This window comes from Panicum virgatum, chromosome 4N (genome assembly GCF_016808335.1).
Source record: "Panicum virgatum strain AP13 chromosome 4N, P.virgatum_v5, whole genome shotgun sequence".
In the NCBI taxonomy this organism is placed as follows: Eukaryota; Viridiplantae; Streptophyta; class Magnoliopsida; order Poales; family Poaceae; genus Panicum; species Panicum virgatum.
This window is the reverse complement of record NC_053148.1, coordinates 43,660,560-43,904,352: the sequence shown is the minus strand read 5'-3', so window position 1 is coordinate 43,904,352 and position 243,793 is coordinate 43,660,560. Positions and strand designations below refer to the sequence as shown.

The 243,793-nt window shown below is 47.2% G+C and overlaps 19 protein-coding genes, 5 long non-coding RNA genes and 5 pseudogenes across 37 annotated transcripts; 13 read left to right on the top strand and 16 right to left on the bottom strand.

The window, feature by feature from the left end:
- Positions 1 to 5,983: 5,983 nt before the first annotated feature.
- Positions 5,984 to 7,705, bottom strand: LOC120670506 (annotated as a pseudogene).
- A 3,819-nt stretch (positions 7,706 to 11,524) lies between these two features.
- Positions 11,525 to 13,519, bottom strand: LOC120669565. The gene is made up of 2 exons (XM_039949350.1): positions 12,935 to 13,519; positions 11,525 to 12,871 (listed from the first exon to the last, which is right to left on the bottom strand). Exons 1-2 carry the CDS (start codon positions 13,517 to 13,519, stop codon positions 11,525 to 11,527), a joined length of 1,932 nt encoding a protein of 643 aa, XP_039805284.1.
- Positions 13,520 to 14,783: 1,264 nt separating this feature from the next.
- On the bottom strand, positions 14,784 to 16,927 carry LOC120669440 (annotated as a pseudogene).
- A 3,271-nt stretch (positions 16,928 to 20,198) lies between these two features.
- Positions 20,199 to 22,476, bottom strand: LOC120671399. The gene has a single exon (XM_039951704.1). The coding sequence runs from the start codon at positions 22,398 to 22,400 to the stop codon at positions 20,409 to 20,411; it is 1,992 nt and encodes a 663-aa protein (XP_039807638.1). The 5' UTR covers positions 22,401 to 22,476; the 3' UTR covers positions 20,199 to 20,408.
- A 547-nt stretch (positions 22,477 to 23,023) lies between these two features.
- Positions 23,024 to 33,287, bottom strand: LOC120671398 (DNA-directed RNA polymerase 3B, chloroplastic-like). The gene is made up of 19 exons (XM_039951702.1): positions 32,389 to 33,287; positions 31,419 to 31,616; positions 31,203 to 31,336; positions 30,996 to 31,062; positions 30,705 to 30,763; positions 30,452 to 30,569; positions 29,028 to 29,141; positions 28,781 to 28,912; positions 28,258 to 28,674; positions 27,705 to 27,755; positions 27,089 to 27,159; positions 26,366 to 26,450; positions 26,108 to 26,260; positions 25,928 to 26,002; positions 25,666 to 25,755; positions 24,872 to 24,919; positions 24,679 to 24,793; positions 23,938 to 24,041; positions 23,024 to 23,812 (listed from the first exon to the last, which is right to left on the bottom strand). Exons 1-19 carry the CDS (start codon positions 33,109 to 33,111, stop codon positions 23,702 to 23,704), a joined length of 2,865 nt encoding a protein of 954 aa, XP_039807636.1. The 5' UTR covers positions 33,112 to 33,287; the 3' UTR covers positions 23,024 to 23,701.
- Positions 33,288 to 33,368: 81 nt separating this feature from the next.
- Positions 33,369 to 34,221, top strand: LOC120671401. Its single transcript, XR_005673634.1, has 2 exons — positions 33,369 to 33,952; positions 34,033 to 34,221. It is a non-coding gene; the product is annotated as an uncharacterized LOC120671401 (long non-coding RNA).
- Positions 34,222 to 37,461: 3,240 nt separating this feature from the next.
- On the bottom strand, positions 37,462 to 38,406 carry LOC120671400 (hydrophobic protein OSR8-like). Its single transcript, XM_039951705.1, has 2 exons — positions 38,124 to 38,406; positions 37,462 to 37,992 (listed from the first exon to the last, which is right to left on the bottom strand). Exons 1-2 carry the CDS (start codon positions 38,214 to 38,216, stop codon positions 37,855 to 37,857), a joined length of 231 nt encoding a protein of 76 aa, XP_039807639.1. The 5' UTR covers positions 38,217 to 38,406; the 3' UTR covers positions 37,462 to 37,854.
- A 2,632-nt stretch (positions 38,407 to 41,038) lies between these two features.
- Positions 41,039 to 42,306, bottom strand: LOC120669439. The gene is made up of 5 exons (XM_039949194.1): positions 42,228 to 42,306; positions 41,963 to 42,124; positions 41,811 to 41,879; positions 41,241 to 41,417; positions 41,039 to 41,049 (listed from the first exon to the last, which is right to left on the bottom strand). The coding sequence occupies exons 1-5, from the start codon at positions 42,304 to 42,306 to the stop codon at positions 41,039 to 41,041; spliced, it is 498 nt and encodes a 165-aa protein (XP_039805128.1).
- Positions 42,307 to 49,137: 6,831 nt separating this feature from the next.
- Positions 49,138 to 55,022, top strand: LOC120671391 (probable protein phosphatase 2C 58). 2 transcript variants are annotated; one of them, XM_039951698.1, is made up of 12 exons: positions 49,138 to 49,471; positions 51,162 to 51,292; positions 52,187 to 52,250; positions 52,351 to 52,459; positions 52,562 to 52,715; positions 53,557 to 53,682; positions 53,773 to 53,896; positions 53,978 to 54,054; positions 54,174 to 54,226; positions 54,315 to 54,369; positions 54,458 to 54,642; positions 54,715 to 55,022. In XM_039951698.1, the coding sequence occupies exons 2-12, from the start codon at positions 51,176 to 51,178 to the stop codon at positions 54,737 to 54,739; spliced, it is 1,089 nt and encodes a 362-aa protein (XP_039807632.1). In that variant the 5' UTR covers positions 49,138 to 49,471; positions 51,162 to 51,175; the 3' UTR covers positions 54,740 to 55,022. The 2 variants fall into 2 exon arrangements, with proteins under 2 accessions (XP_039807632.1, XP_039807633.1); XM_039951699.1 differs by having other exon boundaries at positions 49,433 to 49,870.
- Positions 54,739 to 56,112, top strand: LOC120669438 (annotated as a pseudogene).
- Positions 56,113 to 56,707: 595 nt separating this feature from the next.
- On the top strand, positions 56,708 to 62,345 carry LOC120671395. The gene is made up of 2 exons (XR_005673631.1): positions 56,708 to 56,966; positions 62,001 to 62,345. It is a non-coding gene; the product is annotated as an uncharacterized LOC120671395 (long non-coding RNA).
- Positions 60,838 to 61,588, bottom strand: LOC120671392. The gene is made up of 2 exons (XM_039951700.1): positions 61,236 to 61,588; positions 60,838 to 61,128 (listed from the first exon to the last, which is right to left on the bottom strand). The coding sequence occupies exons 1-2, from the start codon at positions 61,371 to 61,373 to the stop codon at positions 61,006 to 61,008; spliced, it is 261 nt and encodes an 86-aa protein (XP_039807634.1). The 5' UTR covers positions 61,374 to 61,588; the 3' UTR covers positions 60,838 to 61,005.
- A 528-nt stretch (positions 62,346 to 62,873) lies between the features above and the next one.
- On the bottom strand, positions 62,874 to 64,410 carry LOC120671393. Of its 3 annotated transcripts, XR_005673630.1 has the most exons (4): positions 64,191 to 64,410; positions 64,033 to 64,080; positions 63,281 to 63,349; positions 62,874 to 63,194 (listed from the first exon to the last, which is right to left on the bottom strand). It is a non-coding gene; the product is annotated as an uncharacterized LOC120671393 (long non-coding RNA). The 3 variants fall into 3 exon arrangements; XR_005673628.1 differs by having other exon boundaries at positions 64,033 to 64,410; XR_005673629.1 differs by lacking the exons at positions 64,033 to 64,080; positions 64,191 to 64,410 and adding an exon at positions 63,863 to 64,025.
- Positions 64,411 to 66,120: 1,710 nt separating this feature from the next.
- LOC120670564 lies at positions 66,121 to 67,545 on the top strand. The gene is made up of 2 exons (XR_005673251.1): positions 66,121 to 66,900; positions 67,128 to 67,545. It is a non-coding gene; the product is annotated as an uncharacterized LOC120670564 (long non-coding RNA).
- Positions 67,546 to 76,922: 9,377 nt separating this feature from the next.
- LOC120669437 lies at positions 76,923 to 78,963 on the bottom strand. Its single transcript, XM_039949193.1, has 5 exons — positions 78,771 to 78,963; positions 78,337 to 78,617; positions 78,057 to 78,231; positions 77,114 to 77,991; positions 76,923 to 77,045 (listed from the first exon to the last, which is right to left on the bottom strand). The coding sequence occupies exons 1-5, from the start codon at positions 78,961 to 78,963 to the stop codon at positions 76,923 to 76,925; spliced, it is 1,650 nt and encodes a 549-aa protein (XP_039805127.1).
- A 5,225-nt stretch (positions 78,964 to 84,188) lies between these two features.
- LOC120671389 (proteasome assembly chaperone 4-like) lies at positions 84,189 to 87,665 on the bottom strand. Of its 2 annotated transcripts, XM_039951696.1 has the most exons (7): positions 87,251 to 87,656; positions 86,296 to 86,587; positions 85,677 to 85,875; positions 84,975 to 85,043; positions 84,764 to 84,839; positions 84,614 to 84,678; positions 84,189 to 84,535 (listed from the first exon to the last, which is right to left on the bottom strand). In XM_039951696.1, exons 3-7 carry the CDS (start codon positions 85,857 to 85,859, stop codon positions 84,440 to 84,442), a joined length of 489 nt encoding a protein of 162 aa, XP_039807630.1. In that variant the 5' UTR covers positions 85,860 to 85,875; positions 86,296 to 86,587; positions 87,251 to 87,656; the 3' UTR covers positions 84,189 to 84,439. The 2 variants fall into 2 exon arrangements, with proteins under 2 accessions (XP_039807630.1, XP_039807629.1); XM_039951695.1 differs by lacking the exon at positions 86,296 to 86,587 and having other exon boundaries at positions 87,251 to 87,665.
- An 833-nt stretch (positions 87,666 to 88,498) lies between these two features.
- LOC120671388 lies at positions 88,499 to 91,016 on the top strand (annotated as a pseudogene).
- LOC120671387 (exportin-7-A-like) lies at positions 90,990 to 108,443 on the bottom strand. Of its 8 annotated transcripts, none has more exons than XM_039951689.1 (30): positions 108,108 to 108,443; positions 107,070 to 107,225; positions 106,598 to 106,907; positions 105,894 to 106,054; positions 104,201 to 104,266; positions 103,822 to 103,939; positions 103,623 to 103,732; positions 103,419 to 103,514; positions 102,611 to 102,734; positions 99,787 to 99,854; positions 98,659 to 98,745; positions 98,409 to 98,561; positions 98,220 to 98,315; positions 97,086 to 97,145; positions 96,892 to 97,013; positions 96,716 to 96,803; positions 96,227 to 96,331; positions 95,925 to 96,029; positions 95,798 to 95,850; positions 95,650 to 95,713; positions 95,425 to 95,559; positions 95,227 to 95,339; positions 95,035 to 95,128; positions 94,571 to 94,790; positions 93,838 to 93,968; positions 93,051 to 93,197; positions 92,720 to 92,848; positions 92,503 to 92,601; positions 92,351 to 92,389; positions 90,990 to 91,592 (listed from the first exon to the last, which is right to left on the bottom strand). In XM_039951689.1, the coding sequence occupies exons 3-30, from the start codon at positions 106,845 to 106,847 to the stop codon at positions 91,455 to 91,457; spliced, it is 3,171 nt and encodes a 1,056-aa protein (XP_039807623.1). In that variant the 5' UTR covers positions 106,848 to 106,907; positions 107,070 to 107,225; positions 108,108 to 108,443; the 3' UTR covers positions 90,990 to 91,454. The 8 variants fall into 8 exon arrangements, 6 of the variants coding, with proteins under 6 accessions (XP_039807623.1, XP_039807624.1, XP_039807626.1 ...); XM_039951690.1 differs by having other exon boundaries at positions 107,196 to 107,225; positions 108,108 to 108,403; XR_005673626.1 differs by adding an exon at positions 93,592 to 93,718 and having other exon boundaries at positions 91,466 to 91,592; positions 93,051 to 93,423; positions 106,598 to 107,225.
- Positions 108,444 to 118,845: 10,402 nt separating this feature from the next.
- LOC120671386 lies at positions 118,846 to 121,344 on the top strand. Its single transcript, XR_005673625.1, has 2 exons — positions 118,846 to 119,578; positions 119,835 to 121,344. It is a non-coding gene; the product is annotated as an uncharacterized LOC120671386 (long non-coding RNA).
- An 18,478-nt stretch (positions 121,345 to 139,822) lies between these two features.
- Positions 139,823 to 141,306, top strand: LOC120668991 (probable long-chain-alcohol O-fatty-acyltransferase 5). Its single transcript, XM_039948812.1, has one exon. The coding sequence runs from the start codon at positions 139,903 to 139,905 to the stop codon at positions 141,115 to 141,117; it is 1,215 nt and encodes a 404-aa protein (XP_039804746.1). The 5' UTR covers positions 139,823 to 139,902; the 3' UTR covers positions 141,118 to 141,306.
- Positions 141,307 to 152,371: 11,065 nt separating this feature from the next.
- On the bottom strand, positions 152,372 to 154,438 carry LOC120669436. Its single transcript, XM_039949192.1, has 4 exons — positions 154,401 to 154,438; positions 153,603 to 153,756; positions 153,316 to 153,318; positions 152,372 to 153,217 (listed from the first exon to the last, which is right to left on the bottom strand). Exons 1-4 carry the CDS (start codon positions 154,436 to 154,438, stop codon positions 152,372 to 152,374), a joined length of 1,041 nt encoding a protein of 346 aa, XP_039805126.1.
- Positions 154,439 to 159,157: 4,719 nt separating this feature from the next.
- LOC120671380 lies at positions 159,158 to 161,289 on the top strand (annotated as a pseudogene).
- A 759-nt stretch (positions 161,290 to 162,048) lies between these two features.
- LOC120671379 (putative anthocyanidin reductase) lies at positions 162,049 to 163,968 on the top strand. 2 transcript variants are annotated; one of them, XM_039951681.1, is made up of 5 exons: positions 162,051 to 162,278; positions 162,458 to 162,630; positions 162,829 to 163,047; positions 163,162 to 163,541; positions 163,635 to 163,968. In XM_039951681.1, exons 1-5 carry the CDS (start codon positions 162,146 to 162,148, stop codon positions 163,792 to 163,794), a joined length of 1,065 nt encoding a protein of 354 aa, XP_039807615.1. In that variant the 5' UTR covers positions 162,051 to 162,145; the 3' UTR covers positions 163,795 to 163,968. The 2 variants fall into 2 exon arrangements, with proteins under 2 accessions (XP_039807614.1, XP_039807615.1); XM_039951680.1 differs by having other exon boundaries at positions 162,049 to 162,278; positions 162,829 to 163,541.
- A 2,421-nt stretch (positions 163,969 to 166,389) lies between these two features.
- LOC120671378 (chaperone protein dnaJ 8, chloroplastic-like) lies at positions 166,390 to 167,604 on the top strand. Of its 2 annotated transcripts, none has more exons than XM_039951679.1 (3): positions 166,390 to 166,844; positions 167,004 to 167,142; positions 167,229 to 167,362. In XM_039951679.1, coding segments are annotated over exons 1-3 (378 nt in total). In that variant the 5' UTR covers positions 166,390 to 166,607; the 3' UTR covers positions 167,231 to 167,362. The 2 variants fall into 2 exon arrangements, with proteins under 2 accessions (XP_039807613.1, XP_039807612.1); XM_039951678.1 differs by having other exon boundaries at positions 166,391 to 166,844; positions 167,004 to 167,084; positions 167,236 to 167,604.
- Positions 167,605 to 178,281: 10,677 nt separating this feature from the next.
- Positions 178,282 to 185,279, top strand: LOC120669435 (magnesium transporter MRS2-B-like). Its single transcript, XM_039949191.1, has 6 exons — positions 178,282 to 178,355; positions 181,267 to 181,999; positions 183,993 to 184,121; positions 184,202 to 184,543; positions 184,639 to 184,686; positions 184,800 to 185,279. Exons 1-6 carry the CDS (start codon positions 178,282 to 178,284, stop codon positions 185,028 to 185,030), a joined length of 1,557 nt encoding a protein of 518 aa, XP_039805125.1. The 3' UTR covers positions 185,031 to 185,279.
- Positions 185,280 to 186,834: 1,555 nt separating this feature from the next.
- On the bottom strand, positions 186,835 to 189,959 carry LOC120671376 (transmembrane 9 superfamily member 8-like). The gene is made up of 7 exons (XM_039951675.1): positions 189,744 to 189,959; positions 189,437 to 189,601; positions 189,094 to 189,203; positions 188,882 to 188,990; positions 188,702 to 188,814; positions 188,453 to 188,606; positions 186,835 to 188,291 (listed from the first exon to the last, which is right to left on the bottom strand). The coding sequence occupies exons 1-7, from the start codon at positions 189,864 to 189,866 to the stop codon at positions 187,134 to 187,136; spliced, it is 1,932 nt and encodes a 643-aa protein (XP_039807609.1). The 5' UTR covers positions 189,867 to 189,959; the 3' UTR covers positions 186,835 to 187,133.
- A 3,901-nt stretch (positions 189,960 to 193,860) lies between these two features.
- LOC120671373 (transmembrane 9 superfamily member 9-like) lies at positions 193,861 to 196,812 on the bottom strand. Its single transcript, XM_039951671.1, has 7 exons — positions 196,663 to 196,812; positions 196,411 to 196,575; positions 196,160 to 196,269; positions 195,963 to 196,071; positions 195,763 to 195,875; positions 195,495 to 195,648; positions 193,861 to 195,360 (listed from the first exon to the last, which is right to left on the bottom strand). The coding sequence occupies exons 1-7, from the start codon at positions 196,810 to 196,812 to the stop codon at positions 194,203 to 194,205; spliced, it is 1,959 nt and encodes a 652-aa protein (XP_039807605.1). The 3' UTR covers positions 193,861 to 194,202.
- Positions 196,813 to 198,008: 1,196 nt separating this feature from the next.
- Positions 198,009 to 203,081, bottom strand: LOC120671372. Its single transcript, XM_039951670.1, has 6 exons — positions 202,733 to 203,081; positions 202,430 to 202,633; positions 201,292 to 202,167; positions 200,365 to 200,523; positions 199,649 to 199,768; positions 198,009 to 198,990 (listed from the first exon to the last, which is right to left on the bottom strand). The coding sequence occupies exons 2-6, from the start codon at positions 202,631 to 202,633 to the stop codon at positions 198,265 to 198,267; spliced, it is 2,085 nt and encodes a 694-aa protein (XP_039807604.1). The 5' UTR covers positions 202,733 to 203,081; the 3' UTR covers positions 198,009 to 198,264.
- Positions 203,082 to 239,405: 36,324 nt separating this feature from the next.
- On the top strand, positions 239,406 to 241,713 carry LOC120671374 (probable N-acetyltransferase HLS1). The gene is made up of 3 exons (XM_039951672.1): positions 239,406 to 239,868; positions 240,049 to 240,233; positions 240,554 to 241,713. Exons 1-3 carry the CDS (start codon positions 239,617 to 239,619, stop codon positions 241,419 to 241,421), a joined length of 1,305 nt encoding a protein of 434 aa, XP_039807606.1. The 5' UTR covers positions 239,406 to 239,616; the 3' UTR covers positions 241,422 to 241,713.
- The last annotated feature ends 2,080 nt before the right edge of the window (positions 241,714 to 243,793 follow it).

Below are 243,793 nucleotides of genomic sequence, written 5' to 3'. Positions count from 1 at the left end.
ATGCTAGTCGCAATCAGGAAACTGAGACGCCCGCTAATATTTCCTAGTTTTTCCATAGCAGCTATGAAGCGGGAAAATCGAATAAGCCAGCCAGTGTGACACCCCGGCCAGGGCTTAATAGGATTAATAGGATACTCATACCAACAAGTTGCAACTTTTTTTTCGGAAGCCGGTTTCCAAAGAACTCCGATGTTAAGCGTGCTTGGCCCGGAGAAATTTGGGGATGGGTGACCAACCGGGAAGTTCTTCCCGGGCGCGCACGAGTGAGGACAAAGTGTGCAGAAAAGACTGGTGTTGGTCTGTGAGAATAGTCTATGTCCTAGAAAGCAGCCAGATGTAAACGGGCCCGGCCTCGGGGAGGCGGGATGTTACAGCCAGCCATTCTCTTCTCTTGATGTTCGGAGCAAGATTTTTGCAGTATCAGATGAGTGATTGATTCATAGGAGGATATACACCGACAACCAGTGGTGGACCCAGGATTTCTCAGCTGGCCATTGAAACTCTAAATTATGCTCTAAGATACTCACTAAAAAAATATGAAAATTTTTTAGTGATAGTTGAATAGGATACTCGAAAAATGTTATTATTCTTATATTAGAGATCAAACTCAAAAACTTTGAGAAAATTATAGCACTACTAGTATATTCTAACTACATGACTTGCGCGATTTGCGAGCAGAGGTGAGTCAAGAGGCTGCAGACAGAGCGGCGCGGCTTGCACGCGCGAACACGGAGGCGACGCGACGGAGGTGACTAGGGTGGCGGTGGCTCTGCACCTCGAGGAGGAGGTGGCAGTGGGCGAGGATTCGGGCTCAGAGGCAAAGTCACGTGTTTGGAGAGAGGGTTCGCACTGCCCTGTGTTTGACCACCACTTGGACCTTGATGAGCGGAGTCAGGGACTGAGGACTACTCTGTGGCATTACAAGCCAACCTCTCCCTTAAGGGGGGGTGCAGGGAGTCACTCCTTCACTGGAGCGGCGACGCCGGGCTTCTCAACCGCTAGAGCGGCAACACCGAGTCAACCCTTCATGGGAGCGATGTCGGCAGGCCTCTTCGTCCCCGGATCAGAAGCAACGCGATCAATGAGGTAGGCACAGCTCCCCCACCATCCACATCATTTGGGAGTCCGGCAGCAGAATGTCGTGGTCCATCCTCACCATGATGATGACGACGACGACCATGTGATCGAAGGCTATTGACGACAATGAGGCTCCCAACAATCCAATCTTAGTTGGCGGCAAGCTCTTCTACGCAGAGAAGCACTGGCGCACCAAGGAGTGGGACAAGAGAATGGGGAGGCCAACGACGACCAAACACAAGAAGCAATTGTGCTAGAAGGGCAAGAGCTAGGTGTGGAGAGGAGTTGATTGAGGTGCTGGCAGCGAGCGCAAGGCGAGTCAGGATGACACCTGCCACACCAGCGGCAAGACTGGCCATTGGGCCAGCTACTAAAGACAAACGAAGCGCGGTGGCCCAACTCACATCGCTCATGCTGAGGAGGATGAGCCGGTGTTGTTCGTGGTGCACATGACCATGGAGCTACAGAAGGCACCCACCTCGAGACACCTAAAGCACCGAGTTTGAGTCACTCGACGACGTCGACCCACTCGGAGGCCACTCCGACGCCAACCCAGTGTCACTCTGCTTTGACTCTGGTCAACTCAGCGGCACTGATTCCCACTTCCCCAAGCTCTGTTCCATCTATTTTGACCACCAACGGCCAAGGGAATGGTGGTGTTCTTCACACCACTATCAAACGACGAGGACCACATCGACACCTTCCACGGTGGCGAGCCCCCTGCGCTACTGTACCATGAAGGACATACTTAGCGAGTCGACGAAGCTAAACCTAGTGCTTGAACAGCGAGGTGGAGGGCGACTCGTCCTGGCGCATTGCGATGCAGCAAGAGATGAACTCCGTCGAACAGAACAAGACTTGGGAGCTGGCTGACTTTCCAGTCAGTCGTCATATGATCACCCTGAAATGGGTGTTCAAGCTGAAGGGGGACAAGGTTGGAGCCATTGTCCAGCAAAAGGCTCGACTGGTCGCATGCGGATTCCTCCAGCAAGAGGGAGTCAACCTCGATGACGCCTTTTCTCCCGTTGCTCGGATGGAGTTTGCTCGAGTCCTGCTTGCACTTGCGGCTTGTGAGGGCTGGCACGTCCATCACATGGATGTCAAGTCCTCCTTCCTCAATGGCGACTTCAAGGAGGAGGTCTACGTTCGACAACCGCCGAGTTTGTTATCCCTGGCAAGAAGAACATCGTTCTTCTTCTGCACAAGGCCCTCTATAGCTTGCGACAGGCACCGCCGGCTTGCAACGCGAAGCTAGATGCCACTTGCCACCCTCCAGTCATTGGGGTTCCAGCAAAGCACTCATGAAGCCATGATCTCCCAATGGGGGCAAGGATGGCAATGCCCCGCTAGTCGGTGTCTACATCGACGACCTGATCATCATCGACAACACAAAGGAACAAGAAGTTGAGGCGTTCAAGTCAAAGATGAAGTTAATCTTCTAGATGAGTGACCTCTGCCTCGTCTCCTTATACCTGGCCATTGAGGTGCACTAGGACAACTCTAGTATGACTCTTCGCCAGACTGGCTATGCCAAACGCATCCTCGAGCTCGGCAGCCTCTCTGATTGCAACTCGATTCTGATTCCAATGGAGGAGCGACTGAAGCTGAGTCGAGAGAGCACGGAGGAGGTGGATGCCACCGAGTAGCGCCTTGAGGAGATTCTCCACCACCTCATCCACACTTGACCGGACTTGGCGTTCTCCATCACGTCCTTCGGTCAGTTCATGCAACAGCCAACGATGAAGCACCAGCAGGCGGACAAGAGGATCCTCCTCTATGTTGCGAGCTCCCATGACTATGGTCTGCACTCTGCGCACTTCGTCGGCTACTTTGGTAGCGATCACACCGACGACATCGACACAAGCAAGTGTACGGCTGGTACTTTGTTTTTCCTTGCCCGATCCCTCATCAGCTGGCAGTTTGTCAAACAGCAAGTGGTGGCCTTGTCTAGCTACGAGGCAGAGTACATCATGACTACCTCAGCATCCACCCAGGCCCTCTGGCTGGCTCGGCTGCTCGATGACCAACTTGGCAGAGAAGCTAAAGCCGTGGAGCTCCGAGTGGACAGCATGGCGGTTTTGGCACTGGCGAAGAACCCCTTATTCCATGAGCGAAGCAAGCACATCCGAGTGAAGTACCACTTTATTTGGAACTCCGTGGAGGAGGGGAGCATCAAGACCAGCCACATCCCAACCCAAGACCATAATTCACCGACCATGAGTTTCAGGAACTCTGCACTCGCATCGGCATGAATCAGATCCCCACGTGAAACTTAGGGGGACATTGATGGTGGTAAGTCTCCATTGGTTATCCATCTATCTACTATATGCTAGATAGGACTAGGTATAGTCTCCCCCCCCCCCCAAGTGATCTCGAATCTTGATGGGATCACATGGCGGATTTAGATGCCACCTAGGCTATGTGACCGATTCAAGGGAGGAAACCTTGCTCCCAAGTCCACTAGGGGTGACTTGGTTGCCAAGTTTGCTCCCCCTGTATGTAACCGCCTTACGAGCCATGTGCCAATGAATCAGACTTGGTGGAAATCCAAAGAATTCCGAATTGGGCCAACAGATAGTGCTAGTTTTTGTCGGATAAGATTGTAATGGATATCAACATCACATAATATAACTTTGAGTATCCGGATACAGATCGGTTACGAATATTGAATATTCGGACTCGGATACGGACGGATAAAACCCTTCAAAACCGGGTCGAATTTGAATACGGTTGGGAAATATCTGTATCGGTTACGAATTTGAATAGCGTTAGCATGCACACTCTACTAGTACAACATGGTACAAGTACACCATAAGGAAGCATTTATTATACAACACATAGTTTAAAGATGAAAGAATATACAACTATATATGGAAGTTTTATATTACCAACTAGAGTTCAAATGGATAGGAAGGCACAACAACATAATAATACAATGACAGAAGCGCGCCCGTCAACTTTAATTTCTTGCCACCAATCATGGCTGTGGACGGCAGCGGTGGCGACGGAGGCCGTGTTTAGATGCTGTAAAGACAAAACGTAAAATTTTTGTAAATCGCTTGCATGGTGTACTAAATGTAGTTGAAAAATAAATCGCATTATAAAAATAGACTGTAAATCGCGAGACGAATCTAATGAGCCTAATTAGGACGTGATTAGACACTAAATTGCTACAGTAATACTACAGTAAATATACTCTGATGATGGATTAATTAGACTCATTAGATTCATCTCGTAGTTTACAGAGGAGATTTGTAATTAGTCAACATTTAATATTTCAAATATTGTAGATTCTCTGGCAAAAATGCAAAATGCAAAGTGAACACACCCGGAGTCTTCTTCCGCCCTGCGTCGGCGGCAAGCAAGCGAGGGAGATGCTCGTGGCGAGCGTCACGCCGAGGGACGGAGGTTGGTCGCCGGAGGCCGCGGCGGGGCACGACGAGGCAAGGTCGTCGCCGTCTCAGTGGCGGGCTATGTGCCCGTAGTGTAGTGTAGGCTATCTATGGACGGAGCTCGTGCATCCTATGACGCCCGTACTGTTTCATGTGCGGCGCGCACGTTCCATATTTCCTTTTTATGTTGGAGTGTCAGGTCTTGCTATTTCCTTCCGTTTAGTTTGCTTGTGTCATTGTGTGTGATTGGTGGTGGTTTCGCTCATTAGCTGCATGTTGTCGCCGACCAGGGACACTTTGTTTGCCCAGGTCCTGTCGAACGTATAAGATAGATTGCGGAGTCACATCAAATCGTTTGACAATTATCTAAGTATTAAACATAGCCTATGGAAAAAAAAACTAATTACAGAACCCTGTGTTAAATCGTGAGACGAATCTAATGAGGTCTTTGACCCATAATTAGAGGATAGTTAGCATCGCTGTAGCCAATCATTGACTAATTAGGCTTGTTAGATTCGTCTCGAAAAATAATATCCATATGTGAAAAAGTTTTACAAATAACTTTATTTAATACTTTTAAATAGTAGGATTCTCTTGAACTAAAATTTAGTAGTAAATTTTAGTAGGTGATCCAAACATACACTGAATGGAAAGCTACCTATTTTCTGGTGTTTGATTTTTTATGCAATAATTTTTCCCAGAGGCCAGACTATCTCGTTTGGTAGCACTCCAGACTTCATCACTGCAATGACACTGTAGTGTGGAGCGAGTGAAGATAAATTTTTTTTGGCTCCGGCTGCTCCACTCCTCTCCGAGCAGCAAAATAGCTCCGTGCTACACTGCAGTACAGTGCAGCGGGAGCTGGAGCCGAAGCTAGATAGATATGTGCCAAACGAGCCCCAAGTTTCGGCATGTTTGATTCATGCCAATGAGAAAGTTGTCCGAGACAAGCAGCACCCTCCGGCATCCGAATTTGGACGCAAGGCAGCAACCGAAATTAAAAGGCCTTTCACGCACGTCACGTAAAGTGATCACGCACACAGCTCAATGATATATCAATTTTCAGTATACCACGTAACTAGCTTTTGCAAAATATATAGTTTTGTATTTTCTATAAAAAATAAAAAACTAATTCATTTTAAATCAATAAAATATGAAACTAGTACCGGAATTTTTTCTAAAAATATAACCTGTCTATATTATTAGTCTGTTTGAATCTTAGTTATTCAACAAAATAGGCATACTATAAGCAACCAAATATTATGAATATAAAACAATTAGATCTAAATAACTGATAAATATCATGCCACTAGATAGGTTACATTTCTAGGTAAATTTTGATACCCATTCCGTATTTTTCTAGTCTAAAATGAATTACTTATGATTTTTTAGTTTAAATTTGGATATTTTTAATTCACACAAAATGGAAAACCATCTCCCAAACCACCTAAGGGGTCAAATTTGCGCGGTTTCAATATATAGTTGGATGGTTTCTGTGATTCCAGTTTTGTAGTTGGAGATTAAAAATTGGACATTTGTAATAGTTGAAGGGTGTAAACTCTACTTTTGCCCCAAACAAAAAGAAATAATAATTGACAATTGTGGGTCAAGTCTCACAATCATCCATGTTTTTTTGCTAACTGGACTGGGCCAGCTGCATGAAGTTGATGGGAGTGGTATACTTGGCCGGCCCGTCATGGAACGCCTGGGCCGCGAGAAAGGCGGCCCGCTGGGACGGGTGCGCGCGGTCCCAGAACAGGTGCTGGTCGCGGTCGCCGCAGAGCGTGGAGTTGGGGAGGCGCTCGCCCTCCCCGCCGAGCCGCCCGCTCCCGCAGCACGCGGCGGCGACGTCGGTGTACCCGAACGCCTGCGGGTCGGCCAGGGCGTCCCGCGTGAAGCCGAAGAAGTCGGCGAGGGAGTAGGCGAGGCCCGGCAGCCTCGGGGGCAGCCCGGCCAGCAGGGTCCCCAGGGCGTCGTTGAAGCCGGCGGCGAGCAGCGAGCTGGTTGAGGAGCGCCGAGCACGCGCCCGCCGGGCTCAGTACCCGCACCGCCGGCACGCACCCCAGCGTCCACACGTTGATGACGGCGAACTTCCTGGCGCCCATAGAGTACAGCTCCTGCGGATGCATCATTCGTAATTAAGGGAATCAAATTCATCAATGATTCTCTAATCAAATTTGAGAAGAAAAGAAGAAGATTGGAGCAAGGGAATGGTTGGTGTATGGTCAGACCTTGACGGCGGCGGAGTAGTTGGAGATGAGGCTGGCGTACAGCGCGGCGGCGTCGCTCCGCTGGTCCGCGGCCGACCTGTTCCTCGCCAGCTCGGCGGCCGCGAAGACGTAGAAGTCGTTGTTGCCGGCGTTGAGGAGGAAGATGGACCTCGGCAGCAGGGCGTCCACCGCGCCGGCGCCCGCCGCGGCGACCATCTTGGCCTTGGTGGACTCGAAGTACCGCACCTGCTGCGACAACGGGATGGTGTTGCCCGCGTTCTGCGTTCGGTGGATGTAACTTAGTTAGTTACTGATGAATGATCACAGTGGCGTAATTTTCAATACTCACGGTGGAGTCGAGGATCCCAGCTCCTCCGGAAGCGTAGTTGACGCCATTGCTGAGGGCGCTCAGGACCAGCGGGCCGGAGGAGGAGCTCGGCGCCAGCGACAGGTAGGCCGGAGGGCTCAACGCGAACCCCATGTTCTTCGCTGCAGCGCATGCAAATCGCAAGCGCGGAATGGAGAACGGCAAAATTTACTAGCATGCGGCCGGTTCATGTTGATATATAAGTATATATGCATATGTATATACATCATATATATACATACCGATGTAGTCGGCGGTGTTGTAGCCGTTGCTGAACCTCCCGGTGGGGATGGAGCCAGGGAAGTCGATGCCGTTGAAGGGCCTGTTGGCCCTGCCGACGCCCGGCCCCGGCAGGTAGTTGTTGTTGCCGACGTCCACAATCGAGGACCCGAACACGAGCATCGCGGGCGGCCGAGCGCCGCCGCCGGCGACGACGGTGCCGGCGGCGAGCACCTGCAGACATACCACAAGGCACAGCACAAGACGAGCACCCATCGCCCAATTCTTGTTGTATCTGCTACTACTGGAATTTGGAAAATATATAAGCTGATGATGATTCATGCACCCGGAATGTGTGCGCTCCGTCAATAGATCTTTTAATTTGCGGTGACCTGCGAGGCTGCGAGTCGTCGATGACCAACGGACTCCGCGCACGGACGCAACTGCGCCCATCATTGAAGACGCAATAGCGTGCGCCAGTGCTTGGAGGGCTAGGAAGTTGTCGTCATTGGATGGAACGTGTGCATGTGATCGATTTTGGTCAACTGCAGAGAGTACCAGGCTGGCCTGTTGGACGTAAGGGTGTGGCTGCTATCTCGTTTTTGTTTTGTTATAATTCGGCATGTTGGTTAGGTTCAATGGAAACTATTCGAGTTCCAGTCCTTCTAAATTAATTCCAAGAGGAAACTGCGCAATTTTCGGTACTTGACGTGGACATCAATTTTAATGTCTTTTGTTTAGTTCGCGAAAAATTTTGGGCTTTTGCTACTATAGCACTTTTGTTGGTATTTGGCAAATAATATCTAATCATAGATTAATTAGGCTTAAAAGATTAGTCTCGTCGAGAACTAAATATGGCCTAACATATATCGGTCATCATTATTCCAGAGACATTCATAAAGGTAGAATGCATATGTGCCTGTATGGATGGGTCTGCGTACCTGCGTGAGCGTCTGTATCTAGACTATCTTTTGAAATGGAGGTTGTATGTACCTCGTTTAGTGTACATGCATCATTTGTTTACGTCCTCCATTTCCTTTTTTGCGCTCACTAGGATTTGTATTTTCATCATTATTGATTGGTATAAACCTGACATCTTACTGAAAGATATATAAAGTTTGAGTTCACAATGATACATCCTTTATACGCTTAACATGCACATAAATTTTGATTTATCAATTTGATTTTTATCCTCCCCTACTGACTTCCTAAAAAATGTTTTTTCTTTTTTCAACCTTTTACGTTCTAACTTGAAGGGAGTATATACATTATTCATCAAGTATATTCATCAAAAGTCATAAGGCTATGCATATTTCAGTGGCAGGCAATGTGTCATTCAGGGAAAACTTTCCCGGCGAAAAAAAAACCAAAAACACGATAATCACGTTTATCGGTGGTGACTAGTTTGTCGAATTTTTTTGGTAGTTTTGCATTCGTGTCTATCTTCTCATTTCTACACGTTATGATGTCTTTGTTTTCTTGTTAGACTATTTGGAGATAGTCTAGATATATTATTTTGTGTACAGTTTGAGGAATTTTTTTCTAAATTATGTCTGAAAGAAAAATAACAAATTCGATAATTTTCGAGAAATCCGATAAACGCGTTTATCAGCCACCTCCGATCCCTTACCGGTGAAGTAAAACTGTCATTCGACAGTGGGCCATTTTTTGGTGATATGTCAATATTAAGTTCTGCCATCATAATAATATCTTAGAAGTATTTATAGTGGTAGGTTGTGCATGGGTGTATTTATAGTAGATGTGCGTGCGTATGTGAGCATATATATGTACTGTCTTAAAAACTAATACGAAGATGACTTTTTTGATAATGTTATATATGTTTGGTTGCTTGGAAGCAATGCAAATGGAGATGAACAAGACCTATCACTATCAGCCAGAAGATAGTAGACGTTTGACTTGGAAGAGTTCCATTCCCTAATTCCTACGCAAGAGTTACGTCACCGTACGCATGCAACTAGTTTTAGTACCTAGACTTTTTTTTGTGGGCAAGAATAGGTAGTGTATGTATATTTGAGAAAAAAATATTGGTTAGGAATGAGCCTCATGCCACTACATACCATTAGTGTCGTTTGTGAATGAGTTGTATTTTTTAGTGTTCTTATAAGAGCAAGCCCAAAACTAAAGGCTTAGCTTTACGTCAAGACGTAACAATCAAGCCTTCCAATCAATATCAGCCTGCTCAGGTGACCGCAGCTGCGGCTTCAGCAGACAGCAAGCAAAAATTACTGTAGCTATTGCTGGTGGCAGCCGCAGCTGCAACCAGAATAAGCACAACCGAGCACACTTATTATACCTCACATTCTCTTTCCTATATCTTTCCGCTCACATCCACCTGTCACCCAGGCCCTCCTTTGCATAATAACACTCTTTACCTCCACATATACGGGCTAGTTTAATTTGGCTATATTTGTCTTATATTACACTTGCTCTAACTCACTATGGGAAAATCGTAGTTCGCCGAATGCCAATGAATTTGCCGAGTGCAATCTTTCGGACACTTGGCAAACAATCTACTTGTCTAGTGCCAACGAAAAACACTCGGAAAAAAAACACTTGGCAAACAAGGTTGTTTGCCGAGTGCCAAGGGATGGGCACTCGGCAAACAACCCATTTCTGAATTTTCTAAAAATTTTAAAAATAGCAAACAAAGTCTAAAAATTATGAGATTTGGCAAGATATCATAATGTCATATGTGTAGGTTCTGAAAAAAATTGAGGAGGTTTCGCACACTTTTGTCGCATACGTGCTTACACACCGATACATCTCCGAAAAAGAATCATAGAGTTGAGAATGATCCGATAAAATTTGGAGTCAAATTGATGGTTGAATTGTTGTTTGAGTTCAAAACTTTTTGTATAGACAACATAGATTACTTAACGTGAAACTTTGGTAAAGTTTCAGGTTCATTTGGTATTTTTAAATTTTTTTTGCTTAAGTTTTTTGCCGAGTGTATTTTATTTGGCACTCGGCAAAGCCTCTCTTTGCTGAGTGCCATAAAAATACACTCGGCGAAGCCTCTCAGGTGAATTTTGAATTAGAATTTTTGAAGTATTTCAAATGACCTCGGATGAAGAAACTCGCAACATCAAAGTTGTAGATCTCGAAAACTTAAGAAACTTTGTAGTTCACAACTTTTTTATTTGAATTCATTTAGGATTTCGAATATGTGTTTGAATTTCTCAAATTTAAAATTCAAATTTTGCAAATGACCTCGGATCAAAAAACTTACAAATCAAAGTTGTAGATCTCGAAAAGTTATGAAACTTTGTAGTTTAAAATTTGTTTATTTGAATTTATTTAGGTCCTCAAACAAGCAATTTAATCTCGGGTTAGCATAATATGTGGAGAATCAAAACAGACTCTAGACACATGTGATGCAAGGGTAGAGTGGTAGAGGAAGCTACGCGCGAAGGAAGATGTCACATTGGATGGGTGGTGTGGTTACCGGGTAATGTTTTTTTTTTTTGCTATTTTTAAACGCTGTGCCCGAAAAAAAGGCACTCAGCAAAGGTGTCTTCGCCGTCACTCTTTTTACCGAGTCCGGTTTGCCGAGTCGGCAAACCCTTTGCTGAGTGTATTCGGCACTCGGCAAAGCCGGCCAGTCCGTTAGTGACTTAAAGAGACATTAAAAAATTTTGTTATCAAATACACAAGAAAATTGCACATCTTTGTATTAAGATATAAATGAGGCAGGGGAATATTCTTTTCTTGATTTTCAGGGCAGAGGCAAAAAATATTCACGGGTTGATTAGTAGGCTAATGCACTACGATGAACAATGGTCAAAAGTGGCACAAGATCAGTGACGCGTGGTCTCCAACGTAAGGTCGGACAATGTAGACGATTGACATGCCATCGAGTCTGAGTGTTTTATCGCCGAAATGTGCGAGGTGGAATAATATAGTACCGAAAATGGGGGTCTGGAATTCCTCCAGCAATTGGACTGAAACATGGTGTCAAATTGCCGAGAAGCAGAACGCTAGGCATAAGCATCGTTAGTTTCGTCACAGATTGACACCTTCTCTTGAACAAACAATGCTACTTCCGACGACTGCAGCCAGCGAGAGATGTTCCCCACATACTGACAGAACACAAAAGAATGCAGGATCCTCTGTTTACAGCCTACAGCATACCAGAGATCTGGTCACAATAAAATGTTTATTAGCTAGCAAACACACAAAAAAAGTCTTAGAACGAACTAAACTAGTATAGAAACTGAGGGGCTGCCGGGCTGACTCATTCAGTCGAAGATGACGAGCTCCTGGTACTCCCGGCCGGAGATGGCCTTCTCCATGATGGCCCTGGGCGACAAGATCCCGTTGTTGTCGAGGAAAATCTTCACCGTGTTCTTGGAGAAGCCGCTCACCAGCGCTACCCCTTTCTCCCCGGCGGTCACCGGCACGGACTTGGAGTCCCGCAGGTTCCAGTACACTATCTCCGGGATCGCCTCGCCGTACCCTGCCTCTGTGAACTTCCTCGTGATCGCCTCGTAGTCTGTCTCCCACGGATTCGACGACGCCTCGTCGAACTCCATGTCGCTGAACACGAACAGCCTCCTCACCATCCGCTCCGGTGGCAGCTTGCCGGCGACCGCGACGCTGAGGAGGTTGTCGAACACCGCCTGGAAGTCGGTGTTCAAGTCCCAGTGCATCTCACGGATGAAGCTCGTCTTCTCCCCGAGGGTCTCGCCAGTGATCAGGTGCATCTCAGGCCGCTCGCTGAAGGTGATGAGCCGGTGGTGCCGTGGCTCGTCGCTGAGCTCGGAGATGAGGAGGCCGAGAGCGACGCAGACGTCCATGGGCAGGCCGAACATGCTGCCGGACACGTCGCAGATGGCCATACAGTTGCTGAGCTTGCCGAGCGCCCGCAGATCGGAAACCATGCGCTCCCACTGCAGGTCGGCGACGCCGTCGCTGTCGATGGACTCGATGATCTGGTGGGGGAGCAGGGCGTCGGCGGCGATCTTCGCCTTGCCGGCCTTGACGTCCTCGAGGTACTGCTCGAAGCGCTCGGCGTCGTGCTGGACGAAGAGCTCCCTGTAGTTCTGCATCGCCACGGAGGCGACGCGCGCGTACACCACGTCCCCCCACGCGCGGTCGGAGATGAAGACCTCCGGGAGCTTGAGGGCGGCGCGCAGGGGCGTGAGCGCCTGCTTGCGGAGGAGCTCGCGCACGCGGTAGGCGTAGTACTGGTCCTCCAGGTCCTCGGGGAGCTCCGGCAAGGAGCCCCTGGGGAAGAGGCGGCGCCCGATGGCCTCGCAGAGGAGCGTGGAGCGGTCGTAGCTGCAGTCGATCGACGGGCACCATTTCGCGGCGAGCGAGAGATCGTTGAGCTTGCCATCGGCAAGCTTCCGCATGTCCTCGGCGAGGAGGTCGGCGAACACGTCGGCCGTGCAGTCGTGCAGGAAACGGTAGTTCGGGTCACGGCTGTACCTGTCGAGCGCTCGCGCCGCGGCCACCGCGCGCCTCCTCTGGCGCTCCACGGAGATCTCGGCCTTCGTCTTCGGGCCGTCACCCTCGGCAGCAACGGTGTAGTCCTCCTTCTCCTCCACATCCGTGCCGTCGCCGTCGGGCTCGGACCCCTCCGTCTGCGTGCCATAGTCGTCGTCCACGTCGTACTCCGTCTCCTCGTCGCTCTTTTTGCCGGCGACGCGGCTGCGGGGCCCCGTGGTGGGGACGCCGCCGTGGATGATCCGGTGGAGGATCTCGGGGAGGTCCTTGAGGTACCCGAACCCCGCGACGGCGCGCGCGTTGAGCGCGAGCGTCCTGGGGTGGCGCTCGTGCATCCAGAGCGCGGCGGCGTAGAAGCCCTCGCGGTCGGACTTGCCGGTGCCGCGCACGCCGCGGAGGTTGCACGCGAGGCGGAGCGCCGTGAGCGGCTCCCGGGCCCAGGCGTCGGCGAGGCGCGCGGCCACGGACTCGGGCGGGGTGTCCGGGACGACGTGGAAGAAGAAGTCGAGGCACGGGTCCCCCGAGGACGCGAACGTCGGCGAGTTGTTCTCCGTGCGCGTCTTCGCCGGCGGCGGCGTGGTGTCCGGCGTTTTGAAGCCGGCGTCCGGCGGCAGCAGGTGCGCGTACTTGTCGCTGGCGCCGGCGGCGGCCGCTGATGGTGCCCGCGCCTTGTCGACAGTGGTGGCCGCGGCCGCGACGCGGAAGAACTCGGCCGGTGGGCCGGTGAGGGTGTAGGACGCCGCCCTCCTGCAGGCCGCGGCGACGGCGGCGGCAGCCGCCGCCATTTGGTTGCCCGGTAGGGTTTCGGGGTTTGTTTTCCCCTCGAGTCACCACGTCAGTGTATATCTGTCTAGGAGTACGCTTGGAACCTGGAAGGGAGCCGGGAAATCCTCATGGATTTTCCATTCGCTATCGTGGTCACAGTCCCACTGACTTGTGGGTCCCGGTTGATAAGTTTGTTAGTATTTTGCAATATTTGGTCAACACAACGGGGAACAGCAAACTTTAAGCAAGGAATCAACTAGGAACAAAGGAGTTAATTCCGATTCCAAATGCGCCGGCTAGATTTTCTCCACCACAATTGCGAGCCACCTCGATAATTTAGGAGACACTTGCGGGAGCTAGCGTATTTCAGTTCATTCTTTTTAGAAAGAAAGCGTACTAAGAAATTAAGCAAGCAGAAACAAAGCTACTCTTTAGCCGATCAATCGAAGACGGCGAGCTGCACTGTCAAAGAAGGAGAAGGAGAAGGAGGAGAAGGAGAAGAAGGAGAAGAAGGAGGAGGAGAAGAAGGAGAAGCAGGAGGAGGAGGAGAAGAAGGAGAAGCAGAAGGAGAAGAAGAAGAAGAAAAAGAAGAAGAAGAAGAAGAAGAGTTGCTGCTATTCACTATGGTCGAACTCGATGTCGATGAACACGAAGGCCTTCCTTTCCTCACCATCCGCTCCGGTGGCGGCCTGCCGGCGACCGCGACTCTGAGGTTCATGTGATGTCCCGGTGCATCAGTTCGCAACTTTGAGATCAGCTGTCTTTGGTTCCCCTGGGACATGTGGTTCGTGTGGTATTCAGAGTTTGTCGATTGACAATTACAGTAGTATTCACGTTCGATTCTTAGCTTCAAATAAATTTATAACTTGCTAACCAGTTTAATCAAAGGGATTTTACTAGTCGGCATGGCCCGTAAAGTAATATTATTGCGTAATCTTTGCAGAAAAATTATAGTGGTAAAACTTAGATGAGATAACGAGCTCAGAAGTTCAGAACAGGGCAGAGCACAGCAATGCACGATGCTCTGTTTCTAGTTTACACTAAAACGTCTGATTAAATTAAAGCAATTAGCAAGTGCTATTTCAAATTGTCATAGAAAACACAGCAACGTAAACGTTCCGCACAAATTTAACAGCCGGTAATACAGATGCTTTCCGCAGTTCTGTCTCTAGCACCAAAACTGGGATCTGACCGAAGAAATTATCGACCGAAATTTTGAATTGGCATAGTGAGCACAGAAAACTTTGACGATGTAGTACCTACCAAATACAGTAAGTGACGGAATTTCCTCCCAACAAAATCACATTGTAATCACAAATGAAATCTGAAATGCATCCATCAACTAATTGCATATCATGTTCTAAATGCAGAACATGTTGTACCATGATCAGTGGCATAGCAGCAAGTTCATAGAACGACAGCAAAATTCAGAGAGCAAACTAACACTAGCTACCCTTCAGATGATCAATCAAAGACGACGAACTCCTGGTACTCCGGCCCGGAGATGGCCTTCTCCATGATGCCCCTCGGTGACACGATCCCGCCGCCGTCGAGGAAAAGCTTCACCATGTTCTTGGAGAAGCCGCTCACCAGCGCCACGCCCTTCTGCGACGCAGTCACCGGCACGGAATCCGAGTCCCTCAGGTTCCAGAACACGATCTCCGGCACCGCCGCGCCGTACCCGGCCTCTGTGAACTTCCTCGTGATCGCCTCGTAGTCCGTCTCCCACGGCCTTGACGACGCCTCGTCGAACTCCATGTCGCTGAACACGAACACCCTCCTCACCATCTTCTCCGGGGGCAGCTTGCCGGTGACCGCGATGTGGAGGAGCTTGTCGAACACTGCCTGGAAGTCGGTGTTCATGTTCCAGTCCATGCAACGGATGAAGTTGGTCTTCTCCAGCAGAGTTTATCCAGATATCACATGCAGCTGAGGGACCGAGCTGAAGGTGATAACCCGGTGGTGCCATGGCTCGTCGCTGAGCTCGGAGATGAGGAGGCCGAGCGCGACGCAGACGTCCATGGGCTCTCCTTCCATGCTGCCCGACACGTCGCACACGGCGATGCAGTTGTTGAGCTTGCCGAGCGCCCGCAGGTCGGCGACCATGCGCTCCCACTGCAGGTCCGCCACGCTGTCGGTGCCGATGGACACCAGGATCTCGTGGGGGAGCAGGGCGCCGGCCGCGATCTTCGCCTTGCCGGACTCGACGTCGGCGAGGTAGCTCTCGAAGCGGACCTTGTCGTGCTTGAGGAAGAGGTCCTTGTAATTCTTCATGGCCACGGAGGCCACGCGGTTGTACACCACGTCCCCCCACGCGTTCGCCGAGATGAAGATCTCGGGGACCTTGAGGGCGCGAGCGCCTTGCGGAGCCGCTCGCGCACGCGGTAGGCGTAGTACTCGTCCTCCAAGTCCTCGGTGAGGTCCGGCGCCGAGCCCCTGGGGAAGAGGCGGCGCGCGATGGCCTCGCACATGAGCGTCGAGCGGTCGTAGCAGCTGCCCAGCGACGGGCACCACTTGGCGGAGAGGGAGAGCTCGTTGACCTTGCCGTCGGCCAGCTTCCGCATGTCCTCGCAAAGGAGCTTCGCGAACAGGTCCGCCGTGGAGTCGTGCAGGCGCCGGTATTTTGGGTCACGGGCGTACCAGTCGACAGCTCTCGCCGCGTACTCCGCGCGCTTCTTCCTGCGCTCGACGGCCGCGTCGGCCGAGGCCTCCTGGTCGCGCTCGTTGGCGGCAGCGATGCGCGCCTCCCTCGTCTCGGCGCAGCGTGGCGCGTTCCCCTTGCGCCGCGGCGCGTGCGCCCGGCTGTGGTGGACGAAATGACGGGTGCCGTCGCGGCGATAGACGACGAAGCCTCCCAGGGCGGCGAGGCGGGCCTTCTTCCCGGGGGTCCTCGTCGAGACGCCGCCGTGGATGATGCGGTGGAGGATCTCGGGGAGGTCCTTGAGGTAGCCGAACCCCGCGATGGGGCCCGCGTTGAGGGTGAGCGTGGCGGGGTGGCAGCCGTGCATCCAGAGCGCGGCGGCGTAGAAGCCCTCGCGGTCGGACTTGCCCGTGCCGCGCACGCCGCGGAGGTTGCACGCGAGGCGGAGCGCGGTGGCCGGCTCCGCGCACCACGCGGTGGCGAGGAGGGAGGCGACGGACGCGGCGGGCGTCCCGGGGACGACGTGGAAGAAGAAGTCGAGGCAGGGGTCCCCCGAGGACACGAACGTCGGCGAGTTGTTCTCCGTGCACGCCTTCATCGGCGCGGGTGCCGGCTTCGGGGCCGGCTTGTTGAAGTTGGCGTCCATCAGGTCGAGGAACGCGTCGCCGGTCGTGGGCATGGCCGCGGCCGCCTCCGCCGCGCGCGCAGCAGCGGTGCGGAGGCTCTCCGCCGGTGGGCCGAGGAGGGTGTAGGACACGGCCTTCCGGCACGCCGCCGTCGACGCCATTGGGTGGTGGGATTGGGCTACGGGTTTTGGGAGATTTTCCTTGGGTCGACAACGATGCGCGTGATTTGGGGATGATTTTTTTTTTATCGGGAACTGGTACATTTCGAGAGGGGATGGCTTCATTTTAAAGGGTGGGTTGGAGGCGGTTGGCGGTGGCTTGAGAGCCAAGTCGGGTGCTATAACCGACTCTGGGGCTGTTGTTCCCACTCCGTAAACGCAAAAACGCAAAATTTTGCAAAAGAATTTTGCTAATTTGAAGTACTAAATGAAGTCTATTTACAAAATTTTTTGTATGGATGGGCTGTAAATCGCGAGACGAATCTAATGAGCCTACCTAATCCATGATTTGCAATATTGATGCTACAGTAACCATCCGCTAATTATTGATTAATCATGGATTAATTATCATCATTAGATTCGTCTCGCGATTTACAACCCATCTGTGCAAAAAAAATTATAAATAGACTTCATTTAGTACTTCAAATTAGCAAGATTCCGTAGCAAAAAATTTTTGCGTTTACAAGGCACCAAACTATACACGGCCTCTATGTTCCGGGCATGTGATTTGCCAAGTCGGTGCTATAACCGACTCTATTATTCCGGGCATGTGATTTGCTTGCTATATTGATGAGCTCTGACTGAACACAAATTTGAAAATTGCCAACCTATTTTTACATCGATATTTGTGGAGTTGCAGTACGGGTTGTTCTATTATTCATCGTTGCTTGCGCCTGCACAAGGTTTGATGGTTGTGTCAATCGCTTTGCAGCAGTACGACACAAGTGGCTGCTCCTGGCAAGTTCAGTTCACGCTGAGTCGTTTCAAATATTGAATTCAAATCTCCTGATACTTAGCACGTTACTATCCTAGTATTGGATAGTCTCGATGATAAATTTTAAAACATAAAAAGGGGAAAACAATCAATCGGATGAATAAGATGTAAAAATAAGGTACTTCTTGATTTGTTAAACCAGTCTCAATGTACTATATTAAGCTTGGAGACTTGGTAACTATGCTTACTATGTGTTACAAGGACGAAACTCCTCTCTCATTTGATGAAACTACTCTATTCTCTCTCCTCATAATGAACTCGTCAAGTCAGTAATTTTGCTGATGTAGCATTATTAATACCCATAAAACTCTTCACTAAGACCAGTCTTACTAAATATTTGTCACTGTTGACTTGTAGACATGATATTTGACCTTCATCATCCTATAAAAATAAATATGCAAATATCTTTTTTTGGGGTGGTGTGTGTTGGTGGGGGAGGGGGAGCGTCTGGATTGTTTCGTCATGAAAAATACTTTAAGCATGACTTATATTTTGCATAATTACTCTAAATTTTTTTAATAAGATGAATGGTCAAATGTTATGGTCGAAATCACAATGTCAACTATTTAGGACAAGTGGGTACATGATATCTTGGAAAAATAGTGAAACATCAGCGAACTTCACAATCAACAAGCAAGTTCGTAGAATGGAATGCACTAGTTAGCAAATTATCAAAACACTAATTAGCACTACTTATTTACAATAATTAGATTATTAGTTATGCCACCATTCCTTCATATAAGAATTGCTCTATCTTTCTGAAAATTGAACCAACTCCTAATTCTCCTCCTCGGATGTAACTTATCATCCTATTATGAGCAATGCTACACAAACAACAACTCCAGTATAACCAAAGATCTAACGGGTAACATCATTGATGAAAACCAACGATCAATGGATGGTTCGCATGGTGATGGTTTACAATCAAGATATCCTTCATTCCCTCCTCAGCTATCATCCCTTCCAAAGTTCACTGCTCATTACTGATCTCCATTCTCATTGTTCTTTGCACCATTTTTTTAATCTCAAATACAATTTTCCTTGTCTGGTCTATTGACATTTACTCCCTCCGTCCCCAAAAGAATACAACTCTTACATCCTGAGAAATCAAACAACTTCAAGTTTTTATTAAATTTACACAAAAAATTACTAACATTTGTATCAAATAAATTTAGTTCAAAAATTACATTATTAATCTAATTATACTTATTTTTTTAATATAAATATTAATACTATTTTTTATGAATTTAGTCAAACTTGAAATTATTTGACTCATCAGGAAACAGCAAGAGTTGCATTCTTTTTGAGATGGAGGGAGTATAACTCAGTGCGTCCATTAAGGCTATGCTGATATTGGCTCTACATAGTTGGTAATAAGGGGCTTCATTAAAATTTTAGTGGTAGGTGATATAACCGTTAGGCACCCTATGTTGAGTTTATCACTCTCTCATGATTTACAGGTTCCGGTCTCCCGTAGACTTTCATGGATGAGTATTGTGTGCGAGTGTGTACGTTTATAAAATAAAATACAAATACCCCAACCAGGTTTAAACTACTGTATATACATCCTCCTATGAGTTATTAACTCACTAGGATAGTACCCCCTCCGTTCCAAATTATGTTGTTTTGGCAAATCTAGACTAGATACATAGTTTTTGCTATGTATCTAGACATTATATATTTAGGTGCATAGCCGAAACTATATATCTTAATTTGCTAAAATGACCTACAATTTGTAATGGAGCGAGTATATGCATGTGCATCGGTCTATTCTAGTGTGTGGGTGTGGGTGTGGCTGTGTGCTCATCCTTCATCTTAGTAGGAAAGGACAAAAAAAATATAAAAAGTATATTTTTGTTACAACTTTTTGTATATGCCATGAAGCCTGTTTTGGGGTGTTACTAAGCTCTCGAGAATGGGGTCGGCATCCTTCTTCATTGAAAAGTAATTTTTTTAACCAAAAAATAATAAAAATAGTTTTTGTTATACGCATTTATGTTGTGAAGCTTAATTTTGAGTTTAGCTCCAAATTCTCAGAAACGGTTCTTTTATACAGTATTTCACTATGGATTTTGTAGTATACGCATTTATCATAGTGTGATTCTGAAACATTATGCTACCACTATACTACCTCTGTTCAGAAATACCAGTCATACTTTATTTATCAAACTTTACATGTTTAATTAATTAATTTATAAGAAATATACAATTATATTCATATGCCAGAACACTTTTGACACTCCATTGCAAAAACAAATTTAAAATGCAGAACAACGAAATATTAGGCGCAAGCAACTATCGTAATTACGGCAGAAGGAAGACATTGCAAGAACAATACGCATACTGACAAGAGACGAGGAAAAGAAGAGACACAATGCTCGCTAGGTAGTTTGCAGCAAAACGGAGACCAGACTAAACTACTTGAAATCCGAATTGACATAGAGAACATAAGTATTAGCACGAAATGAACTAGAAACAGAGTTCATTCCATTCCCGAACAGTCCACATTTTCTCCGATTTTATTGTAGGACTGACACAAAAGACACGAAACAAGATAGAAAACAGGGGTTTCAGTTCATCCAGTGAGGCAGCACCAAGTTGTTAGGACAGCGCAAACCAGAAACTAGCAACCCTTCAGGTTTCAGCCGATCAATCGAAGACGGCGAGCTTCTCGTACTCAGGCCCTGAGATGGCCTTATCCATGACTTCCCTCGGCGTCGGGATCTTGTCTGGCACGACCTCCTCGCCGTCAAGGAACAGCTTAATCATGTTCTTGGAGTAGCCGCTCACCAGCGCCACCCCCTTCTGCTCCGAGGTCACCGGCACGGACCGTGAGTCGCGCAGGTTCCAGAACACTATCTCCGGGATCGCCTCGCCGTACCCTGCCTCTGTGAACTTCCTTGTGATCGCCTCGTAGTCTGTCTCCCAAGGATTCGGCGAAGCCTTGTCGAACTCCATGTCGCTGAACACGAACACCTTCTTCACCATCCGCTCTGGGGGCAGCTTGCCGGCAACGGCGACGCTGAGGATCTTGTCGAACACTGCCTGGAAATTGGTGTTATAACCCCAGTGCATATAACGGATGAAGTTTGATTTCTCCCAAAGGGTATTGCCAGTGATGTGATGTATCTCAGGCCGTTCGCTGAAGGTGATGACACGGTGGTGCCACGGCTCTTCGCTGAGCTCGGAGATGAGGAGACCGAGCGCGATGCAGACGTCCATGGGGAGGCCGGACATGCTGCTCGACACATCGCAGACAGGGATGCAGTTGTTGAGCTTGCCGAGCGCCCGAACGTCGGAGACCATGCGCTCCCACTGCAGCGCGGCGACCTCGTCGCCGAACGACTCCAGCATCTCGTGGGGGAGAAGGGTGCCCGCCGCGATTTTCACCTTGTCGGTCTTCACGTCGGCGAGGTATAGTCCGAAGCGCTCGGCGTCGTGCTTGAGGAAGAATTCCTTGTAGTTGTTCATGGCCACGGAGGCCACACGCGGGTACACAACGTCCCCCCACGCGTTCGCGGAGATGAAGATCTCGGGGAGCTCGAGGGCGCGACGAAGAGGCACGAGCGCCGCCTTGTGGAGAAGTTTGCGCACGCGGTAGGCATAGTACTCGTCCTCCAGGTCCTCGGGGAGCTCGGAGGACGAGCCCTTGGGGAAGAGGCGGCGCGCGATGGCCTCGCAAATGAGCGTGGACCGGTCGTAGCAGCTGTCCACCGACGGGCACCACTTCGCGGCGAGCGAGATCTTGTTGACCTTGCCGTCGGCGAGCTTCTTCATGTCCTCGGCGAGGAGGTCGGCGAACAGTTCCGCCGTGCAGTCGTGCAGTTGCCGGTAGGTTGGGTCACGGGAGTACCTGTCGACGGCTCTGGCCGAGGCCTCCGCGCGCCTCTTCCTGCGCTCTACGGCTGCCTCGGCCGCGATCTTCCGGTCGCGCTCGTTGGCGGCAGCGACGCGCGCCTCCCTCGTGCCTAAGTGGCGTGGCTTCTTCCCAGTGCGTCCAGTCGACCGCGCATGGCGGGAGCCGAGGAAGCGACGGCGGCCGCCGCGGGCACCCCGGAAGCCGGCCCCGCCGCGAGCGACGAAGCCACCTCCTGAGGCGGCGAGGCGGGCCTTCTTCCCGGGGGTCCTCGTCGAGACGCCGCCGTGGATGATGCGGTGGAGGATCTCGGGGAGGTCCTTGAGGTAGCCGAAGTCCGCGATGGGGCGCGCGTTGAGGGCGAGCGTGGCGGGGTGGCAGCCGTGCATCCAGAGCGCGGCGGCGTAGAAGCCCTCGCGGTCGGACTTGCCCGTGCCGCGCACGCCGCGGAGGTTGCACGCGAGGCGGAGCGCGGTGACCGGCTCCGCGGACCACGCGCTGGCGAGGAGGGAGGTGACGGACGACGCCGGCGTCCCGGGGACGACGTGGAAGAAGAAGTCGAGGCAGGGGTCCCCCGAGGTGACGAACGTCGGCGAGGCGTTCTCCGTGAGCCCCTTCGCCGGCTGCAGGTTCTCCTTGTTGAAGTTGGCGTCGAGCAGATCCAGGAACATGTCGCCGGTCGCGGGGGCGGCCGCCTTCGCCGCGGCGCGGAGGCTCTCCGCTGGAGGGCCAAGGAGAGTGTACGACACGACTCGCCGGCACGCTGCAGCCGCCGCCGCCGCCATCGGCCTTCGGCTAGGGTTCGGGCTTGGGTTTTGATCGGGGAAAAGGGAGAAGACGGAAGAGATTGTGTGCCGACAAACGGGGCGGATGATGTGGGCGAAATGGGGAGAGCTATATAAAGCTTTGGTGTGAGGCGGTTGCTTGAAGCTTACTGCTTACGTGGTGGTCGAGTCGGCGCGCTCAACCGACCTCGAGGCTATCGCTCCGGGAAATGCTTAATTAGCGAAATTTAATGGAACGTTGACACAGAAAATGTAAGGGATTTTTGAAATTTTGCTTCGATCCTTAGATGGAAAAGTTGAAAATTGCTACCCAAGTGTCTCAATCTTGTAGGAATGCGATGTTGCATGTGCGTTACAGATGGCGTGGAATGGTTATCACTTTTTACGCCGACATTACTGGTAGGCAGTGCCGCCGAACTTGCAAAGTAAATTCAATTTACAGGCATGATCTCAAACAGCAGGAATCACATGATACTGAGATTACCATATAGAAGAAAAAGATCATCCGGAATGGTGCTTCAAAGTTCAAACGCCTCGGCATAGTTTACAGGATTAGTAAATCTATATAAACAATTATCTGGACCCCCCCAAAAAAGTACACAGTTATCACAGAGAAGAGACAATATCAATGAACTGATCAAGCCCACTTATTTTTCAAGTGTATTTCTCTAATACAAAACTTGCTGCTAACAGCAACTACAATTCTCGTATTACATTTATCTTTGGCTACTGCATTTTATACACTTTATTACAGGGCGATGCCGCAACATTATGCGACCATCTATAATGCCCTAAGGCAACAAAAGATGATGGTACACGTATATACAGCGAACTTATTGTTCGACTGTTGTCTATGATCAATGAGGTCAGCACGCTCAGCAGGATTTCTATCAGTCAAGTATTCGAACCAGTGGCTTCCGGGCAGAGTGTGACATGCTTCGTCATGGATGCCAGCGATTGTCTGACTGACCTGAAGCCTGAACACATCCTAGTAGATCCTGCATCAACCTAAAAACTTCAGCAGAAACTACTTGAGTCTTGTTCATCTCAACCTAAAAACTTCAGCAGAAACTACTTTGAGTCTTGTTCATCTCAGATTCCTTGGAACCATTCGACTTGCTCTGGGGTCCAGATTGTTGCTGCTGTTCTCTAGCTTCTTATGCTAAAGAAAGTCCATGAGGTGGTTTCTGTATCACAATTCATACTTGGCTCCAGCATAGCAACGGTGTAACGATATGGAGGCTAGTCCAACAGCATCGTAACTTTAAGAATGTTGCATGTACAGAGGTTCCCCTGTTGTGCTAGTTGAAGAAGTATGTCGAAGTCAAAACTTCTCTCACATCGAAGTTCCCTTGCGGCGGACAGGGGGGGAATTCTAGTGTCGGAAATGACTCCTGAAACTCCTCCAGCAACTGAATCGTAAACATATTCAAACCGCAAAAAACAAAACATTAGACACACATATTCATCAGTGCTACAGTTGAAAAATGAAGAGATTACTTAAGGTTCTATGGAGAGGATAGTTCCAATGGCATACATTTTCAAGGATTGGCATGCTGTAAAGCTCCACAAATTGTTCTCTCAAGATCTGATTCATTTGATCAACATCACATGCATGCACCCAAAATGAGTCATGCACCCCTGCATACAAAGTAGTTAACAAAAAGCAGCATTAATAACAAATTGAACACAGAATGTGGAAATGCAAACCTGTTTCCGCTTCATATGAGCTCATAGGAGATGTTTGCGGACAAAATTCATATGCACACAACACAAATGAGAATAGGCAATGATCTCTCGGATCAGCATTCAAAACAGACTCAAGATAAGACATCTATTGGTCCTTTGGAAATCAAGCTCCACCCGACTAACATCAAATAAACAATTAATGGTGAAAGGCTTCAGGGCTGTCAGGTTTTGAAAACCAAAGTTACACCTAAAAAGATGGTGCAGCTTCTGCACATTTTTCAGGTCAATTTTGATTGTAGTTTCAAGACTTTGTGCTAGGAGAAATCTAACAGGCATTAAGGGGAAAAAAATAATTCCATCTGAAATGGGGGTGACAAGATTATTTCGGGCCTAAACCGGTTTCACCAGTTTTAAGAATCACGCTCCCATCCTTTTTCTAAAAAAAAAAGAATGATGCTCCCACTCACTTCTAAATTCTCATAAGTTCTCCAGGAAATCTGTCCCGTAATCCCGTGCCACATGATATGATACTGCTCAATATATGTGCCTTGCAATACAAAACAGTTTCTCAAGTCAATAAGAAACAAACCTGCAAAATGAAGACCAGCCTCCTTGCAAGCAATCGCTGTCATCATCATATGTGAACTATCCAGGGAGTGCACAAAATTCGGTGGAAAAGCTGCCTTTTGCCGTTGGATTGCAATCTGAAAATATAGCATTTAAATTAGCTAAGAGAACTGAAAACAAACAGAAACAAGTTTAACAAAAATAACTTATCTTACCGCATCACCCTCACGCCGTAAAGCCAGACATTGCAAGGAAGTTCGTATCTGTATGATAGGTGAAGCAAATCGTGTTCAAAAAACGAAAATGTATTAACTATAAGGGTAGCTGTGGTTGAAGGCAAAAAAAAGGAAGTTAAATCAAGTGTGTCTGAATCTGAGCCTTGTCAAACTATACTAACATCAAACCATGCAATATTTAATCAAGTTGTTCATAAGATCTTACAAAGATATGGAACGAATTTGTGTTTCAGCTTTTCCCAAGTATGTATATATTCAAAGAAAGTAATATAATTAATTCATACATCAATAAAAAGGGGGTGGCGAACTAGTGATTGTGATCCTGTTGCATGCTTGGTGCCAGCGTTAGCTACCACAAGTGTCCAGTCCAACATAGGGTCCAAACAGCTTTCACCCAGCCACAGGAACTAAGTACTAGAGGAATAAGACATGATAGTTTCTACTCCCTCCGTTCCAAATTGTAGGTCATTTTGGCAAATCTAGATACATAGTTTTTACTACGTATATAGACATAGTGTATATCTAGGTGCATAGAAAAAACTATGTATCTAGATTTGCAGAACAACCTACAATTTGGAACGGAGGGAATATTTTATAAAATACAAAAAAATAGCACATAGAAATCATATATGTGTTTATTTTTCTAGATTTGTTTCTCAACATATGTAAAATTATCTTCATTCAGATTATCAAGGTTCAGGGAGACGTTACGCATCATGCTTTTGCAAAAATCTAGTTAGTGCAAACAAAGAAAAAGAAGATAGATAACTGACCATGTAGTTCTTATATTTCTTGTAGGGCTGAACAACTGGAAGACCAACTGGACTCGTCCACTTGACTGGTTGGTTTTTTGACGCAATCATCTATAAGGAATTGAAAGCAATAATCAATGCCCCAAATACCAAAAATGATTACATGTAGGGTGGGCAAAGTGCCACAAGTGTACAAGTGTGAGAATGGATGTCTACGTCAACACATTTTAGATGTTTGAAATAGAATCACTTCATAGGAGGAAAACTGGGAGTTGGGGTATACCTTTGCACAATCACCCAGCCAGGCCATTATACCACGAGCAGATTGGAACATTTGACCCAGTGCATCCAAAGTTACCTTCATCAGAAATTCAAAAGTCACAGAATATCCTCATCTCCCTAAAGCAATCAATGTGAAATCACAAATACACCAGAACATGATAGATACTAGTATATCGCTTACCCTAGTAGTGTAACAGGATACATCATAGAGTAATTTGTCATCTGTGATCAGCCCTTTCTCTTGAAGTCTCTTTGTAATCTGCTGACGAGCACCAATGTATGTAACACCATAGACTGATGTCATGACTGTCTGCTTAACAAGCTTCCTATCAACCTGTAAACTACCAATGCCCAAGTCCTCAACTGTTTGTTTGATGATATGGAGTGTTCAAGAATATTTCTTTTATAAAAATAGAGGAAGATTGGAGAGAGGGCTAACCTGATCAACTAAAACTCTTGCTAATGAAGCATTTGGATTAGTATCAGGATCCTTCAACGAATCTTCACGTACAACATCCAGTACCCTTCAGTCAATTTTGCTGACAACTGTTATTAATCCACACCCTCAATAGTATTCTAACACTAGGATAATTATTTATGATACAATCATCTATATGCTATAAACTACAGAGTTGATCATCCTATACACTAGTACCTGACAAGTTTGATTTCTGAGACATTCTATTTTGGCAATTTACCAAGTAGAGGTAAGTTACTTGAATTTTGTGTATATAGAAATAATACTCAGTTTACCATAAGTTCACTTTTAAGAAGCTAAATATTTAATTCAGAGGTTACTTTATTTTACAAGATTTGCATTTTGAAGAACCTATATTTTAACAAAGGATATCTGATAAAAAAGATGTTTCACTTTTACATGTGGAGAAGAGTTTAAGTTAAAAATACAGATGAAAAATAGTAATTTAAATACATTTGAAACAGAACCGAAATAAGAGCAAACAAGTTGCAAGCAAGAAGTTTTGAACTACATTAACTATGGATCAAATAGACTTTGTTGCTTCATCAACGTGTAAGCATCCAAAGGACATGAAGAACTCTTATCGAAAAAAAAAAGACATCAAGAACCAATAGCTAGGCAAAATTAACAAGCAACCATCCTGGACTGTAGTGCTTAAAAGGGAACTAGCAAGAAGAAACCCACCTAGCTGCTATTTCTGAGTAGATATCTGCAGGCTTCTCTCCAGGAACAAGGTTTACAGCAACCGCGCCCATCTATAGCGGTGCATAAATTAGTGTTAGCAATAAATTATTCGAAGTGTATATCTGGGTAATTGCAGTCTAGAAGTTCATGAAATAACAAGCAATGAGCTCTGTAAGTTGACGTTTCAAACGAACAATCCAGAAAGTGTTCTCTATTGATTACTTGCAGATAGTAATAACTAAGATATGGTCGTAATTGGCAAATGGTTTGACACATTCAAGGCTGGCTCAAGCATATCGACAGCATCAACCATGTACATATGAGGATTTCAAGGGCATCAACATGCTTATAAACCAGAGGATGATAATAAGCTTCACAAACTTAGTCCTCACTTGAAAAATGCATGCAGAAAATCAGACTATTAACTATATTCAAGAATTTGTTAAAGATAACAGAAGATTCCTGCGATTGTCAAAAAAACTGTAAAAAGGGTAATCAGACCATATGACAACAGATAAGCACCAAGTGCTAATTCTACCCTAACCACATCATGAGGTGGGTAAAAAGGCTAAAGGCTTAATGAAACACAGAAAGTGCAACAGAGCACAACACTTACGTAGTCCCTCCCAAGAGCGGCATAGTGTTGTAAACCATTGCATGAACCGTCCTGATAAGGAAACAAAAGTAGCCAACAGTTAGCAAGTTCATGGAAATGTAGACTATGCAGAATGCTCGGAGCATCATCAAATGCCCCTATAGTAGTGTGCTCCAACTGATTAACGATACTATCAACATAAAAAGAAGTTGGAAATGTCATATGCTAATGATATAAAGCAACTGTCTCTGAAACAAGAAGCATATCAGTGATCGCCAAGTATGCATATGACATTTAACTATATTAACAAACTAGGGTTAGGGGTGGTAAAGGGCCTTAAAATTTGACTTCGATTATCTAAGGGCCTGGCTCTAATCTTTTACAATTTTGAGCTAAAAATATATAAGGGCCAACTTGGATTGTGAAGAGACCACTAGGACCATGGCCCATTACCACCCCTAACTAGGGTACCCTTCTATTTATCTACATCATAAGTGAATAATTAATCCCAAAATCATGACCGTTCTCAATGAAGCACAGGAATAGTCCAAGGATATACAGCACAAACCAATACCTGATGAATAGGCAGGTGAGAGACTGCACGGTAAGGTGATGAACTTTTTAAGGCATCAGAAAGATCCATGCATGCTGCTAAACACTGAAAAGGATCCTCAGCATTAATCCACCAGCAGTTTCCATCAACAGGATTTGCTGCTGAATCAAATATATCAAGCAGTTGGTTCTCCACAAATTCTAGCTTGCCCTCATGAGAAAGCTTTTCGACACCTCCACCATACTTGTTAGCCAAATGTATCTTCAACCAGCACAATCCAGACTTTCCTAGTGGCCGCCCTTCAGCATACTCTAGAACACCTCGGCATAGATCTGAGCCTAGGTGACTCAAATGTGGATGCATAGGGTATGCACGACCACGGAAATCTAAATTGTGAGGGTAATAAAATCCATCCTCTTCTCTCATTTTACGAGCAACCTGTTTACAAAAAAAAAAGAGAGAAAAGAATAAATATAGCTCCAGCATTTGTATTACACCACCAGTATCTCAAGAAGTATGACTGGTGATTATTTATATTGAGTACCGAGAGTTTAAGTTCAGTATCACATCGCTCAGCATGCAGTTCACGGTTTGTTTTCTTTGCCTTCTTTAAACTCCATTTCCATTTCTGAACTTCATCTGGGTCCTCCGATTCCGGTCGTTCAGGTAGAGGAATCTATAAACAAAAGAGAATAAATAGAAAGAAGATTCAAAAGGGGGCATGGAGGAGAATATGAACAGACTGGGAAAGAAAACCAGCCCTCAAATGCTAATCAAATGCAATCACTCACATTTGTCTTGTCAACCAGCCCTGCAATGCCTCCACCTCGACTCCAGATAGTCTCAACAACATCATGAACTCTACGATTGACCCTCCATTTAGTACTTCCGAGGATATCTAATGCCTGACAACATGCTAATACTTTAGGGTTGATATCTGACTCATTCACCAGAAATTAAGCAGGCATTACATGTAATGGTCCAAGGCAAGGGATATAATCACGTGAACAGGCCCGGTCCTGATAATTCTGGGGCCCGGGGTGGCGGGGCGAAACTAAAGCACCGGGGCCCTTTACTACTACTACTAATAATAATAATAGTAATAGTAATAAGTTGTTGTTCATGAAAATTACAAGCACACATAAATATTTTCACTGAAGCACTGGCCCGAAATTGTTCTTTAGGAGGAGAGAAAGTAGACAAAAATAATTAGACAAATATTACTAATTACTGGATTAGGAGGCTATTTGGTTGGTGGCCACACCTAGGCTATTTGGTTGGTGGCCACACCTGGCCACGCCACACTCGTCCGTGCCACAAGGTGTGGCTCACGTTTTGCCCGCCACAGCCAGCCACACCTTCTGCTGTTGACTGTAGCGTGGCGGTACTGTAGCATGGCGTGAGGGCTGTGGCTGTGGCGAACTGTGGGAGACAACCAAACAGCCCCTAAAACTCTAAAATTCTATGTCATCAATCCTTCACCAACATCAATCAATTATCGTTTATCAGCTACCACTGCAATGAACGCGGAATATTGATTGATCGTCATCTATAAATCAAATATAAAATATCAATCTACTGCTCGAGAGGGTTAACAGGGTTTAGGGAAAATAAAAATAAAAATTCCGCTGTCTTTCTTGCTGCCGTGCTGTGCTGGTCTGCTGTCTCCAGAAATCGACATCGGTCAATACAATCGTGATGCCAGCGCAAGGAGCAGGCCGCCTCTAACCTATATCTTGGAACTCGGGTTGAGGGAGATGAGGATTGAGACAGCGCGACATTTACGGACACTCAGGGATCGCGGAGGCAGAGGCGAGGAGATGCGCATGCCGCTGGCGGGTGCACGAGTGCACGACGTTGTTCGCTCCGGCTCTACCTCATACCTGTATACTCTACGCAGCCACGGGACAGCGGGGCCCCATTGATTCGGGGGCCCGGGGCGGTCGCCCCGCTCGCCCCCCCCCCCCCCCTCAGGGCCGGGGCTGCACGTGAAGCATGGTGTGTATTTTTAGCCCTGGGAAAATGATTTTAGCTTTTGAACGAAACAAATATAATTTGGTAAAGATTTATATAACTATCATGGTTCACTGCGCCTGCTATCCTCAGGCTAATACTCAGTAGAGCAACAAGGAGCCCATGTGAAGTATCAATCACAAGGACAACAACATTAAGAAACATAAATTCAGGTTCTGACATAGATGGGTGGTCAGCAAACCTCAAATACTTTTCGCAGCTGTTTCCTAGGAACACTCTTAATGGCATCCTTTTGGTCCTTCACACCATGTGTACGCATAATGTAAGAGGGAAGAAAAAGGTGGCCACCTTTATCATAACTGCAACAAAATATAGTTGGCATTATTCAAATCACTAGCAACAAGATAGAGTAAGTTCTAGAATGAATCCAATCATGAATTGTTTCATGTGATAAGAAATTGCTGGAAAGGTCCAAAACATGAACACCAACATACCCCTTCCATTTTTTTGGAGGTACCAGCATAGGAAGGTAGGGTATATCAACATGTCTAGCCTGCAAGAAATTCAAATTCAAATAACCATCACATTCAAACAAAACAATAGTCAAGCAGAAAAAGGAAATTTGTAGTGCCGTCTCCACATTTTAAAGTTTGAGACAACATTAAGCCCACAGAAAAAGCGAGCTGAACAGAATTGTTTTCCAATAAATCTTTTATTGTCATGACCAAAAAATCTATTTGGGATCAGAAAAACTGACATGGCTGGTAATGCAAAAATAAACTTACAGTGCTTTCGAACCCCTCATGCACAAGATGGTCACACTCTATCACCCAATGTTTCATCTTTAGTCTCCTGCATGTTGAAGAGAAATGTCACGGAAGAATCATCATACATCCATAAATACATGCCTAAGCAAGCAGATGATGTTGATGGAACAAGTCATGCTAGTACAACCTATGCAGCACAATTGTAAAGAATCACAGCGCCCCTACCCATTTTCTATTATAGGCTGTCGTAGTACATGCTTAAATGCAGGTCGAATATCTGGAGAGCTATCTGGTGTTTGATCAGCTGGCGATTGCACAAATGCTGAATCCAGTAATAATTCAATCAGACGAGTTCCCAACTGTATACATGAAATAAGTATTAGAATCTTAGAATATGATTGAAAAGCTTGTGTTTCTGTGTGCACCATGCAGAAAACAAACCTTCACTTGGGCTTCTGTGCCCCATTCCTCCAATTCCAACTCCTGCTGAACCAGCTTCTGCGCGTCACTCAACTTCCGCCTCCTAACTAAACTCTTAACATGTTTCCGGCATTTTGCTTGCTCTTTCTCCAATGCTGGATCATTTCCACCTTGATCTTTCTTCTTTCTACTTTTCTGAAAGAATGTCTGGACTTTGAACTGTGTGTAAAGAAAGAAAGGGAAAAACACCAGCTCTCAGTGGACTGCCAAATAAATTTCCACTACAGGACATGAATGGAAAAGCAAGAAACCAAAAACAGTATTAAGTTACTCCAAATGATGTGGTCAAACTTCAGTACTTTACCAAAAGTACGGAAGCTAAACTCTAGTGCACATTCTACAAGAAGACAGATTCTAAATCACACTTTAATAGTTCCAAACTTTTAACTCTACTAAGCTTTTTCATGCACAGACACATATACGCATACGCTAGCTATCGCACACAATGTCAAGTAGGCCAAATTGCCATCCTCACTCAGTGATCAAATTACAGAGTACAGACTGCAGAGCGCGTATGCATGTTTTGGTGGATAAGATAGGTTAAAATTCAGATCATTGCTGCATCACAGGCTCACAGCACAGTTCTGAGATTATATAATTGCACATTTTCGTTTAGGTTACACATGTTACTTGCATAATGCTTTCATAAGTTCCTCTACCTACAATTAGCTATCCAAGCTTGATTAACCCTCTTGTTTGATTTATCAAATCAAAAACACTACCAGATGGAATCCTGCCCCATCACCAATAAACACTGCAAGGGTATACTGTCAAATTCTCTAAGGCACAGATCATCAATCAAAGAAAATGTGGCAGACAATCGCAAGTGCCACATTGATGTCTATGAGTGGCTCACGAGTCATCAACATGGTCTAGTATTGCTCCCACTCCTCCCAGTCTCCTAAATATAGCAGTAAACAAGCTGACTCACCTCGCGCTCAACAGCCTCGCCGATGCAGTGCGCGGCCTGGACGACGCGGACGCTGCCGGTGCCGTCCTTGCTGGACATGAGCAGGCCCATCATCTTGTGCATGACGATGACTGCGACCTTGTCGGCGGGGAGCAGGAGCAGGTACTTGGCGTAGACGTGCTTGACCCGCTTCCGCCGCTGCACGTCCTGGTCCCTGGCGATGGCGTCGCGCAGGGGCTCGAACCATCCGACGAAGAGCGACTTGACGTAGGGCAGCGCGGGCGCGAGCCTGCGGTCGAGCATCTCCCGCTCGATCTCGCGGTACTCCTCGGCGGCCCGCGCCCAGGCCTCCGTCTCCGCCTTCACCTGCCGCTGCCGCTGCCGCCGGTGCTGCGCCTTCCGCGCCCGCTCCCGCTGCCTCTCCACCTCGGCGTGCCTCTCCAGCTCCAGCTCCAGCTCGAGCTCCAGCCCGGCCTCCAGCTCCCCCTCCTCCCCGCCCCGCGGGGGGATCTGGTGGTAGGTGTCGGCGGGGGAGTTGAGGAACGCGAAGAGGTCGAGCCAGTGGAAGTCGTCGGTGGCGGGGGGCGGGAGCGGCGGGAGGTCGAGCGCGCCCACCGAGGAGAGTATCCTCACGGCGGGCGGCGGCGGCGCGACGGCCGCCATGGGCGGCGGCGGCGAGAGGCGGCGGAGCAGCGCCCGCGGCGGCGGCACGCACGCGTAGAACGGGTAGAGGAGGAGCGGCATGCGCGCCTAGCGTCCTGCCTCGGGCTCCGGTTCCAATGGCGACCTCGGGTAGTCGGATTGGATTGTGGGTGTGTGGGTGGTGGGTGGAGGGAAAGGGGAGTGGGTGAGTAGGAGGGGGCGGAGGAGGAGGAGAGAAACTTCGGCAGAACCTTGGGGGAGCCGGAGACGACGAGCGAGGAGGGCGGTGGCGATTAAAGCTGACAATGGTTTGGGTGGAAGCAGTTTGCATGGTTTGGTTTTCTTGTTGGGCCAATTTAATTTGGATGAAAACAGGCTGAGCAAGCTGGTGGGCTGGTTTGGTTCAAGCTATTATTTGGAATAGTTCAATTTGGTTTGATTTTAGGCTGCTTGTTTCGGTTTGCTAATGGGCTGAACCCCACAGTTGCAACCTAGAGTCCCCAAGCCACGGTTCAGGCTGCTGGCTGCTTCCATCGACCAAATCCCACCTGCGCCTCCTCCCGAGTCCAGGTCCGACCCGGCCCCTCCTCTCCACCCGGCCCGGCGCGCGGCGGCGACCAGGCTCCGCCGCTGCCGCCCCCCGCGTGGCCGCGTACCTCCTGCGGCTGACTCCGCCCCGTCAATCAGTCCCTCCGTGCGGCGCCCGCAGGCGAGGATTTCGTCTCCCGCCTCCCGCGTCGGTTCGGGGTGGGGGGATGGGGGTCGGAGGCTCGCGGGGTGATCTTCGGCGGTTGGTGCGGCGGGGATGGGGGAGCGCGGGAGTGGAATTGCTTGCTGTGTCTCGCGGGCCAGTGCGGGGTCGAGGAGGGTGAGGGCTCCATTCCCGCATATCTTGAAGCAGTACCTGGGAAAGCTCTACTCCATTCCCGCAGGAGAAATTCAGGTACGAACAGACAGAGAGTATTTCAATGCAGCATCAAACCTCTCTGTTTATCCAGTTCCTAATCTGGGGCTGTGTTGCAGCGTTGCAGGGTGTTCATGTCGTGTGGACTCCCCAGCAACAGAACGACCTGCAGACAGAGTATTCAGTGTTCCCCAGTGACTTCTCATGGATCCTAACTCCTTTCTGAGTTGTTCCGGATGGGCTGGTGGGTTGGGAAATGGGTTTTAATGGGTTGAGCCTGCAGATATTTTATTTGGTTTGGTTTGGTTCGGTGCGACGAAAGTTATAGTTTGGACTGGTTTGGCTTCTATAAATGAACGAGTGGACCGGAGTGGGTTAATTAATGAGCACATGCACGTCTGGTTTGGAGCGGGTTTGGTGCGAATGCCTGCCCATTGTCAGATTTAGTGGCGATAAGGGGAAGGGGAAATATCGGAGGTAGGAGACCGTCTCCGCAGACCGCGGCCGTTGGATCGCCTTCGCAGGGTCGCATCGGACGGTGAGATGAGACTCCGTGTCAACGAGCTGGCGCCTGGCGCCCGTCCGGGCCCCATAGATGACAAGCTCTTGTTTAACAAGTTTAGCTTACACTCTAGTCGTGTATATGTTCGACGATTAGATTAAGGCAACGAGTAAATCAGTGGCGGATCTAGAAATTGGAGATTGGGGTTTTTTTAAACAGGATGGCAGGAGCTCTGTCTTTTAATTAAGAAGGAAAGAAAAGAGGTTTATATATACAACGATCGGTGGCCTAGCCGCGAACCGAGGAATAGGAACAACCCCGAAAAAACACATGAAACACCCCCAATGCTACAGCCGAAGAGTCCGAAACTAACGTGTGTTACTAAAAGCCCTCTTGTAAAGCACAAGATCCTCCTTACTCTTTCCGCCACCTGCTGCACTGATTGGAGTTTGTTGTCAAAAATACGCCGGTTCCGCTCTTTCCACAAATTCCACATAGTGTATATCACCAAACCGTTGAAACCACGGCGTTGATTCTTGTGCACAGTCTTTACTGCTTCCTCCCACCAACCAATGATGCAATCAAAATTTGCCGAATTGGTCTGTTGGGGGAGAGACCAGCTCTCCCAAAAAAGGACCTGGCTCCAGACTGCCTGGGCAAAAGGGCAAAGTAAACAAAGGTGTTTACCAGTCTCCATAGGTCCATTGCAGAGAGCACAAGAGGCTTGATGCGGACAACTCTGACGCGCAAGATTGTCAGTTGTTAGGACTTTATCTTGGATAAGAACCCAGGCAAACACTTTGCACTTGTTTTCAGTCCTCGCGCGCTAGATGAGCTCCGTTTTGAAGTTCCTAAATGATCCGATAAACTGAGCCCGATATGCTGACCGCGCCGAATAGATGCCATCTGGTGTCCATTTCCAAGTGATGGAGTCCTCAATCTCTGAATTTAGACCACTCCCTGAATTCGAATCCATAACGATACAAACTCCTCAAGTTGGGTGGCGTTTGTTATTTTATATTGTAGCGTGCTGGAAATTGGAAGTTGGGTTCATCTCTTTTCTCCTTCCTCTAGCCTCACTTTCCTCTTTTATCTCTCTTTTTTCTTTTCCTCTCCCTACTTCCTCCCTCTTTAAATTTCCATGGAGTTGTTGGGGCAGGAAGGGCGCCTCCCTCGCACCTCCACGCTGGCTCCGTCCCTGTACGAAATCCAATCTAAATTTGAGACAAAAGAAGAATGCAGAATAGGCATTTTGGTCCCTCAATTTTATCTTGAGGGTCAAGTTCGTCCCTCAAATTTTAAATTGGTCAATATAGTCCCTCAATTTTTATTTTTAGGTCAAACTCATACTTATACTGATATCGTATTCCATAATAATATGAGATAAATGTAAAAAGTCCTTTTTATCCCTAGTTTATATTTCCCCTCCTTAATTTAGTGTCACTGTTCACTAAACTTTCCGCTACATTTTTATATGGTGGTAGTACATAGTTATGCAAAAAGTAGCTTTAATTTTATTCCCATGAGTCTGCAATACAATATGATGCATGCGTAAATAAAATGATATTCTCCAAATTAAACACTTTGTGATGTTCAGCTCTTAAATGAATCTAGAAGGGGAAGGAGCTAAGGGCAAAGAAGATTTTTTGCACAAAATTTATATTATTATGGAGTATAATATCAACATAATGATAAGTTTGATCCAAAAATAAAAGTCGAGAGACTATATTGATCTATTTGAAAGTTGAGGATGTACTTAACCCTCAAATCAAAGTTAGGGGACTAAAACGTCTATTTTGCCAAAGGAGAACATGCACGCTCGCATTGCTGAACGTGTGGTTGCTCTGAAGATGCCGAGTTTTCTGAATTTTGTACGCCTTGCATTTACATGTTACTGGCAAAACTCTGAGCGCTGGTTAAGCTTCTGCATTGACTTTCTGAAATAGTAGCATTAGCATTAGCATGACCACTTGATGTTCTAGGCAGACAAAGTGTCGCTGACAGCAAAGACTGTTCAACTAGCGTTTAACCAAAGCATTACTCTCAAAAGTATGAAGCCAGCGTCGTGACAACTACTCGGATACAGAGCTTCATCCCCCCAACTACTTGGAGTTGGAGTAGCACACGGGTATTGGGAGGTGCTTGTTCCATCAACTTCAACCGTATGATTGGGCTAACTACTGCACATGTCACTGAGTTACCCGGGACTCCACAAAAGCCCTGCGCATAGCCTTCTTCAGTTCTTTGTATTTTTCGGCTCGTTTGTACTAGCCTTGACAACTCCCGTCCTGCATCCTGAATCAGAAACTGGGATTGGTCGGTAACTCTGCACCTGCAGCAACCCGCAAACATGTACGTACATGAGCAAATTGGCTTGCTGCACCTGCTAGTGTAGCCTGCTGCTGCTGCTGGATCTAACATTGAACAGATCTGATACTGCCTGAGGCAATATGTTTGCAGAGTGTTGCCTTCAGTTTGGGTTAATCAGTTTCTCTTTTCAAGCACATAATTCAGCAGAAAGATATATTACTCAACTCTTCTGATCAGGCACTTTAAGTCCAGAAGTAAACCAGTTGATCACAATATAAAATTCTTGAAGTTTCTGCACAAAGATACCAAATCTCATCTCCAAAGCAGAGGTTATCATAGGCCAATAATTGACTACGGTTTGATTTATACTTCCTCCATAGTTTGTAAGGTACGACATCCGTTTTTTTAAAACCTGATGTTTTTAGAACAATTTTAATATATGATATTTGGGACAATCTAATTGATTCACATCCTCAGCTGGCTCGCCGGCTTGTGTCCATTTGGAGTCTGTTCCATTTGGGTTGTAACCGAACACTGTATCAATTTTTTCTTCGTCTTAATAAAATGATACGCTGCGCGCGTATTCGAGAAAAAAAATTAATTCACATCCAAATTTCATGAAGTATTTAGAAACTGATGGTTAGAAGTTAGAACTCAAGCCTTTAGAACCGTGAATTGGCTAGAACTCAGAAGTCTGATCTTGTAAAGGCAACTCAGCTCCTGAACAGAACCAAAGAAACCACAATTCAGACCCCCAAACTACATTATAAGATTTAAGATTTGTACATGATTACATATATGCATCTTATCAGAGTATCAGTTACTGTACCAATTAGCAACTGCTTCATATATGGACAGATGAACTGCCATCTCTCCCTTACTGACAATACATTCATAAACCCCCAAAGAATACTAGAATCGTCAATCGGACAACCAATTACAGAGACCATCCAAACAATCGTACTGGAAGAACATGGACGCAGAAAAATACAGCCAGGAATGTCCTGAACCAACTACCTGCTACCTACAGCTCATCACGAACGGCGACGAAAAGTACAGCAAAACTACAATAGTGTGTGCTGTGCAGGGGCCCTATGTGCTGGATGGTGATGTACAGTGCAGGCCTCCGTCAGGCGAGCATGTCGTACGGCCGCTCCCCGTCGATGCCCGTCGGCTCCGGCGGCGTCCGGAGGATGACGTAGAGGGAGTAGACGATGCCGGGGACGTAGCCCAGTACCGTCAGCGCGAGGGAGATGAAGAACTCCGGCTGCAGAAACAGGCAACAGAATTGGAACTTGGATGTTAATTAATTAAGCAGCTGGGCACTCGTGATGTCTCCGCCATTTCTCACCAAGCCGGCAAGCCATCGTGTGCGGAGGCGAAGAGATAGATGCTTACGCTGCAGCAGCCGTAGCGGAAGAAGACGCCAAGCGGCGGGAGGACGACGGCGAATATGACCTCGAGGCAGGTCGAGCAGCCGCCGGAGCTCATCGCGCCGGCGCCGGGATGTCTCCAGCTCGCAGGCTTGGGAGGTCAAGAGGACCCGGAGGTTGGCTTAGCTAAGCTAGTGCGCGGGGTCGGGGGTTGCGGCTGGTGCCTTCTTTGTACGAGGGGGCCAAGGGAATGATGCGGAATCCGACGATGGCAGCCAGGAGAAGATGCCGATGGTAGCGTGGTCTAGCTCTCCCGTCTCGGGGGCCGCGAGCGAGACTACGGGGTTGTTTGGTTGCAAGAGCACTATGTCACATTTAAGAAAATTTTGATATTTATTAATATTAAATAAAATTTTATTATAAAATTAACTGCAGAATATTGGGGCTAAATTGCGAGACGAATCTAATGAGGTATATTAATTCGTAATTAGCGGATGATTACTGTAGCACAACTGTAGAAAATATGGATTAATTAGGCTCATTAGATTCGTCTCGCAAATTAGCATTCATCTGTCAAAAAAGTTTTATAAATAAATTTTATTTGATATTCCTAAATGGTAAGATTTTTTTTATGTGATCGGAGTTAAAAAAATTGATGAAAACAAACAGGATCTACGGCAAGAGTCGTGAGCGTGCCGCCACACAAGCACACATGCGGCCAGGTCAGCACGGCTAGCTGCCGGATCTCGGCAGCCGGGCGCGGTATAACGGGATCGTTTGGTTTCATTCAAAAACATCCTAAAAAAATATTTTGACCGTTGATTAAAAATATTAAATAAAAATAGTTTACAAAATTAACTTCAAAATCACTGCGCTATGAACTCTGAAGAATCTAATCACGCCAGCGGCTGCTACCCCAGTTGGTCTAGCGGTGCTCTCGGCACCCTGCTGGTCGCAGCTCGAGTCCCCAAGGGCGCAGAATTGTTGGCCGGAGGTGGAGCAGTTTATGTGCGTGTTGAAAAAAATCTTTATTATTGGCCGGAGGTGGAGCAGTTTATCTGCGTGTTGAAAAAAATCTTCTCGCCCGCTCCATTTCAAAGCACATGTGACTTTGGGGATTTTCTTTGCATGGAGTGGGGATTCCGGGATTTTCTCGACCTACGTGAGAGATTGTCTTCTATCTTAATCACAAAGCCTTTGGAGAGATCTTACACCGGCGGGTCGAATCTTCATTGTTGGTCGGAGGTGGAGCAGTTTATCTGTGTGTTGAAAAAAATCTTCTCGCCCGCTCCATTTCAAAGCACAAGTCTAATGCCTTCGGGGATTTTCTTTGCATGGAGTGGGGATTCGGGGATTTTCTCAACCTATGTGAGAGATTGTCTTCTATCTTAATCACAATGTCTTCGGGGAGGTCTTATCCCGGCGGGTCGAGTTTTTTTAACGAGACCTTTGACCGTGTGATTAAAAAAGAGTTACTGTAGCACTAATATAGCACATTATTAATTAATTACCATTATTAGATTTGTCGCGAAAAGTTATACACATCTATAAAAAAATTGTAAATAAATTTTATTTAATAATCCATACATACAAAATTTCTTTCTCAGCTTACGTTGTGGCCCGTTGTGGCCTTTTTCATGAAGATTACGACCTCGTCACACAAGTTCTCGATGGCATGGAAAATTTTGATTGTAATTTCTACATTCCTGTTGTGGAGGAACTTTAATTGGAGGGTAACACCATCATTCTCCCTGAACAAGTTGATCAGAAGTTGGACGAGATGAATCAAGCAAAAAAAAGTGCAAAGGCTAACAAAGAAGGTGAAGCAAGCAAAGATGAAGCAAGCAAACAGTAAGGTACATGCATTTGAACAGTAAGCATTCGGCTAGCAATCTTCTAATTTGCATAAACTAATTTACATCTTCTAATTTGCAGGGAGACTACTTATGGATTCAGCTAGCAATGAAGCTTCACAAGGGATTTGCAATGGCAGCCAATCTTCCCTCTCTAGTCTTTGCTTCTGCAAGTGAGGAATCTTTATATTGTTGCAACATTTAACTTTCATTGCTTCCTTCAACACAGTTTGTAATGTTACAAATATCCTGTTTGATTTCCATGGACTGTACTCCAAGAATGCCTACAAAACAAGTGTTGAAGAAATTAGATCTTTCTATGTCTTACTCTCTTTACTGTATTGAAACAATCAAATGGAATTAGATCTTTTTACCTCATGCACTGCTGGAATTAGTTCTTTCAATGTCTTAACATTTTTCTTGTACTGAATCGCTTGGATAGCTCGAAAGAAACCCAAATCTAGAACGTTAAAATCTGGAGAATTGGCCGGTTGACATATAAGCCGAATGTCAAAGCCATCTTGCTTAGCACACTCACAAAACTGAGGATCATCCACTTTTCAAATGAGTAGGAGCATTATCTTGTTGTATGAATATTAGCTTGTGCATATCTTCTCTTGGCCACTTTGCTCTAATTGCCGGCAACACCTTATTTATCATGAAATCCCTTATGATATCCCTTGTGATTGATTGGATTGGCTTGATTACTTCCTCACCACACAGCCGATAAGGACTGTCTCTAATAGCATGCTCAATAGTAACAAGTGGAAAACAACCTATTTTGCCATCAAACACACATACTCCATCTCTAAATCTTGGCCGAGCAACAACACACAAAAACATGATCCTAGGAATGTAGTTCTTGTTCTTGCAAATACGATGTGGTTCATCTTCATCGGGTAGCAAGTAGTACCTCTCTGATTTTTGATAGAGATAGAACCACTTCTCATCAATAAACACAATGTCAAACAAATCCTTGAACTTTGGATCATCAAGCAAACTTTGGTCAATCATGTCAATGCACCACTTCAATCTAGTCTTCTTGTTAGCCTCCGTGGGGTAAGGTTTGACACTACTAGAATGGTGCCTAAGCAGACCCTGTTTCAAATACCTATGTATCTTAGTCTTGCTAATACCAAGTCTACTAGAGACATCTTCTAGGGTCATTCTTTGTTGGAGAGGAATGTTCCTCAAATTTTCCAAATCAATAGGGATTGCTGGACGCCCACTTCTACCTTTCTTTAAATTAGGAACCTTGACCGGAATGTTTTGAGCAAGTTGGTTTTTACCTCTCTTCCATATGCGCTGCGATGTTCTAATCTTTACTCCAAATTGCTCAGAAATAATTGTTGTATCGTGCTTACCTAGACGCCCATTCTTGCTTCTCATCAAAAGTGCTTGGTACACTTGTTGTCTAACATTATCAGAATAGTCATGCTTCGGTTGGACTACTTGATCGGCATGATCTAAAAATAGAAAAAAAGAAACAAGCTAAGTCACGGCATGATCTAAAAGGTTGTTCATGCATGGTACAAATACTCATTCACGGCATGATCTAAATATAAATACTCACGGCATGCTTCCTATTCATGCATGGTACAAATACTCACTCACGGCATGATCTAAATATACAAAAAAAGAAACAAGCTTATTCATGCATGGTACAAATACTAACTCACGGCATGATCTAAATATAAATACTCACAGCATGCTTCCTATTCATGCATGGTACAAATACTCACTCACGGCATGAAGCGTCGCCATCAGGAAGGCAAGGCAAAGCAAGGCAAATAAATCACGGCATGATCTTTACTTGAGGGAAAAAAACAAGCTTATTCGTAGTAGTACAAAGAACTCACCAGCTAGGTTTTGTACATAATCAAAATCAACCGCTCCAAATTCATCTAGTGGTAGGTTCAAATCGAATCCTATAAAAAATAGAACATGAATATTTCAGCGACAAAAGAAGAACATTCGATCTGAACAGCTAGAGAAGAAAAAGAGGTAGTACCGTTGGCATGCTCATCATGTACAGGTTCGTTCAGATCGAAACCACCGTTGTCGTCGTCATCGTCATGCTCGTTGAAATCAAAGGTAGCGTTGCCGTCGTCATCTCCATGCTCGACGGGGTCAAAGGGAATGTTGCCGCCGCCGCCGTCCTCTAAATGAACAGCTAGCAAAGAAGCAAAGCAAAGAAGCGTTGCCATCAGGAAGGCAAGGCAAAGCAAAGCAAGCAAGGCAAGGCAAGGCAAAGCAAAGAAGCAAAGAAGTGTTACCATTGTTAAGATCGAAGCCGTCGTCGTCATCTTCTTCTAATCTAATGTTGAGGTCAAAGGCAGCGTTGCCATCAGCCATTGCGCCATGAAGCGTCGCCAGGGAAAGAAAAACAAAGAAGTGTCGCTAGAGAAAGCAAAGCAAAGGGAAGCAAGCGTCGGCAGGGAAACAACTCAGTTTAAATATCCACGGTGAATCTGTAACGTCGGAGGGAGTGGCGCCATCGCAAAATTGTTTTCCTGGTCGAAGGAGCTAAAAAAAGGGCCAAAAGGCGCGCCAACACCATCAAAAAACGTTTTCCCGGCCGAAACGAGCGAACCGCGGCGGCAAAACGCGTCCCAACCACGCTGAAGCGTCCCCTCATAAGAGAAGACTTAAATGTGAAATCAACATCAGTCCCAGGAGGCTGATGACACATTTATTACATCAGATGGTTCATCACCGTACAACTCTACGCGGTAATGGGTAGTGAAGCGCCACTATCGCGAGGATTATAACTAAAACCCATACAACTACATTAACTACGAAGAGGGGGTCATCAGAGTCTTGCGCCATACGAAACTTCCTGCGGGTGACCCTATCCACAGGCAAGGCTGGGTGCAGGACGGTACCCCTACTCAGCGTCATCAGGAACGAAGTCTGGATCTTCCTCTGTAAAAATAAAGGATGGGGGTGAGTACAAACGTACTCAGCAAGTCCAACCATACCCACAGAGGGGGAATAAACAGAATATAATGCACAGGGTAATTCAAGGATAAGGTTAAGGTTTACTTTTGCGGAAAGCTAAATTTTATGCAAGGGTTCATTTGAAAGAAAGCATTTCCAAAACCAGTTTTCTTGTACCGAGTAACATGTAGTGTTGACCCACACATGATCCAAGTTTTAAGCTGCTACCGGACTCCTCATCCGCCGTAGCACACGGCACAACTGCCGGACACGTTTCCAAAAACAACTCACGCTGACCCATCCCAAAAGAAACACTAGTTGCGTGACCACACCGTAGCTCGCCCAGTACCGTGGGCACGGTTATTCGAATAGATTTCAACTCTGCAGAGGTGTGCAACTTTACCCACAAGCGGGGTACCACAGCTCGAACACCGTAGTATCGGTGTAGATCCCAACAAAGCCATTACCCACCTTAGCTAGACCTGACTAGCCATCACGGGATCCACCAAGGGGTCGTTAACCTATCACAGAGGTTTTAACCGGGCATAAGTCACACAGAGCTAATCCCTTCTCCTTGATTACCCGCTGCTCTCAGCCCTCCTAATGGCTATCAGACTAACTAGTGGGGTTTATGCTAAGCCGTTGCCCATTCAACGGTCGAGTGGTTGGCACGATAGTGGAGTTAGGTGAGATGACACACCAACTCGGTCTTTAGTTGTGACAAGATGGATATCTCCCTTCCTTGCTCTGCCACACAGGCACGGGCACACCAATCGGCAAATCACACAGAAATGTCATCCATCCCGTCTAAACTCATCTTTCGAAATTCCACATTTTTTCCTTCCCACACACTCACACATTTTCCTTTATAAAACAAATTGTATTGAGTTTAAGGTCCTACGCGTTCTAATAGCGATTAACGTCCAAACACATTCAGACATTAACCTAGGTGGTCAAGGAATAGTTATAACAAATCAAGGGGTGGCTATCCAACCATGTTTTCAGCAGGCAAAACGTATGCAATTTTGTAAAACAGGCCAATAGGTTGTGTTTATAAAAACTGGGACAAAACATGCATCAAAGGGCGGGATTGAACTTGCCGTCTTCAAAGCCGTCCGGGAAGTCCTGATCGAGGTACTGTCCTTCGGGTTCGAGGTCGCAGAACTAGTCCTCGTTCGCTTGCTCGTAGTACTGCTCGTTGACGGGTTCTCCCTCGTTCACACCGTGATCTACGACGCATACAAACAAACACACAATCAAGAAAAAGAAATAAAAGTTTTATCGTTGATCTCGAATCGGAAATAATTAAAATATGGAGATAGGAGTGATATTTTAGGGCGGTTTCCTAATGACATGGCCAAAACTATGTTAGGATTGGTGTGGTAAAGTTCCAGGTCGATCGGGGATCGTTGGGCGCATAAAATGATAGGTTAGAGAGGGATTTAGGGTTAAATCGAGACTCAAGGGCCTATTTGAAATTATCTCTGAAAGTGGAGGGGCTTGATCGTAATTTCTAGAAATATCCGGGACATACTGAAATGGTGTAGGGGTTTATTTAAAATTAATTATATATGGTGGGAGGGTTTGTTTGCAAAAGGAAAAACAGGAAGGGTCTTTTTGGGAAAAAAGGGTTATAAAGGGTGGGGTTCTTTAGTAAATAGAGGGAAGGTGGGGGGTCTTTGGGGCCCTTCTCCTTCCTCTCCCCATGCAGAACAGAGGAGAGGGAGGGGGCGCTCGGCGCCGGCGTCGATCCGACGCCCTGAGGGATGGTGGCGGCCGGGGATGGGGACAAGAGAGAGAGGGGATCGAAGGGGTTCGACTCCCCCTCTTACCTCGAGCCGGGGTGGAGTGTGGAGGCGGCGCTACTGCGGCGGGCGGCGAGCGGCTCTGGCACCCGCGGCACGGCGTTGGGGAGCAGGGAAGGGCTGTGCGGTGGTGGCCGGTGTGGTGTGGTTCGGGGAGCGGTGCAGGGCCCCTTTTATAGGACGAGCAAGGCGGTGGGGCGGTGGAACGCGGCGGTGGTGGCTGGCGGGCGGCGCGGGGTGCCTTTAATGGCGCTCCGGCTGCTTGCGGCCGTCGTGGAGTGGCGCACGGGGCGAGGCGGGCGCAGGGGTGACGGGACGTCTCGGGCAGGTGTGAACGGCAGCAGTGGCGAGCACAGGGAGGTGGCAGCGGCGACGTGCGGCGTGCGCGCGCGTGCGCTGGCGCGCGGGCAGAGCACGTGGAGGCGCTGTCGCTAGGCGACGGGCGGCGTGGTGAACGCACGTGGGCGCGGTGCTGGGCGTGCGTGGGCGGGGCCGGGAGCAGAGGCGAGCGGGACCGGGGCGGCCGGCGAGCGGCGCGGCGAGGGCAGAGGGCGGCACCGAGCGGAGCGGCGAGCGCGTGCGCGCAGCGGCGGCCTGCGCGGCGAGGGCAGAGGGCGGCAGCAACGGTGCTCGCGCGCGTGTGTGTGCGCGGGCCGCGCGTGGGGTCGGCCGGGGTGGGGTGCGCGTGCAGGAGCAGCGAGCTGCTGCGGCTGCGGACGTCACGGCGGGCGGCGCGGCGGGTGGAGCACACGCGCGCGCGTGCGCGTGCAGCAGCGCTCGCGCAGTGGGGCAGGAGGCGCAGTGGCGGGTGCGCGGGCCAGGGGGAGTACGGCGCGCGGGGCGAGCGAGTAGGGGGCCGGGGCGTGCGCGCGTGGAGGCGGCCGGTGGCGGGCCGAGCGGCGCTCGGGGGTGCGCGGTGCGCGGCAGCGAAGGGAGGGAGGAAGGGGAGAGAGAGGGAGGGAGAAAAAATGGAAAAAGAAAAATAAAAAGAAGAAAAGGAGAAAAAGGAAAAGAGAGAACTGTGGTGCGTGCAACCCACGCCTAGCTCCACTCGCCAACTGGGCTAAAGCTGTTTCTCGGAAGAAATGCACCCTCTGGTCTATTTATTAGGGGCGGACAGGGAAAAATACCCTCTAATTAACTCCACCTTGGTTACCGTGATCATGTCCTAAACGTCCAGTTTTTTCGGAACGGAGGGAGAGTGCGATTGGATTTATACGTCAATGAAACTAATAAATTCCTCTACAATATTGCACAGGAACATTTTTATTTTCTCTACACATGGGCAGAGGTGAATAGGTAGAAAAATATAGTAATCCAGACGCCGTGGACAAATCTTGAGTGTGTCTTGCCTGGCACGTCGATTATAATAAGAAAAAATACAAGGAAATTATTATTCCCAAGCCGTGGAGATTTTGCAAACGGGCTAGAGGGTTGACGGGCTCACCGCAACCGGCATCTCGGCGGTGTTGACTGGGTTGGAGAACCACGAACCTCTGCCAATGCCACGCTGGCACGCCAGCATCCACAACAAAATGCGAATTTCCATTGCAGAATATTCGCAGCTTTTTTTCCTGGTCGAGATGCGATCTGGTTTATCCTCTTCATCTGTGAGTTCATCAGCATCATTATATTAGCCAGCAGACAAAATTCGATGTTACAAATGGAAAAGCGTTTATTGGCAGCACGGATCGTTAACTTGCTAGTAGATAGCAATTAGCAAACGCATTTCGCTATCACCATTTTTATTTGGTTTTCTTGTCGTTCTGGGATCACATATGTATGGCCGCGTCGAGATTCGGGCGCGGCGCACGGGACGCATCTTGCTTCGGGTCGTGCGGGCGTCACATGTGTTAGCTACAGGGTCACATGTGAAGCATGGTAATTTTAAAATCTTCGTAAAAGTTTAAGCACTCAGATCTGGAGTTGCTTGGGTGCTCCGTGCTCGTGCTCGTGCTCGTGCTCGTGCTGTACTGCTGATGCATGTGATTAGGTGAAAGTGAAACCACGGTTCTTACCTCCGACGACTCGCCGCCGATGGTTAACGTGATGGATAATTGGACACCGGGAGTAAAAAGGTAAACAGTTCGGTTGTTGGGCTGGGAAGCACGCACGGTCGGCCCATGTAGAAACATGGGCTTCTTATCATGTCACATAAATCATGGGCCTAGCATAAGGCAAGTCCTTCCTGGCCTCGTTATCATGGGCCGCATGGACCAGGCCGCGGGGCTCTTGCTGAAAGAAATTTATCCATCTGCTTTCACAAGGCGCCCGCAATTCAAATATTCGAACCTTAATTTTCACAAGCAACGAAAAAGGCAGGCTCGCCAGGACGCGAGGCAAAGCAGCCCGCCAAAGATGCGATCTGAGACATACGACAACTCACGGGGATAACAATTTCATCAGGCATCACCAACAAGGCAACAACCGGACACTCACCAAACTCATCTTTAAAGAGCGTCGGGGTTGACCCGTCGTACCCAATCATCGATACCCTTTTGATCACAGCCCGACGGAAGTGTGCCATCCATCCATCTCTCCTCCTTCAGAGATCAGGTTGGAGCGCCTCTTTTCTGGTGGATCTTGCAGTCACTGTAGAAAACCACAGCAACCAACCTTCCAGTAGAAAAACATCGAAGCACACGGAATCCGCCTCTCGCCTTTCGCTGTGCCTCTATTTTCTTCGAGCAGCGGGGCTGGATCGCCGGGTTGTTTTCGTGGCCAGCCGATTTCCCCCGTTAGAAATGGTTTCTTCCCACTATTAGCTGGTCCAGTCGTTAACTGATCTTTAAGAGGCGACTAGCAGGAAGAAAAGCATGGTGCCATGGTGGAGGCTCCTCATGTATAGATGAGCAAACGGGTCGCCCGGCCCGGGCCCGGCTCGATCGTGCCGGGCCAAGTTTGGCCCGTCGTGCCACCATGCCGGGCTGCTCCGGGCTTCGTGCTTGGCCGACGGCCCAGGCCCGGCCCATGGGCCTATTTTTGTGCCGGGCCGGCCCAAATGGCCCAACCAAAATGACGTGCCGGGCCGGCCCAAATGGCCCATAAATATATGAGGATATCAATTTCACAAATATTTAAAAAATCATATAAGCTAAATATCATTTCTCAAATATCATTAAGTTCATAATTATTAAAAAACACATAAGTTACATCTATAAGTTAATTTATTGACAAATGACAAGTTATAAGTTCATATATAAGTATATAATTATAGTTATATATAAGCTAACGGGCATCTACCGTGTCTTCCACTAATTGCAAGCCGTGCCGTGCCGCCCGACGGGCCTGCCTGGCGGCCCAAGCCCGGCCTGGGACCCGTGCCGTGCCTAGCCCGGGCCCGGTGTCTTCGGGCCCGTGCCGTGCTTGGGCCGGGCTACCGGGCCTTGGGCCTTCTGCTCATCTATACCTCATGTCATATCCGGAGAAAAGTAGAAGCGGAGCGTGAAGTCGCAATGCTGAAATTACGGTTGACCGGAAGTTGCAAAAGTCACGGTCGACTCCACCTTACTCCACCACATGGTGGACCCCACCACTCCTCCTTCCCCTTCTTTTTCTCAAGCGCTCCCGGCTCCTTTCCCTTCCCCTTTCTTCCTCTTCCTTCGTCCTCCCCAGATCTAGCGCAGGGGGACCCGAGTTGGGCGGAGGGGGCGCAGCAGTGGAGGGGGTGGCGCCGCCGGTGGGGATGCGCTGCACGGGCCCGGGGGCGCGCTTTTCCTCTGCTCCATGGCCGGCTGTCCTCCTTCCCCCACCCCTTTTTCTCTGCTCCATGGCCGGCGGCGGGGAGGAGAGGCGGGCGGGGCCCCTCTGCTCCGTGGCCGGCGGCGGGGGAGGGGAGGCGCGCCGGGCCTCTCTCTGCTCCATGGCCGGCGGCGGGGGAGGGGAGGCGCGGCGGGCCCTCTGCTCCATGGCCGGCGGCGGGGAGGGGGAGGCATAGCGGGCCTCACTCTGCTCCATGGCCGGCGGCGGGGAGGCGACGGGGCGGGCCGGCGGCGGCGGGGAGGCGCCCAGATCCAGTTTTTTTTTTCTTTGCATACAAATTTTTTTGGATGTACTTTTTTTTTGTTTCTTTTCAATTGATAAATTTCTCTCTGTCAAAATTTTTCTCGTAAATTTTTTTATCGCACCAATTTTTTTCTTGAAATTTTTTCTACCCATCAAATTTTCACTTGAAAATTTTTTTGGCTCATAAAAAATGTCTGAATTTATTTTTCTCAGAAAACAACAAAAAAGTATCTAAAAATGGAAAAAAAATGTTGTCAGAAAATCGAAGCCTCCTTGACTGTAAACCCAGTCCAGTCCCAGCTCCTCGTTCGTCTCGAAGTCTGGTCCACGCGCCCGAAGATCGGTCGACGGGTTCCGACTGGTGGGTCTGCTAGGCGTTGCTGCTGGGAAGCTCTCGCTTGGCCCACACTGTCATCTCCGCGTTACTGTGTAGAAAGAAATCTCCGCGTCTCCACGATCCGGAAGTCTCCTGTCTCCACTGGTCCTTCGTCCTCCTCCCCAGGTCCGCTCGTGTCATCCTCCGATTTTCTCCCTCAAAATTCTTCCCGTGCACGTCTCCAGTACCCGAATTCGCTCTTCCATCCCCCAAAATCCGCCGTGCCTCGCCGTCGGCGACCTCACCGGCGGCGAAGGGATACGCCACCAGACACGGCCGCACCAACCCGAAGTCTTCTCTCGTCGAGAGGCGCGGTCTCCGCCTCCAACTGCTGCTGCACTGGCGTGGACCGGGGACTGGAGATCCATCCGGGCTCGGATCACCTCTCTTGCTGGTGAGTAGCCCTATGCTTGGATGGGTTGTCTAAGAGTAGTGACCCTGTTCCTTTGCTGTGATTGTGAGCAAATAAATCCAGTCCGGGGTGGAGCTCCCGCACGCCCGCGTGTCCGCGGCGGCGGCGCTTGCCCGCGCGGCCGCTGGGGTGGAGCTCCGGACGCCCGCGTGTTCGCGGCGGCCGACCTCCCGCACGCCCGCGCATCCGCCTGTTTCTTCTAATTTCCGACAAGAACCGCATGTGGGCGAAGCAAATCGGCGAGGAATTCATTTCGAACTGCGTGATTTCTGGAAGACGGGGAGCCTATCCGGAGGGTTCTTTGACGGAAATCTCCTCCTCGCCGTTGCCAGGAACGGAGTTGTGCCAGCTTGAAGTTCATAGCGGCTGCCAGGAATGGAGGTGTGCCCGCTGTTGCTATGGCTGCTCCGCCTCCCTCTCTATGAATGCTTCCTCCACTTGGAAAAATGAGAGAAGAACGGGAGGTGATGGACTGAATAGTTCACCGCTTGAAAAGAAGAGGTGATGGTAACTAGTAGTGTAGGTAAACCAAACACAACAAAGTTAAACCAGGCTCCAGTTATAAGGGCAAACAGATGTACTAGTGAACAGGCCCGTATCCGGGCACGTGCGGACCGTGCGACCGCACAGGGCCCCCGAATTCGAAGGGCCCCCAAAATATTAGGTATACATCAGATATAGTCATGTAAAGACTTTAATTTAATTGATTGTTTGACTCAATTTGTGGTAAAACATGGCCCAAATTGCTCCTAAAAGATAAATCGTCGTAGACATATCACTTGTCACTTCCTTTTACATGGGTGCTGCTCGGGGTCACGTGTGTGATCTCGAGTGGACCTGTCACAGCATCCCAACCTCTCCAAGATTCCGTCTTTTGGACTTAAAATCGGCCTAATAAACCAGACCCCTCAATGCTTTGTTGCTAGAACAAATTTTTTTTCAGAAATTTTTTTTGTTGCTCAAACAATAAAAATTGTTCTAGCAACAAAAAAAATTGTTTCGGAACAAAAAAACAGTTATTGGGCCTTTTGTGATGATTTAACTGGCAGTCACACGTGTGACTTGTAACATTTGTGCTTTCACACAGCACATCGTGCTTGCCGGCTGCTATCGCTTAGTATTCATGATCCTGCACTAGGCCACTAGGGCCCCGGTCCATTGTTTCGCACAGGGCCCCCGAATTTGCTGGTACGGCCCTGCTAGTGAATACAGGCTTAAGCTGGCCTGTCTCCATATCCGACCCAGGCTAGTATAAGCAAGTGAACCAGACGGACCCATATATGTATACAGTTAGCTACAGATTTGGCTAAATGTGTGGTATCCTACTAAATCTAGTCCAGCCACCTACAGCCCAATTGGTGCGGGTGCGTTTTTTTCCTGAAATTTTGAAGTCTTAGCTGACCCACAACATCCCTCTTTAAAGCTCGTGCGATTTAACTGTATTGTCAGATATGTATAGCTAATGTCTCTATATATGCATTCCTGACTTGGCAATCTCTTTCTGAACTTAGTTATTTACTATGTGATCTTCCATTTCACGTGGATTGCTGAACTTAATGTTTATGGTCTGTTGTGTACTTATGGCAGCAATTGTGTCATCTTTTACTTCTGTAAATAATCTCCTTAACTTATTATTGATCAGTAAATCTCTTTTCCATTTGACATATGTTAGGTACATTTGGGAGAATGGGGGTTTATCTTAGCACTCCAAAAACTGAGAAGCTATCTGAAGATGGTGAAAATGATAAGCTTAAATTTGGCCTTTCATCTATGCAAGGATGGCGTGCAACTATGGAAGATGCTGTGAGTTCCTATTTATCAATTACTTTGTTCGTTGTGACTATCTGTGTTGATGTTCCTGGTCTTGTAAGACTTACTTGGATACAGATGCTGAGTGTTGGATTCCGACTCAAGACTTGGGCCAACTCAGCAAAATTTTACCGCACTCATCAAATGTAACTTGGAATCCAACTTGGGTGTCAAGAGTCTGATTAGGAAAATTTGCAGTCAGTACAACCAGGTGTACTTATGGAAACTAACATATAGGATGTTCTAGAAAGTAATAAAAAAAGAAAGAAATACCAAATATTGCTATGATGAATGTAGTTTTTCCCTTAAATACTAGATAGCTGAGGGGTTATGTGGCTATTAACTGCGATGGTCAGCAGAGCTATGCACCTGAGAGAACTGGCGTTTTGTGATTTTGACCTTAAAGGAACGATCACCTCTTAGTCTCCACACATGCCACTTTCGCTTAAAAATAAATTATTTGTTGAACTTAGAAACATAATTCTTTAGTTGAATGGTGAACTTTACTTTCTGTCCTTGCTAGTTGCTACTCTGTCCTGATGTTGAGCATGACACAACATGGTCTAACTTTTTTTTTTCTTTTGAGTTCACCATGTTCTTGGATTGGCAATGCTTCATAAGTTAAACAATGTGTTTGACATTATACTGAAAGATTGGCTATGCTTTGAACCTTAATACTGGAACCCATGAATATGCGTGATATTCCTTGTTGAGTAATAATATTATTCAAGGAGAAGCTATGATTTATTTTCTTAGCATAGTACTCATACAGTTCTTTATGTGCTTGATTAAGTATCTTTTGAGCATATGGAATCTCACTATTTTTATTAGTTATGATCGTGTTTGATCAGTATTCTGCAGTTTCTAAGCTTTTATGCAATTTTCCAGCACTCGGCTTTGCTAGATCTTGATAATGACACTGCCTTCTTTGGCGTTTTTGATGGACATGGAGGTAACTTAGCTGCAAAGAACAGTGCCTTTTCAGTGTATAATTGACTACACATCATACCAAAATGGCCTGTTGACCCCTTTGTAATGCCTTCTTGCCTCAGGAAAAGTAGTTGCCAAGTTCTGTGCAAAATATCTACACAGAGAAGTTCTAAACACTGAGGCCTATGCAGCTGGTGACCTGGGTGTTGCTGTCCACAGAGCTTTCTTCAGGTATAACAACATCTTTTGTTGTTAGCATGACTGCGTATTCACTTCTCCACTGCTAATCTGGGGCAAATGATGTGAACAGAAATTATGATTGAATTGTTTCAGAATGGACGAGATGATGCAAGGTCAAAGAGGATGGCGGGAACTTCAAGCACTTGGAGATAAGATAAATCAGTTTACTGGCATAATAGAAGGCCTGATTTGGTCCCCTAAAGGAAGTGATTCAAACGATAGACGTGATGATTGGGCTTTTGAGGAGGTACTTGTGGAACCTTCATGGATTCGCAATTGTGTATTCCTTTTGCCATGTATAGGAGAGGATGACATCTGCATTTTTTTTAAAATTAATTTGGTACAGTCCTAAGATTTCTGTAAAAAAACAACTTTTTTGTTTTTGTTTTGGCTAACATCATACATGCTGAAATGTGTGTAAGGGCCTGTTTGGTAGAGCTCCAATCGATTCTGATTCTCCGTGGGAGCTGATTCTCTGAGAGAAGTGATTCACTGGCTGAAAATTATTCTCTAAGATTAACTTTAGGGAAAAACGAATCCAGTGTGAGAAGTGAATCAGGAGAAGCTGCTTTTTTCAGCTCCCAGCTCCTTAGTTCATTTCAGAGAAACACTCCATAGAATCAGCATAGAATCACTTCTCTCAGAAAAAACTGTTCTGCAGATCTTCTCCTGGATTCAGCCTAGAAGCTGCTTTGGGAGCTCTGTCAAACAGGGCCTAAGGTAGACGTGCTATACTTATGGTTTAAAGCCTAAAAATGATACCTATGCAAAGAAGGAAAATCATTCTTTTAACATCTAAAATTGTTGGCCATGTTACCTAACAATGCTAATTCTTGAAAAGGATACCATAATAAGAAGGAAATTTATTCTTTTAACTTTGACATCTAAAATTGATGGCTGTATCGCTAACTCTTGAAAAGTGGGTTTCAATTTCCTGAACTAGGATCCTATTCTTGCTGTTGTGCTGGGAAGCAACTTTATCATTTTGAAAGTTTTCTTTAATACTGATGCTATTTCTTTTGTTGAAAATGAGCATTCCATTTCCATCCACCAAAGCATAGCAGTCTTACAGCTATTTATTTTATCAGGGACCACATTCTGATTTTACTGGGCCAAATTGTGGGAGTACAGCCTGTGTAGCATTAATCAGGAATAGGCAACTCATTGTGGCAAATGCTGGTGATTCGCGCTGTGTCATCTCAAGGAATGGCCAGGTCAGTTGTTGTTGTTACTCCTTGTGTTAATATTTCAACATAAAGTTTTATGTACAATCATCTTAGTTATACTTCTTCCACATAACACAGGCATACAATTTGTCCAGAGACCATAAACCAGAGCTTGAGGCAGAGAGAGAAAGGATACAAAATGCAGGGGGTTACATCCAAATGGGGCGTGTAAATGGAACTTTAAACTTGTCCAGGGCTATTGGTATGCATTTTTAACTTCTTTGGTTTTTGTCAATACCTGGCACCTTACATGGATGTCTTAAATGCTCAAATACTTTTTTAGGAGACATGGAATTTAAACAAAACAAGTTCTTGACCCCTGATAAGCAAATTTTGACCGCAAATCCTGACATAAACATCGTAAGTTAATTCTGCAGTTGCTCCACACTCCTCCAGCAAATCACAGTTTACTACGTAGGCTATTGTGTTATCATTTCCTTCTCGTTGATATAGTTCTTGTAATTTGTTCTTTTGTGCAGGTGGAGCTTTGTGACGATGATGACTTTCTTGTTTTGGCTTGTGATGGCATTTGGTAAGTTCCTCTAGATTAATATTTCTGGCATCACACAATTATTGCTTGTGTTAGAAGTAACAACCGTACATACTCTTACGACTATCAGGGACTGCATGTCAAACCAACAGTTGGTTGATTTCATCCGTGAGCATATAAACACAGTGAGTACCAAGTTATATTTAATGTTGATATTTGGATGTCTTGGCTTTGGCTATACTCATGGAAAGAAACAAAAATTACAAAATGCAGGAGGAAAGACTTTCCACAGTATGTGAAAGAGTGCTTGATAGATGCCTGGCTCCATCAACCATGCGCGGCGAAGGATGCGATAACATGACGATGATCCTGGTGCAGTTCAAGAAGCCGATTACTCGGAACAAGGACGACAGTGGTGCAGAACAGTCAGCTGGAGACACAGAACGCTCCGAGACACAGTGAGTCCTGTCTGACGATGGCAGCTAGTATTTTACTTTCAATCCATTTTAACCCAAGCTCTTTATGATCAGTGTGGCCGAGGAGAATGGCTCGTGATGAACAGGTATAGTGAGGAAATGGCTCTTGAAGCATAGGCCTGATGCTGGACCTGGCTGAAACGGGTGTACAATGTTGCAATGTACATACCAACCATGTGTCGAATTGGCGTGAACGCTATTTGTTGGCCCATTGTTGTCTCTTTGTCTGTAACCCTACTCGCTGTTGTTTTCCGGTTGTGATTTTGGCCATCTGACAACACCTAACTGTACATTTGTGAGTGGAAATGGACAAATGGTGTTGCAATAGCTCATTTTCTTCGGTCAAGCGGATCTTGTGTTAATGTGTTCTGCCCTTTTGTCACCCACTGGTATACAGATTCCGAACTTCAGATATTCTTGTGGCAGAATTGCCTCCTTTCCCTTCTGAGAATGCCCTGATGCCCTGCGTTAGTTCGAATGTTTGATACCTGCTGTACTAAACTACTGCCAGGCACTGGAGCTGCGCACTCTGTCAAGTGAGCGCAACTAGTAGGGCTAATCTGAGCAAACATTATGAAGGAAGAAAGCACCTGGCCAAGCTGGTTCACTCTAGAGGCATCCAGGTGGTTTATGATGATAATAGTGGCGCAGGCCCTAGTGATGCACCTAAGAAAATCTGCATCTTGGTCAATGGAGCAATATATGAAGTTGTTCACAAAAGCAATGTTTTGATTTCTGCAACTAATGAGCCAACAGAACTACAAAAGGTTATTCCAGCAACTACTAAACCAGATGAACTACAAAATGTGAGTTCTGCAACTACTGAGCAAACAGAACTACAAAATGCGATTCCAGGAACTACTGAACAAGATGAACTACAAAATGTGAGTTCTACAACTACTGAGCCAACAGAACTACAAATTGCTGGCAAGTACTGGAGCTGTGCAGTCTGTCAAGTGAGAGCAACTGGTAAGGCTAATCGTAAAAAAACATCTTAAAGGGAAAAAAGTATCTGAAAAGAAAGCTGGCTTCGTATGGTGCGAGTGTTGCAGCATCAGGTGCAGCCGTGCAGGCCCTAGCAACGTACCTAAGAAAATCCACATCCTGGTCGATGGAGTAATGCATGAATTTGTTCAACAAGGCTACTTCATATGGTGTGAGTGCTGCAGCATCAGGTGTGTGAACGCCTATGACATGGCTGAGCATCTGCATGGCAAAAAGTACAGTTTATTGAATAAAGTTTGGAGGTCAATAAAGGCTGTGAGAATGAAAAACAAAAGTAAGCAAGGCTCAGCTGCTGGATGTGACGGAAAGGTAAATGAGGATGGTTCTTTCGGAATTCCTAGAGGAAGATAAGAAGAAAGGCGCATACAGGGGCTGCGAATTTAGTGAAAATGGTCATTTTTTAAATTCCTACGGAAATCAAGGAGGAAACATCTGACGTGTCTGAAGAAGTAAATGGAAATAGTCTGAAGAAGAGGGTGAAACATGCTAACAGAAGTAATTGCCTTGCTGCATTCTGGAGTGCTGTCGTATATACCTGCGTCCCAAGTGTCGGAACATGCCCTGCGGTGACGGTGAGGAAGGTGGCTTCCCAGTGCTGAGGGGGCGTTTAGTTCCAAAATCAAAAAATTTTGGATGTCACATCAATACTTTGACCAAATGTCGGGAGGGCTTTTCGGACACTAGTTAAAAAACTAATTTCAGAACTCACTTGGAAACCACGAGACGAATCTTTTGAGGCCTTTGACCGCATCATTAGCACATGTGGGTTACTGTAACACTTATGGCTAATCATGCCCTAATTAGACTCAAAAGATTCGTCTCGTCGTGTACATCCAAACTGTGTAATTAGTTTTGTTATTTAATTATTTTTAGTGCTTCATACATGTGTTTAAAGAGGAGGTGAAAATTTTTGGGTGAAAATTTTTAGGAGCAGGGCCTGCGTTGAGCTTTGGAAAGAGCCCGACTATGACAGTCTGACTTGTGTGTGTCTTAGAATGGGTCGTCTCTCCTTCAGGCGGAGCTCCCCACGGTGGGGCAGCTGCCCCACCTACCGCAGGCAGGAAGCTTCTAGTACACCTCTCTTCTTTCTCAGATAGTCAGGTGTATTGTGGTCGTCCTCTCTTTTTTCTTAGGTGTGTGGTCGTGAGGAGAAGAGGCACTGCATCCCAGCCTCTGGCAGTCTGGCGGCACTGCATCCAACCTCGTTTTTAGGAGATATATGTGCGAGCAAAGACCAAAGTCCAAGTAGGAGAGAGCTCACCAGGCCAACAAATGCTCACGGAATCAGGGAATAATCACCGGTATGTCTAACTCTCAGATCCCTAATTTGGCATGCGATTGTCTGAGCTGCGCGAGTGACAGACGACGGCGACGGCGACCCTATCACCATCACCGCGTCGCACATCACGGCATCAAGCTACAACCCTGCACCTGCACGCCCCTAGCGCGTCGTCGCCTCCGCCATCCTAGCTGCAGCATGCTGAAGACCGTTGCTACCCGCACTGTTGGAGAAAGTCACATTAGTGCCGGTCACAGGACGGCTTAGTGCCGGTCCCTGTGGCCGGCACTAAATGGCCGGCACTAACGTGACAGACGTTAGTGCCGGCTACTCTGACCGGCACTAACGTGCGTATGTTAGTGCCGGTCCGTAATACCAGCCGGCACTAACGTGCCCGCCCCCGCCCGAGTTCTGACAGCAAGGTTAGTGCCGGCTGATATAACTAGCCGGCACTAAATGTTTTTTCTTCTTTATGTTTCTTTTCTTTTCGTTTTTATACGTATGGCTATGCGTATTTCTAGCGTATGTGACTACATAGTCGTACTCTTTGCATTGCACAGTATTATTAGAACAGCATATTACACTTAAATTATATATTTATATATATATATTATATGTCATGTATGGAACACTTAGGAGTTCAAAAGTACATGAGATATTACATCAACTATAATAACGTATCAGCTTCCTCGTCGTCGGATCTTCTTGGGCGACGCTTAGACGGAGATCGCCATGAAATTCGCCCTTAGGATTTATGACTTCATCGAGTAGAAATCCACATATAGCTTCTTGAATTGCCCTGATCCGAGCGATTTCAATGAGTTCTTCTTTCATCCGCCAATGCTGTCACATTTTTCGATAAAAACATGAGAATAAAAAATAATGAATTAAAATAATGAGCAGATGTGATTGTGCTCACGTACATTGAATGCCTCCACTGTCATTTGCCCTTTTTCACTTGCAAAAGAGTTGATCCACTCGCATACGTAGTATCCACATAAGTTGTTTCCTTGGCCCTGTCTCCAACACTATGGACAAATGTGGGTTACGATATAGAATTTTTTTGATGTTTTATTCCGAATGACATTAGTAGCGAGAGTATATTCATACCGGAAAATCAGTCACTCAATGAAGAGGCTCAATTTCACCTATGGGCAAGCCTATGTGTTTGTGGAGGTAGCGACTCCATGCAGTATTTACCACCTCGATGATATCTTGGTACTTTGATTTATCTTGCCTTAACGAGTCGTACACCAAGACCTTGTGCTCCTCAATCCGAATACAAAGCAATATCCAATGAAAGCTGTGCATATACATACGCATAACCAATTAATGTTGATTATAATAGTTATTAAATGGTATTATTAATACGAAGGGATTGAAAAAAAAGTCTAACAAAGAACGACTCACTGATGGTTGTATGGCAAGAGAATGAAGGGACACATGCTATTTTTACGCAACCCCCTGTATATAACATTGACTATGTCTCCAGAATTTAGCGCTAGCGATTTCTCGTGTATAATATCGGGGTCGAAGAACCCGACGTTATGAAAGTTCTTCTTTCGGCAAATTTGAATTTTTGACCTACGGGACACAAGAAAAACGGGGATCAATCAACACTCAAGGCTAAAATAATGAAATGAGAGACAATACTTACATGCACCATACACTGACGAGGGACTTGTGAAGGGCATCTTGATGGTATAAATCGTAGAGTGATGCAAACTCGATATATACATCATCTGCCCCCCGCCAGAAATCGTCCATTGGTTCATCTTGAAAGCCACCTGCTTCATGAACCCATGTCCAATCTGGAAGATTGTTATCACCATCGTCATCTTCTTCATTATCTTCCATCATAACTCCAACTTCGCCGTGCTTAGTCCAAAGACTATAGTTACTCATGAAACCATTCAAGGCCAGGTGATTCCATAGAGTATCTCTTTTTCGGAATTCCTTTTTATTTTTGCAAACACTGCATGGACAACACATTAAACCCTTTGGCGACCTATTTGCCATTGCCGCTTTGAGAAAAGAATCTAAACCCTGAATCCACGCCGAGGTGCTCCGGCTTCCGTGCATCCATTGCCGGTCCATCTGTACAAATTAAAAAAAATCATGCTCATTATCCCTAAAAACATGTTACTATGAAGTAATTCAAAAAAATGTAAATGTGTCATAGACCACCTATCTAGTAAATTTAAACTAAATAGCAAAATAAATTGGCACAATAACATATAGACATGTCACCATGAAATAATTCAAAAAAACTCATTCTAAATGTGTGATAGTCAAACTATATAGTAATCATTCTCTAAAAAGCAACAAATCAATTCTACCTTGCTCAAATTAATGAACAAATTAATAAATCATGCTCATTTTTCCTCATCCTTAAAATCCTTAAATTTTTGCATAATAACATATACACATGTCCCCGTGAAATAATTCAAAAAAATTACTCTAAATGTGTCATAGTTAAACTATCTAGAAAACCTTCTCTAAAAAGTAACAAATCGATTCTATTTTACTCAAATTAATGAATAAATTGGAAAATTATGCTCATTTTTCCTCAACCTTAATATCACTATTTTCTTTATCTAGAAAGCATGAAACAAAGAATAAACACCGTGAAAGAAGAGTGGAAGAAGCTACTAACCTTTGGTGCACTTGGATGGGTGAAATCCTCACAAATTTGAGGTAAAATGGGCAGCACCTCCCCTCTAACACGCCATGAGAGAGAGGAGGAGCTCGGCCAAATGAAATGGTCGGGCTGGGGAAGAAGGAGTGCCTGGCTTATACGGGGCAAGTTAGTGCCGGCTAGTGGATTTAGCCAGCACTAAGTGTGGACATTTAGTGCCGGCTAGATTTACTAGCCGGCACTAACATGCAATTGACCAAGTTAGTGCAGGCTAGAATCACTAGCCGGCACTAACGTGTCTTTTGACCGTTGTGGCAGACGGGCTGACCGTTGGGGGATGGCACGTTAGTGCCGGCTGGAGTTTCTAGCCGGCACTAACGTACCCGCTTTGTACGGTTCATGCACGTTAGTGCCGGCTCCTATTTGACCGGCACTAACGTGCTGGTACCAATGTGCGTTAACGTGCTGGTACCAATGTGTGTTTCTCCAACAGTGCCGCTGTTGGCCGCCAGTACCTCTTTCTGCCGGCTACCCTCTGCTGGCTACTGCAGGCCGGCGCTCTACGGCTAATTAATCTGCTAGAACTTGTGCTAGTCCATAATCGTCCTAGAATAATAAAGGCGCTGTCGCCGATCTCATCACCCATCAGGTGAGGCGTTGCCGCCGATCTCATCACCCATCAGATGGCTAATGAGGAGTCAAATAGTTTTGGAGGTATCTTCAGCCCCATCTAAATTTTTGAGCGAGCTCCGCCACCGTCTCCTTGTAAATTGTAATCTCAGGCGTCAGGTGCGTTTTGCTTATCTGCTTGTTTCAGGTCAATCCTCTGCATCAGTTTTTGATGGCTTATAGGTGCAGGGTGATGACTCGGTAGCCGTATGCTCTTGCTTGCTAAGACATGGCACTCAGTGCCTCAAGAGTTTCGGATCCGAGTGTTAGCTTGTGGTTAGATTGCTGTTAGTTTTGACCGAACCGTCGCTTGTTCCTCGCAGTCCCAAATTCTGAATGGTCATGTGCTCTTCCAATCAAAGGTCCATCCACACCCCCAAACCCAAGAGGGGAGAAACGAACAAGCCCAGTCCAGAGGGTTATTAGGCTGTCCACAATGGCAAGAGCAAGAGCAAATTTGCTCTTGCCTCGTTTCCCACGCCTTCTCTGTCTACAGTGCCAAACAGTACATCTACAGTGCCAAACAGTAGATTTACTCCTCCATTTCCTCCTATCGCTGTGGACGGTCTTAGGCGCTCATCTGATCTAAGTTAAACACTGAATAACACAGTTCCTCTTACAATAATAATGGTAGCTGGTTCATGTTACAACGACCTAAGAGACAGCGTGCAAGTCCAGAATCTGTCACCATCACACTGGAAGCAAACAGCGAGGTGCTACTCCACACATGTCGGGATCATGTCGGGATCATTCGTCAGTGATCAGCGAGTTGCTTCTTCTTGGCCTCCGCCTCGTCGGTTGCCTCCACCTGCGCCTTGGCCGCGAGCATGTCCGCCTCCGCCGCCTCCTGCTCGCTCCTCGCCGTCACCTTCCGGACCTGGAAACGCACACACCACATCATCGAACCAACCCTCCATGACGCACCGCGATCGGGAGCCGAGACGAGGCGTCCGCTCTTCTTCATGGCTGGCTAACGTTGCTTACCAGGCCGAGGAAGGAGGCCTTGACGTGCTGCAGCCACTCGTGCACGGAGACGCCGGCCGCCGCGGCCCCCCTCTGCGCCTTGGACGCCCCCGCCGCCGCCATCTCCTGCTGCCTCCTCCCGCCGGCGGCGTCCTCCATCCCCGGCGCGCGAGACGAGCCGACGACCTCCGAATTCTCGAGATGGACTGATACGAGGATCGCACGCGCGCGTACGCGACTGCCTGCGGGGTCTCTAGATGGAGCTGCTTGCTGAGATAAAGACGGGCGCCGCGGGGCGATGACGTGTTCGTGCTTCCTGAGAGCGCACCGGCGTGTACAGCAAAGCGAAGCATCGTACGGCGGCCGGCGCCGATGCCGATGCCTCCGCCGCGCCACACGTGTCCGCGCTGGGTGACACGTGCAGGGACGTGGCCTCCGCGAAGTCAGAGGCCGGAACACGTCGGCGGTCGGCCGCACGGGGCATGACCTGGTCCGAGCCAGGATTCGTGGCGAGTCGACGATCAACCTGGGCTACATGCTGGGCCTATCAGTTTGGGCCGAGCCGGGCTGGTTAGTCATGAGCGGACTACATTTGGCCCACTACATTTATTCTCAGCAGTGGTCTCACTCACCCAGCCAAGCAGTCACCAATCAAACGATCATTTCAGTCCAATACAATTCCACAGCCGAAAGTCAAACATACTATTCGTCTCCAGTACTACTGCGCAAAGATCGATGGACCATGTTCCGAAGGCGACTGATGGGTGTTGGATGTAACATTTTCAGGTGGCATAGGCAAGGGCAATGGCTGTTCGTCGACAACATCTTAAGGTGGGACCTATAAATAGTTAGATATATGTATGATCAGCTTTACAATGCTTATGATTTGTACTTGAAAGTAGATATGTCAATTGATAACTCTTAGGTGCCCTTCCAATTTTTTTTAGTTGAAAATTTTGTACTAAGTTTTCAAATTGAGATATCACTAGAAACCTGGCGCGACTTTGTCGCGCCCTCTGGTGAGATTAGCTAGTGTTATGCGGTGGCAAAACAATAAGCATCACAATACCATTTCATTTTTTGGATGTGAATTCAGATTATTTTTGAACAGAGGTATACACATTTGAGATATTTGTGGTAGTATTATATTTATGTGATTCATGGATTCTAAGTGTATGCAAATAGTACATGATACCTTGATAAAGTTATATATTTAATACAAAGTTGTGGATCATATAAATTGAACCTTCAAAAGCTATCATCTGTGCTCATAAAAGAGGAAGAAAAGCATATCAAAGCTAGTAAGCAAGGTGCAGATCCCTTCTGTTGCTGTAGGTTTGAGGTACTAGTGCATACCGTGCGCTATCGCGCGCGGACCTATAAAGCTTGTATCACTCCTTGTAACACAAATCGTATCAAATTTCGAATCATCGTATAGATGACATTATATGAGAAAGCGACATCATAAGTATGGAATTCAATTGCAAAGAGGAGTGCCATAGTTAAGCGGTAGGCTCTAGCATAGTTAACAGCATATTGGAAATAGGATGTCCTTTTGCTGAAACAGGTCTGAAATCCTAAGAACATTAGTTGTTCAAAATACGCAAACATTAACACAAGGTTTCTCACTGAAGTAGTGATCGTCCAAGATCCAAGATCTAACACGACACAAATAATTTATATTAGGGAATTTAACATTGGTAGGAACTACTGGCTTCAACAGCATACGGTTATTCTGATTACTATCCATAGAGTGTTACCAATAGCGCAATGAGCGATAGATTGTCACTATGGAAATGGCTCCATAGAGTAATCACTGGTGCAGCTAATGTTCAGAGGACAATGTTACATTGTTTGTTTAACATGAGCGGTCTAATATTAGTAAAGATAACTGCCCGTTGCACAACTATCTGGTAAAGAGAACGGGCTGATTGGTAGTGGACGGCAGCAACATCCGTGGAAGGGACCATTTTTCTCTGGCTACAAAAGGAAAATGAAATTGATTGTTAGAACAATAAGCAGTTTAGGGTAAACAGGGTTGAAGGGACTGGGAGTGTGTACGAAACCTGATGCAGTGGACCTCTATCGGTGTAGCTTGACAACGTCTTGTCTCTTTTCTAGCGTTCACACAGGATCTGACGACGGGGAAAAGAGGCAAAGAAGTCAAAATAGGAGGGTGGCAGGGTGAGGTTCAGATGTGCAGTCGAAGCCTGCTCGACAGCTCGAGCAGTGTGGAGGCTTTCAAGTTTCAAGCATAGTAGCGCAGCAGTTTTTTTTACTCTGCATTTGTTCACTTGGTGGCAGGTTTAGTACCGGGGAAGGTGCTATGGTTTAAATTAAATATAAGGGTATAGTTTGTACCAACGATAACATCTGTTATTGGTTGTTAGGTATGTATTTTGGAAGAAATAAAATACTAATAAGTAAATCTAATCGCCTACAAATTAACAGGAAATATGTGAATCGACAGAGATGGCAATGCTGGATCTGCAAGACGCAAGACCACATGATACGTGACTGGAGTAAATTGCAGAACACATGCAAAAGGTCATTTGAATAAATTGCAGGACATGTGCAAAGTCATCATAGGGAAAGAGGCCTTCTATTGCAGGCCATATATATGATCGACAAGGCAAGAGTATCCATACTTTGTCAACATTTTCACACTTGGGACCACAATAGCTGAAAAGTAAGCAGTGAAGCGTGTTGTCAGTGGTCAGACAAAGGGCAAACTTTTTCAACGGTTTCATACTCTTTTGGTCATACAAAGGACAAACTTGTTCTACCATTTCATACTCTTTCATACGTGCGATCATACCTTGAAACGTTCATGTTGACCGTTTTGAAAGAGTGACCTAACTTTCCCCTGCATTGGAACCCTTTTAAATTTAGTGGTTACAATAAGCATAGAGAAATAATATGATAATATACGGATATTACAATTTACAATAACTCAAGTAACAGAAGAGCACTAACATGCTTGTTAGAAGTAATCAGTGTACAGCCAAGTTTGTTCAGTGATTCATGGGAAACCTGCAGTTGCTTTTCTAAATTTCCATACCACTTGTACTATAATTCAGCTTTATTTTAACTTTTACAACAATTTATTTACTGCCGAGTTGGTCAACTCTCTTAAATCTAACCAGTTAAAACTAAATTGTTTGTCACATAATAAACGCATGCTCAGCAGCTAAGAAACTGTCAAGGACCTCAGCGCCCAAGACAGCGGGACCTCGACTACGTAGTTCGTAGTCTCGGCGGGTAGGAGCGCTAGGGTTTTTGCCTAACTGCTCAATGGTGAAGGGGATGAGATTAAGAGTAGAGAGAGAGGTAGGAGATAGGTTGTTCATTGCTTAATCCAAAGAGTGCTGATTACATGACTTATATAGGCCCGTGGCCGGCTAACAAAAGGAAACAAACTCCTTAATTCTAGCAATCCTTGCATGTCGATCCGCATGCCTGCCTGCCTAAATCCACGCCTAACCACTCGGCGCCGGCGCCGGCTGCTCCTGGACGCGCGGGCGGCGTCGGTACTGGACGCCCCACATGACATCTCTCCCTCCCTCGACGAGCAGCTCGTCCTCGAGCTGAAATGCGGGGTAGCGCTCGACGAAGCCGTCTAGGTCCTCCCATGTGGCCGACGAAGGAGGCTCGCCCTTCCAGTGGACGAGGAGCTGGCGAACACCACGTGCGAGGCGTGAGCGAGTCACACGTTCCGGCTCCGGGGCCGCTAATTGAGATATCATTTTGGAGAATTAGTACAAAATTTTGAACTAAAGAAAGTCGGAGGTTCACCTAAGAGTCACAAATTTGCACCCCTACTTGAAAGTAAAAAAGTATCTATATACAACTGCTCACTATTGTAAAGTAGATTACGTGCCAGAGCAAAGGGGAGATAGATTATTTTTTATTCACTATGGCATGATCTTATACTTATGGTGCACCTTAAAAATCTTTTGGCTATTACTACTTGCACAATGTATAAGGTGCATCTTAGAAATCTTTTGGCTATTACTATTTGCACAATATATAAGGTGCACCATAAGATTGCATTTATTACTTAGGATGGGTTTAGTTGGAGGAAAAAATTGAGTTTTGGTACTGTGGCACATTTCGTCGTTACTTGTCAAATAATATTCAATGATTGACTAATTAGACTTAAAAGATTCATCTTGTGTTAATCAGTTAGACTGTGTAATTAGTTATTTTTTATCTGCATTTAATGTTCCAGCCATGTGTCCAAAAATTTGATGTGACGAATACTGTGCAAATGTCTTTTTAAATCCATCCCCTAAAGCACGAAGTTTTCTTTGCTATGTCCACTCATCGATTTACACCTCGCTGAGACAGCCGGACTTCGTTTACCAACCAAATCCGACACAGAAAAGGCTACAACATTAAAATCGACGACTGCCAGCGATCTTGGGAGGCTTCAACGCAATCCGACGGCCTATCTTCTATGGATTCGCCAGGCTTCAACGCGTTGAAGCCCACCCCACTGCCCCGCACTCCCTCCCGCACGTGCTCCGCATGGTCGGCCACGTTCGATTCCAGTATACTCTCTCTTTTCTCTATTTTCTCCCCCTCTCCCTTCTCTTTTTCCTCCGAAATCAAGCGCAGCCGCCCTGCGATCCCGTCTTCCTCACCCGACGCCACCCGCCCCTCCTCCGCCGTGGCACGGCCCCGCCGCCCTTCCTCGTCGGCGGTGAGGGGCAGGGGAAGGGCCTTCGCGGCCGGCATGAGGGACGGCCTCCGTGCGGCGCGGCACACCGCCGTCAGGGGCAGGGGGAGGGGCTCCGGCGTGCTGCTAGCCCACCGTGGCCGGCGAGAGCACCGTGCGGCACGGCCACGCTGCCATTAGGGGCGGCGCTAGGGGCCCCGCGACCGGCGTGCGGGCCGGCCGGCGTGCGGCGCGTCCTCTGCCTCCTTTCTCTTCCCCCAGCCTCCAAAAATCGGCGGTCTCTGTTTTTTTCCGCCGCCGGTCGCCGGTCGTCTCCTGGGGCCAGATCCGGCCGCACCTTCGCTGGATCCAGACGCCTCCTTGCCGAATCTGGGCGGGGCGCCCCTCTCTCAGCTAGGGTCGCGCTCCCCAGAGCCTTCCTCCCAACCCAGCACCGAGCCCTCCGCCCTCAAACCCTAGCGCGCGAGAGACCCTCGCCCCCATGGAGCCCCCTGAGCCGGAGAGGGAGCCGGGGATCACATCGCCGTCGAGCTCGAGCTCCAGGTCTGAAAAATAAGCCATGAGAAAAATAACATTGCTTGTCTCAGTTTGAAATTTCTGAATTGTCTGAAATGCACACTATACCATGCTACTTTATTCCAATGAGAAGTTAATGCTACTTTATACTGCCGCTGGGTGAGGTGAGGCCGCAGCGGACGAGGCGCGAAGCCGGGCGGGGTGCACGCCAGTGATGATACGGGAGGTAGACGGATGCCGAGCCCCGAAAGATGCGAGTCAAGGCCACCAAGGAGATGTAAGGTTTGAAACCCTCCCTGTGCATATGATGCTTTTCCATTTGATTGATGCACTACTTTTTCGTTCAATTGATATGGTCCACATTTGAAGTATGGTCGTGGTATAAAAAAAGCATTGATTTATAGCTAGTTATATGTGATGATTTGCTTGAAATGATGCAGCCAATCTCATATATTCAGATATGGAGCTTCCTGTCAGCATTCTTGGCGGGTGAGTTGTGAATTTGCAGTCGATTGTAGACAATTGGTTTTAATTTTTTTAATGCATTCCAAATCTGAGATTGTGACTCGGCAGTCGCATTGTCATTTTGTTGGTGCATAGAAATTTGTTTGATATTTGGGAATGAGAAACCGAAAAAATCTTCTTTAATGGAGTCAGTACATATGCATGGAAGTTTGTTGTCGAACTCATTGTAAAATCAAATCTTCTTGATCTAGGTCACCAACCAATGTGGATGTCATTTGCTTGGTTCATTTGGCACTTCGATCAAAGCTTCAGTTAGCATCTTCTAAATGCATCAGATGCATAAAAGGCTGGGGCGCACTGCGGAGAAACCTCCAGCTGGGGGCGCGGCCAGCGGCGCCGCCTCCAACACCGGCCGGCGGAGCGGCCTCCACCAGGACACTCTATTTTTTTTGTCATGAAACAATTTAAAATTGTTCGACCATCTAATCCCAATATATTCTGATGCCACCAAGTCATGAATAATTTCTTTAATACCAGTTACCTGTACAGCGCGAGTGAGCTATTTTCCTGTTTTTACAGAATTGACCATGTAACCTGATTACATCAGTTAACTGATGAGCATTGTATTCTTTCAATTGTAAATATAATATTACAGAATTAAACTTTTTTTTCTTATTCTACCAAACTAATGTGCCCTATTCTTTTACAGAAGACATTATTGCACTTCCATTATTTTAACTTATGATGATTGATAGATGATTAGCTGATTCTCTTTATGTATTTTATATATTGTGTAACTGCACTACAGCAAGTTTGCTGACACATAAACTTCTCAGAAGGCATTTTATTTTGTTTTCCTATTTAAAGCTGCTGTATTTTGAGCCTGAGGACAATGGTGGATTGAGCCTTGCTTTACAGGTATGGACATTGTAACCAGATTTTCATTTTGTTACCTAGGGATAAACTTGTGTTTGAGGGAGAGGCCAACAGCAAGTTGTGGCCTTCTTATAAAGTATTTTATTAGCTTAAGTGACAGCATGTGTGATGGCAACACCACTGACTTTTCTATTAACATAGGCCTACATCAGGGGTCAGCATTGAGCCCTTATTTATTTGCTTTAGTGATGGATGAGGTCACAAGGGATATACAAGGTGGGATCCCTTGGTGTATGCTCTTTGCTGATGATGTGGTGCTAGTTGACGAGAGTAGGGCAGGGGTTAATAGGAAGTTAGAGCTGTGGAGACGCACGTTAGAGTCGAAAGGGTTCAGACTTAGTAGGACCAAGACCGAGTACATGATGTGCGATTTCAGCGCGACTAGGCATGAGGGGGGAGACGTTAGTCTAGATGGGCAAGTGGTGGTCCAGAAGGATACGTTTCGGTATTTAGGATCGGTGCTACAAAAGGATGGCGACATTGATGAAGATGTTAGGCATAGAATTTCAGCTGGCTGGTTGAAATGGCGGCAAGCTTCTGGCATCCTTTGTGACAAGAGGGTGCCACAAAAGCTAAAAGGCAAATTCTATAGGACAGCAATTCGTCCGGCGATGTTATACGGTGCTGAATGTTGGCCTACAAAAAGGCGACATGTGCAGCAACTGAGTGTAGCAGAGATGCGGATGTTGCGGTGGTTTTGCGGGCACACAAGGAGGGATAGAGTCCGGAACGAAGTTATTCGGGATAGGGTCGGGGTGGCACCAATTGAGGAGAAACTTACTCAGCATCGGCTGAGATGGTTTGGACATGTCCAACGAAGGCCTCCTGAGGCGCCGGTGCGTAATGGGGTCCTTGAGCTAGTCGATAATGTAAAGAGGGGTAGAGGTAGACCTAAACTGACGTGGGTTGAGTCGGTTAAGAGAGACCTTAAGGATTGGAACATCTCTAAAGAGATAGCTTTGGATAGGAGCGCTTGGAGACTAGCTATTAATGTGCCTGAACCTTGAACTTATTTCTTTCGGGTTTCATCTCTAGCCTACCCCAACTTGCTTGGGAAAAAAGGCTATGTTGTTGTTGTTGTTGTAAGTGACAGCATGTTTAGTTAATTTATCTTTGATGGTTGGCTTAGATTTCTTAATAATTGTTTGCGCTGATCCGAAGGTCCTAGAAGGCAAACGAAGGTCAACCGCTGATCCGAAGGTTGCTTCGAAGCTTCAGTGTAGCGTCTCTGTTACGAATCGGATAGGGTAGACAATTTGTACACTCCAACCTGTATGAAATGACCTACGGCCCAGGATATTCGCTGAATATTCGGGACAGGTAGAGGCATCATGGTCATTATGTAACAAAGGTTAGGGGTATAAATACCCCCTAACCAATCTGTACTCGATACGTGCATGTATGAGGCGAAACTCTGCCACTTTGCTTTGTATCACCTTCGTGTATGCATTTTACTTGGGTTGTAAAGAAGCCGAGAACCCAACAAGGGCACCCACCGTGTTCCCAGCTCGAAAACCAACCCTCGATGGCACAAACAAAGAGAAAAGCCACAGACCCACCCGTGGGCAACGCCCAAAATGATTCCCAAACCTCTCAGGAAGACCTTTCCACACAACCCCCAGCAAATGACAACCAACCATCCAACAGAATTCCCGAAGGTACAGATCATTCGGGGTCCAACCAAGATGAGCTCACCGCCCTGAGCCTCCAGCTCCAGGCCTTGGAAAAGCAGAAAGATAACCTCGCCAAGCAGCTGGCCGTCTAGCAAAACGCGCTGAACCGAGCAAACCAATTGGCTGAGGTCAAGCGCAAAGTAGCAGACATGCAAGCAGAAGTTGACAGAATACAGCAAGAATGCGCGAACACTCATACCAATCATGAACAGCAACCTCCGTTGGGGCCCCCCATCAGAATGAGATCCACAACATCCGAACCAACTATACCCTCCAAGACCACTACGTCCTACCTTCGGCTGGCACATATGACCCCAACTCGCCACTCTCTGCAGCCTTGCAACATACACCATGGCCACTGGGCTACATGCCAACGCAGCTTCCCAGATACAACGGCTCGGAAGACCCAACTCAATTCATCAAGGCCTACGAAGCTACCATAGCTTCGGCTAGCGGCGATGACCCTATCATGGAAAAATCGTTCATCATGGCATGCGAAGGTCCGGTAGCAAACTGGTACTCTCACCAACCCCCGTGCTTCATTACAAGCTGGCCTCAGCTAAAGGCAAGACTCAGGCAGGATTTCCAAGGCTTCGGGCGACTCGACCCAAGCACCATAGAAAACTTCCAGTGTCTCCAAGGAGACAAAGAACTCCTCTATGATTACTTTCGGAGGTTCGTCCAAAAGAAAGCTTTGATTTCAAATTTTCCGAAAAAAGAAGCAATTGCCAAGTGCATCGCTGGCTTACTACCAGGACAGTTAGCCTCGCATCTGTCTAGGGAGCCACCCAGAACACTTAGTGACATGTATGCTGAAGCAGAAAAATACGCCAGGTCAAATGCAGACCACAGACGGAGGGTCGAGCACCGACAGATAATGAGACAAGCTGAGAAAAACAACTGGAACTACCAGAACAAAAACCCACAGTTCGTGTTTCCTGTGGAACCTTCACAAGAAAACAGCACTGATCAAGAACAGGACTCATTCATGACTCCCCCCGACAAATCACCCGAAGGTCAGCACAACAACCAAGGCCGTAATCATTCAGGGCTTAAGGGCCGAGGCCGCAGTCGCGGAAAAGGTCGTGGACCTTCGAACGGACCTTCCACGGCAACGAGTCTGACCATACAACCAACTTCTGCCATGAGAAAAAAAAAGAACACTTGAGCGAATGGAAGAAGAGAAAAAAAGCAAAACTGGTCAGCCACACTGCGTTGTCAGGACCTCGGCACCGCCGTTCCCACCAACACCCACACTATACAATCCAACCTTCTAACCAATGGCAGCCTTCACCTACAACCCATACCCAAACAACTGGCCGCCTCAGCCACCAGCTTACCCCCAAACCGCTCTCCTTACCTCCGCCTCCGAGCCAGCAGCAGGCTCAGGAAGAGCTACCTCCGCCTCCTCCAGGCCCATCCCCAAAACAGGAGCCACAAGGCTCCCAAGCTTCGCAGACATCTACGCTACCATCCTTCGGCATGATCATGCCCATATCTGGAGGATCCACCCTAGAGTTCCAAAACAAAAGGCAGCGCAGGGACTACTTCAGACAAGTCCACAACATCCTGGTTGATGGCCCGGCAAAGAAGACACCTTGGTCTCACATGCCGATAACCTTTTCAGAGGAGGACATGAGCCTCAACAGCTACCCACACACCGATGCAATGGTCAACGAAGCCAACATCCAAGGTTGGACCATCGGGAAAATACTAGTCGATACAGGCAGTTCTGCTGACATAATCTTCTCAAGTATCTTCGACAGAATGAACATTAATAGAAACCTGCTCCAGCCAGCTGAAATCCCCCTGATCGGGTTCGGAGGGAAAAGGGTCGAGGCCCTTGGAAAAATCTCATTGCCAGTCTCCTTTGGTGACACTTCCAACCCAAGAACAGAACACATCACCTTCGATTTGGTCGAAATGAACTACCCCTATCTCGCCATCTTCGGCTGGGGACTCATCAACAAATTCGAAGCAGTCGTGCATCAACTCAACCTCTGCATGAAAATGCCAGCATCAAGAGGCATCATCACTGTACGTGGTAATCAGCAGCTCGCCAGAGACATAGAGCGAGGGATAGCTCCGGGGCAAAGAAACGTACATGTCCTCGAAACTCAAAAGCTCAGCAAAGAGAAAGTAACCTTCGATGAAGAGTGCGAGGTCAAAAGAGTACCCCTTGACAAGCATCTCCCGGATAAGGTTGTAACAATAAGTGCAACACTATCCGAAGAAGAAGAAAAAGAACTACTTGACTTCCTGAACAAAAACAAAAACGTGTTCGCATGGTCAGCTGGTGACCTTCGTGGAGTCAGCAGAGACATAGTTGAGTATCGCCTTGACATCAGACCCGGTGTGAAGCCCAAAAAGCAAAAACCTCAAAAAATGACCGATGAAAAGGTTTCCGCTATCAAAGCGGAGGTACAGCGCTTGCTGGACGCGAAGGTTATCCGCAAAGTCAAGTACCCAACCTGGCTCGCCAACATGGTGCCTGTCAAGAAGAAAAACGGCAAATGGAGAATGTGCATAGACTTCACAGATCTAAACAAAGCTTGCCCAAAAGATGATTTTCCCCTACCACGAATTGACAAAATCGTTGATGATGCTGCAAACAGCCAACTGATGTCACTCTTGGACTGCTTCTCTGGATATCACCAGATTTGGATGAGAACAGAAGATGAAGAGAAAACAAGTTTTATAACCCCCTTCGGCACTTACTGCTTTGTAAGAATGCCCGAAGGTCTGAAAAATGCCGGCCAGTCATTTTCGAGGATGACCTCCAAAGTCCTAGAATCACAGCTAAAAAGAAATACCCTAGCCTATGTCGATGACATTGTCGTCATCAGCGCAGCACGACAAGATCACATATCGGATCTCGCAGAAACCTTCGCGAACCTCCGGAAAGCAAACCTGAGCCTTAACCCCGAAAAATGTGTGTTTGGGGTCCACAAGGGAAAGGTCCTAGGATGCCTGGTCTCAACCAAAGGCATCGAAGCCAACCCAGACAAAATCGCAGCCCTCTGCAACATGGAAGAACCAGAGTCAATAAGGGACGTGCAAAAACTCACGGGCAGAATCGCCGCCCTGAACAGATTTATCCCACGCTCGACAGACCGAAGCTTACCGTTCTTTAAGGTCCTCCGAAGCTCCCAGAAATTTGAATGGGGCGAACAACAAAGAGAAGCTTTCAACTCCCTCAAAGAATACCTCTAGAACATTACCAAACCAACTTCCCCAGACCCAAAGGAGACACTCCTGTTATACACTTCCGCCTCTCAAAAAGCTGTTAGCGCTGCCCTAGTTGTCGAAAGAGAGACAGATGGCAACCGCAGGCAATACCCAGTTTACTTCGCATCCGAAGCTCTTGCTGGGTCAAAATTGCACTACTCAGAACTCGAAAAGATAGCCTACGCAGTCATCATGGCCTCCCGCAAGCTTCGCCACTACTTCGAAGCACACAGAATCATAGCCATCTCTGATCAACCTCTACACGACCTACTACACAATAGAGAGGCTTCGCCAAGAATAGCCAAATGGGCCTCAAAACTATCAGAACTAGTAGTTGATTTTGAAAAGCGAACAGCAATCAAATCCCAAGTCCTGGCCGACTTCATAGTAGATTGGACATCCCCCGAAGCTCAAGAAGAGGAACCCGTAGAAACCTAGACAATTCATTGTGACGGAGCTTGGCAAAACGAAGGTGTCGGGATCGTAGCAATACTCGAGTCACCTTCGGGAGCAAAAATACGATATGCCGCTCGCCTCAACTTCGACCAGTCAGCACCATTGACAAACAACACAACCAAATACGAAGATCTTTTGCTTGGGCTTCGCAAAATGAAAGCACTAGGACATCAACACTGTGTCATCAAGACAGACTCGAAGGTCATAGCAAACCACATAGAAAAAGAATCCGAAGCCAGAAAACCTGAGCTTATCCAGTATCTGGAAGCCGTGAGGGCAATGGAAAAACATTTCAGAGGCTTCACAATCATCCACATTCCTCGTGCTCAGAACGACGAAGCTGATAGGCTCACAAAAGCAACTGCCAGAAAGCAGCAACTCCCACCAGATATTTTCTATGAGGAAATCTCTATACCTTCGACCAGGCCAAAGAAGGAAAGCAGAATCAATGCGATCTTCAGTGAAGACTGGAGGGCGCCAATAATGGCGTACCTTCGGGGACACTACGAACCTTTTGACGAAGCAGAAGAAAAAAGACTCTCTCAAAGAGCAAGAGGCTATGTTATCTCACAAGGCGAGCTATAAAAGTTAGGGGTAGTAACCCCTTGGCTCAAATGCATCCCAGTCACTCAAGGCATCGAACTCCTAAAAGAGATCCACGCTAGCATCTGTGCATCCCACATAGGCATCAGGCCTCTCGCAGCAAAAGCATTCATGCAGGGTTTCTTCTGGCCATCTGCACTGAAAGACGCAGAGAAAGTGGTCAAAACTTGCGAAGCTTGCCAAAAGTTGAGCCCAAAATCAAACAAACCTTCGGAACCTTTGCAACTGATAGCCCCTACCTGGCCTCTCCAGCGGTGGGGAATGGACCTTGTAGGCCCCCTGCCTACCGCCAAAGGAAATTACAAATATGCAGTGGTAGCCGTTGAATACTTCACCAAATGGGTCGAAGCTAAGCCCCTGATAAACATCACCTCCGAAGTGGTTCGAAAATTCTTCTGGCAGAACATCATATGTAGGTTCGGGGTTCCGAAGGAACTCACGGTAGACAACGGCAAACAATTCGACTCTCAGCTATTCAAAGAGTTTTGCCGAAGTATAGGAACTAAACTCATGTTCGCTTCAGTCTACCATCCCCAATCAAATGGGGCTGTGGAACGCGCCAATGGCGTTATCTTCACAAGCATCAAAAAATGCCTTTTTTTACCAGAAAAAAGGCAAATGAGTGGATGAACTCCCGAAGGTTGTATGGTCGCACAACACCTCTGAAACAAGAACCACCAAATTCACTCCATTCAGGCTATTGTACGGCGCCGAAGCTATGAGCCCAGAAGAGCTCAAAAACAAAAGCCTAAGGGCAACCTCCGCACTCGAAGGCAATGAACCTCCGAAGTCCGGACGACTCAGACCTGATAGAGCTCGACATTCTACAAGCAGCTTCCAATCTAAGTAAATATCAGAAAGAAACCACAAAATGGAGGGACAAGAAGGTGGTCAAAAAGAACATCTCTGTGGGAGACTGGGTCCTCAAGCGCAAGCCAAACACAGAAAATACAGGAAAAATGGAGCCAAAATGGGACGGCCCATATCTTGTTATCTCCAGCAAAAGGCCCGGGTCATACCACCTGGCCGACTACGAAGGCAATGAGCTGTCACATTCATGGAATGCTGACAGTCTCAAAAAGTACTACATCTAGCAAAATGTAAAAAGGGTCGGACCGCGAATCTATAAGCAGGTCCAGACTCGTTAGGAACTTTTTTCACTTCTTTTTCCGAACCTTCGGGCCGTACTCTTTTCCTCACAAAGGGGACTCCATTCAGGAGGTGAGGTTTTTAACGAGGCGGGCCCTTTGTAAATTTCATCACTATAAATGAAAATGCTTTCCCCTACTTCCGAAGCTCTCGACAGCCGAAGCAATGTTAAAGCTGCAAACTTCGACCGTCGCTCGATATAAATTACAAAAACTAAGTCAGCCGGGCTCGCTTCCCTCTCGAGCCCAGCATACTTATCCCAAGAGGCACAAACCTTAGTTTTTACGGGCAAGGGGCTGCCGACCAAATGTCGAGGCCAAAACACCTTCGCCCTAAAACTAAAGTGCAACAAGTACTAAAAGGCAAGGGGCTGCCGATCAAATGTCGAAGCCAAAACACCTTCGCCCTAAAACTAAAGTGCAACAAGCACTAAAAGGCAAGGGGCTGCCGACCAAATGTCGAAGCCAAAACACCTTTGCCCTAAAACTAAAAGTGCAACAAGCACTAAAAGGCAAGGGGCTGTCGACCAAATGTCGAAGCCAAAACACCTTCGCCCCAAAACTAAAGTGCAACAAGTACTAAAAGACAAGGGGCTGCCGACCAAATGTCGAAACCACAACACCTTCACCCTAAACAAAGTACAACAAACCCCAAGAACCTTCGCGCAGCTTCAACTAGCATGTGCAAGGTGGGAGGAAACATTTTTCTTAAAAGTAAAATATGCCCATGCCACTTAAAGTATGCGGTCAAACACCCCAAGAACCTTCGCGCAGCTTCAACCAGCATGTGCAAGGTGGGGGAGACAATTTTCTCAAAGGAAAAAATGCGCTCATGCCGTTTAAAAGCATGCGGTCACTCTCATGAACTCCGAAACCCCAAGAACCTTCGCGCAGCTTCAACTAGCATGTGCAAGGTGGGGGGAGACATTTTTCTTAAAAATAAAATATGCCCATGCCACTTAAAGCATGCGGTCAAACACCCCAAGAACCTTCGCGCAGCTTCAACCAGCATGTGCAAGGTGGGGGGGAGACGTTTTTCTCAAAGGAAAAATGCGCTCATGCCGTTTAAAGCATGTGGTCACTCTCGTGAACCCCAAAACCCCAAGAACCTTTGCGCAGCTTCAACCAGCATGTGCAAGGTGGGGGGAGACATTTTTCTCAAAGAAAAAATGCGCTCATGCCGTTTAAAGCATGCGGTCACTCTCGTGAACCCCAAAACCCCAAGAACCTTCGCGTAGCTTCAACTAGCATGTGCAAGGTGGGGGAGACATTTTTTTTAAAAAATAAAATATGCCCATGCCACTTAAAGCACGCGGTTAAACACCCCAAGAACCTTCGCGCAGCTTCAACCAGCATGAGCAAGGTGGGGGGGAGACACTTTTCTCAAAAGTAAAATATGCCCATGCCACTTAAAGCATGCGGACATTCACACAAGAATGAATCCCTGAGAACCTTCGCGCGGCCTCAATAAACACGTGCAAGGTGGGGGAAACGCTTTTCTCAAAAACAATTTGTCCATGCTGTCTAAAGCATACAAACACGAAACACACAAAACCTCCGCTCATCCTTAACTACCATGAGCCTTCGGGGGGGAACGTTTTTTTCCAAAGAACGAAATCCCGGCGGCCGAAACCCAAAAACAATCGCCACGCACAAAACAAACGCAAAAAACCGCAAAAACAAAAGACAGCAGCAAAAACACGGCAGCCATTTACATCAACCACAAGATCAATAGTATCTTCACCAACAAGGATATCCTTCATCATAGTTCAGATGCTCCTAGCACCGCTAGCGTTCAAAAACTCGGCGACACTTGCACCCGGGTGGGCGAAGCTAAAATGCTCCCAATCTGTCCAGAGCGCAGCAACACCATCGCGCCCGACTCGAAGCGGTGCCACAGAAATTGTTTGACCTACCGGCACAACTGCCTGGCCAGGGTGGGAATATTTACATAAGAGTTTACATAGAAAAATGATAAGTTCATTTCATAAAGACTGCAATCCTAGACCTTCGCGTTGCCCTCCTCTTCGTCGTCATGGCCAGCTTGGCCAGACATCCCAGCAATCTCTCCAGCCTCCAAACCTTCATCGACGACCCCCTTCGCGGCCTCGCGAGCTCCCTTGGACTGCAAAACAGAACAGTTAGAGAACATTCAAACACAAAAAGTACAAACCCGAAGAATAATGCCCTAACCTCCTCAAGGCGCTGGCACGCTATGTCACGCAAGGCCTGACGTCCAACAGACAGACAGAACTTTCGTAGAAAAGATTTCTTCACCGCTTGAATCCTGCTTGAACAAGTCTCCAGCTCCGAAGATTTCGGCAACTGATACCCAGGAGCAGCAATTTTGCTCAGGTCTTGACAACCTTCGTGTTCAAGCAAAGCGAAAGCATTCTCACAAGAGATAACCGCCGAGTTGTCCGAAATATCAGTCAAGATATTCCCCAAGACGGCGAACTCTTTGAGCATCCAGTCAAGCAGCCCGTTCAAGCCCAAACCATCGGACCTTACCAAGGGCTCGGGCTCCGCCCCGAAGGTCGCGAGCGCATCTTTGTAAGCTTCATAGATTTCAGAGCTCTTCTCAACAATTTCATTAGTAGCTTCAGCAAGCAATTGCGTGTTTTCCCGGGCCTCCTCTTCCAGCCTTTCAATAATCTTATCCTTCTTAGCACAATCTCCCGAAAGTTGAACAGCGAGACTCTCTGCCGTCTTGGCCTTATCAACACTTTGCACAATCTCTTGCCTCAGGCCCTCGATGGTGGCCTCCTTCGAATCCAAATCTTTCTGCATTTCATTAACAACTGTATCATGGCGTCGTGCCCTCTCCTCCAACTCTTCATTCTGTTTTTTTCGGGAGTCATCGAGAGCCTGAAGCAATGATAGTTCCTTCTTCATCCTCTCATTTTCTTCAACCAAACGAAGTCTCTCTGCAGAACCTTCGAGCACCTTGTCAGACTCCATCTTCACCCTTTTCAAAAGAACCCTCCCAGCAAGAAAAGCCTTCGCATTCATCGCCGCGACAACACGGCCAAGATCCCCAGTGCCAAAACTTTCAAGCTCATTCTTGAAACCTGCACAAACCATAGTCGTTAAAGAAAATCAATAATGCACAAACCACAAGAATAAGCAAGAATACCTTCAACATCAAAAAGTTCCTTCTCCAGTTGACGCTTCTCAACGGCCGAAGAAGTCCCCTGCGAAGGTAGAGGAACCTTCGTGGGTCCAAACTCGATCTCATGGCTCAGCTCCGCTATCATCGTGGCAACATCTACTTCACAAATCCAAGGAAGATAAGGATCAACATCCGGTCCCTGAAAATTAAGAGGGCGAGGCAGTAGAATCCCACCTAGTTCATTGAAGCGGTGTAGACCATCTTCGCGCGTGTCCTCTCCCATCAAGGCCGCTGCCGCTCCCACCGGGTCCTTCGGGGCCTCAGTAACAATGCGACCAGCACCTTCAGTTTCAACGCCCTCCAAAGCCCCCGAAGGCTGAGCGCTCGGGGTCGCAGCAACCATGCCGGTAGCCTTCGCAGCATCTTTCGCCGGGGCCGGAGTTGGCTCAACATTGGCCGCTGGCATAGATGAGACAGGATTGATGGCGGTACCCTCGTCGTCCAAATCAAGCAAACTAACACTTCGAAGCCCAGCGCCTCGTGACGGGTAAAGCTTGACAACCACATCCCCGACACTGTCCGGTCCTGAAAGAATGGTCCAAAACTGATCAAGATAAAGCTCCATCGAGTCCCCTCGGAGGGGGGAGTAACTTATTGTCTCCTCCAGCTCCCGCATAAAGGACTCACTACACATCTCCCTAGGAGGAACATTTCGAAGGTATCGAACTAAGTGATTACCTTTCTTAGTCGAAGGCGCCTTCGGAGGCGGACGGGGCAGCTTCGCAGTCAAGACCTTCGGGTCAGCCTTTGAGGCATCAGCATCCGCAGAAGAAACTTTCCTCTTCTTGGCGGCAGGATCTTCGCCCGAAGTGCCCTTGCTCCTTTTCTCCGGCTTCTTGGGCTCCTCCCGGTCAGGATACTTTACACCCATTGCAGCAAAAGATCGGTTCACCCGAGACCCACTATGGCAGCAAGCAAGGAGAGATTCGTGCTCCTTCGATAGATAAGGCCCCACTAGTTCCACTGCCCTTTCCTCAACCTCAACAACTATGGCTTTGTCACTTTTTCCAGGAGGCTTAACAAGTGCAAGCTTTGGGAAGGGTACACTCTCCTTCGAAGCACGAACCTTAACCTTTGCAAGGGGCAAGCTTCGGGAAGGGTACACTCTCCTTCGAAGCACGAACCTTAACCTTCGCAAGGGGATTTGGATCCCAGCCGACAGACAAGGGCCAGATATTTGCACAAATAAATTCCTCAACCAAGTCCCTCCCCCCAATCAACCCAGCCACCATCCCAAAAGCGTCCACACAATCCTTGTAACCTACTCCGGACCTCCGGAAATCAGCCTGGCTGATGTGCTCGACCGGAAGCACCTTCGATGCCAACGGATAAGAAACCTCGGCCGAATCATCGGCACTTGGAAAACCAACTTTGGCATAAAACCAGAACTCGGTCCAGCCATCATCCCATCGGTTCTTCTGACAATATGAGAGCTCTAACCGTTCGATCTTTTGAGACCTGTTGGGCCTCCAGGGCACGAAGGTGCAGCAGCCGCTCTGAGCGCTAAACACCTCATCCTCATCCGCAAACCGGACCTTGCGACCTTGAGGGTGAAGCTCATACAAACGACAGAAAGCGTCAGCCGAAACAGACCCCCCGAAGGTCTTAACGGCCCAAAAGAACTTCGAAAGCATGACGAACGCATTTGGCGTCAACTGATGAATCTTCACCTTGAACCGAGCAAGTATCTCTGGAACCATAAGGTCGAGGGGGAATCGAAGCCTAGCGACAAAAAAGTCGCGAAACACCACGCACTCCCCATCTTTGGGAGTGGGTGTTTCCTCTCCTTGGGGCGGGCGGCAGATACTCACTGGAAAATACCCCCTCTCGACATACGACTCGATTAAAGCCACTGACATAACCGAAGGTCCGAACCTGAGGGTCGGGGCAGGCTTGTCCTTCTTCATCAATTCTGAGGGATCTGCGTCCACGTTCGACAAGTCCTCCTCGTCCCCCGAAAGGTGATCCTTCTCCTCAGACACGCCAGCACCTTCGGTGATCTCTTTTGCCGTAATCTTCACACGAGCCATTCCTGTGAAAGCACAAAATAATGAGACTCAAAAAAAAACTTTGCAAGCCACTCACAAATGATGCAGACGATGCGAAGATCTCCCAACTCACAAACCACTTTGCCAAACTGCTGCGGCGGAGAAGCTTGAAGCTACTGGCAAATCACAGCGCACCACGTGGCAAGCTCGAAAAAACCAGCAGAGCTTCGCTACAAGCAGAAGGCGTGAAAGCGACGCCTCACCCCCCCCCCAACGGTAAAATCGAGAAGGATATCAAACGTCGCCCAACTAAAAATCGACACGTATGCAAAAGTTACCTTCGGCTCGTCCCAACCTCCAACGGAGGGAGACATTTTTTGGTTGCAGGTAACGGATACTTCGAGGGTTCGGCCCGTCAGAGTTGGCCCTCGCCCGCGAGGGGCTACTATTGGGGGGGTCACCGTCTCGAATAACGGAGGTTGCCCGAAGCTACACAATGGGAGCCGAAGGTCCTGGAGGACGCTGAAGACCGGAGGTTACCCCTCGTCCCGAAGGTCTGAGGACATGTCCGAAGGTGATCCCGTCAGCCGAAGATCCCCGGAAGACACCGAAGGTCCTAGAAGGAGAACGAAGGTCAACCGCTGATCTGAAGGTTGCCTCGAAGCTTCGGAGTAGCTTCTCGGTTACGAATCGGATAGGATAGACAATTTGTACACTCCAACTTGTATGAAATAACCTACGGCCCAGGATATTCGCAGAATATTCGGGGCAGGTAGGGGCATCATGGTCATTATGTAACAAAGGTTAGGGGTATAAATACCCCCTAACCAATCTGTACTCGACACGTGCATATATGAGGGCGAAACTTTGCCACTTTGCTTTGTATCACCTTCGTGTATGCATTTTGCTTGGGTTGTAAAGAAGCCGAGAACCCAACACAGTACTATCTGTTACAAGCATGACATGCTGAATAAATGGTTTATTGCGGAAACCTAACTCTATTTCTATACCCAAAACTGGATAATGGAGCACTGGGAGAAAAGTTATTACATAACCGCATTTGCTGGATTAACCAGTGGAAGTTCATTAGTTGTTATGTCCAAAGGTATGATGGTTACTATTTCTTGTTACTATTCGTGCTTGTGGCTTGAACCTCCATTTTCTGACCATTTTCCAATTAACTGTAAAAAAATATCCTAATATATCTCTTGGACTTTGCCTGCTAACTTCCATTTTTTTCGCCATGGCATTGTTTATAAATTATCAGGGCCAAATATTATATAGTTTTGGGTGATATATTTTCACTATTACAGGAACTCCTTACATTCAGCAATCATACAAGGTTAGTGAATCATTCCCTTACAAGTGGATCAATAAAAAGTGTAAAGAAGGTTTTCATGTAACATCTATGGGCACCGCTGGAAATCGCTGGGGCGCGGTCATGTCAAGGAACTCAGGATATTCTAATCGGGTTATATCGATTGCTTGGCCATATGCATTGTTTGTTCCATATGCTTGCCTATTTATATTCCTCTGAGCTTTCCATTAACTGCTGCGTGAATATTTACATCCAGTTGAGTTTGAGGATTGCATGTCCTTGTCTGCTTCCTTGTATAAGACATTTTAGTGAAGGTGCCCAACATTCAGATGAGAATTCTGCTGTCAGTTATGACATTTGTAACACTACCTGATTAAAATTTATTTTCCTTCTTTGCAGGTTTCGAGATCATCTTAATCAGCCGGCCTGCTATATGATGATGATTCAAGTTGTGTCCTACTAGCTAGGAAGCACAAGCACTTGATGAGCAGATTGTCCAAGTTCGGAGCATGTATGTCAGCATGTGTACTAATGGGAATGTGTAGAAAGAAAAGGTTTCAGCTTGACCACCACAAAGAAACTTCTTCCTGTATCATACTGCAAGAGGCTCAGTCCCCTTACTGTATTGGTGGGTGAGTACATATGGGAAAAGGGGAAGTCAGGTGATTGCATTTCTTGAGGATTTGTTTAATATTTTTTTTTGAAGGGTTTGCGGGAGCACCGCTATGTCATTTAAGAAGGAGAAGCATGCAGCTTAGAGATTGAAGGAATCTCCAAAACTAACATGCTGGTGTTTTCTTGTATATGGTTTGCTATGGCTGCTAGTGAAGTAGGTACCAATGGATTTTATTATCTGTAATGGAGTTGGAAAAATAATTAAGTTAATCTTAGTTTACAAGAAACAATGTGGTAGCTAATTAGGCCTGAGGCTTATGCATACATGAGTTGAAGACAAACAAATACTGCTGAAATTGTGCCCTAAATCTGAAGGGCAATTTGTTACACATGGGCTTTATTTATATATTGGTACTGCCATGAACATGATGCTTGAATGCTTAAATGGAAAAAAATATAGATGTATCTATATGAACAAATTTTCTTTTTATTTATAGTCTGCATTTCTTTTTGTTGGAGAAACAAGAGATGTAATATTTAAGATGAAAGGTAGATGGCATGAAGGCTTTGAAGAAAGGAAAAAAATGCATATGTTGCATGGTCAGGAATGCAATAGTGTTCTTTTTTTTTATTTTTGGTGTAGGCCATTTAATTTGCTCTTCAGTTCCTTGATTCAAATTTTGAATAGTTTCAACATGTCCAACTGAAGATATGAGATTGTATTAGCCTATCATGTCCTAAACTCCCGTGTATGATCTGGTTTGATGATTCTTGTAAGTTACGGATAGGTGATGTTGTTAATGGTCTGTGTGTTTCACTTATAGAAAGGGACTAGACTAATTGACTTACATTGCAGTTTTGTTTGTCGTATAGCTTTCAACACATTTCTGACAGTCGTGGACCTGTGTTTTTTCTTTTGTAATCTGCAAGTTATCCGTGGTGTTAGCACGAGCACCTTAGTAGTACCAATACCCTGTAGCTGCCCAACTTCTCATACTAGCTTGTGGGGCCGAGGAGGTGGCAGGGATGGCCCACCAGCTGAAACCTGCAGCATGGGCGCCTGGTCCAGGAGGTACAGCGTTGCTTTACTGAGGGCAGCATGGACCGTCCACAGCGATAGGAGGAAATGAAGGAGTAAATCTACTGTTTGGCACTGTAGATGTACTGTTTGGCACTGTAGACAGAGAAGGCGTGGGAAACGAGGCAAGAGCAAATTTGCTCTTGCTCTTGCCATTGTGGACAGCCTAACGCTAGTTTTCGATTCTCGCTGTGTCAACATCCTTCTCATAAGGCCCACCTACGGAGGAAAAAAATCACTCGATCACTTGGAAGCCTCCGCTAGGCCAGCGGCCAGCACCCAACAATATTGAAAAAAAGCTCACTAGCCGACTCTTCTGCACTCACCGTTTTTCACACTGACAGCAACAATTCGGTTCCACTGTGGCCATGTTTGGTTGTTCCAGAGAAAAATTTCATGAAAATTTTTCGTCACTTTGATCACTAATTAGAGGTATTAAATAAAATCTAATTACAAAACAATCTCCACAATTATGATACTGTAGCAATTACGACAGCTAACTAGGTCTTTGACCGCACAATTAGGAGATGATTAGATGTGGTTACTATAGCATCACTGTAGCCAATCATGATTAAACTTGTCTCTTTAGATTCGTCTCGAAAAATTACACCCATCCATGAAAAAATTTCGCAAATAAACTTCGTTTAGTATTTCATGCATTCGTTTTTTCTCCTTCATGGATGGAGAAAAGAAACAAAGGCTTTCTGTATTCGCATCATGACTTCGTGGACTTGCTCAAGGTTAAGCACAAGATATCTGCTTGATCTCTTACTAGAACTTCCAGTCAAAAAAGAAAAAAAAATCTTACTAGAACTGCCAGAGCTTAAACCTCGCCGGAGAAGATAACCAGGGCCAAAATGCATGAACCTCCATGCAATTTATTTTTCTTATTGGCACTTCCATGTAAATCTTGCGGCTATTGATCGCCCGTCCACCCTCCAGTCCACACACACGCAAAAAACATGCACCGTGTAAATAGCAGATTTGTTTCAACCTATAAAATACGCAGAAACTTCGAATGCAAACTCCTCTAGCCCTTAAGAATAGTGCTGAACGATCTGAACACAATATGCGATGCACAGCACAGGGCTTCGATGTTCCAAGGCATCGATCGATTTGCAATTTGCATCTAGGAGTTGCAACTCACCATGTTTCAGAGCATCCAGATCAATGGCAGGCTGTCGTTTGTGCAAGAGCCCTGGAAGGCACTATAATTCAGAACATTTTTGCCACATTGTACAGATACCCAGTCAATTGATCAAGCCCAGTAATAATCACAAGCTTTCCTCCTGCATCTAACGGTGAAACTAAGCCCAGTAATAGTCGAAGCCTCACCAGATCACACTACCTATTTCTGTGCAATGGAAGTATTAGCCTCCCCAGCTATGGGTCTCGTGTAGCCCAAACCTTTCAGCTTCTCCACCAGCTTCCTCTCCGCAGCAGCCTGAAATCATGAACCAGTGACCACCAGATACACAAATTCAGAAAATTGTTGTGCAGAGTTGAGTGCGCTTGTGAGTACCTCAAGCATGGGGCTGTCTTTTGGAATGTTGCATGCCAGGACTATGTTCAGACCAGTTTTCAGCACTAAAACATTAAGTGATGTAAAGCTTGTTGTCAGTAAGCTATAATGAATGCATCACTATTAGTTAGCTGACAACAGAAGCAGTACCTAGACGGCGGGCGATTCCTGATCCGGTGTTGTCGGATGTTCCTCCTAGTACAGAGGTGACACTCACTCTATTATCCTGCAATGGACATGAGAAGGCAACATAGCAAAAATTGACAACGAAACATCAGTTTTCATGAGGCAACACTGCCAAAAAAAAAGACAATGAAATAAATGAGCATCATCTTCTAAGACTGAAAGAGTTACCACTTACCGGCCTAGTGGTTGCAGCAGCGTACAGATGGCCAAATTTTGCTGTGTTGCATCCAACCCACACATAGATCTGCATCAAAAGAATAAAAAATAAAGGCTCAAATATAATCACTCATATAACTATTCTACATACACCAATTAAAGCCTGAGAGTTAACACATCACAAACAAGCTGAGAGGATTCAAAGGCAGATTGAAGGCTTTGAGAAGACAACTACAAATGATATAAAGCATTTTCTCTATCATAACAATGATGTATAGATAAACACTTCAAGCTTTGCTCATAGTGACAATGTCGAACAACCAAACACTTAAGTGTGATGCTTCCGTTTCATATGAAGAAACATACAGGGCACACTTGTAACTTCAGGGCTCAAACTTACTTGATTTTCTAAATAAAACTTGATAAGACATCAGGTGTAACATTCTCCTTTTAGAAGTATAGAACAAGCCACCAACACAGCAACTACAATTAATACCATTTGCATAATTGCATTTCTCATCCAGATGAAGTTTCTTTTCCCATCTTATCTATAACTACTTTTCCTTTTCGTCTTGCACTTGGCTGTACAGATTGGCCAACATTCAAGTCTATCATTAGAAGTAGCACAAGCATTTTTTACCGACAATGAACTTGTGATAAATCTTGAATTTACAGAAATTTCAGTTTGATACTTTGATTGAAACCAAGAAACCTTGTTTACCTGTTTAGAGAACCTCACTATCTGAAAATGAAGTGTGACATCATGAAGGTCCTCTGTGAAACAAGTGACTTGGAGGTCCCCCTCGGACGACGAATCACCTGAAGAATTAGTTTGGCCCTTTTTCCGGGTTGATGAACTCACCACAAAATCTGAAAAGCTTGTCCTCAGCTCCTCTGAAGACATCACGCACCTTTAAACCCTGAAATAAGAACAAATTACTTCCATTCCATGCTTAATGATATAACAAAGTGGATAAAAACATGAAGCGATTGAGGATCCATTTCCTCAATCTGCTTCTGAAACCCAGGATCAATGACATTCAGCATTGGTGCAACATGAGGATTATTTTGCTTAAAGTTAGACTTGGTTTGTACTGTTCTTAATTCTAGTTCTGTAAGTGAAGTTGGTCGGGTGGATTATCAATTCAGTAGTAGCAGGAGCATCACATTGTATTGGACTATTGGTCCTCTTCATTATATAATTATAGGACACTTGAACAGATAAAGTACAAGATGCAATATAAATAGAATGGTATTTCGTTTCAATGTGTGCAACTGATTCTAAGTTCAACCAAATCGGCGAAGAGATGGGGATTGGGGAGGATTTGAGCAAGAGCTACCTAAGGGGCCGCACGTGTAGTGGAGGGAAGCTCTGTGCCGTGCCGTTGCCCGCAGCTAGCTCTGCCTCGCATGGTTGCGATTGCGACTCCCAGCAAGCTGGCTCAGCCGATGCGCAGAGCTGCAGATGCAAGGTCTCCGGCTCTCCGCCGACAGTGGCCCAGTCGCTGGTTTGTCCACCGTCAACCGCTTCATGTTTTTATCCACTTTGTTATATCATTAAGCATGGAGTTGAAGTAGCTTGTTCTTATTTCAGGATTTAAAGGCCAGTGCTGCTGCCTTTCACTGGTGTCCCTGTGCATCAGTGTTGAATAAAATCACTAGGTTGATTCTAAGAAGCCTCATCAAATTCTGGTATGGAGTTTCAGCATATTCGCTAGTTGTACATGCACAAGTCTCGGTAATATAGAAAATCATAATATGATTACACAAAGGCAAAGAATAAAAATAATATTGTTTTACACAAGTGGTAATGTGGGTGTCTTGATATCTAGAAGCCATCAGTAAATGTATTTGCTGTGAATTCTGGTGCAATCTCTCCCAAGGTAAACTATCAAACAATCTCTTAGATTTGATGGTTATCCATAAAGATTTAATATTCTGTTAGCATCTACAAGCCTGGTAAACTATTGTAGTGTAAAATTAGTAGAGAAAATAAAACGATTTAACGAAGAACCATATAGCTATTGTAGCACCTGAACTTGCGAAGGATGAACCAAAGTAATCCAAGAGAGGACAGGAAATACGAAATATGACCTCTACAGATGCGGCAAACAAATATGTAATCACGAACAAATTAAGGCCCAATAAACGAAGCATTTTAGCCTGGGCCTACTGCATCACCGCGCGGGGGGGGGGGGGGGGGGGGGGGCTCTAGCTCCGCCACGAACTGAAATTCCCGATGTATTGCAACAGTTCCAAAAACAAAAGGGGCAGGAGATTGGAGAGGATTCAAACCTTGACGCGTCAGATCGAACTTCGCAGGGAAGGAAGGAATGAGGGAGTTGGGGGGTCAGGAGCCGCCGATGGGAGCAGCTGAGCTGAGGAGAGGCTGGCGAGGTGCGGCTGTGCGGGGCCTCCGTTGGCACCGAGGAGCGGACGTCGGAGGCGGGGAACGGATCAGCAAGGCCGCACTGACTCGATTCCGACCGCTCCTAGCTCCGGCGGCCTGGCCGGAGGGCGGAGGCGACCGGCAACCAAACCCTAGCGAAGGGAAGGCCTGGTCCCTCTGCTGCTGCTCAATACTCGCGTCGTCAGGAAGAATCGTGTGGAGGAGAACAGAATGGAAGTCAGGCGTAGTCGAGGAAGAGGAACGGCGTGGAAGAGAACAGAACTGAAGGCAGGGTAGGCCGAACGGAACTGAGTCCCGCTCAGTTCGCGAAAAGTAAGCGACAAGTTAAATGTAGCACACGTTGCAGCCTTCGCTTCTGAGTAAGCGACTAATTACTTGACAAATAATGTCTAATTATAAATTAATTAGACTTAAAAGATTTATCTCGTGCTAATCAGTTAGACTGTGTAATTAGTTATTTTTTCAATTGCATTTAATGTTTCATGCATGTGTCCGAAAATTCGATGTGACGAGTAGTGTAGAAACTTTTTTGGGAAGAGAACGAAGCGTTAACATTAGAAATAACATGGCATTTATAAACAACTTACAGCATAATAATGAAAAACATATCTGGTAGAAACCACAATTTTTGTGAAAATTCGTGTAAACCACAGCAAAAACATCGTCTAAATTCATCAAAAAAATCACACATATATATGATATGATGATACACAATCTTGTAAAATATCTTGTCCAAACTCGACTTAGTTTGTGAAATATAAAAATAACAATATTCAAGTAGAAAGTTGTCCAAATAATTTGTTAGAAATTTGTTATTTTTATATCTCACAAATAAAATTAAATTTGAACAAAATATTTCACAAGATTGTATATCATCATATCATCTACATGTGTGATTTTTTGATAAATTTAAACAATTTTTTTTGTGATTTACATATATTTTCACGAAGGTTGCGGTTTTCAAATGATATGTTCCCTATATAACGAGCACTGAGACTGATCTTAACGCTGATGGGTTTTAAAGCTTTGTAGCAGCCGAAGTGCTGAACGGCTGTCAGACCATCGTTATACTCATTTCCATCCTCTAAAAAAATATTTCAATCTGTTAATGTAATAATCTGAAGTGAACGGGCCGCGACAAATGTGCCAACTCGAGATTTTCTGCTAGCGTGTAGCGTCTTATCTTCTCGCAAGTGGCCAGGCCCTCTGCATCTCCCCTTCTTCATCAGGCAGCTTCGAGCTTGGCAGTGGGCACAGTAATGGAGGAGAGCATGAACAGTAGCAGCAGCAACGACGGAGTGCGGGTTTGCGTCACCGGAGGCGCCGGGTTCATCGGCTCGTGGCTCGTCAAGAAGCTCCTCGGCAAAGGATAATGTTGACAGCCAAATTTGGCATCTGATGAGGTCGACCGGTCTGACCGGTCGGGCCGACCGGTCAGACCGGTCTGGTCTGTACAGTCCGAGTAGAATTAGGATTTTTGTAAAGAGTCCTCATGTAATCCTACTCGTGAAGGGGTACGTCTTCCCCGGCCTATAAATATAAAGGCTAAGGCCGATTGAGGTTATTCCCAATCGAATCAATACAAAAATCGCATTACTTTTATCTCTCAAACTCTAGCCTTTTTCAACCCTAGATTGCTTTCTTCCTTCGTCCCGGCGGCGTTTGAAGACGTTCTGAGTGGCCTACCGACCTCAGAGCAACCCTACGATCACGAGCTCCGACGGGGTCCCTCCCGAGCTCGCTGTTCTAGGTTTCCAGCGAGTCCCTGCTTGCACCGGTCAGACTGGTCGGCGGTACCGGTCAGACCGGTCCGCGGGTGTTGATCGTTTTGACGATCGTTCGTACGTTCTAACGCATTCGAGTGTGTTGGCGCGATTCTGTGTCAACAGATACACCGTCCACGCCACCCTCCGGGACATCGGTTCGTATGAGCGCGCGGATTAGCCACTGATTTCTTGATTGCTCGGGAGCTGCCCATCATCCCAAGATTTGATCGCAGGCGACGAGCAGAAGGCGGGGCTGCTGCGGCGGCTCGTCCCCGGCGCGGCGGAGTCCGGGTGGCTGCTGCTGTTCCAGGCCGACCTCTACGACGCCGCCACGTTCGCGCCGGCCTTCGCGGGGTGCCGGTTCGTCTTCCTCGTCGCCACGCCGTTCCAGCACGATGCCACGAGCACCAAGGTGACCAGATCACCGCGTCCAAACTAACCGCTGTTCATCCGCTGGCTTGGACGCGGATATGGAGAGGGATTCTCTTTAAGATTAAGGTTTGGCACGCAGTACAAGAGCACGGCGGAGGCGGCTCTGGACGCGGCGCGGGTGATCCTCCAGCAGTGCGCCGGCTCCAGGATGGTGAAGCGCGTGATCCACACCGGCACCATGGCGACGTGCTTGCCACTCAGGGAGGATTCCTCCGGGTTCAAGGACGCCGTCGACGAATCCTGATGGACGCCGCTCGACGTCGACTACCCTCTCCGGAACGAGCAGTTCCATGTGAGCTTTGAAACCCTGATCAAAACAAACAAAATCTCAGAGCCATAGACAACGAGTGATATATATGACGAGCAGTACTGATCACGCCTGCAGGAGTACATCCTGTCGAAGCTGGTGTCGGAGCAGGAACTGCTGGCCTACAACGCCGGCGAGAGCCCGGCGTTCGAGGTGGTCACGGTGCCCTGCCCCGTGGTGGGCGGCGACACGCTGCACGGCCGCGCCACGGAGTCCCTGGCGTGCGCCGCGTCGCCGGTGACCCGGGACGAGCGCCGGTTCGGGGCCCTCAGGATGCTGCAGCGGCTGATGGGGTCGGCGCCGCTGGCGCACGTGGACGTAGGGGTGGTAAAGGGCCCAACATTTTGAACTAGAAAATCTAAGGATCGGGTTCTAAAAGGGCCGGGCTCTAAACATATGTATTTTTGAACTAAAAATTTTAAGGGATTTATTGGGCTGTGAAGAGACTATTAGGACCATGGCCCATTACCACCCCTACGTGGACGACGTCTGCGACGCGCTCGTCTTCTGCATGGAGCGCCCGTCCATGGCTGGCCGGTTCCTCTGCGCCGCCGCCTACCCGACTGTCACCGACATCGTCGATCACTTCGCCGCCAAGTATTCTCACCTAGACCTCCTGAAAGAGTAAGTCATTGCCAGTGATGTCACATTGATGAGGTGCTTGTTTATGAAGTGCTTTTCTCGTGAAAATGCATTACATTTCTGCTGAACTGGTGTCAGGACTGAGCTGGGGTTGCCGATCGTTCAAGCTCACAGCGACAGGCTGTGCGAGCTGGGGTTCAGATACAAGTACGGGATGGAGGAGATACTGGACGGCAGCATCGCCTGCGCAGTGAGATTTGGCTGCCTCGATTCGCCCAAGCTCATCGTGCAGGGATGACAACAAATCAAGCAGTGACATTTACAGATACAGCAGATATATGTGATACATCTGAAAATAATAATTCCACTAGGGGCAATATGAAGCCTTGAACCAGATAGTGGCAGCCTGGGTTGTGAAATCTTGTTCTACGGCATATCCGGTACAGGATCCAGCCTGCAGTGCTGTAAAGCGATGCGACTGCACCAACCCGAAACTGCACTCTTTCAAAACCAAACATTGATATTGATACAGAGGGATGTAAATGTACCTTTTTTCTGTTTCTATCAATTTTCATCTTCAGCAAAGCCAACAGAATCATTTACATTCTTTACCTTGCCGGCTTCTTAACAAATGAATTAGATTTGGGGGAGGGCTGTTTCCCACCTAACAACTTGGGCAAACAGCGGTCCCATTCCAGCATTAATTTTGCTGTACAAGCAAAAGAGAAGCGATATAAGTGAAAAGAATAAAAAGAAACAATGCCCACCGATCACCAATCTGATACAAATGACACGCTAAGAAATTTACAACTGCTTTCACCACTACATTCATCAAGTCAAGAAACTTCATCTTCAGGCTTCAGCCTAGCCTAATCCAAGGCAAACCTAAGCACGGGGCTTTTTTTTAATCCACAGAATGGTGATTCCTAAAACGAAGACAACCGGAGTATTTACATCATGCAGGAACACCTCCTTTTACTGATAGCTGATTTTGAAGAACTGTTACTTCAACCGGAAATCATGTCTAAATGATGTCAGATTTTGAGTGAATCTGTCTCGGTTCTTAGGTTCCAAGTTCCTGCTGACATCAGTCATCAGCTTATCAAAGCATTGGGAAAGGCGTTGTTGTTGGTCGACAGCCTGCAAACAAAACCGATCTTTTGAGCATTCAAGAAAAAAAATTGAAGGTTCCAATAAATCTCAGCCTTCATTATAATTATATCTAGTGTTATTCAGGCAATCAATTGAAAAAATACAATGGAGACTGCTAAATACTGATGGAGAAAAAAACAGCCCACTCAATGTGACTCTCAAGGAACCATTATCCAAGAGTTGTTGATTATCCAATGTGACTATCAAGCAAAAAAAAAATCCTAAAGCTTTGATGATATCTTCATAATTTTGCCCATAAGCCACTTAATGTTTCTGGAAACTGTTCAGATGATTGAAAAGTTAATGAAAAAGTGTAAACAAAAAAATCTTGCTTGATTGCACTATTTCAGGAACATTATATAGGGGCATCTTCTCAGGTTCTCTGCTCCTACCACTTTACAGCACGAAAAAAAAACATGTGCATCCAAAGGAAACCCATGCGATCGGTATTCCAATGTAACCATCTATCTGGACATCTGGTAGTGCAGCTTATCAATGGCCAAATAGTTAACCACAAAATGGATAGTGGAAAAGTACCACGCCAGTTATAAAGAAAATATGGCTTTCAAGGTAGAGTCATAAAAAAAAATCTTATCGACTGGATGCAGTTAGACCTAGAATCTTGACTCTTTACCTCACTTTTTTTTCTAAAGAAAAAGAAAACAATGATGATAAGGTTGGTCTCAACAAGAGAAGAAAACAAAGTAACATGGAATATGAAACTTCAAGCAGAGGACTACTCTAACCTGTGATGCTAATATGTGCGCTCTCAGGTCACTGAACATCTGCACAAAAAGAAAACAAAAAAAGGAAATCAAAATTCAAAATAATGGGAAACAAGCTCAAAAACATAAAGTGAGAAAAATAATAAGTATTACTATTTAAAAAATAAAGGCACCTGTTCACTAGTCATTATCAAGCTCAATATTGGCCTGCTGAGACTCCACTGGTTACCAGCATCCTCAAAGAGAATGATCTCAAAAAGTGTCCTCAGCATCTATGCAACAACAATAACAGCACTTTCAGTCTCAAGCAAGATCAGTATTTATCACAAATACAATATTATTACTGTGAAATCTTTCATAATACTGTACTTGTGATTTGGAAACACAAACCTGAGGAAACAAATTGGGGAACTCTCCAATATGCCGAGCGAGATTTAATGCAGCTGGTGACGGAGGTGCGTCACCAGCTGTAATATTATTGAAATAAAAGGCTGCCAGGCTGTCAATGGCAGAAGCACACTGCCAAAAGGAGATAAACATGACGCAAATCAGCCTAAATAATACAATAGCCGATGGTTTCACCCTATGTGCATACTATCTACTTTACTCAAAATGTATTAAGTTAAGTAATTCAGGTAAAGAAATACTATGGGCACCCTATGTCCATCACTACTGCCATATCATTGCAACAGGAAAAATGAACAAAAGATCAGAAACAAACCTGTGTTGATATCCCTGTATCTAGACCTTTTAAGCCAGACTCAAGAGAGCTGACAATATGAACAAATGTGTTTGTGTCCAAATTGAGAACAAACTTGATATGGTTGTTGAACAGAACTTCCATATATCCAAAGTATGCTTTCGACAGCTGAAAAACAATAGCTCATTCTTAAAATAGCTACAGATGAAACAGAAGAGATTTAAGTATTTAGGTGAACAAAGTCACAAAGAAGTCTGGGTTGACACAAGAACCGAATGTCGGAAACACGCTGTCCAGATTGCATGTTACTATGCGACCGAGAAATCGGAAACATACAACTTATATCTTGCATAGAGGTACCACTGTACCAGATGGTAATTTCCTAGGATTTAACCTAAATAAATAATAAATAAATTCTGTCAATCTATTATAATTAGCATTCTGAGAAATAGAAGGAAATAAACACATAGGCTCCTCCTTCACTATTCCGATGTTTGCTTAGGTGCAAGAACCAGATTTCAACCCAGGATGCACCTACAGTAAGACTACATAATAACGTAACTGTTCCGATAAATGGGGCTCCATGAGCAAAACCTTCAAACACCTGACTCAACAGTAAGGGCAAAACCAATTGAATATTTCTGATCAGTGAGCAACTATCTCTGCTACAATAATTTGGCTCCATGTACCTGCCACATTCTTTGTGAGAACTGACAAATTTAATGCATTGGGAACTTAGCACTAGTATTTTGATATCAATGGAAACAATAGACTAAGACAAATAATAAACAAAAATTGATACGTGTACCTTTCTGAATGCCAATATATCAGATAATGGAACTGAGAGAGTCATCTTTAGAGATATATCAAGGGCATCTGCAAGTGCTCTGTCACCATAGAGCTCAAATACACCAAAATTGACATAGTTCCCACACAAAGCTGCAAGTTCCAGGAAAATGGTATTCAAAATAACAATACATAATGATAGCTAACGTTTAGAAGATCAGCGCTAAGCTAGATCCCAGTCTAATAAAGTTCCCTAGAAACCATCCAAGAGCTGGTGGTAGTGGTTCCCGTTTACTGGAGTAACCGTAAAACTGGAACAGTTAGCTTAAATTCTTTGGAATATGCTATACCTCAAGTAACTCATTGAATAAAAAACAAAAAACCATTTGGGAATAGATAATGCTGATGGAAGCAGCTAGTTTCAAAGTCCTTTTTTTAAGTATGAACCCTAATGGAACACCCAACAAGTTTCCACTCCAAAATGGTAATTCACTAATAACATCTTTTTTTAGCTCTACGCGTAGATCTGACTCTCATTGCATGCATACGACATGTCAACATACCAGAGTTGATTACAAAAAAATAAGTTATGAAAAGCCTCAGCAAATACTCATGTTTCACATTCATATAATCAGTAACATAGAGCCATCTAAAATATAGTACTGCGCATAATTAATGCCACCAGCTATCCCAAGGGAACCAGCAGTCAACTCACTTGCAGGATATTAAATTAGCAAACTGAAAAATAGACTCACCCCTTGAAAGAACAGTCAGTGAGATCCATATGCCTTTGTATTTACTTCCATAAATATCTGTGCCATTGGGACACAACAGAATTCGCGACCCATAAGCCACAATTATCTTGCTAACCTCTCGGAACAAAAGGATCCCATTTGGTGATGCTGAATCAAATGTCAACCTTTGAGCTTTGTTCAAAACAAATTCACACATGAACTTGAGCAAGGGTGTGGTGACCTGCATGGAATGATCTTTAGGGGTCACTGAACACAATTTAGAAACATCAGATTATGGGTAATGAAGTTAAGCTTAGCTAGCATATTTGGAAAAGAACATGCAACAAGTGTGCAAGGATATAAAGATATTTCCAAAAATAAAGGGTTATACATAATAAAATCAGGCAGATATGCAGCAGAAATATGCAATTTGTGCGCAAGGGCGCAAAGTGATTGTACAGAATAGATTGGTAACAGATGACAACCTCTGGTTCGTCTGTCCACCGTGTGATGGCTCTCAATAGAAGTGGCATGCGAGACGGATACAGCCAGTCAAATAGGAGGCCATAGGTCTTGCGGCTGGATCATATCAGCAAAGGTATAGTTAGTTTCAAAACTATATGAGCTGCAATATCCTAATACTGTCCAACATCAGATATGAGATAGAGATAATACACCTGTTGGTGGCCATCGCGATGCCTCGTAAATCTCTCATCCAACCAATAAATGCACGCTTAGCAACATCATTCCAGAAAGCAGCATCAGGAGTTGCCTCCAGGTTAAATGCAACCTAAGGTCAAAAAGGAGTTAAACCACATAAGAGTTTAAAACTATCCATGTTCCTCTCCAATAAGAAAAGATATCAGTCGGTGCACCTGCTGAAGCGGTTCCATGAAAGTCCTGAATTTTACAGGGCTGTCTTCCATGAAGACTAAGGAGCCAAGGATGTAATAGAACGTAGTTCTACTACGGGAACATTTGTACTCCGCAAGAAATGGGAAATTCTCCTGCTGCAAGGATAATAAAAATAAGTAAATAACAAATTATTTCTAAGACTGAGTGTAGGTATAGTATAACAAAAGCTACTGGGAAGACTTTACAGAATGACTTGCGATGATGAACTTTACACTCTCCAGCTTGAGCAGCAGCTTTCCAGTCATATAGCTGGCTTGGCAAAAAAAAAATGAAGAATTGTCATCACACATAATTGAGAAAAAGGAAAATGAAAACATATCGCCACAATTTTACCCAGATGCAAGCTCCAGGAATAGAGACAGAGTATGATCAATAACATCCTCACACTGTAACCACAACAAAAGTCAGTAAAGCTAAAGGGTCAAAGTCAAAGCTGAAATCAGTAGATGAGAATAGTCACCTCAGCATAGCACTTCAGATTTGTAGCAATTTTCCCAATAATAACATTGAGTAAAACTAAATGGTCATTCAGCCCTAGAAGCTCAGACAATCTTGTATACAACTGCTGCAGCAAAGAAGCATGGGTTTATGGCATTTAACAAGCAGGTATATCGGCCTGGGCAAATCTTGGCAAGAAGATGTAGGAATGTGCAAAGAGGTGAAGGCTTGCCATTCATTGGCAATGTTGCCAAATTTTGGAAAGGTTGGTCTGGGCATAAACCAAAACAAGCCCGTCAAGAGAGGAGTTTTGAATTTTCTAACCTTTGAAGAATGCATGGATTGGTCTCCAACATATGACCTTCTGAAATTTTGCACAAAGATTAGAATAGCTCGGTCAAGCCTTTGCTTGCTTAATTCTTGATATCGCTGCAAAGACAATAAAATCAGTTAATATTTTTTCTCGAATACGCAGGAGACCTGCATACAAACAAATACGTTAAAGTTTGAATGTCGTCTTGAACTATACTTTGCATCTTCAAACATGGTGGCAGTAAGTGCGACTGTTTTAAAATCACACATTTTGCATTAGTACAATTCAAATTTCCCAATTAACTGACAAATGAGTTTATATCATGTAATTCGCAAACACTAAAAGTTGTTGACCTATGAAAGTTTTTCAAAAACAAAATGTTGAAAGAAGAAAGAATTGTCCAACACTAGGCCATGCATTCATTCTACGTCAACAAATAATACTCAGGGAATGAGAATACATAGCTCCTCATTCATATTAAGAAATCAATTTCAGCTAACCTGTGCGTGGGCTCCTGTATCAGTCATACTTATCAACTTTAACACACGGGCAGATAGTTCTGCATCGATTAATTCTTGTGATTCTTGGCTGCAGAAGAAAAAGGAAAATCCCATCCATGAGAAGAATAACAAAACAAAGTAAACAAATAAGAAAAAATTATTTCTCAGTTTCTCACCTAACACCAACGGTCTGCCTAATTTTAAGAATGGCTGCAATTATGTGGACCATCCATGCAATTTGTCCTTCGATGACAGAGAGCTCATCAGCATCTCCAGGAGCTGGTAATCTTGACCTTTCCTGTAACAGGTATTTCGCTTTTAATAGCATCATTCCCCAAGAAAAAGATCATGCTGAACAGCATTAACATACCGTGTAAGCTTGAAGAAGAGGTTCTATGATGTTTATGATGTACAGGCTACTGTTTTGGTACTGCAACTCATTATAGGAAAATATCAAGATCAATCAGGTTGTGTAATTGAAATATTATAGGAAAATATCAAGATCCGAATTCAGAAAAATAGTAATGTGTTATGGGACCAGAGCCCCGCAAGCAGCCCAGGAGGGTGGCGACATGCCTTAGTGCAGTCTCCACCAGACCCCAAGCCTGCCAATAGGAGGCTGCCAATACTACCGCCAACTGGTCCCTGAAGCCAAGCTATCGCCTATTTAGAAAGTTCATCTTTTGTAGGTGTGGAAAGATTGGATCATATCTACAAGATCACATCTGTAGTTTTACTTAAAGGGCCAAACCCCCTTCTGTTCTCTGCTCTTTGACCCCTTCTCATGGCCGCCGCACATCTTTTCTTCTCATTTAACTATGTTTTTCCAGTTGCTACGCAGGTTGCAATTTTTTTTTGCTGATTTAAGCAACTGTTAGAATAATCCCTGTTTCATGTTAGTGTGGGTCAAGTCTTGTCTTATGGTGCAAGTGAAGCATGGAGTGCGTGCTAATTGGAGTCAGCAAAGTGAAAAAGTGTCAGCGTGTATGCAGGAATTAATGGAGGTGATTCAGCACACACATATGTTAGAGGAGCTTGCTGTTTTTGGCTGAGTTGTGCAGCTGAATTGCAGCATAGTGTGTGTGGTGTTAAAATTAGTGTAATCATTGTGTTGGACTGGTGAAATAGAGCAAGAGGGTGCTGGTGTGCAGTACCACAATAGTCTGTCTTTGAGTTTTCTCTAGTGTTAGAGTGGGTGATCCTGGGAGCTAGTGGGGCTATCAGCAACCAAAAACATCCAGTTAAAAGTAACACATACATATTGAGGGGAAAATTAATACCCAGATTCAGGAAAATCTATTATCCAGCAGTTTTTCACTTTTCTGATAAGTTGGAACAAAACCTAAATATCTTTTACAGAAAGATCTCAAATTAGTCAATTAAGGATTTAAGGTATCTTATTTCCTGCTGGAGATAATTTCAAAGATGAGAATCGGATTAATGTTTCCTAAAACAAAAAATTGTTCCTAAAATAAGACACCAAAGTTCATGAAGTAGCAGCAACCTGGAATCTGCAAAGGTAAGGAAGAAACTCCAACTGGTCCTGGAGAACTTCCACGCCATCCAAAGGATTTTCCAATGAGTTGTCAGCGAGGATGGCCTGAGATGGGTAGAAACAACAAACAATAAGAATGGCAACAATGCTTTGTTGGACTGAAATAGTAGCGGTAGCATGTCTAGTATAAACTAATACCTGAACAGAATTAATTCTAGAAGTGATGAAACCTTCTGTGATTTTGGGAACGGTTTCATCAAGCAGACTTGGCGTTTCACCTTTCAAGTAAGGCACAGATGTCACCAGCCTTGACCAAAAACTTAGAAGATAGTAGACACTATTGCTGGCCCACTACACAACAATAGCCAATAGCATAATTGTCATTAAACTTGCAGTATGGTAATTGAAAGAGCAAACGGCCGGCAATTAAACAATAGAAAAGACAAACCTGCCATGACAGCAAGGATCTAGTTGTAAATTCAGCTACTAGACCAATCCATTCACCATAGAACTCAACACTCAGAAGCTCTGCCAGCTGCACAGTACAATATGTTAAAATTGGAAAGGCTCATTCCTAGTATGAAAGTATGGCAATTAGACCAATAAAACCTTTACAATCATGAAGTAAGTTATCTGATACTTATTGTTAACCATCGACAACGGTCAAACCATCAGGCAGCTATTGTTGTACAGAATTCTGAAGATTTTACAATGTGCATGTACAATGAAAAGGAACAGGAAAAGAACAAATATAGAACAGTTTGATTGATGCCACTTCAATGATAAATGAAAGATATATAGTTGTAGCAGAACAAATTTCTAAGTAAAAGAGAGGTGTCGGTCCTGACAAATTTGAACATAATACTGTTACAATATTTAGTGCCTTGATTTCATTCTTTTGCACTTTAAACCACTCTACAGATTTATTTAGACAGACATACATAATTCAGGGATAATCCAAGTATTATTTAGATTTTTTTCCTATAAAATATAACTCAATAAGAGCAGTTACCAAAGACTCATCAAGCGTCCATCCCTAGTTAAGAACTATTAATAATTTTGGCACCAAGTGTCGATCAGGCAACAAAGTTTAGAAAAAAAAAAGATCACAAAGATGTTATAACACTGAACACATTTTCTTGTACATGAATCATGAGGTGGCCAAGCATAATAGTACACTGCTTGTGACAAATAAGATATGTTTGTAAACATAGTGCGTCTGTTCCATCTACTCCAGGGATGCTTTTAAATGGTTACTAAATAAACAGCACAGAGCGAACAATAGCAGAACACCAATAAGTCAAGCATGTGTTTGTATAACCAAATAACTGGTTCCCTTCACTAGCAAAACTAAAAAAAATAGGAGAAATTACAAAAAAAACAAATTTGTACCACTATTCCTTTCACATGGAATAAATCACAATAGCTACCAAACAACAACAAAGGAGAGATAAAAACTAACAGGTTTGAATATTTTCTAATGCATGCTTAAAAAAGAAAAATAAAGAAAATGTCCTTGGTTGCCAAACAAATAAAAAATTAAGTAGGCTCAATCTTCATACAACAGGATTGGAACCTGGTAATTCACTTTGAAACGTCCCAAAAGACGGCAGAACTCATGGTAGTTGTCATGATCAGCAAGACCTGCAAATTGGAAGTTAAAATAAATTGCATAAACTTGCTTATTTTGCCGCATCAGTGCATCAACAAACTTATCTACATGGAAACAGGGGTAAAGATGGCATCGAAATAAAGGTGGCGCAAGCACTTCATAAATTTTCCATGCGATATGAGGTAAATTTGGTCAATTTACTAACAACATTTTGTTGCACCCTGATGCATAAGCACCAGGTAAGATAACCTGGCAGCACTCCTGATTGGAAAGAGTAGTAACTGCAAGAATATAAAACTAAAAGAAAACCATTGCTTCTCTGCTAGCACGTTTGTCTTCAATTAAAACACACTATTCAATTTAAGCTAATCAATTCCTGTTAGATTAACAAAAAAAACAAGATTATCATGTGGTGTACAAGGACTTCAATCGAGACTATTCTTATTTCTTTTTCTTAAACGAAAGAGTATTGATCTTGTAGAAGAATAGGATTGGTGTATAATGGATTGTATTAGCTTGAGGCCTCGGCCGGTATATATAAGAGTACAAGACTTGGGGTGCAAGGCAACCCCACCGGATATGTATGGCAGTCCGGATACAATATCTAAACTACCAAATATACTCTAACATCCCCCCGCAGTCACAGCGGGAGCACTGCAGACGGTGAGACTGGAGAAGCCGAAGGTAGGAACCGACGGACTGACATCCCCCCGTAGTTGTAGCGTCGGCGCAATGCGGATGCTGCGACTGGAGAGAACCGGCGAGAAACTCATGCGGATGGTAGCTCTTTGTGCCGATGTCGAGATAGCCGAGCTGAAGGAGCCATGGTCGAAGATGCCGTGCGTAGAGTAGCCGAGGTCGGTGTAGAGCTGTTGAGATTGCCGAAGACGAGGAAGCCACACATGAAGCCACGGGCGCACGAGGAGGCGCCATGGTGGTGGCGTAATGGAGAAGACGCCGGAGACGAAGATGGCGACGCGTCGAGGCAGTCGTAGAGGGAGCGATGCCAAAGTCGATGCAGTCAGGTCATCGGGCAACACATACCCGAGTTTGCCAGGCTCGGGAACGCATCGGGGACGATGGGCATGCACCGGTGTTGCCAATACCGGACGTGCAAGGGAGGATGCACAACCAGACACCGTCGCCGAGGGGGACCAGCAGAGAAGGCCTCCATGGCGGTCGCAGGCGCAGAAGAAGGCGAGGTAGAAGGTGCCAACGCCTGCTGTTGCTGGAGTAGACGAAGTAGTCGGGGACGAGATGGCGACGTTGGCGACGTGGTTGTGCTAGACGAAGTGAGGAAGGGAACCCAGATTTTCCAGCACAAGGCCGAATGATCCGAATTGCGCGGCGGCGGTGCTCGAAGGAGATGGCGAAGAACCCGTACAGCTTGACGAAGACCATGCGCGGGACGCGCAACGATAAGTCGACGATGAGGTCGTGGACGTAGTCGGCGGCGGTGAGGATGCAACGGTGAAGGAGACCACGGGTAGCGCCGCGGCTGCCCGAAGAAGCGAAGCAGCGGCAGCCCTCCATACTCAGGGAAGAGGCGCGCAGTACGAGGACGGACGTCACGGGAGCCGGGTGGATCACGCACATCGGTTGATCAGACCGAGTAGCGTGAGGCGAGATGACGGTGGGCGAAGTCGGTGAAGGCGTCCCGATCGGTTAAGGCGACGACGAGCCGGCGAAGGTCGACGTGCGAACGAAGCGGCGAGGAGGGCAGTGCAGATGGGCGTCCCCTAGGGCACCGTCCATGTCACCATGTCGCATGTCGAAGACGAAGAAGAGGCCGGTGAAGTCGACGCCGATGTCGAAGTAGAGGCGCGAGGTCGACGGGCGGTGGGCGACTCAATCTCGATCAGTGATCGAGTAAAAATCAGAGAAACTAACCAAAAATAAATCAGCAGCAGCTCGTGTAGCACCTCTGGGTGCGCGTAGCGCAATCCTCTCAATCTCCTCTTTTTCCTTCTCTCCCGTCACGGTCAACGACCGCATCTGAAGCGGAAGAAACAGAGAGAGAGGAACGGCGGACGGCGATGAGGGAGGCGGGCGGGCGGCTCCCTGCGGCGGCGCTGGAGGTCCTGCGCCGGGCGGCTCCCCGCCGGGAGGGGTCGCGGAGGGGCGGTTAAAGCCGGGCGGCTCCCTCCCTTGCGGCGGCTGGAGCCCGCGCGGGGAGAGGCGGCTGAAGGGGCGGCACCGTCATGCATGCCGCCGGCGACGAGGTCGACGCGCTGTGTCGGGGCCCCTGCTGCCACCACGACAGCACGGGGTAGGGCACGAACGCCGGAGGAGACTGCAGCTGCCACCACGGCAGCGCAGATCGGGGTCGTCGACGACAGCTTTCATGGCGGCGGTGACGAGGTACGTCACGATCTGCTGCTACTAGACGCGAGGATGGCGGCGGATTAACTCGATCCGCCGCGATGGAGGGCGCTGCCCCCGGCGGAGGTCATGGGGGACCTCCCCGGGGGGGCGCTAGGAGGCCGTCGAGGGGGCGCCCTGGATGGGAGCCGTGGGGGACGGCCGGCGGCGCGCAGGAGGCAGGAGGGGTGTATAAGAATAGGATTGGTGTATAATGGATTGTATTAGCTTGAGGTCTCGGCCGGTATATATAAGAGTACAAGACTTGGGGTGCAAGGCAACCCCACCGGATATGTATGGCAGTCCAGATACAATATCTAAACTACCAAATATACTCTAACAGATCTATTATCTCTGAAAATCGTAAGGGGAACAACACTATTATGAAACACTAACTTCACCATGAAAATTTTTAAGTATGGTAAACCTTGGCCAGTTTGAAGTATTTCCTTTGTGCCTGCCATCAGATGAGAAAGAAACTGGGACCTAGCAGGGTCCTCAACAAAAATACTGCGCCTGACAGAAGCAAGTCGCACCAGACATTCCAAAGCCTGTTGATCAATGAGCTTGCACATATAAGTACAGAAGGAAAAGCAAGAAAAATATATGAAAGGTGAATGGAAGTATTACTGTACTAGACTGAACCTCACCAGATTTATGAAAAGTAAAAATAAAATCGAGTGTTCGTTGTTGGGGTGGGGTGAGGGGTGGGGAGGCTGAGGCGAGATCTAGTGGAACAAGCCCAGAAAAAGAAAAAAGAGAGAGAGGAAACTTCTGAGCCAGACTCTAGCTGATGTTAAATTCATAACCAAGGGCCTAAAGAACATACTTCTAAGAGAGTTGGGCAAACATTAAAAATTTTCGTTACTGCTGCATCTTGCATGGAAGTTAAAACTTCCATACCAGCTCTTGAGCTTGCCTATCGTAGTACACTAATACCCACTAAACAGTACTAAATTTGCAGGTCACGTTAATGGCAAGGCCACCAAATAAAAAGGTAAATGGTGATTGGTCTTTAACAGGATGCTAGGAATACACTGAACTAATCAACAGAAGAAGAAATAGCCTGGCTATACTAGAGAAAATGTTGTTCCTGATCCATCGTGTGCAGGTTTATAGAGGCCACACATCAGCCATAATTCTGTGCATGCTAACGTGGACATAACAAGAAAACTCTGAAACGAAACTGGCTTGAACTATCAACAAATTACTCAAACCATTACATCAATGCATACCTCTTTTGAAACACGTGTGTCATTGACTTTGTAGTAATCAAAAAAGATCTGGACAGTGGAAGGATCTTGTAGGAGAGGTCTCCAAGATGCAGGAAGCTGCGCCAGAATAAAATATTCAATTACTAGAATGGAAGAGCTAAATTGTGGTATAATGACAGGTTAATTGCTGGATATAATAAGTCATAAATCGTAGGGCCGCTATACCTGCACCGTTCCAAATTCTTCAGAGCTTTCATCCACTGGAGAACCAACGAAGTCAAATGACAAGCACTTCAATGCAAGGTCAAGAGGAATATATCCAAAGTCATCCGGAGCTGCAGTTTAAAGGGGGGAAACAGTTTAGGAATTGCAGTAGTCTACTAGAATGGAAAGAAAAATATGCTAACGAACATCTTACACATACCTTCACTCTTCAGTTGGTTTAGTGAGGTTAATGAAATTTGGAAAATTTGTAGAAGAAACTGGTCCTTGAATGAGCTCGCAATTTTCCTATGAAGTGTCGTAGGCATCGCAGCGTTTGGCTATATGCATAAACCAACATATGAACATTAAACTACAGTTGGCATGGCAAACAGTACTGAAAATAAATGAAACCCAAATAAAAAGCTCGAGCAGAGACGAAGTTAATTACATGAACCAAAATGCAAAATCAGTTTGGAAAATGTATATGGTACTACATTAAATAGTAACCTTTAATCCATCTATGTTGCAATGAAAATGTCATCTTAAATTCGAAAGAGAAGATACCACCTATGGAGCTTGTACTGACTTCAGGGTCTCACCTGGTTCATTTCTGTTACGAGATTGTTTAGTATCTTCAATCCTATGAAATAATGATCCTGAGATGCCTGAAACGATGTAGCCACAACAAAGATTTGCAAAATGTATCAGGTCACGTGCAAAAGAACAAGGAACCAAAAGGATACCACCTCCGATCACAAAGACTTGTTGCTTTGCTCACATTTGTCAAACTTTCAAAATACATTTACAAAACCCAATAAAACTGGAATATTACCAATGATAAATCTATACGGGATTGGCATGTTTCCAATGTAAATATTCTAAAAGCTATAGACAATCGTCACTTGTGACAGGAGGAAGTCATTGTTGCATATAAACCCTTTTAATGACAGAATCTTGGTTACCATTTCATGTAGCTTTTCAGAAAACACATCAACTGTAGTAAACAGATGCTTATGTTTAAGGTTAGGCACAAAAGTCTTGCTTTTATTTTATTTATTTATTTATTTATTATTTAGGGGGGCGCTTACTCCCTTTCTTCCTCTAGAAATGCTGTCAGAAAGAATTGTACTTTTATAAATAATTATTAACATTTTAGATGGAACACATAGATACATCGTCTCAGACCACCCTGGCACCCTGCACCTAAGTGCACTATCGCTGTAAGAGACCATAAATTTGGGAGATATTCTTATGTAGTTGAACTAAAGAGTGATATGCTGGTGGAAGAACAAACAAACAACAACATAGCCTTTTGTCCTAAGCAAGATTTTGTGAACAGTTGAAGAGAAAGATTTTATAGTTGTATGGACCCAATCTAGCATGTCATCTTAATATGTGCACATGAGGCAAAACATCATTTATAGAAGAGCAGTAGTGGTACATATAAAGGAAAAATGATGAAGATATAGTATAACGAGCAGGCACTGTGACTATTGTAGAAAGCTTAAAATAACCTCAGCAGAACTCAAAGGAAATGTTTTCGTTCTATGAGATGAGGGTTAAGACAGAATACAAGAAGCCTACTTATTATAGTAATTGTAACCATACACAGTGACTGGATCACACAATTCCATAAAGTATTTCAATGCATAAATTTCTATCTCGGTATCAACTGAAAATAGTAACTTTCAAATTTTACTGGCAGAGCATGGTTTTTGCAACCTGCTTCCCATATGGAACTAAGCAGTGTTTCAAAGGTGACAATGTGACCCAAGGCGAGCTGTGTATTGCCTTAGCGCCTAGGCGACAAGGCGTAACTGTTCCCCAAGGAGAGTGGGGTCCGCCCAGATGCCTAGGCGCCGCCTTTGAAACACTGGAACTAAGACCTTTAAGATGATAACAAAGGAAGAGAAAACCAAAACAACATATCCTCACCAGGAGTATAATAACAATCATCAGATTCAATATTATATTACTCAGAAATTATCAGAATTCCTAATCATATAGCTCAAGCCCTCAATGAACCATGAATAGATTCAACTTTTGCCTTTATGCATATCAGAACAGCATGTGGTCCACTGGAGAAGATATAAATAGTCTGTATTTTCCTTACAAGTTACATTTCTTTGAGTTTAAAATGTTAAAAGTTCAAATAAGTCACTGTGTTCATGTGTACGGAAACAGGCTTCAATCATCAAAATGGCTAAGTTTCAGATGATGACAAAACTCCAAAATATGCAGTCAATCAGAGAATTCTTATCTCAACATTTACAGAACACAGGATATACTTACAAGACCTAAGAAATCTGTCGCTTCCTTCACAGTCTCTCTGAATCTGTCATCATCAAACCATCCAAATTTTGTAATTCGACAAACCAGCTGAATTAGGGACACAATGACAAAATTCTGCAATTTGGGCCCCCTTCCAGCAAGATAGTTTATGACATAACTCCCTTCATACAGATTACAAAAAATGTTAGGCTTAAATAAGCAACAAGAAGGAAAACAAAAGTATGCAAGAAAGAAACAGTCACATATTATAAACTCCAGCTGAAGCATAAAAAAATGATGAAATGGAGATAAAGAATTATCTTTCCAGCAATGCCATGAACGCATAAAAAACAAGGATAACATGAAAAATGTAAGATTTGCATTCTTTAGCTATGTCACAAGCATAAGGAGACAAATTTTAAGGATCAAGGAAATGACAAAAGTTGTGCATATGGCAAGTTATATTGAACATCACCATGCACAAGTTAAGTCTACCCTGGATGGCTGCATGCCGTGTATGTCACACCACTCAATTTTGTTTAACATAAAGGGACATAAATGCTAAAGGCCATGCAGGTGTAACCGAACAGAAGCAACACAGGTAAAATTTTATTAACATAAATGGATATAAATAAATGCTAAGGTATCACGTGTATGCATCAGAACAGAAGCGACAAAATCTTAACTATAATGCCATGCAATATGTTTACAGAAAGAAACATTACGTATATCGAGGCGGAGCTGCAAAGAAAGACTGCGGTCCGAAACTTGCTTCAACAAGCTTGAACTCGCCAGCATCAGAGCATATGGAGTTGTAGCATTGTCCAATATGTATTGACACTGTGAAATGTACTCGCTGTTCTCTGAGAAGCACTTGAGGGTGCTTTCTGCATGCGCTCTCTCAGCCGAGTCTCTAGAATTATAAAGCTTTTCACACAGCACCTCTAACTGTGCTAGGCTCTCCATTGATGACATGAACACGAAGCTCCAAGTTTGTAGTTGACCAAGTATCCAAGATTAATATGCCACCAGTTTCTGAATTAATATCCAAGAATTTGCATGAATGTTTGTCACAAGCCCCGCACTAATGCACTGGGTATTCGGTTCATATGTTCAATAGGAAACTTGCAAAGCACTGTAAGAGCTTAGAAGCTAAAATATGTTATTCTAGCATAGGAAGAAGGATTGTCACAGTACATTTATATTACAGGAGAGAAATGTTTGAACAAAAGAGTTTTCTCATGCACAGTCTTCTCAATGACGCTTAATCAAAGACCCAGTAACAAAGATAAAACAGCTAATGAGCGCTTATATCGCCAATACCAGCCACGATTCAGCCTGGGGGACAGTGATCTGCAATAATGGAAATACCAAACTTAGAGACAGCCAAACCAGCAAAACAAGAGCATAACGACAATATAATAGTTACTTTCAGCTTCGTTTGTCATGTGAAGCCGTTTCATGACACGTGCGCATGTATTTAGAGTCATTTATATGATGCCATAATAATCAGCTAACAGAAGCTACACGCTGCATTTGAGGGGTCATTCTATTTCAATTGCCCATGCGTATAAACACGAAATCTGCACACTGCACAACATAGGACCCTTCAAAGCAAGCTAACAGGTATGCACGACACGACACAGGAACAGAGATCATTTAAAGCGAATTATGTGCTACAATTTCCAAGAGCCTATTTGATGGGATTCCCTGCATTTCTGTGTATGTAAATATAGCATAGCAAATAAGTATGGCAGTGGCAGCACAACCATGCAAACAGAAATGCATGCTGCATTTGTCAAACAATTCTACTTGTTCCATAAAGGACATACAAAATATCAACAAAAGTACCACACAGATACAAGCTCATGGTTGAATCCCCTAATCACTGTAACCTATCAGATAAGAGGATTTGACAAGGATCGTCTACATCAAAATCGCGCTATTACGGATCAGGAACGAAATGGGAAATTCCCCCGCCAGGGATTGCTTCCCGATCCCCGTCCCCGCGCCCGCCACCGGGGAGAGTTTTCCCCCATACCCATCTCCGACAGGGTTCCCGTCCCCGCTTCTGCGTGATACTGCCCCTCCTCCGCCTCCGCGTACTCGCACTCCTCCACGGCCGCCTCCGCAAGCTCGGCGCCCCGTGATCGGCCGCTCGACGCCGCCTGATTAGAGCTCGCCTGGGAGATACGCAGGGCAGCAGAGGGAGGAGGGGGCGAGCACTGTGCTGACCTGCGGATCGGACGACGAGCTTGGCGACGAGGATCAAGAGCGTCGCCGCGCTCGGGGACGGTCAGGACGGGACGGGGGCACCGCCGGTGGCAGTTGCCTTCGGAGATCAGGAGCGGCGCATCGGCGGGTGGATCTGCTGCCAGGCGAGGCCAGCGACGGGCGGGCGGCGGTGGGAGCGAGCGGCGCGCCGCGTGCGCGGATTGCGGCTGCCGATGATGATGAGGCGGCGGCAGGCGGCGGTGGAAATGTGTGGGGAGACGGAGAGGGAGAGAGAGGAGAGGAGTGGTAGTAGAAGAAGAAAACGGAAGCGAAACAAACCCTCAAGTCATTCTCTCCCTCCCCCCCCCCCCCCCCCCCCCACGATTATTTCTGCGGATTTCCAGTTGTGCCCCTAGATCAGCGGCAGCGGGCAGCCGTCACGGCACGCACGATCAGGGTTTTATTTCCCGACCGGTAACCGGTAACCGCCGGGGTCCGGTTTTAGTTTACCGGACCAGTTTGACCGGTTACCGGTCGGAACCGGTTGAATTCAAATTCAAATTCAAATAAATTCAAAAACTCCCGTGCAACCGGTTCCGACCGGTTTACCGGTCGGTTTGACCGGTTTGAATTCAAATCCAAATTCAAAAGCTCCCGTGCAACCGGTTTACCGGCCGGTTTGACCGGTTTACCGGCCGGTTTGACCGGTTTGACTGGTGGGCCTTAATGGGCTGGCTCATTTTTTTTCTTTTTCTTTTTTGATTTAACTTTAAATCCTCGCAAATTATACTAAATGAACGAATTTTTGAGAAAATTTGATACCATTAGATTCATCGCAACTTGAAGTATTTTTAGGAATTTTTTGGGAATTTTTCATTTTTTGAATTTAAATTTAAATTTTGAATTTTGACCGGTTGGGTACCGGCCGGAACCGGAACCGGTCCGGACTGGTTTGACCGGTAACCGGTCAAACCGGACCGGTTCCCACCGGTAAGGTTAACCATGGGCACGATAACACAATCATTTTCGGGCGCTTGGCAAAACTGCCCCGTCCCGGCACGCTCTTCTCCTCTTTCTTGAAGCTGGAATAAATCGTGTTCATGATTATTGTGAGTTATCTCTTGTACAGATATGCAAGCAATTCATTGAGCTTGCACCCGTCTATTTCCACTTTTCCGGATACCTTTCTTTTTCCTGCAAGCATTTGCAGGGGTTTTTCTTTTAGGAAATCCATTTGCGCTGCACATTGGAATGGTTTGTTAGGTCACCTGAAATTGCAGAATGGGATTTCTTTTTTCAAAAAAAGAATTGCAGAATGGGATTCCGTGGGAGTGGCACTTTGAAGCAGACGAGGTTATGGACCATATTTTTTATTTGCTTGGTGAACTTTCTCATACTGAGAATATTTTTGTGTAATGCTTGGTGTCCGCATAAAAATATTCATGACTACATGTGATTGTAATGTTCGAATCCATCATATCAATAAAAAATTTGAGACTATTAATAAACAAAAATAGTATCAAGTACAACCTATATACTATGTAGTAATTAGGCATTTATTATCCTAAAGCGTATTTTAGACATTTCACGCTTTATATTAAATCAATTCCATTAGAATATATAGTTGTTTTTCAGATCAACAGATTTTTAGACCAGCGAGTGAGCCTAACAAACTAGCAAGTTCTAGAAAATCTTGGGCTCTAGGACCATAACATCTAACGACACTTTAGGCATTTAGGGGCTACCCTACAATTGACTATCAAAAACTCATCTACTATATGTATTACTTAATAGGATGATATATGAGACCAAGCTACCAGTAGACCAACTAATTTTTCCTATTTTCCTCTCATGTTGCAGCATCCTCAATTTTGGGAGAAGTTAGCAAGGTGGTGCGTGTCCGGACGATGGTGACATAGTCTTGGGATGTCGCACAAGGTGGCGGAGGAGGTAAGATAGCCTAAGGTCCTGTTCTGCTGGTCTAGGCTTGGCTTGGCTTGACTTATTACGGCTTATTTCCTTTCACACAATACTATTCAATTTACTAACCGAGTACTATTCATTCTACCAGCCGAACAGGCTCTAAGTTGGCCACGGCCAGAGGCATGGTGGCACGTGTACGAGTAGCACACTCGTATATATAGAAAAGTGTTGGTGAATAGTACATTCTTAGGCGCGAGCGAACAACGACTATACATGGGCGGAGCTGCCTTAGATGGTGAACCTCCATCGGATGTGGCCATGTGGATGTGAAGGCCGTGGAGCCTTTTGGTTACGCAAGGGCAAGCGGCAGCAGCGCCGGCTAGTGAAATCGGCGTAAGAGCTGACAGCGTATCATTTTTCCCGCTCAAAATAACCATTTTATCGAGAACAAAGAGATGGGTGGTCGTTCTTTAGCGTCAGAGGTAGTTGTTATGGATGGAGGGTGGCTTAGAGAAGCCGTGCTTTTTTTTTGCGTTTGGTGGGATATAAGAATTGTTGGAGAATTGGACTGCTTGTAGCGTGAGAAGTGAAGGATATTGTACAAGCCAATGTTACAAAACTCAGATGCTTAAAATAATTCAAATATTTTATTGGTCAGATTATACAATTAACCGGCCATAATTGGAGCAATCTATCTCATCTTCTTGGCAAGTAGCTTCAAGGTCGACATCAATGGATGAAAATTAAGGAAGAGTAGCAGCAATGGAGTAGGGTGTGTCGTGTGTGTCATCACCACTCACCAGAGTAGCCGTGTTCTTCGGATCCTGGCTCATCGTCAAGAAGCTCCTCGAGAGTGGATGCACGCCGTCCACGCGCCACCCTCGGGGACGTCGGTACGCAGGCCCCGGCGCCATCAACTAGTCCTGCTGGACGCCCGCTCAACGGCGACTACCCGCTCCGGATTCCATCGACAGCCCGGCGTTCGAGGCGGTCGCCGTGCCCTGCTCCGTCGTCGCCGGCGACACGCTCCAGGGCGATGTCACCAAAGGTGTCCCACGTCGCGTCGTCGGTGACCCGAGGCGAGCGCCGGTTCGCGGTGCTGGGTGGAATCGAGGCGAGCCTCGATTTTTTTTTGAGCTTTCTTCGAAATCAATATATTCGTATTTATTATAGTTTTCCGTGTTGTTTGATATGCAACTTCAAATCGAGCATAACGAGCCGAGCCGAGCCGAGCCTGTTAAAATTGACTTTTGTTCCAAATCAACTAATTTTTATTTAAAAAAAAACGAATATAATCGGAGCAATTTTGAAACGAGCCAGCTTAACAAACTTTTTTTCGGCCCTAGTGCTGACTGCTGAGGATGCTGCAGCAGCTGCTGGGTTCGGTGCCGCTGGCGCCGCACCTGGACGACGTCCGCGACGCGCTCGTCTCCTGCGTGGAGCGGCCGTCGTCCATGGCCAGCCGGTTCATCTGCATTCGTGGGCCCCACCAGGACACTCCATTCTGTTTCTGCCCTGCACCTGCTGTCGAAAAAGAAGAAGAAGAAACTAGCAGAATGGTGCTTTCGGGGCCCATGATCGACAAATCTGTTGGAAATCACCTGATGTGTTTGCACGGCCCATCTCTACTGTGCGTAACCGCGTAACTACCCCCAAAAACCAATAAGAATTGGACTGGGCCATGCTAGCCCACTCGTCACTCGTGGCCTCTCCGGAAATCGTATCCGGTAAATCAACTGAGGAACCTACGTTCCCAGCTCGTAATTACTAGAATCAACGCGCGGCGTTGCCGCGCTTGGAGCCTTTGCTAAGCCAGCGTGAATACTGTATGTGCGCCCAGATACATATCTGTCGATGGTAATGATTTCATTAGAATTTGGCTTGCTAGAAAATATCGAGAAAAAACTGTTCGTTAATCATGCAGGTTCGCAAGGATCAGCTGCTTGCCATGGATAATTGGCTGGCTTTGCAGCTTGTCGGGTGAATGTGTATAAGTATCCATTGCTAATTTGTTGTGCTATCACTTTCTCAATTGTGTCTGGGTCCTGTTTCAAACTGAAATAATTGCGATAACAAGGTCAATAGTAAAACCCCCAAAATCTTCATACTTGATTCTATATTGCCTTGCTATTTCCTCGAAAAATCTAATGATGAACGCATGTCCTAGGCTTATCAATCTAGATCTTCCATCACAAAAACCTTTTGCAAGAAACCGAGGATCACTTTTGTGCAATAGCATAAGAAGAAACCAAAGAGCATTTGAAATTTCTGCAATAGCAGGATAGTATATTTGATATCTCTAGATCAAAATTATACTCCTGATGTATATGTTGCGGATTCATAGATTGGTCAGGAGTTATAACACATTCAGTTTACGGTAGGATAGAAGATGCATATACAGTAAAAGAGTTAGTATGCAATAAATAGATACTCCTTCCGTTCCAAATTATAAGTCATTTCAAGAATCTTGAAGAGTCAAACCATCTCAAATTTGACCAAAATTATAGAAAAAAACACAAAAAATTATGATATCAAATAGATATACTATGAAAATATAGCTAATAAAGAATCTAATGATACTTAATTGGTATCATAAATGTTATTATCTTGTTATATAAATTTGTTCAAACTTAAAAAACTTTGACTCTCCAAGATTCTTGAAATGACTTATAATTTGGAACGGAGGGAGTACTAATCTCCTGCTCAACCTACTGTATGCTAAGTCTATATGTAGTGAGCTTGATCCACTGTTGTTCTAATTGCTTGGCAGTAGTCTGGTCAACTGCAAAGTCCTGAAGTAGGCAAAAGTTTTATCTGAGCCCTACCTTGATAGTCCTGTAAAAATAATTTTGTGTGTGTAATAATGCATTTCTAGGATTCCTCATAACCTGGAGAAAATAGGTAAAACAATGTTCCATATAAGTGCCTTTAGCATTTATTTTCTTCTATAACTTGTTTTATCGCATGGTTAAATACGTTCAGATTGGTAATTTCAGATTGGAGAGTGGTACATAGTAAAGATACATGATAAGATTTGGAATTTTAAGATCTGTCATTGTTTTCCTAAAAATTTGCTTGGAAACTTAAATGAATGCACAAGTGTTAACATGCATCAACAACTAGCTACCTTCTTCATTGTTCATCCTGCTGGCACAAGCGCATAGCAAATGAGAGGATTGGCAGATTGGGTAGTGCCCAGTTGCTTTTGCTTAGGCATTCCTTCCTAGAGCAGCATACAGTAATGCCGACAAAGAGGAAAGTCACCAAACCAATAGTGTTCATGTTAGTAATTCCAAGAGCTCGATAGTAAAGATCCATTCTCAGAAATTTTATCGAGCACTTGTGAGCAGCTACTATCAGAATGGTGACGCCCCAAGCCTTGCCTCAATGGCTACTATCCTAAGGGCCCTCAGGTCTCTGTCAGCGCTGCGCCGCCACCATAGCTGCTCCACGCCTAAATTCTCCGGCGCCATGGTGGTATACTGAGACATGGAGAGAAGCAGAAATATCTCCTGGTAGCCATGCTGGAGCGTCGCGCTGGCTAGATGTCCTCTGTAGGTGAGCGCAACAAATTTGGAAACCGTTGCGGGCGGAGCACGGGCCACCGTTTATCGTGCTCCTCGCGTTGTGCCCTTGCCGCATCCCTTCCTGCTCACAGCCGCTGGAAAGGGAGTCCCGGCTGTGAATGACGAGGCGAGCCGCTCGCTTGCAGCCCTGCACCGTCGTCACCATTCATCCTGCTCCTTGCTGCATCTCTTTTCCTCGCAGCCGCTGCTGCTGTGCTACATGGTGCCACCAGAAAGAGGAGGCCGGCAGGGAACGACGAGACGAGCCGCTTGCATGCATGGTCGCGCCGCCGCTGGGAACGACGAGACGAGTCGCTCCGCTCATCTAACTAGTCGTGAAAGGTCGCGAGAGTGCTTGAACAGAGAAGGTGGACTGATGGCTGTAGAAACGTATGGAGGCATTTGGAGGGTGGGGTTGGAGAGACGGGCGGCTGTTGTTTGCATGTTGCAGTGCTAAACTCCATCCTATTTGAATCCGAAGGTAGAAAAAAAATGATGACGTGGCCCAGTAAGAGCTCGGGGAACAACCCAGCTTTCGATTGTTAAAGATTCCATTCGATCTGAACGGTGGCTTCATACTTCAGCGAGACAGCGACTGGTCACTAGTGGTTTGGGAGACCATGCGCGAAAATATAATATTTTAATTGATCCATCAGGAACCGCATTTCTAATCTCCACGGCATATGTTGGAGGCACAGTTCAACGTTTTCTTAATTTGTATATACAAAATATATGTGCGCAACAGTATTACACAATCTGTTAATATATTTTATTGTCTATAAAAAGTGTATGATAACATTTTTGGCATACGAATCTCATGTTTAATATTTTTGATATTTTTGCTATGAACAAAAATATGTGCATCTCATATGTTCAATAATTTTCACGATTTTATTTGCACAAATATATGTGCATGTCATTTCACGAATATTTTGATACTTTCAATACTTAACAGAACATATTCATGTTATTTATTATTATAAAGCATCAATTCGGATGAATTTATGTGCATCTTGAACAATAAATAGCTTTGCAATCGTAGATCCATCCCGTGTTCTTGGAAAAAAAACCTTGTGCGTCACTATGGATTTATTATTTTTTATGTGAATGCATCCTAAACAGTGAATAAAAATTTTAAAAAGTAAAATATATGCACACAGTATGTATATTTGTAATATTTTTGTGCATCCTAGTATATTACACTACCACACTATTTATTTCTTGGTTTATAAAAGGAAAGTGCATCACAGTGGGGTATTCTAATTTACGGGCGACCGTGCGGAGGGTTCCGTACAGTCGATCTCTGACCAGCTTTTTCCCCCTTTTTTAAGTATGTTTTTGTCGTTTTGTGACAAAAAAATCAAAGAAAATTTTCAAGAAAAAACTATTTTGAAGAGAAAAAAAGAAAAAAAATTGATGAAAAAAGATTGAAATGGAAAACTTTCAGGAACAATTCAAAAAAATTTATGAGAGAGAAAAGAGGTAAAAAAAGTTGATGAGGAAAAGTTTGAAACAGAAAAAATTGAGAAAATAATTGAAAAAAAACTTTTGCTTCTAAATCTAAACTAAAAGAAGTTTGGAAAAAAGTTTTGTAAAAAATATTGCATCCAAAAATACCAAAAAAGACAAAAAAAGAAAAACAAAAAAATACTACTCCCTCGGCGCGGAGCACGCCGCCGCCGCCGGGACGGGAGCGCCGCGGGAGGGGGGGGGGCGCTTCCTCGGCCACGCTGCTCCCTGCCACCGTGTCACGCTTCTCCAACCCGCTGCTCCCTTGAGGGGCGGAGCCCGCTGCGGCGCTGCCGCGCCGCGCCTCCCCGCTGCCGGTCTTCCGCGCCGCTAGCCATGGAGGGGGGACCTCCCACAGCCGGCGAGATCTAGGAGAAAACAAAGAGAGAGGAGAAAGAGGAACGGAGCTGAAAACGAAGAGACAGGGAGCTGCGCCGGGGGTATATTCACGTGGGCGTGGGGGCCACCACGTGGGTCAGTCATCGAATCGACCGTGGGTTGCCGTGCGGACGGGCGATGGTAAATTCAGGATTGGGGTATTCTTGGCTACATCTCATATGTTCAACAATTTTGATGATTTTTAGATGCACAAAAATATTTGCATATTATTCTAATATTGTTTTTATTATCTCACAAAATAAATTCATATCATTTTATTGTTTATAGTACATCAATCATGATAAATATGTTAAAGGATCTTGATCACACGATGTCGTAGTCTAGAGGGAGGGTGAATAGGTTTTTCTTCAAATTTCAGCACTTAATCTCTGCTGACACTGCCTGGACCGATCAGACCGGTCCACCAGACTGGTCAGACCGGTCTATGCAGGCAGACATGCCAACAGCAGGGAAATGTCCCCTCTCGAGCTTGAAACAATATGAAACTTAGGATGTATATTTTACAGAGTAATTCTATCAATATAAATAGCTCACTGCACACAAGTAAAGCACACCCAAGTAGATCGAGCGGAAGCACAATTCAAACTCAAAGACTATAATGCAAGGCAAGTAAATCAAAACGAAATAAAAATGATACAAAGGAGACACGGTGATTTATTTTACCGAAGTTCGGATTCACCCCGTGCACCCACATGTAAATCCTACTCTCCGTTGAGGAAGCTTATGGTGACCCCAAAGTCAAGCTATCTCCTCTCTCCACTATATGACCATGCGCCCTCATGACACACAATCGCTGCTGCAACAAACTTGTCGTTGTTCACCACAACTTTGGGAGCTAGCCGGCGACGCCTAGCCGTCTAGGAACCAATCCTCCAAGAGTAACAAATGCTTCAATCAAGTTTACCGATGCAACCGCAAGTGCTCAAAGCTCGGGATGTTTCTCTCTTGCTCAAATGACTCTCTAGGATTGGATTCACTCAACCTAACTCAAGGATTCAACTTGAATCAAACAACTCTCACAAAGAGATGTTGGGGAGGACTTTCCAAGTGCTCACAAGGCTCTCAAATGTGTTCTGAATGTAATGGCATCAGCACCCTCGAATGAGTGAAATCATAGGGTATAAATACCCCCTCTCACAAAACTAGCTGTTGCCCCTGTCAGTGTTAGACTGGTCAAACTAGTCCCTCAGACCGGTCACTTTTGAAAACTAGCCGTTGGAGGCAATACCTGCCCAGACCGGTCAGACCGGTCCCTCTCTGATTTTTGCAATTAACTCTCTCTCTTAGGCTATTCTCTCAAGGGATTATTTTGAGCACTTTTGGTGTTGTCTAAACCCACTAATGTTGCATCTCTTTTGATAGTACGGCATACCTATACTCAAGTGCATAAATGAAATATACAATTCCCACAATTATCACTTGAGCTTCGCTTTATGATCATGCCGACCTTTCTTCGATCAATACCGTGAGGGCATCAATATCTTCAATATTTTGAGCATACCCGCTTTGAGCTAGTGACTTTGAATCTTCAATTTTATAGGAATGAATTCCATCTTGATTCACAAGTCACTTCCTTCATTTGAATAATGACACTCTTCAACATAGAGCTCTCCATGACTCTAGAATCTCCGGCCTTTGACCCTTATCGGTTTCTTTGCTCCCCCTAAGCCGTCGCTTACCTAGCCTCTTGAAACACGCCTCTCGGTCCTTTATCTTTATCCTAATCGTCCATCTTAAACTCATGTTGATTTATGTCATGCATGGAATCTTCTTTATCAATTCGAATTCTTAATTCAATCACATATGCAAGCTTTCCATTTTGAGACGTTATCTTTGCATAAACTAATGTCTCATTCTCTTTTGTCTTGTTTTTTGTTAATCACTATTTATCACAAATGACAAGTTCTTCTCTATTTGAGACTATGCATAAGGATATCACATCTCATTCACATAACCTTTACTTGTCATTTTGAATCCCATCATAGATCGAACAAGCCTTCGGAAATATTAGAGCCTTTTATATCAACCATGAATATCTTATTCTATTTTTTTCTTGTTTTGCTTGTCACGTGTACATTATGCCAATGGAGTTAACACACTTATTTGCAATACATAAGTCTTCTCATTTCATACAAATTTCTCAATTGCTGCTCATAATTTCATGCAAACAAGTTAGTCTTTTAATCGTGTTGTCAATCAATACTCAAAAACCAACTAGGGGCCTAGATGATTTCAATGTGAATGAGTGCATCATTGATGATAAATTTTGAGATTTTATTATCCACTATACAATATGTCCATTCTATTATGTGTATCACTATAAATTTATTATTTCTCCTATGCGGTGCATCACATACCATTAAGGATGGATCTAGACATCCGAATTCTTATAACAAATTTGATATTTTAAAATAGATATGCTTAAAATTTTATGCTAATCTTTTTTATATTATCAAGCATATTATTACACATAAGAATAAAATTTTGTATAGATTTTTTATGTATTATTTGCTCCCTACAATTAAAAAGGTGAAAAAAGATTCGAATCCGTATCCGATCCGTATTCGAATTTTTATATCTATTATTTGAGAATATATATGATAAATTTGAGGTTTAGTTTTTATGAATCTTTATAAGATCAATGTTAAATACAAGGCTATGAATTTACATAGTAAATTCTATATCTTATTTGTCCATAATCGAAGAAAAATGACAAAAAATCTGACATTCGAATAAACATCTGAATCCATCTTACATACCATCCCTCTCTCTCTTCAACTGACTCGGTTTCTGTGCCAACCTGACATCCCACCTCCACTCTCCCCACCAGTCCACCACGTCCCCTCTTTCTCTCCCATCACTTACCTGTCACGAATCTATTTGCTGCACATCTGACGGTCTTCAAGATGAGAGTCGGGGAACCCGAGTTCCCTGTTGCTCCTTCTGTATCGTATCCAAAAATCTTCCCAAAGATAGGATGGATTGAATCGATTAGGGCATGACTGTGTTTAGATGGAGGGGAAAGTCGATACGAAAAGTTACATCGGACACTGTAGCACATTGTAGTATTTTTTGTTTATTTGTGGTAAATATTGTCCTATCATAACCTAACTAGGCTCAAAAGATTCGTCTCGCAACGTACATCAAAACTATGTAATTAGTTTTTTTATTTACCTATATTTAGTACTCTATGCATGAGTCATTTGCTATATTTAATGTTTCGATGTGATGGAGATGTGATGGAAAGTTTGGATTTTGGGTGGTTTTTGGGCATCTAAACACACCCCATGTACAACGGTCATTAATTGCATCGTCTTTATCTGGTTTTTTCCGATTAGCGAGGTCATTAACTCAAACAAAAACGGGCGTTGCCGTTGCCTCGCCAGACGCCGGCGTGGGCTCGTGGCCCGAGCTCAAATCGACGCCTCGTCGCCCGTTGTACGGCGCAGCGGCGACTCGGCGACGGGGCGGGCGATCCGGTGCTCCCCAGGTTAATTTTGGCGGCCAAGGTGCCAAAGATGGCGCGAAATCCCCACGGGCGCACGCTCTTCACCCCCCCCCCCCCCCCCCCCTTTATCCTTCCCTCCCCTTCACAATCCATTGCAGGAGCTTGGTCCTTCCCGGCGGCGCAATGGGGTCGGAGAACCAGCAATCCGCAGCAGCGGCACGTGATCTCCTAATTGCGTCGACGACGAGCCAGTGGTAGGAGATAGCGGTGCGGGCACGGGGTCAAAAGCTCGAGACGTCGTCGATGGCGATGACGGCGCACAGGAGGGAAGCTGCGACGGCGCCGCAGGAGCTGGGTCGTCCGCCCGTAGAGCAAAACTTCACCGGCCGCAGTCTCGCCGGTAACCCAACCTTTGGCGCCCCAACACCACCCCCCCTCCCCCGCGACGACGGCGCAGGAGCTGGGTCGTCCGCCCGTAGAGCAAAACTTCACCGGCCGCAGTCTCGCCGGTAACCCAACATTTGGCGCCCCAACCCAAGGTCCAATGGCGGCATGAGCTTCTCCGGCAGCCCCAACCTGATGTCTTCGACCATGGCCTAGCATCAATCACAGTCTCAACCATGGATTCATGCCGATCCCACAGAATGGTACGTTTAGTGAACACATTCTTGTGAGAACTTTGGTTGCAGCCTGAATTGCAATGGATGTTTGTATGCTGTAATAGATGTGTAATAAAGAACTCAAGTAATATCTTTTTTTGGCAGTAGATAGCCGGTGCGGTTAGAATAAACAGAAATTTCTTGTTTGGATTTATTGTTTGTTTTAGTAAGCTAGATTCATGAAATTGGATGCTCACCCTAAATTTCTGGCTTGTTGTTCATTCACTTCACGTGTTTGGTACAGGTGAAATTGGATGCTCGCCCTAAAATTATTTCTGTTTTCTGGTCTGGTGCACCCTAATTCTTGGACCAGAATGATCATGCTGTTTTTTAGTTTCCCTTCCCATGCTACAAACTGAATGGGTTTCTGAAACTGAACATGTCATGCATGTGTGTGTGTGTATGCCGATCCGACAGAATGGTAAGGCTTCTTAGCACTTTGTTGTGAGAATTTTTGTTCCAGCTTCCAAATTGTAGTGTGAATTCTGTTAGGGACTTTTAGTTTGGCAATGGCGAACACAAGAAGATTACATCATTGGAATATGCTACTGACTACTAATTAGAAAACATAACAAATTTTATTTTCTTGTCAGTGAAAACTAAGTCAAGGTTAAGGCCATTTTTTGAATGTTGAGCACTGCCACTTTGCATTCAGTCTCACCATTTTCTGCTAGGTGTGCTCAGAATTTATCAGCCACACATGGTGTCAATTTCTGTTTAGTTTGGCAAGCAGTACTGAATGCACTAAATGCTACATGGTTCATATAGAGATGCACTGAAATGTTTTTTTCTATAACATTCTAAAACTGAAGCCTGTATGGATGTGCTGGAATTTTATTTTTAGTTTGGCAAGCAGTGTTTCTGCAACTGAATGCCTGAATGCTGCATGGTTCATATAGAGATGCACTGAAATGTTTTTTTTCTATAACATTCTGAAACTGAAGCCTGTATGGATGTGCTACAATTTTCTGCAGTCAATATTTCCTGATATGTACTAAGGTGAGTTCCAGTTTCAGTTTTTAGTCAATTGAGTGAAGTCTGGTAGTAGCACTTAATTAGTGAAATTGCATTTAAGTAGATGACAATAGATGGAATCAGTACCACTTAATTTTCTGAAATGTTTGTTTTCTATGAAAAATTATCCTGTAGTTAAATGTTACAGACATTTTTTCTTTCCTGAGCTGTTACAGGCATTTTTACTCCCTGACAGTGAGCTGTTACAGATATTTTTTTCTCCTACACACCTTTTACTGGAACTCAACCTACACACCTTGATAATTTTTCTTTGCTCCTACATTATTATGCATAAGCAGAATCCAAGGGGTATTGGAGATGTGTAAAGTTTTTTTGTTTCCCTGAAAGCACCATTTTTCACTTAATGGTAGATCTACATTTTTTTCTCCTGAACTGGCCTGCATTTTTGCCCCTGAACTGACAGCAATTCAATGTGCCTTACAGGTACAAGAAGGAAGGCAAAATTGGAGCAAAATGTTACACTGGCTGAAGAGATAGGAGGCTCTGTTGTTAGTTTCTTAGTGCTCAAAAACAAGATAGGAGGATCTGCATAAGAGGCTGGTGCATGAGCAGGCTCTATAGTTAGTTTATGAAATTTCAGAGGAGGCTCTGTACTTAGTTTTTGAAATGTCAGACTTGTTTCTAGTTTATTAATTGGTTACAATGGTCAAACTTCTGGTGCTATTTGAAGTTCCTGAATTTTTTCTGAAAGCCAGGCTTGAGAATGTCTGTGTGACCAATTTGTGAATGTGAACTTCTGTGTGTGTGTATATATATATATATATATATATATATATATATATATATATATATATATATATATATATATATATATATATATATGATTATATGAAAGCACATCGTGGGCACTTTTCTTGTGCTGCGCCTGTGTGCTGTTTTTGTCCTCGGCATCTGAAGCAAGAAAATGTCATCGGCATCTGAAGAAGATGACATAGATATGCAGCTCGACATTGTTTCTTTTTTGATCAACAAATGCACAGTCTGCTGCAGAACCTGTGCAAAACCTGTTGGTAATTTAGGATGTTTAGGACGTTTTTAGGATGTTCAATAGATCTTGGTTGCTATCATGTATTTTATTTATTGATATAAATATACTACATTCTAACGGGCACAAATAATTTATTTTCATGTGATTTATTTGCATATATACTATCATCTCTTAAAAATATCCATGTAATTTTGCATTCACAAATGATTCTTTCATGTATGCCACAAACCAATACGCAAAGATCAGTTTCACATGTACGATCACCATGTTCCATATGTCTAGCCATGTATTAAATAGCTTGTATACAATCACACAGCCACACCATTGTACAGGTTGTTTGTTCTGTCATCTGCGTGCGCTATTCTAGACATATACAGACAGTAGCCGACTAACCATTGTGCATGCCCTTAGTGATTCATGCAAATATGTATAATCATTGGATCAACACGCATAAACTCCACCCTCTCTTTCCTGCACATTCCTTCTGTGCCCATGCCGCCGCCCCAATGTGGGCCCATGCTACAGTGACACCTCCGGTGTTTAGCATTGTCTTAAACATGCAATTAACATAAAATGACACGTTAAACCCCCCCAAAATTCTCAGTTACTTAAAAGCCCGAAATTCCGTTTAAACACGCCAAAAAGTCAACTCTCACACTTTTGCTCAACTGAACTTTTGCCCAAAACGAAAGTTGTAGAGTTTGACAAAATAAACAACTTTCGTGTTCAAAATTTTTCAAGTTACAACATGAAATTTTGAGTTAGCCCCGAAAGACAAGTGGGTTCATGAAATTTGAATTCGAATTTTTAAACTTTCAAACCGTTGCTCAAACGAAATTATGCCTAAAAGGAAAGTTGTAGGAAATTTAATTTTGAACAACTTTCGTGTTTAGAATTTTTCAAGTTTCAACTGAAAATTTTGAGTTTAGATCAAGTCAAAGCGTTGACATTTTCTTTTCTCTCTCCACTCCTCTTTCTCTCTCCTCCCTCTCTCTCCCTGTCTGACTCTCCCCTCTCTGCGCGCGCAGGCATTCAAGCACGCCGTGCGTGCGCTCGCTGCCGCGCTGCGCCGCTGCCTGCCCCCGCTCGCTGCCCTGCTGCCTCGCGGTGCCGCGCCGCTGACGCCCCACCCCACTTGAACGCGCACGCCGTCCTCGCCGCGCCCTGCCCGTTGATGCACACGCCGCGACAAGCGCACGGCGATGCGCCGCCTCGCCGCCGTGGCGCCCAAACGGCCCGGCCGTGCACCTGCCGCCGCACGCCACCCCGCCATCATCGCCACGCCCTCGCTGCGTCGCTGCCCCGCTGCTGCCTTGCCGCTCGGCCACGCCGACGCGCCTTAAACGCGCACGCAGAGCGCCACGGCCACCCTCGCCGCCGACGCCCTGCTTCCCCCGCGCGGGCGCCTAGTTCCCTCCTCACGCCCTCACTTCGCCTTTTAGCTCGCGCCGCACGTGTGCCTGCTCGCCCACACCCCATTCCCCACGCCAATGCCCCACCCCTTCGCCTAGAGCGGCCAGCGCCGCCGCGCCCCCATTCCCGCCCGCCGAGCTACGGCTCCCGTGGAGGGCCTCGCTCAGCACTCCTTCACCCCCACCGAGCACCCAACGAGCTTCATTTCACCCCCAAGCCACTCCCAGGCCCGCCCAATTCCACCCGGCGCCTCCCAGTGCCGCGGAACACCGCCGCCGCCGTCGTGAACACCGCCGGCCGCCGCCCACCGCGGAACTCCCTGCTCCACCCCGCCCCGGCCCAAATCAACCCCCATTGCAGCTTCCTCATGGCGCCGTGAAGCTCCCCGGCCTGCCCTTGCCCCTCCTCCCGCACCGGAGCGCCGCCGCCCGCTGCAGCCGCCGCCGCCGCTCCCTGGGCGCCGCCGCCACCCCTGCTCCGGCCATCCCCGTCGACCGCATCACCCACCCCTAGGTAGAGCTCGGTGAGCTCTCACCCCTGGGCGTCCGTCCCCGCCGCCGGCGAGCCTCCTCCTCGCCGGGAAACGGGCCGCCGCAGCCTCCTCTGTCCCCAACGCCGGCCAAGGACCCCTGCGCGATTAGTTTTAGGTTTCCAGGGGGTTTTGTGAAAATTTCAGGGGCCCCTTTACAAATCTGTGTTTATGTTTTCTAGATTTTCCAGTGAACTTGTAAATTCGTTTAAAAATCGTAGGAAAATCAGAAAAATACAAACTCAACTATTATGGAATACTTGCAAAGATATCTACAACTTTTGTTACATACACTTTTTCATTTGCTCAATAGTTTTTATTTCATTTAAAATACAAAGAAAATGTACTTTATGTTAGATCTCAAGTTACAAGCATGAGCTATTAGCCATTTTTGGTCAGTGGCTTACCTGTTAGATGTTTAACCTTGTGTAAAAGTTTCATGGACAGTTTACAAGCCTAGCTATCTTTTTATTTAACTCTTGTTGTATGCCTAGGAGGGATAGCTTTATTTATCCAAGTTGTTATGATATGTTTCATGGGTTCAAACTTTTACAGTACTTGTATTTCAGTTCCAAGAGTCTACAGAAAAAGTTTGAGAATTTTGAGTTAAGTCAATCTGGACCAAATGATTTTTGGTGAGGATAGCTACATTAAATAATTAAAAATAGTTTCTGTACGTGAAAAATTCTAATAATTTTTCCAGGGGTTAACCTTGAGTATATAACCGTTCTGGTAAAATATGAGGCTCTGGAACTTGCTAGAACAGTCTGTAGAAATTAGTTTTGATCCATGCAGCTATACCTTGCTCTTTTTGTCATGCCCTGTAAAATGCTTGTTTAATTCTGAAAAATTTATGGCAAGCTCATCTTTAGGTAAACAACACTCAGTTAAAATTTCATTACTAGTACTTGCATAGTTTGATCTGTAAAATTCATTTTTGTTTCTAGCAGTAGCTGTTTATTTTATTTTTCATGGTTAATAGGCTGCATGAAATGGGCTGAAAATTTCACAGTAGGCAAGTTACTCAGATAGGTACCTTGCATAAAAATTTCAAACCCAGAATCTCTGTGTAACTTTATTTATGATAAGGACATGCTTAACCTAGTAATAAATGAGAAAAACCATTCTTTTACTGCATGGGAAGAAAAGGTAAAATCCACCCTAGTTACTTTGTAAAGTCAGATATAATGATTATTACTCTATAATTGATTGCCCAAAATCATGTAACAGAATGTTTTGCAAACCATCTTAAATTGCGTTGGATTACAACTCTTTAGTGAAGAATTGAATAAATCGTATCACTAAAGTAACTCACGCATATGCATTTCATATAGATTCGACTACTCTCCCAGATGGTACGTACGAGCTGGTGCCGGAGTCCGAGAGTGAGCAGCGTGAAGCTCAAGTTAACCTAACTGAAATCACTGAAGACCTGAACCAGAGTTCAGAAGAGCCCAAGGCTAGCTCCGCTCAGGAAGGCAAGCCCCGGAGCATGTCCTACCTATTCTAAATTTATGCAACTATTCATATTCCTGTTTATTTATGCATTTAAGTTGCAGGAATTGTTTGGAACCTTAGTTGCATGATCCTAGGTACCTATGTTTGAACACTAGTATGTGTAGGTCGCTAGTTGGCTATGCTAATGGTTCGGTAGAAGTCGAGTGATTTCCTGTCACTCGCGAGCTCATAGGAGTTGAATGCTTACTACACACTGCAATATAAGGTTTACGGGCGGGGTTGTTGTACTCGTGATACCCCGTCTGTTTAGCAAAAATGGATAAGGCCGCGGTGTGTGGTAGTGGTGGTTAAGCGTTTGAACGTACTAACCACATGCCGAGAATATGGTAATCGGTAAGCTTAAGTACCTGATGGAACCGGCCGTGGAACATACTCCCCACTGTCTGGTCTATGGTCACGCACGGGTGCAGGGCACCCTAGGACGGTGGGCCTGTTCCATGCCCGGGGAAAAAGGGGAAGAGTCGCGTGGGTGATTGCATTCCCCATGTGTGTGTTTAGGTCTGCCTGGCCAGGTTAACAAATTCGATTCGAATCGTCCGTCTCTCACGGATATTGAGACTGCTTAACCCTTTTGCCACATAGAGTAAGAAGTGGAACAATGATGATGAGAAATATGATTGAATGATGAAAAATAATTGTTTCTCACCATGTATGCTTTAGGACAGATGCTAATGTAGACTGGTTAATCAAACTAGAACTTGAGAGCTAAAATCGGAAAATAAGGACTCACTCTTTATTGCTTTCCGGCAAAGATAAACCCCTCAAGCCAAAAGCCTTGCATGTCTAGTTAGAGGGCTAGCTATATCCTAGTCGGGTAAGCCTTGCTGAGTATTAGTATACTCAGCCTTGCTTGTGGCTCCACTTTGTTTTCAGGTGATACTTTTGAGGATATGATTGCTAGTTTGACTTGGCCGTGTACTCTGCCGCCTGGTTGGTCGGTAGAGTGGGATACGACTCCGGCCAACGATGGCAATGCCGAGTGATGTCATGTACGGGCTTCATCATGACATCATGTATCGTCGTTTAGAACTCGTTTTATTTCCGCTGCAGTGAACTCTGAACTACTTTTAATTTTCGAACTTCAATTACCTTTCGGAGTTTCGAAACTGGTTTGTAATATTTAAGTTAAGACTCTGTAATGTAATGTATCTGCGAAATGTTGTACTCTCTGGACTCACCTTCGTGTGGGTTACATGTAAGCTTTGGGTTCGATCGACGCTCAGGTGGATTCTTCGGGACTTTACCCGACAGCACTGCCGAATTACTCCGTTTGAAGTGCGTGTTAGCCGGGATTATCTTTAAGATGATGGTTAGCGCACTTGAGCCGGATTAATTAGGGTGGTACTGCCACAGCTGGTATCAGAGCCGAACAAAACGCACACCCGAGAGTGCGACTAGATTTTTAAAAGTTTTACTTAAAACTTAGCCACATAATCGCGTTTGGTAAATACGTTGGTTCGTTAAGGATTGTGTATAGTACGTAAAGCCCTAGGGAATATTATGGGAGTTTTTAGGTGGCTATCTAACTGATGGTTTATTTATAACTGACTTCCAGCACATTTCTTCTGTATTTTAAATTCAGCATTTTACATTATGTAACGACGCACCTACGCCAAGGTAAGACGGTAAGAATCCTCAGTCAACTGAGAGAGTTTGACCTTCCCGTCGGTGATGCGAGCCGAACACTGCCCTCAAGCAGTGGCTTACTTGAGGTGCTGCCAATATACCAACTATTAGTTGGCTATATTGGGAGTAAAGTATACTCAGTCAGCTGAGGGAGTCTGACCTTCCCGTCGGTGATGCGAACCGAACGCTGTGCTCAAGCAGTGGCCTACTTGAGCTGCTGCCAATATACCGACCATCGGTCGATTATATTGGGAGTAAAAAGAAACCGTGAATACGTCACCTCGGTAGCGTATGAGAGCTGTCCATGCAGTGTTGGACGCATGGATGCCTCTTCTATAGTGAGCGGTAATGTATGGGGACGCTTTCATGTGTGCTGGCATGAAAGGTTCAATGAATATATCTGTCAATTTTCTGCAGGTACACTAACCGCGATCACGTAAGTTAAGCACGGTTAGATCTCGGCTAGAAATATATATATAGGGAGAGACGTAATTTGTGCCATGCCACCGGTGCTAACCCCGTAAGTCCAAAACTATTTGGCAATTGTTTTCCTTGGGAGAACGATTAGGTCGTGCATGCATCCTACTCATATAATCGAAAGCCAATGAAAATAGATGTGGGTTAGTCGGCAAGGTTAAGGTTTGCACGTGGGCACGGTTCATCTTCTCTCAATTAAGGTCTATCTAGAAATCTGTCATTTCTGCTATATCCTGGAAGACGAATTTATTTGGCATGGTAGATGACTTTATCTGTAGAAGCGCTAGTGGATAATTTTGCTCCAAAACTTTTCTACTTGCTGCTGTTTAAATTTGAAAAAATTTCGACTAGTATACAGTGGGGAAACATTAGAAACATTGACACCCTGTTTTTCTGTCAGCTTTAAGCACTTGGGTTGCACGAATTTTTAGGCCTTCCTAGAGATGTTTTCTGCAGAAGTGTTCAACACAAAACTTGTGCCAAATTTACTCACCAAGCTTGTGTAAAAATTTGGTAAACTTAGGCTTAGTAGTTTGCCCTCAGCACTCAGTTTACTAGCTCTCTGGTCACTGAAAATTCCAGGCTGACAGCAAAGCAAAACTATAAGGATAAGACCTTCTTAGGCTCTGATCTAGCTCTTGAGTTGACTAGAAAAGTGGTGCATAAGAACCTTAGGAATGTTCCTGCAAATTTTTAGAATTTTTTTTAGAGCTCTGTGCTTTCAGTTCTACTCGTTTTCGTGCACTACCCAAAATCAGTTTTAGCCATCAATCACTTGTGCATATCTATTTGTACAGATGGCTGCCCCTGCTCTCCTGGTGTTTGATGAGGATGGGCATGCACACTCCGAGTGCACACACTAGCAAGGTTTTCCCTCCATTCTTTGGGAAGTGATGCGCGATGCCGGATATCCCAGTCCCCCGCGCTATGTGGGCGAGGAGTTCCATGAGATGGGAGTTGCGCGCTGTCGAGTGCGCATGACTCATGCTCCCCACCCTTTTCCCACTCACTGGGCTTCCTTGGAGCTGGAGGTAGTTGGACACCGTCTGGTTGACACTTGGGAAGTTGCAGCCATGACAGCACTCAACAAGTTTTGTGAGAAGAATTATGCAGCTGTCACACTAGCTCCTATTGGCCTCTTCCCAACAGAGCAGCCCAATGACCCTAACTGGCTTAGTCGGGTCGGACACACTGGGTACCTTCAGCAAAACAGAGCTGTAGAGACTATCTCCATGACAGTGAAGTGCATGAATGCACTCTACCGCTTGCAGACCTTACAGGCCAAGGCCATGGCCCAGATCATTGCTTCTGCACGGACCAGCCATGAGATAGTGATTGCTAAGAATGAGCAGATCAGGGATCTTGATGCCCATGTTGGCCAACTGGAGGGTCTAATTGAGGAGCGTGATGTTCTCTTGGACAACAGGGATGCTGACTTTGCACTTCTGGAGCAGCAGTTCACTGCCCAGCAGGTTCAGCTAAATGCTGCCTTTGATCACATCGAGATGTTGGAGGCTCAGCAGGCCCAGCCCGAGGCCATGGAGGAGCCCCAGGAGGTTCAGGGTATCTCAGGACCTGACACTATGTCTGGAGTGCCCCTGCCACCACTTTCGGGAGCTCACTCTCCAGTGAGGAGCGAGTCTTCAGTCAACAACCTGGACGACTTTTAGATGATGTCTTAAGTAGTCTTTCGCGCAGACTCCTCTATAGGGTAGCCTAACTTTGGATGGTGATGTAATAGGCTAACTAAGAGTTGAGTACCTCGCTTTTGTCAAAGAGTACCACTCATATGTAAAAGTACCTTAATCGCTTAGGCTTTGGCTAAGAACTTGATGGATGGTTGTAATGGTTTAATTGCAGTGAAGTCTATCGCCGCAGAAACTTGTCTAAATTTTTATCCATGTTTCCTTGCATTTCTGGGCTATGCGTTGAACACCAAAGTTGTTGTTAATTTCATGATCTAGCTGCTCACAAAATTTCAGCATCATTAGACTTGTGTGCCAAAAGTTATGGCCAGAACAGTGTACCTCGGCCTGCTGAAAAGCAGACTGGACAGAGAGGCAGAGATTCCATTTTTCGCCCACCATAACTGTCGATTTAGCTTTGGAGTTGAATACCAAAGTTGTAGTATGATGAATTATCTATCTGCTGTAAAAATTTGGGCGCATTTCGATGAACAGAGTGCAAGTTATGAATTTTCTTGTAACGAACAGCGTTGCTGTCCCTGTTAATATTATACTCGTTCCAGTACTACTTTTCCGCGCTTACCCTTCTGTACTTGGGGAAGTCATATGTCACCCTACTAATGAGAAAAATTGCCATTCCAGATGGTGGGAGCGACACGTGGCAACCCTGAGGTTTCCGGGGACGCAAATGGTAGCAGTTCGCAGCGACCGCCACCACCGCCACCCAACTTTGCGGAATATCTGGCCGCCCAAACCGAGTTACTTCGTCAACTCGTCCAGGGACAGCAACAACAGCAACAGCAACGGGGTGGACCCAATGTTCATCAACCTCAAGCTGTTGGTTACCCTGAATTCTTAGCAACTCAGCCCCCTCTGTTCAACAAGACAGAAGAGCCACTGGATGCGGATGCTTGGATTCGCACAATGGAGTCCAAGTTTTCACTACTTCTGGCACCATGCTCAGAGCAAAACAAGGCTCGTTTTGCCGCGCAACAGCTTCGCGGTTCAGCACGTCTTTGGTGGGATAACTACCTTGGCATGCTCCCAGCTGATCAAGTTGTCACTTGGGATGAATTCAAGGCTGCATTCAGGGGTCACCATATTCCAGAAGGACTCATGGATAGGAAGCTGAATGAGTTCCTGGCTCTTACTCAAGGGACACGTACAGTTCTCCAATATGCCCAAGCTTTCAACAATCTCTGTCAGTACGCGGGCTATCATGCTGACACAGATGTTAAGAAGCGTGATCGTTTTCGTAGAGGCTTAAACACCAAGCTCAAGGAATGACTAAACCCCATTAGGGTAGACACATACAACGAGCTGGTTAATCTCTCACTCACTCAAGAAGATTGTATCATGGCTCACCGTGCTGAGAAAAAGAGGAAAGCGCCAGCTGGACCCTCTAGTGTGCAGCCACAGAGGTATCGCATAATGCAGAATGTTGCTCCCCAGATTCCTCAGAAAGCCCCTCAGCCAGGGCGATGGGTTATCAGGCCTCCACTGCAGCAGAGCTTTGCACGTTTCCCTGTTCCTCAGTTAACTGGCCCAAGGCCAACTGCTCCACCGCCAGCTCGTCCAAGTGAGGGAAATCGTTGTTTCAATTGTGGGAGTTCAACTCATTTCGCCCGCGAGTGCCCACAACCCAAGCGACAAAACCAGGGCCAAGGCTTTAATCAGAACAACAAGAACAAGGGCAGAAGGCAAACTATTCAGGTCAAGCAAGGACGCATCAATTTCACTACTCTTGCAGAACTTCCTGAGGACGCACCAGTGATGACGGGTACATTTTCTATCCACAACAAGCCTACAGTTATATTATTTGATTCTGGTGCATCACATAGTTTCATTGGTGCAAAAATTGGTGCAAAAGTGGGTTTGGATTTTCTTCACACGAAGGGGTCATACATGATATCAACCCCAGGGGGTAAAATCGCTTCAAACCAAATAGTACGACTTGTGCCAATCAAGTTGGGTAGCCTAATCATCAACACCGATCTTATACTCCTACCACTTGAGGGTATAGATATCATATTGGGGATGAACTGGATGACTCAGCATGGGGTTATAATAGATATTTCCGCCAGAGCTGTTGAACTAAATTCACCAAAATACGGAGCCACTACTCTCTACCTACCCTTCCGAGAGTGTGTCAATTCTTGTGCGTTTGCCATGCGCACATCCAACCTAGAGGAAATTCCTGTGGTATGCGAGTACACCGATGTGTTCCCGGATGACTTGCCAGGAATGCCGCCAGATAGAGAGATTGAGTTCGTTATTGAACTACAACCAGGCACTGCCCCTATCTCAAAGAGGCCATATAGAATGCCACCTAAGGAGTTGGCCGAGTTAAAAATCCAACTTCAAGAGCTTCTGGACAAAGGCTTTATTCGCCCTAGTGCATCACCTTGGGGTTGTCCATCCCTCTTTGTAAAGAAAAAGGATGATAGTTTGAGGTTGTGTGTGGATTACCGACCTCTCAATGCGGTGACAATCAAAAACAAATATCCCCTTCCCCGCATTGATGTTCTCTTCGATCAACTGGCTGGAGCTAGAATCTTCTCAAAGATTGATCTTCGCTCCGGCTATCATCAAATCAAGATTCGTCCATGTGATATTCCTAAAACCGCCTTCTCCACGCGATATGGACTATATTAATATTTAGTCATGTCTTTTGGTCTCACAAATGCACCTGCCTACTTCATGTATCTCATGAACTCGGTATTCATGCCTGAGCTCGACAAGTTCGTCGTGGTGTTCATTGATGACATTCTTATTTATTCCAAGAATGAGGAAGACCATGCTAAGCACCTGCGCATTGTTCTCCAACGTCTTCGGGACCATTAGCTCTATGCTAAATTTTCCAAGTGTGAATTCTGGCTAGATAGTGTGAAATTCTTGGGCCACACTATTTCCAGCGAAGGCATAGCCGTGGATCCTAGCAAAGTGCAAGAAGTGATGGACTGGAAACCTCCTACCTCCGTTCATCAAATTTGCAGTTTTCTTGGTTTAGCCGGATATTATCGCCGATTCATTCCGGATTTCTCCAGAATTGCTAAGCCAATGACTGAACTATTGAAGAAAGGAGTAAAGTTTGTGTGGGATGAAAAATGTGAAAAGGCTTTCCACACCCTAAGGGAGCAGTTGACTACAGCACTTGTCTTAGCTCAACCTGATAATACCAAGTCCTTTGACGTGTATTGTGACGCATCGGGTACTGGTCTTGGTTGCGTGCTCATGCAAGACAATAGAGTTATTGCTTATGCGTCACGAGCTCTTCGACCCCATGAGAAGAATTATCCTACTCACGACCTGGAATTAGCAGCTGTCATTCATGCTCTAAAGATATGGAGGCATTATCTTATGGGTACTCATTGCAATATCTACACCGATCACAAAAGTCTCAAATATATCTTCACTCAAGCTGACCTAAATATGAGACAAAGACGGTGGCTAGAATTAATTAAGGATTATGATCTTGAGGTGCACTATCACCCAGGCAAGGCTAATGTTGTGGCAGATGCATTAAGTCGCAAAGCTCATTGCCATTGCATATCCATGGAATCCTATTCAGAAACCCTCTGTAATGAGATGAGGAAGCTCCAGTTGGAAATGATTTCCCAAGGCACATTAAATCACATCTCAGTTGAACCAACTCTTCATGATCAAATCATTATGGCCCAGTTACATGATAAAGGTGTGGAGATCATTAAACAGAAACTCTCTCAAGGAGAAAGGAAGTATAAGTGTTTTCGTCAGGACCATAATGGAGTCCTATGGTTTGAAAGTCGTCTAGTTGTTCCGAAAAATCATGATCTTCGAAAGCAAATTCTCGACGAGGCACATCTTTCCAAATTTTCTATTCACCCGGGCAGTACCAAGATGTATCAAGATCTTAGGCAAAATTTCTGGTGGACTAGGATGAAAAGGGAAATTGCTAAATATGTCTCGGAATGTGACACTTGCCAGAGAGTCAAAGCCAGCCACTTGAGAGTAGCCGGTTTGCTTCAACCTCTGCCTATCCCATCGTGGAAATGGGAAGATATAAGTATGGACTTCATTGTTGGATTACCCAACACATCCCAGAAGCATGATTCCATTTGGGTTATCGTGGATAGACTCACCAAGACGACACATTTTATTCCAGTACATACCACTTACACTGCCAAAAAGTACGCTGAGATCTATCTCGATCGCATCGTTTGCTTGCATGGAGTACCCAAGACAATCATTTCTGATCGTGGGACACAGTTCGTTGCCCGCTTTTGGGAACAGTTACAAGCATCTCTTGGGACAAAATTAATTCGAAGCTCAGCTTATCACCCACAAACTGATGGACAAACTGAGAGGGTAAACCAAATCCTGGAGGACATGTTAAGAGCTTGTGTCATCCATTATGACAAGAGTTGGGACAAATGTCTAGCTCTAGCGGAGTTCTCATACAACAATAGTTATCAAGAGAGTTTGAAAATGGCACCATTTGAGGCCTTATATGGTCGACGGTGTCGTACCCCTTTGAGCTGGTCGCAAGTCGGAGAACGAGTGGTATTTGGGCCCGATCTCGTAACAGAGGCAGAAGAGAAGGTGAGGGTAATACAAGAGAATTTAAAGGCCGCCCAGTCTAGGCAAAAGAGTTATTTTGATAAAAGGAGAGACCCTTTGCAATTTGAAGTGGGTAATCATGTCTATCTTCGAGTTTCGCCAACCAAAGGTGTGCAGAGATTCGGCGTGAAGGGCAAATTAGCTCCCCGATATGTTGGCCCTTTTGAGATCACTGAGATTTGTGGACCCGTAGCCTATAGACTACGACTTCCTCCTCGACTTGCAGCGGTACATGATGTTTTCCATGTCTCTCAACTCAAGAAATGTGTTTGAGTTCCAACCGAGGTCATTGAACAAACAGAAATATTGGTAGAACCAGATCTCTCTTATGTCAAATACCCTATCAAGGTTCTTGATCAAAAGGAAAGGGTCACTCGAAGAAAAGCAGTCAAAATGTACAAGATTCAATGGAGTCACCATACCGAAAAGGAAGCTACCTGGGAAACGGAAAGCTACCTAAATCAAAATTTCCCCGGTTTTCTGAATTCAACTGGAGGTACACATCTTTCCTGCACTTAGCTTGCTTATCTGAATCTCGGGACGAGATTCTTTTAAGGGGGGTAGGCTGTGACACCTCCGGTGTTTAGCATTGTCTTAAACACGCAATTAACATAAAATGACACGTTAACCCCCCCCCCCCCCAAATTCTCAGTTACTTAAAAGCCCGAAATTCCGTTTAAACACGCCAAAAAGTCAACTCTCACACTTTTGCTCAAATGAACTTTTGCCCAAAACGAAAGTTGTAGAGTTTGACAAAATAAACAACTTTCTTGTTCAAAATTTTTCAAGTTACAACATGAAATTTTGAGTTAGCCCCGAAACACAAGTGGGTTCATGAAATTTGAATTCGAATTTTTAAACTTTCAAACCGTTGCTCAAACGAAGTTGTGCCTAAAAGGAAAGTTGTAGGAAATTTAATTTTGAACAACTTTCGAGTTCAGAATTTTTCAAGTTTCAACTGAAAATTTTGAGTTTAGATCAAGTCAAAGCGTTGACATTTTCTTTTCTCTCTCCACTCCTCTTTCTCTCTCCTCCCTCTCTCTCCCTCGCTGACTCTCCCCTCTCTGCGCGCGCAGGCATTCAAGCACGCCGTGCATGCGCTCACTGCCGCGCTGCGCCGCTGCCTGCCCCCGCTCGCTGCCCTGCTGCCTCGCGGTGCCGCGCCGCTGACGCCCCACCCCACTTGAACGCGCACACCGTCCTCGCCGCGCCCTGCCCGTTGACGCACACACCGCGACAAGCGCACGGCGATGCGCCGCCTCGCCGCCGTGGCGCCCAAACAGCCCGGCCGTGCACCTGCCGCCGCACTTCACCCCACCATCATCGCCACGCCCTCGCTGCGTCGCTGCCCCGCTGCTGCCTTGCCGCTCGGCCACGCCGACGTGCCTTAAACGCGCACGCAGAGCGCCACGGCCACCCTCGCCGCCGACGCCCTGCTTCCCCCGCGCGGGCGCCTAGTTCCCTCCTCACGCCCTCACTTCGCCTTTTAGCTCGCGCCGCACGTGTGCCTGCTCGCCCACACCCCATTCCCCACGCCAATGCCCCACCCCTTCGCCTAGAGCGGCCAGCGCCGCCGCGCCCCCATTCCCGCCCGCCGAGCTACGGCTCCCGTGGAGGGCCTCGCTCAGCACTCCTTCACCCCCACCGAGCACCCAACGAGCTTCATTTCACCCCCAAGCCACTCCCAGGCCCGCCCAATTCCACCCGGCGCCTCCCAGTGCCGCGGAACACCGCCGCCGCCGTCGTGAACACCGCCGGCCGCCCGCCCACCGCGGAACTCCCTGCTCCACCCCGCCCCGGCCCAAATCAACCCCCATTGCAGCTTCCTCATGGCGCCGTGAAGCTCCCCGGCCTGCCCTTGCCCCTCCTCCCGCACCGGAGCGCCGCCGCCCGCTGCAGCCGCCGCCGCCGCTCCCTGGGCGCCGCCGCCACCCCTGCTCCGGCCATCCCCGTCGACCGCATCACCCACCCCTAGGTAGAGCTCGGTGAGCTCTCACCCCTGGGCGCCGTCCCCGCCGCCGGCGAGCCTCCTCCTCGCCGGGAAACGGGCCGCCGCAGCCTCCTCTGTCCCCAACGCCGGCCAAGGACCCCTGCGCGATTAGTTTTAGGTTTCCAGGGGGTTTTGTGAAAATTTCAGGGGCCCCTTTACAAATCTGTGTTTATGTTTTCTAGATTTTCCAGTGAACTTGTAAATTCGTTTAAAAATCGTAGGAAAATCATAAAAATACAAACTCAACTATTATGGAATACTTGCAAAGATATCTACAACTTTTGTTACATACACTTTTTCATTTGCTCAATAGTTTTTATTTCATTTAAAATACAAAGAAAATGTACTTTATGTTAGATCTCAAGTTACAAGCATGAGCTATTAGCCATTTTTGGTCAGTGGCTTACCTGTTAGATGTTTAACCTTGTGTAAAAGTTTCATGGACAGTTTACAAGCCTAGCTATCTTTTTATTTAACTCTTGTTGTATGCCTAGGAGGGATAGCTTTATTTATCCAAGTTGTTATGATATGTTTCATGGGTTCAAACTTTTACAGTACTTGTATTTCAGTTCCAAGAGTCTACAGAAAAAGTTTGAGAATTTTGAGTTAAGTCAATCTGGACCAAATGATTTTTGGTGAGGATAGCTACATTAAATAATTAAAAATAGTTTCTGTACGTGAAAAATTCTAATAATTTTTCCAGGGGTTAACCTTGAGTATATAACCGTTCTGGTAAAATATGAGGCTCTGGAACTTGCTAGAACAGTCTGTAGAAATTAGTTTTGATCCATGCAGCTATACCTTGCTCTTTTTGTCATGCCCTGTAAAATGCTTGTTTAATTCTGAAAAATTTATGGCAAGCTCATCTTTAGGTAAACAACACTCAGTTAAAATTTCATTACTAGTACTTGCATAGTTTGATCTGTAAAATTCATTTTTGTTTCTAGCAGTAGCTGTTTATTTTATTTTTCATGGTTAATAGGCTGCATGAAATGGGCTGAAAATTTCACAGTAGGCAAGTTACTCAGATAGGTACCTTGCATAAAAATTTCAAACCCAGAATCTCTGTGTAACTTTATTTATGATAAGGACATGCTTAACCTAGTAATAAATGAGAAAAACCATTCTTTTGCTGCATGGGAAGAAAAGGTAAAATCCACCCTAGTTACTTTGTAAAGTCAGATATAATGATTATTACTCTATAATTGATTGCCCAAAATCATGTAACAGAATGTTTTGCAAACCATCTTAAGTTGCGTTGGATTACAACTCTTTAGTGAAGAATTGAATAAATCGTATCACTAAAGTAACTCACGCATATGCATTTCATATAGATTCGACTACTCTCCCAGACTGGTACGTACGAGCTGGTGCCGGAGTCCGAGAGTGAGCAGCGTGAAGCTCAAGTTAACCTAACTGAAATCACTGAAGACCTGAACCAGAGTTCAGAAGAGCCCAAGGCTAGCTCCGCTCAGGAAGGCAAGCCCCGGAGCATGTCCTACCTATTCTAAATTTATGCAACTATTCATATTCCTGTTTATTTATGCATTTAAGTTGCAGGAATTGTTTGGAACCTTAGTTGCATGATCCTAGGTACCTATGTTTGAACACTAGTATGTGTAGGTCGCTAGTTGGCTATGCTAATGGTTCGGTAGAAGTCGAGTGATTTCCTGTCACTCGCGAGCTCATAGGAGTTGAATGCTTACTACACACTGCAATATAAGGTTTACGGGCGGGGTTGTTGTACTCGTGATACCCCGTCTGTTTAGCAAAAATGGATAAGGCCGCGGTGTGTGGTAGTGGTGGTTAAGCGTTTGAACGTACTAACCACATGCCGAGAATATGGTAATCGGTAAGCTTAAGTATCTGATGGAACCGGCCGTGGAACATACTCCCCACTGTCTGGTCTATGGTCACGCACGGGTGCAGGGCACCCTAGGACAGTGGGCCTGTTCCATGCCCGGGGAAAAAGGGGAAGAGTCGCGTGGGTGATTGCATTCCCCATGTGTGTGTTTAGGTCTGCCTGGCCAGGTTAACAAATTCGATTCGAATCGTCCGTCTCTCACGGATATTGAGACTGCTTAACCCTTTTGCCACATAGAGTAAGAAGTGGAACAATGATGATGAGAAATATGATTGAATGATGAAAAATAATTGTTTCTCACCATGTATGCTTTAGGACAGATGCTAATGTAGACTGGTTAATCAAACTAGAACTTGAGAGCTAAAATCGGAAAATAAGGACTCACTCTTTATTGCTTTCCGGCAAAGATAAACCCCTCAAGCCAAAAGCCTTGCATGTCTAGTTAGAGGGCTAGCTATATCCTAGTCGGGTAAGCCTTGCTGAGTATTAGTATACTCAGCCTTGCTTGTGGCTCCACTTTGTTTTCAGGTGATACTTTTGAGGACATGATTGCTAGTTTGACTTGGCCGTGTACTCTGCCGCCTGGTTGGTCGGTAGAGTGGGATACGACTCCGGCCAACGATGGCAATGCCGAGTGATGTCATGTACGGGCTTCATCATGACATCATGTATCGTCGTTTAGAACTCGTTTTATTTCCGCTGTAGTGAACTCTGAACTACTTTTAATTTTCGAACTTCAATTACCTTTCGGAGTTTCGAAACTGGTTTGTAATATTTAAGTTAAGACTCTGTAATGTAATGTATCTGCGAAATGTTGTACTCTCTGGACTCACCTTCGTGTGGGTTACATGTAAGCTTTGGGTTCGATCGACGCTCAGGTGGATTCTTCGGGACTTTACCCGACAGCACTGCCGAATTACTCCGTTTGAAGTGCGTGTTAGCCGGGATTATCTTTAAGATGATGGTTAGCGCACTTGAGCCGGATTAATTAGGGTGGTACTGCCACAGCTACCGCGCCGCCCCCGGCCCTCCTCTGCCGCACCACTGCTCCCTCGGCCGGACAGCGCGCCCCTCGCCGCCTCTCCCGCGGCCGGCCGTCCAACGCATGCACCTCCGCATCCAAGGCCGGCCGCACGCCTCCTCCCCTACCGCCGGCCTCGCGCCGCCACAGCCGCCCTAGCTACGGACTGCGCGCCTCCCCGCGTTAGAGCGCCGCCACCCTCGGCCGCTGGAGAAAATGTTGGGCCAACTTTTTCTAAAAAAATATTGGTCCAACTATTTTTAAAAAATTGTTGGTGCAACTTTTTAAAAGAATTTGTTAGTGTAACTTTTTTCTACAAAATTGTTGGATCAACTTTTTTCGAAAATGTGTGGTCCTGAACATTTTTATTAAAAAATTGGCATCATCAAATGGGAGAGATGGGAAAGAAAAAGTTGGGATTGAGATGCCCTTAGTGGGCTGGAAGTTTCAACTCCTATCTATTTTCCACAAGATACATAGGATTCCTCTACCCTCTCTCCTCCAATGTCGTCGGATGCATGAAAAACTAGGAAACTTATACATCTTTCAGAAAAAAATTCAACTTAATTTCCAATATTTGAGATTCGTGTAAACAGTCTCATTCATCGGATCCCCATCACCTCCCTTCCATTCCACCCGTGTGCCGCCTTCGCCTTTTCGCCGCCGGTGCGCCGCAGCTAGCTATCGCTGTCGGCCACAGTGAGAGCTAGGTATCTTTGATCTTTGTCTCGACTGTTGTTGGGCTCAGAACTAATGAAGAGTTTAGCCTCGAGTTCAACGGCTAGAGGGTGGCAGAGAGGTTTAGTCATGATTGGAGCCACCAACCAGGGGTTTTTCACTGGTTAATTTAAAATAAAGGGATCCATTCAAAGTCATGTAGGTAGAATGGTAAAGAAGTTATGCCTAATTTGGATCTTTAGTCTCAAAATTCTCGTTTCATAGCCAGGATTAAAAAAGTTGGGAACCGGAACAGATTAGCCATTCCGTACTGGTACCTCCCGGCAGCGGGCTGCGGTTTGCCTGTTTCCTCTCCGTGTCTCCATCTGTGTCCCCACACGCGTGGAAGTCATGCCTTAGATTCCCGTCAACAACCCAACACCAAGAAAACGGAGACGCAGCGCCACCTTCCTCGCGTCCGAGCGCTGTGAGCCTGTGACCCCCGGCCGCAGGCCAGGGGGGTCTCTGGCTGCAACGAATCTGAGGTCGCCGCCGGCGGCTCGATCGCAAGCGAAGTGGAGAGGAAGGGACGAGGAAGCGGCGGACCCGGCCTCATGGTTGCGCTGAGTCGCTGACGCTGTGCACATGTCCTTGAATGTTGACTTCCGCCGCGATTAAGTATAGCCCCTGCTGTTCTTTAGGACCTGGTCCGTCTGCTATCACTATCAGCAGCGCCATTGCCAGTCTGGAGTCAACTCTATTATTCCAGTTATTTGGAGCCTAAAGTTTGCTGTATTCTAGCAGCCGCAAGGGAAAACGACAGTTTTTCCGCCAATTTGGACTTTTGGAGTCAGCTCTATATTCTAGTTCTAGAAAAATATGGACAGTTTCAAGCTGCATCAGGCTGAACATGCCACGGAAAACGAAAATGCCATCCGTTCAGTTCTTCTATTTTGAGGATTTTGGGAGCAGCCCAGCCGGCCATGTATATGATGAAGACGACGTGGCCCGTCCCGACTCCCGTGCTCCACTCGCAGTAGCCACACGCGCACAAGCACGCACGCCGTGGTTCCGCCAGCTGCACGCGCCGGCCGACGCCATGCACCACTCCGTCGCCACCGTCCCGCTGGCGGTCACCGCCGGCATGCTGTACGCGCGCGCCGCCGCCGCGTCCATCCGCCCGGGCCCGTGCCGCCTCTTTGCTTTCGCCCCGGTGCTCGCCCTCCTCCTCGCGCTCCCCTTCTCCGTCCCGCACCACGGCGCCCGGTGCCTCGCCGCCTTCTTCCTGGTCTGGCTCGGCGAGTTCAAGCTCCTCCTCCTCGCCTTCGGCCGCGGCCCGCTCGACCCGGCCCTCCGCCACCTCCCGTTCGTGTTCACCGCCGCGCTCCCCGTCAAGCTCCGGCGGTCGTCGCGGAGCCAACCGGCAGACGCGGCCGTCGCCACGGCGGGGACGGTCGCTCTGCCTCTCCTGTCGTCCGGCGTCAAGGTCGCCGTCATGGCGTTCGCCATCCGCCTCCTCTCCCGCTCCAAGGACACGATGCACCCCTACGCCGCCTCCGCCCTCTTCGGCGTCGTCATGTACTGCATCCTCGACTCCCTCCTGCCGTGCCTCGCCGTGGCGGGGAGGGCGCTGGGCATGGAGATGGAGCCGCAGTTCGACCGGCCGTACCTCTCTGCCTCGCTGGGGGACTTCTGGGGCCGGCGGTGGAACCTCATGGCGTCCGCGGTGCTCCGCGCGGCGGCCTACGACCCCGTCCGGGCGCGCCTCGGCGCGCCCGCCGGCGTGCTCGCCGCGTTCCTCGTGTCGGGCCTCATGCACGAGGTGGTGATCTACTACCTCACGTTCCGGGCGCCCACGGGGCGGGTCATGGCGTTCTTCGCGCTGCACGGCGCGAGCGTCTGCGCCGAGCGGTGGTGCGCGCGCCGGTGCGCCGGGGCGAGGCCGCCGCGCGTGGTGGCGACGGCGCTCGTCGTGGGGTTCGTGGCGGGCACCGCGTTCTGGCTCTTCTTCCCGGCTATCTTCGGGGACGGGATGGACGACATCTACTTCGCCGAGAACGCGGCGCTGGCGGCGTCGTTGCTTGATTCCAGGGCATGGTGGCTACGGCTGGTCGGCCTGGTCTAGAGATCGAGCGCCCGAGACGGGGTCGCCTGGGCGTCGTCGAGACTCGAGAGGCTTGATCGCTTGAGTGCTTGACCGGACGAGGGACGACAAATACTGGAAACCAATTGTACGCTGTTGGAAATGCCTTTGAGGCTGTGTAGCTGTGGAATTTGTATATCACGTCTAGAAAATAGTTTTGCTTTTCTTTTTTTCCCCTTTTTTTTGTTGCTGAACTGAAGCGACCTCTTGCGCCATCACACACACGAGGATTTGATGCGCGCAGCGGTAGGTACCCACGCACGGAATCGAAGACTTTGCTAGCTTGGTTGCAGCTGTGTCAGCAGGGCTCGCGGTGTTGCCGCTCGCGTGCAGCTCCCTGAACCAGGCCGCCCCGCCCAGCCCTGCGCTCGCGGAGGCCACTGACGCCAACGACGACCACAACCCAGACCTCGACGCCTTCTTCGCCACGCCGCCGCCGCCGGCAATCACGGCAGGGCTGGAGCCTGGAGGTCACACGTCCCGTGCAGGTCCGCAGGCGCCGAACCTTCGACATGTCCAAGGTGCGTCGGAGCGCTCGCCTGGCTGCCAAGCCAGCCATGCCTGCTCTGAAGAAAGCACAGATTAATCTGTGCCGCCAGCTGGGGCTCGCCGACGACATGCGGGCACCGATCGAGAAGGCTGTGATCGACTACGTCAACATGTTCAGCGGGCCACTCCCGCATGACATTGTAGCTGCTCTTTCCACTTTCTTCGGCATCCATGACGAGTTCACGACCCAGCTTGATGAGGCGATGATGCAATTGGTGGGTGTTGGCATTGACGACGTCCAGGAGGTACTCAATGGGAATGATGAATGATTGTGCAGCACGGCGTCACCAGGGTATCCACCGAGCTACGTCGACAATGACAAGCTTCTGCACCCTGCTTTTGTGTTTTGAGGAACGACAGTTCTCCACCCTGTGTTTATTTTACTTAAGCAGCGACATTGTCATCATCATCGACGTGCCTGCAAACATTATGTACTTCGTACGCTTGTGCTACTCTGCTCTGCTCGTACTGCTTCATGCCGTTGGTTCTACTTTGGGTTGTACCGCCTCTGCTCCAATTTGTATGAGATACACTGAACCTCCATGGTAGCGCCGAACATCAATGTCTTGTGTTGGAATGTCCGTGGTCTAAACACTCCAGCGCGCTGCATCACTGTCCATGAGTCTATGAGGGCAACCCACTGCCACCTTGCTTGCTTCCAAGAGACCAAGCTTGCGTCTGTTGATGGGGACTTTGCGGCCTTCATTAGTGGTTACAAAAAAAAAAACTGCTACGCGTATGAGCCGGCACAGGGAACTAAGGGTGGCATCCTTCTTCTCTGGAACGACAGCCATTTAGATGTGCGTGATATTGTCATCAGGCGCTTCTCGGTGTCGGCTACTGTTTGCATCCATGAGTGTGGCACATTTTTTTTTTTCCATCACCATAGTTTACGGCCCGGCACGCGATAATCGCAAAGAGGCTTTCTTGCGTGAGGGATGTTGCATGGCTTGTGTTGGGAGACTTCAACCTAATCTACCAAGCCCGGGACAAAAACAACCGCAACTTAAACTTGCGTAGAATGCGACAGTTTCGTGCAGCACTCTCCTACTGCGAGCTGAAAGAAATCCCCCTCCAAAACCGGAAGTACACCTGGAGCAACGGAAGGAGACAGCCCACTTTGGTGCGCCCGGATCGCGTGTTCTGCAACGAGCATTGGGACCTCATCTTTGAGCGGCATGGTCTTCAGGCGCTGTCCACGACCCTCTCCGACCATTGCCCTTTAATGCTCTCCAGTCTCTTGGGACCTAGAAGGCCGCGGCCCTTCCGTTTCAAGAATGTTTGGACAAAAATCCTAGGTTTTTTAGATGAGGTGCGATCGGTTTGGCAACGACCTACGCCGCATACACAACCAATCCGAATTCTCCACCACAAACTCTCCTGTATGGCACGACACCTGCACAGTTGGAGCCAATCCATTATGTCCGATGCAAAAATGAAATTAGTCATGGCGGTCGAGGTGATCAAAAGACTTGACATCGCTCAAGAATCCAGGGCCCTCTCCGATGACGAGCTCACTCTTAGACGTGGCCTCAAACGACGTGTTATGGGTCTAGCGGTCATGGAAAGATTGAGGAAAAAGCAAGCGTCAAGAATTACAAACCTAAGAGAGGGGGACGCCAACACGAGATTCTTCCACTAGAAGGTGAATGCCCGCCGCAAGACGAATAACATTCATCGTCTACAACATCAAGGGGGTTGGGTCACCACGCATGAGGAAAAGGCTTCCTTAATACAGGACTACTTTCAGGGGGTAATGGGAACGCCACAACCGCAGGCTAGGGACTTCAACTGGGAAGTTCTGAACGTCCATCGCTACGACCTCGTGGCCCTTACGGCCCCGTTCACTAGAGAGGAAATAAAGAAGACCATCTCTCTCACGCCTTCTGGTAAGGCGCCAGGTCCTGACGGGTTCACCGCAAATTTTTACAAATCATGCTGGGAAATCATTAGTGGAGACCTAATAACAGCGTTAAACAACTTCCATGACCTCCGTTGTTTGAACTTCGACCTTCTTAACACGGTGAACATCGTCCTGCTGCCTAAGAAGGAGGGAGCTGAGAAACTTGGAGATTACAGACCGATCAGCCTCATTCATAGTGTTGCCAAGCTCCTGGCAAAGATTTTGGCACTACAGCTAGCGCCGGCAATGCAACAGATCATCTCCAAGAGCCAGAGTGCCTTTATAAGAGGTCACAACATACATGATAATTTCATGTATGTGTGCAATATGGTGAGGCAATTCCACAAAAATAAGACCCCAATGCTATTAGTGAAGCTCGACATTTCCATGGCCTTCGATTTGGTCCGCTGGGACTATATTCTTTCCTTGCTGCAGCATATGGGTTTCCCGGATAGGTGGAGGAACTGGCTAGCTGCGAGCTTCTCAACGACATCTTCGCAAGTTCTACTTAACGGCATTCCTGGTTCGCCCATCACTCATGGTCGTGGCCTGCGACAGGGTGATCCCCTTTCACCTCACCTGTTCATCCTGGCAATTGATCACCTGGAGCGCCTCCTCAGCCTTGCTACAGAAGCTAGTCTTCTCACAAGGGTGGCAAGAAACCGTGCAAAACTACGGGTTTCTTTATATGCTTACAACGTCGTCATCTTCTTGCGGCCAGTTAAGCAAGAAGTCCAGGCCTTTGTGCCAATTATTGAGTCTCTTCGGGCAAGTTACTGGGCTACAAACGAACGTTCACAAGTCTTCGGTTGCCCCAATCCGCTGCGAAGGCATCGATCTTGATGATGTCCTTGCGGATTTCCAACGGTGAGGGCGAGTTTCCCCATCAGATACCTTGGGCTCCCGCTATCTATTAGGCGCCTGCGGAGGGTTGATTTCCAACCGCTGATCGATAAAGTGGCGGCTTGGCTGTTTGGCGGGGTCGTAACATCACTCAGGCCGGTCGCGTGACTCTGACGAAGGCAGTCCTCTCCTTGCAGCCTGTGTACCTCCTCACGGCCTTAAGCACTACGAACGAGGTCCTGGATTCTATTGGTAGGCATCGGAAAAGATTTCTGTGGGCAGGAGATGAAAGGCTCGCCGGGGGAAAATGCAAGATTAATTGGCCCACAGTGGCTAGGCCGACATATATAGGAGGGGCAGGTCTCCTAGACCTTGAAAGATTTGCAAGAGCGCTCCAAATACGATGGTTATGGCAGAAATGGATGATGTGGGAGAAGCAATGGGTCGGTATGGGCACGCCGTGCAGCGAGACGGACAAATTGCTTTTCGCGGCCTCCACTGAAATTCAGATCGGTAACGGCCGCAAAATTTCATTCTGGGATTCGGCGTGGGTCAAAGGCCGCCGCCCGAGGGACATTGCGCCAGATCTTTACTCCATGTCTAGAAAGAAGAATACAAAACTCAAGGATGCATTGACGAACAATCGGTGGATACGGGATATCACTGTTTCCCCAAACTTTGACACGGGCCATCTGCAGCAATTCGTCGATCTCTGGTTGGTCGTGAGGGACGTTCGCCTTAATCCGGACACGGTGGACACTATCAGGTGGAAGTGGACGCCTAGCGGGGACTACACTGCTGCATCAGCCTATCGGGCTCATTTGTTTGGATCAGTCCGTTCAGACCTGCATCTGCTGAGTTGGAAACAATGGGCGCCGCCAAAATGCAAGTTTTTTTTGCTTTGGCTCATCATCAAGAATAGAGTTTGGACGTCAGACCGGTTGGCATCCAGGGGCTGGCCGAGGAACAACTTTTGCCCCTTATGTCGGCGTGAACCGGAAACAGCGCATCACCTACTCGTCACGTGCTGCTATACAAAATGACTGTGGAGCTTGATCGCTGTTTGGGTGCAATACGAACATCTGGACCCACGTCGTTGGCCGATCACGCATTCGGTCGATGAATGGTGGCACTTCATGGGAAAGCTTCGGAACGTTTTGACTAAGGCACTCAGATCACTCCTCCTATTGGTAAACTGGGAGATCTGGAAGGAGAGGAACGCAAGAATTTTTGACCGGTGCGAGTCCTCGACGATAGCGCTTCTGACAAAAATAAAGCAGGAGGTGTGGGCTTGGGGCATTGCGGGTGCCCGGCACCTATTGAGCATCTTGGGTGATTAGTGGCTGGCCGCTGGGCCGCCCTTCATATAGTTTTTTTTGTTCGCTTTTTTGTTCCTTTTCGTTTTTTCTTGAGAAACCTTCCATGGCTCCTCGCCTATAACTCCTTCTCTATTAATAGAAATGGGTGCGTCTGTGCTTGTTCGTTCAAAAAAAGCAAGGCTTTTACAAACCAAGTTACCTCATTTGCCAGCAATTAGTGTGCCCGGTCAAAGTTACTGTGAGGTGGGGCCTATAATGATTGGGGCAATTGCGTTCTTGCCCCTGTTTTGAACCTCAATTGTGATTTTACCCCCACTTTTGTTCACTTTGCATTTTTACCCCTACTGTTTGGAAATGAAGACTCATTTTACCCCTACTCCGTTAACAGAACTTAACGGTGTCAAAGAAGACAATTTTGCCCTTGCGAATATACCCCTACTTTTTTTAGAACTTTGTGAATATACCTTTGTTTGTCATTATATTTCAGCAGCGTTTCAATAAGAATATGAACAAGATTTTGACATAAATTTGAACAGCAACATGACACACAAAACTAAGTTCAAACCACATGCATATATATAGATAGATAATATCCCATCATACATATCCAAAAAGAGATGTACCACCAAATCACAATGCCATCATACATATCCAAAAGAGAAGCACCACCACATGACATCCCAACATAGGTGTCCAACAAAAGCGACTAGTATATTACATGATCAGTGGTTGCATCACATTCATGCATCTATCCCTAAAAATGAAGCCAGTCGCCCTCCTGTTCCTCCACTTCTTCCTCTTCCTCTTCCCCTTCCTCCTCCAGCACCTTCGGTTCCACTTTCACTTCCACTTGGATTTTCGGTTCCTCTTCCTCTTCCTCTTCCTCTTCCCCTCCCTCCTGCATCACCTTCTGTTCCAGTTTCACTTTCACTTGGATGTCCTCTTCCTCTTCCCCTCCCTCTCCCCCTCCCTCTTTCTGTTGCACTTGCACTTCACACAAACATAGAAAAATGGTTCAGTTAACAGTTTGACAACATAAAGCAGGAAAAATATACATATAGTTAAAAATCCATCACTCACGCTAAGGTTTGTGAAGATGATTCATTTTATGAAGTTGAAAGTTTCCTCTTTTGACTAGCAGTGAGACCTCCTTGGCAATGCTTTGCTATGTGGCCTAGTTCATTACATTCAGAACATGGCTTTCTCTTTTTGCTAGTTCCAACCTCATCATATGACTTCATTCTAGATATTCTTGGTCTGCCCGGTTTCCTTATCAATTTAGGCTTCTTGATTTTGTAGCCTAAATCAACACGTGGCCAACTATCCTTAGATGTCATAGGATTGAAAGAATCTGCATATGCCTTCCTGAATCTATCAACAGCGAAATACTCATCAACAAATTCATCTATCTTTACATGCCTACTAAGTGAAGCATCCCCTCATAAGAGAACACTTAAAAGTGATACAATATCAATCCCAGGAGGCTGATAATACTTTTATTACATCAGATGGTACATCACCGTACAATTCTACGCGGAAGTGGGCAGTGAAGTGCCACTATCGCGAGAATTGCAACTAACACCCACACAACGATATTAACTATGAAGAGGGAGTCATCGGAGTCTTGCGCCATACGGAACTTCCTGCGGATGACCCTATCCACAGGCAAGGTTGGGTGCAGGACGGAACCTCTACTCAACGTCTTCAGGAATGAAGTCTGGATCTTCCTCTGCAAAAATTAAGAATGGGGTGAGTACAAATGTACTCAGCAAGTCCAACCACACCCACGGAGGGGGTATAAACAGAATATAATGCACAAGATAAATCAAGGATAAGGCTAGGGTTTAATTTGCGGAAAGCTAATTTTTATGCAGAGGTTTATTTGAAAGAAAGGGGTTTTCAAAGCCATTATCTTGCACTGAGTAGCACGTAGGGTTGATCCACACAGGATCCCAATTTTAAGTTGCTACCGGACTCCTCATCCGCCGTAGCACACGGCACAGCTGCCGGACACTTTTCCAAAACAACTCACGCCAACCCATCCATTCCCAGAAGAAACACTAGTTATGTGACCACACCGTAACTCGCCCAGTACCGTGGACACTGCTATTCGAATAGATTCTTAACTCTGCAGAGGTGTGCAACTTTACCCACAAGCGGGGTACCGCAACTCGATCACCTTAGTGTCGGTGCAGATCCCAACAAAGCCATTACCCACCTTAGCTAGACCTGACTAGCCATCACGGGATCCAACAAGGGGTCATTGACCTATCACAGAAGTTTTAACCGGGGCATAAGTCACACAGAGCTAATCCCTTCTCCTTGATCACCCGTTGCTCTCAGCTCTCCTGATGGCTACCAGACTAACTATTGGGGTTTATGCTAAGCCGTTGCCCATTCAACGGTCGAGTGGTTTGCACGATAGTGGAGTTAGGTGAGACGACACACCAACTCGGTCCTTAATTGTGACAAGATGGATATCTCCCTTCCTTGCTTAACCACACAGGTTAGAGCACACCATTTGGCAAATCACACAGAAATGCCATCTATCCTGCCTAAACTCATCTTTCGAAGGTTTCACATTTTCCCTTCCCACACACACTCACACATTTTCTTTTTATAAAACAAGTCGTATCGTGTTAAAGGTCCTAAGCGTTCTAGCAGCGATTAACGTCCAAACACATCACATTCAGACATTAATCTAGGTGGTAAAGGAATGGTTATAACAAATCAAGGGGGTGACTATCCAACCATGTTTTCAGCAGGCAAAACATATGCAATTTTATAAAACAGGCCAATAGGTTGTGTTTATAAAACTGGGACAAAACATGCATCAAAGGATGGGATTGAACTTGCCGTTCTCAAATCCTTCCGGGAAGTCCTGATCGATGTACTGTCCTTCGGGATCGGGGTCGCGGAACTGGTCCTCGTTCACTTGCTCACAGTATTGCTCGTCGACGGGTTCTCCCTCGTTCACACCGTGATCTACGACGTATATAAACAATCACACAATCAAGAAAAAGAAATAAAGGTTTTATCGTCGAGCTTGAATCGGAAACAATTAAGATATGGAGATAGGAGTAATATTTTTGGGCGGTTTTCTAATGACATGGCCAAAATTATAATAGAAATGGCGTGGTAAAGTTTCAGGTCGATCGGAGGATTTTTGGCGCATGAAATGATAGGTCAAAGAGGGGTTCAGGGCTAAATAAGGATCCAGGGGCTTATTTGTAATTAGTTTTGAGAGTGAAAGGACTTGATTATAATATTTTAAAAAAATTTCTGGCTAATCTGGAAAGGGGCAGGGACCTATGTGTAATTGTTTTTGTATGGTGGAGGGGTTAGTTTTTAAATAGGGAGAACATGGAGGGTTTATTTGTAAAAAGATCATAAGGGAAAAGGGCTCTTAATGAAATTGGGGAAAAGGGAGGGGGCTCAAGGCAATTTTGCCTTTCTTCTTCCTCCTCCCTCCCATGAAGCAGAGGAGGGGGAGCAGGGCGCCGGCGGTGCCTGGGCCGGCGGCCCTGGCGCATGGCGGCAAGCGGGAGCAGGGGGAAAAGGGGGAGGGTGACGAGGGGATCCCGTCGCCCACCTCGATTTGGGTCGGAATACGGCGAGGCGGCGGTGCCACGGAGGCTGGCGGGCGGCGGGCGGCCGTGCTATGGAGCGCGGCGGCGGCCAGGAAGCGGGGAAAAATGGAGAGAGGGATGAAGGGGGGGGGGTTCGGATGCCCTACCTAACTCGGGCTGGAATGGAGCGGGGCGGCCTGGCCACGAAGGCCAACGGCGGCGGGCGAAGGTGGCCCTGGTGGCGGCGCTGCAAGGCGAGGGGAGGGGCTAGCGGTGGCGGAAGGGTATGCGGTGGTGGGGAGCGTGATGGGAGGCCTATTTATAGGCGGAGTAAGAAGGTGGAGGAGGGGCGCGGCGGTGGTGGCGGCCGGCGAGCTCGACGGGGCGCCATTAATGGCGCTCGGCCGCCTGCGAGTGTCGGCAGCGTGATTTGCGGCGGCGACGCGACGTCTCGGGCAGCGGGAACGTGGGGGTGGCAGGCTGTGGAGCTCAGCGTCGAGCTGTGCGGGCACGGGCGTCGAGGCGGGGCGCTGTGCGTGCTGTGCGGCTCGGCGGGCGGCGCGGCGAGGTGGCCAGGGGACGGGACGGGTCGGCGAGCGGTGCGGCGAGCGGCTCATCCGCGTGGTGCGCGTGGGCGTGCGCGTGGAGCGCGTGGAGGCGACCGGGAGAGGGCGAGTGCGTGCGGGGAGCAGGGCGGCGCGGTGAGCGAGCTGCTCTGCAGAGCGCGGAAGAGGAGAGAGGGAAGGAAGGGAGGAGGAGGAGTGTAAGGATCACCGGGGTGTCCGACCCTAGAGGGGGAGGGGGTGAATAGGGTCGCTAATCGCTTTTCTATCCTAGGGCTCAATCTAATTGCATAAGATAAACCTAACACGTCCTACACATGCTAGTTATGACTAAGGTTTATCTATGCTACCCTCTACTTACCCCAAAAGACTTGCAACCTATAGTCAATCCTAATCAAACTAACTAGGAAAGTAAAGGTAAGCAAGAAAGAGTAAATGCGGAAACGTAATGCGGTAAGTAAAGCGGTAAGGGAGAGGATATGCAAACTCCCGTGAAGACACCAAGACACACGATTTAACGTGGTTCGGTTAGGACACCAAAGTCCCTCCCTACGTCCACGGCCACTTGCTCACAAAGAACAAGTGTGATACCGAGTCTCTTCGCTTGATCACCGTCTTGCCACGCCTCCAAGGCTCTCGACAAGCAAAGGCTAAGTGACACCAAGTCACAAAAACGAGGTCACCGCCACCGTCTATCTCGAAGCGTCACCACGGCACCGTCTTCACTATCTTGGAGCTTTAACACCAAGTAGGGGCCTCCTTCCCCGCACAAAGTGTCGTTGCCACTCCACACCAAGTCGGAGGGTCACACGACGAGTACAAGTGTTTGCTTGCCGCAGCAAGACTTCTCTCAAGGGAGCTCTCGCAAGAACTAATCCCTAATCAAGCACTAAGCACTCTAACAAGTGTGCTTAAGCCTATATGATGTACAATGAAGCTCTATGGTGGTTGGAGATGATCTTTAGCTCTAGTATACTTCTTTGAACTCCAGCACACACAATGGTGCGGCCTTGGGGGTATATATAGGCAGCACAAGCAAATATAGCCGTTGGAGAAAAGCTGCCAGAAATGTGCTTAACACCGGTTAATCCGATGCTCCCCAAATCGCCATCGTCGGTTTAACCGGTGATACTAAACTGCCCACTGAAAACTAGCCGTTACGTGTACGGGCAATCAACCGACGCAATCGACCGGTGTATGTAATGTTAGCGTCGGTTTAACCGGTGAGTGCAACTGTCCTCTGATCCTTGAAAAACAAACTCTCTGGACAACTGCACCGACGCCATTAACCGGTGCATCATCGGTTCATCCGATGTATGCATTTTCCTTGGTCTGCTTCTGCCATTGCACCGACGTATTCAAACTTCCTATCGTCGGTTCATCCGGTGCCAAACCCTAGCCCGCAGGCCATCTCTGTCATTGCACCGATGAGTACATTTTGCCTTACGTCGGTTCATCCGGTGATACTAAAACTCCCAGACGTGCTCAAGTCAATGCACCGACGTGTGTAATTTGCTTGGCGTCGGTTCAACCGGTGACTTGATTTCTTTTAGGTTTCAGGGCGCTGCCCTGAGACCCGCGAGGGGCGGCTCCCCCTCGACCCCCGTCCGCTAACCGGGTAGCGGAACCCCCGTAGGGGCGGCCCTTCGGGCCTAGCTTCGCCTCTCTTCTCTTTGTCATCACTTGAACCTAAAAGCCTGAGTATATCATCTAAGCAAACCCATTAGTTCAAGTGTTGCGTGTGTCATCAATCGCCAAAACATTATATTGAAATATGGCATGAGAGGCCATTTTCGCTACAAGGAGGAAAAAAGAAAAAGAAGGAAAATGGAAAAAGGAAAAAGAAAAAGAAAAACAGAAGGAGAGAGAGAGAGATTCGCGCGGCGACCGCGGCCGGACGCGCACGCGCGCCGGTCGGGCGTGACGCGCGGGACAAGGGCGAACAGGGAGACGGGACAGCGATGGATTCGTATGCCGGGACCGGTTTTTCGGGAGATTAGGAGATTGGGCGGAAAAATGATTTGAGCTCAACGATGACAATAATTTTGAAACATTTTAGCGCGTGAGTTATCTTGGTGAATTTTTGGGATGTTACACTAAGCCTAGCAATGAAAGCTAGAGCATGAGTGCAGGGCTTTCCAGTGACTTACCATGCCCTACAAGTACATGTCTTTTGTTCCAAATTCACTGCATGTCTGAATCTGTTCACAGTTACTTCCGCTGTTCCAGCACCACATATCAATACGTCATGGTCCTTAATAGTCTTGATTTTAGCATTCAGATCATTGGTGATAGCTGGGATGATGTTTCCTGATATTTTTCTACCAATTTTGGCTCTCTAAACCATTTTCTTGATAATCTTTTGTCTTATCTTATCATGCATCTCAACAACCTGAAATCCTTGATTTTTGACACCCAACTATTGAAACTTTCAGAAAGATTGTTGTTGATGTAATCTACCTTACAATTTTCAGAGAATTTGCTTCTACTCTAAACATATGGATGATTCTCATCCAACCACTCAAGTGCACTAGTATCCTTCTCCTCTATCTTGCCCATGAAGTAGCTGAAATTATCAATTGTCAAGCTCTTGGCAGCACACCACATATTTTTACCATAAAGCTCACTACCATATCCATTCTTCTTCATGTTCTTCCACAAGTGTCTCATGCATTCTCTATGCTCAACTCCAGGGTATACATCATGTACAGCCACCTCTATACCTTTGCCCGCATCTGTACTAATGACAAGACCAGGAGGAGTACCAATTGCCTTCTTCAAGTTATTAACAAACCAAGTCCAGCTTTCTGTAGACTCGGTCTCAATCACACCACAAGCCACTGGAAATAGCCAATTGTGACCATCCACCGCCACCACTGCTGCCAACAGACCCCTGGACCTCCCTGTCAAGTGTGTGGCATCCATGGCAACGTAGGGTCTACAACCTTGCAAAAATCTATCAATGAATGGTTGGAGAGCAACAAAGAACCTCCTGAAACAGAAATCATCATTGTCATCTTTTTCGGTGTCTTGCTCAACAATGCTTCCAGGTACAACTAAGAGAAGTTCAGCTTGATAGGTCGGTAACAAGTCATAACTGTCATCCCACTTGCCATATATGGTGTCCATTGCTCTATGTTTGTCTCTATAAACTCTATGATATGGAATATCTATGGAGTACTTTTTCTGCAGCATATTGTGCAATTCCCTTGGTCCCAATTCAGGATCATCCCGTAACTGATCCACCACTCTTTCAGCCACCCATTTGTTTGAGGCCATTGTTTCACCACAATTGTTGACAGAACCACAAGTATGTTTTGGTCCACTTGTCTTAACCTGCAACAAATGGCAAAAAAGGTGCCAATTACTTGCTGAAAATAACAGAAAAAGGTGCCAATTACTTGCTGAAAATAACAGAAAAAGGTGCCAATTACTTGCTGAAAATAACAGAAAAAGGTGCTAATTACTTGCTGAAAATGGTAGAAAAGATGCCAATTACTTGCTGAAAATGATAGAGAAGATGCTAATTGTCTTGCAGCCAATGTATTTCATACTAGTTGATGCAAAAAAATGTCCACTTGCAGCCCTGGTCGGCTCTCTTGCATTGAGTTCTAAATCTGCTCTTATCCTTTTTCACAATCTCAAAAGCATGATCATGCAAGATTGCATGATGGGTAACTGCAGACTTGCACTAATCCATATCTGGAAACACCACATTTACATCGATAATTGGATCGGCAACATCATATGAAAAGGGGGGAGGGTCGTATTCTTCATCATTGTCAACAACTTCACCATTAGGATCAAACTCAGGATCGGAGCAATCATCATCAGAGTCAGACGATGCAGCCAAATCACTATCATAGCTGCTATCACTTGGTGCCACAAGCGAATCAGTGTCAGAATATATACCCTCATCATCAACTCCGGCACAGTCATCATCTCCATCTTTCCCCTTGCATTTGGTGCCTCTCTTTTTCGTACTTGTGGATTTCTTACTTGTGAATGTGACTCTCTCATTGGTGCACCTCTCATTGATGGGTGGCTCAGTGGCTCTTTCAGTGGTGGTAGTGGATGCTTTATTTCTTACAGATGGGTGACACCCACGTTTTGTTGGCGAACACTGCAATGGGCCCTCAAAATCATTGACCTGAGCATTAATCTCAACTACTCCCTTGTCCAGATTGTTGAAACCACTCAAACAGCTGCTCATCAGACTTTATAGTATATTCAGACTCACGCAACAAAGTAACATGCTGTTTGGAACCCCACGTATAGTGCTCAGCTATGAAATCAACCAACTGCAGCAAACTATAGTTATTGATGTCAATCCTTTGAGTTGGCAAAGTTTTACCCTTCACATATGTTTTTGATCCCCCATCAGTCAAACTGAAGAAAACTTATCTGATTTTGCCTACAAATTAGAGCAATTGAAACAAAATTAGCGCAATCGTCTAAATCCTGAGATTAATTCATCCCACATTTGTCCAATAGACAGTCACAAATCAAAAAAACGTACCTGGACATCAACTCCACGTCCCTGCACTCTGGATTCATGGCTGCCACGCCACGCCGCCCGCACACGCCGCCCGAGCCCCGCGGTCCCCCGCGCGCGCCCGCCCCGCACGAGCCGCACGCCACCCCGCGGTCCCCGGCGCGCGCTCGCTCTGCGCGTGGACCCCGTGGGCCCCTGCGCGCGCTTGGCTCCCCGCGAGCCGCACGCTGCCCGCGGGCCCCTTCGCGCGTCCTGTCGCCGGCCTCCAAGCGCGCGTCCTATCGCTGGCCACCAAGCGCGTGCGCGTCCTGTCGCCCGCGCGGGCCCGCCTCATGTCGCCCCTCTGCACGCGCGCTCGCTTCTCGCTGCTGGGCGTGCTAGCCAATCGCCCCGCTGCTCGCCTCCTTGTGTTAGGGTTAGGGTTCGTGGGTGGCTCAGTGAAGAGATAGGAACAGCATGGTGAAGAATAAGGGATTCTAGGGATAAAGGGTATTTTGGTCTTTTTACTATATTACGAAGAGTTTTCTTATGTTTTAAAATTCTTAAACTGTCTATGCAACTAACAAAGTGAATTATAGGGGCAAACGGAGGCTTTGCAGTGCAACAGTAGGGGTAAAAATGCAAAGTCAAAATAACTGAGGGTAAAATCACAATTGAGGTTTAAAATAGGGTAAAAACGCAATAATTCCATAATGATTACGTGCAGAGATCTCCACGCCGGGAAGCACGAGACTCGTATATAGGGACCCTGTTTGGTTTTCGTGGCACAAACTACTGTAGTAAATTTTGACCAATAATTAGAGTTGTTAAATAAGGAAACATATCTGGTGGAAACCACAATTTTTATGAAAACTCGTACAAACCATGGCAAAAAAGTCGTCTAAATTCACCCAAAAAATGACACACGTAGATGATATAATGATACATAACTGTATAAATATCTTGTTTAAACTCGACTTCGTTTGTGATATATAAAATAATAATTTTCAAGCTAGAAAGTTGTCTACAATCCCTGTGCTACTTCGCAAGACAAATCTAATGAGATATTTGACCGCATAATTAGAGAATTGATACTGTAGCATTACTGTAGCCAATTATAAATTAATTACTGTCATTAGATTCTCGCGCAAAGTTGCACTCATTTATGAAAAAAATATGCAAATAAACTTCATTTAATACTGCATACATGCAAAATTCTTTTTGTAGCGCAAGTAGCGCAACAAAAACAAACAGGGTCAGATTGTTCAATCTTCCCGCAGAAGGCTCCAGGTACGAGTCGAATATACTCTGCCCGAAGCATCCACTGCGCAACTTCATACAGCATCTTCAAGAAAATAACTATCTTTATAGCAAAATTTAGACCTTTACCAACATTGTAAAAAAAATAGAGAACCTCCAAAATGCCATGGTAACCAACATACTAGACAAACTGACTCCACATCCTCTCCAGCCAGGCCAACGACGAACGTACTGCATAAGCGCACGAGAATGGCGCTTGGCGGCGACAGTGGAGTGGTTGCACACGTCATCTTTCTTCCCACCGGAGTGCGGCGGCGAGGTCGGGCTCCTTCTTGTAGTTGAATGCATCGTGGAACCCGAACTTGTGGTCCGCAAGAGCTCCACCTTCTTTGCGGACCCGGCGCTGCTGACGACGCGGAACCCGGCGACCCGTGCGAACTATCCCACCACCAGTCCTGCCCACCACCACGGCGTCGGACGCCGGAGAGACAAAAACGGCCTCACCGGCCTTGGCGCGTAGATCTAGCATGCCAAAGAAGGATGCCCGCACCGAGCTCTGTCCCACGCACGCCGGAGCAAGCGGGGGCGCAGGGATGGTGGCAGCGGGAGGAGGCAGGGCGGGGGCGCATGGCGTGGGGGAGAGAGGACTGCAGGAGGACACAAAGTGCGGGGATGGCGAGCAGTGCCGCTTGGGATAAATGCCGAGCGCAGGGGCTGTGATGGCTAGCGGGATAGCGAGGGGAGCAATATAGAGACCGTTAAATGTTGATTAAAGAAGTTTAGCTATTTTTACCTATTCTATCTAATTTACACTCTAAGCATTCAAATGCACCACTTTACATAATATATATACAAAAGTTTATTTTATTCTTTACATACACAGTTGATTGCACTTTTAAAAAGTGAAAAAATGCGAGTATGTAAAAAAATGTAAGTCCAGGGAACACCTACCGCTTAAATGAATTAACATAACACTACAAACTATATCTTAAATTATGCCCAATAAACAAAAATACAGAAACAAAACTCTAAACACTAAACTAAAAAACCATGGATGCTAAACTCTAAATCCTAGTCCCAAAACCCTAAACCCGAAACTGTCAACCCCAACCGCAAACCCTAAAAGTCGTACCCGCTAAAAACCATAAGCTCTCAATCCTAAATCCTAAAAACACTTAACCTTAGATCCTAAACCTATATTCTAAAAATTATAAATCCAAATAACCCTAAACTATAAAATCCTACATCCTAAACAAACCCTAAAAATCCTACACACTAAAAAAACCATAAGCCCCAAACTCTAAACCTAAAATCTCGAAACCTTAAACGCTAAAAACCTTAATTCTTAAAACCCTATGCCCTAAAAAATCTTAAACCCTACATCCAAACCCCCCAAAATTCTGCACCCTAAAAAAATCCTTAACCCTAAGAACTCTCAACCTTAAACCCTAAAACACAAATTTCAAACCCCGAACCCTAAACCCTCAAGATTATATACTGAAAAATCCTAACCCCTACAAACACTGAACTTCAAACCCCAAACGTCAAACCATAAACTCTAACTCTAAACGCTAAATACTAAAATTCTATATCTAAAAATCACCTGAGCCCTAAACGGACAAATAAAAGATAATATTATTATACACAGAAAAACAATGTAGATACCACTTGAAACCATTGAAAAGTCCAAAAACCTTCTGCCTCTCATGCTTATTCTAACACAATCCAAAAGAATATAAAATAACTAGCACCACCAAGAGGTGGGCGACAGCGATGCGCCATAAACGAGGGTTACTACTAAGGCCAGTCTTAATGGGGTTTCATAGAGGGTTTCAAAGAATTAAATATCATCAATTTTTCTGACATGACAAGGAGAGAGAAGGGTGGAGTTTCATGGGATGTGAGAAGAGTTTCATCACCATGAAACTCATCTGGCACGGTTACCTAGTTCCCAGTCTAGATAATTGTGCCTATGAAACTCCCACTAAGACTGGCCTAACACACTGAGATAACAGAAGTAGTCCACGCTGGACCACAAAAGCAACAATAAATGAATACCACAGCTCCCATCAGGACATCCTTTCATCTACACGTGTGGGCCCCAAGTTAGGTCTATGAAAAGAAAGCAATAAATACAGGCATGTGTTTAGCCGGCTACGTCTGATGGCTGATGTTGATTTGTTGTGAGAGAAAAATATTGCTGACTGCTAATTGATGCTAATTTGGTGTTGGAGAAAATACTGCTGGTTGGTTGGCTGACAAGCCAACACAGTCAAAGAAACCAATGAAACCAGATATAGTATGTATGAACGCACCCGAATAGTCAACAATGTGATTACTTATAACCTCTCCGGTCACAGAAAATTGCTTATCTCGACGAGCATTTTTGAAGGTTGAGACGATAAATTCTCAAGATTGACGAATTTACCATAGGCGCCTTGCTGTCAATGGAAATATCGCGTACCACTTAAAGTATAACTATAACACCATTAAATCCAAGAAAATTCACTTCCACGTGGAGTCGAACTTTTTATAAGGATATGAGATGCTACCAAGCTTCTACAACCCCTTTTTGTCTAGACGATAGATGTTGAGATACTCATAAAAATATAAATCCAATTCTAAACATAAGAGCACCTTCGAAGCCGGTAGATCACCATCAATAATGGACGTGTCATCTACTTAGGAAAGAATAGCATCGGTTAACTTTATATAGAATAAATTTATAAAAATGCAAGTACTTGTGGACTCGAACCTAGAGTGGGTAGGTTCCACCATAATATACTGTACCTACTAACTTGCGCAATTCGCCAATTTTTAATACTTCCAAGATTAATGTTAGCGTGATCCAGTGCTATAAGTTTAGAGGTGACATGACATTGCATAGATGTGATCGTAGCAATTAATTAGAGACAATAAAGATAATGTGTCCAATGGACACTAGTTCCTTTATATATGTAGGCTTCATCGATAGCATTTGATATGCCGTACATGTTTTCTTTAAAGGTAAATGGAGAGCGATACTCTCTTGAAATAACGCTTGAGTCTTCAAATGCTGTTGCGCCAATTATTTAAAGTTTAGCTCGGTGTTCAAACAGCGTGGGTGACGTTCTTGTTGTTAGAAAAGTCTCACACCGTGTGAAGATAATCGATCTTTCTTTTTTGAGGAAATTGGAGATAATCGATATAACGTTCAGCAAAACCAGCTAGCCGTAAATTGGTGTTGGGCCAGGCTTAACCGTTATTCTCGGGCCGTGGTCTCAGGCCGAGCGGGGCCTCACAATATGCGTCCAAATTCTTTGCGAGCCGCATATCCAAAGAAAAACAAAATTTTCGGCCCAACTATGCCAAATCGAGAATTACAAGTTGGGTCCAGGATACACGTGACGTGGCCTCCCTTCTATGCACACCAACCGCAGCATTTGACCGACGTGACGTGGCCTCCCTTCTATGCACACCAACCGCAGCATTTGACCGACGGTCAACTTTTTCATGTCCTGCTCGTGTATAAATGCTCAGGATCAGGCTCTGCCTCTCTCACTCCTCAGCATACCCATTTCGAGAGGCAGCCATGGCGGAAGAGCAGGGGAGCAGCGGAGTGCGGGTGTGCGTCACCGGAGGCGCCGGGTTCATTGGCTCCTGGCTCGTCAAGAGCTCCTCGAGAAAGGATACACCGTCCACGCCACCCTCCGGAACACAGGTGCGCCGTGCGCGAGCTCCACCGTCGTTTCATGGCGGCTCATCGCATCGATCCGCGCAAAAGGAGCGGATCGGCTCTTGTGTAGTTGTGTGTGGTTGCCTGGTTCGGAGATATGAATTGGATTCATCTGGTGGCCGCGCAGGAGACAAGGAGAAGGCGGGGATGCTGCGGCGGCTGGTCCCCGGCGCGGCCGAGCGGCTGCGGCTGTTCGACGCCGACCTCTTCGACGCGGCCACCTTCGCGCCGGGCATCGCCGGGTGCCAGTTCGTCTTCCTCCTCGCCACCCCATTCGGCCTCGAAGCCGCCGGCAACAAGGTGCAGTATGCCAATTCGCTCCCGTACGTCGTTGTGCAAGCCATGATCAGGCGTGCTCGACGCAAGCTTTTTTCCTGGCCGGGGAGGAGAAAAATCAAAGCTGACCTTCCAAAGGCAAAATTGGACTTGGGTCTCGGGCAGCGAAGGAATCAACGAATTCCGAGCACCAAGTATTTCAAATTTGGTTCGTAATTTGCTGATTCTGATGATTGAACCGTGTGCTGTGGGCTTGTCAGTACAAGAGCACGGCGGAAGCAGTCGTGGACGCGGTGCGCGCGATCCTCAGGCAGTGCGAGGAGTCCAAGACGGTGAAGCGCGTGATACACACCGCCTCCATATCCGCCGCTTCGCCGCTGATGAAGCAAGGCTCCGGCGCCGCCGGGTACAAGGAGTCCATCAGCGAATCTTGTTGGACCCCACTCGATGTTGACTACCCTCTCCGAAGCGCGCATTTCGATGTAAGTAGTGAAGGTTCTTCTGAACGCCTGATGACATTTTTGCTGGTGATTACTGGGCTTTTACACTTTTATACTTTTGTCACTCCTGTTTATAAGGGGGGGAAACAGGAGTCCTTCAGTGATCATGCAACTAATTTAAATTTAGCCCTGAATTTGTATTGACTGATAATGAGTTCCTTAACTTTTAGCCGAATCTGTATATATTTAACAATTAGCGGCAAAAACTGGCGACCATTTGCAGAAGTACATACTGTCGAAGCTGCAGTCGGAGCAGGAACTCCTGAGCTACAACGCCGGCGAGAGGCCGGCGTTCGAGGTGGTGACCCTGCCCCTGGGCCTCGTCGCCGGCGACACGCTCCTCGGCCGCGTCCCGGAGACGATGGAGAGCGCCGTGTCGCCCGTGTCCCGCAACGAGGCCTACTCCGGGCTCCCGCGTATACTGCAGCAGCTCCTGGGCTCGCTGCCGCTGGTGCACGTCGACGACGTCTGCGAGGCGCTCGTCTTCTGCATGGAGCGGCCCTCCGTCGCCGGCCGGTTCCTCTGCGCCGCCGCGTACCCGACCATCCACGACGTCGCCGGCCACTTCGCCGAGAATTTCCCGCACCTCGACATCCTCAGAGAGTAAAGCCTCCGCGCCATTTAACTAGTTCATAGGAGTACGGGTGATCTGACAAGATTACTTGGTCTGACGTGTTCCATACTTTCCATCCATTGATGAATCTGCATCAGGACGGAGGCGGTGGCGAGGGTGCAACTTGAGGGGGACAAGTTGGGGGACCTGGGTTTCAGGTACAAGTACGGCATGGAGGAGATTCTTGACAGCAGCGTTGCCTGCGCGGCGAGATTGGGTTCTCTTGACACAACCAGGCTCAACCTGCAGAAAGGATAAAATAACCTGGAAGGCTAAACTAGCGGCAGGATGAATGGACTGTGTGCTGCTGTTCGCTGTGCATTTTACATGTTCCAAATTCGCAAGTAGGCGTATCTACATAAATAAGACGAGATAAACTTGCTCCTGTTTGGTACAAGGCTTCTTTTTAGTTTTATTAGATGGAAACCGTTTGACATGAGCCGGAAAGATGTACGTAGAGAGACAATTGATATCTCCTTTATCTTAATTGTAGACCTATTTACATGTGCATTTTTTTAGAATATTTACATGTGTATTGACTATTGAATAATAATTCTAGTTTTCAAACAATTCAAGTTGTCAACTTTATGCTCTATTTGGCTGGTTTGTCTACCAATCAACCAGCAGTGATTTTCTCTCACACTAAATCAACATCAGTCACCAGCCAGCATCCAGCCAACGGTAATTTTTTCTCAAAACAAATCAAAGCCATCTACCAGCCGAACAGAATTTTGTCATTTAGAGTATTAAATAAAATCTAATTACATAACCCTTTTCATGGATAAGTGCTAATTCATGAGATGAATTTAATGGATCTAATTTACTACAATAATGCTAAAATAACCACCAGCTGGTTATGGATTAACAAGCTCAGAGATTCTACAATTAGTTTTATAATTAAATATTATTAAATAATAAGAATTTTTTAATATATAAAGCTAAATTTTATCTTTTTTGTCCGCCACTGTACACACACCAAGCGCACGCATTGACAGATCCAAGACAGTCAATTGTTTCTGTCGCCACTGGCCAGCTCATGTACTCGCTCCGTTTCAAATTATAAGTCATCCCATAAATTTTAGAGAGTCAAAATTTTCTAAGTTTGACCAAATTTATATAACAAAATAATAACATTTATGATACCAATTAAGTATTATTAGATTCTTTGTTAGTTATATTTTCATAGTATACCTATTTGATGTCATAAATATTTGTGTTTTTCTCTATAATTTTGATCAAACTTTGAAATGATTTGACTCTCCAAAATTCTTAAAATAACTTATAATTTAGAAGGGAGGGAGTATAAATTTGGCTCTCGGGCTGGTTTAGTTTCCTTAGTCCTCACTTTCACTTCATAACGAGCGCATCGGTCCGACGGCCCCATCAGCATCAGCCCATCGCCATTCAGGAATTCAGGAGGCCAGCCATGGCGGAAGAGGGGAAGCGCGGCAGCGGAGTGCGGGTGTGCGTCACCGGAGGCGCCGGGTTCATCGGCTCGTGGCTCGTCAAGAAGCTCCTCGAGAGAGGCTACACCGTCCACGCCACCCTGCGGGACACCGGTGCGCGGCGCGCGCGTTCTCCTCTGCTCCGTCTCATGGCGCTTTGCTTCGCTCCGATCCGCCGCGTCGCGTCGGGGAATCCGCCAAAAAGCTCAAGGAGCGGAGGCTGGTCGCCGATCGGCTCCCGTGCGCAGTTGCCTGGTCCTGAAATCTGCGTCCGGTTTGTTCGGTGGCCGCAGGGGACGAGGAGAAGGCCGGGCTGCTGCGCCGGCTGGTCCCCGCCGCGACGGAGCGGCTGCGGTTGTTCGAGGCCGACCTCTTCGACGCCGCCACCTTCGCGCCGGCCATCGCTGGCTGCCGGTTCGTCTTCCTCGTCGCCACGCCGTACGGGTTCGAAGCCGCCAGCTCCAAGGTGAAATTTACCCATAGTTTGCTGTTGTACAAGTCACGACCAATTTTTTTTTAAATTTTGAGGGTAGATGCCCTTCCGATCAAAAAATTGGGATTGATCAACGAAGGAATCGAAAGATTAAAAGTAGAGAAATAAAAATAACGATTTTATTTTTCATACCTTTTTAAACGGATTTTATTGTTGATACTGATTCTTCAGTATAAGAGCACGGCGGAAGCCGCCGTGGCCGCGGTGCGCGTGATCCTGCGGCAGTGCGAGGAGTCCCAGACGGTGAAGCGCGTGATCCACACCGCCTCCATATCGTCCGCCTCGCCGCTGAAGGAGGCCGGCGCCGGCGCCGGCTACAAAGATTTCATCAGCGAGTCTTGCTGGACACCGCTCGACGTTGACTACCCTCTGCGCAGCGCGCACTTCGATGTAAGCAAGAGGTTCTTCCGATCCGGCGATCCGTCTGATGATCACCTGATGATAATTTTCTCGTCGATTTCTGCAACCCCAAAGCAACGAACACAACCTGACGAACATTTGCAGAAGTACATTCTGTCGAAGCTGCAGTCGGAGTGGGAGCTCCTGAGCTACAACGGCGGCGAGCGCCCGGCGTTCGAGGTGGTGACGCTGCCCCTGGGCCTCGTCGCGGGGGACACGGTGCTCGGCCGCGCCCCGGAGACGCTGGAGCACGCCGTGGCGCCGGCGTCCCGGAGCGAGGCCGGCTTCGCGTTCCTGCGCCTGCTGCAGAGGCTGCTCGGCTCGCTGCCGCTGGTGCACGTGGACGACGCCTGCGACGCGCTCGTCCTCTGCGCGGAGCGCCCCTCCGTCGCCGGCCGGTTCATCTGCGCCGCCGCGTACCCGACCATCCACGACGTCGCCGCCCACTTCGCCGGCAGGTTCCCCCACCTCGACGTCCTCAGAGAGTAAGCCCGGGCGTACCCGTACCTTGGTCGTCTCCGGCGGCGGCGAGATGGTTTTGTTTGCTGATCATCCGATCGACTGGATCGCTGCTCCAGGACGGAGGCGGTGGCGAGGGTGCGGCCCGCCGAGGACAAGCTGGGCGAGCTGGGCTTCAGGTACAAGTACGGCATGGAGGAGATCCTCGACGGCAGCGTTGCCTGCGCGGCGAGGTTGGGTTGTCTCGACGCAGCCAAGCTCAGCGCGCAGCAAGGATGAAAACAGCAAGGCGTAGTCCGTAAGTAAGGCGTAGTCGTGCGTTTTCCACGTTCCCAAACTGCCACCGAATGCAGCAAACTTGAACGTAACCTGGCCGTACTTTCATGCATGTTAAATTCGGTATTTTGTTTTTTTTAATAAAAACAGGAGCACTGCAATGCATTTAAGAAGGAAGGAAGCAGAGTCTTACAAAGTTGTGATTACATAAAAAACTGAGACAGACGCACATCCTTGCCCAAACGAAGGCACAAATACAAGCTAAGCAGCGCAACATTTATGAACTAAATGAACACGCAGAAGCACCTCCGTCTTAATCAGCCCAAAGACCTGGATGGGCGTCAGTGAACGCTGCTCAAAAAAATTTCTATTTCTTTCATTCCAGAATCCAGATGGGCCAAGCTGTGATTATAAGCACTGCGGCCACCGAGCGTTGTTGCTTCTTCAGCGAAAGATGTCTTAGATTGTTCTCCCTCCATGTTTGGACGTCTCTTTCATTGCCTGTTGCTCGGCGAAGGTCTAGAGAAGCCCAACCCCCGACTAACCAGAACTCCTTAGCAAAGCTGCAATCCAAACACAAATGAGCAGCCGTTACCAGTTCTTGATCACATAGGTTGCAAACTGGATTACAGGGCCAATTTCTTAGAAGAAGATTGTCAGCTGTCAAAACTTTCCCCTGAACAAACAACTAGGCAAAGAATTTATGCTTACCCTCTGTATGAACACAGCACACAATTCTGCCATAAGAAATCCAGTGCTATCCTAAACGTTAAACGGTAAACAGTCGGTTACCTACTATTTAGCCTGTTATTCGGGCAAAACAGATGTTTTAATGGGCAAAACTGCTATTTAGATGGTCAAAACAATCGATTAAACGGAAACTGTGTATCACTGTATAATGTTTAAACAGTGCATAAACGGACTAAATGGCCGTTTAGGCGAACAGAAAAAAATCCCATGCCTACCATGCAGCTGAATGTTGTAAGCCGATTTGGCTGACTAAAGTCCATTTGCTGCCCACTTCCGAGTCAGTTCATCTGGTGAATTTGTAAAGTGGACAGTTTGAAGTGCATCCCAAAGCTCCACAAATCCAGCCATCTGTTCAACTGTAAATATCCTCCAAAGGCCTCTTGTCCACTTGTGATCAGTTATGTCATCTCTGACGCAATTGTTCTTTCTCCAAGGCAGTTCTCGGAGCTGAGCAATTCGGTATTTTCTGCTTGTGCTTATGCAATGTTAAATCTGGTATTTTATTCCCTGTCTGAGACGAAAATGTATCTGCAAGGTGTCAACCCAGCAACGCATTGGCAAAGAAAATCTGCACCGAGACTCAGAGAACTTTCTGTGCGGATAACCTAATCTTTCATCGAGAGTAACGGCAGGGGTTGAAACCGGTCGCCATCGACGCTGGCTCGGATCATCCCATCGCGTGACTGTGTTCCACGCTCTCTTGTACTAGTAGTAGATAAAACGCCTGTATCTGTTTTAAGGAAACAGAAGGGACCCATACTGATTATTATGCATTATAAACATGTAAACAAAATATGGCAGAGTACAACGAGGAGTCTTCATGAAACAAAGAAGATGAGAAAAATTACAACAGTACTTCTAACCATTGGGATCACTGGTTTGTGTTTTATGATCTTAGCTGTTAGTAGAATCAAAACAAGCTCACTTTTGAAGTGCCTAGTAGACAAGATCAGTCTCAATGGAAGTTTCATGGAAGATTTCATGATATTAAATATAACTAATTTTGCTGACATCACAAGAAAAAGAGAATGATGGAGTTTTATGAGATGTGAGGATAATTTCATCACCACAAAATTCATCTAACACCGTTAGCTGTTTTCAATTTAAGTAACAGTGCTATGAAACTATGCACTGGAACCGATCTAAGACCTGCCGCGTGGAAGTGCGACGGTAGCTGCCGCGTGGAAGTGTCGACGCCTCGGTTCAATCGCACCGTGTTCCTTGCCCTGGAACGTCCATCCATCATCCGGATCGGGACGTCCGAGGGAAACGGTAGACACTTCCGTGCGGTTCTGTAGTTGTGTAGGCAGTCGTGACCGAGTTTTTTTTTTTTGAGCAGGAGTCGTGACCGAGTTGAAATCGAACATGAACGGCGACGAAGCTTCCCTTCGGAAAGAGCCAGAGGGCCGGAGCCGGAGACGCACACCCAAAATCTGGGGACACGCCACGCCACCCGCGCCCGGCACGTTCCCACAGCTCCGCCCCGTGACATTTCCACCCCGCGCGCCTGGCCAAACCGCAGCGGCAGGCAGGCGGCCAGCCGCCCCGCGTTGGCCGCTTCCCCTCGCTTGCACGCGGCGCCAGCCGGAAGCTTCCCAGCCTCCCAGCCCAGGCCATTTTCCCCGGCCTCGGAAAAACCCGCGCGGGGATCGGATGGGGGGATAGGACGAGGACCACACGCGCGGCCGCGCTGTCGATCCCAGCCGCAGGGCCCAGGCGTGCTCCGAGGTGGGGCCAGCGTGGGAAACAACGGGTCCTGCTGGCCGCCGACCATTCCCCCGTGATCCAAACGTGCGGAGAGGCCGCCCGCGGGCCCCGGCCGTGTCCTCCCTGTATAAAAGAGGCCCCCACGCGCGGCCCCCACGGCACACGGCCAATCCCGAAGCGCGCTTCCACCACTTCTCTTCCGTTCCCACGCACACGCACGCTCGGGCAAACTCGTTCGCTTCGCGCCTCCGCCGCGTGCGCTCGTGCTCGTCGCGTGCTGATCGCTCCTCGCTTCGATCCTCTCTCCCTCTCTCTGTTTCTCTCTGTCTCGTGAGCTCGCGGGCGGCGGCGGCGTCGGGATGGCCGTCGGAGCAGGCGTGCGCGTGGCGTCCTCGGTGGAGGTGTGGGGGCGGGGGCGGGGGCGGAGCAGCGGCGGGAGGCGCGGCGCCGCGGCGGCGACCGTCAGGTGCAGCTGCGTCGGCGAGGCGGGGCCGGCCGCCGGGGGCCTGGCGGAGGAGCACTACCGGACGCTGCGGCTGCGCCCGGGGGCCACCCGGGGCGAGGTCAAGAAGGCCTTCCGCCGCCTCGCGCTCATGGTGCGTGCGTTTCCCTCCCACAGATCCCGCTGATTTTTACTACGATTTACCGCGGGCAGAAAACCGGTAGCTTGATTTCCCTTTCCACCACTCCTGACGACGTGTCTATTCCTCTCTCTGACGAGTTCCTTTCCAATCCCGTGCGTCCTCCTACTGCAGTACCATCCGGACGTCCGCAAGGAGAGCGACGGCGACGGCGACGGCGGCGTCCAGTTCCAGAGGATCAACGTGGCGTACCAGGTAAATGCCTTTTCTTTTCCTTATTCCTTGCTCTCATTTTCTGCAGCTAATTTTTACTTTTTCGTCTCCCCCGCGCCCGCGTCCCTTTCCCGTCTCTGCTTTCCCCCTGCTGCTGCTGATTGACCTGACGCTTATTCGGAATCGAATGCAGATGCTGATGAGCAACATGAGGGAGGCCGAGGAGCGGCTCGAGTACTGGCGCCTCAAGTACGGCCTCACCGACCAGGATCTCGACAGGTACAGGTACTACCTCAACGAGGACGACGACGACTGGCTCGACATGTGAGGAGGCTGAAGCAGCCAATCGGTAGGCAGAGGATTTACACAGCTTGCCTGTCGACATTGGAATCACTCATCTTGGCACCACCGGTTGATTCCTGTTGTTGCCATGGCAGAGGCAGCAGCACTGTGATCTCATCTGCTTGTGTATACTGAAGCAATGTGTATTCCTCCCCTATTTTATTGTGGGTGAAAGGATACATACTGCAGACAGACAGATTAAAGTGTACTGACATTCGTGCTCCAGCGCCTCCAAGACACTCGCCAAATCCACCAGATACGCCTCCTTGCATAGTAGTTGCCAGTTCCTCAAAGTCCCGAGCAGCATGTACAGTAATACCTTCTCGCTTCACCATGCCTTTCTCTGAAAACAATGATCATTGCGTAACTTCCAAATAGACCAAATTAATGCGGCACAAGTCATGTTCATAATAGCATGTCTGTTATCACTGATTGCGATATCTGGAATTGTTCACTGATTCATGCTTCACAGTTCACTGAAGGTTTTTCTGAACCTGTCTGGTTCCTGAACTACTCCTATGTTGGGACTACAGCAATTCCCCTGCCCTTGTGACCACATCTGAGATGAGTACCAGACGATGCAAGGTTTTAAGTTCAGTTGAACTTGGACTGAATACCGTGGTAGTGGACTCACGTTGTCAGATACTCGACGCCGTTATTTCCCTTTTCTAAACCTTTCGTGCGCACTTGGAGTTGAGTGGACTGTGGACACGGATCGTTCATCTCATCTGTTTGTTTTGCTTTAGCGTACTAATAACGTAGCTGACAGGTGCTCCTCCACTCATGCTTTCCAGCTGAAGTTTGGCTGAATCATGCCATAACGCAAATCTCTTTTGTTTTCGTCTGACAAGCATCTTCGCTCATGCGATTCTGCTTTGTATGCTAGTAACTACTAGCCCTAGCCCGTCGTGTATTTTTTTTTTGCAGTTTATGATATTCATTTGATTGCTATTGCTCAGGTTTCCATTGAATCTATTGTTGTGCTGCCATGGGTCATAAAAGGTTAGCTTACTCGCTTGATGGAATGATTTACCGGATACTCAATTTCATTTCTAATAAAGTGGTTGTCCTCTCTTGTCCCAGAAGTTCCGCAACTACTACTGGCGGCGTTGTCATAGTTAAGCCGTCGTAGATGTTGTTTTCTGCTGTCAAACACTTCAGGAGCCGTTGTTTGCCCAATCTAGGCATTCTTCTTTGTTAATATAATAATCCGCAGCATCCAGCTCAGTTCGTTTAATTTGATTATCAACACGTCAAATTTTGCTAGTTTGGAGGATCATACATTTCAGTAACAGAATTGCCTTTCGAAAGTGAGGTTTAGGTCTGGCTTGCTCATCTAGTGATGAGACAATGTCAACCTCTGCTTTTAATTTGCCTTGTACTAGTATGTGGTGGATGGTCACTCAGCTTGATGTAGACAACGAAAGAAATGCTACCCAATTTCGCCAAACACAGTGTCCTCAATGTGCCAATAAGGTATAATTGGGGGGCCATGCCTCACCATGTGCCCACAAATTATTTTTCTTGCAAGCCCATATTAATAGTCAACGTGCCTCCTAATATTTCTCACTGCTCGGTAAAAGCTTTTTTTAGACTAAAATATACTATATTAATAAAAGAGTGTTAAAAGAAACCACCACGAGAGCGTCTAGAAATTCTCACATTAATCTGAAAAAAAGAAGAATATCCACCATTGGATAATATGATTGATAAATAGCTAATTTCAAAATTAAAAAAGTAAGAAAAATTAGGACATGATCTAAAAGTCCATGCCGAGTACAATGAGTAAATAGATAATTTGAAATTAGAAAAATAAAAAATAGGACTTACCCAAAGCGTCCACATCAAATACAATTAGTAAGTAGCTAAATTAAGGATCATAAAAATAAGAAAATTAATTAGTACTTTATGAAAAAGAGTTACTATAACTAAATAGCTAAATTTAAAACAAAAAATATAAGAAAATTAGCGGTTGACCAAAGAATCCAAATCAAATGCAGCTAATAAGGGAGTATTAAAAGAAGCTACTACATTCACTGATAGGGTCTATAAATTCCCATATTAATCTAACTCAAGGGACCATATCAAATTGGAAATAGTGATTAAGAAGCAAATTAGGAGGGAATCTTTTGTTCACGATGTCGATGGACTACACATGCATTGAGATTGTGATGACTATAGAGAAAATTGACTTGCTCAACGTGTCGAAAAGAAGATGAGTTACTGGTATAATTGCTAAGAATAACACCAGGAGCATAACACAACAAATACTCATAAGCCGGACTGAATGTGGTAAATAAAAATAGTGGAAGAATATGAAGTTGGTCCAGTTCAGGATGTCTGAGGGATAGAGCTAAACATGCTAAAAAAAAGTGTAGGAGAATATAAAGAGCATGCATCTATTCTACGATGTCCATGGATCAAATGTGCGCCAAGATCTTGATGTCAACCGACAAAGTTGGATTACACAAGGTGCAAGAAAGAAGATAGTAGATTGATGTAATTGTTTAAAAGACCTGCACAGTTACCTCACCACTATGACAAAAATAAGAAAACTTCTTAAAGAAAAGATAATATTAATTATTTATCACTATGATAGCGGAAACCAGACTAGCCAGCCAATTAGCACGGGCCATCATGCAAGTTCTCCAAAGCTATAGTTCACGATTCATTTCTGCTACGGTGCTACCAGTTTCTTTATTTATTATCGGGTACTATAATTAGGGGCACCCTAACCAGGGGACTAAATCGCCCTAAAAACACAAACACATGTTGGGCAATCGGGTCCACGAAGGCCTACAACCTCCCTCCGATTCGAAGGAAAGGAAAGGACTCAAAGAAACCCAATCCGCGGCACAAGAACACAGTGCGGCCCATCCGAACCCCCTCGAACCCGCAGCCCAAGAACCCTCGACAGCGCCCCGCGTCTCCGCCTCGCTCGAGACCACCCCTCGACAGAAAGGACAAACCACCATCCGCTCACTCTCCCTCCGTACGGAGGCATTAAATGCCAACCACTCTTCCGCAGTGCCCAGGTCAGACGGCGTCAGGCCGCCACTCCGCACAGTGGCTGCGACCAGGGTCTTATCCGCCAACTCCGGTCACTGCACCGCCATCCCTGGCGCTGTGGCACCACTGTGGGAACCTGCGATGCACTGTGCGAACGTGCGCAGCGCGGTTCCTTCCACTGTGCTGCCAACTCCTTGTACTTCCCTCGTACTTTCCCCTCTGCAGGAACCCTCGAACGGCATGGGCACGGCCCTCAGGCGCAGTTCGGACCTTGACCAGATCAAGACCCCCGCCTGCAGGACCCTCGGAATACCGCCACGTCTAGCGCAGGGAGCGGTACCCTCTACAGCGACCACCACGCCACCCACTGGAGCTGCCAGGACGCCGGCACGATCTCCACAAGACCCAGGACAACTGCACGCCCGGCGCCTCACTCTCCAGTGCGGCACAGTGTACTTTCTACAGTATTATGCCACCGCACGCCCCCGATTCGGGGAAGAGCGACGACTTCTCCTCCCTCCTGTGCATGTACACCGCCCCCTCCTTGTGTCTATAAGAGGGGGAGGCGGTCTCTGTCTTATGCATCTGGGTTGTTCTCCACACTTGGCACAACTCACAAGAGCACACATGCTCTTCTGAGCCCCGATATTGGCACTTGCCTCAATCAACTTCTCCTCTAGCAGAGACTTGGGAGCCTCTCTCCCTCTCTCGCCTCGTTTGTACCCCCTACTACAGGCACCCCCGGTGCAAGATAATACAGTGCCCTCGCACACCCCCTTGCTGGACATACGGCCCCGCGACCGGAACCAGGATAAACCGTGCGTTCCTGTGTTGCCTCTTGCATCAACCATCTAGGAAGAGAGACCACGCAGCACTTTACTAGTTGGTGCCTAGCCCCCCGGGTCAGGACACCGATAGTTGGTGCGCCAGGTAGGGGAAACGCTGCGTGATATCTTGTTTCCTGGATGGTAGACGAGCCACGCCCATTCCCGGCGGGCACGACGCTCCGGTTTGGGAGTCTTGACTTCGTCGCGACCGGCGACGGCTACGGCACGGACATCCTCCCGTCCGGAGCCAACCCCGACACACCGACACCACCATTCCGGCGCGGGAGGCGCCCTTGCCGACACGTGCGGCGAGTGCGTATGGCGCGGCGCGAAGCGGCTCGCTTTCCTCCCCCACACGGGTCGAGGCAAGCGAGTCGCAGTCCAGCGCCGCGACGGAGGACGTCGTCACCTCACCATCACCGACTGCGGGAACGGCTCGCCTTGCCTCCCACACATGGGTCGAGGCTGGCGGGACGCAGCTCGTCACCGTGGCGGAGGATGTCACCGCTTCACCGCCCCCGACTGCAGTGACGGTGCCTCCCGAGGAGGGCGCGACCGCGACGTCGCCCCTTCCCTTCGGGACGCACACCTCCACTGCTACCCACGCTTCATCCGCCAGCCCCCACGTAGGCGTGTACGAGGACTCGCCGGGTCATCATCTGATCTCGATCCGCAACCTTGTCGCATCGCCATCTGACAGCTCGTACCTAGACTCCGCGGATGAGGGGTACGTCTTCGTGCGCGAACGCGTCGCTCCGGACTTCTCCGGGATCCGTGATCGTGAAGCACTCTAGTCGTTTCAAGCTGCGGCGGACTACTGCTTCGCCTGCTCCGACGACTCCAGCGGGGAGGACTGCGATCTTGCCCGGAAGTTCTCCATGGTTGAGCTGGCGGAGCGGGGCAACGACGCGGCAAACGACACGGCGGACCCACCGACGAACTGACTAGTTGAGCCACCAGCGAAACTCCGCTGTGCCCACAACAACCACTCCGACGAACGACCCCCAGAACTAACGCTTGGAATATTTAGCAGCTACGTCGCTTCTATCCTTAAATTCCAAACTCTTTATATATAGCTTGTACTCGTACTTTACACTTCCCGAAGTAATAAAAAAGTATATGTTACTTATTTATTTTTTGGGAATCATCCGAACCCTTGGGGGCTCGGGTGCGCACAAACACTGAGGTGGGCTCGGCTTTACCCTCGGCAAACCCCAGCCTCCCTCGGGGGCTACTACAAGGGGAACCCCCGAACGTCCCCGAAAACGCCACTGTTTTTTCAAAAAATTTCCGTATCTAAGATTCTCGTATATTTAGAAAAATAGATGCGAGGCGTAAACGACTACGGTACGGGGCCGGCCGAGTCGTGGGACTGCCTACGCCTCCGGGATACGGCATCCCTCTCACCACCCTACGCCTAAGTCGCTTATGAAAGCGAATTTCCTTGCAGAAATTTATCTAAGTCGCATACGAAAACACGAAAACTTAGTAACGAAAACGGTGCGCACGAACTCACGAGGCCTCAAGCGGCCACACTGTCGGTTTACTTTAACATGTCTTCTCGCATAGAAATATGTTTAAGGTAAATTGCTAATCCGACTACATGGGCTCTACGAGCCACCGACTTTCTATAGGTCTCCCTCTCCGTCGCGTACACCCTCGAGGGCCACCCTCGGGGGCTACACCCTCTAAGGCCACCCCCGGGGGGCTACACCTGCGTACAAGCTAAGCTAATGGAAAGGGCGAAGTCGTCACCAACGCTTGGAACATTCAGCAGCTACGTCGCTTCTATCCTTAAATTCCAAGCTATTTGTATTTCCCGAAATAATAAAAGAGTACGCTTTACTTATTTATTTTTTGGGGATCATCCGAACCCTCGGGGGCTTGGATGCGCACGAACACTGAGGTACGCTTGGCTTTACCCTCGGCAAAGCCAAGCCTCCCTCGGGGGCTACTACGGGGGGAACCCCGTACGTTCCAAAAAATGCCAATGTTTTTTCAAAAAAATTTCGTATCTAAGTTTCTCGTGTACTTAGAAAGGTAGACGCAAGGCGTAAGCGACTAAGGAACGGGTCGGCCGAGCCACGGGACTGCCTACGCCTCTGGGATACGGCATCCCCACTCACCTCCCTACGCCTAGGTCATTTATGAACGACAACTTCCTCGCTGAAACCTATCTAAAGCATATACGAGAGCACGGAAATAACATAGAAAAAACGAGGGCTCGAACGCACAAGGCCTCAATGGGCCACACTGTCGATATACATTAACAGATTTCTTAATCCAAAAGTACGATTACGATAAAGTACTAACTTATTTACATGGGCTCCGAGGCCCAGACTCTCTATAGGTTATCCTCCCCATCTGCGGGTCTTCAACGGCGTCGAAATCAGCTATCGGGGGGATGTCAGCCTCGAGCTTCTTGGTCAAGGTAGCGGCGAACTCCTCGACGGCGGCGTCGGCGTCGTTCATGATGGCCGACGCAGTGTCCGCATCAGCGCCGGTCGGGACGACGTACCCCGACGACACCAACGGGAGGTCCATGTCGTAATACGTCGAGGCCACGGCGAGGGCTCGCTGGACCCCGAGGCGGAAGGTGCTCTTGGCGTGCTCGGCGACTCGATCGCCCAGCGCTCGCAGGCGGCTGGCCACCGAACTACCAGACTGAGCATTTGCCCCCTCGAGCTCCTGACACACGGCCACGGCGGTCCGCTCCAGCTCGGCATACTCTTCCTGCACCGCCGTGAGCGCGGTGTTGGCATCCTCCTTCGCCGCGGTCTCGTCCGCCACCTTCTTCCTCAGCTCTGAACAGGGGAATCAAGATAAGTTGCAATAAGCTAGAATCGAACAACAGCGAAATTTCGAATACTTACCCGCGATATGTTTCTGCGCCTCTTCTTGCTGGACCCGTGCGGCTTCCACGAGCGAGGACAAGGAGTCCACCTTCTCCTTGAGGGTGACCTCCGCATTCCGCACGGCCACCTCCTTCTCCTCGAGGGCTTTGCCCTTTTCCTCGAGGGTCCCGGTGAGCGTGGCGACGGATGCCTTCTCGCGCTGGAGCTCGGCCTCCTTGCGCTAGAATTCGGCCTCCTTCTGCTCGAGCGCCGCCCTAGCTCGCTGCAGCTCGGCAGCCTGCACCTTGGCCTCCTGGGCTCCCTGCTCCGCCGCGGCCCTCTGGACGTCGCGCTCGCCGGCGGTCTTCGCCAGCTCCTCCTCTAGCGCATGCTGACGCGCTCCCAGGTTGGTCACCAGGGTGTTGGCGTCGATCGTTCGGAGCACCAAGTCGGCATTGTACTGCCCAAGCCAGCGCACCTGGGAGTACAATCGGGTTAGCTCGGTGCTCTTGTTGCACGAGATGTCCCTCAGCCGCTGCAAGTGGGAGAGCGTGAGTGAAGCACACAAAAACAAGACCGAACACGAGCAGTAACTAGGGGGAAGGCACCTACCTGGCTGATCTGGAAGTCCGTCGTCCTATGAAGCTGTAAGGCGGTCGAGGTTGTCCTGAATCTGAGAGCCGACCTCGTACTGCGCCTTCCAGGCCGCTTCTTCCTCCCGCTCATTGCGAAGAAACTCCAAGGGGACCCCGGACTGGATGATCGCCCCATGACGGGGCCCCTCTGATGTCCCCGCGCTAAGTACCTCCTCGGAGGCCGACACGAACTCGGTAATCTGGTCGGCGGCGCTGGCCGCAGCAGCGGGGTCGATGTCCCTCGAATCCCTGAACTCGTCGCTGCTCAGCGGCAGCTCCACCAACGGCGCCGCGTACTCCGGCGCTGCTCGCTCCATCATCGCCACAGCGGCACCCTCGACCTCGGTCCTCGTAGGCTCCGAGACGCGGGTCTCCTCCATTGCCGGCGCCCTTAGCGCCGACTCCTCTTTCGTGGCACCCTCGACCCCAGCCCTCGGGGGCATGGGGGCGAGAGTCTCCACCTCTCTTTGGCCGGCGGGGCACTCCTGCGCCCCCCTACCAGCCCCTCCTCCTGCAACCGGCTGGGCGGCGCTATCCGCATCGCCCCGACCGGCCTTGATTTAGACGTCCGACCGGGCGGCGTCATCCGCATCGCCCCGGCCGGCCTCCTCCTTGGCGTCGGCCCGAGCGGCCGTTACAATGCCGCTCTAGTCGGCGTCGCCCCCACTCTCCTGTGCTCGGGCCAGTTGGGCCTCCAGGGCCCCCCGAGCCACCACCTCTCAGAGCTTTTCAACCCCCGCCTCTAAGACCGGGTCCACTCCGATCGGGGGCTGCGGCGCCGTGTGCGGCGTCGCGTGCGCCCCGGTCTTGAGGGCATTGGTCGGTGCAAGGTGGGCCGAATGCTGGAGGTGGCCTGCAGCCGGGCAATCGCGGGGAAGAAACGTTGAGTCAACAGGATTGGAGGGTCGAGTAAACGACTGGCAAAGGATAAAATCAAGATCACTTACACTGACCGGGCGCTTTCAGCTGCGCTTGTCCCGTGAGGATGTCTGTGCGGGTGTCTCCGCACTCGCCGCGGACCCTCCCACCGCCCATCGACCCGCGGGTGCGGGTGCCCTTCTACCGTCGCCGGCGGGGGCGACCTCTGCCCCATCACGGGCGTGGACGATCTCCTGCCCGCTGCCGGCGCGTGCGACCGTCGGTGCAAGGTGGGCCGAATGCTTGGAGGTGGCCCTGCAGCCGGGCAATCGGGGAAGAAACGTTGAAGTCAACAGGATTGGAGGGTCGAGTAAACGAATGCAAAGGATAAAATCAAGATCACTTACACTGACCGGGCGCTCATGCTGCGCTTGCCCGTGCCGCTCCTCCGGGCCCGCGGCACGGTGACACCCCCCGAAGATTGACCCGAGGGCGTCGCCCTCGGATCGGCCTGAAGCCTCGAGGCTGTCTGTGCGGGTGTCTCCGCACTCGCCGCGGACCCTCCACCGCCCGTCGACACCGCGGGTGCGGGTGCCCTTCTACCCGTCGCCGGCGGGGGCGACCTCTGCCCCATCACGGGCGTGGACGATCTCCTGCCCGCTGCCGGCGCGTGCGACCCTCGTCCCGCCGCCAGCGTGGGTGACTTCCGCTCTGTCCTCGTGGGGTGCGACTCCACCAGTGATGCTAGTGTGAGCCTCGCCTTGCCCAGCGTCACCGTCATATCCTCGCCACTAGCCTCTCGATAGACCGGCGAGGAACCCGCGCCTGTCGCCGCCTCGTCGTCATCCAAGAAATTGAGCTCCACGTCCGAGGAGTCCTCCTCCTCGGTGGACTCGGGCGTGGCGGGCCGCGGAGCTCCCTCCGCGTGTGCAATCTTGCACTCTTTCTCGTGCTTCTTCTTCCTCTCCCTCTTCCTAGTGGCGGCGTCCTTCGCCGCGTCCTTCCTCTTCTTTGCCACCTCATTGCGTAGGCGATTGGCTTCGCGTTCCTCCGAAACCGGGGGCTTCGAGACATGGCCCTTGTGGCTCACCCCCTGCAAACGCGACCAAGTTAGGATCAAGGAGTGGGGGAAGAAACAGCACAAATCGACAACGAATTGAAACTTAAGCTCACCACAGAAATGTACCCTGCCTCGGGGCGCATCTTGATCTCCCAGAGATCATCTGGGTTGTTGGGGAACTCCGCCACAGCACTTTTCGCCCTCCGGGCAGCAACGTTGTGGGGGAGTAGCACGTTCGACGTCCTCGAGCCCTCGTACGAAGCCTCGAGGGTGAGGTCGAAGATCGGCAGCTTCCTCTCTATGAGAGGAATCACCCTCTGCCGGTGGAAGTTTGCGATGACAGCCGCCGCCGTCAGCTCCTTCCTCGCCAAACGCTGCAACACGTTGGTGAGGACCTCGAGCTTGGCCTGCTTACTCTGGGCGACACCCCCAGCCCCACTTCTCTGGCCTCTCCCGGAGCACCTTGTTGGTGAAGGCCGGGAGCCGGTTACCAAAGTTGTGCAGATAGAACCACCCTCGGGTCCACCCGGCGTTGTTCATCGTCATCCTGTTGGGGATGTACAAATCCGACCGGGTTGTGCGCAAGTGGAGCATCAGACCGCCGGCACGGGCAAACCTCTTCGGCTGGCCCCGCACGTTCTCGATGTAGAGCTCGCCGCGGAACAAATGGATCCATAGATCCCAGTATGCTTCAATTCCCAGATACCCCTCGCAGACGGCGACGAAGACCGCCGCTTGCGATATGGAGTTGGGGCCGAAGTTGTGCAACTCTACCCCGTAGTAAGCGCCCGCATGAATCTACCAACGGGGATGCCGAATCTCCGCTCGTGGAGCCGCACAAGGCTCACGATATAGCCGTCGGGGGGATTCAGCTCGGTCTCCTCCGGCCGCGGGGGAATCCACACCGGCCGCTCCGGGTTGTTGTTCGTCGGAAGCAGCCTCTCGACGACCAGTTGCTCCAGGACCGCCGCGGTGGCGGTGGACTTCCCCCATGGCAACGGCTCCTCGATCTGCGTCATCGCTTCGAATCGCCGGGGAGCACGGGAAAGCAAGCTCGACGATGGCTAAGGTGTGCTCTCGCTCTCTTCTTCTTCCTCCTCCTTTCACTCTCGGCTCTGGCTCCAGGTGCAGGGGAGACGGAGAAGGCAAGGGAGGCGAAGGCAAGATGGCCAGGTGAGCCCAAACAATCCCCCCTTCCCCGCTTTTATCCATCACGATGGGCGGATTCACCGCCGCCGCCCGAATCCACCGCATTGAATGCGGTAGATTTTGCTGTCGCTGATAGCTGGGCCCCACGACTGCGGAGTCCCCCCACACGCACACTTGGCAATAATTATGGCGCAGTAACCGACTGGCGCGGCGGACTGTAGCACCATCCCATCCGCCAGCCGCCGCCCACGCCTCTCCGCCTACCCAAGGCAGCCACCTGAAAAGGCGCGCCCGCACAACCCGCACGTACTGGGCCACGTTGCCCTCGACTAGCGGGAGACCCACGCGCACGACCGGCGAGTCCTGCACAACCCCCCTTCCCCGTTTTACACGAGGGGATCCCGCGGGCCGAACACCGCTATGGAATATCCCCTCAGGGGATTCCTTACCGTCGAAGGAAGCCAATTTCGAGGCCTTACTGATCAGGGATTCGAAGCCTGGCCCATCAAGGGTTCGACAGACTGCATGGGCGTGCCATACAAGCGACCCTCAAATACGGAGTTCGAGACGCCCTACGCAGTGTTCGAGGCCAGCCGAGGGTGCCTAGCAGGAGGATCCCATCGAGGGAGAGCACCGAGCCATCGGACCCTATCGAATGGGTCCGAGCCCCACCTAGCGAACCTTTGCGAGCGCTTTATGTGATGTGTCCACGGACCACAAGCCGACCCTTATCGAATAGGGCACGGATGTTCACTTGAACCACCCGCTAACAACTCACTGAAGCAACCATGACTCGCGGCCCGGGCATGGGTAGCATGGCGCGCTTCACCCCTCCTCCCTGTGGAAGGGCGACGAGGGTCGTAACAAAGTCGAGGGTCCCCAGAATGCCTTCACGCAGGCCGGGGCTCAGGGGCTCCTCGCGCACCGTGGCTCAGGCCGCACCCTCGAATGAATCGGCAACCGTCGATTATGGAGTTCCATGTGTTCAATCAACCTCCCGCGCTTAACTCGCGCCTGCCGAATTGCTCAGTCAAATCACGGGCCGCTGCACCATCAAGAAAAATGCCGAGGCCGGCTGAAAGGAACGCCGAAGCCGGCTGAAAAGGACACTGGGCAGCCACCCCAATCAATCTACCATGCAGGGCGATGTTTATAGCCCTTGGACGAGTGCAAGCACTCCTCTAAAGCCTAGGGGGCTACACCCGCGGGTGTGCTGACGCGCCCCCACAGAGGAAACTTCACACATTCGAGGACCAAATTCCCCGCAGACTAGCTTAAACGCCCCCATCAGCACGACGGCAACATCCCCAGCGGCAGTGCCATGGTGCTCGAGGCGACTATGATCTGCATAGACAACTCGGAGTTGCCTCGTCACTGCTTCTCCGATAGCGAAACCCAATCTCGGAATGATCTTCTCCGACAACGCTCTCCGGAGCGCCGTCGCGCCCCCGCCAGGCAAACCAAGATCCCAACGGTCAGCACCTGAGTCGCGCCCTCGAGGAGTGAAGCCTCTGCAGGGCTGATGCTCATCCCTACAAAGGCTCGGGGGCTACTGTGGGATACTATGATTAGGGGAACCCTAACCAGGGGACTAAATCGCCCTAAAAACGCAAACACATGTTGGGCAATCGGGCCCACGAAGGCCTACAGCCTCCCTCCGATTCGAAGGAAAGGAAAGGACTCAAAGAAGCCCAATCCGCGGCCCAAGAACACAGTGCGGCCCATCAAAACCCCCTCAAACCCGCGGGGCAATCTCCGCCTCGCTCGAGGGCTCCTCGTCGGGACACTCGACAGCGCCCCGCGTCTCCGCCTCGCTCGAGGGTAGCGAGCCTACCCTCGAGCAAGCGGAACGACTCCGCCTCGCTCGAGACCACCCCTCGACAGAAAGGACAAACCACCATCCGCTCGTCCTCCCGCCGTACGGAGACATTAAATGCCAACCACTCCTCCGCAGCGCCCGGGTCAGACGGCGTCAGGCCGCCACTCCGCACAGTGGATGCGACCAGGGTCTTATCCACCAACTCCGGTCACTGCACCGCCATCTCTGGCTCTGTGGCACCATTGTGGGAACCTGCGATGCACTATGCGAACATGCGCGACGCTGTTCCGTCCACTGTGCTGCCAACTCCATGTACTTCCCTCGTACTTTTCCCTCTGCAAGAACCCTCTAACGGCATGGGCACGGCCCTCGGGCACGGTCCAGACCTTGAACAGATCAAGACCCCCGCCTATAGGACCCTTGGAATACCGCCACATCTAGCGCAGGGAACGGTACCCTCTACAGCGACCACCACGCCGCCCACTGGAGCTGCCAGGACACCGGCGCGGTCTCCGCAAGACCCAGGACGGCTGCACACCCGGCGTCTCACTCTCCAGTGCGGCACAGTGTACTTTCTACAGTATTCTGCCACAGCACGCCCCCGATTCGGGGAAGAGCGACGACTTCTCCTCCCTCCTGTGCATGTACACCGCCCCTCCTTGTGTCTATAAGATGGGGAGGCGGTCTCTGTCTTATCCATCTGGGCTGTTCTCCACACTTAGCACAACTCACAAGAGCACACACGCTCTTCTGAGCCCCGATATTGGCACTTGCCTCAATCAACTCCTCCTCTAGCAGAGACTTGGGAGCCTCTCTCCCTCTCTCGCCTCGCTTGTACCCTCTACTACAGGCACCCCCGGTGCAAGATAATACAGTGCCCTCGCACACCCCCTTGCTGGACATACGGCCCTGCGGCCGGAACTAGGATAAACCGTGCGTTCCTATGTTGCCTCTTGCACCAACCATCCAGGAAGAGAGACCACGTAGCACTTTACTAGTTGGTGCCTAGCCCCCGGGTCAGGACACCGACATTTATGCAGTATGCTCTGAACTATGTTCTCCTTATTATAGTCTAATTTTTTCCAAAGATTTGTCATGACTCTTGATTTGCATAAAAACTGTGGTTGTTCTCTTGTTTCTTTTTGCAATCCAGTAATGCATCAGCTATATTTTTCCCCCGCTGGCAGCATTTAAGTTTCTGATGAAAATAAAAACTTTTGTGAACTTGAGCCCTAAATCTGATTTCTTGTGGTCCAACACTCCAACATGGACATCAATTCAAATCAACACTACAAAGTTGCAACTTGCTGCTAAAAAGAGCTTTAGTGTTGGCATCAAACAGTGAAGCATGTGCAGTTCAATGTCAACTAAAGCCGAAGCCTCCTAACAAATCGCCATCCTCTCCCTGGCCTTCTCATTGTGCATTGTGATGTGCCGTCACTCAATGGACGCCTTTCCCTTTTTGGCATGAGCAAATGCAAGATTTTAAGCAAACGGAGAGCTCATCGTGCAACTCACTAATCTTAGCATCGTTGCCTCATCAATTGTGCTCTCTCAATCACAAAAAAATGCACTATTCGATCCAAGATCATGATCCCGAAACTCTCCTTGATTTCCACGCAGTGATTTGCTTAGGTTATGATGCACATGTGAGGTTGCAAACTCAATTTTGAAAGTGTCTAGAACTCTAGATGGACGTCTCGTGAGGCCCCGAGGCCTGGGCCGCACGTTTCACCAAACAGCAGCGCACGGTTCCCTCTCATCACCTCTCGTCGACTGGAAACTCCACGCGACGCGACACACGAGCGCAGGGGCCCATCTGCAAAAAGACCCCACCGCCCCCCTCGGCCCTCCCCGGCCAATCACCGGCTGACCCCGCCGGCGCGCGCCATGGCCGCCGCCCGGGACTCCGCCAAGCAGCCGCTCCTCCACCGCGCGCACCCGCCCCACGTCGCGTCGGCGTCCTCGCCGGCCCTCCCGTCCGTCCCCCCCGGGTCCGCGGGCCGCCGCTTCCCGGGGGGGCTCGACGTCCCCAACCTGAAGAAGCGCGGCGGCGGCACGCGCAGCTGGATCCGCGTCGAGGCCGCCACGGCCTCCGTGCAGACGCTGGAGATCGACAAGGCCACCATGATGCGGCGCTGCGAGCTCCCCGCGCGGGACCTCCGCCTGCTCGACCCGCTCTTCGTCTACCCCTCCACCGTCCTGGGGCGCGAGCGCGCCATCGTCGTCAATCTCGAGCAGATCCGGTGCGTCATCACCGCCGACGAGGTGCTCCTGCTCAACTCCCTCGACAGCTACGTCCTCCAGTACGCCGCCGAGCTCCAGCGACGCCTGCTCCAGCGCGCCGAGGGCGACGAGCTGCCCTTCGAATTCCGCGCGCTCGAGCTCGCCCTCGAGGCCGCTTGTTCCTTCCTCGATGCACAGGTGCTCATCGAAACTCCTCAATTTCATGATCCTCCTTTTGTCCTCGTCTGTTTCTCTTGCGCGATTGATTAGGATATGGTGAGATGATGTTATCCCGTGTCTGAATTGTATTCGCTATTGCGCTTTAGTTTGGATAGTTGATCCAGAGCGGGTTCACTGGTTCACGCTATTAGTGCAAAATGAGTCTTACACGCTTTGCAATTGTGCAATTGGCTCAATGTTTTGAACTTTAACTATTTATTAGTCTTTACAAGGGCTATAATGAGAGGTTTAGTTTTTCTGATATCATGTTGGGGGCGATTGATCAAAATTTCAGTGATCAGTGTTGGTTTTAGTTCTTGTATGCCGAATGGAATGCCTTGATTTCACAATTGTTCCTGTGCATCAAGTAAAAGTGTTGCAGCTGATCTTTTTAATGATGATTTGAACACATTTCATAAACGAGGCAATTTTTTGTTATAGTTATTTTTATTTCTTCCAGTTGAGCAGAGATTGGCAGTTCCATTTTGTTTTCTGTTTTGGTATCTATTATCTACTGAGATGTAAAGATTGGTGTCTACTTACATTATGGTGAACAATTTACCAGCCTGCTGCTTCTTTGATTTAAAATTCAGGTAATGTAGTACTTTAACAGAGAAAAGTTCTATAGTTGGTTGAATATCAATATACCCTATTATCCTAGTGTTTTCTGTTATTCTGGGATTGGTGTCTTTGCTAAGAGCTATTGTAGTTGGTGCGACTGTTGAAAAGTCAGATGTTGTGAATTAAAAACAAAGTTGGATGTTGCTGAGGATGGGATTTCTAATTTGGTGCATGTTTGGTAGCCAGCTAGGCATATTGACATACTTGTAACATAGACAAGTAATACAAATGGTTTCTCCTGTAAACTGTAGCAGCATTTTTATGTGCAGATTCTTTCCTTCCTCAGGCAGTTTCTTTGATGCCTTCTCCCATTGATAACCAAGGAACTGATGCTTTGTCCAACAAATGTTGATAGGCTTTACTTTGTCAACATTAAATTGTTTAATGATCATAAGCACACAAAATGGAACAGTTCCTTTTTTCCCGACCCTTTTCTTTGAAGTACTTAAAGTCTTAAAGTTTGGAATTATTCCCATATTCCCATATGAGATCGAAGAGACATTAGAAGTGAGTGAAAGATGGTAAATGGAATCAATACAGTCATACAGAAATACATATCACTTTCAATCAACTTGTCATATTAATTAATTTACTGTGTCACATTGTTTGGTACCATCACTGGGAAATTCTAAGAAAAGATGGTCATTAATTTTCAAAAAGACCTGTTTCTGACAGCCCAGTGTGGCAATCTAATAACAACTGTTTGTCCTGTGCTGTGCTCTGTTGTGCATTTGTTCTCTTCAATGTATATGTTAATGTAGTATTTTCCATGTCTATCTGTGCTTTTGATTGGGAACCTTTCTTTTAATAATATGTCAATGCATCCATGGATGTTGAAAATTCTGATAAGTTTGCAAATTGCAATATTCTGTCTGTAAAAGCTGCATACATGAAAATCACATGCACACTACTGTGTCAGCATCCAGCAGTAACTTTTCAAGCACAAAGTTTCTTTTATGATTAATTGACTTAATCTATTGGCAATTTATGTTTGTAAAAATTGATACAAAATACAAGAAACATCTGCAGGACAAAACTGTATCGCTGCTTTACAGTAACTGTCCAAGCACCTAGTAACTCAGGTCACAAGTTTTTTCAGTTCATGCTTTCTGAGAAACTCATGGCTGTTGTTAGGTTACAGGCTGTAGAGTTTTTGCTACAAAGATGCTCTGTTACTGGTTGCTATGATCTTACGTATTTTATGTCTTGACTGAAGCAATGAAGCATCCTTCTCACATGATCAAATAACAAGGCTGGGGGTAGGCCTGCCTTGTGTAAAATGATGCTGATCGCATTGACAGTAATTGAGATCAATGGATATGTTAATATGCTTTTTTCTGCTTCGGTACAGGCGGCAGAATTGGAAATTGAAGCATATCCACTATTAGATGAGCTGACATCTAAAATCAGTACTTTAAATTTGGAACGTGTCCGGCGACTCAAAAGTAGGTTAGTTGCTTTGACCAGAAGAGTTCAGAAGGTAAATTTCATCCTAACCTTGATCCAGATTTCTTGTCTCAGATCATTAGTTTAGACCAATTTGTTGCTGTCTTGCAATAGGTTAGAGATGAAATAGAACAGCTAATGGATGATGATGGTGATATGGCTGAAATGTATCTCACCGAGAAAAAGTTGAGGATGGAATCATCTGTGTTTGGTGATCAGTCTTTGTTGGGTTACAATTCAGCAGGCGCTGCTGGGACGTCAGCTTCAGCTCCTGTATCTCCAGTCTCATCACCCACAGAATCACGAAAGCTGGAGAAAGCTTTCAGCTTGTGTAGAAGTAGGCATGATAGTGTGAAGAGCTCAGATAACACAACAACAGAACACATTCAGGAGTTGGAGATGTTACTGGAAGCTTATTTCGTTGTCATCGACAGTACTCTCAACAAGCTGACATCGGTACCGACAGACATCTTCAACAAATCTCATATCTAGTTACTTTCTGTAATAGGATATAGGTGTCAATGGGGTCTGACCCATTTTCCTCCTTTCAGCTTAAAGAGTACATCGATGACACGGAAGACTTTATCAACATTCAGCTGGTACATCAACATATTTCATACCCCCCTTATCCAGGAATTGCACATCAGATTTATGCATTTCTCACGATTGGTTTTGAGCTAACTGATTTACTGTGACTTTCATGTTTTCCCAGGACAATGTGCGGAACCAGCTGATCCAGTTTGAGCTGCTGCTAACGACTGCAACATTTGTTGTAGCCATTTTTGGAGTGGTCGCTGGGGTATTTGGTATGAACTTCGAGACTACAGTTTTCAAAATACAGAACGCGTTCCAGTGGGTCCTCGTCATTACTGGAGTGGTCGGTGCTTTCATCTTCTGCTCGTTCCTTTGGTTCTTCAAGTACAAGAGACTGATGCCTCTGTAGAGTGTATATGCTTCACATAGGACCGATGTATTACTCGATCATCTCTCAGTTTCCGACCACACTGCTGAGGTACTCGATCAGAACCCTGAATTTCTGCCGTTGTAAATGCCATTCTTTTACAGGTTTACGGCATGCCTACCGAGAGTTCGGGTGAAAAAATTGTAATTCTCCTGACATGGTGGCTGTGATGTAAAGGGAATAACATTACAGTTTATAGAAATAAATACCAATCAGTTCTACATCCAAGAAGTTGCTGTACTGTGCCATCTGGATCAGTTAGTGTTTTATGTTCCTGACCCAGTGATCCTTCTGGGTCTAAACAAGAGAAAGGTTTCTGTTCCATCTATGCATGTTCTAGTAGGCTAACAGTGCATTCCTGAGATAGACCAGACCAGTGTCTGGATATTGACTTGCAGCCACGTGGCAGTGCCACGATGTCACGGCTCTACGTGTTGCCCCCGCGTGTCCTCTTGCCGCTTAACCTGCTGCCACCATAAAGCCGCTTCTAGCACCTCATAACACGTTTCACAGCAACACAGGCAAAGAGCAAGAAACAGAAAGCTTTCCTGGACAGTAGTGGAGAGAGAACATCAGGAAGCAGCGTCGCCGCCCGTCCGTCATGTGGCCGGAGAAGATGAAGGCGTGGGCGTCCACCATGGCCGACGACCCGCTCAAGAGCGCGTCGTCGGCGTCGTCACACCCGTCGAACCCGCTGAAGCGCTATAGCCCGACGACGCTGGCGGCCGGCGGCCTCATCGCCGTCGGCGCCCTCGGCTACCTCATGTTCGGGGGAAAGAAGAACGGGCACGACCAGCAGGCGAGCCGGGCTTAGAGAAGGCCGTCGAGATCGTCGATTAGCTAGCTTACCGAGATGCTCCAATAATAAACTCTTACCCTTCACCGGGTGTTCTGTACCTGTCTTTGATATATGTTCGATATGTGTAATATAGATTACTTCTGGTTTGTTCATGTGGTGTCTTTTATCACTGTACTACTACGGAGTACATGTAGTGTCTTTTACTGGAGTCTCTTCTTTTATTGTCATGTGGCCTATTCGTGGCTTGTACAATTCAAGCTTCAAACAGACAGTAGAGTCGGGACAGGAAGTTCATGAGATAAGCGGAGATCATGTAGCATTTCAACCACAGAAGATATGGTTCAACTTCAACGTTTAATTGTTGGATTATTGCATCTGAAAACCTGTTTTGTACAGATAGGAACCTGCCCTGAATTTCTGACATCAAAGCACCCTCATTCAGTTAACCTGCAAATACCCTGAACTCCTGAAGCACCTGAAGCAGCAGCCAACCTGTTGACCTTGTACAAACCTGCATGCTACCTTCTGATGCTTCCTCTGCTTCCGTGTTGGATGATGAGCAGCACCTGGCGGTGTACGATCCGTCCAAAATCGTGTACGACCGCAGCGGCACGTCCTCGGCTTCAGATGCAGGACCGAGCTCATTTCTCATGATCAGCTTACTTCAGTTGCTTCTGCTTCCCATGCACTTGCTGCCCCCGATTTGCGCAAGGGCGAAACCACTGAATCACTTCGCGGGCATGGAGCAGTTGATCGTCTGACCCAGTCCATGACCAGCTTCGTTGCTTCTAGGTGTGCTCACGAGTACAGTGCCCCCGCTTCAAGATGCGTCCTTGTGCAGCAAAGCAAACAGCAGATGACGACCTGCATTTCAGCGACTTTCCCCCCATAGCCTTAGAAGCATCTCCAATCGAAATGGATAGCAAGTAGAAAAATCAACACACATTGTAGCTTGTCTGAGGCTTCCCGCATAATTGCACAACGGCAGAAGTAAACGTTATTCAGCATTTCACCAACAAAAGGTATGGTTACAATGTTAAATGGTTTGATCTTACCATCGAAATCTTCTCTGTAAGGATACACAACTGCACTGAATTACTGGCATAAAAGATACACTAATGTAGTGTTACAGAATCAAACTGTGAATACCCTAAAACACCTGAACAAGCAGACTACGTTTCAGCTTATACTACACTCTGAAATTTCGATGATTCCTTTCCTACTGTCTTTTAACCTCTGATGTGGCAAACCGACAAAGCAGTTTTACAACTTTAGTCTCCAGATTTCTAGTCGATCTTGACCGAAGAGTAGATGAGCCTGGTGAACCAGAAGCAGGCATAGAAGCCAATGGTGCCGGTGAGCACGAAGAAGGCATACGAGGCGATGAGCATGTATCCGAAGTAGAGCACGCCAGATACTGTCTTCGTGATCTCCAGCTTGGCGAAGAAGTAGAATGTGGCGTACAGGAAGAGGTACAGCGCTGACGAGCCAGCCGTCAGGTAGGACCTCCACCACCACTGGTAGTCCTCACCACAGAGCTGGAAGTAGCAGAGCACAATGGTGATCTCAGCGCAGGTCAGGATTAGTATGACGAAGACCAGGAACAGAAAACCAAAGATGTAGTAGAACTGGTGCAGCCAGATCGATGTCAGGATGAAGAACAGCTCAATGAACACAGCACCGAAGGGCAGGATGCCACCAATCAGTACTGAGACGACTGGGTTCATGTACCATGGCTGCTCTGGTATTGCCCGTGGTATCTTGTTTGTCCTAACGGGGTCCTCCAAGGCAGGCTTCTTGAACCCAAGGTAGCTGCCAATGAAGACCAGTGGCACAGAGATCCCGAACCAGAGGAGAACCAGTGCAAACATGGTGGTGAACGGCACAGCACCAGAGGATTTCTCACCCCAGATGATAGCATTCAGGACGAAGAATATTGCAAATACGATGCCAGGAAACATCAAGGCCGTCTTGATTGTGACGTTCTTCCATTCTGAACCCTTGAACATCTTGTAAAGGCGCGAGGAGGAGTACCCTGCAAAGAGGCCCATGAAGACCCAGAGGAGGAGCATTGCTGTCATAAGGCCTCCCCGGTTTGATGGCGAGAGTAGCCCAAGGATGGCAAACAGCAAGGTGACAAGCAGCATGCCAAAAAACTGTACGCCTGTCCCGACATATACACACAGCAGGTCAGCGTTGACAGGAGGCCTGAACACATCGCCATGGACAAGCTTCCATCCTGTCTCCTCCTGGGCGTCCTCCTGGTCTTCTAACTGGTTGTACTTGGAGATATCACGGTACAGTGTCCGGAGCATGATCATGGCAACCATCCCAGAGAGGAAGAGGACTATCATCAGCGAATTGACAATTGAGAACCAATGGATTTGGTCATCTGCCATCAGAAGGTAGGTGTCCCAGCGTGATGCCCACTTGATAGGACTTTCCTGCATGACACACATATGAACAGAAAAAGTCAGAAGAATTGAATGTTTCTCAAGGAAAAGTTGGACCATCTATCTGAGGGTTCACAGTGGTGACCTTTGACATAATCCATTAAGGGTGATAATAGACAAACTATTCGAGATAAAAGAATAGTTGAAACTACCTCAAAGTTAACATCATAGGTGAAAATGATCTCTTTACTGGCCTCTACTTCTTGAGGTGAATCTGAATCTACGACTAGACGTCTTGAGTGTGGATCACAGGTTTTAAGGGGTGTAGCAGTCCCCTTCCAGTCGCCATCATATTCATGCTTAACGCTGCAGAAGATATTATAAATTTAGTTCTAATAATCATATATAAACAGAAAAACATAACGAGCAACCGAGCATCGTGCCATAGCCCAATATTACACCTGTATGGTTTAACCTCAAAGGCTACAATCCTAGCAATATCAGTGTTTGCATCCTTGTGATACTTCACCAGAAATGTGAAGTGGTTGTGGATGAAATGCTTCTCCTCCTTGCTCTGCATCAATGACATTCAAATCAGAACACATAAGTATTCCTAGCTAGCTAGCAGATTATCAACCCACCCCTGCATACTGTCCCTTGACGCCGACATGCATGCCTTGCTGATAGACTGTCGGCGCCTCTTGATCCAACCTCTTAATAGGTACGACCAAAGGAAGGTTGTCAAGAATCCTGCAAGCCACAAAACCGAGGCTCATTTCCCCATTCCAGTCACCTGAAATATTATATATGGGCCTTTGATCTACGTCTACGCATTCAGTAAATGGCCTCTCACATGTTTATGCGGTACTCGTCGTCGATTTTCTCCTTCAGATCCCTGGCCTCGTCTTGGTTCGGAGCAATCTTGCACACGATCTGGCACAGCTTAGGCTCCATCATCTCGAACTGCATTTCAAGGACCATGATTGAAATTTCACAAAGGCACCGAGGACCGAGCTAATTACAGCGAACATACACGACACGAGTGACCTTTTTCCTGAGACTATCTCAGAACTGCAGTGTGCAGGTAGGTACTAGTAACATACTCCTATACAGGAAGTGGATGCAGAATTGCAGAGCACTACACTTCACTTTTTTTTTTGAACATGTGGAGCACTAGTACTAGCCCGTAGGCTTACCACGTATAGCGAATTCTCGATGCGGTCGCCGCGGAGGACCTCGCCGAGGTTCTCAGCGCTGTCGACGATGGTGCCCGGCCTGCAGAAGGGGAGGGAGTAGTAGGAGTAGGGCAGCTGCGTCTTGATGGAGCTCAGCTGGTTGACCTTCACGGCGAGCGGGTCCTTCTGCAACCCACACACAAACACAGCCTCAGCGCGTGAGGAGCGGACTCCAACCTCTCGAAGAGATCATCAAACCCACGGGCCCAGCGACGAGAGAAACGCGAAACGAAAAGCAGGAGAAAGAGGAAACGGAAAGGGTGGGGACCTTGCGGAAGTCGGCGGGGGCGACGCCGGGGAGGTAGAACCCGCGCGCGGTGCCCGCGCAGGCGAGCAGGGCGGCCGCGACGACGAGGAGCGCCAGCGCCGGGCGGGTCGTCGGCGTCGCCATGGGTGACCGGGGATCGGGGAGGGAGGGCGAGGAGGTGGGAAGGGAAGGGAAGGGGGAAGTCGTCGACGGCCGCGGGGTGGCCTTTGCTTGGATTTGACGGGTGTCCCCGGGGCGGCTGGCCGGGGTTTAGGTGCGAGGCTGGCAGGTGGGCCCGGATCCCCGCGCAGTTCGGCGGCGCGTGTCTCGCCTGTCGCACTGGCCGCGTCGTGGCCCACCGGAATCGCGGATTCCGGAGGGGCCGGGTCCGGTTGGGGGCGTGGGACCCACCGGCGGTGCGCGAATCACGACGAGGATGCGGGGGGCTCGTGTTTGTTATCTGCGGTGTGGTTTAGGGTGCACGATATCAATATGCACGCAGGCCAGGCTGGTCACGTACTTACGTTACATTACACCGTGCAAGTTGCGTGTTAGCGACGGCTTAGAGAGTAGTAGTGTGCCCCCCTTTTTTTTTCTTGAAACACCTCCTACGTGAGAAAAACTTACCGCAGCTGGCCAGCCGCCTCTGCTGGCACCGTGAGATTGCGAGATGGTTCTTAGGAGACGCCCAAAAGATGGATCAGGTTTTGTGTTGACGACGTGTCAGGCCAGAACATAGTCCGTGCAGTAGTGGAGCGTGAGTGGCCTCAGTGGGAGACGCAGCACGCGCGCCGACGTGCCGCCGCCTCGGCGCCTCTCCAGGAACAGAACAGGTGGGCACGGCGCACCAGGCACCACCACGGACGGGACGGCGGCGCACTACATTTTCGGCGAGACACCGGTACAACCGTACGAGCCACCGTCACGCGCGTACGTGTTTGGCTGGAAAGCCGCCCGCGCGCGCTACTGGCCGAGCCGTGCCGTGTGCCGAGCGAGCCCCGTGGTCGTGGTTCGACGAGATCCGTGGCAGTTTTGGCAGGGCTGCTTTGCGAAGTCGTCTACGAATCGGTAATTGGATGGCCCTTGTCATGATGTGGATTTTTTTTTGGGACAGCAAATGCAACGCAACCAATTTTTACGCGGGCTGGTTTGGGATTGAGAGAGAAGCTGAAAGGATCTCCATATGTCTTGAAGATAAATTTCAGAGGCAGTGAATAGTCATACATGATACATGGCCATATTGATTCAGTCAGATGTTACATGTAAATTTTCTTTTGAAAAAAATTATTTACAAGGGTGCTACCCTACCATTCGCGATTCAAGCGGGGCAGCAAGACTTTTGAGTGAGTAGTGCTTCCATGGACTGCCAAGTGTTTCAATGGACCAGGCCACTTAATGCTTCGCGGGCTAGGAGAGGGCGTTTTTATTGTTGGCATCTCCCTTCTTCAACCTCTCGTCCTCAACCTTCGAATTAACTATTGCAAATATTCGATTTACAACTTTCGACTACAAAACCGAACAAAAGAGGTCATACAACTGTCGAACCCGCACTCTCAGGCAGCGTGCGCAACGGCGACGTTCAAGGAGCGGATAGAATTATGGGAACTAGAAAGGAAACACGTAGAACCCACACTCTACGTACGACGCTGCCATTGCCAAGAATCCTTCGACCATTGACGGCACAATCAGCGCATAAGATCATTCGGTAACACATGTTCGCAAATCGTAATGGAACAGGCCGACGCCGGCTGCCTTGGCGGCGGCGCGGCGCTACGGTGCCGCTCACCTGGTTTGTCTGGCCGAATGACACGAAGCACATATAACACACGGGCCTTGTTTGGTTACTATATCCATTCTAGGATTCCTAGAATGCACGCTTTCCAAAAAAATCTCGTATGAATGGAGTACTAAATGAAGTCTATTTGTAAAATCTTTTCAGGAATGTGTATAACTTTTCGCGACGAATATAATGACGGTAATTAATCGATGATTGGCTACAGTGATGCTACATTACTATCCTCTAATCACACGGTCAAATGTCTCATTAGATTTTTCAAGGTTTCTAATGCAGGGGTTCTGGAGTTAGTTTTATAAACTGACTTTATTTGACACCGTTATTAGCGGTTAAAATTTCCTAGCACTTCTTAGGGCAAAAAGGCCACGGCAGCGGCCACACGGCAGAGCCGCCTCCGCCGCGACCCCACCGGCACAAGGAAGAAAAAGGCGTTCCAGGACGGCTGCATCGATGCAGGAGACGGCCAGGACGCGGCAGCGCACCATGGAGACGTCGCGTGAACGTTCGATGTCCAAGGTGGACGGTAGAGTCGGTAGACGAAACACCGTCCACCCCTTGGCTGCCTACTAGCCGTTTGATTGGATTTGTGCGGGCGTGCCAATCGAAGCCCCTGCCTTGGATTGGATCCGTAGCTCCGTAGGTGAGAAGAGAGCGGCCGCGCCATGGCAAGCTGCAACCTCCCGCGCGCGCCAGCCGAGAGACGTCGGCGCCCACCGCGTCGCTGGGCGGCCACGGCCGCCGACCCGTCGCCAAACTGCACCGGGACAAGGCCACTCCCCCGCCTGCTGGCACATGCAGGAGCCGGTTCGAGTCCCTGCCTTTTATCTTGGAGGGCGCGCGCCACGCGCTGCTGCGTCCTGACGAGTCTCGCCGCCCCGCCGGCCGGACGCCACGGTTCACGAGCAGCTCGGTGGCAACGCCAGTAGACAAGGACGCGGACGCCGCCGGACGTTCCCGAGGACCTCCGCCGCAGCCTCGCCGTGGCGCCACGAAGCAAAGGGGACTCTACGAGCGCACGCTTATGTTGAAGCGCGCGGTGTAGCGAGATACGGCGGCACTCCAGCGAGACGTCGGTGAACTGTGGAGCGTGAGCACGGGAGCGCGCTGGGGCGGACGGTGAATGGAAGACCGACCGGGTGGACGGTGAATGAAATACCGTCCACCCCCTTTCAGTGTCTTACGTTCGTTGGATTGGATCACGACGGCTGCGATTAACCCCATCAAAGCCTCCGCCTCCGCCTCTACTGTTGTAGAGCGCCCCTCCTCCGGCCTGGAAGTCACCGCCGAGGTGGACGGCTTAGCGACGAGGCCGCAGCCGCCGGAACCCGCACTCGCAGATCTGCTCTGCACGCTCGATCTGGGGGCGAAATGCTGCCGGCGATCTGAACTCTGAAGTCTGAACGAGGTAGCGGCGTGCGCAACGGCGACGTTCACGGACATGGCTATGGCTGCCCCGCGCGCCGGTGCTCCAACTGATTAATTGCCGCTTCGTCACGTTGGTGCTCGCCGTGGTTTTCCAAGTACACTGCGACGCCGCGCGCGTGAGCCATGGTGGCCTTCCTGCGCCGCCCCATCGAGATCATGCTAGCAACGTTTTCATTTCGCGTGGCTCCGGCTGAGTCCCACCCGGCGCCCATGTCAGCGGTGGCGGCGACGGTGGATCGGGCGTGCTCAGCTCAGGTCACGGTTGCATTTGGTGTGCTCTGACAGGCTCGACCAGGCCGGTCAGCGTGCCGCGTGCATCAGAAAGCCTGCAATTGTATTGTTCCTTCAACCCCCCCCCCCTCCTACAACTGCGCTCTCTGCACTAATAAGACAGAGGAAACCTTGGAGCATCTCTTTTTGCATTGTTCGTTTGCTGAAGCTTGCTGAGAGATTGTAGGTTTGCAAGTACCTAATCAAGTGGACGTCTTCCGGGCAGTTGACAGCTTCAAAGCCCAATTGAATACACCTATTTTTATGAACATTGTTATTTTGATGTGCTGGAGTATTTGGCTTTCTTCAAGAATTGATCTCATTTTCAAGGTTTACAGCCTTCAACTACGAGTTGCCCACGTACTTTCAAGAAAGAACTCCTGTTGCATGCGCACAGGATCAAAGGCAAACACAAAACTCTATTAGAAGAATGGATTTTCCACTTTGGATAGTTGCTCAGATTTTTTTTATCTTTCTTTGTTTCTTAAGTTCGTTGCTGTAAAACTCTGTCCGAATGAACCAGCATGTTGTACAGGGGATGATACATCATACAAGGGAAGGCAGAAAAAACAGACGTAGGAAACAGGCACAACAGTTTTAAATGGAGTATCAGATATTCAGATGGATGTGTGTTTCATCAAGAGAGAGTAAAAATAACACATTGTAGATTGTGTCAATAGCATTAAAAAACAGAGAGAACAGTGAGATGCTCATCATGGATACTGAGATTATTCCGCATTTCAGCAACAGAAACATATGGTTAATCACTTGATTGAATGCAAAGTTGCCGCCCTGTGGGGGTAAGGATGCACGCAAGCGCCAAGTGACAGGCATCAAAGTTTTCAGTGTAACTGAATATTCGTAAAGACCCCTGAACGAACAGCATTATTTCACTGCGTATAAACATGCTACTTTACACATCGTGTTCACTTTCCCATCTTCAACCTCCGATTTCTCAAGCCGGCAGCAAAGCAATGAAATTATGGATTCCTAATCAATCTTCACCGAAGAGTATATGAGCCTGGTGAACCACAAGCAGGCGTAGAAGCCAATGGTGCCAGTTAGCACGAAGAAGGCGTAGGACAAGATGAACATGTAGCCGAAGTAGAGCATGCCCGGGGTCGCCTTTGTGATCTGCAGCTTGGTGAAGAAATAGAACGTGGTGTACATGAACATGTACAACGCTGACGATCCAGAAGTCAAGTAGGACCTCCACCACCACCGATGATCCTCGTTGCACAGCTGGAAATAGCAGAGAACAATGGAGATCTCTGCGCAGGTCACTATAAGGATGATGAAAACGAGGAACGCAATTCCGAACGCGTAATAGAACTGGTGAATCCAGATTGCTGTCAGGATGTAGAAGAGCTCCATGAACACCGCGCCAAAGGGCAGGATGCCTCCGATCAATACCGAGACCGCTGGATTCATGTACCATGGCTGCTCCGGTATTGGCCGCGGTATCTTGTTTGTCCTCACCGGGTTGTCAATGACAGGCTTGTTAAACCCGAGGAAGCTGCCGATGAAGGTTAGCGGCAAAGAGACTCCGAGCCACAGGAAAACCAGTGCGAACATGGTGGTGAATGGCACAGCCCCAGAGGATTTCTCCACCCAGAGGAGAATGTTCAGGGTAAAGAGTATTAGGAAGACAGCACCAGGGACTACCAAGGCCGTCATGATGGAGACCTTCTTCCATTCTGAGCCCCCCAACATCTTATAAAGGCGTGCAGTGGAGTACCCTGCAAAGAGGCCCATGAAGACCCAGGGCAGGAGCATGGCTGTCATGAACCCTCCACCGTTTGAAGGTGATAGGAGCCCCAGGATGGCGATCAGCAAGGTGACAAGCAACGTTCCAAAGATCTGTACACCTGTGCCCACGTAAACGCACAGCAGGTCAGCATTCACAGGAGGCCTGAACACATCACCGTGGAGAAGCTTCCACCCAGACTCCTCCTGGTCCTGGGCTTCCTCCTGGTTCTCCAGCTGATTGTACATGGAGATGTCACGGTTCAGAGTCCGGAGCATGATCAAGGCAACCATCACAGAGAGGAAGAGGACTGTCATAAGAGAATTCCCAATGTTAAACCAATGCTCGTCAGGCGTTTTAAGGTGAGTGTCCCAGCGTGATGCCCTCTTGATATCACTTTCCTGCATGATGTAACATGTGGACAGAAATGAAAAGGTCAGGAAATCTGAAAAATTGGACCATAAGACCCCTAGATCTCAAAAAAGCAGGGATGGTTGTGTACAAACAACTCGACAGGTGGAACAATCGGAACTACCTCAAAGTTAACATCATAGGTGAAAATGATCTCTTTGTTTGCCTCTATTTCTTGAGGCCTATCAGAGTTCATTACTAGACGCCCTGAGTGCGGATTACAGGTTTCAAGGCGTGTCATATTTCCCTTCAAATCACCATCGAGTTCATGCTCAACACTGCAACAAATATAATATATGTACAGACCAAGCATCAAATAAATGCAAAGGCATAATCAATTAATCATCCGAGAACACAAAGAAACTGAACACTCTGATGGATGAAAACTTAACCTGAACGGTTTAACCTCAAAGCCCACAATCCTAGTAAGACCAGTGTGTGCATCTCTGTTATACTTCACCAGAAATGATAAGTGGTTGTGGATGAAATAACTGTAATCTTTTCTCTGCATCAAACACATTCAAATCATGAGACAATTGTCATTGGCTGAACACATTGGTATTCCTGGCTAGCGAGAAGATCATCAACCCACCCCTACAAGCCACTCCTTGGCACCAACATGCATGCCTTGTAGATAGAATGGAGGCTCCTCTTTATCCAATCTCCTCACTGGGATGACCATGGGGACGTTATCAAGAATCCTGCAAGCAACAGACACAAAGGCTTATTCTCAGATTCTCTCATCCAATTTATCTGAACTTCTATGCAGGCTGGCAGGCTGCATCTCACATGTTTACACGGTACTCGTCATCGATTTTCTCCTTGAAATCCTTTGCTCCCTGTTGGCTCAGAACGATCCTGCATGCTACCTGACAGAGCTTAGGCTCCATCATTTCGAACTGCATCGGATTCACAGCCAAAACATCAAGGAGGTAATTGCTGACAGGCCGGCAAAAGCAGCTGACAGGAGGTGTAAAGTGGAATACGGAAATTCCAGTGCTACTGTATCGGTACTAGCTGCCGAAGTCCTGCAGAATTACCACGTAGGGCGAGCTCTCGATCCGGTCGCCGCGGAGTAGCTCGCCGAGGCTCCCGGCGCTGTTGACGATGGTGTCCGGCCTGCAGAAGGGGAGGGAGTAGTAGGAGTAGGGCACCTGCGTCTTGACGGAGCTCAGCTGTGTCACCTCCACGGTGAGCAGGTCGTTCTGCAAGGAGCCACGGGACTCAGCGCGTCAGGAAACAGAGCCTTGCGGAAGAGGAAGAAAACAGGTAAGGGGTGGGGGAGGCAGGACCTTGCGGAAGTCGGCGGGGGCGACGGCGGGCAGGTAGAACCCGCGGGCGGCGGTGGTGGTGGCGGCGGCCAGGTAGAACCCCCGAGAGGCGGTGGCGGCGGCGGCGCATGCGAGGACGAGGAAGAGGAGTGCCGGGTGCGTCATCGCCATTGGTAGGAGGGGAGGCCGGGGCGGCAGAGATTATTGCCTATTGGACTGCAGAAGGGAAGAAAAGAAGGGGGACGAAGAGCAAAAGTCGCCGGCGACCACGGAGCGTCTGGTCCGGCGGCTGTGGGGGCCCGCACGAGACTCCATGCAGGTGGTGAGGTCTCGTGTCAGTGGCCGAGCGTGTGGCAAACAAGGAAACACTACGGCTGACCAGGGCACCAGTCACCACTGGTTCTTCGACTGAAAGTCTGAAACTAGGAGGTTGCGTGCTGGCATTTGAGCCTGTGAGAACGACAAGGAAGAAGAGCGCCGGGTGCGCCGCCGCCCGCCGCCATTGGTACCGGAGGACAGTGAGAGTCTGGGAGGGGAGGTTGGGAGCGCACGGACCGAAACTGGAAGGCCAGGAAGGGGAGAAGCCATCGCCGACGACCGCGGGCGGCGGCCCCTCACTGGGCTTCACGAGACGAATGCTCATGCCAGTGTTCAGAGTTCAGACAACTCAAGACTGGGAGCTAGCTACAACTGAAAAAAAAAGTGAACAGCTAAAACTGATTTATACTGCTATGATTAGATTAGCAGGTGTTATTAGTTGTGGAAGAGATGAGTCACATTCTGTGCTGAAGGATGCCCCTCCATCAGGCATCAGCCGATCAATTTCTTGATGTCAAGCAGTAGCCTGTGTCCCTAACTTTGGTTTGAAGACGATGTGGTCTTTGACTGAAAAGCCGGCTGGTGTTGGTTTCGCTGCGTGCTAGTTGTGGAGCCTCGATCATGGCTGGGAAATATAAGTGTCAGTTGGGCATCATTTCAAGCCAGATCGTCTAAAACTGAACGGAACGCGACCTCTTATCGTGCAGTGTTCGAGTTCAGAATACGGGACAGAAAAACGATCATATATCATTTACTTTTTTTTTGGAAAAGGGTAATTTTATTGACTTCAAGCACAATACATCATTTACTGGACTACATAAAACTCTGATATCTGAGACCCATACGTTCAAGTCCAGTTGTGGGGGTCGGACTTGTATTATTCCTATGTATCTGTTTGTAACAATGAGTTGTTTTGTATCCAATGAAATTTCTGATGATCAGCGTATCACTGAGTCATTAAGTTAATGGAATGCATATTTCTTTCAATAAAAAAATCTGTTACTGCACCAAAATTCAAAAATATCATTGTCTAGTTTGAGGCAGCCACGTCGATAAAAAACTTGTTTGGATCTTGTTGGCCATTGAGTTTCCCTTTCTATCCATCCCCAAAAGTTGTTCCAACCAAAAAATTGGATCTCTACTTTAAGTATGCAATATGACCCTTTCCACAAAGAGTAATAACACCATATAGTTTATAGAAAAACATCATGTATTTTGACAAGAAGAATTATGTAGAGCATCACATTTGATTGAGGCTAGCAGATTGGCCTTTTTAACTGAAAAGGCGGCACTCTGGCAGTGTGTTTAAGCACTGATCAAGGCAGTGATAAGCGTGGTCAGCAGCAGAACCTTCAGCAGCTTGGCCAGGCACCTGGCATGGAGAGTGAGGGCCGCTGTTCTAACCGTTGTGACCATCATCAGATAGAGACCGAGAGCTACAGTACTGAAGAACAAGAACCCGAGTGCGCTGGCTGGCCCTACCATTGAGTTTCCAAAGACTGCAGTGATGAGGCCGCCACAGTTGACAATTTCAGCTGAGTTTTCGAATATGTCGTCAAAACTTTGACCATCTTCATCATAGGCGACATGATCCTGATCAGTTCTCTCAGTATCAACGTTGTGATTAGCTTCGTTGTGGGTCCTTATTTGTTGCGTCGCTCCAGGCTGCAATCTATGACGCAGAACAGCAATGATTGGGAGAAAAACGGCTGGGAGGATGGCGTAGCTATAGTACTTGTTGAATGAGACAAGCAGGAGGTACGACACTAACTCCAGAAAAAACCATGAGAGGTAGGTCAAGGCACTGCTCCAATTTGGTGGCTTCAATATTGAGAGCGTTGCATGGACGATGAAGAAGGCTCCAATAGCAATCTTGAAGGCCATTTTTCCGGGGGAGAATGATGCTGATGCAGAACTCAGGTAAGTGGCTAATATAGTGATTGCGAATACGAGGGCCTTGATAGAATATTTGTATGAACGTCGCTGCTTTTGCCTGAGCTGATCAGCCGGGGTATCACTGCCATGGACGACCTGCGTATTTCGAAGAATGAGATTTAATTTTGCTGAGAGCCAATAAGAAGGGGCATTTTTACAATACATCAAAGTCCATATATATAGACTACTTTTTTTTTACTTGACGTATAAATGAATTGTATGCATTGGCAGGTGTATAGTGTCTCATTATGATATCAAAGCCATAGGTCTCGACTTAGAGTCCTGATAGATGAACTGTTGTGGCCCGAGGGAGTCTACATACGAGGAGTGTTAGAAGCATTTAGGTGATATAGTTGATACATAGTAGTTTAATATTCTTTATACTAGGTTCTTTTTCCACATGAGCAAGCCATTAGGCCAGCTCAAATAATAAAGTTTGCATCCACATCATATTTAATGTAAATCCACACTGAATAGGGTATTAGAATGCCTTCTGCCTCTAGGAATACGCTACTAACTAGAATTAGTTAGTTTTTGTATTTTTTGGATTCCTACCATTACAATTTCCAACTTTTGAAGAATCGAAAATACGTGGGTCTGCAAGTGGGTCCAAGGACATCAAAAATGTATAAAATGGCATGGTTCAAAGAAGTAAAGAATTATAATGACAAATTTTAAAATAGATGAATTGTAATGACATTCTTCAAAATTTGAAAAATTATAATGGCAGAAATAAAAAAAACCTTTCGCCCACCTGCCTGCTGACCGGAGTTAAGCTACCGGAGGACAGCTGGTTGTGGCCTTGGCCGCCGGCAGCCGGAGCAGAGAGCCCCGCGGTCTGTTCTGTCTGCATCAGTCCGTATTCATTATTGGACTACAAGAAGATGAAAGGAACCCAATAAAACGTCAGCCAATATTTTGGTCTAGAATTTCTCATTTTTCAACAGAAGTTTCTAAATTGTCAAAAAGTGGTATACTGGCAGTGATTATTCCTCTAATATTCCATATTTTCAAACATTACTCCTTAATGTTCCATCAGTTAATTACCACTTAATGTTTCAGATAAATTAGCACTTCATGTTCCACCACTGTTGCTACCAGTGTAATTTTTTGTACTTCGTAACTAGTGTACATATCCCCGCCAAAAAAAAAACACCAATGTAATATTGTAAAATAGTGTTTACGAAATATTCACAAAAAAGTGTTTAGTAGGGGTGTCAATTAGTGACTCTTAGGTGCACCTTCAATTTTTTTTAGTTCAAAATTTTGTACTATTTCTTTAAAATCATATTTTATTTTGAAAAATTAATACAAAATTTTGAACTAAAGAGAATTGGATGTGCATCTAAAGATCACTAATTTTGCACTCCTAGTGTTTAGGAAACAAAAACCTAAACGACCTGGGGTGCGCAGCAGATGCATCCCAGCCCCAAAAAAAGTTCAGAGTCCTACGCCTAACTGCAACCTTACATGGAGACTTCGGGTTGGATTATTTAGAATCCGCCGTCCCAACTTTTTCCAACCCGTGAGATCTGAGGCACTGGTGTGAGAGGACAGCTGGGCGGGCGCCACGGGATTGGAGCTCGTGGGATGTTCAGTCTTGATATGTAGTATCTGTTGGTCCTCGAGCTGCGAAGAAGGAAAACATATTATATGTCAACTGTATTTGCTTTTGAAGCTAATGTTGCATCTAATATGTTTCAAGCAAAGTGCTCATAATTTACTACTCCCTCCATCCTAATATAATACAATATTTAATATGTATAGAAATGGGTCTAAAGTATAGTTACATACCTCCGTCCCAGAATATAGCTATTTTTAGGTTTTCTCCAAGTCAAATCTTTTAAACTTTGAAGAAAGATAGTAAAAAATATAAAGATTGACAACATAAAGATGATATCAGGTTATTTATATTGAACCAACTATCACAACATGTAATATTTTTTATTTAAAAGTTATTATTTTTAAAGATATAATTGGTAAAAGATGAAAATGTTTGATTTTGACCAAGTCAAAAGTTATTATATTTTGGGACGAAGGTAGCATGAGTTTTATGTGGGATTTTCATCATAATTGATCCAACATACTTGGAAATTAAAACTGATGTCACTGAAAGGAACCTCTAATTTTAGATGGCATATAAAGGATTGTTACAGCTTTCAATGGCATATAAGGAATTTTCTCTAACAAGAACACAGCAGGACTGAAAGAGTGGTTGGTTTTGCCTCAAGATCACATCAGCCGCATGCTTCCATACTTTGCAAGCAAAATTACTGATGCTTTAATTGGTTTGACAAAATTATCTCTCTCTCTCTCTCTCTCTCACACTCACACACACACACGCACGACAAGAAGAATGCTACTAGAAAGCAAAATGCTGATAGTTGCTAGTACTACCTGAGAAGGACTCCCACCACCACCAAGTGTGTCAACCAGAATGAGAGTTGAACCGCCCTCGATGTTGTAATAAGCCAGGGTGCCGTCATCATCGAGCCGCTTTCCCTCATATTCGACGTGCTGTTTCGTCTGCTCCTGGTGAATGCCCTGCTCCTCATGTCTCTCATTAACCATGTCCTTGATTTGGGAGATGGTATGCTCTGAGCACACATTGAGACTGAAAGGGTGACCATTGAGTTTCTCAACAATGATAGACATCCCACCCCCACGCAGACGAAGGACCAGATAGAAAATTGATCCATTCTCGACATTGTAATCGGCCAATGTACGGTCATCCTCGACCTGGACCCCACTCAAAATTAGCCTCAGAGTATCCAGCAGCATACCTAGCTTCTCCATAAGCATAAACTTGAGAGCGGCGATGGTTTCTGAAAGGTCGGATTCAAATGTGAGAGAAAGACCTGTGAGCGTCTTGACAAAAAATTCCTTCCTTTCGCCACCACTACGCCGCCCCAGACTACTGAGCTTTGGGACTAGAATGAGATTTGAATTTCTTTGGATGCCGTAATCAGCAAGGGTACGGTCATTTTCAAGCTTCTTAGAAAACCAGAGCTCCGGTTGTGGCAGCAGAATGCCCTTCTCCTGAATCTTGGCCTTGACACTGGCGATTGTTTCGGTGAGATCCACTTTGAGCGCGAAAGTCTCATCCACATGAGCGAGTCTGATAAAGATGTAGTCCCCTCGAAGGAGGCGGCGCCGGAGCCCCTCGTTCTTGTTATCATCGTTTCTGGTGCCAGCGAAAACAGGGGAGCGCTGGACCAGGGGCGTGGCCTCCATGCGTCCTGCATCGGTGCTTTCCATCTCAAGATCTGGCACCTGTACATTTTGAATAGAAAGGTGATTTATTAGAGATGAACTGTGGATAACCTTAAATATAAACTAATCAAGCATCTAAACAACGTGATCCTACGCAGCAAAATACATGAGCTAGGCGGGCCATTTTCACGATCTGTTTGACAAGCTCGGCACAGGGCAGAAAACCAACAATACTAAATGGTTTGCCTCAATAGCGCATTGAATTGTCCCTTCCAAACTTAGCAACCAAAATTAATGATGCCCCTTTTACTGTACACAATACCTCCTCGTCGATTCGCAGAAATCTCGGGTGAATGCCCTCCTCCTCAATCATGGTCTTCACACTGGCGGTGGTCTCCATGGGATCCATTTCGGGCTCTACAATCTCACCGTTGAGCTTCCGCACAGAGATCTTTCTGACATGGCGGCGGCGGCGAATCCCATCCGAGAGCGTGGTCTCCATGCGGTTTGCTCTGGTGCTCGCCATCTGAAGAGGAAACACAGGCGGTATATGGATCAGCAGCGAATGAATCATCTACTTGGAACAGAACTTTTAGAAACACTACAACTAGAGCAGCGTACATACCGTGACTGAAGAAGTGACAAGGCTCGATCTGTAAGCTGAAGACAATTCCTCTTCTTTTGTATATATAGATAGGTTATGGCGGTGTGGTAGGCATAGTGCGGGTGTCAAAAAAAAAAACTTCCTGTCCTTGACCTGCAAAGGTTTGGTTGTTGGAATCACTTTGCTTGCTTGCAGTCTAGCGGCACAACTCCTTTGAGTCCTTTCCTCTTTTTCTCTTTTTTTATTCCTTGCCTCCTCATTGCGTAAATAAAGAAAGACAGCTGCCAAGGTTTCCTTTTCTGCGCTGCCTGCATGCACGGGTCATCCCGTCCTTATTCCAGGCTCTGCATCTGTTCATGTATATATGTGTAGTGTACTAGTGTATACGAGCTGTGTCTCATCCCCGAGCCGCACGGTGCCACGCGTCAGACGAGGAGCGCTCAAGCAATCTGAGGTGCGGTCGGGTTTGGCTGTATAGAAGTTAGACTATTATGGCGGTGTGGTAGGCATAGTGCGGGTGTCAACAAAAAAAACTTCCTGTCCTTGTCCTGCAAAGGTTTGGTTGTTGGAATCAACTCGCAGAGCAGGTTCGGAGAAAACGCATGGATCCACAAGTCATCGTGCACTGGGCAAAACTCGTCAATGATCGTAGACTCGTAGTCAAAAAAAAACACGCGTTTTCAGCCAGCGTAGTGGAGTAGCTTTTCTTCTTCTGTTAACAAGCCAACAAACCCGGGTCAAAAAAAAAAAACAAGCCAACTAACCCGGGCAACGTGAGGACGGACTCGTGGAGAACTTGCAGAAACACCGTGTGTCCAAACAGAACTAGTCCACCTACACTCGTCAATATTATGTTTGGCCACGTGTCATTTCCTGATTCGGCCATAAGTCGTGTTTCTGTTTATCCACATATCATTTTTCTTGTTAGTGCACTTGTCGCCTACCGGTTGTGGCACGTGTCGCTGTTTGATGATTATTTTTTCAAAAAGATAATGAGATGCACCAAGGGCGCGTTTAGTTCCCCATCCAAAAATTTTTGGATGTCAAATCAGCACTTTGACCGGATGTCGGGAGGACTTTTCGGACACTAATTAAAAAACTAATTTCAGAACTCACTTGGAAACCACGAGACGAATCTTTTGAGGCCTTTGACCGCGTCAATAGCACATGTGGGTTACTGTAGCACTTATGGCTAATCATGCACTAATTAGGCTTAAAAGATTCGTCTCGTCATGTACATCCAAACTGTGTAATTAGTTTTGTTATTTAATTACATTTAGTGCTTCATACATGTGTTTAAAGGGGAGGTGAAAATTTTTGGGAACTAAACGCGCCCTGGGGTGCGTTTAGTTCCCAAAAACGAAAATTTTTGGGTGTCCCATTAATATTTGACCAGATGTCGGGAGGGTTTTTCGAACACTAATTAAAAAACTAATTTCAGAACTCACTTGGAAACCGCAAGACGAATCTTTTGAGGCCTTTGACCGCATCATTAACACATGTGGGTTACTGTAGCACTTATGGCTAATCATGCCCTAATTAGGCTCAAAAGATTCGTCTCGTCGTGTACATCCAAACTGTGTAATTAGTTTTATTATTTAATTACATTTAGTGCTTCATACATGTGTTTTAAAGGGGAGGTGAAAATTTTTGGGTGAAAATTTTTGGGAACTAAACGGCCCCCAAAATATATGTACGTGATATGCATTTGTTGAGTTATTTTTCATGGTTGAGCCTATAACTTGTGGGCCCCATCCCTCATGATTCTAGAAGGATCTTGGCTGAACTCTTGCGTAGCTTCCCTAAGAGAGCACCAAGGTTTGAACTAATTAATCTTAAATTATTTTGCTTCTAGAAGAAGAAAAGAGATAGATAAAGCTTGATGCCGTTTGTAGTTCACGTCTGGTGAGACTTTGATCATGTACACATGCCTTTCACGAATTGATTTGGATTGGGTGCTCTCCTGGCCCACCTGTCAGTGCCTATGCAGGATTTCTATCTACGCGTTTGTTTTAATTTGCATCTAGGCCGGTTGATTACAGATAAAGCCTTGGAGATAAAGTTGACTTGGTTAGTTTCACCGTATCCAGTCTTGAGTAGCAGAAATATGCGCTTGTTGGAGATGGAATCGAGTTTGTTTGGTCGTAGCTGATTGGAGATAAAGATGTTCACGTAACAGATAGATGCTATTTCTGTTTAAATTTCTTTCTTGGCCAAGGGTTAAGTGCCGGCCTCTCATGCCTATATTAACCTGCCGAGACCCCTGGATTGGAAGGCATGTTGAAAAAATAGACAATTGTAACATGCCTATATTAACCTGACGAGACCCCTGGTTCGTAACATGATGAGAATTAAATTTAACATGCAAAACTCTAACATACTAGACAATACAAACATCGTAAATATGAAATCAAAAAACATGATTATGAACCGGATCTGATCACGAAATACGTACTGAGCAGAAGCCGATGGGAATACGAATGGCGCAGACGGGACGAAAATGATTGTTCGAACGGAGCGCAGCAACCGGCATTGCAGATGACGGTACGCCGCAGCACCCGACTTGGACGGAGAACGAGCCGTGGCGAAAAAGACGAGCAGTCGCACTTGGCGCTTCTAAAAAACCTGATTCGCCCTCTCCCGGTGCAGGATCACAAGAGCGAACAGTTCCGGAGACCTACTCTCCCGTTCACCGGTGCATGGCGGCGCTCGGGATGGAGCAAACTACGAAGGCGGCGCAGCAGCGAGAAGAGGCAAAACCCAAACTCAATTATATCTTGTTTTGGTAGAGGCCGACGGGTGAGATATATAGAAGAGCCCACGACCTCGCGTCGTGACCGGTTCCGAAAAATTAGAAAATCGATTAGGATTCCATATCTCATAGACTTAAAGGTTAAGTAACCAAAAACAAAAATAGCAAAAGGAAGCAACACCCCCGCAAGGTGAGGGGCCGAATTTCGGCGGACTATTCACGCGGACGTCGCGCACCCACTTATTTTGCCCGGCCTGGGGAGGCGAGCGAGCGCGTGTAGAGCTCCCCTTCTCTCCCCACACACATAGATTGGAGAGGTGAAGACAATCACCATATTCATGTTGGTCATACTCCACTTCATCCACTTCAACTAACAAGATGTGACTAAAGAGTTGCACCACTAGCCCACTTCCTCATGCGCATACATGGACCGTTGAGATTTATTGAAATTTCTGAAATTGTTCATGGGCCAAGCCCAAAATTCCATAAAAGGCACACATTCAGGAGACTCACGCACGCCTGCACCTCGTCGCCGTCGAGCACACACGCACGCTGCACGCAAGGAGCTTCCCAGCTTGCTGCCGCCGTCGCCCGTCGCCCAAGTTCTGTACGCTGCCGTCGCCGTCATGCAAGGCCAGTATTCGTCACCGACGCTCGTCTCAACGCCGACGAGACGCCTCCAAGCAACACCTCGCCGCCGTCGAGCAACCCTACCAGCCGGCTGCACCTCGCCGCTGGCCAGCAGTTCATCAACTCATCGCTGTCGCTATGATTTACGGAAAGCATGCAGCCCAAATGCGATGAGTATCTGCACAAAACTTTTTTCTCCTCTCCCTCCAAGCGGATCATGCTTTTGATCTATACCATGGTGGATGCTCCCAGTAATGGCCTGAGCAAACAAATTTACAAGCGGTGCAAGTTACTTTTCCTCGTCAACGACGAGAAAGGCCGGAGTCAATGCCGTGAATCAGCAGCGCAAGTTACATTTCCTCATCAATGACGAGAAGGACCGGTAAAGGTCAAGTCAATGCCGAAAAAGAGAAGTCCTTGATGGCTTCAGGCCTACATGTGCAGAGAAGCGAGTTCCGGGCAAGTTGGCTATGGTTGTGTTTAGATGCCCCCAACCCCCCCTCCCCTCCAAATCCAAACTTTCAATATAGCAAATGACCCATGCATAGAGTACTAAATGTAGGTAAATAAAAAAACTAATTGCATAGTTTTGATGTACGTTGCGAGATGAATTTTTTGAGCCTAGTTAGGTCATGGTAGGACAATATTTACCACAAACAAACGAAACGTGCTACAATGTGCTACAGTGTCCGATGTGACTTTTCCTCCCACTTTTCTAGGGATCTAAACACAGGCGGGGCTCCGTTAGGTTCTTGTTATTTTGGTTACTAGGGTGTGTTTAGTTCGCGATTTTTTTTGAATTTGAGTACTGTAGCAATTTTGTTGTTATTTGATAATTAATATCCAATCATGGACTAATTAGGCTTAAAAAATTCGTCTCGTCATTTACAATTGAACTGTATAATTAGTTTATTTTTCAACTGCATTTAATGTTTCATTTATGTGTCCGAAGGTTCGATGTGGACGGGTACCGTAGAATTTTTTTGAGAACTAAACATGCCTAAGTCTGCTCGTGAGCAAGCTGAAATAAAAGAGGTTTTGAGGCATCGGGAGGCTGATTTTGCCCCGTTGCACGGGGGCATGAAAGTCAAGAATCAGATCGCAAGCATTGCATCGCTACCACTTGCATGAGCTAGATTGAGAATTGGAAATTCTTGTCGAGCTGCACATGACAAGTCGTCTGTTTCAAAAAAAAGAGAGAGAGTGATTTGCTCTATGATTATTTTGGCCAAGGCCAACTACCACGAGAGAACCATGATGCCTTGATGACTACACGTGCAGAGAAGAAAATAAAAAGAGAAGTCCTTGTCGAGCTGCACATGCATGCTTGCTGTGTTAGTCTCTTGATTTTTTTTTTGAGAAAAAGGGTTGGATTCCATTAATACATAAACTTTACATCCAGCCCCTTGAACCGGGTACCCCTGAAAAATAGAGAAATTACATATAAATCCACTACAGGAGCATCCAGCATCCGTCACCGCTGCCGGCCAACATTGCCGCAGAATGAGTCTTCTCCATCACCCGCAATGAAGAAAAACCCAAAATGAAGCTCACGGTCGGAACCCGAATCGACGAACAAGTCTTCAATGCCCTTCAGTAGCATGCCAAGAGCATGCCGTTTGTTCGTTGAACGCCTCGGGCGGTCCTCACATCCACTGGGCTCGGACACCGGTTGCCTCACCGGCCAAACCCAGTCGACAAGCAGCACACCCACAAGGTGAACAAAAGTACACCAGCCCAGCACGAGGAGGGGAACTAACCTCCCAAAGTGGCCATCAGAACCACATTGGAGGGACAAAACAAACCTCTGGTCTCCAGTAGTCATGTCTTTGGATGCAAGGCCAGCGACGCAGTGGACGCAGTGAAGCTCACAGAGGATTCGAGCACCAACGCAAAAGAAATCATCAAGTAATACTTCGTCAGTGTCGAACCCCCCCGCATAAGATGCCCACAACCATCGCCAAACTCGAATCACCAACAACGACACCAGAAAGAACCAGGAGGTAGCAAAAGATTCCCGTAAAAGACCAAACCGGGAAGAAATCCAACCCTAGCATCAATAACCTAACCGATATGGGGAGACGCAACCCTTCAAGCATCGCTGACGAATCTGAAGACACCATCACCTTCATCCTCCGCAGCAGCACCAAGAAGAGGAACACTAACCCTCATAAATCACAAGATAAACACTTACTATTATGTAGTATCTACACGGCCCGCTGCCGATTGATCAAGCCCCCACCACCTCCATCACCAGTGAGAGCGTCGGAGAGGTAGGAACCGATCGAATTGGCGGCAGATCGGAGTATCGCCCTGGAGTCGCCGCAAGTTACTGTACAATGGGGAAAGAAGACTCGAGAGATTGCTTGCTATCCCACGCCTTTGCTGCATCTGTTAGTCTCTTGTTTTTGGCTGGGCCTAAAACTATCATGAAGTGCCAAGCTGAAATAAATAAATAAAAGAAGCTACGCCGGAAGGCCATTCAACTCATCTAGCGAGCATCGTCCAAGCATGATCTTAACACTACAATTGTGATCAACTTCTACGTGTCTAGCATCGACGAGGCTAGATGAACTTCTTTTTTTTTGGCTAAGTGCCGACGAGGCAAGGCCATGATTCCATCGACGTGTCCCAAATTACGGGATTTGGATACTATTTTGCCTGGTACCAACAAGCCGATGGCAACACACATATATCCATGCCGAATGAAGTTGGGCCATATGACTGGGCACCGACGAGGCAAAAGTCACTCCTTGATCAACATTTTCCATTTACAGCCAACATGGCGACATACTGTCGTGATCGGGTTTCGGCGAAACAAAACCACCCATACTTTTTTACGCTCCGTATATTGTATATGGAAGATGACAAGCAGATGATCTGATGATGACCATAAAAGAAACTTAACTGGAGGTGTTCTGTAGACTCGCTCTAGAGATGTAATTAACCGAACGCACCTAATCAGCCCCGGGAATCAGTGAACTACGCAATCTCCATGAGTTGGACCTCTCCTTAAGCATCAACGCAGAAGACACATGAAGACGAGCTGTAGAGTCATGTATTCATGAATTTTGTAAAATGTCAAAATTAATGAAATATATGTTCTCGTAAATATGTGTATGTGTCCCTTGTGTGCAAATTTTATTTATTTCTCGTCCTCATTTTGTTTTCACGAACTGTCGCTTCCTGGTTCGGCCATGTGTCCTTCCCTTGTCCTGCCATGTGTCTTTTTTCTGTTTGTCCACGGGTTGACTCCCTGTTTCATCACCTGTCGTTTGCTCGTACAGCCACATGTCCTTTCCTGGTTTTGCCACGTTTCGTTTCCCTGTTGGCCACGTGTCTGTTTTCTATTCTTCCACGTGTCGTGTCCAGGGTTTGACAAGTGTCGTTTGCATGAATGGCCACATGTCCTTTCCTGGTTCTGCCACATTTCGTTTCCCTACTTGTCCACGTGTAATTTTCATGTTGGCCCACATGTTATCTTCAGGTTCACCCACGTAGCGTTTTTGTGTTTGCACACGCGTTCTTTATATGGTCGCCCACGAGGCATTTATCCGTGTGTCAGTTCACGATTTGTACACGTGACCGTTTCTTCTTGGACCATGTTTTCGTTTCTTGTTCTCCCGAATGTCCGATTCGGACGACCACGTGTCCGAATCCTAGATGGTACACATGTCCATATCTTACATGTCGATTAATCATCCGAGAACTCCACAAAGAAACTCAATACTCCGATGGATGAAAACTTAACCTGAACGGTTTAACCTCAAAGCTCACAATCCTAGCGAGAACTGTGTGTGCATCGCTGTTATACTTCACCAGGAATGATAAGTGGTGGTGGATGAAATTTAACTGCATTCCTTTCTCTACATCCAACACATTCAAATCATGAGACAATTGTCCTTGGCATTGGTATTCCTGGCTAGCCAGAAGATCATCAACCCACCCCTACAAACCACCCCTTGTCACCAACATGCATGTCTTGCAGATAGAATGGAGGTGCCTCTTTATCCAAATTTATCTGAACTTCTATGCAGCTGCATCTCACATGTTTACACGGTACTCGTCTGTTGGAATTTTGGGCTTGGCATATTAAGAATTTCAAAAATTCCAAATAAATCTCAAAGGCCCATATTTGTGTTCATGAGGGAGCTTGTGGTGCAAGCCTTTAGTCTCACCTTGCTTGTGGAAGGTGAGAATGACTAACTTAAATAGTGGGGCTATTCTTGCCTCTCCAAGCTATGTGTGTGGTAGAGAAAGAAAGCTCCACACGCGCGCTCGCTCACCACGCCGGGGCATGGCGTGGCGAAATCTGGCTTCTCGCCTTGCAGGAGCGGGGCTTCCCTTTGCTGTTTTTTTGTTACTTGGCCAATAAGTTTACGAGATATGGAAGGTCTAATCGGTTTCCTAATCTGATTACGGATCCGATCACGACGCGAGGTCATGGACGCTCCTATATATACAACCTGTCGGCCTTCACTAAAATCAATCTAATCTGAGTTAGGGTTTTGCCTATCTTCGCTGCTACGCCGCCACCGTAGTCTTCTTCATCCCGAGCATCAGCGTGCACTGGCGAACGGGAGAGCAGGTCTCCGGAACCTCCGTCCTCACGATCTTGCATCGGAAGAGGACGAATAAGGTTTTTGGGAAGCGCCCGGCGCGATTGCTCAAATATCGTCATCACAACTCGTCCTTCATCCAAGTCAGGCGCTGCGGCGAATCGTCGTTTCCGACACCGGCTGCTGCACTCCGTCAACAGGACTATCTTCATCCGATCAACTCTGTTTGTCTTTCTGAAAGCCAAGGATCAGTACGTACATGGTTATTTTATCCAGTTCCTAATCATATTTTCTGGGTATATGATCCTGATGTGTTTTGTTACTAGTATGATGAGGCTTTTCATGCTAGATCTGGTAATATTCATGATTTATTTATTTTGAAATTTAATCATGTAGTTGCCTAATATTTCAACAATCCAAAAACTTTATTTTAGGCAATATATTGATTTTACAATAGCTGGTTGTGTTGCATGCATGGAAGGCGAGGCTTGGTATTCATCTCTGCCTTGTTGTGTTGCATGCATGGAAGGTGAGGCTGGGTATTCCAGCAGGTGAACATTCTCCAAGGAGAGTAGGAATTTCACAGATGCCAACAACCTTTTTGTGGAATGCGTGATATGTGTTCTCGCTGATTGTTTGGTTGATGTGTACATGCACATAACAGATGCAAAAGAGTTGTGGGATGCAGTGGTTGCTAAGTATGATGCAACATATGCTGGTAGTGAACTGTATACCATGGAGAGCTTTCATGACTTCAGAATGGTGAACAACCGTTCTATTGTAGAATAGGCTCATGAGGTACAAGTTCTTGTCAAGGAACTCGAACTCCTGAAGTGTTCTTTACCTGACAAGTTTGTGGCTGTGTGCATAATTACAAAGTTGCCATCCTTTTGGAGGAACTTCGCCACTACTCTGAAACACAAGAGACAGGAAATATCAGTTAAAAACTAATAGCATCTATTGATGTTGAGGAGAAAGCTCGGGCTAAGGATGCTTCTGAGAAAGAAGACGAGGGTAACTCTAGTGCCAACATAGTGCAGAAGCACCACCCACACAGCAAGAACAAAAAGGTTGCCCACAAGCCTGTCAAGATACTACCTTCAAGAAGAAGAAGACAACAAACGCCAACGAAGATTTCTACACATGCGGTGATGGGGGACACTTCGCAAGAGACTGTTCAAATCGTGCATATGGCAAGGCAAAGGCTAATCCTAGATCAGAATCCAAGGATGTCGACATGATAATACTAGGAAGCACCGAGGATGGGTATGGTAGTCTGTCTATTGTTCTTTCAATATTTCAATCCATGAGTTGGTCGTTTGATACGGGTGCTAGTGTTCCTGTGTTTGTTGACATCTCTTTATTCTCTTCTTATCAAGCCGTCCAAGGTTCAAGCATGTTGATGGAAAACGGGTCACATGTTTCTGTTCATGGTGTTGGTACAATAGATCTGAAGTTTACTTCGGGAAAGATCGGGCAACTGAAAAACGTGCAGCATGTCCAAACTATCAACAAGAATCTAGCAAACGGCTCCCTTCTATGCAAGGACGGGTTTAAGGTAGTGTTAGAGTCCAATAAATTAGTCGTGTCAAAACATGGACAATTCATTGGTAAAGGCTATGATTGCGGAGGCTTGTTCCACCTTTCCCTTGCAGATTTTTATAATAAGTCAGTGAATCATATTTGGGGTGCTATTAATGAAGATGCGAGTATTTGGCACTCTCGTTTATGTCATGTTAATTTTGGCTTAATGTCTCGATTATCCACATGTGTTTAATTCCAAATTTCACCATTGCCAAAGGTTCAAAATGTTATAGTTGTGTGCAATCGAAACAACTTTGAAAGCCTCACAAGGCAGACGAGGAGAGAAACTTGGCACCTCTCGAACTCATACATTCTGATCTGTGCAAGATGAATGGTGTGTTGACAAAGGGTGTAAAAAGATATTTTATGACTTTGATTGATGATGCGCCTAGATTTTGCTATGTCTATTTGTTACAAACTAAGTATGAAGTGCTAGACTACTTTAAAATCTATAAGACCGAAGTTTAAAATCAACTAGAGAGAAAGATCAAACGTTTAAGGTTAGATCGGGGTAGTGAATATTTTCCAAAAGTTTTTGATGTATTCTGTGAGGAACATGTTATTATTCATGAGAGAACGCCTCCCTACTCACCCGAGTCTAATGGGATTGCTGAGAGAAAGAACCGCACGTTGATTGACTTGGTTAATGCCATGTCAGACATCACTGGTTTATCTAAAGCATGGTGGGGGGAACCTTTATTAACTGCGAGTCATGTGTTGAATAGTGTTCCAAATAGAAATAAAGAACAGACTCCATATGAGACATGGATAGGGAGAAAACCATCCCTTTCTTACTTGCGCATATGGAGATGCTTGGCAAAAGTCAATGTCCCAATCAACAAGAAGCGCAAGTTGGGACCTAAAACAGTGGATTGTGTCTTTCTAGGATATGCTTAGAGGAGTTTTAGTAGTTAAATCTGAGATACTAGATGTGCATGTTGATAGTATTACAGAATCTCGTGGTGCAATATTTTTTGAGAATATATTTCCTATGAAAGATATGCAAAACACTTCTAGATTTTCTTCTGAGATAACTCCTGAATCTGTTGCTCCTATTGTTACGGAGCCTTCTGAACAACCAGTTGAGCGTGAGGAAATACTTGAGAAGGATGACAGTGAAGCTCCTCGAAGGAGCAAGAGACAAAGGGTTGCAAAATCCTTTGGTGATGACTTCACTATGTACTTTGTGGATGACACACCCGCTACTATTGCCGAGGCATATGCATCTCCAGATGCAGATGATAGGAAAGAAGCTGTTCAAAGTGAGATGGACTCGATTCTATCCAATGGTACGTGGGAACTCACTGAGCGACCCTATGGTTGCAAACCTGTGGGTTGTAAATAGGTGTTCAAGAAGAAGCTTAGGTCTGATGGTACTATTGAGAAGTATAATGCTCGATTTGTGGCCAAGGGTTACACACAAAAAGAAGGCGAAGACTTCTTTGACACATGCTCACCTGTTGCTGGATTGACTATTATTCGAGCACTCTTTTCCCTGGCTGTCTCATATGGTCTTATTGTTCATGAGATGGACGTTAAGATAGCTTTCCTGAATGAAGAGTTGGATGAGGAAATCTATATCGATTAGCTTGATGGATTTGTAGTGAAGGGTCAAGAGAGCAATGTGTGCAAATTGTTGAAGTCTTTGTATGGTCTGAAACATGCACTTAAGCAATGACATGAGAAGTTTTACAGAACTTTAACTTCTACCTCCACGAGCGCGTGGACACCGGATCCGACGAGCAGGGGCTGGATCCGTCCTCCCCTGGCGGCAGCGCGAGCAGCAGCGCGGTGGCAGCGCGAGAGGAGGCGTTGCGGCCGCACCTCCCCCGTGGATGGTCACAGCGGACCCGTGGATGGTCTTGGCGGGCCTGTCCACATATTTTCTTTTTTTATTATTTCTATTTAATTAACTGGGGTGGGCACACAACCTGTTGGAATTATGGGCTTGGCCCATATAATTTCATTAAAGCAATTAAAGAATTAAAAGCTCACTAATAAATGCTAGGGAATCAAATGCTTAATATCGTATCGGGATTTGAGGAGGATCTCAACCAACTCAAATGGTAGACCCTGTGTACACCAGTTGTGAAGCCGGTAAGAGGAGATTGGTGAACCACATGCGCGCGTGCGCTCGCTCACCTCGTCGAGGCCGTGGGCATGGGCGCGGCGGGGCCGGACTGACGATGCGTGTGCGTGGTGCGGCCACGTGCGGCCAGACGGTGCGGTGCGCGTGCGACGTGATGAGCTGAGATGAGAATGTTTTGTTGTTGAATGCAGTAATTCTATGACAATAAAATGTTGATAGTTATAGGTGAATAATGACAAAAAATTAACCTTGGTTGTTAATGGAGATTCATGGTACCAGTAACTGTCGCTCATCAAAGCCTATTATAGCGTCCAGGTTCGTTGAACCTGAGACACCTCCACACCTATATAAACTAGCCCATCCTCCTCTCATTCTCACTCACTCAAGCACTTGCTTCAGGTACTCCTGCTTAGGAGACCTCTCCCTTCTCTCTCAGCTACTTTCTGCAATCCCCATCGCTAGCACTGTGAGCATGGTCCTGGCGAGAGCAGGTCTCCGGAACCTCTGCACAGCTGAGATCCTGCTCGGGATAGCGGGGCAATCAGGTATTTGGGGAGCGTCTTGACGCGACTGCTCGCTCCCGAACAACTACTTCGTCTACTTCCAGGTGGCCGAACGTCTACGTCCTCTACATCCCGGTAGTCGTACCAGTGTTCCCCAAGTAAACATCAAGATCGTCTCGACTACTTCCCGACGGTCATCTGCACTGCAACGACTGAGTTCGGCTACATCAAACAGCTCTGACCGGCACAATGTCCAGTCATGGGAACGGCGCATCCGGTGACACCGGCAATGGTCCCGCTTTGGGGTACTTTCTAAACCTATTCTAGTTTATTATTTTGTTCATATTTATTAGTGAGAATAACATGAACATGAGCACATATTTTATACGCACAATATCACTCATTTATGCCATGAAATTGATAATAACATCTGGATTTAAAATATACTGAAAATTGCCTAGTCTTCTAACACAACCGCTCTAAAAATACTTTATTATTTATTGTGACGTTTGCTCAGCCTCTGAAAATCTTTTTAGACCGTCTCAGAAGAAATTGTTGTAGTAGTGTTTGGAGCCTCGATCATGGCTAGAGAAATAAGTGTCAGTTGGGCAGCATTTCACGCCAGATCGTCTAGAACTGAATTGAACGCGACCTCTTATCGAGCAGTATTCGAATCCAGATTTCGGGACAGAAAAACGATCAGATATCCTTACTGGACTGCATAAACCTCTGCTTTTTTTTTTGAGGTACACGTAAAACTCTGAATCTCTGATGGAGTTAGTCTTGGTTGGGATTTTTTTTTTTTTTGAGAATTAGTCTTGGTTGGGATTGAAATGTAGACCTGAACGTATTCTGCATGGGCTGGATAAGGCCCATATGTTAGGCCCGAGGCCCATGATGAAGAAAAAAGTTGAGTAGTCAAGGGGCTTTGGATGGTGGGCTGTTCAGCATAAGCAACTGAACAACAGGCTAGTGAAGATAACCAAGTGAAGGCTCTTGCAGACGTTTTTTTTTAGAATATGGAAAGTTCGGCCTTAAGGCTCTTGCTGACGTCAAGAGGTTTTTTTTTATTCCTCAGACCTGGAATATAAGTTGTAGTATGAAGGCACGCCCAAACACACACAACACATAACCCACGCACTCCACACACACACATAAAGCGCACGCTAGACCTAAACTTATACTCAGGAACACGCCTACAATATATTCACGAAGACCAGGCTTCGCTTAGCAACGAGAGCGTCGCCTCCTATTGTGCTGCATTGGCGCCTGAGGATACAACAACTTGAAACGGGGAATAAATCCCCTGGTGGTCACCAGGCGTCGAAGCACAGCTTCGAACGCGGGCGGGTAGGGAGCACACCGGCTTCCCTTACCAACTGAGCTACGGCTCAGTCCCGTCAAAGAGGTTGTTTGGACTTCCACAACTTTTCGAATTCGTTAAGCAAGGCAGCATCAGGAACAGTGTGTGCTAACATCTACATCCCAATACCTTTTGAAAAGAACATGTCAATATCTTCTTTTCACCTACATTACCAGGCGTATCTACAAAAGCATTTCTAGAGAAAAAAAAAGTGGTGTTGTCTATGCAAATCATATATGGATAGCTCCTAATAGCAGCAGTCCTCTGTAGGCTCTACTCGCTGTTTTTTTTTTGGCGGGTACGCATGCTAGATATCACAACCTGGCAACATGACAAAGCATGCATGAGAGACTTATCCTCTAGCTAGTTAATTAGGATCTCTTTTCTTCTGTACCATGTGTCCAAAGACTGGCCCAAATGCCTTCAGAGTAAAAAGAATGACTACCATGCAATAGATCCCCTTGCATGCCTGATGTGCATCAATGCATCTATCTTTCCTTCGTCCATTATTGTATCAGATCATGCTCTAAGCATGTTATCAAAGTACTAATAGCAAGAGGATCAGCTAATCATTGTCCGTCGCCAACAAACCCCCTCACCAGTCCTTATCCAGCCCAGCTTCCATGCATGTGGTTTCATCATCTGATTGAGCATCAGTAGCCACATGTATGCACGCATGCTAGCAAAGGAGAGCTATAGCTAGGTACATATGTTGATATGTAGCTAGTAGCTAGGCAGAAGCTTTATTTGGTCTCCGATCCTTTTTATACAGACACACATGGTTCTTCTGTTTGTACACGTAGCACTAGCACCTGACTATTGCTGTGAAGTGGAACAGCAAATTTTGCATTTAAATTTAAACTAATTACAAAGCACATCACTATATATCAAGTGGTACGGTGGTGGGTGGTCATGTCCAAGCATCAACTTTCTTAACTATAAAGTAGCATGCATATGTCATATGTGTATGTACAACTCTTAACAAGGAAAGACCAAATAAACTATACCAAGTGTTCAACAAATTATATATAGCATCAGATGAACCAAACTTTTCTCCAAATTAAATCGTCTAAGCTAGCTAGAAGTGCATATGTGGCCTCTGCTTTCATCTTTTGTTCATCCATCTCCATGCATAGATCACATTTTGTCGATGCCTTTTTCAAGCATCAATGACGACTAAAGCCAAACGGATTAAGCTATTGCAAATGGGCACCAACGATTCCCCTCCCATTAGCCTTTAACCGCACACCCTTCTATCTTAATAAGGCCACAAGATATGACCCCAAAGTGACCGGGAGAAGATACCCTTAGCACGCCCAATGGCGTGGGTACGTACGTGATTCCCTTTTGGCCCTTTTGAGAGCCGTTGCCGTACGTTCTTACGTGCTAGCTCCATCATCTTTATCTCCTTGCTAATCCTTATTGCTTGTTGCTGCTCTCGCGTTACTCTTTTGCTTGGTGATCGATGTGAGAGCTAGCTAGCTCCGTGCGTGCATGATAGATGATGATGCAAATTTATATGCATGTATATATGTATGTGTGCAAATGAATAGCTAAAGTTAACTTTCAAGTGGACACGTTTCTAAATGCAAGAGGCTGCAGAGGTAGTGGCAAGCTAAAGATGGGTGGGCACGTACATGGCTGCCATGCCTTTGTGGCATTGTTTTTGTACTAGTTGGGAATTTGTTTGGACAATCATAAAGGTGAGCACCTTTCTTTGGGCGTTAGTTAACACGCCTAAATCTGTACCTTTCGAGATGATGCTATTATATATATATATATATATATATATATATATATATATATATATATATATATATATATATATATATATATATATATATATATACCATATAGCATACTATATAGATCAAGCTCAGCCTAGAGAGGAGGGAAAGAGAGATTAGCTGCAGTGCTAGATTGAAAGGGACTCTTATGACTAGGGATCATTGGACATCGAAGGACCATGCATGCAAGCTTTTTTTTTGTTTAAAGAGTGCATTATCAGTTTGAAGATCAAGCTTAGCTTGTGCCTTGACTTTTAAGCATGTGATCTTGCTCTCGGTCGCAGGCTGAACGGTTGTACCTTTCTTTCTTCTCTAATAAAATACGTGCTCAGGCAGGGCCGCAAAAACACACACACACAATATGAATGAACCTCTTATCTTAATTTGTGAATTCGGTCATGTCCATAATGTCATTTAGTTTGATCATAAAAGGTGACGGGCTGCATGTGTGTATCGAGCAGATTCTTGAGAGTCTATCCGTTCGATGGATTGTGAGCTATGATTTGGGCACGACGAGGCAGCGGCCAGCGGCCAGCGGGGTAATCCCCGCCGGTGGCGCACCGCGCCGGATGGATCGGAGCCTTTGCCCTGCCAACATGATGGCTGGTCGGTGAGCTGGTGGGAGATCGGTAGAAGAAGCTACTAGCGTCAGCCTGTTCAGCACTGGGATTAGAAGACACGAACGTGTACAATGATGCAGCAGGGTCACTTCTCGTCATGTGCTGCCCGTCCATCTATCACCCGTTATTATTTCTAAACTATGACTAAGTGACGAGTGAGAATATATTATATTCAAGTGCATATATGTTATACAATGTTTTTTCAAATATCATCGTCTCACACCCGACTCACATTGCTCACAAAGTCTTTGGCTTCCTTCAGTACTGGTACCAGCTATCATCCAAGGAGGAGAGGGTGAAGGCGGAGATACTCTTGAACAAGCTCCACAATGGACTACAAAGGCTGTGAATGACGCGGTCCCGACTATCTGAGTGAAGGCTCGCTGGCCACTTTCTTTTCTTGCGTAGACTCTTTATGTGGTCGAGCTCCTGGAAGCTGAGGGACCGAAAAGGTGACCAGAAGGGGTGAATGAGAGCCAATTAAAATTTTCTTCAGGGAAAGTTTGGCCTATAATCCCAAGTGCGCACCACAAGCCCTCTTTTCTAGAGTGTGCAAAGTGTAGCTATAGCTGAGCTAGACACAAAGCACAAACCCTAGGAACAAGCTTCGAAGAGATCGAGTCAAGAACGGCGAGCGAGCAACAGAGAAAGCACGGTATATGAGCACCGGTTAAACCGACGTGGGAAGAAAACTCTCACCGGTTTAACCGACGTCACAGAGCCGGCAGCAAGAGACAAGCAAGCACCGGTTGATCCGACGTATAGGTTTGAACAGCGTCGGTTCAACCGGTGTTACTACACCGGATGATCCGACAAAATCAAGAGTCAACGTCGGTGCAGTTGTCCAGAGACACCTCAAAACGGACTTAACGAGCACCGGTTAAACCGATGAAAACAAAACCCTAGTGTCGGTGCAGTTGTCCAGAGAGACTGCAAAACGAATCGCACTGAGCACAGGTTGAACCGACGTTGATGAATTTCTATACGCCGGTGCAACGAGCAAAACAGCACGCAGGGATCGCTGGTGAAGCTTCACCGGTTGAACCGATGCATGTGGAACTAATGCACCGGTGCAACCAAGCAGAAAGGCCAAAAACCCTAAAAGCCAAAACTTCTACTCACTGGTTGATCCGACGATCTTGATCTCAAGCGTCGGTTCAACCGGCGATAACGAAAAAACTCAGCCCGAGCAGAACTGCTGTTTCGCAGCCCGCGACCTTTGGAAAACTTGACGATTGGAGGATCAAAACAAGTCCAAAGGGGCTCAAATTTTGCAGGAATCCTATGCTCTGAGGGCAAATCGAATTTCAACCAAACAAGTCACAAGATGTATGAAATTGAAACGAATTCAAAAGCCCTGAGGGCACAAGGAGGAGAGGGCCTCCTTTCCCAATCAATTTCATACAAGAGTCTCAAAAATCCATAGCCCTAAAATCCTAATCCTAGCGAAGAAGCAAGGAACAGGGATGAGGAGGAGGAGGAGACGCCTGGGAGAGGGGGCGGCTCCACGTCTAGACGCCAGGCAAGGAGCAAGGAAGAGAGAGTGGGTGAGTAGATATTTATGCCCACTAACTCCAGAACTAAAGGACTAAACTACCCCTAGACTTAACTAAACACTAGAAAGCCCGTAGGGGCAAAACCGGAAAAAGATACAAGGACTCATCCGACGGCCAAGGTTCTTTCTTTGAATCGAAGTCTTCTCCGCGATGCCGCCGTGGAGATGAAGATCCGGTCCGCGGTTTTGGAGGGTCCGCGAAACCCGGATAGGTGGCCAGTTTTGAGAAAAAATGTCAAAAATCCACGTGCGGGAAGATTCCCGCCTCCACGCCGTGGCCCTGGACGCCATTCCCGCCTCGGCCTTCTGACGGCCCTAGACGCCGCCCGACGCATGTCACCTCCTCGCCCACAGCGAGGCCCTAGACGCCGTCGACGCCAACTTGGTTTTGTGGCGCAAACCAAGAAACCCGCTATCCACCGGTGCTTGCGCCCTTGATCCAGGAGTGGACGCCACAGCTGCCGCCCGGCCCGAGCTCCGGTCCCGGCTGCCCTTCACCGCCGTCCACCGCACGGTCCATCGGCCACAGCACCTCCACGGCAGCTCTCCATCGACACTCGACGCCCGTGTACTTGCAACCAAAGACCAAGCACATGATCACACCGCACGGTTGATAATTCACTCATCACAGCCAGGAGAAGGTACTCAACATTCCTCAGAGGCTCTGTTCTTCTGTCTTGTAATCCTTAGTCTTAGTTGGTTGAGGTTGCTTTGAGGTTGTTCTGTTACTTGGCTGTACTTCTCATTGTAAGCTGGTATCCCCAGCACAACTCACTTTGCTTTCAATATAAGCAGGACCAAAGGTCTTTGGTCTAAATATATGTTATACAAGTGTAGGCCCAACAGAATATTTTTGCATTTTGTTTTATGTATTAGACAGGTAATCATCCGATCACTCTGTTGCTATTTTTTTCGTTGACTAATTTTGTGATATGTTAAATACCCGTGCGTGCTTGAACTGTAGAATTTTTTCTTCTACTTCTTCTTCTCATAGTATTCGTATTAGTGTAAAATAATAGAAGCACGTTAGCAACCACTGCATGCATCGATCTGATGTATGTATGCTACACCATCACTGTTTTATGCACTAGTTTATATAACCCATGCCCGGGATGGGATAATAATTTTGAGAGTCATATATATACATTGGAAATTAATAAAGATTTAGGCTAATAATCTTGAGAAACATAAATTGAGGGACCGAAACTGGCGACCAGAGGGGGGTGAATGGGAGCCGATCAAAATTTCTTTCGAAATTCAACCCGTCGGCCTATATCCCAAAATCACCCAAACTCTCAAGCGTTCTGACCAAGGTTTGGAATAGCTATTGAAAAACTAAACCAACACAAAAGGCCCAGAACGAGCGAGCAAAGACTCAGAAGCAAATCGGAAGCGAATCGAAAAATTGCAGAACTGATCTGCCAGGACCGGTCTGACCGGTGCACTGGACCGGTCTGACTGGTCGCGGCTGTGCAAAAGCTAGCAGACCGGTCTGACCAATCTTGCCTACCGGTCTGACCGGTGGCACCCAGAAAACCCCCGAAAACTTAGATTCAAACTGTGAATCTCGACCAAACGACCACGACAATCGATGAAACTTGGGGGATAGCTTCGCCCCTACCCCGTGAACATATCCCCAAGAGATCTCGACCTAAAAATCAAAGAAACTCGAGAATTCGAGGGGAGATCAAGAAGGATTGGGGTTTTCTCAAAAACTCAAGAACTTCAATTCTAAAGCACTGGTGATTCCAGAGGGTTTGGCACGAGACTAGAAGCACGGGAATCACTCCAAAGAGCTCTACGAACCGTCCCAATCTAGTGCACCAAAATCGAAACGAAAATCCATCACAAAAAGCACAAGAGGGACGGGATTGGATTGATTCAAAAACCCAGAGGGCACAAGGAGGATGGGGCCTCCTTTCCCAATCAAATCCGATACAAAGTCTCACAAATCCATAACAAATCCTAATCTAAAGAGAAGAACATGGGGAGGGAGACACAGGGGCGGCGGCCTGGAGGAACAAGTAGTCCACGAACAGAATACAAAAGCCGTCGTCCACCGCACGGTCCATCGGCCACAGCACCTCCACGGCAGCTCCCCGTCGACACTCGACGCCCGTGTACCTGCAATCCAAAGACCAAACGAACGATCACACCGCACGGTTGACAATTCACTCATCTCAAGCAGGATAGAGTACTCAACATTCCTCAATCTCCCCCTTGATGAGTGCATTGTCAACACACCACCTGAAACCAGAGAAATGATAAAAAGAAACAAGAAAACAAAAAACTCAACCAAGTGACAGAAAAGCTCTGAAAGTCAAGAATAGTCACTTACTCAAGCACAAATCGATTCCCTAAGACATGGGCAATGACTCGACGCAATCGATCAAAAGCCAAAACATGACTCCTCAAAGACAGAGGTAACGCTCAACGCAGTCATGCAAGAAGCAGAGGGAAAACGAGGAAACTAGGAGCCAAAACCAAAGCAGAAACTCCCCAAGAAAATTTTTTTCCCTCTCACAAGTGCAACTCTCCCAAAATGATGCACTCTCAAAGCCCTGTGCACAACAAGTTTTTCAAAAATCAACCAGGCCTCCCCCTTGTTCGATCACTTCTCCCAAAATTCTCCCCCTTGTTGGCACATGCACACATCAAGCCTAAAAAGACCTAAAACTCCCCCTGAAGCTGAGACTCCCCCTGAACAGATGCTATGCAATGAATGCAATGCAGGAGGTGTAAGGGAAAGCATTTAGGGATACAAAGATATGAGCGATATCTAGTCACAAGCACGTGTGCATCCATAAACAAGACCTGCATCTAGCTCAACAGGGTATATCAAATCAGTCTAGAGCTAGGCAAGTTCAGTTCAGGAGAAATAAAAGCATCACCCATGATCTAGCACTAACAAGTAGGGAATGGAAAGCAGTGCTACTCATACTCATACAGGTGAGCCAAACCAGCCAAAGCATGTTGTACACATTCATTTTTCAACCAAATTTTTATCAAGCAATTCTGAATGCCAGGGGTTGAAAGCTTGTCATGCTTTACTTAGCAACGAGGCCAAGCCTATGTCAAAGACAATCAGAAGCTTAAGGCACTCATTTCAGTCATGCATAGCCTTGCCCGGGTTCTCACAAGTGCAAAGTGAGCCGTCCCGAAAGCTCGATTAGTGCGACAAGCAATCCCACCTGAATCTTTTCAACCCATTTCAAGAATAGTTCAAGCAATTTTACCAGATTTAGATCATTTCAAGTATGAATTGCTGAATCGAAAGGCTACACTAGCATGAATAAGATAGCAAAGCATATCCACACGCCCTAACATGCTAGTAGCCAAGACAGGGTGGTCATGTTTTCAGATTTTCAAATCAAAATAGCTTAACTAAGATGATGTCATATACACAGTGGAGCAAGCTATACATGATCAAATTTATCAACTCACACTAGCAGGCACTAGAAGATCATAGCAGTGTATACAAGAATGCTAGTGCAAGTGAGTCAATGCAAAATGCAAACACAATGCTACACCATCACTGTTTTATGCACTAGTTTATATAACCCATGCCCCGGACGGGATAATAATTTTGAGAGTCATATATATACATTGGAAATTAATAAAGATTTAGGCTAATAATCTTGAGAAACATAAATATTAAAATTTATAAAAAAAATGAGGGCTTGTATCTAGCTAATGATCAGAATGAGTTACCTCTCATCGTCTGCTAAATATCCTAACATAATACTCATATAGATATGTAAATTATCCTTATCCAACTATGATAAATTTACTTAGTAATTATTATATATATTTTTTATTTACATTCACAATATTTTGTCACTTTGCATTACACTTCAACTTTATGTTGGAGCATGTTAAACTATTAATTTGAGACATTGAATATAAAAACTTGTATTCGCATTGCTTCCTCTATACATATATATATGGTGATATGTCATGTATGTATATAACTTAAGTTAGTATTTTTTTATATTAATAATGACATAAATAGGTGACCTATAATTATATAATTTTTTTCTAGTGCATCTCGTGAGAATTAGCGTGGATGCTCAAAGAAGTATGTAATTAGCAATATATAGGCCTTGTTTAGATGCGAAAAAATTTGGGTGTAAAGCATTGTAGCACTTTTGTTTACATTTGGGAATTATTGTCCCACCATGGGTTAACTAGGCTCGAAAGATTCGTCTCGCAAATTAGAGTCAAACTGTATAATTAGTTATTTTATTTAGCTACATTTATTATACTTCATGCAAATTCGATGTGACGGAAAATCTTGTAAAGTTTTGAAATGTAAGTGCATCTAAACAAGGCCATAGTAGGGTAAGATGATTTCTCGCCCTCCTATGACATACAGTATCCGCCACGCGTCTCTTTGCAATTAGGGATGTTGATGTAACTGGGCTTGTACGTACGTAAGACTGACCCCAACAGCACGAGGCAAGAGCATTTTTGCCTCGCGCTCGCCACTGTGCATGCTAGATCCCTCCTCTAACAGACAAGGCATTGGACGATGCATTTTGCGTTTGGAGGAGAGAGGGGATGCAAAAATACATCCCCTCTCTCCTCGAATGCATCCGGCCGGAGGAGGAGGAGGCGGCGGCGGACCAGAGGAGGAGGAGGCCGGCCGCGAAGAAAGTAGAGGGGAGAAGAGAAAGAAGGAGGGCTCTGTGCAGCCGCGGCCGTTGTCGAGGACGTCGACACCAATGCCCAGCCGCCCTTGGGATGCCACCAGACCGAGGAGAGGAGGGACCTCGACGCCGCAGCCGTGTCCAAGGAGGAGGAATCCACAGGACCCGACGCCGAACGCCACCAAGCCGAAGTGGAGGAGGGAGAGGAGCTCCACAGGAGGCGCTGGAGCACGCCGTCGGCGGGGGTCCTGATGGGCTTCCGCTCCTCGCCCTCCCCCTACGCGTCCGGGAGCGCGGCATTGGTGGAGGCGGGGGAGCTTGGCGGCAGTGGAGGAGGCGGAGGAGCAGGGGCAGGCGAGCTCCGCGCGGCGGCGGGCCGGAGCCGCGGCAGGTTCCTGGGCTGCGGGTCGAGGTGCTCGCCGTAGCGGCGCTTGATGGCGAGCCCCGCGCGGTACCACCCTGCCCAAGTGGAGAACTCCTGGAGGCCCTATGGCGTGGCGAAGCGGAAGTCGCCGGAGACGTTCATGACCTCGTGGTTCCCGAGGATGGGGAGGAGCGCGCCGCCGCGGGCCTCGGCGGAGAGGGCGAGGCGGCGGAGGAGGTAGAGGAGGCGAAGCTCGTCGCCGCCGCGGTCGAGGATGTCGCCGAGCTGGACGGCGAGGGTGGGCCCCGCGGCCCAGGAGGTCGCGGCAGAGTGGGAGTCTGAGACGGTGGACGCGGGCACGAGGCCGGCGAGGCGGAGCACGGAGAGGGACTTGGGGAGGTCGCCGTGGAGGTCCCCGATGGCGATGAGGCGGGACGGGGATGGGAGGAAGGTGGTCAGGGCCGTCGGGTTTGGAGGAGGTGATGATTCGGCGGGCGAACTGAAGTGGAGTGCGGGCGAAGGGAAGCGGCCGCCGTCCGCGGCACAGGAAGCTGAGGCGTCGAAGCTCCGCCACATGGCCGACGAGTGGGGTGGCGGCGGCGGAGGGCGAGAAGGGGCCGCGGCGGGCGAATGCGATTGCTCTGCCTCCGTTGGAGCCGGTTAGATGGGTGGGGAATGGGAACTACTATTCATGCGAGGCAAAGGCTCATTTGCCTTTCAATTTTGCACTTCGTTGTTGGAGTCAGTCTAAGTCTGCAAATGGACCCACCGACAAGCCCACCTGTGTTCCATTTGACACCCACAAGGCAGCTGACCACTACATGCATGCCAACAAGAAGATGCAAAATGGATAGGCATAAACTCCGTTTGCCTCGTACACAGTAACTTCTTCAACCACACAAAAAAACTCATCTCCAACAGGTGGAGGCAAAGGCAGACGCAACCGCGCAATCGCCGGCCGTTCCTCTCGCGCACCACTCGTGAAGGGAACGAGGGGAGACACAGCCGAAGGAGGAGCCATCGGACCGCCTCACCACGACCTCGCCGCCGGATCCACCCAGCGGATCAAGGGCTCCCCGCTTCCGAGACGCCCGAGGAATGGCAGCGCGAGGCTCTTCCTGCGCTCCAGGTTGGGCGCGGGGACGCCAGCCACGGCGGCCACGACAGTGACGACCTCCTCGATGGTCTCCAGCTTGGGCGCCCAGCGGCGGAACTTGCCGTACCCGACAAGCTCCTCGTACTCCTTGGCGATGCGCGCAGCACCGGCACCGCGGGCTCCGGCCCCGCCGCCGTCGACGAGGAAGTCGTCGGAGAACTTGATCTGCAGCGTGCCCGCCGCGGTGCGGTGGAGCTCGAACGGGCGGTCCAAGCCCGCCTTGGCGCCCGCGCCCTTGCCCGGCGCGGAGGCCATCGTCGACAGCAGCAGCAGCAGCGAGGAGACGAGGCAGACGAAGGAGAGGATGGAGCGGAAGAGGAGCAGCAGCAAGGAGCAGCAGCGAGGAGGGAGCGGACGGAGCGGATCGACGTGCCACTTCCCCCGTATCGACGCACCGTCCCCGGATCCACCCGCCCCTCTGCTCCTCCGTCGGCCTGGAGAGGGAGGGAGGCAGCCGGAGGACGGCCCGGCGGCGGAGGAACAGGAGGAGGCCCGCCATGGCCTTCCCCGCGCCGAGGGAGGAGGGCCGCCCCAGATCCGAGACCTTCGCCGCCTTCCTGTCCACGCCCGCCGCGGATCCGCGGCCGGCGAGCCTGAGGCCGGCCGACCCGAGCCGCTGCGGGCGGAGCTCAAGGCGGCGGAGCTCGAGGCCACCATGGGCCTCCGTTGCTCGAGCTCCAGGGGCCAGCGCGGAGAGGGAGGGAGGGGGCGGCGGCGACCGCGGCTCGCCTGCCCCGCGGGCGTATGCCTTTGAGGAGAGAGGAGAGGTAAACAAAGCAAAATGCGTCGCGGAGGCATGTCCTCTCTCCTCTAAAAGGATACGCAAAAGCATACGCAAAATCATATATATGCTTTTGCGTATGATTGTTGGAGTCAGTCTAAAAGGGATACTCCCTCGTCCTAAAAAAATATAAATCTCGTTTTTCGAGAAGTCAAATAATTTTAATTTTAACTGAATTTATACAAAATAGTACTAATGTAAATATTACAACATTTAAATTAATTATATAATATATTTCTATACCACATTCATTCGAAGACACAAGGTCAAGTAAAAATATCTGCCCGCCCTGCTCCCGCTCTCTCACGAAGGTAGAGGTAGAGGCCGAGACGAGCCAGAACCCAATCGACCATGGACTAACCAGTCAAACACGGAGGCCATGGCCATCGCATCCATCCTCCAGCTCGGCGTCCTCCTCCTCCCTGCACTGCAGCCACAGTGCTGGCGCTCACCTGAGGGCCCCTGGGCCTTGCCGCCGCTGTCCATCACGTCGGCCGGTCATGTTCACACACTGTTGCCCCTGTAAGAACTGGGGTGGAGTACGGACGACGGAACAGACGGAACAGACGTGCATGTTGACGGCCCGGGAAAGGCAGGTGTTCAAGACAAGATAGTACAGGTACAGCCTGCTGCGGACTGAGATGGAGGAAGAGTACGGCATCATGCAACAGTTCCCATTTCTGCAATCCTGCTCCCTTCCGTAAAAAAAAAAACCGATAGCAATTACTCCCTCCTTCCACGTTTAGAAAAGCATACACACATATCAAGATCTAAACTTTTCTATTTTTGACTAATAATTTGACTATTAATTTTTATTTTTATAATATAATTTTTATATGATTGAATTCATAATCAAATATGTTTTACCATGATTATAAGTTTATAACCATAAGTGATATAACATACTATTAATTTTTATTTTTATAATGTAAATTTTATATGATTGGATTCGTAATCAAATATGTTTTACCATGATTATAAGTTTATAACCATACGTGATATAACATATGAGAAGTGAATGATCAAAGTGTTATTTGAAAGACCGTGCTATATTTTAGTATACCTTATAAACATGGAAGGAGGAAGTAGTGGTTAAATAATAGATTAATTAAATTTAATAAATTTATTTCATGATTAACTCATGATTTATAAAATTAATTTTATAATAAATCTATATTTAGTACTTCTAATTGAAATTTAAACATGCAATGTGATGGAACTTATGACTTAAATTATTAAAAAAAAGCAAACGAGGCCTCTCAAGCTTTCGGCACAAACAGAAAAAAAAACTACCCCTGCAGCTGTGAGCAATCTGCTACTAGTAGAAGAGAGCGCTGTTCATCACACCATGCATACAGATTACCAGGAGTAGAAGCTGCTGTAGATGGGAACAGCAAAAGTGGGCGGGCGCGTACGTGCACGAGGCAGACGAATCTGGCTTTTTCCGCGGCACCAAAGATCTCTTGTCGGGCCCAAAAGGCCAAAGGGCATCCGTGGACGCCGCGGCTGCCACACGATGGGTTGGGGGGCTGGATCGGATGCGAGCATGGACGGGGCGGATCTGTCGGTCCAAATCTCTTGTGGTGTTCGTTGCCTGGTAAGATCATGCTAGCTGATACTGATAGTACCAACATTTTGGCACGGGTGCAAAAGATGGGGATCTTACCTGCTGGATGTGTATGGTACTGTCTGGACGATTCAGAGTCGTCCACTCTTGGTAGGGACCGAGGAGAATGGCCGAACGTAGCTCTGGTTTTGGGTCGGTTGAAAGTATGTTGCTTTCTCTGTCAAACAGAAGATGGTGATGCTTTCTCTGTCAAACAGAAGATGGTGATGCGAGTCAAGAAAAAATGGTGATGCTTTTAGACATCGACCTGGTCTGCTAAACATAATTTTGAATGGTATTTTGTTATGATAAATTTATAAAATACAGCAAGGTATATAGGCTTTAAAATATTGAACCATTTCCCAAAGCACATCTAGTGGTCCTTTTTTTTCCTAAAAAAGCAAGATTTTAAAAAAGTTTTACACGACGCTTAGAATCTATATCTATACCTATTTCTAAAGCGAGTAAGGTTTTCACCTAATTTTTTTATTTAGTCCGTCTCGTGTCATTGACAGGTGGGTCTTAGTTCATCCCATATGAGAGTCGGATCAGCCCTCCGTTAGGTGGGTCTTAATTTATCTCATATGCGAGTTGGACAAGCTCTCCGTTCACGATTCGATCATGCTAGACGTGCCCGATACTTATACTAACTCTGTCCGTAGCAATGCATGAGCATAATTGTCTAGTATAACTTAATTTATCTGGGGGCACGTTTTCTTAACTGTAAGACCGCCTATGGTTGCCAACCATTGCAACACCAAATGTATGCATTGTGTGTTTCAAAAGTATGTTTTTTCAACTTCTACCAATGTGCTTGCGTATTTGCTAGTATTTTTTTTTGCACCCTATCTGTCATGGACTTGTATTATTATCCCTATATGTCCCTTTTATAACAAGGAGTTTTTTTTTTTGCAAAACTTGTAACAAGGAGTTGTATTGTATCCAATAAAATTTATGATGACCAGCTCTATCACTGAGTCATTAAATTTTTTTTAGCATCCATTGAATCATTAAGTTAATGGAATGCATATTTCTTTCAATAAAAAATTCCGGGACCAAAATTCAAAAGTATCATTGTCTATGTAGTTTGAGGCAGCCATGTTGATAAAAAAAAACGTGTTTGGATCTTGTTGGCCACTGTCTGTGTTTCCATATATATCCATCCCAAAAGTTGTTCCAACCATCGCAAGTATGCATGATGAGCCCTTTCCACAAAGAGTATGTGCTATGTACATGTCCACAGTGACCCAAATCAATAAACCTTCACGCGCTCATGCAGCTACAGGCCTACAGGCTTCTTCCAAATGCACTGTACCCTCGCGACGTGATGGACTTCACCATTCACCCTTGGGCCAGAACCGCCTCCACTCACCACCCGCTCCGGCAGGCGGCTCTGAGCCTCTGGCGCAAGTACAAGCACGGCATGGCGGCCTGGCGCTGCGTCCAGGAGACGAGATCTTCGTCTACTATCTCCTCGCTGTCGCCGCGAGAGGGAAAAAGACACGGGCACGGGCGCAGGAGGGGAGCAGGCGGCAAGCGCACGCACGTGAAGCGTCCGGCGGGCGGCCGGGGGCGCGCCACCCCGGCCCGGCCCGGCCCCGCGCGCTCAGGCAAGTGGCTGTGGCTGTGGCTCGGCCCTGCCGCGCGCCGGTGTCAGCAGCAGGGATCCGGCCGGGGCCGGCGACGGAGAAAAGTTGCCGCGCGCGGGCCGAGGGCGACGACGGCGACGGCGATCGGACGGCGGAGCAGGGGGCCGCCTAGCTAGCCGCCAAGCGCCACGCGACGACGACGCGATCCCGACGGGATCGACGACGGCCACCCGGCCCGGCCGGCCGCGGATGCACGCGACGCGAGCGCCGTACGCCGTCTCCTCCTACGAGTATCTCGCATAGTCGCATCCCTGCACTGCACCCACCGGTCTATCGGTCCATCCGGCACTTTGTCTTCCGTGTCGTGCGAGACTTCAGCCACCACCACCAGCAGCCATGGTCGCTGCCCTCTCTCTCTCACTCATCACTCACTGGGGCACGGTTCCCGAGGCAAGTGGTAAAAAGGGGAGAGAGAGAGGGGAAGAGGGGGATGTACTGTGGCTGACACCGCGTGTCTCATCGCATCCTTGTCACTGCTGGTTCGAGCGTGTGGTGAGTTTTAATTGGCTGGGGACAAGGAGCTAGCGTGTCAGCACGGGTTCATTGCCTCATTGGGCAGGCGTCTCCTTGTCCGCTCTGGCTGGTTGCTTCTGCTGCTGCTGCTGCAGGGAAGCCTTTTGCGGCCATTGGGACGTAGGCCATGCTTTTGACCGAGATTACCCTCATTAGCAACACTGAGATGATGGTCTACTGTCAGACATGCCTCTGGTATGTTTGCAAGTTTGATAGTGAGCCCATGTAGCCATAGACTCGTATAGGCAATGGTTTGGAAGTTTGACACTGGGATCCTTTCTTTTATTTCGATATGTAGAACTAACCATTTAGATTAGGATTTTGTACATTAACAAGTCTTTCGGTATTGTTTGAAACTCAGTTCAACTATCAACGAAACTCCAGTTAACATTTCAGATAAAGTAGTTCAAGAATTCGTTTGGAAATATTGAGTTTTCATATCGAACTTGTTGGTGTAGTGTACTCAAAATGTTGAAACAATACTTTCCAATTGTTGATGCTAAAAAGAAGTATACATATTGTATTTCTATATTGTTCCATCTTTGGTTCAAAAATAGTTTCGAAAACCGACTCATTTTAAGGAAAAAAATGTGGGATTAAAATCAAGTCATGCATATGGTTGATTGGTTTTTTTGTCTCTTAGCTTTTCAGCCGTTGGCCATCTATATATATAGCGAGAAAGTTCCAAACACAATTGAGTATATCCAGCCGTCTCCAATTCCCTAATAAACTGATAATACTGGGAAAAAGATATACTCTTGCGGTTCCCCAAAATCTCTTTTTCCCCCAATAATTTGGGTTGTCCCAATATTCACCCGAATCCCTCTCAAATAAAGGAAGAATTTTGGCTCCCCTAATATATTATCAGTTGTACTGGGGGAACGTTATTGGGAAAGTGTAAAGCATCTCTTCAAATAATCTATGAAAGTGGTATTGGGTTATCCAATACTATCTTATTGGGTAACTGCTAGCATACTCTAATGCATGGGGGCAGCTCATGTAGTACTTAGTATTGACGCAGTCGATGGAAGTTTTGTGTTCTATGGAATTTGAATTTGAGACCTCTCATTCTGCGCACAGATTCCTTGCCACTCTAACCATATAGCGCATGTGACTCTACATGAGATATTTTCTTTTTGAACTAACCTATGGAGGATCCTTTAGTCCGTGTTAGTACCACCGGAACAAATAGCAAGAATCAAAGTATAGTGCCTAAAGGCAAGTTAAAACTCTGTTAATCGGTAGGTAATCCATGGGTGAGGGAGATTCTCTCCGCAATAAGCAAGGATGCGAAGTTGCAGCATACTGTTATGCCACTGGAAGTCATCATGTCGCATACCCTCAAAACATTTTGTTTCTACTTTTAGAATTTTTTTTCTTACCATTGGAAAATTTTGTACTGAAGGCCGTAAATAATGAAGGTGTCCAATGCAGGGCAAAATGTTTCATCGAATAACACCGAGTATATAAGCTAACGATAGAATAAGCTCCGATCCTGTCCGTCCGTTAATTAACTACCCGGTTAGTTAGGCCTAAAGAAGACGCATGCGCTCGCGATTAGATGCAAATCCAAAGGCTCGTGGAAGCGTCAAAAAGCTCCCGCGCTTTCTGCTGCACCCCCGCCTCGGCCCGGGTAAACAACGGAAAAGGAGCTGGTCGGCCGGCCGAACGAAGCGACTGACGGGTGACGGCGGGCGACCAGTGGGGAATCCTGGCTCCCCCGGCCGGAGCGCGCGCGGCTGGCCCCGCGATGGGCTCGGCGGCCGTAGCTGGCCGGCTCGGCGACGGGGGGAGGAATCACGGGCGCGGCGGCCGCCACCGGGAGCGGGGGCGCGCGCGGGCGGGCGGGTACGCCGTACGCGCACGCCGGCCGGCCGGCCGGCCAGCCGGGGCTCCATGGCTCCACGCGCACGCCATGAAAAGGAGCTAAAGCCGCCGGCGGGGAAACCGGGTGGGGTGCGCGCGCGTGGGATCACGCTGCTGTGCCTTCGCATCGCGCCATGCGAGGAAGGTAGCTACACGCCTACACGGCGCGGCGTGGGGGTTCATTCAGAGCGCGCGCGTGCACGCAACACTCGGCGGCGGCCGCGTACGCCTCCCCCGGCCGGCGTGGTCGAGCTACGTGCGTACGTACTGCACCTGCCTAACAAAAATGTTAGGGAGTACGGTAGGAGAGTAGCCAGCTGCTATTAGTTAAGTACTTAACTTAACTATGGTGTGGCCACGGTATCATGATCTTTCGTATTAGCATGTCTGCAGTAATCTCTCTTGTGTCCGGCTGATGCATGCATGGTTCCGTCCTCCCGCGCTGCAACATGCATGCCAACATCAACACAGGCCTCACAGGCCGACTGGATACTGTAGATGATAAAGCCAGACTGGACGCGTGCCACGTCATCCCCACCGCCCGACATGTGGCAGTGCCGGAGTGGGTGCGTCCGCCGCCGCTGCTACTATAGCCGATTCGACGGTTTGGATCGGCGCTGCTTGGCCTCTGGTCGCTCGCTCGCTCTCTCTCAGTTCAGTTCATGCACGATGAACAGCTACGGCCATGCAGATGCGTACATGTGTCCGTCACGTACGCGGTGTGCAGCCTCGCTGCCTCGTCGTCTCTAGCTCGATCTCAAGTCATGTCGGCCAAAATACCTGGCGCTGATGGGATGCTTCGGACGGCACGTGAAGCGAGCTCTAGGTTAGGGTTCCTACCATGCAGAAGCCGCCGGTTCTCGAGTCAAACCTAGACATGTGTGCATGCATGCCGCCGATGGACCGATACGGCATGTTCCAGTGCCCTCTCGCAAGAGTCCAGTTAGACATTAGTATCACTTTATCAGTCTCCCATAAATTAAGTAGTTTAACAAGCAATCTTATAGCAAAACACATAACCGAAAATAAAATAAATTGCATTATTGAACACTTTTACGACAGCTATAGCAAAACTAACCTTATCAAATTTACTCTGTTCGTCTGACTTGTCAGCTAACTAATCTGGCTTGTCAGCTAACTAATCAGTAGTGATTCTCTCACACTAAATCAGTACTAGCTACTAGCCACTCTCACAGTAAATCAGTACCAGCTACCGGCCACAGCTAGTTGAACATATAGAATTTTTAGAAGCTGGTGGCCGAAAATTAACGAATTTTAATTTAGAACAATTAGTCTATCAATCAGTGCTCTGCACGGACTAATTAGATTTAGTATAAAAGTAAGATTAATTATCTATCTCATGCTCTCTTCATCTATTATATATTGTAACATACAATACGCTAAAGATGCATACTCATCACTATCTAGTTGTAATATATTTAGTTAGTAACAATATTTTTCACTTTGTGTCACATCTCCATATGTAGTTGATATGCATTTAATTGAAAAATCTATTTAAGCTACGTGAACAACATAAAAACTGGTATTCTTATGTGTCTTCCCCCATACCTCACACGCACCATGTTAGTATTTTACATAAGAAATTACATATATAATATATTAATAATGAGAGGTAGTAATTTAGAATTTTATATTGGTGCACTTTAAGATTTTATTATGATGGAATAACTTAGATTCAGATTTAGGAGTTATTTTAACTTTTAATAATGATATAATTAGATAATTTATATTCAAACTTAGAGGTTATTTGACATTATTTTTATAATGACATTTTTTCGAAACATATTTTTATAATGACATATGTGGGTAATTTGCAAGAAGATTGGGGGTTACTTTAGATTATTTTTTGTAGGGCAGGGGTAGATAATCTAGATACATATTTAGGTGTTACTTTAGATTATTTTCATAACGGTAGAGGTGGATAATTTATTAGAGTTATCAGATTGATTGCCGGATATTTCAATTTTATGATAATTTCTCTATTTTTAAGTATTCACGTAGGATCATAGGTGGCTTCACGTAGCATTACCAAATAGTTGTGCATCTTTTTGCGATTATTACACAGCACAAACAAGACACTAACAACGCACACACTCACCTTTATGAACTTCATTAGTAAATCCTACCTTTATGATCATCTTCAAGATTGATTGCCGGATATTTCAATTTTATGATAATTTCTCTATTTTTTAGTATCCACGTAGGATCATGGGTGGCTTCACGTAGCATTATCAAATGGTTGTGCATCTTTTTGTGATTATTACACAGCACAACCAAGACACTAACAATGCACACACTCACCTTTATGAACATCATATGTGAATCCTACCTTTATGACCATCTTCGAATATTGAACCCACCTTAGCATCTCCTTTTGCAATGCATGTTTTTTAAATGAAGTAGATCGAGGGGAAATTTCGTTGTAGGGCACTGTTATTAGACTAACTTTATCAGGACGACGCTGTTGCATTTTTTTTTCGTTTGCTGCAGTCAGCCGGTCACTGTTTTTTTGCGGAGTAGCAGACTCACGAGTTTCCTAGCTACTACAGTATGAATGGTAATATAATTGTGCAATACCGCGTAAACCTCGCAACATTTTTTTGGTAGCGGTTACAGGGCCTAAAATAAAGTTCCAACTATATGAAAATCGATCGACCAGGTACCTTTAATTTGTTGCGTGGCATTGTTAAGTAATGTAATAAGGAGCTGGTTTTACTAGGCAAGTATATGGTATATGAAGCATCCACTAGCTTTTTTATTTATATATACATTGGAGTCTCCTATGTTTGACAAACGCATAACCACATTGACTTTGCTCATGCATCTGCACGGAATATTCTCAAGTCTACACCGGCACTTACACAGAAAACACCTTAATCGTATTTTACAAACTGGTGCAATTTAATTTGGTCGCGACTCGCCGAGACACTAGTAAACCCACAACTTGGTGGACTACAAGTAGAAGAGGAGATTGTACCTTGGGACAAGCTAGCAAGACACCACACTAGAAGCCAACTAAAGCCAAGTGAAAGATCTGTCCTGTAAACTATATAAGCACAAGTTTGCATTGGTACTCCACAAGCAGTCAGTGACCTAGCCAAGATTTGACTATTCAGTCTCTTGAGGCAATACCGCCACTAAACATCAATAATCAACGCATAGATTTCTCTGTCAATCAAGCAGATGCTTTTTTGACCCTCCCTAACCCGTCCTCCTCCTTTCCATGTCTTTGCATGCTTCCAATAATCTATGCCCCCATGAACACAATGCTCTCTTTATTTTTGGCAAAAGCGGGTTAGGGAAAGGCGCAAGCAACCAGAGGGCCACCTATCACCAGTTGGAAAGGAGCCTGCAAGGAAATTGAGCTCGTGGGGTCAAAAGGGTGGTGTTGCATGCAAACTGCTGGGCAAATTGCCAAGAAGCATGCAGGGCTACTCGACGCGTCAATTAGGTCAAGTTAATCTTGTTCCACTGTACTACGCGCGTCCTGTGAAACCCTAGTCGCTTGACAGAGCTTGGTCTAGGCTCCACACTTTGTTAACACTTTTTGTGTTCACATCCCCACTAATCTGGTTGGATTGCTGCATATATAGGTGCCATCGCTTTGTTAAACAATCTGCGCTGCTCTCATGTTCTCTGGTCTGGTGATGCTTGTTCAAAGCCCTTGACCGTTGAATGGGCCCGGCCACTCTGTTCGGTTGGCTTGTTAGCCAACTAGCCAGCAGTGGTTTTCTCTCACATCAAATCAGCATCAGCCACCAGCCACTAGTACTTTTCTATCACAACAAATCAGCATCAGGCACAGCCAGCCTCACTCTGTTTTTATTTACATATTTTATTAGATTTGTCCTAAATCAAATTTGGTTAATTTTGATTAAGTCTATAGAAAAATGTAGCAAACAACCATACTACCTAGCATATGCACTATCAATATAGATTTCATGGTGGATTCAATAAAATAAATTTAGTGTTGTAAATAAATTAAAAGCCATTATTTCTTTCTATAAATTTGGTCAAAGTTGATCAAATTTAAGTTAGGATAAATCTAACATGACATGCAAATAAAAACGGAGAGAGTAATAACCTAATGCAATCAGCTGCTCGGCTTTCCTAACCAGATCGAACGGCGGCGACGAAACGAGACCCACGTCGAGCAAGCAAATTCTTCGCGGATGGCATATGTATAAACAAAGGGGGGCATGCCAGAATTGTTAACTGTCCAAGAAACATTCCCTGTCAATATATGGACGCGACAGGCGTGTATACTAATCGGGGCTTGTTTCGTCAGGACGCTGTTCTGTTCAGGTGGCTACTTGCTGTATTGTATATGAGAGCGACGGTAGGACTAAGGATGGATTCGAATCGGATACGGATGAAATCGGACCGGATGTCACCTTTTACCACATTTTAATCCGGATACGAATGCGAATGCGGATCTCATCGAATATGAATACAAATCAGATAGTTCGAATCTGGATTTGGATCCGGATACCTTCTCGATTTGAAACATAGAGCTATCATGAGTATCAGTTTATTTTGTCAACAAATTTATAGTAAATCAAAATTATTATACAAGTAGGGAGTAAAGGATTAGAAGATAGCTAATAGAAAAAAATATAATTATCTATGCATAGCTTTTATATTAAATATATAATACTAATTATAAATGTAAAATAAATAAATATTTAAATACTTAATAATTAAGATATATAAAAAAGATTCTATCATTAAATAAATAATTAATTTGACTCGTATCAAATAATTTTAATCATGAAATAAATATATTAAATAGTTAAAGTTAATTTTTATATCATTACTAATTTTAATAAATATATTATTAGTTATCAAGCTTTCAAGTAATTTAAATAGTATACATCATCAAGTAATTAGGTATAAAGATAAGTTTAATATTGTCTCACTAGTCACTTTATCTTTACGGATACGGATGTGATCGGATATTCCTCGAATACGAATATGGAATCGGATAGAGAAAAGTTCTTAAAATCGAATTCGGATGCATCCATATTAAAATCGAATACGAATACGGATATCCATATTTACATTTTAAGTGGATACGAATACGGATAATTCGATTGTTCAGACATCCGGATCCATCCTTAGGTAGGACGTCGACTGATTGCTCAGCTCGTTGCTGGTAGGCGGCAATCCAGAAGAAAGTCAGGGCTAAGCTCTCAGATTATATTAACTCGTCAACAAAAGACAAAACCATGCATGATCATTCAACATAATAGGTCTCCGGTTAGTCATTATTATGAGAAAAAAAAATACACTTATCATATGCCTCGCTCATTTGGGATGGAGACATCATCATTGACTTCCATAGGAACTTCAGGGTTTTGGGTTCAGAGTTCTGCTGCGCATGCGCTTCTTCTTCGAAAATTTCAGTGAAATTCATTCGAAACTAACCGACTTGCCACGCGTGCCTGAACAGGGTGGGATGGATTGTTGTATAAATTGAACCCAACTTGCCAGAAAGAAGGAAGGTACTGTGCTAAATATGCTTGGGGGGCTCCATTTCCAGCACTCCCCTTCTTCAGAAAGGCGCCTACTTCTTTTTGCCATGCTGCCAGAATGCATGATTCTAGTTCTGCGCCACATGCATGCTAGTACCGGATTACCGGAAGGGATCTAGAGATGGCTGGAACTCAGCCGAAGATCCACCTCTCGATCGGCACACTGTGTCCGATGACATTGTGTGCGAGGTACTCCATCCGTCCCTAAATATAAGGACATCAATTCAAAACCAACCTAATTATTTGTATACTAGCAAAATCTATATGCAAAGCGCAATAGGTGCGTATGCATGTGTGCATTATTTTACAACTAATGTGAGTAATAGTCCTGCGCAAATCTTCTAATTATCTGACAAAGTTTTTTTTCATAATTTTCTTCCAAGGTAGATTATGCATGTATGCAGTGCAGTTAGTTCTTATATATTCTTCATCTATATCTTCAAGCTGCAAAACTTGTTTTAGAAAAAAAACATAGAATAAAAAAATTGTTCATCTGCGTTGGGTGCTTTGAGCTCCATCATGATCACCCACTTAAATATACATCTGCGTGCGAACTGCGAAGAAGAATGATCCTGGATGGATCATATCTAGAACTGCCTCTCTTGGAATATATGTTTGGATGCCCTACAATCGGTAGGTTCCGGCCTATCCCTAATTCGTATCGCCTTATAGTAACCTTTGTTGAACTGGGCAGAATCTCACTTGGGCTGGTGTGCTTTATTGTAAGTAAGAGGAATATATAGCTAGAGGTTGAATATAATTACCGCCACTATCAACTGCTGTGAGCAGCATCCATGATCCATGCATGCCCTCATGCATTATTATTTACTATTTTGTTTGGGTGAACAGCTAGTGAAGAACTATAGTCTTCACCACTACTTGGACGGGGCCCATTTTCAGTTTAGCAGTACAGATTAGGCTTTGTCTGAAAAATATGGATTAAATTAACTAAGGTAGTTAAATCATCCATCCCCCACATAATATATAATCAAATCCATGAGGAGTGGTTGCTATTGCCCAAAAGCCGCCATTTTTCTTTGTTTCCTTGCGCCTCTTTGCATCCATGATGGCAGATTGCTATTTCGCCAGGCCCCACACAGCTCTTCTCCTCACTCGCTTCTCTAGCTCCCTGTCAACCTAGCTACCTGTATAAATTCGCACACGCCCCTTCTCGTCGTAGAGAAGCTAAGCAGCAGCTAGCACAGCAGCAAGCTAAGCTCTCCTAGAGCTGAGCTATCTAGTTGCTACAGCGAGGAAGCTAAGCTAGATACTGTCGTTGAGATCAGGCGATCAGTTTAGAGCAAGCAAGGTAGAGGGATTAGTGATGGGAGCGATGGATGGAGAGAATAAGAAGGCGGTGTTCAGAGTGAGGGAGTTCGACATGGAGAGGGACCTAGCGGCCGCCGAGGAGCTCGAGCGCCGGTGCCAGGTCGGCCTGTGCGGCGACGCCGCCGACGGCAGCGGCGAAGGCAAGAGGAAGGCGAAGAGAAAGAAGAAGAGAGGCATGTCCCTCTCCGTCGAGCAGGTCGGCGACCCGCTGGCGAGGGTCCGCCACGCGCCGGAGCACGTCATGCTGGTAAGCGGGGGCTAACCAAATCAACAGACAAAAAAAAAACAATTTGTTGGCACCCCAATCCGATCGTGTGTTACTGTTCAATGTTCAAACTGACTGAGCCATACTTGTTTGTTAATCGATGTGCACGAATGCCAGTTTTCTGATCAATTGTGCGTGCGTGCGAATTGCTGCAATGCCCAGGTTACCGAGTATGGCGAGGAGGAGGAGATGGTCGGGATCATCAAGGCCTGCGTCAAGACGGTGACCAGAGGCGGCGGCGCCGGCAAGAAGCTTTCTTCTTCCTCCAGCCCGGAGAAGCAGCGGCAGCCGCCGGCGTACGTGAAGGTGGCCTGCCTCCTCGGACTCAGGGTCTCTCCTTCTCACAGGTACGGTGGCCATCTTCTCCTCCGCCGCTTCGCTTCAATTTTTCCCCCCTCGAGCTCCTCCATTTCCACCTCATGCGGCGGATGCATGCGCAATGCGCCAATGCCTCCATTTTTCGACTCGACACCAACGTACTTTCTTCGCTTGCCTAATCGCGAGCCGCGGGGTGGGCCCACGCATGCGCGTCCAGCGCTGGGGGCCCACCGCTCCGGCTGGTTGGCCGGAGTCCACTGGCGCACGCCGCACGGTTCTCGAGGCACCGCCGCCGCGCCGCATGGTTTGAACCAACGCGGGGCAAGCCGCTGACGTTTCTTCCATGCAGGCGGCTGGGGATCGCGACGGCGCTGGTGGAGCGCGCGGAGGAGTGGTGCCGCGCGCGCGGCGCGGCGCACGCGACGATGGCGACGACGACCTCCAACGCGGCGTCGCTGGCGCTGTTCACGGGCCGGTTCGGGTACGCGCCGTTCCGGCGGCCGGAGTTCCTGGGCCGCCCCGTGCACGCGCACCGCCTGGACATCCCGGGCGGGCACCGCGTGTTCCAGCTCCCGCCGCCGCTGGCGGCCGCGGCCTACGCGCGCCTGCTCGCGCCGCAGGCCACCGAGTTCCTCCCCGCCGACATGCCGGCGCTCCTCGCCCACAAGCTCACGCTGGGCACCTTCGTCGCCATCGAGAGCAACCCGGACCCGTCCCTCCCGCCGTCGTTCGCCGTGCTCAGCGTCTGGGACTCCACCCGCTCCATGCGCCTCCGCGTGCGCGGCGCGCCCGCGCTGCTCCGCGCGTCGCTCGCCGCGCTCCGGGCGCTCGACCGCGGCGCGCCGTGGATGCGCGTCCCCTCCATCCCGGACATCTTCCGCCCCTTCGGCGCCTACCTCCTCTACGGCCTCCGCATGTCCGGCCCCGCGGGCCCCGCCCTGCTCCGCTCCCTGTGCCACCACGCCCACAACATCGCCCGCAAGAACCCGGCCTGCGCCGTCGTCGCCGCCGACGTCGCGCCCGACGATCCGGCCGCCGCTGCCGTCCCGCGCTGGCGCCGCTTCTCCTGCGACGAGGACGTCTGGTGCATCAAGAACCTCAACAAGAACGACAACAACAATGCGGCCGCCGCCGATGACGACGCCGACGACGGCGCCAACTGGGCGGCGCCGGCGCCGCCCGGCACGATCCTGTTCGTGGACCCCCGCGAGTTTTGACGTAGCCATGGCAACGAGCCATGCACGGCAGGTGTAGGCAGGGGGCTAACCACCTCACCTCTGCCAAGTTTTGACAACTACACACGTGTACATACGCTTGGTACCGCAATGGCAATGACCTGCCTTGCCATTTGTGGTATCAACCACCAGGCTAAAGTGATGTCTGTAACGGTAGCATTTGCTTCTGGATTTAGAATAGCGACGAGGTTTGGCGAGCTAGTTTCTAATGAATCACTGTCCAAGGAGGAGGAAGAAGAAGAAGAAGAAGCAGCTGTTGACGTTTTATTTTTTTTCACTGAAATGTGCATGGCAACTGGGTACAAGGCTGAAAGCGTCCGGAACGCACGGCAAATAAATCCGCAAGTGTCCAGACGAAAACGACGTGCAGTCAGGACGATGGCAAACATGTTGCTATGATTCACATGCCGAGTTGGTCCGAATGCTTCTGCACATTAACAATGCAGGCTCGAGTGTGAATTGCATTTAGGTGCCTGAGGCTCTCAACTCTCATCAGTAGATGAAGCGTTCAATGAACTTCGGGGCTCTTGTTTTTACAGTTTTACTAGTTGTCAGACCTATCGGGGAAGGGTAAATCGAAAGATAGAACAAAAAATAATTCAATTGTTTTTTACAGTTTTACTAGTTGTCAGACAGACCTATTGGGGATGGGTAAATCGAAAGAAAGAACAAAAAAGAATTCAACTCAGGTTAATTTTGAAAGCTAGCAGTCCTCATCAAATTGACCGTTTGCAGAAATATCCAATGGGGAAAAATAAAGGAGAAAACAAGGGTATATCTGCCATCTGCTAATAGAGCTGCAGAATTTCCCATGCTACTATGCATCCGCGTCTTTGACTGACCAAAGCAATGAATCCAAAAGAGATCGATAGATAGATAAATTCCAGCAACTCAACTCCAACCTGATCTATATTCCAGCATAAATAAGCAACCAAATCTTCTTTACCGATCAATTCCAAGCACAAAATCAGCCAAGTATTATTCCGAGATCACCCAAATCCCTGAGCCCCACCAAAATCAACCAAAGAGCTTTCAGTTCATCTCTCTGATGCTTCCATGCGGTGCTCTGATGCATGGTCCAAGTCACCAACGCACTGCGGTCCACAACACCTCGAGAAAGTACTCGCACATTCCTGCTCTCCAGAGTTCAGAGCCAGATCTTTACATAGTACCAGCCAAACATGGCATGAGGAACTGATGAGCGCAAGACGGCGATGGTCCAGGCTCCTATATACTCTGACTGAAGAAAGCCATGGATGGACCTCTGCAAAAGAGCCTTGGGATCAACTTAAATGGCTCAGGAACCTGCGGCTGCAGCAGTGCAGCTAGGTTACATGGTCCCTGAACCTGTCCGGCCAATCCATGAACCTCGGCGGAATTAAAGCCCCCAAAGCATTCTGCAAGTTGTCACCTTTGATGCAGAGTTACCATTGGCCATGAGGGTTCTTTTCTGTTCTTTTGAAGGAATTAGGGTTCTTTGGTCCCCTACACAATCCTAGGAGCGGCGTACATGGCCATGGCCATCACTGATCAGTCACGCTCGCTGCTCACTTTGTTCGGCGCCGCGCGCAACCCGCGGCGCAGAAAGGCACGGGAGGAAACCAGCGGGAAAGAGACGGTTGAGCGGGTTTGCAGAGCAACAGATTTCAGTACCAACAGAATAGCGCAAAAGGCATGAAGCAAGGGACAGAAGATAGATAGTACAATGGACTGATGGTGCAAAGAGAATGTTTAGCCCTTATTATTTTGCTTGGTCCAAAACATAACTAGAAGGCAGAAAATTTTATTTGTACCTATTTAAACAAATCTGACTATATTGTGCAGAGGAATTCTGAAATAACTTTCAAGCCTACAATTGCATGACATGTCTGACCAAAAGCCTAATGAACAGCATTATCAGATTGAGGCAAATAAAACAGAAATGGTGGCCTTATCAGAAAGGAACAATGCAAGAACAGTCTTTTCCAAAGGAAAAGGGCTTATACATGACAGAAATTGCCTTTCAAATCGGCCGGCAGGTGCAAGCGGGAAGAATGTACCAACGGAAAAGAAGGGCAGTGCCAAGTGCCAACTAGAAAATCGAAGATATGTTGGAGAGGAATATGAAAAGGTGAAACAAAAGGAATATTTGAAACCATTTATGTTGGTGAATAAGTATGTCATGGCCTGTTTATTTTTTCAAAAAAGAAGGAACCCCTTTTGTGACCCGACAGGGACGTTCCCCAAGCTCCAATTTTTTTTTAATTCCAGAAGATACCCTGATTACATCAGAAATGCACTAGCGAGATAAGCTGGAACATCCGTATCTGAACAAAGAGAAGATAACAGATCGATGTCTGCATTCGACTGGCTTA

Coding starts and splice junctions, on each gene's coding strand:
- LOC120671373 (XM_039951671.1), bottom strand. CDS start 196,812: ATGGCGATGACGCACCCGGCACTCCTCTTCCTCGTCCTCGCATGCGCC. Junction 196,576..196,662: donor CCCCCGCCGACTTCCGCAAG/GTCCTGCCTCCC, acceptor GGCTCCTTGCAG/AACGACCTGCTCACCGTGGA. Junction 196,270..196,410: donor TCGAGAGCTCGCCCTACGTG/GTAATTCTGCAG, acceptor AATCCGATGCAG/TTCGAAATGATGGAGCCTAA.
- LOC120671400 (XM_039951705.1), bottom strand. CDS start 38,216: ATGAGCTCCGGCGGCTGCTCGACCTGCCTCGAGGTCATATTCGCCGTC. Junction 37,993..38,123: donor TCCGCTACGGCTGCTGCAGC/GTAAGCATCTAT, acceptor CTGTTTCTGCAG/CCGGAGTTCTTCATCTCCCT.
- LOC120671391 (XM_039951698.1), top strand. CDS start 51,176: ATGGGGGTTTATCTTAGCACTCCAAAAACTGAGAAGCTATCTGAAGAT. Junction 52,460..52,561: donor GTCCACAGAGCTTTCTTCAG/GTATAACAACAT, acceptor GAATTGTTTCAG/AATGGACGAGATGATGCAAG. Junction 54,370..54,457: donor TCCGTGAGCATATAAACACA/GTGAGTACCAAG, acceptor TACAAAATGCAG/GAGGAAAGACTTTCCACAGT.
- LOC120671376 (XM_039951675.1), bottom strand. CDS start 189,866: ATGGCGACGCCGACGACCCGCCCGGCGCTGGCGCTCCTCGTCGTCGCG. Junction 188,991..189,093: donor GACGAGTACCGCATAAACAT/GTGAGAGGCCAT, acceptor TGTGGCTTGCAG/GATTCTTGACAACCTTCCTT. Junction 188,815..188,881: donor TCAAGGGACAGTATGCAGGG/GTGGGTTGATAA, acceptor TCATTGATGCAG/AGCAAGGAGGAGAAGCATTT.
- LOC120669439 (XM_039949194.1), bottom strand. CDS start 42,306: ATGGCTGATGGCAACGCTGCCTTTGACCTCAACATTAGATTAGAAGAA. Junction 42,125..42,227: donor CGGCTTCGATCTTAACAATG/GTAACACTTCTT, acceptor CTTCTTTGCTAG/CTGTTCATTTAGAGGACGGC. Junction 41,880..41,962: donor ACATGATGAGCATGCCAACG/GTACTACCTCTT, acceptor TATTTTTTATAG/GATTCGATTTGAACCTACCA.
- LOC120671378 (XM_039951678.1), top strand. CDS start 166,608: ATGGCCGTCGGAGCAGGCGTGCGCGTGGCGTCCTCGGTGGAGGTGTGG. Junction 166,845..167,003: donor TCCGCCGCCTCGCGCTCATG/GTGCGTGCGTTT, acceptor CTCCTACTGCAG/TACCATCCGGACGTCCGCAA. Junction 167,085..167,235: donor GGATCAACGTGGCGTACCAG/GTAAATGCCTTT, acceptor AATCGAATGCAG/ATGCTGATGAGCAACATGAG.
- LOC120668991 (XM_039948812.1), top strand. CDS start 139,903: ATGCCACGGAAAACGAAAATGCCATCCGTTCAGTTCTTCTATTTTGAG.
- LOC120671398 (XM_039951702.1), bottom strand. CDS start 33,111: ATGCCGCTCCTCCTCTACCCGTTCTACGCGTGCGTGCCGCCGCCGCGG. Junction 31,063..31,202: donor CAGCCTATAATAGAAAATGG/GTAGGGGCGCTG, acceptor TTCAACATGCAG/GAGACTAAAGATGAAACATT. Junction 25,756..25,927: donor GGCTGGGTGATTGTGCAAAG/GTATACCCCAAC, acceptor AATTCCTTATAG/ATGATTGCGTCAAAAAACCA.
- LOC120671387 (XM_039951689.1), bottom strand. CDS start 106,847: ATGTCATCAATGGAGAGCCTAGCACAGTTAGAGGTGCTGTGTGAAAAG. Junction 99,855..102,610: donor AATACTTCAAACTGGCCAAG/GTTTACCATACT, acceptor TCCAATTTGCAG/GTCTTGCTGATCATGACAAC. Junction 92,390..92,502: donor TGATAATGACTAGTGAACAG/GTGCCTTTATTT, acceptor CTTTTTGTGCAG/ATGTTCAGTGACCTGAGAGC.
- LOC120671379 (XM_039951680.1), top strand. CDS start 162,146: ATGGCGGAAGAGGGGAAGCGCGGCAGCGGAGTGCGGGTGTGCGTCACC. Junction 162,279..162,457: donor CGCCACCCTGCGGGACACCG/GTGCGCGGCGCG, acceptor CGGTGGCCGCAG/GGGACGAGGAGAAGGCCGGG. Junction 163,542..163,634: donor CACCTCGACGTCCTCAGAGA/GTAAGCCCGGGC, acceptor TCGCTGCTCCAG/GACGGAGGCGGTGGCGAGGG.
- LOC120669565 (XM_039949350.1), bottom strand. CDS start 13,519: ATGGCGGCGGCTGCCGCCGCCGTCGCCGCGGCCTGCAGGAGGGCGGCG. Junction 12,872..12,934: donor CCACGGGGCCCCGCAGCCGC/GTCGCCGGCAAA, acceptor TATGGCACGCAG/ACGGAGGGGTCCGAGCCCGA.
- LOC120669436 (XM_039949192.1), bottom strand. CDS start 154,438: ATGAATCCAGAGTGCAGGGACGTGGAGTTGATGTCCAG. Junction 153,757..154,400: donor GACGTGGAGTTGATGTCCAG/GTACGTTTTTTT, acceptor TGTGGCACCAAG/TGATAGCAGCTATGATAGTG.
- LOC120671392 (XM_039951700.1), bottom strand. CDS start 61,373: ATGGAGGACGCCGCCGGCGGGAGGAGGCAGCAGGAGATGGCGGCGGCG. Junction 61,129..61,235: donor AGGCCTCCTTCCTCGGCCTG/GTAAGCAACGTT, acceptor GTGCGTTTCCAG/GTCCGGAAGGTGACGGCGAG.
- LOC120671389 (XM_039951695.1), bottom strand. CDS start 85,859: ATGTCTTCAGAGGAGCTGAGGACAAGCTTTTCAGATTTTGTGGTGAGT. Junction 84,840..84,974: donor CTGCTGCAACCACTAGGCCG/GTAAGTGGTAAC, acceptor TGTCCATTGCAG/GATAATAGAGTGAGTGTCAC. Junction 84,536..84,613: donor AAGACAGCCCCATGCTTGAG/GTACTCACAAGC, acceptor TCATGATTTCAG/GCTGCTGCGGAGAGGAAGCT.
- LOC120671399 (XM_039951704.1), bottom strand. CDS start 22,400: ATGGCGGCGGCGGCGGCTGCAGCGTGCCGGCGAGTCGTGTCGTACACT.
- LOC120671372 (XM_039951670.1), bottom strand. CDS start 202,633: ATGGCGAGCACCAGAGCAAACCGCATGGAGACCACGCTCTCGGATGGG. Junction 200,524..201,291: donor GTGGTGGGAGTCCTTCTCAG/GTAGTACTAGCA, acceptor CCTTCTTCGCAG/CTCGAGGACCAACAGATACT. Junction 198,991..199,648: donor TAACTCCGGTCAGCAGGCAG/GTGGGCGAAAGG, acceptor CGAAATACGCAG/GTCGTCCATGGCAGTGATAC.
- LOC120669437 (XM_039949193.1), bottom strand. CDS start 78,963: ATGGGTGTAAAGTATCCTGACCGGGAGGAGCCCAAGAAGCCGGAGAAA. Junction 77,992..78,056: donor GGAACTTTTTGATGTTGAAG/GTATTCTTGCTT, acceptor TGGTTTGTGCAG/GTTTCAAGAATGAGCTTGAA. Junction 77,046..77,113: donor CGTGCCAGCGCCTTGAGGAG/GTTAGGGCATTA, acceptor TCTGTTTTGCAG/TCCAAGGGAGCTCGCGAGGC.
- LOC120669435 (XM_039949191.1), top strand. CDS start 178,282: ATGGGCGTGCCATACAAGCGACCCTCAAATACGGAGTTCGAGACGCCC. Junction 184,122..184,201: donor TGACCAGAAGAGTTCAGAAG/GTAAATTTCATC, acceptor GTCTTGCAATAG/GTTAGAGATGAAATAGAACA. Junction 184,687..184,799: donor ACTTTATCAACATTCAGCTG/GTACATCAACAT, acceptor ATGTTTTCCCAG/GACAATGTGCGGAACCAGCT.
- LOC120671374 (XM_039951672.1), top strand. CDS start 239,617: ATGGGAGCGATGGATGGAGAGAATAAGAAGGCGGTGTTCAGAGTGAGG. Junction 239,869..240,048: donor CGCCGGAGCACGTCATGCTG/GTAAGCGGGGGC, acceptor TGCAATGCCCAG/GTTACCGAGTATGGCGAGGA. Junction 240,234..240,553: donor AGGGTCTCTCCTTCTCACAG/GTACGGTGGCCA, acceptor TCTTCCATGCAG/GCGGCTGGGGATCGCGACGG.